General features: G+C 42.4%; 7 protein-coding genes across 12 annotated transcripts; 3 read left to right on the top strand and 4 right to left on the bottom strand.

Annotated features, from left to right (window-relative positions):
• Nucleotides 1-16,448: 16,448 nt before the first annotated feature.
• arhgap32a (Rho GTPase activating protein 32a) lies at nucleotides 16,449-43,242 on the bottom strand. Its single transcript, XM_069712911.1, has 22 exons — nucleotides 43,110-43,242; nucleotides 35,795-35,908; nucleotides 34,793-34,898; nucleotides 33,629-33,720; nucleotides 33,318-33,402; nucleotides 29,833-29,919; nucleotides 29,602-29,739; nucleotides 28,603-28,695; nucleotides 27,772-27,894; nucleotides 27,515-27,592; nucleotides 26,685-26,766; nucleotides 26,422-26,571; nucleotides 25,460-25,562; nucleotides 23,774-23,918; nucleotides 23,340-23,422; nucleotides 22,484-22,591; nucleotides 22,211-22,356; nucleotides 21,918-22,131; nucleotides 20,986-21,140; nucleotides 20,742-20,816; nucleotides 19,948-20,622; nucleotides 16,449-19,783 (listed from the first exon to the last, which is right to left on the bottom strand). The coding sequence occupies exons 2-22, from the start codon at nucleotides 35,881-35,883 to the stop codon at nucleotides 17,532-17,534; spliced, it is 5,079 nt and encodes a 1,692-aa protein (XP_069569012.1). The 5' UTR covers nucleotides 35,884-35,908; nucleotides 43,110-43,242; the 3' UTR covers nucleotides 16,449-17,531.
• Nucleotides 43,243-49,919: 6,677 nt separating this feature from the next.
• igsf9ba (immunoglobulin superfamily, member 9Ba) lies at nucleotides 49,920-116,622 on the bottom strand. 4 transcript variants are annotated; one of them, XM_069712916.1, is made up of 21 exons: nucleotides 116,007-116,622; nucleotides 99,067-99,264; nucleotides 92,399-92,545; nucleotides 85,484-85,635; nucleotides 80,479-80,596; nucleotides 76,036-76,177; nucleotides 72,445-72,590; nucleotides 70,795-70,937; nucleotides 69,270-69,410; nucleotides 69,056-69,175; nucleotides 67,940-68,090; nucleotides 65,709-65,832; nucleotides 64,317-64,492; nucleotides 61,270-61,496; nucleotides 60,526-60,610; nucleotides 60,273-60,434; nucleotides 59,961-60,006; nucleotides 59,113-59,199; nucleotides 56,751-58,376; nucleotides 51,273-51,403; nucleotides 49,920-50,280 (listed from the first exon to the last, which is right to left on the bottom strand). In XM_069712916.1, the coding sequence occupies exons 1-21, from the start codon at nucleotides 116,068-116,070 to the stop codon at nucleotides 50,072-50,074; spliced, it is 4,395 nt and encodes a 1,464-aa protein (XP_069569017.1). In that variant the 5' UTR covers nucleotides 116,071-116,622; the 3' UTR covers nucleotides 49,920-50,071. The 4 variants fall into 4 exon arrangements, with proteins under 4 accessions (XP_069569017.1, XP_069569018.1, XP_069569019.1 ...); XM_069712918.1 differs by lacking the exon at nucleotides 49,920-50,280 and adding an exon at nucleotides 54,115-54,160 and having other exon boundaries at nucleotides 51,318-51,403; XM_069712919.1 differs by lacking the exons at nucleotides 49,920-50,280; nucleotides 51,273-51,403 and adding exons at nucleotides 51,455-53,294; nucleotides 54,115-54,160.
• Nucleotides 116,623-131,334: 14,712 nt separating this feature from the next.
• jam3a (junctional adhesion molecule 3a) lies at nucleotides 131,335-143,800 on the top strand. The gene is made up of 9 exons (XM_069712946.1): nucleotides 131,335-131,454; nucleotides 136,786-136,857; nucleotides 136,977-137,090; nucleotides 137,319-137,471; nucleotides 139,045-139,247; nucleotides 139,743-139,842; nucleotides 141,442-141,571; nucleotides 141,659-141,710; nucleotides 142,654-143,800. Exons 1-9 carry the CDS (start codon nucleotides 131,391-131,393, stop codon nucleotides 142,687-142,689), a joined length of 924 nt encoding a protein of 307 aa, XP_069569047.1. The 5' UTR covers nucleotides 131,335-131,390; the 3' UTR covers nucleotides 142,690-143,800.
• Nucleotides 143,801-145,087: 1,287 nt separating this feature from the next.
• Nucleotides 145,088-152,084, top strand: LOC138629361 (vacuolar protein sorting-associated protein 26B-like). The gene is made up of 6 exons (XM_069712991.1): nucleotides 145,088-145,748; nucleotides 147,369-147,525; nucleotides 147,729-147,893; nucleotides 148,801-148,976; nucleotides 149,073-149,215; nucleotides 151,876-152,084. Exons 1-6 carry the CDS (start codon nucleotides 145,526-145,528, stop codon nucleotides 152,011-152,013), a joined length of 1,002 nt encoding a protein of 333 aa, XP_069569092.1. The 5' UTR covers nucleotides 145,088-145,525; the 3' UTR covers nucleotides 152,014-152,084.
• A 1,550-nt stretch (nucleotides 152,085-153,634) lies between these two features.
• thyn1 (thymocyte nuclear protein 1) lies at nucleotides 153,635-157,094 on the bottom strand. 3 transcript variants are annotated; one of them, XM_069712992.1, is made up of 8 exons: nucleotides 156,993-157,094; nucleotides 155,326-155,378; nucleotides 155,084-155,235; nucleotides 154,945-155,013; nucleotides 154,309-154,401; nucleotides 154,141-154,236; nucleotides 153,888-154,038; nucleotides 153,635-153,800 (listed from the first exon to the last, which is right to left on the bottom strand). In XM_069712992.1, exons 2-8 carry the CDS (start codon nucleotides 155,366-155,368, stop codon nucleotides 153,754-153,756), a joined length of 651 nt encoding a protein of 216 aa, XP_069569093.1. In that variant the 5' UTR covers nucleotides 155,369-155,378; nucleotides 156,993-157,094; the 3' UTR covers nucleotides 153,635-153,753. The 3 variants fall into 3 exon arrangements, with proteins under 3 accessions (XP_069569093.1, XP_069569096.1, XP_069569094.1); XM_069712995.1 differs by lacking the exon at nucleotides 156,993-157,094 and adding an exon at nucleotides 156,240-156,596; XM_069712993.1 differs by lacking the exon at nucleotides 156,993-157,094 and adding an exon at nucleotides 155,502-156,061.
• Nucleotides 156,669-162,168, top strand: acad8 (acyl-CoA dehydrogenase family, member 8). The gene is made up of 11 exons (XM_069712990.1): nucleotides 156,669-156,807; nucleotides 157,815-157,915; nucleotides 158,453-158,622; nucleotides 158,855-158,964; nucleotides 159,494-159,570; nucleotides 160,202-160,339; nucleotides 160,444-160,579; nucleotides 161,045-161,142; nucleotides 161,250-161,402; nucleotides 161,493-161,595; nucleotides 161,720-162,168. The coding sequence occupies exons 1-11, from the start codon at nucleotides 156,690-156,692 to the stop codon at nucleotides 161,773-161,775; spliced, it is 1,260 nt and encodes a 419-aa protein (XP_069569091.1). The 5' UTR covers nucleotides 156,669-156,689; the 3' UTR covers nucleotides 161,776-162,168.
• A 2,006-nt stretch (nucleotides 162,169-164,174) lies between these two features.
• esamb (endothelial cell adhesion molecule b) lies at nucleotides 164,175-211,611 on the bottom strand. Its single transcript, XM_069712989.1, has 7 exons — nucleotides 211,175-211,611; nucleotides 173,847-173,992; nucleotides 172,103-172,304; nucleotides 171,538-171,693; nucleotides 165,455-165,577; nucleotides 165,231-165,360; nucleotides 164,175-165,028 (listed from the first exon to the last, which is right to left on the bottom strand). The coding sequence occupies exons 1-7, from the start codon at nucleotides 211,227-211,229 to the stop codon at nucleotides 164,554-164,556; spliced, it is 1,287 nt and encodes a 428-aa protein (XP_069569090.1). The 5' UTR covers nucleotides 211,230-211,611; the 3' UTR covers nucleotides 164,175-164,553.
• Between the last annotated feature and the right edge of the window lie 13,406 nt (nucleotides 211,612-225,017).

Genomic DNA, 225,017 nt, shown 5'->3' with positions numbered 1-225,017 from the left:
ATCTCGAGTTTTTCTTTGTAGTTTAATAATGCATCTGAGGAAAATGCCAATTTTGACATCTTCTCCCTCTGTCATCATGCCTTTCCATCTCCTGCATTACAGTACCCACCGGTTGGATTGCTAAATTATTAGCCTTTATGGTTTCTAAATGTTATCATTAATAAACCACTTGAATGTCAAGCATAGTGTGCACATGACTTCCCATGTCGTAACCACACGCTCCAAGGCAGCATTACTGGCTCCCATCATCTTTGGACAAAACATGGCTAGCTGGTTCCCTTTTTCTCAAAAAAAAAAAAAAAAAAAAAAAAAAAAAGACAGGCCTGAAAGACTCTGTGTTTGTTGTCAGACTTTATCTTGGTTGTATGGTCAAACTTTTACTTTCCCTCGTATGCCCTGTGATACCTAAAAGGGAAACTGGTAAAACGTCATTAAAATGTATTATTTGTTAGCTATTGGTGCAGCCTGCTGTGTGTGCTTTTGGATTAAACATGAAATCGTACACATTTTCATACCACCCGCACGGTCAACCCTGGACCAAATATAATAATCATGCCAGTGTGGATATATACAGTAAATGTTACTTGGATACAGCAAAGGCTTAAATTCAACTTTAAAGAAAACTCCACTCCAAATAATTCACTTTTTATCCGATGGTACAATGTAGTGACCATTTAACCAGGGTTTATAATCCAAGGTTGTATATTTTTTATTTCGATCGTGCTATGTCAAAGGGAAGAAAGGATGATGTTTCCTATCAGCGCTGTATAAGGCATGAAGGTATGTCCGTGTGAATACCCACAGCAAGTTGGAAAAAGAAAAATGTTAGTCTTTACTTGCTACGATAACTTCTTTATCCCGCCCATACGCAAGTAAAAAGACATTCAATTACTGCTAACGTGAATTAGTTATATTTCCTTGCCGTCTGTAAAGACGTTTTACCTTCGGTATATCTTTGAGAACTTGGAAGGGCTCTTTACAAGTTATCAAAGATTTGCGTGTAGATTTAGACTTTGGTTTGAGGAAGATCATTTTCTTATTGCAGCCTCAAACCTTCACAGAGGAGCCGTATACTGTTACAATTTACTCTTTCAATTTTTCTGGTTCACCAACACAAATCAGCAGTGTGCACACCACGCAATGCTTCATGCCTCCATCACAGCTAGAAGAGTTAAACCTGTTCGGTAATTAGAGAGTGATTACTAGTATTGCCTGAATTGAAAAAAAAAAATAAAAAAAATAAAAAACCACAAAAAACATTGTAAAATTATTATGAAAAAGATAACCACTGCCTTAAACCCACCTCTTAATACTTATCATTATAAAATGAAAAGACTGAAGGACTTAATTTCGTGCCTTCTTCTTATGATTTTGAGGCATATGGTTAGTATCCTACAGTATCATCTTGCAGTATATCTTGTATATTTCTAACTTGCAGGGCCAAAACTCATCCAAGTTGTCTGTGTTTACGCACCGGAGAGTTGCATCACGATTACGACCCACAGCATAAAAAAAGCTGGAATGAGTTAAATGTTCAGAAACATTTTTTTGTTTATTGCGCTGGTGTGGCAATTTCCACCGACGACAATGTCGGATGACAGGATGTAGGAATTATCAGTCCCTCCAGGATTTCCTTTCTTTTGTATGACTATTGCAATAAAATTAAAAAAAAATTGATTTTGCAAAATCTTTTTCTCAGACATTGTGAAGCATTTTTGGGGAGTTTTTGGGGGGATTTCTTTTGCATTAAAATTGCAGGACTTGGTTGAGGAAGCTACAGTCTAATCAAGAAAGTCATCGTTGTCATAATCAGCATTTTGCATATCAGAAATACTTTTTGGTTCTAATATATATATATATATATATATATATATGTTCTGATGTTAAACAAGAAAAGACTTTCTTTGGAGCTTTTGTTGGGAAGCTTTACGGCAGAAAAATTGCAGTAGTTTTACAAAATTGTAAGATCCTGCAAATATTGCAAAGATTAGTTGGATCTGCTTTAATGATTGCAATTGGAAGATTATGATTTCCTGGGGGAACTGATTTATTATTGATCCAAAATGTTCAATTTGGTTAAGTTCTCAGCTTCACTTCGTTTGTTATTTATTGGGACATTTTCAAGGACAAGGCAAGACAAGTATTACCAGAGATCAATACAATACTCAAAGCTATAATACCCTACAATAAAGTACGTTTTAATGGATTGTAGAGTATCGCCGTCATGGAAACAGTTATGTGCATGACAAATCTTATTCTAGGGTTTGATATATACCCTAAATGGTGAGTGCTGCTTTTAATGAGTGACATTAAATGGGATTGTCAGAAGCATCCTTCTACTCCAATTTTTCACTTCTTTTTAAATACTTGATATTAAGTATGTTTGTTTTCACTCTCTCAGGTTCATGAGTGTTAATAGTTGTGTTTTTTGCATCTCGGGTAGAATGCAAATTTAAGTCCCCAAGTATATACTGTAATACCACAGCTATTCAAAAAGTAAAGAAATCACAAGATGTACATGTTTTTCTCAGTTGTACATGTTTATGTGTTCTTAATATGGTGCGCTGTTACAGTAAACGTCAAATATTATTTTGCATAGACCTAGTTCACAAAGAAAGAAAAACTAGATTTGTTAAGCAGATGAAAATTATGTACAGTCAGTGTCAACAAAATCACGATGATGTTCATGAAACTTCTTTCACTGTAACACTTTGCTCATACAGTATCGGTTATTTAGTAATTATAAGATGTGACCACAGACAGTCAACCGAGCATCCGTTTGCATTCAGTTGATTCAAGCATAACGTTTCGTAGATGGAAATGGTGTATTTACTGTGACATGAAGTTTTCTGAATGATCTGTAACATGTCTTGGTGATGTGGACGAAACTCATGTTTAAAGCCTGGGGGAGAGGGTTGGGAGGGGGGGAGGGGGAAGGGCTGTGGTTGCTTGTTTTATAACCCCAAGCTGTTACTTTTGTGGTTGAACCTTAAATTTCTCTCTGTTCCCAGGTGCCATTTTTCTTTTGTCCAGTGAGGAGGATGTTTCTCATATGATCATGCATATTTTGTATTGGTTTACACCAACATTTTTACAAAAGAAAAAAAAAATAAGAAGAGTACTTGTCTTAATAAAAAGATATCAATGTTTAAAGCAGTGTGTTGTTGTGACGTGGCCAGTGATGGAAATGAGCCGGTGCTGTGACTTTTTCACAGTACATCAGAAGTTTTCTTTACAAACTCCCAGTGCTCTTTTTGGCTGGTGCCAGGATGGGATTGTGGGAGGATTAGGGACAGGGTGTGGAACCAGCTGACTGACAGTGAAACAGCCATTATACAGACATATATATATATATATATATCCATATATATCTATCTATAGAGAGAGAGAGAGTAATGTGATACTACTGCCAGAAGGTGGCGGTAATATTCCTAAAAGCTGTTTGCCAACTGCCATTAAACAACAAAAGTTCCTATCAGGGTCCCTCCCTCCGGCTGATGCAATCCAACACCAACCCTGTTCCCGTTCACGCTGGCTCCCCTTCTCTGTTGGCGGCTAGTCTACGTAACATTAACCTCACGATAAAGTTGGCCTGGCTTTAAAAGAGCACAAACAGAACAAACCGAGAAGGAGGATAACGCAGAAGAGCTTTAAAAGATTCAAATGCAGGTGGGGAGTTTAATGTCACTACTAGCAGCAAAAGAGCCTGTTGACGTAACACTGCGGCTACGATTCGGTTTCACCCCAGCACATACCATCGGTGAATATTCTGTTATTCATTATGAATAACGGTGTGATTCGTCTTACCAAACATGACAAGTGCTTGCTGAGTTTATGCTACTATCAAATATTCAGTCACATAATACAACCCAATTGTCGGCTGTTTCTTAGAAAACAGCTAAAGTCCCCATTGGTCGGCTGAATGTCCCAACTTCCTGCATCTGTTCATGCCAAGCGGCAACCAACGGTGACGTCACCCGTTGGTTTGTGAACGTTATGAAGCCTCCAGTTCAGATTCTGTCCATCACCATCTTGCTCGTTCGGAGCGGTTTTGAGCAGGAAGTGACCATATTAGGGCAAGCTGGGAGAGGAGCCAGCGGTGGATCTGACTCTATCTGATTGGAAACCCGGCAATGCTACTCCCCACACACAGATAGCCATAACCTGACTGCACCACAGGCCTGTCAATCAAACGGGCACGACCCAAAAAACACTAATAATAATAACAATAATAAACACTTTTCTAATGAATGGGGGATTATTTTCAGATGGACCTCTAGAAAACTAATAAGAGGGAGTGACTTTAGCTAAGACCACCGAGATAATTGCGCGACACTTTTTTTTTTTTTTTACTTTGTATTTGATGAGAAGCTGAATGGGAGTCCATGGAGCCGCAGGTTTTTTGGAGACGACCTCTAGTGGCACTCGGTGGTATTGCAGCTTAAGGCACTTCAGCATCGGCCACATTTTTCAGAGCCGGAATCTACGAACACTTTCATCGGTCTATGGTTCATACACAGGGCAGCCATATATTAGGTACCAACCCATTCTTGTTCCACTAATATTAGATTAAATATTATATACTAGTATCTTTTATTTACTGTCAAAATTGAGTGGAATATGACAGCTGACAGCAGACTGACGTGAATACGGCGAGGAGTGGCACTTATTGTTTCCCCTTACCTTATCAAAAGTGTTTTCACTTCGTATTCCTATTGTGCTCTGAGACAGAATGTAACGTATTAACTTCTATTTGTTGCCAATTTCACCCCAACTGTTTTTAAATGTGCTGAATAAATTAGCTGGGTTGAACTTGCTGGCTTCATCCTGAGCTGATGATACTCGTCAAACTCCTGAAAGATGAAAGATCTTGATTTGAGACCAAAATACTGTACCTGTGTAGATTCAGTGTGGGTGAGCAGCAGCAGCACTGGCAGCAATCTGAGCTCCCCATCAGTGACTGACATATGTGGTACAGATAGAGGCGACACATGTTTTACACGACACAATGAGTGACACCGACTGGCTCAGAGGGCCCCCCGTTAAGGTTTTCAGCAGAAAATGTGGAAGGTAGTGATTTGACAAATTGATAGGCATTGTGTGGAACAAGACCTAATTCATAACCATAAGCTATTCTGCCATCAAAATTTTGTCAGTAGCAGAACATTTTCCCATTACTTTAAGTGATCCATTCCAGGTAAAGGTCAATAACATTATTCAGAATATAACGGGAATAGTTTAACCTTAGAAACCAGCCACTTTCCTCCCTTACTCAAACAATCAGTGAAACAAAACGCTTCTCTCAAGGAACATTAAACAGCCATGTATTGATTTTTTTTTTTTTTTCATGAAACATGGCAGATTACAGCATTTTCTCCGTATTTATTAACTTTTTCTACGTCCTATTCTTAAAGTTATATCATTGGAGTCAAAAGCAGATGCATACATTTCCTGTTTGTCTCCACACAGATATAAAAGCATTCACCTGATAGCTGTCATCAAGATGCTGATTGAACAGCGCGATTATTGAACTGGTCACAACAAAAGGCCGCTCTATAATGTTTTAAATTGAATTAATATAGTTTTAATCCCGCAACGCAATCCCAAAAAATGTCCAGAGTTTTTAAGAGAAGGTGCAGTTGGCCTGATGACCGCAGGCACGTCCACCATCAGAGCTGTTGCCCGTGAACTGAACGTTCGTTTTACTACCGCAAGTCAACTCCAACATCGTTCCCGAGAATCTGGCAGTGCATCCGGTCGGCCTCGCAACCACCGACATCCCAGGCCTGCCAAGTCCAGCGGCTTCCCCTGCAAGCTGCTCCGAGAGCAGCTACGCAGACGGCTAATGCAACGGTCGGTTTGAGGAAGCGAAGAACTTCTGCACAAACCGTCAGAAGCTCTCTCAGGGAAGCTCGTCTGACCTTCGATTGCCTCTGGTACTTTGGGGAAGTGCTCTCGCGGATGAAGCCCGCAAGCAAGAATACTACTCGAAATTCGCACCGAAGTGTTCGATTGTAAAAAAAACAAAAAAAAAAAAAACAAATGTCAAGACATAACTCTGCCCATATTAGAGTAATCCCGTATTTTGACCAGTCCAAAGCACGCCTGTGCAAAAGTCATGCTGTTCAGCATCTTGACTTGTCACGTCTGTCACGTCGATGAATTATCTTGGCAAAAGTCAATTGCTCACTGACACCAATTTTCACTAATTAATATCCAAGTTTTGGGGGAAATAAAACTGCATGAAAGAGGCTTTAGACCTGTCTATTGAAATCATTAAAAAAAATAGGAGCTAAAACAAAAGTGCATTTATTCGTTTGTTGAGTGTAGGATGGTGATGTTTCAGTTAGGTGAGACTAATCCCATTTAAATGTTCTATTTTAATTTGGAATGACATGTTTAAGTGTAATTAGCACAATGGGGAAATTGAGAGTGAACGAATGTCTGAGCATGGCTTGTTTGGTCGGCTAATTGATTGAGATTGATTGCATGTAGCACTTGCCTTGGCTGAGGTATAATTAAATGATGTGGGATTAAATAGTGAGTGAACAAAGGCAGCTGCAACAGGCTTCATCTACACACTTATCTCACTGTATGCTGTTCAGCACAAAAAGTCAAGGACTTGGGTCACTCTTTTACTTATTGCACTGGTTGCGATACTTTTACTACCTCTATTTTTATTCTGTAGTTTCTATTGCTTTTGCTGCCTCTTCCATGCTGCTGTAATCTATCTATCTATCGTCTGATTAAGTTATTAACAACAGGACACATTTTTCCAGTGTCTCTTTTGGAACTACATATTTAATCCTAACACAGAACAGCATAACACAATTTTTCTTTGAAAAGATTCGGGCCACTTAAAAAAAAAAAGCCCCTATCTGAAAATTCAATGCCATGATGACGGAAATTTCTAGCCTTGAATGTCACGCTGCATACAAAGTAGAAACATCTGTAACAACTTCATAATAGTAATACATCCTGGAGTACATTTATCAGAACACCAAAGCATTGCATCTTTGTCAATTAATTTTTCAGCTTCGTCACATTTTGAAATAAATGTTTTTTTAAATCACTCTTACAAAGGGCAAACAAAACATTCAGAGACTGTTCTGTGTTGAACACGAACAGAGTGCAGCACAGTGATGGGAACGGAAGAGGAAGAAGCTATAAGTTTAAGGAGGCTTTCAAAGAATTCACTTGAACAGAAAGGACGCGTAACACTTTTTGTCAACCTCGGGAAACCGTCAACAAATCGTGACGCTTCAGAGAGTCTACGGCGGTGAAGCGGCGAGCCGGTCGAGGTGTTCTGTGCGACGTTCACGCTGCAAGAGGGGCGGAGCTTCCCTGTCCACATCATTTCGTCTGAACTGCGGCGCCGTGGCAACACGGTTCTCCAACATAACAACGTGCTCGTTAAAGGTTTCTCTACCCCACCAACACCAATCCCCGCTGTCCATCGCCCCCGCTCACATTTGGCTCCCTGCAACTTCTCTGTTCCCCAAGAATGTTTGTGCGAAAATCACAAACGTTCACGTACCAGTGGGCACAAAATAACTTTGAAAACTTACTCGTGAAATTTACATTTTCTCCTGCGTCCTACATGTCGCTGTGCTGCGGTCTGTTCGTACTCGATCTCGCGTCGGTAGTCGGCCAACATATCCGTTAGGCTCTACGGTCTATGGACAGAAATGGAATTTATCTTTCATAATTGCAGTGAAGGAAATAATTATTTGATCCCTTGCCGATTTTGTAAGTGACAAAGAAATGAGTGTGTAATCACCTGAAACTAAGACCTGTGGAGTTTTTGTGACCTTTGAGTGAGCTATTCATTTCTATATAGGAAGCAGGTCCTCTTCGACGAAGCGCGCCATGTTGCACCACCATGTTTCTACAGCAGGCCAGAACGGAAAAACCTTACGAGGGACTTTCATTTGGCTGCAATCTGCAATCTCGCCACTAGATGTCACTAAATCCGAAGAAGTACATAGAAACTGAGCAATTTCAAAGCGCTATAAGAAAAGACTTTCATTAAACCCAATCCTGTGTCAAGTCAAATGAAAAGAAAAGAAGAAGAAAAAAAAAAAGAAAAAAGCCTCGACTACAAATAATTATCGAACGCCGACGGAAAAAAACGCCAAGTCATGTTCCACGAAACAGATGAGCTAGTTGTTTCAAACAATAATGAAGGACAAGCACCTGAAGCCCGTGATAGCCACGACACAATTATCTCCAACTGCTACAGTTTGACCCAGAGAAATCTGCATTAATTAATACACACACAACCCGCCAGTTAATCCTGTCTGAAAGTGTCAGGGAGAAGAGACTCGTGTTTGTGAGGTGATTAACTGCAAACCTGAAAGATGCTGTGAACAGCACTATAGGCTGTAATGTCAGCGATGCTGCTGCTGCTGCTGCTGCTGATGTTTAATACTTTGATACTTAATCAGGCAGTCATGGTTACGGGGTGGGAAGGGGTGCGGGGTTTTTTAGGTGTGATTAAAAAGAAAACAGAAAAATCGGCTTTTTCTTTTTACCCTTCTCTCCTCTAAAAAAAAAAAAAAAAAAAAAAAGGTGAAGTGTTTCAGACAGGAAATCTGTAATTATCTGCTGAGCCTAAGCTTCAAGCAGCATCCTCTGAAGTTCCCTCAACCAAATCTCAAGGTGACTCCTCTCTCTGCAGAAGCAAAGGCAAGTTTTCTTTTCGCCAAATTCACATTGACTTTCCGCTTCGTAGCTGCCACCCAGATACAATAAGCAACGCAAACATTTCCCAATCTCCTCCTCTTATCTTCCATTCTGCTACAACAGCATGTAATCTTCATATCATATTTAGTATTGTCGATGCATAATTAGCAGATTCTTAATTTGAAACACTCGGATAGTTATTTGTGATTATCTTTTAGAGATAGCCGTTAAATAAAAATAAAAATTGCTATTGTCGCACCAGAAGTGTATTTAGTCATCGGGCGTCTCTGATGCGCTGCAACTCCTCTGTGGATGTTTCTTTCACTCGTGTTTTGTGTGTTTCTGCTGTCAGCATATGAAAGTGTTCTATTTTTATGGGACAGCCTGTTACAGTCTAAAAAAAAAAATAATAATAATTTTAAATGTCTGTACAAAGCTTTGAAGTCAGTCACATGGAGCCTTCATGAGCTGGTGAGTTGCTGCAAGAACCCTGCCACCTCAATAATTTATCACTCTGAGTCTATTTTCACATTTTAAATTAATTAGGAAGGTAATTAAAAGTTACAAGTTTTAATTAAATTGGCATTGAATTCTAACATAGGGCCTCCACCTGGAAAGGAAGGCATCGTGGGATGAAGTTCATCAGCTTGAACGAGCTTCAACTTAAATTCAATCCCATTTGGGAAGATGTGGATAAGTTAAAAAAAAAAAAAAAAATTATCTGTTTCATGCTCCGCAACCATTTCAGTCACTCTCTTTATGCACAGGAATTGGAGATAGTAACACACTGCGCTGTCTGACAAAAGGAAACGAGCAATGGAGTGAAGTCGAGAAAAAAAAAAAAAAAAAAAAAAAAGAGGGGGGTTAAAGTTTCAAAGCTCTTACATAAAACTTCTATGTTTGGAGTCTCAAAAGAAAAACACAGCATGCAAACAAAAGACGGTGTTGTTTCTTCTCGGGTTTCAGCTCTTTTGTACCGATCTTGAAACGCATATTCAAAAAAAAAAAAAAAAAAAAAAAAAGTGTCAATTTAAAAGGCAGCTTCATGAAATAACTTCAGATTTCAGCAGAGAGGCTACCCTGCTAAGCTAGGCTACTCAGCCGTTTAACAGGATCGCGTTAAGTCACTTTTATTCTCTGGTACCATTAAAAGAGTTGTCGCGCGTTCAGGCAGCTGGGAATCGATGAAGCTCAAATTTCATTCCGTCCTACATCTTCAAGTGAAGAGCCACACGTTTTACGTTCGCTTTTATATTGACGATAAGACGTCAACAACTGGAGCTCGCTGGGTTTCGGCTCGACAGAAGAAAAAAAAAAAAAAAAAAAAGAGATCCAAATACAAAGAAACTTTGTAATTGATGGTTCAGCGTTTGGTTTGTAAACCGTTACCGAGAAGAGGCGTCCGCCTTTTGCGCGGTCGTCTCCTCGCGTCTACGGCGACGCAACAAGTCCAGATTGCGCAAATGCGGCGCGCCAAACTACCGGCGGACAAAGGGAGCCGTCATCTGGAGCGCGATTCTGTCGCCGCTCCCTGCGTGTTCTATCTTTTAAGAAATGAAAGCCCGAGACGTGTAAGCAAGCCCTCCTACCGAGTCATTGTGATGTGAACAAAAGGAACAGGGAGCCGAGTGAAACGAGAAGAATGCGCACCCGGCAAGAACAAAAGAGACGAGTTCGCGGGAACAGGGATGGAAGACGGTAAGTTAATGCCAGAGTAGCCGTACCGAGAATATTGTATTTTTTCAGAATTTTTAGAGGAACTACCACGAAGGCGAGGGGCGAACGACGCTCTGCAATTAAGTGGGTAGTTACTATGTCATCGGGTCGTCTCTTACCTACGTTCAACACAGTCCGTCGCTTCCTGGTCCGTATGGAAGTGGGAACATTTCACTGTTTGTGGCAATTTGCTGCATTTCTGTGGCAGGTTGAGCCGAGTCAGCATTATTTACCTCCAAGTAAAAAAAATTTTTTTTTTTTTAAAAAAAGACATTTTTAATTGAAGCTCAGCGAACTATTCGCCGACCTCTGAGTTTTGTCTCAGAAACTGAAATTTAGAAGAGAAACTCAGCACAATCGTTTTTTTGTTTGTTTTTTTCGCGCATGCTTTCCTCATAATTAATGAGGAAAGCTATAATATAAACAACAGAGGGGGGAGGAAATGAAATTAGTTTACATTTAACCACATTATCTGTTCCATGTGCTTGCGAAGGCGTTTAGTGGTTATCCGAGACCTTAAAATGATTTTATAGAAAACATTTCGCTTCTGCCCCGCGGTATGTTTGATTTAGTACAATTTAAAAAGGGCACGTCAGAGAGATAAATTATGTCCGAGCATGCTTTGTTTCTTTATGTAGAAATTAAATTCAGGTCTTAAATCCATAAATTAAATTCTTAAGAAATGACAGAAGGTGGAGCCTGAAGTGAGGCGGGCGGCTGCAGTGCTAAATGACAACATGGATGTAATTACTTCTCTCCACAGTTGGAGGAAGGTTTTTTTTTTCTTTCTACTCAATGTATAATTTCCTCACCGTGCCGCCGTCATACATCCGATTGGCACAACATGCAGCCGAGGCCCTGTTCGCACCGGGCGTCAACACGGCCGAAGAGCGACAAAACAAGTGAACACTTGTGATTGGATCTCCCTTCCCCGCTCTGTATGCACATGAATATGTACATCATGTAAATATACGAGTATATATATACACACACACACAAGAATACATTCAGAAAGGCGAGGACGGAGGTGTTAAAGCAAAAGGCAGTTAACCCACGGACACGTTCTTGCTCACTCGGGCCTCGTTTAAGTGCAGCATCGAGACATTTGACACATTTCACATTTCTAAATGTCTGAACGCTCGAGTTTGTGATTCACAACCTGACCGATCACATCTGCTCAGGCTCCGATTATTCAACTATTCTAGCAGGTTTGAGAGGGTTGGGCTCTGCGCTGCTGTGGCTATGTGAACTGTGCGAGGGGGGCGGGGCTCTTCCACAGCTTGATGAGAGTCAGAAAAAAATACAGACGAAGGTAGACTAAAGAATAAAACTAAACCCAGCAGAGGCTGTGGTGAAACGCGTGTCAGCTAAACAGTGCGTGTTTTTATTCAGTAAACAGCTGCTTTATAGCCAGTCGTTCAGTTTGCAGGAAATCTCTGCAACTTTCTGTGCAGTCACGCTGGATATTTTTCTATTGGATATCGCTTTTTTTTTTTTTTTTTTTTAGGAAGACCTCAGATGAGTGGATGGTCCTTCTTCGTGTATGCATGCGGTCACAATGCTAAAAGAACGAGTTCTCCTCCAAATTTGGTCTGAACATATCGAATCTCAATGCATCCCGCATGCATCTTGGCTGCATGTGAACCTGTACTTTGAGCTGTCCACTTGTGACCCGATCAACCAGAACACGTCTGAACAGGGCCCGAGTGTGTGTTTGTTTCTGTGGCCTTTCATCTGATGGTCACACCGAACACTCTGTGATCCGGATGAGGGCCTTAAACAAACATTCTTTTTTTGTTTGTTTGTATTTCTGATGGATTAAACCCACTCTCTGCAACATGGAACCTGTTGACTTGCTCGCCTTTTGTTGCCACTTGCTCATTAATCACGCTTTGTGCTTTTAAATTTTGATTAATTCATACCCATCAGGCTGTATCCCCCCCCCCCCATTAAAAAAAAAAAAATACAAATAAATACAAATAAAAGATGCATCATTTACAAGTAAATGCCCCAAATGGATTCACATGGCTAAAGTTTACTCAACTGGTGATTACCTTTTAAACCAACAGTAAAGCTTTGGATAATTACATGTTTCCCAGGCTATTATTCATCAGTTAAAAAGGTCAACAGTATTATTTTGCAACCGAAGCTGAGCCTTGCATTGTACGAGTCTCCGCATAGTCTTCCCCACTTTGATATGCATGTGAATGCCCAATTAAAGAAGTAAGCCCTAACAGGGAGCCATTGCCGCAAGTGAGGAGCCTTTTGTGTAAACCTGAGGTCCAATCACTTATTCAATCACGAAGCATTGTGTCCCTGCTCTCCTCCGCCCTCCTGCCACCGCTCCCTCTAAAAAGCAGCTGATTTTCATCTTCCAAAACCATGGATACACTTGAATAAAATATATATTTCTGCCCATAGCCAAGGTGTAATTGGTTATCTCAATACAAACAAGGTTCCCTTGGTTGCTTTAATTAAATGGTAATCCATTGTCATGCTAACTAGGTAATTAAGTGAGACACATGATCTTGAAGAACTTTCTCTTATCAGCAGCACTACAATGCACTTTACTAACAAGTATAAACAAAACACAGTGGTGATCGCAACACTGCAGCTTCTCTTAACGAGATAAACAGTGAGATGTTGAAAAGATAACAGGAAGGTGCCTAAAGTAGAAACTGACACCTTTTTGTTTAGCGGTTGTGGAGATTGTGGCATTGAGCCAGAGTGTGGATACCACCTGTTTTTTTTTCTTTCTTTCTTTTGTTCTCCTTTGTCACATGAACAAGGCAAAACCCCAGAAATTGACTTTTTAGCTTGTAATCTACTGAGGTTTCGCTCACTAAAACATCTATATTAAGGCTCGATTTCAGGACATCACATGCTGCTATCTATACATAGTAGCAGCGTTAAAAAAAAATTAAAAAAAAACTTCTTTATACATATTCACAAGAAGAAGAAGAAAATATCAACCTATACTTAGAACGATATGAATTCCAAAATAAGCCCCAGCAGCACTCATGTCTCTTTAAAGGAATATTTTAGAAGTTGATGCTTCTGCTGCACCATTTTACTATTTAAATACACTGCCCTCCTCAAAGTCAAGATCCATCAAAGAAACAATGAGGAAGAGTACATTCATAAAGTTCCAATAATGTTTGGTAATGGAACATTACACTGTAATGAAGAACCAAAAATGGTGCTTTATGGAGCCACTAAAGTGCCGCGAACCGGAGAAACACAGCTCCTGCCATGTGCTATATTACAAATAGATGTGCAGACTGCAGTCACAGTCAGCCCATTAAGGGTTTTAAATTGTTCCTGCAGAACATAAAAGAGTCTATAAAGCACAATTGTGTTCAACTTTAAAAAAGCGTAATCTCCGCAAGTGTAGGACAACCGTTCTCCTGCAGATCGCCTGCCCCCGGAGAGGTTTGCAGTCCTTTCACCTTGCACCTGCTGCTGCTTGGCACCACACGCCTCACACATCCCGTCTCTGCATCTGGACGACACCAGATGTTCTTGAATAATCTCTCATACAGGTGAAAGTTCCTTCCCTTCACAGCTGAACCTCTACTTGCCTCTGCTTTTTTTTTTTTCCTCTCTCCTTTCCAATTCAGGCACATCCGGATCGGCCCATGCAATTTCTCCTCGGATATTTCTCACACCGAAGACACCCCGCCTCATTTCATTTGCCCTCGGTTGAAAAATAAGACTTTAACCTGATACTGGAAGGTAGCGTGTCCCAAATGCATCACAATGTCCAGAAAAGCAGATGGCTGTCTAGCAGGGCAACAATTCCTTTTCTGAAAAGCTGAATAATACATGAAAATCTTGCCGTGATCCAGAGAATTCAAAAGCCTACAGAAAAGGATTGCTCGCAACGTAAACCATTTTGCTCGAGGCCGTTCACTTTCCTCAGGTCCAGTCTCCCATAAATAATTTGCCTTCAACCTTCACATGCATAAAAATTGCAACTTGTTGGTTATGAGAGAACAGTGAGGATACTCTGTGAATGCCAATGTGGCGATGAATAAACAATGGCTCACTGCTCCAGGAGCAATGTAGAGCTGCCAGCAGACATTGCTTTGAGTCCACAGGCTCTCTCAATGTTGGTTTTTTTTGCCACAGACCAAGCCTTTCAGTCAGCTGTGAATGGGAGCCTGGTTTGATCTTGAGGGGGAACACTTTAATAATTTCTAACAAAGCAACAATTCCCCAGGCACCTTGGACAACCTTGTCTGATTCTCTCTGATTATCCTGCCGCCACTCAACTCTCTTTAAGCCATGATTGAGTTGACGTTCTGTGGCAACAAGCTCATAGTATATGATGAAAAGCCTTTTATACTCACCTTCAGAGTATGTCAAAAACAACTGAGGTCACTACCGTAGCCAACTGAAGGGCCCTATCATGCTGTGTAAATGAGGTCTCAACATGTTTCCACACTGAATCCAGGTCGGGCTTTTTTTTTTTTTTTTTTTTAATTTTATAACAAGCTGCACTGTAATTCAAAAGCAATACAAACAATAAAATAGTCAGAATCCTTTGCAGTGCCTCTGAACAAGATATGAGAAGCAAATCAAAGTGCTTGATCTCCCCCTGAACGCAGCAGGGGCTCCTGGCATTCCTGCAGTGCTATAGCGCCACCTGGTGAGCAGCGGACGCCACTGAGAAACTGCGAGTGGGTCTCAACCCGGAGGTCCCAGTCACAGGACAATTAGCAAGGTAACAGAAAAAGAGGGCAGCGGGTTCAATAATTATTTTTGTTTTAAGACTTGTCCCTAATTTTTTTTTTTGCCTTTTTCGTGTGCAATACAAGAGAGTTTGACATCCAGTAGGAGAAGACAACTAATCATTGTATTTCCAGAACTTCAAAAACCCTGTCTGTGTCGATCCACAGAATAATTATCAATAATTTCAATACCAAAGCTTTTTACGCCACTGAGTCTTTTTTTTTTTTTTAAGTACTGATACTCGAATCAATGGGAACGAATCAATAAGAAAATATTCTGTCATAAATAATCAGAAAATTGCATAAAGACCCTGTTTTTTGTTTTGCCTTTCAAATAGTAACATTTAAATACAAGTTAGTAATTAACTAATAAATAATGACCTCATATCTGGTGACTTATGAGGTGCAATCAAAATATAATTAGTGGAAGCCTAGTTATAATCCATTCACCTCATATATCATGATATAGTTCTCTATAAACACGGTGCAGCTGCTTTTTTTTTTTTTTTTTTTAAATAAAATATATATCATTTTGACACCTGAATGCCTGCTTAGATTTAAGGAGAAATTGTGGCTTTTACGCATCAAAAGTCTATTCACGGGTGCGTTTGTGTAAATAAAAGCCTTTTGTGGCTCCAGAGGAAAATGTGCTAGACCGCCCTAATAACTGGAGTCAGCATGGGAGGTGGCTGAAAACACCTTTAATTGAGGAAATGGAAGAGTGAGAAAAGACGTGAGCTTACCGGAGCTCCTCTCCTGGATGGACTCCTCTGCTCTCCTGGCACCAGGGAGGTGTTTCACAAAGGCGTTTTAGTCGGTCCACAACTTTACAGAAGACATAAATGAAGACACGGTGGGACTTTTACATCCAAACAAACGTCCGTTTCTAATTAAGCCCGACGCCACCTGGTGAATCTCTCTCGTTGCTTTTATTGCCCGTTTGGTCAGCTTTAAGGAGCATGACGTCACCTCCTCTGTACCTCTTTTTTTGAATTTGTTTGAAATCTGGTGTCGGGCGCGATATTCCCGCGCTTTCCGGGAGTACGCGTATTTAGCAAATTGAATGGATTGAGCATGCGCACAAAAGACTCACGCTGATTGGTCCACCGTGCGGAAATTGGTCACTTTTCCGTACGTTGCTGCGATACGTCAACGCGTCCGCCATATTGGTCCGGGCTGTCATCACATACAAGCGAACGGCGTAGCTGGAGTTTTCCGGATAAAAAAATATATTTTAAGGTTTACAATTCCAAACATCTTTCGATTAGTTGTATTTATTATTAACCCAGAACACAAGAGTTCACCAAACTATCATCATTGATAATATATCTTTATTTTTTTTTAACTCTCACTAAAATAACGCATTTAACATGTCTTAACAGAATATCCTCATCTACATGTCTGGATTTGAAATAGCATCTTTTAATGAATAAAACAACATCATACTTTATGTAAAACACCACATTGTTAAAAGTTCCCTATAAAGAGGAAAAACATTTTCATTTTTGTGACAAAACCACAATGGCATACAAAATACACTTTTTCACCTAACTGAATGAGCTGATTTGCATTTATTTTTAGCATATCTTGCCACGGCAGCTTTGACCTTAACAGAAATCATAGCACTCTGCATTTTTTTTTTTTTTTTTTTTTTTAAGATTTCATTGTACAATGTGTGATAAAGAAAAATGTGAATAGTTAAAAATCATGAAGTTGTCTCCCATTTGATCCCCCCCACCCCAGCCCCCCACAAAAGTGCTAATTTAGCATTAAACGATGATTCAGAGCAAGCCGTTCCTTACAGAAAAAAATATATATGCAGTATATCAAGAGGCTTCATGTACACAACGTTAAGACAATGTGTTTCTTACACAGTTATCCTCAAAAGTGCTTGTAGGAGTCGGAGCAGACCAGAATAGAAAACAAAATGTACAGTACATTGGCCACGTTAGCTTTGTTATTCATACAAATATAATACATTTAAAATGAATGATATTTTATACACATTCCTAAGCTTTAAAATCCTAAAATTAAACCAGTTAATTTACCTTGTCATCCTCTGTCATGTTTAGATATTAAATAAAATATGTCAGCCATCTTTTTCTCAAACATGCTTCTCACAGTTACTTTCAGATCTTGAAATTTAAGACAAAATCTACATATGATTTGCTTGTTTCCTTGCAGCTTCCTCAGAAGCTGTTGCAAAATATGTACTGTAAGTACCAGAGATGCGGACTGCAGTTCCCCAGCGGCAGCCTCGCTTCACGCTTTCTGCAGCAGCTCCTGAAGGTTAAAACAAACACACTCTCAACACAACAGTCTGTTGGTCTGGCTGAGGATAAAGTGCAGTTCTCCTTTGGCCCCGATGTGGGATCAGATAAAAACCGGTGGTCAGAATCACTCGTAGACACCGGCCTCTGCTCTCAGTGCAGCATGATAAAAAGCCTCGTGTCCCAGAGCCTTGGACAGCAGTCTTTGCCCGCGGTGAGACATGCAGCCCTGGCCAGGCAAATATCCTGCCACGGCTTTACCGGCTCTTGTGGGTTTAGTTTTGGGTGCTGCGTAACACCCCTCCATGTGGTCATATTGTGTGGGCCGGACTTTAGTGCTCTGAGTCCTTCTGTTGGAAAAGGATCCCAGATGTTCAGGATCCAGAGGGGATTTGGCGTGGTAGTGATAGTAGTGACGATTTTCTCTGGTGCTCTGTGACTGCCCGGGTCTCCTGAGGACGCCGGGTTTCACGATACCGGAGTAGCTGTTGGCGGCGGCGTTGGCCGTCTGCGATCGATCCGGGTCGTGACCTCGCACGTGGCTTCTGTCGTTGTGCTCGATGTTCTTGAGGTTAGGACAGCCTCTTTCTGGAAGCGAGGGGACTTTGCGAAGCGGTGGCTGCCTCGAGGAGCTCTCTTTGATCTGAATCCGCTTCGACGGTCCCAAGTCGGCGCTAAAACGGTGACCCCACTGCTGCCTGCTGACCTCAGGGTCTGCCTGCAGGCACCTCGGGGAGGTTGGGGATGTAACGACCACATCTTGGCTTCCCATCTTGTCGATGGAGAGGAGGCAAGCGTTTCCTGGGTCTGACTTGCTTCTCGTGTGCATTATGTCTCTGCTCCCTGTGCCAGTTGGCGAGACGGGACTCTCACGAGGAGACACAGCTGAATACGTGTTTTTATGTCGAGATCTACTCTCCTGCTTGACTGGTTGATATACGACCCTTTCGAACACTTCTGCTCCTCTGTCCCCGTAAACAACTCTGTCCCTGCTCTCTATGAAAAGCTCCCTGTTTAAAGGAGGGACACGATGTGGCGAGTAGTTGTAGTAATCCGACTGTTCGCTTTCTCTTGTGGAACGCACGGTGTAAGACTGACTGTGTCGGACACCACTTTGTCGGCAGGGCTCTACGTAATACCGGGAAACTTCTGGATTTACTTCTGGATAGGGGTTGTAGTAGTAGTCGGCATGTGAGCTCTCAAACTGAGGCCGCACAGGGTGGAGACCGGTCTGGATCAGCCTCTGGTAAGGTGCGTCCTGGCTTGTCGTCTGCTCTAAATAAAACATGGTGTCAGGGGGCAGGACTTCTGTCTCCGCCAACTCGTAGTGACTAATCTGAGGGGCGTGGAAGGAGCGAGCCCTCCGGATGGCCGGATGCCCGACTCCTCTGTCTTTTGACCTCTGATATTGGCTTTGTTGTTTGTGGCAGCCACTGATAAGGTGCTCTTCTCTCCGGTAACGTCTGTACTGAGGCGACAAAGGGTGCCTTAGACCTAAAGTGCTGTGACGGCTCTCAGAGGACTGCCTGTAGAGGCCTTTTGGCCCGGAAAGGTGAGGTGGAAGAGCGTCAGGCCGAGGGCAGTGAGGTGCGGGCGTTCGCCCGGGTTGTATCGGCCGGTGATGATGATGATAATGGTGAGGATGATTGCTGTAGACGTCCTCACTCATGCCCAGAGGTCTGTCCTCCTCTGGGCTGTAGTGATGGGTTGAGGACGACTGTAGCGGACGTGGAAAGACCTCATCAATGGAGGCAGGCATGGAGGTCTCCGCCAGAACAGCGCGGAAGTTATAAGCGTCGATAGAGTCTGCGTTCACATACACAGGGGAAGTTGACGGGCTCCGAGCCGAGCAGACAGGCTTAGTGGGTGTCGAAACTCCAACACTCTGGTAGGTGTGCTCATCTCGGAGCTCTTTTTCCTCTCTGCGGTCCCTCCTCTCTGCACTGCCTTCGTCCAAGCTCCCTGACCCAAGCGGGCTGACGTTAGGAGTGAAGTTACACGTGTCCTCGTGTCCGTCGGCGGCCTGCGGCGGCTCTGAGCAGAGGTGCGAAGGCAGGAAATGGACAGGATGAGGGTAGCAGTGGGTCTCCACGGGGCTGTGCACTGCCGTTTGCCACTGGGAGACAGAGGAGACATGCGGGCCGCCGTACTCCTGAGGATACACTTTGAGATCGAGGACGGAGGGCCGCGGCAGTCTGTCCTGGCCGTGAGGCGCTTCCTGTCTCTGCGGAGGATGCGGGGGGACGTTGCTTCTTCTCTGGGAGCCACTGCTGGCCTTCTGGGCAGATTCGGCCAGAGCCAGAGCCAACTTGCGGGCAGCACTCGTCAGGGGAGGGTGAGGAGGGAGAACAGACACTGAACTCATAAGTCTATCTGTTCCTGGGGAGGGATAAGACAAACAACGCTACAGTATGACAGGACAAACAAAGCTATGGTAAGACATGATGGGACAGGACACAAAGACTTTCATAAGAAACTACAAAGTGCATTAATATTTAAATAGACACTAACTATACAGCGAATATTATGTGGTGTTAACTGACCTGGATCAGGCAGGTTCTGTGCAGACTGACTGAGGTCCGTCATGGCCGACGCCTGGCTCACTGTGCTGAGTGGGCTGCAGTGTGGAAAGGACGCTCGGGGCATCTTCCCATCTGTCACCGGAGCATCAAACTTATCTGCACGTGCAGAAGAAGAAGACGGAACAGGGGGCAGAGAGGCAGCTGCAGACTGAACATCTGCTTGCGCCTTAAATGATTTCTTCCTGAGTTTGGGAGAGAGCTGCTTGGAGTTCACCTTCTTGCCACCTTTCCCCAGAACCGGACTGATATCCGGAGACTGCGGGCTGATGTTGTTGTTAGGTGAGGAGATGGGCTCCGATTCACTGGAGCACCCGGCGCTCTTCCTCCACCTATGCCCGTCTTTGCCGCGTTGCAGTCCAGGGGTCGCCGAGAGTGGGCTGCACTGGAAGGACATGGGGTCGAAGTCCAACGTAGAGATGCCTTCAGCCGGCGGGAAAAGGTCGAGGTCGTCCTCCTGGAGTGGAGGGGAAATACACGCCACGGTGTGGACACGGTCAGCACCGTTGTGCCTCTCGCTCAACGGGTGGGCTCTGATGTCGTCTTTACTTCTGGTGTTGCGCAGGTCGTCTCTGCTGATGGCAGAAAGGGCCTCACTGGTTGAACGAGGTCTGAGGGGACGGTAACTCGGAGGTTCCCCTGAGATAGAGGGAATACATATTAATACAAGTCTTCTGTATTCAGAAATATACAAATAATATAAACCACTCAGAGCCTATTTAAAGTGTGAAAATGGTACAATTTGAATGTAAAATTACCTTCAAAATTGTGCAAAGAGGTGAGAGATTCTTCACTTTTGGTGGAGCGCAATGTGCCGCTGTCTCCTCTCCCACCTGGAAATAATTTTTCTCGATAAATTAATGAAAACCTCTAAAACACCAACACATAAAGCCGTCATAATTATTGGGGGGAAAAAAGTCCTGAATTCAAATGGAAAAAGGAGATTTGAAGAGTAGAGGAGCAGAAGCTGCATGTTTTCTGGCCGGTGAGCGGTGAGCTGACCTGGCAGTGCGATGCTCTTTATCTCGTTCGGCTCACTGGGGTGTCGCTTCAGTTTACGTTTGGACACAGAATGAGACTTGCCCAGGTGGAAAAAGGAGAGCCAGTTTCCCACAGGAGACTTCTTAGCCTTTACGGGAGGCCGCTTGTTGCTGCTACTGACACAAACAAAGGTTACCATGCAAAAGAAGAAACAAACACAATGGATAAAAAGATTTGTTTTTATTTTATTGTAGCGTCTCTCCTTTACAAATTTTGCCAGATGGTGCCCTGTTTGCTGAAACTTTTCTTTGAACCATACACAGGCTACTGTGGGCGCCAACTGATTCCCCTCTCACAGGTAGCTCGCTGAACTAACTGGGCAAAACCACAACACTTCCCTCCGCCATCTCTCCGCCAACTACGGCACAGTTTTCAGAGTCGAGACGTGTTAAATGACGCTTGGAAATCTAATTAACTATAACAATAGAATGACAGCTCGATTGAACAAGTCCCATTTACAAAAGTCAAAACGTCACCAAGGTCGTTACAATATGCTAATGTCATTATCATTTAGTTTACAACTAGAATTACCACTCCAGTTGTAGTATACATGTTTATCCGTCCAAACCCATATAGATACTAAACTCACAGTGACCTTGACCTTTGACCTCCAACATCTAAACATTTCATTGCTGAATTAAAATGAACACTTGTGACAATTTTTTTTTAATTATTATTCCCTTTAGGCATTCCTGAAAAATTTAGTTCACAGGCATGGGTTAATGTGAGGTGACAGTGACCTTGACCTCTGACCTTAAAACACCAAAATCCTATCAGGTTGTTACGAAGTGAATGTTTTTGCCAAATTTGAACAAATTCCCTCAAGACGTTCTTGATACACTGCGTTCAGAAGAACAGGACAGACGGATAAGGGGTAGCGTGAGTAACCGTACCTCTCCATCGGCAGCTCGATGACTGTGTGGAACTTTCCGAGCAGCGCTCCGGGTCCCTCCCCGACCTCGATGTAGTCGCTGTGGCTGAGGGAGGGCGTGGTGGCCGGCGAGCTCAGCTGCGCCTGAGTGCGAGCCTGGGCCTCCTCTAAAGACAGCAGCTTGGTGGACGGGGAGGAGACCATCAGGGACTTGGGTCTGGATAAGGTGTTGTTACCTGAAGATGAGGTGTTCAGATGTTACAGATACACGCTGTCTTTTTGTCTTGTTTATTCCTTTAATGAGGGTTGACCTACCTGTGCTCTCCCTGATGATGGCATTCAGTTTGGAACTGAAGAGAGTCTCCGTATTGTTGAGGATGAACTCCACCACCACGGACTGGATACGCACCTCCATGAACGCCGCTGTGCCGCTAAAGCAGGCCGACTCGATCTGCTTGGACCTGAAACACAGCACGGCACAACCTACTTCACGGCTCCGGACCCCTTGAGGCGCGCCCCAGTTCACTGTCACAGAACGGGCGAACAGGAAACAGCAACGCTAACGCGCGCTACGATAGCGAGTCTCACCTGAGGAGGTTCGGCGCCCAGACAATGGCGAGGTTTTTTGTGTGCATGTTGGTGATGGGGCTGAAGGTGGCCAGGTTGGAGAGGTGTCTCATGAGGAACTCCAGGGTCCTGTAGTTACAACAACAATGCAACTATTTAACATCAATTTCCCCCTGCTAATGACATAACTTTCAAATATTTTGTCCCTGTCACTGAGTGAGTGAGAAATCAAAGTTACGCAGTGCGACGTTTCAAATTAAAAGAAATAAAAGACTGAATGCGTATGTGAAGGGAAGTTATGTGATACAGTGATATGCAGACAGAAAATTAGGTAAAGTAATAAACACGGTTTTGTTGACGATGACAGATGTGACCAGTGTGAGCTTCACCAATTAAAAACAAAATGAAATACAGAAAAAAAAATCATGCACGTCCTGTTAAATTTAAGCTGTTGTGATACAAAATGTGTGTTGAGTATCAGTTTGTTATTGTTCACATTAAAGAAGTTGATTCAGCTGGTTTGGGTGGAGCTCAGCTATGTGAATAAATGTTACTAAACATGAGCAGCTCTGGGACACTTTCATTTTGTCAAAGTAGCTCTCCCATCATTAGAGGCTCATATATGTCATCTAACACAGTTATCCTCCCTGTTACCAGCAGATGGAGTCCCAACTGGTGAGTTCAGTGCATCAAATACAAAGCAGAACTGTTGTGCTTATCAGAGTTATGGACATTTCTGCAGTTGGTTGGGACTCAGGATTGTGAAGAAAAAAGGGCTCTAATGCCTTGTTGTCGTCACAAACTAAATCAGAATAACAACAGAAGTAGCGCCGCCGCTTCGGGCCAGCAGGGGGAATCAGAGAGCTCTGAAGCTGACCTGTAATGTGGAGGAGGCAGCTGCTGGATGACATTGTGGATTTTGACCAGCCTCTCCTCGTCCGTGGCTGCAGACACGGCCTCCTGTGAAGAGACAGAGGACGAAGCCAGACGTCACTGCGAGGTCGATAATCTCAGCAGAGGGAGTCGCCTCCACGTCGCCGCTCTCTTCTTCCTCCCTTTTATATTCAGAGCAGCCAATTTCTTCAGCCCGCTTAAATCTGCTATTCGGTTTCAGCGTTGCACATCCCCCACTGTTCCTCGAAAGCCCAGCGTAACGCAGTGACCTCATTTTGAACATCACTTCAAAATGAACAGAAATTTTCTTTTGTTCTTTTGTTATCAAGGAGAAACATGAGCTTTTTTTTTCTCTCTCAGTACCAACTCCCATTCCCATCTCTATCCCCAGCATAAGTCCAGTTCTGCGGTCCTTACTGAGAATCTTTCGTAGAGCTGGTAGGTGAGCAGAGGGTTGGGCAGCTCTCTGAAGTACAGCTTGCAGAGGGAGCCCACCGAGTGGATGTCCTGTCTGAAGACATCCCTGCTCAGGTCTGGGATCTGCTCGGAGTCGAACTCGTGCCTGCACGGAGACAGGAAGAAGATATAAGGACAGAGTGGGAGTCACCCTGCGTGTGAAAACACAAAAACAGGGAGCACTTTTTAAAACGAGAGCTGGGTCAGAGACGTACATCTTTAATTCACCATTTCATAATTTATGACTTTTAATGCTGCATTTATTTTAGCTTTCTCATCACAATCTACACTTTTATTTCTTCTCAAAATAAGTCGGTTTGTTTATACAGCCCATTTCAACACAACATATGTTGACTAAACTTCTGCACAACTTCGGACCAGAATTAAAACAGATTGGGCCATCAAAAATCTACATTGATCAATAATAACAAAATAAAGATGAATTAAAAAAACATCAAGCCAAAACAACATCTGAAGGTTTATATGAGCAGTAATTTATACTGTATATAATCAAATTAAGAATTAATAAACAAAGACCTCCTGTATATGCAGGAAGTCTGTGTAAAGTAGAAATAAAAATGTGTTTTAAGTTCTTCACACCACAGATAAATGTGTTATCAACCACCCAGACCAATTTTAAGGATTACAAACATGGGCAGGTTTATTTAATTAGGTGAAATTGTGAGAAAATAAGCAGAACTTTCTGCCCTCAAATGCTGGGGGCGTGTCTGCTGAAGGCACTCAAACAAAGTCTAGTAAAAAGGACTTGGAAAATAGATGCTTCATCTAGCCAACAGCTTTTTATTCTGATGTATTTTCTAAAATGTCTAAAGGCTGTTTCATGTGGTGACGGTCAGGTTTTTAAGGTGAGAAAAGTCCTTTTGATTTCCTGTCAAACTCCATCAGCTTATGTGCCTCCGGTTTTATCTTCTGATGGAGGTTTGTTTCACACGTTCGTCCTGGCGAGCATGAAACAGACGAGGAGACCATCACAGCCACTCAAAGCTGCACAGCTTCAATCAAACTGTATTTAATGGGTTTCAGGAGCAGCAGTGAAAAATAGCATTTGGAGATCCATCAGAGCTGCTGGTCGTGGGCTCAACAATTAAGTTATTTTATTTGTAATTTAGCGATATTTCAAATTACTGCTCCCTAATAAGTGCTGGCCTGTTCATCAGCTTCATTAATGAAGCTACACTGAAATTTGTTAGAACTGAATCACAGAACAAAACGTTTGCAACAACGTGCTGATTTGGTTTTTAGGTTTACAACGGTCTGAGTTTTTCACAGTATGATAACTGTCTCAGAAAATATCACGTTATGCTGTTATTATTATCATCGATATTATTAGTTGTAGTGACCCTTAAAGGCATTAAAACAGGGGGGGGCTTGGAAGGGGGGGCTTTAACAAACTCTTTAATATATTTAAAATTTTAAATTTTAGTGAAAATAAATAAAATGCATTGATGTAAAGGATTTTGCTGTTGTAGTTGGTTGAGGTGGAGCTCTTTTGAAGTGTTCTGTATGCAGCTGCAACTAATTATTATTTTCCACTGATTATTTTCTCCAAACTATCAAAATAGTGAGAAATACAGACATAATTGGGGTAAATTTGAAATCCAAATCATGCAGGAGATGAGCACAAACCTCAGTTTCTGGATGTTGGAGGAGATCCCTGACAGTCTGTAGATCCCGTCCACGACTCCGTGCTTCTCGATGAACTCGGCGCAACTCTTGACAACCTGAGGGACTGCAAGAGACAGACGACAGACGTGAGCTTCCTCTTGTTGTTGTGCCGCAGGACTTTTAACATTTCTGAAAAAGACTAGAATCACCAGTCAAACCGCAGTTTACATCCATGTCAGTCCAGACTCGTATAACATGCAAATATAGTAACGACTGCGGTAATTTGTCCAGTAAATGTGACAGTTGTTGCCATGACAGCAGACGATGCTTCAAATATCGACGTTTTCTAAAAAGCGGATGCTTCACACACATCTTCAATCAACAACACATAATGTCTAAACAATCAGCACAGTTTCAAGGTGGACATCCAAGATTAGTGTCACCAGTGCAGTATCTGACCGAATGTTAAATATGGTCACCATCTACCTTTCTGTTCCTGATTTATGGCCAGAAAAGCATTTTTGCAGAACATCATGAGGTCACAGTGAAGTTTACCTTTGGCCTTTTTCAATATAAAATGTCATCGCTTCATTATTTTATCCTGTTAGACATGTACGTGAAATTTTGTCGTAATTAGTGTATGAATTCTTGAGTTATGGTCATAAACGTGTTTTTTGAGGTCACAGTGACCTTTGACCTCCAAATTTTACTCAGTTTATCGGTGAGTTTGAGCGAATTTCAATGTGAAGAAATTCCCTTGAGGTCGCATCTGTTTCCAAAAAAAGAGGCAAAAAAAAAACAACCAGAGACAACTTTTGGTAAATCCACAAGTATCTTAACCCAGGCAGCAGATTGAGTTTAAACCCCTCTTTGGGATTAATTCTCACCTGCAGGCAGTTCAAACTTAAATGTGAACTTCTGTGAAGTAAGAATTAAACCCTGGAAAGTAAGAAATAAAAGGAGCCCCTGTAGGAGTCTTTTACCCTCGTGTCCTGAGTTGTGGAGATGCTCCCCCAGGTCGCAACCAAACACTCGCTCTCGGAGGATCCCGCGCTGCCGCAGCTTCTGTGGTGGCGGGCGAGACTTCATGAAAGACCTCAGGAACGTTACCAGCTTCCCATGCTTCTTACACACTGATTAAGATGCACACACACACACACAGAACAGCCACTTTAAATCAATCTGACTCATCCTGGGAGCGAGTCTGATATAAATCACTGAGAACAGACACCGAAGAGACCTGTACCTGGCTTCGGCACCGAGCTCTGAACGCTGGGGGGTATCTTGTCATTTATCAGCTCGACACAGTCGCAGGGGAAGAAGCCAACCTGCACGAAGAGAGACCAGACACTGAGATGGTGATGCAATTAAAAGTTCAAAGTACCAGAGGGGTTGTTTGGCGCTCGAGTACACTGACGTATGATGGAGGTCCAGAATCAGGTGCGGAACATAGATTGTATATTAAAGTGGAAGTAGCTTCCGTAGTGCCTTAAACTGCAATACCACCGAGTGCCACTAGAGCTTGGCCCAAAAAAAGCCTCTGGCTCCATAGAACTTCTTTCATGAAGCACAAAAGTCAATAAAAAAATTTCCACAAGTCATCATGGTCTCTCACTAAACTCACTCCGTTTTATTAGTAGTCTGGAGGTCCATCTGAAAATAATCCGTCATTAATTAGAAAATAAGCCTGAAAAGTTGTGTTTTTGGGGGCGTGTCTGTTTGATTGACAGGCCTGTGGTGCAGTCAGGTTACAGCAAACGGTGTGCGGCACGAAGTATCGCCGGGTTTCCAATCAGATCGAGTCAGATCCACCCTTCGCCCCCAGCATGTCCAAATTTCCTTCTTTCTGTTCCCTAAATGAAATTCAAGCTGAAAGTTCGTTGTTTTGACTCTGTGGAGACTCTCCACCATGAATCTCAGATGGTGCTTACAGAAATGTACTTCCAGGGAGCGCTGGGATCAATGTGTCGCCGCATGAGGCGACGACTCTAAATGGGACGGCGGCCAGATTTAAATCAGGTACTGTTGTTGTTTTTTATAGTCTCTGAAGTTAGTCTCTCGCACAGATGTTTTTACCTGAAAGCCATGTTTCCCTCTCCACCAGCCCGTGTCTTCTTTAGGAGGCATGTCGATGACGGACACGATGTCTCCCACCTGGATCACAGAGAGTGTGAGGATGAGAATGAAGTGAGATTGCAGTGGAGGCCATTAAGGGGAATCACGACGGGACCAGACAGATGCTCAGGAAAGACATGCAGCGAAATAAAATCCACTCAAAAAAGTCAAATCTGAATTTAAATGAGACTCTGTTTGTCTTATATAACAGCGTTCACCTCGAAGGTGAGCTCGTCTGTGGCCTGCGCTGTGTAACGCTTGGTGACGTGGGCTGCAGCGATGGCGGGGACGTTGATGGAGGATTCTTCAGACACCAGCAGATGGTTGCCCTTGTTGTCAATCTAAAAATACAAAGTGACACGTTAGCTCAGCTTTTACTCGAAGGCCTGAAGCAGGGAGTTAGAAGTGACAGAGACAAGAGGCATTGCAACACAATCAAAGAGAACGTTCTCTAATTTTACTGTTTTGTTCCACACTGGGGTTTTGTAAATTGTATTTTAGGTTTTAGGGGCATTTTTATGCCTTTTTTTTTTAAAGTGATCGTGGACACAGACAGGAAATGTGGGGCATTTGGTGGTATGCCCTTGTGTTCCCACCTCAATTTGCATTAATTTAAATAGTGTTTTTTCCTTGTGGCTGAGCCTGAACAAAGCAATTAAGCTAATCATGTATTCATTACAGCGTGTGTGAGATCAGTTTACAGCAAAGGTGTTTTCAAGTTAAAGTTAAATACAAATATACGTTAATTAAAAATGTCAGAAATGTAGCACATAAAATGACTTAAATGTCCCATGAACCCAACTTCACACAGCATCTGTAGGGTGTTTTTTTTTTTTTTTACATTTACTCATGAGCTTATCGACTGCCGGATAAGGAACAAAAATAGCAGCAGAGTGTCCTACAACCAGTATCGTAATGCACAGAGATGAAATTCATTCAGTTTTCCTCATTAAACTTTCCTTCCTTGACTTAAATAAATGTCCTTACAATCAAGTAAACATTTTTTTTTTAAAAACGAGCTTTGTTAAATGAGTAAAGACGCTGATTACCTCCATCCATGTTAACACCGGACCACAGTTGACCTTGTTGTCAGCGATGACAGAGAAGCGGGACAGGTAGGTGGCCAACATCGTGGTTACTAACTGAAGACAAACATCAGAAGAAAACAAAAAAACAAGTGTAACATCAAGCAGTAAGAAGCAGACACACCCTGAACTGTCTTTGATCTGTGAATAAAGTGATGAGAGGGTCACATCTGAAATGTGATGGATTACAGACTAATTGTTAAAAATTCAATAAGTAAATAAATATTCTGATCAAAGTCATTTTGATTGTTTTCCCAAAGGGGGTAACAGTTCGGTTTGACATTTTAATGTTGACATCATTTTTCCCTGCAGGTCAACAAGCTTCCCGTCACACAGTACTGTTAGAGTCTTTTTCTAACTTCAGACATGACTTTTACTTATTTCTGTACTTATTTCCCGATCAAGAACTCAATGTCAGTGTACGATAGCTTTTACAGTTTATCTATTCCTAAGTGTATTTGGAGCTTGGGAATGTGCTGATTAACATCTGCAGCTTCTTACACACTACTAGCATGTGAACAGTGTCACAGGTAGATAGTTCACCTTCACACCTGGTACACTCGAGTCACGGCTTAATTTATGTAGGCGCTTTGAATTTTGTCTTTATTATTGAAATGTTCCAAAACGGCATGTTTTCCCAAAGATAAATATCATTTCTACCAATCTCTAACATCTTTTTAACTTGTGTGCTTTGCTCTTAAAAGTTGCAAAGGAAGCGGGCATGCTGGGAAATGGGAGCGGAGGAGCCCAAGAAAAGTCGAATCACAGTTACGTCTCTCTGCAGCAGAGAAGTCTACTGAACGAGTGAGAGAGCAAAACATGCTTTTTTTTAAGTTACAACACAACACGCGCATAAAACTCTTGATTAGCCTGTTAGCATCATAACATTTGTGAATGGAAGCAGCTACCAAACAAGACAGGGATCTGCTGACGATAGATAAAGCAGCTGTGGCCGTACGGTACCTCCACAGCGTCCTTCAGCGTGTTGTATCGCGGCAGCTCCGTGAGCTCGGAGTAGCGGCGGTCATAGATACACAAGTGCAGGTGTTTGTCCAGCACCCGGAAGTCCTCATAGGATCTCTTCACCAGCCAGTTTCGACCCTGACAGACAAAAAAAAAAAAAAAAAAAAGAGAAGTTCAACTGATATCACACCATCTATTAGTCCGTTTCACCAACGCACCAGGTGACGTTACCTGACAGGCGATCTGGACCAAGAAGAGCAGCTCTTTGGAGTCCAGACCCGCCTTCGGTCCTTCGCTCTGCCCCTCTGCAAAGGCCAACTGTGAGGAAAACGAACCAGGAAGAAAAAGAGAGACTAATATTGAGAGCTCTGCTTTCCTAAATAATGGACGAGTATAACGCAACAGCCGCTGTAAGTGACCTAGTATACAAGAGGAACATCATGTCCAACCCCCTTTTTTTCCCCCCATTAAATAGTAAAACCACTTTTATGCTGAGCGGTGGAGCACAGAAACCTCTGAAAGTCAAGCAACAAGGAATCCTAGGTAATAAAGCCTGAAAAAAAAAAAGTTGGATGTGAACATGATGTGGCGTATTTCGGAAATAAGAGGAGTATATTTCCTCTTCCACCAGCAGTAAAGGTTTATATTTTCGCTTCACTACAAATCCTGCAGTAGGAAATGTATAATAGATTAGCTGCTGAGACTTATTTCTTCTGGGTTCTTCTCACCAACATTTCATTTGCTCTCAAAACAGAGCAGATGAAAGCCTCGCAGGAATTTGGGAATCTTGTTGAGAGACGTTACTGTAGAAGCGACTTCAAAGACCTCGAAGCCGAGGGAAGTTCTGGTTATTTATAACCGTTAGCAGCTCACTGATACACGCTTACACGCTTACACAACATCACACAGCGACCTAGTTACTGCTCAACAGCAACACGGCAAACCAGACTGGCACACAAGGCAAACTGGGAAGTTTTAACTCACGGTGGAAGAGCTCCTACTCGGGTTTATCTGAAATATTAGTCTGAACCGAGCAGCTAAATTAAGCGGTGAAGGGGGTCAAGAGGCCAGAGGGATGTGGGGAAGCAGGATTATTAACAGGATTACAGATTTCAAGAAGATATGATGATGAAAATGAAACAAAAGCAGCACAAATCTGAAAGTTTCCAGTGATGCTCAGGCTACTCTACAAACACAACTCAGACCTGCCTTCTGTTATCTATTCACAAACACCAACGACTACCCGAAGCTCAAATTTTCACAGTCGTGTCCATGTTACCTGCCCCTCTCAGAAATCCATCCGCAGCTGCAAGAAGTGGCCCTTCCTTTGTGTGCCGCTGCAGTCCTGGACCTCCCCGAAGCTCCTCCGGCGAGCCCTTAAAATCTCAGCTGAGGGTTTATGCGGGAGTTTAAGCGTCGCTCCTTGCTCGCCCGTGTCCCGCCGCCTCACTCTCCTCCCAAAAAAAAGCTAATTTACGGTCCTTTGAAAGGCCACGCGATCGTGCTCCATTCAAAGCAGCAAATATGAAAAGAGGATGCTTCCCACTGTGTGTGTCTTACCCCCCATCCCCCTCCCTCTTTCGATGCCCGACCCCTCCTCCCTCTCCTGTACTCCGTCTCCATCCCCCTCCTCTCCCCTCCTCCCCCCCCCCCCCCCCCTCTATCTAAACCGGTGACAAAAGGGGGCTTTTCTAGTAAACACAGATGCACGAGCTCATCCGTCACACAGAAGACAGACATTTCACAACAATTCACCTTCGCTCCGCTCTCAAGGCGAGACAGTCTGCAGGGACGCACAAATGCATCGCGGAGCGACGCCTCGTCCCCGAGGTCAAGTCAAAGATCCATCAGACCGTGACATGTGCAGGCTGCATGTTTGCATCTTTTATGTGCAGAGCAGCCTTTAGCCGTCTCTCCCCAGACCAGCGTGTGTCTCTCTCAGCTCAGCTTTGTCTCTCCTCGTGGAGATTTTCAAGGTCACTTCAGCTGATGTGTGCCGCTTCCCTTCCCTCCACCCTACTGATGGCGCCCATCGCCGTCGTCACGCCAAACACGGCCGGACACTCAGAGCGGGAGCATCCCGAGATTATAAATCGCGTCCAGCCTGCGACACTGTCGCTCATTAATGCTACGTGCAGGGATTTGGCCCCACAGCATCCACGTGCACCGCTCAGACACTCCTCTTTGTGTTCGGCTGCACTGGCAGCTTCTGGTTGTCCAGAGACGACTGACGCACTCTGCTGGCCAGAGAACGGAACTACACCGAGGTTAACCAGGCGGCTGACAACCACCTCCACACATGACTGAACAACTATAGGGCCTTCACTGGCTCTCATTAACACTGCTGTGAACCAGTGCTTCCAGGAAGTTCCCGGAAAATATCTGCCAGTCAAAAACCATTTAACCATTTGTTGCCAGGTAAAAGTACATACGGGACATCAGGATTTTCAAATTAATTAAGTACATGTTCAACATTTTGTCTAAATTTATGAGCAAATGTGACTAAAAGTTTGCAGCCAAGCTCCCAGCGTTGAGCTAAATTCTAATATCATCATGCTAACATACTCACAGTGCTCACACGTTGATAAACTGTACATAAAAGTGTTTGTAGCTTCCGGGTCAGAAAAATGAGGCCGATGCAGAAGTGCCTTAAACTGCAATACCACCGAGTGCCACTAGAGGTCGGCTCCAAAAAGCCTCCGGCTCCATAGACTCCCATTCAACTTCACTCATCAAATACAAAGTCAATACATTTTTTTCAGATATTTCGGTGTCGTCAGCTAAAGTTGCTCCTTCTTATTCGTTTTCTGGCGGTCCATCTGAAAATAATCCCTCATTCGTTATATGTTAGGCCTAAAAAAAAAAAAAAAACGTGTTGTTGGGGGCGTGTCTGTTTGATTGACAGGCCTGTGGTGCAGTCAGGTTATAGCTATCGGTGGGCGGGACGATCAGATCAGTCAGATACACCGCTGGCTGCTCCCCCAGCTTGTCCAAATATGGTCACGTCCTGCTCCAAACCACTCCAAACTAGCAAGATGGCAGCAGCCAAAATCAGAACTGGAGGCTTCATAACGTTCACAAAATAACGGGTGACGTCTGTCAGCATGCTAGCATTTGCTAATAGGCGCTAAAGAAGTGTGGCTGAGGCTGACGGGAATGTCCTTCAGTTTGTGGATATTTGGAAATATTTTAACTTTAACCTCCGCACCAAACTTCATGATTATTTTAAGCACTTCAGTCTGAACGGAAACATCTTTATCTGCTGGTGGCACAAGAAGAAAAGCCCTCCTTCATTATTTAGGAATGCAGTGGAACGCTTTGTGGTTATCCATTAACCATGATGCTAATGTGGCTAAAATCCTCATTACAATGTATTATAGAGTACCTACCTCTACTAAAATTAAACTATAACCGAACAGCATATTCTGACACCCGTTATTGTTTTAGAAGTTCAGGATTTTACTGTTCAAATTTGTTATCAGTTCCCGGACAGAATCTGCTCCAATGTGGCATTTCAGGGGAAAAAAAGAAAAGAAAAAGGGGGAGATGCAAAAATGAAGTCAGACTGTCCAGAAAAGACAAACAACGTCATCGATTTAGCTGCCACACTTCATTTTAAAACCAAACTGTCCAGTGAACCCGAGCCAAAGACACGTCCGATAAACGCAGTGGCTCGTTGCTGCTGAAGTCTGCGGGTCATCCGTTTCAGGGCTCACCTGAACGTTGCCAAAATCAACGGTCTCATAGTGAAAATGGGCGCACTCTGCCAATCTGGGGAAGTGACCTCTGGGGAACGTCAGCCTGAAAAACACAGCACAACAGCAGCTCGTCAGTATTCAAAGCACACAGATGCAAGAGGGAACTGAAAGAGGCAGAAGAGGGAGGATTGTGAGAACGGGGTCGGAGGACTCGGTCTGTCTGCGTTCCCGCCCGTCACTTCGCAGGTCCTCATTTTTGCTGGCCTGGATAAGAGCCCTGGTTTACAGCCCATAATAGCAGCCACATTGTCGGGAGGAGGAGCACCTACTTCTTCATGTTCTTGACCTTCATGCTTGCCGTGCTGACGCAAGAGCGCAGGAGGGGCTCGGCTGGGTGCTCCGTGATGTCATCACTCCTCGCCTGCAAAACAAAGACAACAGTGACGTGATTAAAGTCCCCAGTAATTATGTTGAGCACCAGAAAACAGTGCCGGTGCAGCAAGAGAGGCGACATACACGCTTACACAGAATAAAGAAGTGAATGAAGATTAAGTTCAATCATGCAGCTGATGTCATGTTGTAAAATACTAATGTTATGCTGTACTGTATCCTGCAATGCTTTTATGCAACTCTGTGTTGTGTTTAATTGCACTATAGCCATGCTATATATATATATATATATATATATATATATATATATGTAACGTTGCGATGCTAGGATAGTTGCTATGTTATATTACCTTTTTATTTAATATAAGTTAACCTGAGAACATTCAGGATCCTAAGACAATTCTGTCCGTGAAGTATGTTATTAGCATCAGCTGTAATGCAATAGCTTATGATTCATCATGTTTAATAATGTTATTTGTGTCGTACATAATTATTCACTCTGGATTGGTTTTGTTTGTTTGTGTCCATTTTTAATTTGATGTGTAATTTAAAATCAACATGATTTAATTGCATATGTATATGTATGTACATTGAGTAAACTGCTATGTACTGTCGATATAATAACATGGTACAGATATAAATGAGAAGAGATTTAAAAAAAAAACAATTCTAGCCACTAAGGTTAAAAGCAGAAACACATGAGGAGGAGATACGAAAAACACTGGAGGGACCCGAAGGAAACAGACGGGGAGACGAGACGACATCATGCGTCTGTCACCGAACACACAAGCCCACTCTCAGGTGACACACACATTTACACATGTTTAGACTCGAGTGTGTTGTGGCAGCTGTCACTCACATGTCTGCCAGGTGACTTCATCGTGACATCACAGCGTGAATCACCGACACAAGCTGTGCAGCCTCGTAGAACAACATGTCTGTTGGTGTTTATGTAAGTAAGAGTCGTGTGTGTGTGTGTGTGTGTGTGTGTGTGTGTGTGTGTGTGTGTGTGTGTGTGTGTGTGTGTGTGTGTGTGTGTGTGTGTGTGTGTGTGTGTGTGTGTGTGTGTGTGTGTGTGTGTGTGTGTGTGTGTGTGTGTGTACCATGGCAGTGGATGTCTCCTGTGGCTGTTTCTCTTCTGGAGGATTACTGTTGGTAGCTTGAGATAAGGCATCATCTTTGTCCAGGTCAGTAGTTGGCAGCACATCACTGCAAAAAGACACAACAGAAAGATAGCACGTCAGTGTATTTCATGTAGACTGAGGTCTTAAAATAGGGCTTGTAGTTTGTTAAAAAGCACACCAGAGGGAGCAAGTAAGGGAGAATTCATAGTTTGTGGCTTGGGCTCAAATCATGACACTGCACCAGCATGGCCCAGAAAACATGCTGTACTTAGACTGGTGGGGAGTGGGGGGGGGGTTAATCACCAAATCTATCAATACAAATTAAAAAAAAAAAAACGAATTTGTTCAACTCCACAAATGCAGACAACTCATCCTTCGAAGAGATGAGTCTGAAAAAATGGCAGCGTCTTCATTTGAGCCAACAAAACAAGCCACAGGGCCTTTTATATCCACTCAGGAAAGCGAAGCTCGTCTATTCAGGCAGCCATAAAGGCGACTCAGCCACGAGACAGTGCTTCACAAAACCGTCACTCGAAATGTGATTCGGGAGTGAAGGGTGAGGCCCGTCCAGCTCAACCTATATGAGACGGGAGAGGAAGCTCGGATTTGACGCACGTGACTCAGCGTGACGAGATCAAGAACACGAGGCCCACGAACGCAGACGCACATTGCGAGTTTATGTGATTCACACTGACACAACGAGTTACATAAACACAATGTAAATCGGAGAGGAGTACGGCGAGGCCGACGGAGCCCGAAACAGGGACGGTTTGTCTCTCTGTGTCACTCTGAGAACAGGGTCACGCTCGAGCCGTGACGACACGACGCTCCGACTTTAGTTCACGCGGCAATCCCACATGCAAACACGCATGTAAATGAGCGCACGAGCACTTGCACACGCAGGCAAGGCAGACATCTGTACGGTTTTACATAACACAGATCAGCTGAGAAAAGAAAAAAAAAAAAGAGAGAGTAGCTCACCCCTCAAGGACGTCACTACTTCCTGGTTCTCCCTGGGGTCCAGAGGCAGCATTCCCAATCACCGCGGCAACCATGCATCCAGCCTCCATGATGCTGCCTCACTGCAACAGCCCGCTGTGGAGAAACGGGAACGGGAAGGAGAGAGGAAGAGGAGGAGAGTGAGGGCGGGTGGGTGAAGGAGTAGAGGACGGGAGGAAGAGTCCAACGCGATGAAGCCGCCAGACGTTAACCCACTTGAGGCCGCAGCGTGCAGTGGCTCTCAGGGCTACAATCCACAGAGTGTAATCTGCGATGACATCATGCTACAGGGCCGGGAGCGGCTTCGGTGATAAAGCATGTCAGGCTGCGAATTCACGGCACGGTTTCACCAGACTATCAGCCTTCTGTTTAGCGGAGCACTGACAGGTTTTGGCATGAAATCCTCCTCCTCAAGGAAATGTCAAGACCGTCACGGCAGCTTCAGAACGAGTCCCCGGAGAACATTTGGTGGTTCAGGGTCATTCATTTGACTCAAAATACTCATAAATATATTTATTTTGCTATTTATTTTTCCCACACACTTTCCACTTTCACCTCAGAGTCGTAACAATTGTCCATCCCAACATGAAAATCAACCCTATTTATGCAGGACAAAAGCCCAACGAGGCTCGCGTTGTTGCCCTTTGATCCATCGAGTGTTTTTTACAGGGACTACTGTCATCCGTTTGCTCTTTTAACAAAAGCCCAAAATGTGCTTTAATCTAATGAAACAAAACAAAAAAAAGGTATCAGGACCAAAATAACAATGTTCACTGTGTTTTAATTGGTTATGTTTACATTTGTCCAGTCTTTTGACCTTTAGAGAGGCCCATGATCAAATTTTAGATAAGACTTTGAGTTTGTGAGGTGCTCATCCGCCCATCCATCCATCATACAGTATAGCTGCGTGTCCTTCTGGAGATGGCAGTAGGGAATCCCAGCTGACACTGGGAGGCAGCGTGCACCCTGGACGGGCCAGAGCGTGTCATACACCAGTCAGTCCACTGGAGGATATTGTGTCAGTGTCACGTTTAGCCAAGCCTTGGCGTGAAAAGTAAGGTGTCGAAAACTACGAGGTTTCGGGAAAAGATCGGAGCTCGGGTTAAAGTAAGACCTTTTTACAGAAGTAACATAACGTGTCACATAAGTCACTTAACATTTGTCACATACGTTACATTAGGTACGTAACTTAAATGAAATCCACGTTGACTTTTGCTTTCTCACGGATTTGAACAGCTCGAGTGGCGCACCGGCTTTCATACGACCGGATGAAGTAGAACATCCTGGTACTTTTGGTGTACTAATATTTAATGTCCTAAGCATTAGGACGTACTAAATATTTGTAGTATGGATATTGGAACGCATTGACAGATTTTTATTATTTGCTTAAATACTGTTATAAAACAAGAAAAACTGGAGCATACTTCTGATATTGACGAACATATTTCTAGAAGTGTCTGGACCCTTTTCACTCCACAGGAGGACAAATACCGGGACGGCCCCTATCATTTTCACTCTGACGGATTCCTTTACTACGACTCCACTCCTCATGTACTGTAAACAAACAGCGGAAAGTCCTGATTAAGCAAGCTTGTCTCCTCTTCTACAATTTTCCCATAATTAGCTTTTAAACTTATGTGGGTGCTTAGCGTTAAATAATGACTTCAGGGCATGCGGGCGTGAAAATCTCACACCTCTGAGTTCCATTTACGGCTCTAAAATAATCCCCCCGGTTAACACCGGGGCAGTTTTACCTCTTCGCTAAGTAGCTCTGCTAATCAACACAGAGATGTTCGGAGTAATGAGCAGATTCATCAGAGCGCTGCACTGTAGTAGCACTTTTTTTTTTTTTCCCAGCAGCCTCTCTGGCCCCGGAGCCTCGCCGAGCTGCTGTTGACGGACTTCCACAAAGCCGAGTCCTGACTCAGCAGAATGTGAGCAGGCAGGCGGCAGCGCGGGGCCAGACCGGACTCCACATCTAATACTGTGTCTCCCCTGTAATAGACAATACAACCTTGCCAGAGGAGAGCCAGTATGTTCCACAGGCAAAAAAAAAATACATTTACTGTTCAGACGTGTGACATCAAGCTCTGCCGTGTAGGGGTCATTTCATTGTAAACTTCTTCGGAAAGTCATCGGATGTGAAAGAAGCACCTCATCAAATGATTGAAAACTTGTAATAAACCAACAAAAAAAAAAAGTCATCAAGACGTTAGTGCTATCTCATTCTTGTTTACAATATTTTGGACAGATATTCGTAGCCGTTATATACAGTGGCTTAGACCATCAAATTAACCTTTCTCACATCTTATGATTGTAGCTTTTCCGCAGAGAGTCTTTAGGATTTAGGATTCCCAAACACCACCCCCCTCCACACACACACACACACACACACACACACACACACACACACACACACACACACACACACACACACACACACACACACACACACACACACACACACACACACACACACACACACACACACACTACCTAAGTGCACCTAAGTGTTCCACAAATGTAGTCGCACATATTCCATGATATAACAAAATAATGACAGTAACCTTGCTGATTGTTCCAGATCAGAGAGTACATCTTTTCAAGTGTAGGAACATGATGTACTGAACACTGCAGAGGAGGCGGGCGGGCGAGCTGTGTGCTCTGAAGGAGCCGAAACCTGCGTGTCCTCTGTGTGGGAGAAGCGCTGAAGACAAGCAACAGCAAACACCTCTCAGTTTTCAAGAACATCTCGGGACATGAAAAGACGACTGTTTTAGAAATGCCCCAAATAGCTTGAGCTATAAAAAGACGAGGCTGTCGTGATTTGAGGTGATCTTGACGAAAATGGGCAGGTGAGGAACACGTCAAACCAGGAAGACGAAAACCTGAAACAACGCTGCGCGGAGCTGCTGTAAATCATCCTCCGACTGCTTCTCCATCAGCAAAACCCTTCCAGATCCACCAATAACGACCCGCCCCCTCCTCTACCTGTCACACTGTAAAGGAGGATGCGGCGCTCTGATGTCAGGAGACTGGAGCAGCGAGCACAAAAGGATGTCGCCCCGGTATCTGATGGCCTACATGGAGTTTTCAAATAAAAAAAAATTAAAAAAAATAGGGCAGCCGACACAATCCCGCACACAGTTTATGAAACCGGTATCGGCGAGTGTGTTGGCGAGAAGAAATGGCCACCTGTGTATTTGTAGCTACAAACACACAGCAGATGTGTCTGAATGAGTCACAGATAATTTATCACATGTGAGAGGACGGAGGACATGAAGCCAAGGAGACGGAAGATATAGATATATATATTAAAAAAAAATTCTGCAACAATTAAATGTACCTGCCACACGTTAACGCTAATACAACTCCCATATGGATATTAGGCAGCATGTTTGTGAACTTCTTCAGGTGATTAAGACTTCAAATTACATTGACATGCTTTAAGGTGGGCTGCAACAGAGCCCAGTCAGATTAACGACACGATACGATTTTTCTTGATGTCGTGTTGCTGTATCCGGTAGAATTCCACTTTTGGACATAAAAGTATTTTCTGTATTTTTGTTTGTTTGTGTGCCATAAATAGAGAAATGTAAGTTTTTTAAAAAAAATGACTTAACACATTTTTAAGTCAACGTATTACAGCATAGTAGAAATTATTAAGAACAGGAAAGCCTAATGAGGAGGAGAGGAAAAACAAATCACCTTCAATAATGTAGCTGCAATTTCTTTAAAGGTCCCATGTTTTACACTTTTCTGGTGTTTTATTTGCAGTCCTGATATACATACAAAAACCTTTTGAATACCAAAAATCATCTAATTATAGTTTTAAATCTCCTCTATTAAGCCTCTTTCGGAACTTTTACCAACAACAGGTTGTTTCTGTGCCTGTGCCTTTAAGACGCATTGAGATCTATGACCCTCTCTTCTGATTGGCTGACTCCGCTGAGTGACACATGCCCAGGCCAACCACGGATGTTCTTTCTTTTCTTAAAGCTAGCTAGCTCCAGGACGGACTCGTCACTCCGTGATTTCTCCCCCGTAAAGGTTTGGGCAGCGTGCTGCGGGGCTGTCATTTTTAATTCAAAATTTGAACATTCCTGCGAACATAATTAACTTTTGAAGTAGTTTGCATTGTGTGCCAGCAGAGGGTGCTCTGACAAACCACCATCGTTGCGTGTCCTTCGGTATTCTTTCGAATATAATTTGGGGGAAAAAGTGACAGCCCTTGTGTGCTGTGCTGAGGGCAGACATATGACAGAGTGAGTTTGTGACATCACAAACTTATAGAAAGTCCAAACAGCACAGTTGCTGAATACTGGCTGAATGCTTCCACTGCATTTACATGTTTATGCAACACCTGGACCTACTTTATAATCAAATTTAAAAAAAAAAGAATTGCAAGGTTTTATCTTAAATTTTCAGCATTTGGAGAATTTGTAACACAATATAGGAGCCAGCAGGTAAACCAGACATTTCTGTACTTTAAATCTTTATCACAAGCTTTCCACTTCCTGGCAGGCGTCTGTCACTCTGTCCAAAACATTTCAAAACGCTACTCAAACCTGATTTCGAAACAGGCTATAAACTAAAGTGAGTAATCCAGCGGATACAGAGCGACATTCATTTGGATTTTCCGGTGACCTGGTGAATGCAAATCCAATATTTACTCTCTGTTTTTACTGCTACGTTCAGCAGCTTTGGGAGGCAGTTTTTGTGCGGCAGGATTTCAGGCCTGCTGCAGCTGCAAACGGTGCAGGCGGGAGCGGTTAGACAAAACAATCGAGCTGCGGGCCGGGAAAAAAACAAAACAAGGAGCTAAAAAAAACCCCGCTGCAGTGCCTCTCTGGAGATACTTCTCTCTGGGTTTAACACCATGAGCGACCACCTTTCACATACACGGCCATGACATCCACTAACACGCCTCGGCGTCGCTGCAGATCTCGGAGAGAGGCCTCCGGTTGTCAACGAAGGGGAAAGTTGGTTTCGTGCTCTCATTCTGAGCTCTGGACTGCAGTCAACACATTGGCAGGAAGGGACGCAGTAGAGAAAGTGCCGGCGGTTGCCATGGTAACCTCCCTCTCTCTCTCTCTCTCTCTCTCTCCCCAAGTCCATCGTGACTTGACGCTCCTCCAGACAGAGGATGAGGATGTGGCACAGCGCACGGTGGGCAGATAAAGCCGCCGAGAAGCTCCGACGCGCGATCAGCTGATCTGCTCCGAGGCGGCGTCTCCGTCTCCGTCTCCGTCTCCGTCGTCGCTCTGCACTGCAGGACTCACACGGCCGGCCGGCCTCCTCCAGCAAAATCAAATACCCTCACTGTCGCTCCAGTCACTTCTTCAGGGGAGCGGGGAGGAGGAGGTTGGAAGGGTGGACGGGTGGGTCATTTGGTCCGATAATCTTCTTGAAACCTACCAGAGTGAGATTAACTTTTACAGCTCAATCTTTGCCCAGAAGCCCTCGCGGTGATCCCTGACGGGAGGGCAGAGAGGGGAGCGAGCAGCCGGCCGATTAACTTATAGACAACGGAGATCCAAATATTTAATCATAAGGCCGATCAGCTGCGAGCTAAGCCTTACAGTGAGCTAAGGACCTCGCTGCGATCAGCTCGATTTTTTTTTTTTTTTTTTTTTTACCTAACGGGCGAGTGGCACAAAAGGAAAACAGCGACTAAGAGACGGTTTTAGGAGATTGTGAGGATTATAAACACACCACTCTGCCACTAACTCAGCGCAGAGACTCCCACACACTGATACCAGATCACGGTCGGATGCATCCCTGCAACAGCTGCTTCGTTTGTTCAGCCGAGTTGTCGAGGACTGCATTACGTCATAACGTACCACACAAGTATCTACCCACACATGCTGGCAGATATCAGGCTACATACTGCTTTTTTGAATTTTCTGTATTAATGAATACGGATCAATGGATCATTTGGTTTGTAAAATGTTTGAGAAAAACTAAAAACGGCCCACGATATCCGTCTTTAAATTGTCCTACAAACAAACCCCAAATATTTTAAAGTCGACAATCTTTTTATGACACAGAAAAGAAGCAAATGAGAAATATGAGAAGCTGGATTCAGTAAATTTGGGGATTTTTCTGCCAACCCGATTTCAGTGTTAGTATTTTAATTTCCTTCAATTCTAATCAACTTGTCATTTCAACTCAGCGTAAAATACCAAACATGTACCTGTTATTTTGTCCTCAATATACAAAGAAGACGTGTTTTCTGTCAATAAAGGCTTCGCTATCCACAATTTTCTTATCTGCTGCTCTTATTTCCTGGATTTGTTCTCTAAAATGGCTGCATATAGAAAGACATTATTTCCAAAAAGCCTAAAAAATAATGTTTTTAAATGACAAGTTTGGTTGTACAAACAAAAAATATTCAGTTTACAATCACATTTGACAAACCAAACTAAGCAAATATTAGCTATAAGCTATAATCAGTAGATTTGGAGATTCTTTTTTTTGCGTAAAAGACTTTGACAATATATTGATTTTTAAAATAACCGAACCATTAGTGATTGCAGATCAGTGTGAAATTTGTCCCCGCCCTTTCCAACAAGTACATGATGGATTTAGGCTTCACAACATATTGTAGGGCAGCAGCTCTTTGCCACTTCATCTGCAAATCACTTTCATCTGTCAAACGGCAGGAGGCGAAGGGAAATCGATCAACTGAAGACCTGATCGACTGATTCGTCCAACACGCGCTCAGCGGCTGATAATGGATGAGCTTCAGAAACCACAACACCACTTCGTACATATGTCCCACATTAACCGGCTTTAGGAATAAGACATCAAAATGTAAACTGTAGGTATGACAGAGCCTGCACTTGTTGCAGGGCTGTTTCACTGTATTGCAGTAGATTGTACCGCCACGTTTGTGGCCTCCTCGCTGCATTACAGTGACTCCTCGAAATAAAGAAAGAAAACACAAAACAGCACCAGAAACCTCCTGACAATAATTCACTCAGGCTTGTTTTCATAACCTGTGATGCAATCTCATTATACCAGGCTGCTGGGATCCGCTGGGAAAAGTTTACCACTGGTGTGTACTCTGACCTGTTGGGCCTGTCACATCACTGGTGGACAAATGTATATGTATATGCACGCACACACACACACACACACACACACACACACACACACACACACACACACACACACACACACATATATATATATATATATATACACACACACACAGAGCTTCGATGCGCTGGGATCACACCTTCAGGGCTGCGGTTCAAACAGCAGCGTGGTTGAACGTCTCCGTGCAGCCTACCTGTAACTGTGCACGCTGCTCCGCTCCGCTGCCTCCTCTACGCCGCACGGCGCTCAGCTTCTCGACGAGCAAACATGTTGTCAGCATCTCACCGCAGAACAAACAAACAAACCCCCCTCCCTCCCCCCTCCCCCCCCCAAAAAAAGCGCAGCTCGGTCTCTCTCGCGCGGCGGCTACAGCCGACCGTGTGAGGTAGGTGCTCCGGGAAGAAGAAGAAGAAGAAGAAGAGGAGCCCCGGTCGGCTGCGGCATCGCGGAGGCAGTGTGGGAGTCTTTCCGGGGGAGCCGCGGACGGAGACTCTGCACTCTGCGCCGGGAGCGCGCGCCGCTGAACCGATGTCGTGGCCGCGCCTGGGACGTTTCAGCCCTTCAGGGGTTCCCAGACCCTTTTCAAAGTCAAGGGCCCAGATGCGAGGCGGCCGTGAGAGGGTGTCCAGAGCCCCGGTGTGGTAAAGTCCACCAGCCGGAGGAGCCCCCCCATCTGGCGAGTTGAGAGCTGTTAGGTAATACTTGGTGGAGAATTACATAAGCCTCCAGTGTAGGTGGGTGGTAACAGTGAGAGGAGTGAAACCTGGTGCACAAATCACTCATCCTAATACTTCATCTTTTTGTGCTCCTCCGCTGAAAGAGATAATGTGACATTACAGAGAGTCTTCTTTTTGGGTGGGGGGCCCAAACTGGGACTGTTTCATGAGCACTTTTAACCGGCTGGCATGAAAAGAAACTGTAACCATTAAATAACCATTTGCTGCATTCAAATATTTTCTGTGTACACGAGAAGAGTACATAAAAACGTCACCTCGTAGTCATCACATCGTGATTTAATATTTTCGGTACGCTATGCTGTGTTTGTTAACGTTTACCAAAATGGGTCGTGGAAGCTGATTTTTGTTGTTGTTGTTGTATGTTAAACTAATATCTAATTTTTTAGCCATCAAGAGTTTTTCATAATAACTTGAAATAATGCATCTAAGGAAAATATTCGATCTTCCCTCCGTGCCTTTTTGCATTTTCTGCAGTACTTTACTTTAGCTCTTTAGCTTGCGTCTGTGGCTTCTAGTCGCCCTCCCCCTTTTCCCGTTGCCTAGCAACCGTGCTCCTTAAGCCGTAACCACGTGAACGCTCAGCATCCGCCAGCTAACGCGCGTGTGCCCTTCGAGCAAGGTGCGTACGTCTTAATTATCGTGTTTGGTCCGCCCAACTAAATATATCCCAAATATTCTCAATTTACAACGATAAATGAGGGAAAACTGCAAAACCTCACATTCAGCTAGCAATCAGTTAGCATCCTGTTAACTACGCATAAAAACAGCAAACAGGGAAATAGCTCGCAAGGCTGTGTCTGAAATAAAAATCCACCTCTGAAGCTCACTAATTATAGCCACACCCATATTTATAATTCACTGACAGATTATGTTCCGTTTGTTTAATTTGGCCAAAAGTGAAAGATAGCAATAGCTAAAAAAAAACCAAATGTTTAGCTTTTTTTTTCTGGTGAAAAATCATCCAACACGCAACCTTAACTAGACGGGGTTTTTTTTCACTTTTGGTTTAACAAACAATATATATATATATATATTGATAATTTGTGAGTTTTAAAGTTTTACAGCTAGGCTAAATGTTTGTTTTATTTTTTTCAAATTTAAGAGTAGTTTTAATTTTTTTAAAAACACCCAAGAATGAAGTTACATCCTTGAATTTTCCCTCCAAAATGTAAGAGTGCCACTAAACATACAGCAGCTCATAAACAATTCTATTCAAAAAAAAAAATCTGCTGTGAAATAGAGGCGACGTGGCCTCGGAGGGTGTGAGTGTTTGACCAGAGGATCAAATGAACCTTTCTTTATTTTCCTCAGGTGTGTGCGCGCGGCTGCTCATTTGTTTGCCTCTCTGCATGGCCAGAGGGAATTTGAACAAAAGCACAAAGGTCATTGTGCCAGACCTCATCCTCTTTCAGGTTATTTGTTTTCCTTGTTCTGGAACCGCCGCCACACAGTTCATTCCTCATAACGTCCGGGAGGAGCCTGGCAAAATATGAGTCATTGAACAACCTGCACGCTTTTTAACTTCCTTGTTCTGTTTGAAGTTGCTCTTATCAGGTCTAAAGGTAAATTCAAAGGATTTTGTGTGTGTGTGTGTGTGTGCGGAGGATACATTGAATTTGAACACTCCTGTGCTGCTCCTGCTCGTGTCCTAGAATAAAAATAATAATAATAATAATAATTTTAAAAAAAAGCCCCTGACCTGATTAAGCAGCTCCTTATCGCCGCACAATCTTCCTCCTGCTCTCTGCCCAACACTCACACCCTGTGTCCAGCTGATGAACTGCACCGCCTCCTTCACAGACCGCGGACACAAAACCACAAGGAAAAATAAAAACCTCTTTTCATTTTTTTTATTATATCAAAATACAAAAATTTGAGAGGAAAATTTTGTATGGGACTAAGCATTTGAAATGATATGGTGACATGAATACAGCACTGCTTTCATATTCTCATAGACATGCCATAGATAGAGCATAGATCATGTGCTAGGACCCATGTCTACGTCATGATGAGCCACCGGGAGTGAGCCTGTGCGTTTTTTTTCCCTATAAAGGCTGTCGCTGTACATCCGGGCCAGTCGGAAACAGGCCGGTGTTGCTTTTCTTTTCTTTTTTTTGTCAGTTTTTTTTTTTTCCAGTTTTTTTTCCAGTTTTTTAACATCATAGTTTGTTCAGGTTTCTGTTTACTCGATAAACAAAACGAGATCCATGGCAGTTGAACATGAAGAGTGAGTAAAGACATGATCTCAGACGATACAGAATTCACTGGACAGCAGTGGCAAACGAGAGAAAAGTAATACAAATATTATACATAAGGCTTTGGTACAGCACCATACAGTATGAGTTAATTGCTCACAAAAAGTTAAGTGAAGCGTAAATACCTGATGTGGTGACTGAACAGAATGACAAGTCTAAAAAAAAAAAACAACAAAGATATCAGGTTGTTTTCTAAAAGAGAGTAAAAGTACAAAAAAAAAAAAAAAAAAAATTTTTTTTTTTTTTGCTCTGAAATATTTACATATGAACAGTATGGAGACAGATTATGCACACACACACACACACACACACACACACACACACACACACACACACACACACACACACACACACACACACACACACACACACACACACACACACACAAAAACATATAATACAGAATGTAAACATGTGATGTACAGCACAGAGTTCAGTGGATTAAAGTGAAATGAAATGGAGTAAATTTTCTTCCTTTAAGCACTACTTGGTTTGCTTGAGTATGAGCATTAGCTAAAACAGTCAACGATGTAGTGCTTATTGTAGCCTACGATAATAATACATTCTAGTTTCTCAGTGCTGGTACACATGAAAAAACAGAGAATACAGAAAATACTACATATTTCTATTTTTCAGTCCAATAAACAACCAGCTCCGGATGTCCATGAATGATTGCTAAATAGGCGTTTTTTTTTTTGTATTGTCTCTACATGCAAGATTAATACAATAATAAATCAAATCTGTTCTAAGTATCATCCTACCAGCACCCAGTGATGCACTAAAAGCTGTAAGCAGAAAAATTCTAAAAAATAAAATAAAAAAATAAAAACTGAGCTAAGTCCAAAGCAGCCCTCTTAAAACACTGTACATGTTTCTGGTAAATATGCAAAAAAAACAAAAACAAAAAAAACCCAACAACAATCAAACAAAACAAAACAAAAGCCCGGAAGACGACATCCATTTGTAAAAAACCCAATGGGGAGGATGCGTGAGCTTTTCCCAACTGACTTTTTCTACCAGGAGGATCAATACAAACTGATGGCTCGTCGTGGCTATACTGTACAGTACTAACGGGATTTTGGGTGGGATGGAGTGAGACGGTTTGCGCCCCTGCAAGTAGTGTGCTTGAAAAACAGTGCTGTCAACCAAAGACCTACAGGAAGTGCGTAGAAAAGATCCTGACGATGCTCTCGGATTCCCTCCCGCCGTGTCCCCGTGGCGCGTCCTAATCTAAATCCGGTTATGCTGCTCCGCGTTAGGCTGGGTTAATATTCTCAATGTCAGCACAGATATACTTTAGAGAGGGTACCTTGGAAGCACAGACAGACATCGCAAACACACGATAGAAAACAGGTCATCTCCAGTTCATTTTTGAATGTCACAAGTCTCTATTATTTGAGGTTATACTTCTACTTTTTTTTTCTTTTTCTTCCAGTATTGTCTATCACTGTCGTCACACCGCGGTGCCGTCACGATCGAGGACCTAAAGAGTGTCTCTACCGTAGCGAGTTCAGCTGTTCGAACACACTCGGGGGTCCAAAGAGTTGCTCGTGGGAACAGAAAAGAAGAAACAAAAACTTTAGACCTCTATTCTACAGCACCACAAAGTTAAACATAGCACCAAGTTGTAATGTTTCAAAGCAACTATGCCCTAACGCACCTTTTTTTTTGTATTTATTTTTTTTCCTTCGGCAAACTAATGTAAACACAATTGTTCCTCCGCAGCACGCGGTTATTGTACGTGACTAGATCACGTCTCTCTGGACAAAAAACAACAAAAACAAGTTTCCTTCAGTTTGTTCGCTTTGGACACGTGACGGCGAAGAGATCTGGAGTGAGTCTACATGTGCGGGCAAAAAAAATACAGTATTACTTTGTTCCAGGAATATTATAGAGGGCAACACACTTGTTCTGCTTCTAAAGCTGTTTCCAGTGGGCATTCACGTACTATACACCAGAGAAAATACTACTCCACTTGTGCAGCCAGCGGGCTATGGCGATAATACACTGTACGGTACTAACATTAAGTTTTTCTTTTCAGGTAAAATAACGTCTGCTAAAGTATGACAAATTAGGCACCTTAAAATGTTTGAAAAACGTTATCCACTTAAAGCCGTACTGTAAGCAAATACTTTCATATATAATCTAATTTCTTTTTAGGTGGGATCCTTCCCGTCTTTGTCGTTTTCATACATCCTTCGTACAAGAAGGTCTTCCTGTAAAACATGGTTCGGTTTATCTTTACAAATACAATACACACCATGTACAGTACATAACAAATATAGAGGTTTTTTTTTTTCTTCTTCCTATCTTACACTAAAACCAATTCGTTGAAGTAGAAGATGCACTTTTGTCGCTCACTTTCAGGCAAATCACCGCTTTTTGAAAAAGACTTCAGGTATCAAGACGTCGGAGTCGATCCGTTGGCGTGGACGTCGGGAGGAACAGCTTCGGGTTCGTCGGGGCTCTGTTTGATATGTCTTTTGGGGTGATTGAACTGGCTTTAACAACACAAGGGGGGAAAGAAAATTTTTAAAAAAAATTTAAAAAAAGGAACCTGTCTGGAACCAAATGCAGGAATTTGGACTCAACGTGCCAACTGGTCGGATTGCAGGTGAGCAACGCACCGGGTCATTCAATGTACCGTGACATTGGGACATTCATCTCCTGTACAGCAAAATGTACATTCATTATCGGTTAGTGTCAAAAAAAACAAAAAAAAACATACAGAGAAGTAGCTGGCAAGTAATACACAGGTGTTAAAGATAAACAGTCGGGCTGGCCGTTGTTTGAGTATTTTCCCATTGCTTGAAGCTGCTGTTAATATCCTCACTTGCTCTTTTCATGTGCAGCGCTTCAGGATTTTTCCACTACAGCAACATTTATTCATTTATTTGTCTTTTTTTCTTCCCCAAAATCTAAACATCTGTATTTTTTATTACTTATTTTTACAGGTTTTCTGTCTTTACTTAACGTGGTTATACACAGTTGAAGCAGGAACTCGTGTTAAAAAAAAAACAACAACAACAAAAACATGAGTTATTTGCATCTTCTGTAAGCTTTTTCCTCTCATGTTGTCCTTGGCTCAGAAAGTAAAAACCACACACAACACCGGAGTCCCTCACTTCCCCCAGAGAGACACGTATGAGAAGGCGAAGGAAAAGGCAGTTCATGTTAGAAAAAACAAAGGCAAAAAAAATTTAAAAAAAAGGCACCTCGAGAAGTGCCACATTTCACAAATGATTCCTTGATAATGAAATACACGCTACAGCACATTTCACGCGTTCGTCTGACCCTTCGAGTCCAACCTCTGTCGAGCATTTAAGTCCCAAATCCGTTTGAGAGATCTTAACGCGGCGCCGCAGTGATGAGTGTAAACGCACCACGCACTCAAATTAAGACACTGAAGTCCCTCTGGTGGTTGGCATCGGATCACAAAATCAAAATAAACACAATATGCCAGCTGTTACTGATCATAAAAAGCTTCTAAATTAGGCCATATCATCTGTTTGAATGAGAGCGGCGTGTGTCATAGAAACCTTTTTCGTCCACACGTTTGCGGTGTGAATAAAAGGTCAAGTACGTACAGTATACCACAAGAATTACAGCAACTCTGCGTTTACTCTGAGGTATATTTTGTGGTAAGAACCCTGTGTTGAAATACTGACACTATTTGTATTGTAGGAAAGGTGGACTCATGTCCGAGGACGCACCAGGCTTAACAGTACGCTGCATCGCTGAAAAACCTAAAGATATGGACCCCTCTACGACCAGTGAGTGAAAAATCGTTAACGTGTTGTGACGTACTCGACCAACACAGTTTTATTACTGGAGGAGGAAGCTTAATTCCCTTGTTTTGACTATTTATATACATTATATATTTTCAAGTGAAATTCCTCAGATACGAGTCGCCGCGGCGACTCAGAAAAAAAGCCATTGTTCTTGTCTTCGGGTGAGATTTCCGACCCCCCTCTCTCCCCTCCCCCACCCACCCACCCACCCACCCCTGGAGTGTCCCGCTCGATGTTTCCCCCGCTTCCCCCAAACGCACGCGAACTTTTAGAGACGATCGGAAACGTATCGGTTTGGTGCGGCGGTGGAGCAGGGAGGGCCGAGGCGGAGGTCGGTGTCGTACGAGTCCAATGGCTTGGTGGGCAAACGGGTCAGCGTAGAGTCCCATAATTTGGGCCCTCGGAGTCAGCACCGTCCAGGATGCCTGTCTGGTCCTCCTCGGACTGCCTGCGGCGCAGGAAGGACGCCAAGTGGAGATAGGGGCTCTTCTTGTTTTGCTTTTTCCTCTTTCTGTGGAAGTTGAGGTCCACTCCCTCCTGGGGTGTCTGAGATTGCTGCTGGGTCTGAGAGGGAGACGCACCTGAAAGGGAGGCGCAGGAGTAACACACCAGCCACGCATTTTAACACGGGCGCTCCGATCTACCGGCCAACGATCACAACCGGCCGATATTAATACTACAAGTTTGAGAGGCCGATCACAGGACGCGAAACTGTGCGCGCGGCTAAATTCACCGGTTTCGCCGGTCTGCTGGAACATCCAGGTGCCTGGAAACGTTTTTATTACTCTTATTAATAAATTAAAAAAATAAAAAGTATAAAGAGAGATGTTTCCGTGGTCTGTTTGCTGACATCCTGGCAGATGAACTTCAGCAGCAGAACTGCGACGTAACTGAAAGGAGCCACAGAGAAAGCTCCACCAGCTGCTCCTTCACGCTGCTCTGTATGCTGAATTGTTGGATGACGGTGGGGAACAGAGTGTCAGCCACATCAGCAGCAGATGAACCTCTTAACTATCGGAGCCGGTGGTCACACGAAGCCGACAGGCGCTTGTTTTTTTTGTGTGGTTTTTTTTAGCGCGACAATAAAAGCCGCGAGCGAGCGACTGTTCAGCGCTGCAGGGAATATAATCGATGAGATGAGGAACAAACCGTCTGCAGAGACGCTTGTATTCGTACAGAACAAAATGCATCGACGCTGAAGAAGATGTCTGTGCGTCTGTGCACCCTGTGTGTCTCTCTCTACTGTCCCCACTGAGCTCTGGCTCTGAGGCCGGAGATATACTCGCTTTAAACCATCCGGCGTCTGTTTGGAGCGTTGGTTCACGACGCAGAGAGTTGTTAACGTGAACGCCCGGTTCAACAGCCAAGTGTGTTGCCTGTCAATAAATATAACATCTGTCAATTCATATTACTTTATTATCTCAGTGTTGTTAAGAATACTTGAATAAATAAATAACGCTACACGATGAATCGAGAGTTTGAAATAGACCCTGCGACCGGTGGACAATCCTGATCGGAGCACCCTCACATTTTCACATCTTTTGTGCGTCTTCCTTTTTACCGTCGGACGAACCTGTTCTCCTCGCGGAGGTTGCGTTGTTGTTGTTGTTGGCAGCCACTCCCTTGGCTTTAGTAATACAGTGGTGTAGCAGCGCTGGTAAACTCTCAGACCCGGCAGTATCGCTAGACGCACCTAGAGGTTCCCTGAGAGGACGAGACACAGCACAGCACACGGCGTTCTGCATTAATCCGGCACTCGCGTTCGGCCTCGTCTCACGAGTGAACAAGACAAAAACAACACTCTTTCATTTTTCTATCTCCACATGATTGGATGAGCTCTTGAACTTCTACTGATTTCCACTTTCTATCTGCGGTGATGGATGATAAAAGTTAGACACAAAGAAAGACAGACGAAGAGGGAAAGAATGGCAAAGAGAAAGGAAGGAGGGTTGACAGAAGGTGACAGGTGAAATTGGTGAAATTATTGAATATACATTTGTTTCTTAAACAATCAGTACGTTAAAGACCCAGTCCAGGATTTATCAGAAATACGGTGATACAGAAGACATCTTTATTCTTAAGGTTTATTTGCTGTTTGTATAATTTGAGGTCCAAAAACAGCACTTAAAATGGGAACTAACACATTTCAGGTTTCGACAGTGATCATTATACCTCATTACTCATCAGGGTTTGGGTCTTTAAATAGTGACTGCTTCAGAAATGCGGGCAGTATCGGCCTCTCTGCTGTATAAAACTCATGAAATGAAAATAATTTCTGGAACTGTAAAATGACTGTTCCCATAACAATGAATCAACAATTTCTCTTCCAAAATCCTCAGAGACCATTATTTGTGTTAAACTGTTGGTCAGGGGTCGCCAGCCTTTGACACAGGAGCCTAAGTGGAGTACGAGGAAGCAAATAATACAATAAAATATAGATATCAAAGTCGAAAATATATTTGTGGTTTCAAGGAAAATTTAAAAATTTAAATTCATCTCAGTTTAGTTTTACATCTCCAACCTTCGCCTTTCTCTGAAATTCGACCAACAACCGTCTGTTTTGCGGCCGTCTCTTTAAGGCGCCTTAATATGAGTGATGCTCTCTTCTGATTGGCTGAATTTTTTTTTTTTTTTCCTTGAGTGACACACGCCCAGACCAACCACAGGCTTTCTTCGGTCTCGCTATCTCCGCGACTGAATGAGCGCTTGGTGTTTTAAATCCACGTTGAAAGGTTGGACCGCGGGCCGTACTGAGGGTGGACACGTGACGTGACGCCCGAAGTCCAAACGGCTCAGGCGCCAAACACTGAACGTTTTTAAAACCTTGACGGTAGTTGTACAGCACCCAAAGCTGCTCAATGGTCAAAACAGAAGTCTGATTTTGTACGACACGGGACCTTTAAAGGAGGCTCACGTCAGCGTGAACTTCAGCACGCGTCATCATTACGTGTGTGAATTAGTACGAGAGACGGGATCCTGTGCATGCAACACACCTACAACTTACTGCAAATGAGCTCAAATTTAAATTTCCCGCGAAACTAACTACCGCCGCGGGCTTTTAAAGCCGACGTTGATCCCAGAAAAGGCTGCCGACCCCCTCGTGGTCTGCGCGTTCAGCCAGCGCCTCTTGGACCGTTAGCTCAGTGCGCTAACGTGAGACAACTGTATGCGTGTAGGAAGGTGTTTCTGAAACCTGAAGAACTATTTTCATTTCATGAGTGATACATGCTAAGTTGGATGAAAATAATCAATGTTTAATCAGCACAAAATAATCACATCCAGTTGAAGAGTGTTTTCACTTTCCGTGGTCTGTTTTAGAAGCAGTTTTACCTCGTACCGAATACTCAGGTTTTGTTGTCCATCTCTCATAGAAAGATGCAAATAAAGTTCAATAAATAAAAGTCCTCACAAACTCTTTGACATCTAAGTTCAGGTTCATGAGGCTCGGTGTTGGATCAATGTCTTTGCCTTTCAAAGAACTTGAATACAAACAGCTTCATAAACCTGACTTAATGCTTTCATTGAGTCATTGAGCCGAACATGAACTGTTTCAAAAGGAACACAACGCTTTAGAGATGCTGTCCATCATTTGTCGCTGTGGAGAGAGAGATTGAGAGCCGTTAGCAGAGAGGGGGGGAGACAAATCTGAGAATTACAGTCCTGCACAGATTGAGAGCATTTCCATTATCACATGGACTTTGTGCAGCAGAAGCCGCAGCGTAATAAGGTACATTACATATCCATAGACATAAACACCGTACAGCACACTTTCATAAACATGAACACTGCGTACAGAGGCTTCACCATGCTGACGGGAGGAGATGGCAGGAAGAGGAAATGGCCGTTAAAGAACAAGTCACATGACAGGAAGAGGAAATGGCCATTAAAAAACAGTCACATGACAGAGAAAACGAAAGCACTAAGGACAACAAATGTGACAAAGAATTTAGTTTGAGAATCGTTGTTATTTGTTTGGTCGTAGAGAGAAGTTTAGAGAATGCATGCATGGCATTTTGCACATGGAACAAAACTTTAAAGGGGAATACTCTAGTCTATCATTCATGTGCATCCTCTATTGATTCAAGGCTTCTTTTTCTTTTTTTTTTCTTTTCAGTTTTTTGTTGTTGGTGCGGGGAAAACATGTCTGTCTTCAAACAATGATTCTCCACAGTCCAAAACCACTCCTCCAGCTTGCTCACAAGCCTAATTACTGCAGCCTACGCCACAGCAGGCTACTTACTGTGCCTGGGAACTGTATTGACAAATGTGTCCTGCAGTCATTATCACCATTAGTTGTAGTTCACTTGAATCCAGCACAGAGGCACAACCCAAAGCGATTCCCCTTTAAAGGAGAGAGTGATTAGAGCCCTCCCCCTGCTGACCCCTCCCCTCTCAGACATGGGTCCGACCCTTACCTATTGCGGCGTAGGGGACCGGGTCACAACAACGCTGCCCAGATAGCTGAGATCAATCAAAAACAAATCAGGTAAGACCCTTACCCTTCTATAAAGCAGCAGCCCTATAAGCTACTTTCCCTGAGAGGCCGGTGACGGCGCAGGAGCAGGTCTCTGCTCCGTGGCTGTAGCTACCGTATGACTGTAGCTGCTAGGGTTGTGAGGTGGGTGTGAGGGGGCGCAGGAGTGTGTGCAGTGCAGAAACTCTGCGGGGTGTAAATGCAAACGAGTCTCAGCTGTGTTTTTATGGAGGTGTAAAAAAAAAGCGTAAAACATACACAGGGGCCATTGATCTGTCAACGTGTTGGATGTAATGGGGGTAAAAACAAAATCGTCTTAGTGTGTTCCCTGTTGAAAAGAGTTTTTATCTCTACGGGTTTATAATAATGCACTCTTTGTTAAGGGTTTATAAGTTGTAACTAATTTGTTAGATAACTTATTAAGTTACTGCCTTAATGGTTGATAAATCATGAACTAATGCTGTCGAGAACAGTTGCGTTTTGGCTCTTAAATTTCACGGAGAAGGCCCCTCCCTCCAATGGATCGAAAAAGGCTCGGTAGCGCCTGAGCATGACTACGAGGGACAATCAAAAAGCGCGAACGGAGCGCAGCACCGCGACGCAGCGGGAAGCAACAACATTCGCGAGTATGTATTGTGACCTGCAACCGGCAGCTTCGGTAAACCTGTTTTTGAGACCACTGGTGCTTGTGTTGTTACCGTGGTCCTGAAACTTCAGCAGAGAAACAGAACATTTCCTGTCAAATTGTTGGGGAACAGAAAGAAGTCGCAGGAGCCAAATCTGGTGAGTACGATCGTGTTGCTTAGAAACTCACCTGTTTTCAACACAGTGAGCGGTCGTGTTCACATGTTGGAGATCCCTGTTGCCATGGCGCCACAGTTCAGGTGGTCTGCAGTGAGTGTTTTCCCTCAGACGCCTCAGAAGGTCCCAGTGGAACTCGGTGTTGACAGTCTGACTCTGAGGGGACGAATTCACGGCGACACAAAGAAAACCCACCTGGTGTCTCCTGACCTGAACGCACCTTCTTGGGTCTTGGACAGTGAAGCTCCGCCCCTCTTGAGACGTTGGACGTCACTCAGAACTTTCAGACTTTCTGAAGCATTTCAAGGGTCTCTGTCGACCGTTTACACAGTTTGACCCAAAATCTGATGTTTCTCTGCTCCAGTTTCAGGTCCGCGGTGAAATCACAAATGTTCACGAACCAGTGGTCACAAAAACGCGTTTAACCAAGTCGTTGATATTTATCAAGCGACGTTAACTTGAAATAATTTCCCCTGCTCCGTCAACTTCTCCGTGCTGCGCTCCGTTCGAACGCAACAGGAACTGTCTCCGACCCTCGTGTGTAACAGCTTTATCTTTGTTTTTAATCAAAGCACAAACAAAGAAGCTCCTCTTTATGGCTTACTAACATTATAAATTTTTTTTAAAAAAAGATCAACATTTACAGCTACAGATCTGATGGTTTGTTACCGAAGCTTTATTAAGCATTTATGAGCTGTAACTATATTAACGGTTTATAAAACTGATAGGACCTGTTTATACAAACAAACGTTTGGGTTACTAGTTTGAATGCTGGGTCAATAATTAAGTGAATGCGTTAACTAAGTCATCAATTAACAGCAACAAACCATCAGGTCAGCAAGTATTCATGTTGACATTGTATTTAAAAAGGGTCAAAAGTTTCTTATTTGCTAACAAGTCGAGATACAAAGTTAATAAATCATTTGTATGGTATTTATAAATGTCAGTAAGTTGTTAATAGATGGCCAACAATAAGTATACAATAATTCAGCTGTTAATAAATAGATTTTGGTCAACATGCCAGAAATAAACTTTTCAAAAAAATGAACTCATAAAAGCCATTAATGATAATAATAATAATGATAATACAGCATTAGTAAACAGTTTATTAACCATTAATGACTCCACTAGTTACACCTTATGTATTCCTTATAGTAGGTGACTTATCAGAAGGTAAAAGTATAAATCTAAAGATGTAAACATTAAATTATATTATTAGATTAATAAAGTTGAGCCTGAAAAACTTTTACTTGTGTCTCACATCAGGTTTTCACTTCTATCAGTAATAAATCTGATCAAATTTTATTTATATCCAGCTGTGGAAAATATTTCAGTGTTTTGAGGTTCGAAATGAGGGACAGAAAAAAATGTAACAGTTTCAAAAACAGTAAATTTAAAAGGTTTCTTTCGCTAGTAGCTTTGGTTTTCATCAAAATCTTCCTTTTTAAAGTGGATTTTAATTTGCATTGAGATTAAATATGTGTTATTAAATAATAAAGACAAAAATACATGATCTTAAAATCAAATTGAGCTTTCACATGCCATTACAAGTTTTAGAGAGCTGTAATTTTTGAACTGACACAATGTGTGCTAAATGCAATTACATGCCTTCTGCATATTAAAATACAATATGCACCTTAATTATTCCTAAATGGACACATCAAAGTAAAACTGTGGGTAAATTACTGAGGAAATTTGGAATAAAGAGCAGACGAGGAGACAAGTCTCCTCCTTAAATAAATATGTGACTATTCTCTACTGGAATGGATCACCTACCCTGAGGCTGATATCTGGAGCTGGGAGGGCTCTGAGGGTAGCATCTCCTCCTCTGTCCTTCTCTGGGATGGCCTCTGCCCGAAAACATCCCTGCCCTCCAGAGGGGGGGAGGGAGACTGGGAGGGGTAACTGGCTGCAGTGGAGGCATAGGACATGTGGGCGTGGTAACTGGGGCTGTGCTGCCTGCCGCACTGGCTCTGAGTGGGGGAGGCGGTCAGGGAGGACCTCCGCGAGAAACTGACAGTGGTCGAGGGCTGCAGGGTGATCTCCTGCATCTCCAGAGACCGAGAAGTGCGGAGGATGCTGGGCCGCGGAGGAGGCCGGACTAGAATATCTGGGGAGCCCGGCTGGGTGCTCAGGGGGCTCTGAGACAGTGGAGAGAGGCGGGAGGGCTGGAGGACTAGCGGGGGTAGGCTGGGGTCTGCCCGGCGCCCCGCCCTCGGGCTGAGCCAGGACTGAGGGCTACTACTGGGGGCTGTGCTTGGGCTCCCTGAACGGGCTGCCGGGTCAGGGTAAGGCAACACTGGTACACCCACTCCGTGGGCCGTGTGTCTGAGCTGGCCGAGACTCTGGGCCTGTTGCATAGCTAAACGCCTAACCGGAGGCCCCGGGGGCCTGTCTCTGCCTGGAGGAGCCACAGGGACCTCCAGCTGCAGGAGTCCAGGGCTCATTGGATCCTTCAGAGAAGGGTAGTGCAGGCGACTGGGTGGGAGGGAGTGAGGAGGGTACGGGGGCGGGTCGGGGAGGTCCTGTGGATGATGTAAGGGATGGTGAGGTGGGTATATAAAGCGCGGGCCCTCTAGACCCAGGAAGGGTAACTCATGGGGCTGCCAGCTTTCAGGCGAGCGAGGAGGAGGGCTGTGTGTGTGAGACAGAGAGTGGCCAGAGGCGGTGTACTGATGGTGCTCCATCTCTCCGCTCTCCTCGGGGATGGAGGGGTAACCGAAGGGCCCCTCGGCGGTGCCTGGGGGGGAGGACAGCGCGGAGCTACGCGGGCTGATGTCAGGCATGTAGAATGGAGGTGGAATCCCTGATTCACCGCGGCTGCCTAGATACCCATAGAACGGGCCCTGGGGAAAGCCCCTGTAGCGGGAGGCCGGCGCCTGCCCTGAGGCGTGAAGTGCACTGCCCTCTGCAAAGCTCATACCTTCCATGGCCCTGTGTAGGCGGGGGCTGTAGGTGGGGGGCTGCGTTGACTCCAGGCTGGAGGACGTTGGGGAGAGCTGGGGCCGCAGCGTGGGCATGATGGGCGGCAGAGGCCCGGGATCAAAATCATTCTCCTCATCGGACTGCCGGAACTCAGGGTACATGTCAGACTCCTCTGCGAAGGGGAAGCCCTGGATGCGGCGGGGAGGCGGGCTTATCTCCATGACGAAGCGGCCGTCGGGACCGCGGCTTATCAGCTCAATAGGCGTGGTGACCTCCGCCTCGTGTTTGGACACGCTGTATTTCTTGCTGACTATGGCACGCTTGGTTTTCTTGTAGAAGGAGAGCTCTTTGTCTTTTTCTCTGTGAGGGCTGGGCAGCCTCCTGACGTACAGGCCGGGACCGTGGGAGTCCTCCGATGACAGAGAGCGAGGCCGAGACGGAGGGGAGCTCTCCGGACTTATCTTCCCCGACGATAACCTGATAAAAAAAAAAAAAAAAAAAATGCAGACACAAGGCACTGGCTGTATTTAAAACACACCAGACAAAATTCAAAGGGAACGTCGGTTAAATATCTGAAACCCCCCCCCCCCCACCCAAAAAAAAAAAAAAACTGATGCTGAAAATAAAAAGGCATGATTTCATTCTTAAACTAAACAGACACAAGACAAAGCCGAAGCGCTCGATCGAGGCAGCCGTAACAAACTACGTTATGATAATGACCAGCGGCATCCGGGTAGTGCGGCAGCTAATGAACCAAGCCACAGTGACGGGATGATGAGAGGAGAACCAGCGACGCAACCATGACAACCATATCACAGATCTATTGAATCTACATCCTCTCGAGCAGACCAATCTCCATATGCTGCACCGAACTGTGATGTGGGGGAAAGCAGATGACATCTAACCAGGCCTCATCTTGCCCACACCAGGAGCAGCATACTCGACACTTACTGTACCGGGTCACTGAGGGTAGACATAGATCACAGTGAGTGCATATACACAGTATTGTCCTGTACATGCAGCCGAGCTAATGCAACTTAAATCCCCGCGCGGCGCATGAGCGTCTGTGCATGCAAATAGGCCGGGAGTGGGCTCCGACTACAACTACAAGGAGTCATTGTCAGCTGATCATTTTCTATGCAATGCATAAACCATGCAGCCAAGCCGGTGCAGTGCAGCACGCTCTGTATTTCTGGTGCAGGCAGGCACTCACAGGGGGCTGGCCGGCGGGGGCAAGAAACTGCTCCTGGCTGGCTCGTCCCAGCAGGGCTCTACCCCTGGCAAGGGGGTGAGAGGAGGCCTGCGGTGGGAGACAAACGACACGGGCCTGGTTCATCTCTAACTACTGTATTTGCCACTCGCAGGAAGAGCCGAGCGTAAAAAGTCCCTGACCTGCCTGGACCATGTCATGAAAAATAAAAAAAACAAATGATTTTACCGAGAAAAAGTCACAAGCAAAACATCGACTCTGAAATGGGATTTACACAGATTATTGTCAGGAATGGGCTTCTGTTGAGATTGAAATGCAGTCATACATGTACACGAGATTTACACACAGACAGACACACACACACACACACACACACACACACACACACACACACACACACACACACACACACACACACACACGAGGAGCTGATACTGTACAGGAAAACAGCATCGTTAAACACCGAGAGTCATGCAGAAAGCACACAGCGTTTGAGGTTAAAGAATACAGATGGATCAAAAATCAATACACATACTGCAGCTCGGGCACTCTGGGTAATGTGCCTAAAAATGCTGACTCTGCTGCTTTGTACTCTCCGTGATATGCCCGTGATCCGCTAGAGGTGGCTACTGTGCATGTTCTCCAAAATTTCAAGAAGCCCCGACGTGTAATCGGTGTTGTTGTTGTTGTTTTTTGTTGTTGCCGCGTGTCATAATCTGTTCCGAATGTATTGTTTGTGTGTTTTACCGCCTCGTCGCAGCGTGCGGGGCTTCGGCAGAAGGTGTCAAAGAAGATGAACGGCGGTAGCCACCTCTGGCCGACTGCAGCAGCTCCGGCGCGGCTTTACTTACGGCGACTCAATGCTTTTCCTGAAGTGTGTCACCGACAACGGAGGATCTGAGAGGACAAAACACATTTACATTTAGCATCGCCTCCGCTGGACACCACAGGCAAGAAGTCAAACATGTGGGCAGTTTGTGTGGAGAAAGGCGTCCCCACCCACCAACGCAGAAGAAGCAAGACAAGAAATGACTATAAAAAAAAAAAAAACCTTCAACTTCTTTTTGTGGTCTTTTTGTGTCCAATCGAGAGCCTGCGGGCGCTTCCCTAACCCGTCCACCGTCATGCATGAAAGACTACGGATGTTAAAAGCCGCAACAAACCTGGTTTACGCTTGAGTTTGCGGCGGTGTTGCTTATTGACAAAGCAAGCTGCCAGAGTGCTGAACAGCACGGCCGCCGCCAGGAAGCAGATCGTCGCCACGACGCCGGCCACCACCGGCCGCGCCAGCCCCTCGTCAGGCAGCTCGGCGGGAGGGAAGGGATCTGAAGGGGCAGACGAGACGACGAGGCGGTGAGCTCGGTCACAAACCTGATCCTCGCACGGACCCGGTTCAGACGCTGCAGAGACGCTCACCTGTGCTCGACACCCCCACCACGTTGCTGCTCTCGCTGATCAGGTCGTCCATGACCGCCATCACTCTGAACTCGTACCAGGACTCCTGTCAGAGAGACGCAGCCGTGATCGGATCACACTCTGGCGTGTGAGGACAGCTCACTGAGTCGTGGCTACGCAGGCGTATATCCCAAATGCTTTTGAGAAACGGGACGTCATCGGATAATTTTATTCTTTTATTTATTATGTTTGCATGATAATTAGAGAATTACGATTCCCACCAGTTATGAATCTACTGATTAAAAGACACACAAAAAAAAAAAACCTTTTTATAGTTCTGAGCTCGAACACAGGACAGGCGAGCCCTTACAAAGAAAACACACGAGTTTCCCGTGTTTTCCACACAGGACACGTGATCACATGTGTAACACATGTTTATCACATGTTGCAACATGATAACATGGGGGAAGTATGTGGAAAAGTTTGCGCGTGGGAATCTACATGGGCTTCACACAATGCACCATGAAAATGTTCCCAAACCGTTTCACATGTTCACAATCACACGAGTTTAGTTTAGTTTAGAGTTTTTACACGTGAAATTCCCGTGTTTTTTCTGTAATGTCAAAAATTAAAATTCTTTTAAATTAACTTTTCAGTTTGATGTTTCTCCATTTTTGCCCGAAGTGCCACTCAGCAGTCACAGAAATAAAAAGCACTGCGCCACGCACTCCCGTGTTTCCACATCCAAACGTGTGTGTAGCTGACCTGAACCAGGTCTCTGGCAATGAGCTCGGTCTCAGTGGACGGGATCAAGTCATCCAGAACCTCCCACCTCTCCCCGAGGCGGAACTCCATGATGTAGCGGTCGATGGGCGAGGAGTGGTTGGCCGGCGGGAGCCACGTGAGGAGGACACCGTGCTGCGTGCGGTTGGCTGTGAGGCACCGTGGTGGAGTAAGAAGCACCAGTGGTTCTGGGGTACCCAGAGGAGAGCCTGTGGACCACAAAGGTTCTGATTACAGAAACCAAATTCACACAAAACTTGAGCTGCTTTGAGCTAAATGCGACGGTAACGTCAGCATGGTAACCACATGGTGATTGCCATACATCCGCTGGCTGTCATCAGGGCGTGGGAATTAGGTCAATGTTCCACTTATCCTTTGTTGAATAAAGAAAAGCGACACGATGCACGGCATTTAACACACCCGTCACTAAAATCCTTCACATGTTTTTCCGGGTTGATTTTACGGCTTTTCTGATTAAAAAAAGTAGAATCGCGGTTTCTCCGACAAACAAACGTTGTTTGGTTGGTAAACAGACAACTTGATGCGTTGATTTTCTGTGTCCAAAGTGTCTGAATTAGTGAACATGAGCAGCAGCGGTCTGTCTGTCCGACCTGCTGCAGCCCTTCAGCCCGTCATTGGACCGTCGGCTCTTTGCCGTTATTAGATGTAAACTGACCACCAGGGCTGACCGAACTTTCTCTGTTGAAGCTCCAAAACTTAGGAGGCACCTCTCCCTCCAGATTAGAACATCAAATGCTCAAATCCTATTTAAAAATCTGTTTGTGTTCACTGGCTTTTCCTAGCAGAATTTTAGGGCCAGAAAGTTTGACTTTTTGTAGATTTTTGTGAGTAAAATCACATTTGATGATGAAACTTAAATTATTTAAAATAATAAAGTCATTATTTTATGTCTTTATTGCTCATGTTCTTCGGTTCAAGGCTCTCTGGTGGTTTAATTCTGTTAGATTATGTGCAGGACTCCTCTGTTGTGATTCGGAGTTGACTTGTTTCAAAACATGGTCTCGCACTTTTCTCTCCTCTGGCTGAGACATCAAACGCTCAAAAAGAAATTGAATGAATTCTTTGTGGTATTTAGAATCAAAGACTGAACAGGAAACAAAAAAACAACGCTTCATTTCAAAACAAGGATTTGTTAACCGCGGCTGAATTCACAGACGAGCTGCTCTTTGAAACCATCTTTCTCTTGACAAACACAGGTGGAACTAATGACATTCATAATCCCTCCGGTATTTTTACAGGCCGCCTTACCGGCACACCTAAATGAAAGCGAGCCAATCATTAATGTCGTTCGTCGTCTTTCCCTTTGTGGCAATTCAAAATATTTACAGTGGGAATTATCTCTGGCATTACTCACTGCACTCTCTAACACAACCTTCTTTTCTTACTGAGCCTAAAACCCTCTGGCACATACCAACATGCCATACAATCTTTATAATGGTGTTGAATATACAAGGTTTTCTGCTCTGATCCTTCCTGACAGATGAGCTGTTTGTAACAGGAAGGTGGAGAGGACTCGATTCGATGTGTAAATATCAAATAATGATTCTTAAAGGTTTGAATCTGATTCTTTTCCTTTAATGTGGCGTGGACGATAAAGTGGAAAATAATGCATTTACGTACATTTAAATCAGACTGTAATAAAACATCGTCTGAAATCATTTTATCTGTCGTTAAAATCAAACAAGCAATTAAAAAATGATAAAATTGCTCATCTTGTTTTTCATTAATAATAATAATAGAAGATACAAAAAAATACCACATAATGACAACATAAAGAGATCTGTGCTTTACTACATTGTATTTGGATGATGTTCTATCTGTTTAGGGAGAAAACAACTGTAAGTCTCTAAAATGCAAATTATATTATGATTCTTTTAATTTGAAAAAGGGGAAGGTGGGAGAACGGTCAGAGAAGAATGTTTACAGAAAACAACCTGAAACAATAAAAGTGAAGTTTGCACTTTATACACGAGTTTAAAAATCAATAGAGGGCGGTGTGTTCGGGTCTGTTGATACTCTAAAATTGTATTGTTTTATAAGCTGTGTCTTATCAGCTCATTGGACCAGCAGCTTTTAAGCCTTGTTCAGACTCACAGCCGAGATCTGTTTTTTTGTTTTGTTTTTTTGGCAAATCAAAATCGATTTTTTTTTTTTAAAGTCTGGACAGAAAAAAAAAACCATCAATGTAGTTTTTTGCAAAATTAGATCCAAACCACATTTTGAGGTGGTTTGAAATGTAATTCCAATCGTATTTCAAGAGATGCGTCTCGGTCCGGACGCTCTGCTGGCTCAGATCGGATTTCGTCATTTTCAGAGCGAGCAGGATCTCTGCTTCCGATAGCAGAGCTATCAGAGAGTGGACAATTTGGCACTGCGGAGGACAACGACGACAACAGTCGGTGGACAGACGCCGAAATAAATTGGGTGTGTACCTCGTTACCGCAGCAACCCACGCAGATACGTTGCTGACGTCTGGACACTTTGTCCTACAGATCTAATCTGAGAAACAAATCCTGCAGTCTGAACAAAGCCGGTCTGGTTCCTGGATCCAGATCGCCTCAAATGGCCGACCAGGTTTCCTGAGTCTCCTCCTCCAGATCAGGTCGTCATCTTCACTATCAGTGTTCACATCTCGATTGAAAACATATTTATCCTCAATGGCATTTAGGCCATATAAGGCCCAATCTGATAAAAAAAAAAAAAAAAAAAAAAAAAAATTCCCAGCAATAATTACTTCTCATGTGTGCTGTTTTGGTTTAATATTGTTTCTTATTTAGTGTAATTTGTTTTTAATGTCTTTACGGTTTCAGCCCCATCCTTGTCTGTTTTAAGGTGCTGCACATCTGATGTTGTGCAGCACTTTAGCTTATTTGGGTCTAAACGTGCTCTATAAATAAACCGACTTCATTTTAAATTATAAATAGCTTCTCGGCGCATCTCGGCGCGTTGACTTTGAAGTCAAGAAGCAGCGAACGCGGATGGAAGGGCCTCTGACGAGCGGCACCCACCTGCAGTGTTGACTGTCACCACTTCACTGAACGGGCCCGTGCCCAGCTTGTTCTGTGCCAACACACTGAATTGGTACTCTGTCCCAGGCTCCAACCCTGGCACCACCAACCACGTCTGAGCACCAGAGACCGGCATGGAGTGCCAGTCGTGAGGGCCGAAGTCGATTCTCTTTGACCTGAGAGGAGGAGCGAGACGGACAAACAGTTTTTTTACAAATTAAAGTAGGACTGTGAAACCATGAAGAAAGTCGCCACTGTGATTATGACCGTTTGCAGTTAATTCTGTGTCAGGAGACAAACAGAACATATAACACTTGTTTAAAGCACTTCACAGTCCTGGACCAGTCCGACACGGTTTGCAGTATTTGAGCCAGGACGGCCCCTCGTGGATCCGCTGCTCGAGTCTTTGACTTGTTTGAGTTGCTACCTTTCATTTTATGCTGCGAACCGTTGGGGCCGTCTGTCAGCGGATCGCAGAGCAGCTGAGAGTCTGGACGTCCTTGAACGCCTCCTCATTAGACCGGCTTTTTATCATAGTGCTTAATACACATGATTCAATTTGTTTAATCTTAATTTACTAGATCAAATTCAAATTTTCAAATGGTTTATTACATCCTATCAATTCTATTTATTGTAGTCTTTTTGCTATTTTATTGTTTTTTTTATCCAGATTTTAATCTTTTTTTTTGATTGTACTGCCACATTTTCATCATTTCATTGATGTCATGAGTCTAAAGCTGTTTAATTATTCACGTTTTTACTCTTATTTTCAGCTTGTCAGTCATGTGAAGAGCACTAACCTGCACAGACTCACTGGCATGTTCGAAAACGAGTTTTAAAAAAAAAAAGGTTCAAGGTTAAAAATATTGTGATATTCAGTCTGGAGTTCCCACTGTATACTAGTTATCAATATCCTCGTAAAAACTGGACATAAATAGTTCGTGCAACTGGATTAAAAATGTCTACATGCAGCGTTTTCCATATCTGTTGGAGGGTTTTATTGTGAATATTATGCTCCATTTCCGCCAATAGATCTCCTGAATCCTTCACGCCGGTCCTATAAGCTACTTCAATGATACACTTGGAAAATTATGTCACTGGCGACATTTTAATTTGATGTTTTATGTTTATTTTTTGCATTTATGTTTGGTAAGTGTAAAACTAATTTAAAAAAAAAAAAACATTTGACAGGATGACAAAACCGTACGAAATTAAACCACCTTCTTTTGTGAGTCACTGTGATTTTGTTGCATTCATATCCACTTTACTTTTATCATCATCATCATCATCATCAGCGATGAAGGGCTCCAACTCTGTGTCAGACTCGGCTGCAGGTAGCGTTTCCAGCTGCTGCGGCTGTCATCGATTGAAAAGGAAACGAAGAGCACTCACACTGGGCCGTACCACACGGAGAACGTCTGCTCGAAGCCGCCATCGTAACCCGGTTCCCAGGACACATTAGCAGAGGTCGTCGAGGGCAATACGTGGATGTTTCCGGGAGCGTGCGGGCTGGTGCCTGAGCGGTTCAGAGACAAGAGTGGAAATAAATTCATAATGCACACGTACTAATTCATTCATCACATAAATAACTACTTACACTCGTCTAAAGCCGCATGCAGTAATTAAGCTACAGATATCCCGCTAATATGAATATGGTACAGATGTGTATTTATGTCTGACTGACTCGTACTGATCAGGTTTAAGTGTAACAATGAAAAATGATGAGAATTGTGTTGTGGAATCTCGTGCTGCGTGACGTGTCTCCCGGCGCTCGGCGGATAACGTGACGCCGGCTGAGGTGGCGACCAGCGTGGGGGTGAAGTTCGAGAGCAGCAGCGCTTCCTGCGGCCCTGCTCATCCCACCGAGCGGATGTGCTAAAGCGCGGCCCGGAGACGGGTGCTTCTCCCAAATGAAGGAGAGACCTGAGCCCGGTCCGAGGAGCGCAGCCGTCCTGCGTCACCCGTCGGCTGAGCGCCGCCAGCTGTGCAGCACCGGAACGACTGCGCAGGAAGTGAGGCCCTGAGGCAGACTTAGTGACCCCACAGACTACTGGGTTTAAAGCAGTAGTTCAACATCCGGAGATTATTCATTTGTACAACTGCTCGCGAAATGTTCAGCCAGAACTAGTTAGCATAGTAAAAATGTGCATATTTATTTTTCACTAAACAAATTTGACATAACATGTCAAATGGTGAGCTGATTTTCAGCTTTTTGATTGCTGAACCTAACAATATGTTTACTGAGGTTTGGAGGCACAGCGAGGCGAACATGAACTGTGAAAAAAACATTTGCAAGTCTTTTATTAAGATGCTATAGTAGTAAGAGCATTTAAAAAAACAACAACAACAATATTGCAGTATTATATAAGCAGGGCGGTCTGGTAGCCTCGTGTGTGAGGTACAACGCCCACAGTTTGATTTCTGACCCTTCTTCATGTCATGCCAGTGTCTCTCTACCAAAGGCAAATTGCCCCCCCAAAAAAATGTATCTTTAAAAAGTTACTGCACAACTACTGGTTTTCTCTGTTCAGATATTTAGTGAAACTGCATCTACTTTAGCAATTTTATATAAACTATATGTACGCCACCTTTCTGCCCCTGCAGTAAGTTGTTGTTTACTCTTTTTTTGGTATTCTTTAAAAAGCCAGGACTATAAAATCTGCAAATAAGACACTGGTCTACTAAATATTTTAAGAAATGTGAGTACAGTGAGTGATAATGCCAAGCAACACACATAACCTCACAAGTTTTGTTAGAGAGTTTCGTTACTCTCATTGCTATCAAGTGTGATTTTGCGAAGTATATTTGACATAATCCTCAACCTTTCCCATCATAATTATAATATGTATGCAGTCCATTTTGTGCAAGTTACTCAAAATGGCTGATATTATAGCAGTAAATATTATGTAGCAACAAATGCAAAAAAAAAGGCGTAATTGTTGTCACAATATCAATTTGCATCACAGAAGGCCTCAATTATAAAGGCCACTTAAAGGCTACACGATCTGTTATTAAAATCGAAATGCTATAAACTGCGTTTTGTACATTTACACACACACACACACACACACACACACACACACACACACACACACACACACACACACACACACACACACACACACACACACACACTGGTTTTTCCGAATGAATAAGACAAAAAACTGAGGATGTGAAGATTGCTCTAACAATGTAATCTTTTTTGTGCATCTGGACGTTCAGATCCCCATCTCAACTTCATAACCCTGTTTGCCTTTGTCAACACTTCAGTCAATCAGTTTAACAGTAAAAAGATGTCCTTGGTCTGATGACTCAACAGACAATGGACTGCAGTGGCAGTGTCTTCGCAGAGGGGTGAAAAAATGCACACCGCAGCTACAGATTCAGGCTTTAAATTAACAGTGTAAAGCTATTACAGATAAGATCAAATTAAATTTTAATGATGCCCAAAGGGAAATTGGGTGGAGGGCGAGGAGTTTGAGGGATGAGGGTCACTTCTTCTTCATGCAAATCACTCAAAGCACGCAGCAAAGTGGGATCCCAGAGAACTCAAAATAACTACAAAAAGGTCAATGGTTGAGGAAACTGAGCAAGCTGAGAGCGGCTGTGCAGACAGTCTGTACCGATGACTAGGATACGTGTGCTGGCAGTGATGCTCGTGACCACATTGGTGGCTACACACTCCCACTCTCCGTGGTCCTCCTTGCTGAGCGACAGAAACTGTAAGCTGCCACTGGGTAGGATGTTGTGCTTACTCCTGCTTGGCTTCCCCACCTTCAATTGACATGAAAATCACAGTAACACGGTTAAGCAGTGGGCAAATACATATTTTAGTGCACGACAGGTAAAAGAAAAAAACAAACACACGAAGGCCCTGTTCAGACCTGGCAGTAACATGTTTCCTGCCCATCCCTACTAAGGAGAGGTGTAGCTGCACCGAAGACACATTGAAATCTGATGTACTCAGACCACATTCAGAGGTGGTCTGGGACGTATATATGACCACATTCTTTCAGCAGTGTGAACACAAATGTGTCCTGTGCTACATTGACAGACCACCTACTAAATTGAAGCCCTCTTAATAAGCAATACAAATAGAAAATAGCAAAAAATATCCTGCGTGAGTCTGCCGAGCTCAGCTGAATAGAACAGGAAGTACTGTATAAGAGGTTTACCTGCAAACTAAACTAGTGGCTATAAAGCAGTTGAAAAAAAAAACACAGGTTGTCCACCTGACGCTTGTTTCACCAGAGCCTCCTCTTCATTAATCTACCGCAGCGCAGTGACCGACCCTCTCAATCCTGCTGGAATAACTAAATAAAGTGAGCCTGAAGCGACGTGGTCAGGTCGAGTCTGACGGTTCAGGTTGTGAATTATAATCTCGAGTGTTTAGACATTTAGAAATTTGCAATATGTCATAATTTCAAATTAAATTGAGGCTCGATGAGAGAGGATGTCCCATTTTGTTAAGTGCCTGTTGCTTCAACTCCACTGCTTGTGTTTGCTTACTTGTTTACTGATGTTTATTTACGTGGTTATTTGCATTTATTTGACATCCAATCAAAAGTGGGCACATGGAAATGCTTGATAATAGTGTGAATGGACGTACTGATAGCTGTCCCTTTGTGATCGGATCACCCAGAATGCATTTAAGTACCAGGTCTGAACGGAGCCTCAGATATGATTTACTTTCAGGACATTTGTAGGTGTGTGTGTGTGTGTGTGTGTTTCTACGGCACCTTTCTCCAGGTGATGGTTGGTATATCAGGGTCTCCAGAAGCAGCACAGGGGATGACGAGCTCTCTCCCGGCCTCCTGACGGTACTCCCCCCCAGGCCTCACATTAAAGTAAGGGGGATCCTGGATAAACACACACAAGCTCACATCATACCGATTCATTCGGAAGGAGTGAGAACCGAACGACAGACACGACACAACCTGAGCGGCGATGTACCTTTAGCACCAAAGTGGCAGGGGGGGACATGCCCATGGTACCCAGGGCGTTGTAAGGCACACAGGTGTAGGTGCCCAGGGAGTCTTCTGTGGCCTCCGCCACCCGGATACTTCCGTCTTGCATCAGGCTCCAGCCGGGGTACTGCAAGACAAGGGGGGCAGCTGAAACGCTTGATTTCAGAGGTTCTCCTGAAGCCAAATGATTTTTAAACTGCACCAGAAAAACAAAGATCCCCAAAGTTTTTTTTAAATCAGATGAACAAGAGGTGGATGTTTATTTAATACAGACCTGCCCTCAACAGTGGCAGAATATCTGATAAGTAGAGCAACAGATAGAGAGCAGAGATACACTCTTTACACAGACAGGACAATACTGCTTCAATGATTAAAAATATAATGTTAATATATGTAGCTGTTGTATTTGTTGTATAGATTGTGGTGAGAGTATGACAAAAGTCCTTCACCGCAACAATGTAAAAAGGACGCAACTGAAAATCCTACTTAAGTAAAAGTACAGAAGTATTATCTGCAAAATGTACTTAAAATATACAAAGTAAAAGTAATTATAATACAGAAAATGATCCCTGAGAGTGACCTGATATATATGATTATATTAGTAGACAGTTTATGCTGCTGCATTAATGTGCAGTCTTTAAATCAAGATTAAAAACCCATCTTTACTCACTTACTATTGTTGTTTTAAAATTTGAATATTTTATTGTTTGTTCTTTGAACATTGATGTTTACTGTTTTATTTCCACTTGTTTTAACTGCCTGCTGTATGTTTGTACTATGTGTTCTTTTTTAGGGTTTTATTTGTATCTAACTGTATTTCACCATCTTCCATAAATTGTAGGTTTTAGTCGCTTTCATTAATTCATTGTAGAATTGCCTTTTTTCTGTTTGTTCATCTCCTTGTTTAAATAAACATTTTCTCAGTCTATGTAGTTTCAAATCACTGTTAATGAGTAGAAATAAAAGATGATGATGCTAACACTGAGTTGAACCTTCACAGGCGGAGATTTGTGAAAATACGTGAAGTGCACGTTAACATGTGATGTTCGTGTCTTTTTTGTCATCGTGGTTATTTTCCAAAAGATTGTCCTGTTGTAAAATAATAAAAATAAACAGAAGATTATGAACCTGAAAGTTTGAAAATAAGAAAAATATATGATATGTTCGTAACCTTGAAAGCAGCCTGTCAATCAAACAGCGTAATAATCCTGTAAATGTCCACGTTCGTTGGAATAAATCTCCTTTAAATAGCTGTCAGAATATTTAAAGATCTGCTGTGTGTGTGTCAAAGTACAAATAAAACACAAATCTAAATTTAACAACTCAAACTGAAAAAGTTTTCAGATAAAATATCACCCGTCGGGTTAAATTCAGACTAAATTGATCAAATTCATCAAAGCTGAATCAAACCGCGCCTCATGTGAAACTAAAAACAATTTTAAACAGACCATTTTCTTAAATTTTACAATCAGGCATATGAAACTTAAAAAAAACAACAACAAAAGACTGACCTTCTCCACTCTGAGCGAGTAGCCGTCTTTCTCCCACTTCACTGATGTCACAGGCGGGTTGGCGTCCACCGGGCAGCGGATGATGCCGGGCAGTTTCCGGGGCACATAGATGACCGGGGGCATGTTGATCACCCGGGCGGGGTCTGGATGTAAAGGATGGATCAGGGTTACGCAAATATAAATGTGTCTGAGCAGAATGTTTGTGTGAAGAAATTTCACAACCACTCGATGGAAAAGACTAGAAAACGTTTCTGAAGCTTCTTGCAGTCGGGAATCAGTCCTCCGAAAATGTCTCCAGGACCAGAAGGATTAGCGTCTTATCTTAAATTCAGGAGCGCTGCATAGGTATCCTTCAGATTCAGAGAGTCTGAGGAGAGATGTTTGACTGCAGTGAGCTTACTATCAGATGTTTTTCATAAGAGTTTTAAACAGACTTTTATATGATTTTTGGAAAACAGGAAAACAAATTATGTTTTCTGTCAAAACTAAGATCTTCTGTAGTGAGAGCAGCCCACGCCGTCTGCATGATGAAGAATATTTTAACTTAATTACAACAAACACAATTCAAAATCCAGTTTTATCTCCAGCTAAATCGTTTTTGTTTTTTTCCCAATTGTGTTAAAGAACAACAGCTCCAACATTTTTGGAGATACGATCGTGCGGTTACAGAGAATTTTTTTCAAGACCGGGTGACACTGCGGAAATATTAAAAAAAAATTCCTTGCATGCAGGAAACATAAAAGAGGTGCTGAAAGGGGAATTAGTGGGAGAGGAGATGAGGCAACAGCCAGCGAGAGAGTGGTGCAGTAGTGCAGCCTGTAAAAGGTGTTTTTTGGGGGTCTAATACAAAATCGCCAAAAGGAACAATACTAATTTGAAATCTGATTAATGTTATCATCATATTTCTGCAGATATAAACTTTGTAATGTACCAAAGTTATTAGTCTAGACGTATAAAACCCATGAAACTGTCAAAAAAGGCGTCTTCATTTCTACTCTGCAGTATCGCCCAGTTTTGCATCCGCGACACCGGTTTGATTTGGGTCTGCTGTACAGTATGTGAGACCAGTGATGAAATCAATGCCTGCAGTGCTGGAGTCCCTCTTCTCTCTCTCTCTCTCTCTCTCTCTCTCTCTCTCTCTCTCTCTCTCTCTCTCTCTCTCTCTCGTACTGTAGCACAATAATCAATGACCAGCAGCAACTTGGGAGCAAATTAGCTCGTACAGTAAGGGTTGCCGACGGAGCGTCAGGTGGCCCGGAGCGGCGTTCCTCTCTCTCATCAGCCACAGAGGAAGCACAGGAATGTCACTGTTTCAGATTGAGGGGGACCAGAATAAAAAAAATATTTAAAAAAATGGAGTCTGTCTCCATCTTTGTGCACAGATTATGATGCAATGATTAGGGTTAAATGTAGGGGCTGAGTCAAAGCGTCGAGGGGCCGAACTCTGCCGCCTCTGAAACACGTGACCTTGAAATCCAAGAAGGTTACTTCCCGTTACAGTCGCGGAGCAGCGCTGCCAAATTACTACAGCAGCCTCCATACTGCTGCTGCTGCTGCTGCTGCCCTGTGCCTTACCCCCCCCCCCCCCCCCCCACACACACACACCATCCTCCTCCTCCTCCTCCACTCGGTTGCCGTGGTAACACTCACACTGAACAGTCAGGTAGGCTGATGCTGAGGGCGAGATGCCGAGGCTGTTGCTCGGACTGCAGGTGTATTTCCCGGCATCCTCCGGCTTGACCCGGAAGATGATGAGGGTGCCGTCGATGAGGATGCGCACTCGGAGCTTCAGGTCGCTGCAAGAAACACACAGATGTTTTGTCACATCGTGCTGCTGCTGAAACAGGACAGGGAGCACATCTAGTTTTTGGTTTTTTTCTTTTCCTTTTTGTTGTGTAAAATTACATCAAGGTGCCATAAGAGAGCAGCAGAGAGTCAAACAGCAGCCGACCGAGAGGGATTCAAAGAGCACAGAGCCTTCCGGCTTGACACCCTATAAAATCAAACACACTGATGACGAAGCAGAGAATCAGTTTGAGTTCTTTCCTCACTGTCCACGCTGTATTTCCACATTCATCACACAGCAGAACTGAAGCTCAAACTGAAAACATCTTTAAATAAAGCGGTAACACTTTCCAATGACACCCCCTCTTATGTTGTAACTTTCATATCAATGCTTAAAATAATGAATTCTGCACATATGTTATAGAGCTTATTGAACTGATTGTGAAAAGGCCTTTGCCAAAATCCATTCATCAACAATTGTCATGTGTAAAAGGTATGAAGCTCCCCCACCACCTCCACTGTTCTCATATAGAAGGGCAAATCCCCACATCTTTCACATTTATATACCTATATATTGACTTTATTTGATCCGTTTCCCTTGTGTTGCACAGACTTCAATTGTTTTCTTTAATTTCGTTGGACCCTGTACAATTCCAAAAAAACGGAATTCTGCATTTACGCCAATGAAACATCAGTAAAGGGAGGTGAGAACCGCAGTGAGATATTGAACGCGCTCACGTCATAACAGGCTTTGTACTAGATGGTTTCTTTTTTGGGGGGGTATGAGCATAGCATGCATGGTGTTAGCATAGTATGCTGTGAATTAGTGAGGTGTTTGGTAGGTGAAGGCAGGAAGTAATATTGAGACAGTCCACCCCTGCGGTGTTATTCTCAAATAATATGGCACGATGTGTATCTTAAAACTGAATGGATTACAAACATATTTTTCACACGCTGCCATCACAAAGGATTGTTTATATTAAACTTCACGAGCTACCTCCAGCCTTTAGTTTATTTTACTTAATGAGGATGGAGAGAGAAATGCAGTACCACCTGTCAAAATTTGATGTTTGGAGACCTTAAACCCCTTCCCCACCCTTGTTAGCCTCACCACTTTCTAACCCCACCCCTTGGTAACCCTGCCCCGACCAATGGGAGCAAAGAGGTGGAGTTTAAACCAAACCAATGAGAATGAAGTGGGTTTGATCAATGAGGTCGTATCAGATTCACAGTTCAAACTCTGGACACCTGAGAAAATGCAACTACTAGGAGGTCAGAGGTCAATTCAGATGATAAGGAGTCGAGCATCTAATTATCTTTTCATACAATCTGTCGTCCGGTTCAACTAAAGGTTTCCTTGGGAAATGAAACCACTGGGAGGTCAAAGGTCAATTTACCAAACCCTAACCCTAATAAGTGATGGTGTCTAACTAACCTCCAGAAGAAAGGTGTCAGGGATCTGAAAGTTGGTGGGTGTGAATGTCTTTAGGCCTCCCTTATGCCTGTAAACTTTCTCGTGTCTAGCGCCCTCCTTTGCCTGTAACCCTGAACCCAACCCTAGAGTTAGGATTAGGCCTGATAACCAGCCTCCAGCGCCATCCCATGGCATAGCTGCCTTAGACACCCATTCAAATAACAATACCAGGGATTTATTAGAATCGTTTGCATGTGTGCTGTTGTTAACATTAAACTGATCACAGGTGTGCTGGTTTTGTCTTCTACATGAAATCCTCGCTATAAAGAAGTAAAGCAATTCTTTACTAATATTCAAAGCTATCAAAACTTTGAATTTAAGAGCGGTAGAGGGGCCTCTGATATCCATCCTGGATGATGGTGAGCACACACCTGACACGTGTTTTGTTGCTCACAAAACATCAGGCGTCAGCTGAAGCAATGTGAAACCCTGTTTCCAAAAAAGTTATGACACTCTGTAAAATGTAAATAAAAACAGAATGCGATGAATTGCAAATCATGTTAACCCATATTTAATTGAAAATAGAACAAAGACAACATATAAGATGTTGAAACTGAGTTTCAAAAAGTTGGGAGGGTGGCATGTTTACCAGTGTTGCATCACCTCTTCTTTTAACAACACTGTAAATGTTTGAGAACTGAGGAGACTAGTTGCTGCAGTTTTGAAAGCAAAATGATGTCCCATTCTTGCCTGATATAAGATTTCAGCTTTTCAACAGTTCAGGGTCGTATTCTTTGTTTCATGATGTGCCAAATGTTTTCAATGGGTGACAGGTTTGGACTGCAGGTGGGACAGTTTTCTGAAGTGTTCCTGAGCCCATTCAGTGATTTCCACTGCAGATCCATGTCTGTTTTTCATGCAGTACCGCCTGAGGGCCCGAATATCACGGCCATTTCTCCCGATTCGCTAAATCTTTTAATGATATTATGAACCGTAGATGATGAAATCCTCAAATTGTCAGTTTCAACATTTGATCTGTTGTCTTTGGTCTATTTCCAATTAAATATAGGTTTACATGATTTGCAAATCATCGCATTCTGTTTTTATTTACATTTTACACGGCGTCCCAACTTTTTGGGAAACGGACTTGTACAACTCAGAGAGAGGAGAACGTTCAGCCTCTTATTAATATCTACTTTGAAGATTTGATTGGCTGTTAACCCACTTTTTCTTTTGTTTTTACACATATCCAGGGTGCCACTGCAAGAGGATAAAGCGCCGATGTACCTCAACTACCAGGATATGTACAGACATGAATAGGAAATAAGATATTTATTATTAAGGATTAAAATCACATACAGTAGGGTTTTGTAGAAAAAACATGTCACTGAGTAAAGTAAAAAAAAAAAAAAAAAAAATCAAGATTGACACTACAAAAGGTCTTTAAAGTCACTTTGCACTCTTCCTCTCTGATAGTCCCTCTGACGCTTGTTTTCACCACCAGTCTAAACCCCATTCACTTGTTCTTCCTTGCTGCTTGTTCTGTCTGTCACTTGTTTGCTGTAAAACCCTCTGAGACTCTAAAGACCTGCTTTGGGGAGCCCGCGGAGGTCCTGGCTACGCTTCAGATCATTGCCGCATGAGAGGCATACGATGACACAAGGCCTGAGTCATGCGATGCTGTCATCAGAGTGCACTAACTCGCCTGGCACGCTCCAGACGGACCCCCAGCAGGCCCACTCTTACTGCCCACAGGGCTGCAGCAGGACAGGGGCGCACACACAGATATGGACACACACAAACACACACTCATACCCTTGGACAGTCACTGAAAATACAAAACAGCAAAGGGCTCAGAGACACACAATGTCACTCACATCACAAAAGCCGTGGGATAAAGGCTGCTTGGCGATGATTTAAATGAGTCTCCAAGCGAGGGGCTCTTAGGTCTTAAACCTCACCAACATGCTTAACTGAGAAGTTCCCACACACAGAGAAACACTGCAGCTACAGTACAGAAGTGAACCCGATCATAACTTTACTTCTTGAAGTAGACGTTGTCCTCTTCCCAAAACCAGGTGTAGGTCAGGTTGCCGGGATACGCCTCCGCTTGGCAGGTGAAGAGTGCATTCTGGGATATGTTTACAGTGATGTTTTCGGGTGGTGACACGATGTATGGAGGCCCTGAGAAAAACAAAAACAGGTGTTGGATTATTTTAACTCTGTAAAGCTGCAGAAACAAACTTTTGCTTTCACATTTTAAGTTGATATCTTGTTAGCAAACAGTTGCCTTTACACATCCAGCAGTTACATTATAATTCATTTTGTCATTTTTCAGGCAACCTAATCAATGTTAGTGCATTTTTAACTCTCTTTTAGCTCTATTTTTGATCTCCAGAAGAGTACCTCGTATTAAAAGCCAGTAGAGTCGAGTGGAGTAGAGCCAGCAGTGGGAAAGGGGATACTTGTTATCTTTGTCTGTATGCTGTTTGGTGATGAACAGATCGTATTCAGTTCAAAATTTATCTCCATAGAAACAGCTGTCCCGGTGAGAGTGACACAATATAATAAAGTTGGGATTCATAAAACCAAAACAATGAGCTTTAAGATGCTAAAAGGTTCCGTAGGGCTGAGTGCAGCTGCAGAAGCAGGTGGTAATTATCTATGTTCCCTTTTGCACATTATACAGTGATTTGATCAGTTACCATTTAAAAGAAAACACCAAAAAGCAAAACATACAGTATATTCATATTTATTAATTTGATAGGCGGCCAAAAAGATTGATTTTAATTGAATTAAGAACTTCTAACATGTGGGTGTGATGTCCTTTTTCAGTGTCCAGTACATAAAAAAGTATATACAATGGGGATTAAACATTCAAAAACTACCAAATGGTTATATAAAAATAAAATAAAAATTCATAATGTGAAGAGTATTCTTTGTAAAACTCATATTATAAGATTAATTTATTTTGTGGTTTTCTACAAACATTTGCTGACTTGTATCTGACTTCCTGTTTATTTCAGTTGAGACAAATGCTTTGCATTACCAGCAATGCTCATGGTAAAGTGACTAAAATCAAAAACGGATCATTTTTACTATACATTATGTCAGGATTTAGCTCATTACTTTTATTTGAAACAGGGTCAGATAAAAAAAGAACAGTAATCAGTTCAACAAATCAACAAATACTGTATACATCGGAGCAAAATTATTGTTTATCATATTGACAACAATTAATTAACAGAAAACCTTTGTAAGGCATTAAGACACTCAGCTTTTGGTTTTAAATGCAGTGTCCTGGAATCTTTTGTTTGAAGTGAAGTGTCTGAAACTCTTCTATATGAAGGAATAAAGGAGACAGTTACATTGATAAAAAAAAGTACTATTAAATTAAGATGAGTTCTGCTCTATGTACCGGCCTCCCCTGCTTCTACTTTTTTCTTTCAGGAACACATCAGGGTGAGAAAAAGAACACGCGAAGCATTATTTACAATATATCACCACAGTGTGATGTAAAACACAGCGAGCAGACAGTTATCGTAACCTTAATAGTAGCCGGTGTTGAAGCTCATGCGTGCTTCGCATTGCCAGCCTCTCATCCCCCGAGGTGCTCGAGGTTTGCTCCTAACTCTCAATAAAACAGCAGAAGTCATGAAAGGTAAGCTGTCTTTTATGAGCGGGCCCAGATACAAGCCTCCTGCTTATTTCCCTCTCAGCGTGCACAGCTTTATGTACGTCAGGTGGGGCCTTTCACAGAACAATTAAAAACAGATCATCGCAGTGAGAATCATGACTCCACAGATATCTGCGTGTTATTGCGCGTTGAGCGTGAGTAGTAATCATATCTTTTATTTCACAGCCATTTACATGGTAATAATCAACCCAACTCCAGAGTAGATTGTTTTTTTTTGTGGGTTTCTTATTCCTAGGCTCCTGATTTCTGCATGTACAGTCAGCGGTGTATCAATATTACCCTCCATCACACACCCTACTGCCATTATTCTGGTATTAAATGAGCACTGTGTAGGATATAGTGGCATCTAGTGGTGGGATTACAGATTTGCAAACCACTGGACCCCTTTACCTTTACAAGCGTGGAAAAGGATCGACGGTGGCCACCATTGGTTTATTAGCTAGTTTTACCATCTTGCTTTTTGGAACCAGAAGTGACCATATTTGGACGAGCTGTGGAGGAGCATGGGGGGGATATGAGACCCCAAAGACACAACCTGACTGCACCCCAGGTATGTCAATAGAAACCAGGCACAGCTCTGTTTGACACCTAAAACCTAATTAATGATGAAATTATTATCTGAAGGATCAACAGAACACTGATCAGAAGGAGGGAATTTATCTAATGACACCATAATGACCTTTATGAATGGGAGTCAATGGAGCCAGGGCTTTTTGACAGCCAACCCTAGTGGCCTTCACTTCTGGTTTCAAAATAGCAAGATGGCGTCGGGCAAAACCCAAACTCGAGACTTTGGAACAGCAGTTCACAAACTGATGGGTGACGTCACTGTTGGTTGCCTCTCGGTTCAATGTGATTTTACACTAATTAAAACATTACATTCCAATAGATGCTCCTAAATCCTACAATATGAATGGTTAATATGACAGCAGGTCATGTTCACATGGCCAGAAAGACCTCTGTGAAAAGGCGAGAACACCTTATAACATTAAGAAATCAAGTCGCTCGAGAATAAACACCATTACAAAACCTTAATTTTCCAAAAACTTTCCCTCTGTGCCTCAATTTTAAGATCAATAGAAAGACAAAACAGCTGGATTTATTTCTACCCGTTTTCTCACTGTATACAAACCGACTTCTCCGTCCCCGCAGATTTCTTTTCTGAATGGTTGGTGGACAAATTCCCTCTCACATACAGCTTTGATGACGGGAACACTGCTGGTCAAGAACTGACTTCTGTTTGACATTTAGAAGTGAAATAGTTCTAGTCCCCGTCATCCAGGGCTGTCCAAAAACAACCATAGGTGCCCAATAAAACTGATAAAGAAATCAAATTTGACCATAATACTCAACCATATATAGACCATATATTTCTACAGCATCAGGGCCGCAGTAAGGCAAACATATTGTGATATCTTCAAGAATGATGTTGAAACATTAGGAAAATAAATGTAGTATTTTCATTAGAAAGTTGAAAAGTATATCTTTCATTTATCATAAACAGGTAATTCAGTCATCTTAATCCACAACATACATCAATAATTAAGTAATCTATGCAACATTATCCTTCTCGTAATATCTGTTATAACTTTGTTACTGTTACAGTATCATGACTTTTTTCAAATATAATCCCTTTATTCTCTAAACATTTTCTTATAATTTATCAATATATAACAAAGATTTTTCTTGTTTTTTAATCTCAAAATGAATTTTTTTTTTCATAACATTATCCCTAACACTGCAACATTACTGCCAGTACAACGGCCCAGTTCCACAGAATAACGCAAAACCAGACTATATCTGGTCATGCGGTCCAAACGTCGTCAACAAAACACTAAAAAGGTTTTAGTTGACTAATATGTCATCGCTTCATGTAGCTGGAAATCAAAGTGATATAATCCTGTTTTTACGAGACGGACGCCTCACACCCAAACAGCCCACAGCTGCAGTGTGTCGTGGTCCAGGGCGCAGGTATCGACTCGCTGCAGGCCGGAAACCTTAATGCAGCTGCATCACATGCATCAATAGTTAAAGTCCTCACCGGGTTACAGACAGTAGATGTGTGTGTGTGTGTGTGTGTGTGTGTGTGTGTGTGTGTGTGTGTGTGTGTGTGTGTGTGTGTGTGTGTGTGTGTGTGTGTGTGTGTGTGTGTGTGTGTGTGTGTGTGTGTGTGTGTGTGTGTGTGTGTGTGCATTTACTGCACTGTGGAGGAAGAGAGGAGTAATTCCTTCGCTGTGTTTCGACGTACAGAAGTCGAGCGTTAAAACAGACCTCACTCTCAACGCCACCGTAAAAGCGAGATGCTCTGCTGCTTGTTAAATACACACTGTTAACTCCCCGTGGCCTTGCTGTATCAGGAGCCTGAGAGGACCTGGAGGCTGCTATCACAACCATCTATCTGATCTGTGTCGAGCAGAGAGAGTCTGGTTAATGGACCGGAGACAGACAGTGACGTTCTCGCAGACGGATCCCGCTGTACACACATGCACGCACACACCGAGAGAGAGAGAGAGAGAGAGAGAGAGAGAGAGAGGCCCCAGACTGAGCTATCGACTGCCTGATACAGACCCAGAAGGTGTGTTACATACATCAGTACACCAGAGCGCTGCATGCCTGTAACTATAAATAATGAAACTTAACTGCCACGTCGATGCAAATGCAACATTAGGGCCGCAGGTACCGAGTGGAAAACATGTTTTTCCATTTAAAAACCCGGCGATCCGTGCAAACGCATTTGTCAACTTATTAATAAACGGCTCGGCAGCGGCTTAGCGGATGAAGACGTTACCTTGAACCAGCAGACGGGTAGTGTGGAGCACTTCTCCCTGGTCGCTGTGGGCCCGGCAGGTGTACGCCCCTCTGTCATCTCTGGTGATGCCTAGGATGGTCAGGCTGCCATCGTGTACCTGCAGTTCAACAAGCAGGGGTAAACATGCAGACACAAAATGATGCGAGAAACTCAGAGAAACTCAACGCTGCAACGACGAATCGACTGAGAGAAAATCAATTGGTAACGACTTTGGTTCATTTTCTCAGAAGAATACCCAAACTTCTCTAGTTCAAGCTTCTCAAGTGGAAAGATATGCACGTTTTCTCTGCCTTTTATGATAGAAAAATGATTAATTTCAGAGCTTTAGACGTCTTTTAAGAAATCTTTGAACTCTGACAAATTACAATTCTTATTTTATAGGCCAGAACATTTAATATGTTGAGAAATAATTGGCAAATTAAGGAATAATAAAACGCCCTGGAATGAAAATGTTTCTAAAAGTACACAATCAAAACTCAAAACTGCAGATAAATGGTAAAACAAATTATTATAGATAACTTTTATCCTTTTATTTCATACGTGAATTATCCTATTTTAGCTTGTTTTTGTTTCTTTTATTTTAATGTTTTCATCACTATTTTTATTGTTTGTAAAGTACTTTTATGGTGTGTTTCTTTTGCTTGGTGCCTTTAATGTTTAATGCATTAAAGCACTTTTAATTGCCTTGTTGTAGAAATGTGCTATACAATTAAATTTGTCTTGCCTAATAATGTATAAGCACAGTTTTGCTTTGGGTCAACCTGATTTGTGCATCGAATAATTATTTGAATTATTGATTAATCAGTTTATTGTTTGGTCCAAAGCAGCAAATTCTCCCATTTGAGAAACTGGAAAGTATTCAACTAAAAATTACTTCAACTGATCAAATATAAAAATATCTGCTGATTATTATTATTTAGTGGTCGTCTGTTAGGTCGTTTATTTTATAACATTATTTTTCCAAGCGTCTCAGGTCAGTATAAAGCACATTGAAGCAACATATATTGACAAAACTGGTGCACAACATCAAACAAATAAAACAAATCGAACAGACTTGAAACAATCGATCTATTGAAAACAAAAAAAAACAGCAATTAAACAAAATGTAAAGAAATTAAATACAATGTAAGCAGCTATATGTTTTCTCTGTTTGTTTGTATTTTAACTTGGACAATAAATGTAGAGAAAAGTCAGTATAAAGTAGCAGAAAATGAAAATACTAATAATTTGTACTTGAGAGATTCTTAGTTAAACTCTTCAGATAAAAAACACCCTCCGTTCCTAAATAGAGTTTGTGGTGACAATCTAATCAACAGAAAATAAGTCACACGCTTTTAAAGTCACAAATGTGTCCCGCTTTAATTAACTCAAGGTCTGAGTGGTGCATATGGTAACTATGGAAACATGTATCTCTGTGCCACTGCGCGTGTCCGCGTGCAGGCTCTGATGAGAACCGGTGGGAGCGGCGGGGAAACGCATTAACCAAACCTAATAGAAACGGCCTCATAAATTATGCAGCAGGTTGCAAAAGGCTCTGTCCATTCAAGTCACACACAGCTGTAGTCGGTCCATTCACACAGCTGAAGGCCGAATCTGCTGCGCCGGCACAATTATTCCTCTTCATCTGTCTCTCAGACGATTCGTAGCCAGGGAGACGCTTCCAACGAGAAGATCAAGCGAAGCCGCGTTGAACTTTTGCTCGTCTGTGGGCTTCATCGTGGTAAAGAGAGGCTGTCCGATGACACTTGGTGTGTCACTGCTGACGTGTGCATGCTGAGCGAAAAACTCATCCCTGATTTGTTGTGAAGCAGCAGTTTGAGGTTTGGAAAGCCGTTTGCGCTGATTAAAAAAAGTTGGAAGAGATTAAAAAACTGTCATTATTTAAAAGAATACTGATTTGTTTTCTGTTCTGTGTAAATGATCTGCTCTCATTTAAGGTTCATGTCAGGCCTTTCAATGAATTATATTCTTGGTGAAAGCTTCGGAGTGAGATACCATGTAAATATATATATAGTGTTACAGCACACACGCTGCAAAAACTGTTGGTCTAACCCAGTAAAATTATTTTGTATTATTATTATTATTATTAACTTTTATTTTGATTTGAAATCCATTTACCCTGGTTTTTTAGTTTAAACGGCTCATCTAGTTGTGTTTTAGGCAGATTATTTATCTTAATTCATGTAAATATAACTTGTCTTTTCCTGATTTGCATCTTTGTCTTTATTTAAGTTGCTTTACTTTAGTTGCAAACACCAGCAGTGTAACAAGGCGCTGAGCATTTATTCTCCGTGAGCGCTGAACGTTCGGCATTTTTTTTCCAGTCACAGAGTTGAATAATATTCAACTTTGGGCAAAACGCCGCAATCGTCACTTGAATTTTTTTTTACCCAGCCGTCCAATCACAGCGACGGAGGGGCGGGACAAAGCACTCAAGCACCGACAGTGGTCACTGATCGGCCCGCCCTTCAGTGTGGCTGAGCGAACACTAATACGAGCCGCGTATCCAGGCTGTCATCACAGTAAATCACAGTATATGAACTGAATTCAACTCATCCGATCAACACCAACACCACCACCACCACCGGCGCACCACCTCAACCCTTTAACCCTCGTGTTGTCCTCGGGTCAAAATGACCCGCAGCTGTGTTCAATCAAATTTTATTTTATTTCTATATTTTCGGGGATCATTGGTGACAAGGATGCTGTGAGGGTTTCTTTAAACCAAAAAAACAAACAAACAAACAAAACACACACACACACACAGCTAACTTGACATTGCTAGTTAGCTAGCACAGGGATCATCCTGTTTTTCAAATACTGAGATTTAAAGTTGCATTGAATCTTCCATAAGTCAAAGAATCGCTGTTGGATCAAGTCATAATACTGAAGTAAGTGTAAGTAACAGATTGTGATGGTATGTCACAGTCATCCGTCTGTTCCAATAGTATTTCAGCCATAGCTGAACTCAATTCAAGGTGAGGGAGAGAAGATTAAGGTAAAGGAGAGAGAGGAGGAGGAGGAGGAGGAGGAGGATGAGGAGATAAGGTGAGGCATGCGTTGGAGGCAGAATCTCAATTTTATGTGACGTGCACTTCACTGACACATCCAGCGGGAATTATATCTGGTTCTGTTGTTTCTGTCCTCTCCTCAGCTGTTTCATTTCGTGTCAGTTTTTTTTCCCGTGCATGTGATGAAGAAGAGTAAAGAGAGGAGGAGAAGGAGGAGGAGAAGGAGGAGGAGGAGGAAGAGGAGGAGGATGAGGAGGATTCCTGCTCCTCTCTAACCCTGTCTGTCACATTCCTCCCTTTCTCCATGATGTCTCCTTGGATCTGAGTATGTGGGTGAGAAAATATGCCCTCATGCGCGCGCGCGCACACACACACACACACACACACACACACACACACACACACACACACACACACACACACACACACACACACACACACACTGCTCACCACGAGATGGGGCTTTTCCCCAAATTTGAGAGGAGACTCGCTGAGAAACCGATGAGGGAAGAATGTAAATTCATATTAGCACTCATGTAATATTGATGCACGGGGGCGGGGGGATTAATAATGCATCAGAATGTTGTCTAATCATTTACTGAGGGCGACGGTGTTAAAAAAGAGGCGACTGGAGGCAGCAAAAAAAGGCAGAAAGTGAAAGCGAAGGAGCCGCTCAGCAGACGCTCCCGTACGCTGCCGTCGCTTCGTCTGCAGCGCATCGCACACGGCGAGTTGATCGCACCCGCAGCAGACTGCAGCATCAGGGACATATGAGAATGTGAAAAGGCACGCAGAAAAAAAGGAAGGCGGCGAACCACCTTTGAATAAAAGTCTCCAAAAAAAAACAAAAAAAAAAACAATTACGAGCAGCATGAAGGATGCCCCCTCGAAGCTCTCGTACGCGGTCGACATATTCGCCAATCTGTTCCAGCCGAAGCCTTCCAGCAGCTCCTTTTTTGTTTTTTTTTCATTTTCCCGTTTCTCCGCACCGCCCTCGTCTGCTTCCGATTGCGAGTTCTGCACGACGAACTCGTGACGCCCTCCCCGACGTGACCTCGTTGCATCCAGCCGTCAGCGAGACGTGTAGGTGGAGAGAGGAGACGTGTTTCTGATCGCACAGTGAGTTCCCCAGACGAAGTGACACTCGCAGCTTTAACTCGGGACGCAACAGCCCGCAGCTGCGATGCATCAGCGCTTGTTTCTGAGTCACATGTAATGGAGCTGCACGTTAAAATGACTTTTGATTTCGCTGCAGCGGAATCAGCACCGCGAGCCTGAACGTTTCGGGATGTTGGAGACATTTTTCTTTTGCCGTTATAAAACCACGCCGCGGCTGTGCCAGAAATATCTCGTCGTGACATCAGACTGTCCACGTTCAGTCTACGTTTGGGAGTTTATCCACAGGATTAAAAAAAAAAAAAAAAAAAAAAATCAGCCATCACCACGCAACAAAGGAGGCTCAGAAATGTCCTGAAGAGTGTGAATGTAAAAGTGACTCAGGGTGTGTTTTTAATTTCTATTTAAGACATTACAAGGAAGCAGAATTAGCCTGATATTCATTCATCCTGGATTGGTCACAAATTTGGGTCCTAATTTCACCAAATATCTGCAATTTTTAACTCCTTTTACACCAAAAACTCAATTTTTTTTTATTTTTTTCCCCCCCGTCATGTTGTTTAACGTAAAATAACTTACTGCTGATATTTGTATTGTTTTTTTGGACAAAAATCAACTAAAGTCACATAAATTTGAACGATTAAAGTACTATTTGACCGAATTCAATTGAAAAGAAACGATATTTCTGCAGCACAACAACAGAATGAAGGGATATAAGTCCGAGAGAGATATAGTCCATAACATACTGGCGGTGCAGATGGACTCAGTGGATGACACCATCTGTGCACAAAACCCTGCTTCTATTTTTGAACACAATCATAAATCGCAGTTATGTTACGCCACTATGCGTTTCTTACCGAGTATTTTGTGTTGGTGGCGAGCTCCTCCCCCTCCCTCAGCCAGCTGATCATTGGTTTTGGATTTCCCTGGGCAGAGCAGCTGAGCAGAGTGCTTCCCCCTTCCTTCGCCTCCACATACTGCGGCGGCGTCGCAGTGAATGAAGGCGGAGCTGTGGAGAAAATAAAGGAATCATTTTTTATAAACGACCACAGTCACACTTTATATCGGCGCAAAATATCTCAACAACTGTTCGCCGGAGTGCCATGAAATGAGGGTTCGCTTTATTTTTCTCGGTGGGTCAAAGGTCAAAGTTTTTACTCAACATGCACAGAGGGGGAAATGAAGGATTCTCAGATGATATTTTTACAATCCCGTCAGCGATCGTCTGACTTCTCCCGTGGTGCCACGATGAGACCGACAGCTGTTCGATGCTAACTGAATGTCAGCATGCGCAGTTGAACAGCTTCCCATTTCAATGGAGGTATTGAAGTAAAACTAGATCGGACAGGTGTTGTTGCTCAGACACTGCGTGATATGCGACTGCCGGTTTGCGCACCAGCTGACATTTACCAGTGATGACAACAACCTCCCCTGCAACGCTGCTTTTCTTTGTTGTTGTTTTTTTTTAAAACCTAGAGAAACCACTTTGCAAAATCTCTGCATTTCCACCTGATGTTCCTGAGCTTCACGAACAGCCACGAGGGAGCTGTTCACCACCTCCTACAGGCCAGTAAACGGCAGCTCCCCGAGCCAGCTGCTGTCGGTGTTTTCAGCATGATACTTTAAATATAAATAGTGGCGCTGTGTTTAGTTAAATCGAGAAAAAAAAAAAAAAAAGGCACCGATATTCAACTGGGTCACTGTTCGCCGCTGGGAGTATTGCCATGCTTCAGACTGCACACAAGCACCTGGCATGGAGCAAACAAATTGCCCAATTAGCACATTTAGACATCTGTCTGTCCACGCTGCCCTCTCACTCCCCAACACTCATTACATTATATGATACGGCAGATTAATGAAGATTCTAATAAAACGCACGACTGATTTATGCATCCCGAGCTCGTGCGGCTGACGGGTCAACGGCTGCATTAAACGGATCATGATGCATCGTTTTAGTTATTAAGAGGCAACGTTGTGCAGCTGCTTCAATAAGAGTTGGAAGCTTTAATCTCAAGATTTACTTCACTGATTTACTGACACAGCAACATGTACGTGTTGAGTGTAACCAAGTGCCTTTACTCAAGCACCGTGCTCAAGTACAATTTTACATAATTATAAACTCTATTGATACGGCACTCTTCGAAACAAAGTTACGAAGTGATTTACACGGAGGAACCGGGATTTAAAAAAAAAAAAATTCAAGATTAAAGCAAATAAAATCATACAAATAAAATGGGACAACAACAACAACAACAAAAAATCCCCAAAAATAAAAGTGTAAGGCATAAACAGGAAAAGTAAAACGTCTAAAATGTGCAGGGAATGAAAACGACTTTACAATAGAATACAAAGCATTTAAAAAAAAATGTAACTAGTGGCTCCTTAACAAAACAGGCGTATAGTTGGGGCTTCTTTTCACGTTTCGGAGTTGTAAAAAGTTCCACCAAGAAGAAATCTCACCTCTAAATTATCACATATTTCAGATCAGAATAGAGAAAAACTGAACAAAATTAAGTTTTTATAGCAGAACATGAATTATGTCATGACAAATGACAAATGAAACCTGACTGCATCACAGGCCTGTCAATCAAACAGATCAGATAAGTGAGGCACTGGTTTATGGTACATTATACGATGTCTGCGCTTATGTCTACGAATAAATGATGGAATTATTTTCAAAGGGAAGAGGAAAGACTTTAGTGAATGTCACCATTATGATTTGTGGAAAACATTTCTTGACTTTTTATTTCAGGAGAGAAGTTGAATGGGAGTCTATGGAGCCAGAACCTTCTTGAAGCCAGCCCCTAGTTGCCCTCAGTGGTCTTGCAGTTCATGGCTCTTCGGCAACGGCCTCATTTTTTTACGCGAAAGCTACGTCCTCTTTTATAATCTGAGAACTGAAACTGTTTCTTAGACATTGATGCATCAGTATTACATAAATAACACCGTATATAAAAAAATATATCGACCCCATAGACTAATTATCTGTACATTTTTTACGTTAATTTGAATACTTTCAGTAAAAGCTGATAATATTTTTGCACTTTTACTTCACTGGACTTTAAATGCTGGACATGTTATGTCTAACACGTTTGTATATATATTTTGTTTCATTCATTATTTTCAACTGTGTTGTTTCGTGTTTAATTTGATCTGTTCTTCTGCATTTTATCTTACATTCTAAATGACCTTTTAACATGTTTTAATGCTTCTTTAAATCTGTTATTAAGTGAGGCACTTTAAGTGCATGCAATTTTCTTGCTGCAAAGCAATTTAAGCTGCATTTCTTGGAAGAAAGGTGCTACGTAAATAAAGATTATGATTATTATGTATAATGTTTTGTTTGTTTTTTACATTGTGTTGTTGATTTTCCTTATAAGTACAGGAATTGAGTGCTTCTTCCAACACTCTCAGTGCTGTTATTAATTCTAATCCTAATTTAGATTGTTCTCGAGGGAATGAGCATCAGCTGACAGGAAGTACGTGTCACGCATGGCGGCGGTTGCTGGTGACAGCAGCAGCCTCGTTGGTCATCCTGGGATTTGTTTCACACCGTCAGGTATTGCTCGTCACACAGGAAGTGTCACCGCGGTTGGGAAACCTGGGAGTTGCTCTACAAAAATGTAAAGTAAGGTGAGCATTAAATTCTCGCCCTACTTTCTGCAGCTCTTCATCAATTATATACATTAAAAGATGCTTGAAGATCCCAACCCCTCCCACTGCTCTCCTCTGCACACCAGACAGCACGTCAGCAGATGGCCTGGATACTAAGACGCAGGCTTCGGACTGCTCTTTGAAGGCGCTCGTTTTTCTGTAATTTCTTCACTAACTGAAGTGTGTTTCCGTGATTTTATTCCCTCGCTCGGTTTTTCTTTTCTTGTCTCCGCTCCTCAGGGAACGCGACTACATAGAGTACACATTTTTCATTGATTTCACATCATAAGCCTCAAACGTTTCAGTGTAAACTGTTAGCGAGAGAAGAAAGAGCCACTCAAGGACACTTTCCTCCCTCTTCTAATGTTGGCACACTCAAGGTACTCCACAGAATCTCGATTAGAATAAATTATAATTAAGGGAACAAAAAAGACTTATTTATTCACTGCCACATTTGCTGCCTCCACCTTTTCTTACAGGGCTGGTTTAGATCACTCTATGACATCAGGCAAACACAGAGTCATAAATTCTTATAACCCAGTCAACAAAAACTCAAAAACATCACGGCCTCACCCAAAGGTTTGTTAACTGCGGTTTTAAATCCTCCTTTCTGTCATTTTGGCTGTCGCCATCTTGTTTTTTTTTAGCCGTAGAAATCATATGTGGATGAGCTGCGAAGGATCTGACCATTCACTGAATATAAAACTGGACGTAACTTTTGGGTCTTAAAAAATTAGGCCAATGTGGAAGAGCTATAAACTGCTGCAATATCACCGAGGGCCACTAGAGGCTGGCACCAAAAAACTTCAGGCTCCGTAGACTCCCATTCAACTTCAAAGTCATTATGATGTCATTAGCTGAAGTCCCTCCTTCTTATTAGTTTTCTGGTGGTCCATCTGAAAATATTAATTAGATATTATGAGTCAAAAAGCATCATTTTTGGTGCCGTGTCTGTTTGATTGACAGGCCTGTGGTGCAGTTAGGGTCGTAGTGTCCTCGTGATCCCAATCAAGTGGCGACCAACAGTGACGTCATCCATTGGTTCGTGAAAGGCTGTTATGAAGCCTCGAGTTCGAGTTTTGGCGGTCGCCATCTCTCTAGTTCGGAGCGGTTCGAAGCGGTTTGGAGCAGGAAGTGACCATATTTGGAGCAGCATGGGAGGCGCGAGCGGTGGACTGATCTGATTGGAAATCCAGCGATGCTACGTCCACCCCACTGATAGCCGTAACCTGACTGCATCACAGGCCTGTCAATCAAACAGACATGCCTCCAAAAATGGCACTTTTTGATGCTTGGAATATATGGAGCTGCCATTTGGGCCCCTGTTACGTCGACCAAACGGGACAGAAATCCCAGCCCATCACTAGCCCGGTGACACAGTTGCAGAGTTTAATTTCTTACGTCCGACTATGGATGGTTAACTTAAAATAATTTCTTAACCGATGGTGTGATGTTAAATTTTGTTTTTAATGCTTGAGACGTAAAAAGAATGGGCGGACAAGGGAGATGAGGCTGGTGAGAGGGAGGACGGAGAGAGAGAGAGAAAGAGAGAGCGAGAGAGTGGCCTCAGTGTCTTTTTCGGGCACAAGGCCTTGCCATCTGACACCTGCCACTGAGTGGGCATGAATCCCCCTCTCCGCTTGGCAGGAAGTTAAGGCCAGCGAATAGGAACTCAAAGGAGGAGTGTATGCAAATACCAACGGCCAAAGGAAATGAGTGCGTAGTCGTCTATGTGGACGCCAGACGAAAACGGCACCTGCTTCCTTCACAGACTCCCATTTAGAGGACAGCAGAACCAGAAAGTCTTCGTACGAACTCCCCTGTTAGATTGTCTAGACACCGAGACAGCTTGTGATATTTCCACCAACGTCTGTCTGCTATTTACATAACAGCCCCAGAAAAATGTAATATTTGTACCAGTTCGACACGTCCACCTGCTCGCGAGACGTTACGCACGGATGAGGTCACGCAAAATGCCGTAAATTAGAAAACGGCGAACGTATGCGACGATATTGTTAGTTCTGCTGCAGCCCAAAGAGCTCGGTTTGTGTTGAAAGGCCTGACAGGAGTGGAGAGCAACAGTGGAGGGAGGGAGGGAGGGAGGGAGGGGAGAGAGGGAGGGAGGGAGCAGTTAGGAGTGAATATTGATGAGGCAGCCACAGAGATGCAGCATGCCTCTGCAACGAGACACTCACGCACTCGCGACTACAGACGTTCGCAGACTCCGAACATGACGAGAGTGTGCAGGTGACACTCGGCGGCAGAGTGCGGCCTATTCAACCCATTCAGCGTTAACCGGCAATCAGAGATCTCCTTTAGCGGCACACAAACACGCGTAATGAGACGCTCTCATGTCAAAGTAATGCGCCGCACACAAAACCCGGCAAAGTGCTTTGCAGTGTGCGTGTGTGCTGGCGCACAGGAGAAAACATGATGTTGTGCATTTGGTAATAACCATTCATACACATCAGCATTTTTATTCTGCGGTGATTATGCAGCGCAGTGGACTTTATAAATGGTTCTTTACACTGTATTTCACACGCCGCGCGTTCCAATTATTAATCGAATACGAGTATTGCAGCCATCGTAAAAACATGCGCTTGGCGAAAAATGTAATATTCATGAGTTTCACGCAGCACTCGCAGCAAATTTACAGACCCCAAAAATATACATGGGAACGAGCCCTGACAGTACTGTGTTCCCAAAGTCTCACAGAGGATTATAGCTTTCTGAAGTTTGACACCTGTGAAGCTCTAACAAGAGAAAAATCACCACTTTTGGCCTGAATATTTCTTCTTCAAACCTGTTTCGGAAATATTCCAGCCCTCACGTTAACTAGTGACCAAAAAAGACAGCCAGCAAAATTGCAAATAAGTTCAATAATACAACAAAATGTGTCTTATGGCTGCAGTTTCTTCACTGAATCATGCATGTGCATGAGGCAGCGGCTTAGCACGGTATCTTTCTGACATGCAGTCCTCATATGAAACAGATACAGGGTTTAAAAACATGAAACACAAAGACATCATTGTCAGCGGTGCTGTGCAACAATATGAAGACACACTTCCCCCAGGAGTCTCTGAGCCAATGGGGCATTCCTGGGAAATGCAAAGGTGCAGATTTTTTTTCCGCCTGGTCATCAGTTTGATGGCTCTCAGACTATCGCAGACGATCCCTGCCGGAAACTGCCTCAAACTAGCCACGATCAATTCTCTTCTAATCGGCCTCTCATCCTTTCCTACCCGAGGAGCTGCAGGTGTGATCTAAAACAGGGCATGGTGAAAACTTACCACAGACAAACAACTGGACCAGAGAGGCAAGTCTTTCACCTGAAGAACCCACGAGACTGAAAGGCTTATTATCAATTTCTTTATCGAGTAGTCAATTCATTATTTTGTAAATATAATCTCAGTAAAAGAAGATGGTTTTGGCCAACTAAATGACAATAAAAGGGGAACGCATCAGGATCCACTAAGTTCAAAGTTTAAATCTTTAAATCAAACAAGAGTAAAATAATTGACCAAGAAAAGATATTTCTATATAAAGTCTCAGGAAAGAGTGGGGATAATCAAAGTGTATTGCAATTTCCATTTGTTCTGAAAGTATAAAAATCCAAATGAGATGAGCAAAGCTGCAAATCTTTACATTTAAGAACCAAAGAATAGTTAGCATTTTCCTTTAAAAGGTAACCTAAACAAGAAAATGATGAAGCACTAAAGAAATACTATATTTCATCCTAAAAATCAGGAAAACATAATAATAATAATAAAAACTCGGTCAATAATCGTTAAAAACTTCTATAATAGACCTGATTAAAAATGTTTTTTTAAATACATGCAAACAGTAAAATAAAATAATACAATTATTTGCATCTCTACTGATCTTTGCAATAAATTAATAAATGTTAAGGGAATTTAGTTCCTTCTGATTGATTGGAATTAGCTGAAATCTATTTAATGAAAAACAAAAACAAATCCCTGACACTGAGTTCGGCTTTAAAAGGTTTGAAGCTGTGTCTGAAATTCCCTCAAATAATACGTATGGATTAAGTGTGTGACGCACGATTCTTCGCCCAGACACCCCGGTCAGAGAGGAGGCTGTAGGGCCGGATGACTCACCATTGACGGTGAGGTGGACCCAGCTGCCATTGTGGAAGGTGTCGTACTGTTGCTCCAGCATCAGGACCCTGCACTCGTACCAGCCCTGGTCCTCCGAGCGCACTGGGTCGATCTGCAGGGAGGCCTTCCCATGCAGAGAGGCTCTACCTGCAGACAGAGGGGACAGAAATGAACCACTTCAGTGCTGTAAATTTATCTTTTAAGACATGCTCTTTTCCTGCACACATTTGCACACACCTAGCGGCTTCGCTGGTCGCCACGGAGATTCATCATAGCAGTTGGGGGTTAAGTGTTTCAGGGCAGCAGCGCCGTTTGGGTGAGGGCTCCTTTTGCACTAAGAGTAGCCTACAGGTCACAGTGCTGCAGCATTCTCAAATGTGGGCTAGATGCTAAAAATAATGCATCATTAAGTGCAATGAATCCTTGCTTCTGCCAATTTTTCTTTTCTCAGGAAGGGCTCAGACTTTGAATGAGTCATTTTTTAAATATGAGCACAAGCACCAGCCTATTCTAATGCACAAAGACCAAATTGAATGTGACAAACAATTTCCTTATTTGGTTCTTTTTTTTTTTTTTTTAATGACTTGTTCCTGCTCAGGCAGTGCAACAGTCTGGAGCCTTTCCAAGCACTGGATAGAGAGCAGGAAAACACCCCGGGACCGGCTGCCAGACTCACACAGAGCTAACAGAGACAGACAATCCTTGACGCTGACTGTACATTCAAACCTACAGGCAATTTAGAGCCTTCAATCAACCTGACTTCCACGACTTTGGACCATTGGAGTAGACGCACACAGTTACAGACAGCCTGCACAATCTACATACCCCACAAACGCAAAGGATTACTTGCAAAACTGTAGATTTAAAAGCAGTTCATTTGGGAAACGTGTGTATTTGCTATCTGTGTTCGTGAGTTTATGTGTTGGTCTAATCGGTCGTCAAACTGAAGTGCATCAGGTTTTGTGGGTTAGTGATGCACTGGTCTATTTCTGTGCTTTTCTGTTGCAAGATATATGCTAAGCTAATGTTAAACTATCTGCCTCCCAGCTGTAGCTTCATATCTAACAGACTTCTCACCTCACTCTACGCAAGAAAGGAAGTGAACACATCCCCAAAACTGAAGTTTTTCCTTTAATTGTTAAAATGTCACAATATTTAAACATAAATGAACTCCCATCTGGCTCGAAGTATTCGGATTAATGCATGAAACCGCCCGACGGCTGACACCTTCAGAGGAATTAAAAGTATATTTGGTGTCAAAGTGGAAAAGGACCAGCCAGCTTTCTAACTTCCCGGAAATCATATTTCTTGTAAAACTTCTCCATCCCCGGCTCTTTTTTTCTTCAAGGCTCAGGATAAATTGGAATTCTAAAAGGAGGAAATCACAAGGGATGAGAGACGTTCAGGAAACCAGGCATGGTGAAATCTTCAGCTGCTAGGCTGTCTGCCTTCAAGCCTCCAGCCCGCTGCTCACATGGCTGCCTCTGACAGCCCAACAGACTAAAACATTCGCTTCTGCTCTGTCTGACAAGTATTCAGAGATGGAGCATTTTTCCCAACTTTGATGTGTAGATGTACTGTAAGCACTGTTTCCTGTTACTGCAAAATGAGTGTCAGGCAAATAGATTGACGTTGAGGGCGGGTTAAATTGCTCCACCAGCACCGTAAATGCAATAGATAGATACCCAACCCCGGGATTGCTGCCGTAGTTGGGGTAGAAAACTGACGTTATTTTGTGAGCAGAAAATCAATACAGCAGCAAAGAGGAAGTGGGGGGAGTGAGGACTGCAGTCTTGCAGTAAAAAGGTAGCTTGTCTTTAAAAAGTCAGGTCTATTTCTGCCTGGGCATTGAAGTGCTGAGTGGGGTGGGTGATGGCGTGAAGGGTAGGGATCAACCTTAGCTTCCATTTGTCAAGGAGTGAAAGGGGTGCTGCTGTAAACAGAGTTAACAGCACTGTATCCACGTCAGGACAGGTCTCCTGGGCATACAACACTTGCACTGTACGGGGTTCTGTCTACTGTGAAAACACAGCGGCTGACGCCTTGTTCAGATCACATTACAGGCTTTGTCAGATAGGAAAACTGTGTAAAGTAAATCCTTAAGATGCAAAGTGACAAAGTTGGCAAATACAGTGTGAAAAAAAACCCCACTTTTAAACCCAAAGAGTTTTAATTAAAAGAGTGAACAAATGTAGCTAATAGGCAAAGTTCATGTGCTTTATTCAAAGAAGCGTTAAATAAAGACACATTTTCTTCATTTAGTTTGAAGTAATTATGAAGTTGTTAGCAGACATGTCGACTTGTTAAAAGGAAAAAAAAGTTTTAAAAATAACTCGCACTCAATACTGCACTCTTGAATCTTATATTGCACCGTGAGATTGTTAGAAAAAAGCAGCGTACATGCCGTGTTGTTTGTGGACTGTTTTTATGCACAAGGTAAATACAACCCCATTTGAACGCAGCATATGTGACATGACCTCCTTCTACGACCGTGACATTGATACGGTATCCTCCAGTGGATATACGTGAAGAAGAAAAAGGAAAAGGACGAAGAAAAGGGCAGCATTTTTCAGTCTGCAGCCTTCTCAGGTGACGATAATAACATTAGCTACATATCCATATTGTTCATGTGCAGGCTGTGGATAAACCTGGTGGCAAGAGAGATATGACTTAGTTTTCCAACAGCTCGTCCCAAAGCGGGAGGATCTGACACTAAAATTTCACAAGCTGCACATCTGAATTATTGATTGCATCTTTGCAAGAGCAGGCACAAAAATAGATGTTTTTAAATGTTATAATTTCCATATAGCTGCAGGACAGACCGGCAAAACGATCCAGCGTAGCAAGGAGATATATAACATTTCTCATTTTGCATGAAATTAGACAGGAAAAATACACAGTTGTAATGAGACCATGTCTTCTCTTAGGTTTAAATTACACACTAAAATTAATATCCTGATGCTGACATACACAGACAAACTGATGCAATAAACTTGAATGGATTTCTGAAATCAAAATACAATCTGCACAGTGAAAACGTCTGGATTTGTGGATACTGTAACTACAGTATTCATGAGTAATCTTCTCGGTTTTGGTCGCAGCTGTGCAATGGAATAATCACACATTTAGTCTATTCATCAATTTTGTTCATACCGAGTGATAACAATTCAAGGGAATAGCCCAAATGAGCTCCGAGACCCATTAGCCGCCCTGACGGGCTTCTCATAGGCTACAATCCTGTGTCATTATCACACTGTCAACATGCACATGCAATCCCCAGAATACACTTTAATCTATGTAATGACACCGGCCATATTCATGTTGCATCTGTTCACTGGTAATTCCTCAACTGGGGACTTGAGGCCACATGGCAGCGGGCTCACCCGCAGAGTCCAAGTTAGCGCAGCCGAGTGTTTAAAAAAAAGTGCTGTTCGTTTATGTCCTGCTGATAGTCGGCAGGTTAAAGTAAACACTGAAACGCTCCAGCAGCTGCAACATCCACTGTGGCCACTACAAAGCAACAAGGAGGGCTCCCACAAGACCGAGTCATCGCCATTAGGCGTCTTTGCAGTAAAGACCCTGCCTGAAAAGCCCACAGAGAAAGGGATTTAGCTGAATTCCATGTCATTCACATGCCTTTCACACAATTCATATCAATAAAAAATAAAACAAAAATAAAAAATGTGTTGGGCACTCACGCTGGGGAGCTAAATCCTCCAGGAGACAAGCTGTGAAGTGCTTTAAGGTGACAAAGCGCTGTATAAATGCAGACCGTTTCACGCTCGCTGCTTTCAGAGCATCATTTTGACCACAACATCACCTGACATCTGAACCCCACTGAAAGCTACCTGTCCAGCACCGAACAGCAGACTGACACCGCTAACAGTGAGCTGGTGTTCACCTTGTTAATGCAGGTTTAACAAATCGAGTCAGTCATTCATTTCTCATTTACATGCCAATAATTTGTTAATAATTGTAAATAATAAACACACAAAAAGGATTTTCATGGTGCATCACCTCCATTTTTCCATATGTTGGTAGGATGTTTCAATACAATCCACGGACTGTGTGTTATATGTGCCCTGTGCTATGGGAAGGCATATACAATGCAGTAGTAAATTGCTGAGACACGGTTATTTCCTTCTATGCACTCAGACGCAGCGGATGCAGCCTTGAATGCTGTGTTGGAACAGGAAGAAGTGCAGTTCAAGAAGCAGAACGACTTCATAAAGGCAGCAGAGTCCTTTTTGTACACCACACAAAAGGCCTCAGTTTACCGTAATCGCCTTCTGCGTACAGCCCAAACATCCGAAGTACCGTTCTGGGGGGGGGGGGGACGACACCAGTGTGGATCAGGCAGAAATTGCAGTACAGTCTTCTCAATAAAATTGGATTTGCACTGCAGTCTATTTAAAAACCTGGTTGTCAGAAACGGTTCTGCTCTCAGCCATAAGCTCATAATTAGGTCTGCAGCAGTGCGGTGAAATCTGCGTCCAGTACAATCACAGAAATGTTTACAGGATGATTATTGTTATGCAGCTCAACTCTGTAATGCTACTGTAGTAATATATCATATCTGCTTTTTGAGTCGGATGTCGGGTACTTGTATTTATATTATATCATATTTAATAGAATATTGTCACTACTTATTAATATACAAATATATACCTCACATTTTATTTCATACTATATTCATTTTTTTCTGTATATTCATACTATACTGTATAATATATATGTACCCTATGCACTTTACTCATAAAGCAATCCATATCACGGATGTGCAATTTCTGTGCACTATACAATATACCCTACAATTAACAATATATTTTGTATCACCGACACGCAATAATTGTTATTTTTTATATTTCTCAGTTCATATCAAGGTGTATTTATATATTTTGTGTATATAGCTTGTGTGTGTGTATTTATACAATTGTTTTTTTTTTTATTGCATCCTCATTTGTAATTTTTTCTTCTTGTGTACGTATCTTTTTCCTACCTGTATTTTCAAGTCGTTGTGACAACTACATTTCCCAATTGTGGGATTAATAAAGTCTTATTTTATCTTATCTTATCTTATCACTGTAACCATCAGTTTGATGGACTCACAAAGGCAGATTTACGATGGATTGAGACATGCTCCTCACTTCACTGGTTCCTCAATCCAATCCGCACTGAAACAAAGTCAACATCAGGCATAAAGATGTATTTCTAGCAGGGTTGGCTAAGAAGATAGCAGAACCACTGGAAACTAAAAGAGAAAGTCAGTTTGGTAGTACCTACATGAAGGTAACAAAATCTACCTGCCGGCACCGCAACAGCTCACTAATTACCACGTTATGTCTCGTTTGTTTAATCCCAACTGAAACTGAAGTGTCAGAAAGACACGTGGTGGTTATGTGAGGGATCGTGTGAAGGACTGTGTCTTTGAGAGGAAAAGTGTCTCACTGTTAGCATGAAGTTTCCAGGCACCCAGCAAGGACTCTGGAAGTTACTGTGCCTGACAAAGAAACACTCAATGTTTATTTATGCCTTGTTTTTTGTTTTTATGGGTCATAACGTGTTATTTAGCGAGTGCTAGTATGTGGATATTTTTAAACTAAGCAATGTGTTTCATGTCTTCAAATTGATATTTAATGTACAGACATGAGAGTGACGTCAATCTTCAAACAATTAGAAAAATGCCAAACTACTTCTTAAGGTTGCTCAGATCTATTTGAAACTTTTTGTTTATCCTGTAGAATGATCTATTTATTCAACTATTCTTAACAACACAATATTATGTATTAAAATTAAGAGATAATAAAGTATCATGATTTGACAAATGTTTATTTATTGGCAGGCAACATGTGCAGCATTATCCACTCTCTAAGCAGCATCTGCTTGATGACTTGATGCTGCCACCATGTTCTCCATCTTTATCCAACAATTCAGCAGACAGAGCATGAAGGAGCAGCTCGTGGTGCTTTCTCTGTGGCTCAGAGGTGTTTCTATGTAACTCATGTCACCGTTCAGCTTCTATAGGGTGTCAGAAAGCAGTCCATGTATCTGGGGCTTGAGTGCGATGGGGAAATATCTCTCTATATTCTTTTATATTAATAAGAATAATAAAAAAAAAAAAATTCTGACACCTGGATGTACTGGCAGACCGGTGACGCCGTTCAGCTACGCCCAGAGACTTTTACATCATGTGCTTCGAGATAATATCTCGGTGTCCGATTGATTGGAGCACCCCAATTATTTTCTACTTCCATTATTAAAATCTGAAGGAAATGTTATGCATCTTTAATTGTCATTTTACCAGCTTTCACAACTTTTGCCTGAGCTGAAATCCAGTTCAAACTGTAATCACATCAGGTTTTCAGCAGTGATAGGTGTAGCTGTACAGTGTTGTACATTATATGCATTTTAGTCCCACTTGATGTTCCTCTATTTGGCCATGGTTTATCAGTATGTCGTGTGAAATTCTCTTGTCAACTTGGTTTCTGCTGCCGGGTCAACAAGACAAAGTCCTGTGGATTAACTGTGCTTGGCAAATAAAAATTCATCCCGAGATGCATCCAAGTCCTCATTAATTCAAAAGTCTGAAGGCTAAATCCGCTACAGATCAAACTATCTTATTCACAGTGTCTCTGTGTTCTCTCGGCGCTGGATTACTCTCGTCTTACCAGTGTACTCTGGATCCACATGAGGAGGGTAGAAGCGGAAGTTGATGAAGAAGGGAATAGGCACTCCAAACTTGAACCACTCCACCACATAGGGGGGCTGCTGGCCGTCCAGGGGAGGGGACACGTCACACCCCAGGATCACGCTCTCTCCGGCGCGCGCCGTCACAAACCGGGGCTCCTCTCTCACTCCGTGGGCACCTGCGGGAAGGAAGAAGCAGCTTTGAGTCCGACATGGCAGAGATCAAGGTGAAGGAAAATCCTCACGCAAACCAGGCAGCGGTATCTCATTGCATTCAAATCATCCAAGACTAATCGAGAAGCAATAATTAAGTGGCAATTAAAGGTTATCGACCAAACTAATGGATTAAAACTACATTTTGCTGAAGGTCTACTGTGCTGTACATTGAGATGGCAGTGGACACTCTGAATGGGTAAACCCTCTCCCTTTCATCCGCCTCCCTCATTCCGGCGGCCTACCGTCATCTGTCACCTGCATCTGCCCGGTGAGTGTTTTGTGGCGGTGCCATACTGTACTATAAACAAGCTGCCAAGGGGTTCCATTGATCATCCCTGGCTGCTGCTCAGATGAGCTTTACTATGAGCACCACCAGGCCTGGCGTTTAGCCACGAAATGTCCAGGCACGCTGCCGAGCGCTGACCTATCAGATGACTCAAAGGTCGGCGTACCTGCCTCAGCAGAACGTTCACCCTGGGAATGGATTTTCTCCAGCTGCCACCCCCGCTCTCATTGAGCCGGCCACGTCTCCACCGTCAGAGGGAGCAGGACCGCCCACCCTCGTCCGGGGGGGGGTGAAATCGCTCAGGGGATCAAGAGACGTGCTGACGTTTCACTCCGGAGACGCACCAGCTGAATAACTTAACGCTTTCATTAGCAGTATCATTTGCATTATCAGGGATCATCTTTACTAGGGGAACAAATGCGGGAGGGCTTGGAGGTATTATGGCTCAAAGCAGCTGCCGTTAGCGCCTCTGAAAATGTGCGGCCACCATCACTGTTGAAAAGTTGCACGAACGGCAAGCGCTGCCTTTACAACTGCACACACTGAAATCATAACCCACATATTTTCACCCAGTTCTTCTGTCTAAAAAAAAAAAAAAAAAAAGAAGCTTTGGCTCCGCCCCTAGGCCGTATGCACCACTCAGAGATTGTGTTTACCAGTATAATCTCCATTATCCTGTGACAGACTTAATCCACTTTATTCGTTTCAGCACAGATTTGAGACTGAAACAGAGCAGATTTAATCAAATTACATTTTTTTTTAGGTGGGGATGTGCTCGGCCAGTTACGGGCCTCACTGCTGGAATCTGATTTGCTATTGTGGCTCTTTAATATGAAAAATCAGCCATGGTACTGTACCCTGAGCTCTAATGAGCAACACAAACTAAATGACACAAGTGTGCATGACCCAATGAAACCCACGTGACCGCTGAACGGCCTCGGATTGACCCGCACAAGAAGTCTGAACAGCAAATATTCTATTCGATTGACCGCCACAACAAAGAACAAAACAGAATGCACCTGTTTGTAGCATCTAAATCCTGCCAGTAATAAAAGCAACGTTTTCCATGAAAATGAAACTGAGGGGAATTCTGTGTTTGCACATTGCAGCATGTCTAAATGCTAAATATAAAGATCACTACGACTGAATGACACCGGAGCTGATTGTTGCAGAGAGATTCTGTCGGCATGACGCTGCCCTGCTGTTCGTTCCTTGTGAACTCTGACCTCTTAATGCACTCATGAGCAAACCTGTCCCATCCAGCTACAAGCCCAACAAATTCAATTAAACTAAACCTTTCAGGCTGAGCCGAGAGTCTGAAATTCACACCTGAGCACGCTCCATTGCAGCCTCTTTAATAACACCTTTAAAAGCCATTATGATAATCAACACCTCATGAGGTGCTGATTCATATGACACTCTGTTTACTTGTTATAGTTTATTTAGGAAAGAAACAAAAAAATAAATTCTGGATCAGTGAATCCCAAAGTGGTTTGCTTAAAGGAATAGTTAGACATTTGACAGTCTGCTGGCTGTAGCCTCATATTTATCACACAGATCGATCTCATCTGACTCGTGGCAAAAAAACAAACAAAACAAAAAAAAAAGCCAATTAGGCATATTTCTCTGCGAAATGCAGCGAGACATTTTCTGGACGATTATCAAAACGTGTTCGTGAATCAAAAACAAGTCAATATTTACAAGCAACACAATTTTAACACCGTGTTATATTTTGAAAAGTGTCAAAATGTAATAAAAATTAAAAATAATTTTAAATGCCCTGCTAAATATACAGCTATGACTATTGATGACAACTCATGGTTGGCGGTTGTCATAGTAACGCAACATGATTTTTCAATAGTTTTCCGTTGGTTTGTGAAGTGCTGCTGGGTATTTTGTACATCACCATCTTGCTATTTTTGAAGTGACCATATTTGGATGAGCTAGGGAGGAGCGAGCGGTGGATCTGACTCGATCTGATTGGGTATCCGAGGACACTATGCTCCGCCCACCACAGGGCGGTCAATCAAACAGACAAGCCTCCAAACATGCCACTTTTTGAGGCCTAATATCTGATTGATGATGGTATTATAATAAAATTGACTGCCAGAAAACCAATAAGACGGAGTGACTTTAACGAATGACGCCATAATGAAATGTCCTGACTTCATATTTCATGAGAAAAGTTGAGTGAGAGTCTCTGGAGCCAGAGCTTTTTTTGGAGCTAACTTCTAGTGGCCCTCGGTGGTATTGCAGTTTATGGCACATCAGCATCGGCCTTGCCTTTCAGACCTGCAGGCTACGTCCACTTTTACATACACTATGTTTCCAGGGTGTAAAGCTGCCAGAGCCAGCAATTAAAAAGTGTGCCAGAAGTCTGGGAGTCTGTGACCAGCTGTTTTTAGGAGACACATCAAACATGAGCGGGGGTGTCAGATAACAAATGATGGCAGAGACGTCAAGTGTCTTTTGTGTCAACTTTTTTGGGGGTCCGGTACTTTTGTTTGGGCCGGCTCCCATCTATAATGAAACACACTGGACACATTGTTTGGTTTGAGTAAGTAGAGTCACTTGACAGGAAGCACAGGCTCAGACCCTGTGGAACAACACGCTGCTGAAATCCATTGTTTTTCTCTGCAGACGGTTCAGGTTGCAGAAGTTTAGCAGCTCAAGTTACAAGCTGACATTATTTTTGGATCCTCGTGGTGGAGGGAGACGCGTCGTGGACGCAGCACATACTTTGAGGACTTGAGATAATATATTATGGGGCTCATAATTCTCCCATTTTTTTATGAGATCCTCATGGAGGGGGAGGGGGGGGGCAATCAGCACAGGCTTGGTTGCCGCTTTTCATTTCCTTAATGGAGACACAGTTACCCAACAAGGTTTATGGGAGCTTATTCAGAGGAAAATATTTATGTGCTCAACAAGTCATAAATGCAATACATGCTCAAAATCCTCCAAACAGCCCTGTAGAAATAAAGGGATGAATGCAGTTTGAGAGATCAACCCATGATTGCTTTGGCACCGTAAACATCAAGACGGAAACTCTTCAAAACCCACAGTGGCAGAGATGTGTTGAGTAAGATCTGCATAAATCAAACATCTAATAAATCCCGCGCAGACACACCCATATGTTTTGTGTATCTATCCTCGGGCCTATAGCGAATTTATTGCCATGATCATGAATTCCTGAGGGGTAACAATTCAGTCACCTGTCAGATAATTCACCTGGACGGCCTGCAGTTCATGTACAAAAGCAAAGCACAGAAGGAAGAAGACCTCACTGTACTCAGAGTGAGAGCTGCGGCTGCATGTGACCATTATTATCCATCAATCTGCTAATTATTTCTTCAATTAATCATTAGTGCAATAAAATGCATGTTTGTCACACAGCCAAGGCTCATGTCCAACAACATCTCGATTTGTCCACAATATCAGGGCGTCCCAGGCCTTGGAGGTTGAGAGTTTTGGATTGAAAGGTTCAATTCTGTGGACCGTCAAAGAAAGATGTTAATGGTTAAGGTGCCCTTGAGCAAGGCCTCAATGCCCCAACTGTTACCAATGTGTGTGTGCGGACTAAAACCTGAATACACACCAAACCATGAGGACATGTGCCACTGTGGGGACAAGAATTAAGGTCCTCAGAGGTAGCGTCTGCTTTTTGAGGGTTAAGATTTGGTTTTCGGCATTTATTTGTAATGGTTGAGGGAAATGCCGAGGTAAAATTTCTGCTAGTAAAAACATGTTTTATATGTAAAACATGTTTTACATAATAGAACAAAGCAAAACAGTCCATTGCTCAAAATACACTGGAGAAAAACAAGTGTTTTTGAAGTTTATAGCTCAATTAATTTGAGCAATCCACATGTCAATAATACAAATGGCAATCCAAGTTAGTTACAAAAATTATGAAATAATTAAAATTACCTTTTGTGACTACAATTCACCCCCCTCAAAACATTCCAGTATTGAGGGTTATTTTTCAGGCTGTTTGAAAAATGAGTCTTCAATCTGAAGAAAAATCTGAACTAGTAAACCAACTGGGTTTAGAAAAAATAGTTGCAACATAACTAGGAAAAAACAAAATGAGTTTTCCTTTTCTATCTAGTGTCCCAACCTTTTTGCCACATGACACTTTGAAATAATGGTTCTCAACTGATGAGCCCAAAAGTGATGTGCACTGAAAGAAAATGAAGGAGAAAAAAAAACACACTTATATTTTGAAGTCTACAAAATTTCTGACGCTGTGCTGTTATTATGAAGGACATTCGCTTCCCATGATGCAGTAAGTGTTTGCTACCAAACCAAAACTAACGTCTTCACATCAGCAGTTAGCTCTAATTTGTGAACAGGGTTAGAATTAGCTAAGTCTGACTTAGTCTGTCATTTTTTTTCATACAGTTCAATTTGGATTCTTGAAACTTGATGAGCATCGCCAGTTTAAACCAGCGACTGTATATAAAAGTGTTTGTCGCTTCCGGGACTGAAAAATGAGGCAGATGTGGAAGTGCCTTAAATTGCAATACCACCGAGTGCTTCTAGAGGTCGGCTCCAAAACGTGTCCCGCTCCATAGGCTCCCATTCAACTTCTCGTGAAATTCAAAGTCAGTAAATTTTTTTCAACATGTTATTTATGTCGTTCTAGCTATAGTCACACCTTCTTATCGGTTTCCTGGTGGTTCATCTGAAAATAATCACGTCATTAGTTAGAAAATACACTTCAAAAATAAGTGTTTTTGGGGGCGTGTCTGTTTGATTGACAGACCTGTGGTGCAGTAGGGTTACAGCTATCGGTGGGCGGGATGTAGTATCGTCAGATTTCCAATCAGATCAGTCAGATCCACCGCTCGCTCCTCCCCCAGCTCGCCCAAATATGGTCACTTCCTGCTCCAAACCGCTCCGAACTAGCAAGATGGTGATGGACAGAATCTGAACTCGAGGCTTCATAATGGCCGTTCACAAACCAACGGGTGACGTCACAGCTGGTTGCCCGGTATGAAAAGCACATATATCTGTAGTTGAAGGTAATTCTGCCTCTTTATCTCACAGGATTTTTGGCCCTATTTGAACTTTTTTATTTGATGTTTTTAAAAGTGAATAAAGGCATTGTGTGTTATTGCACTATTTTTTTTATTAAATAAATTTGAGTGGCTAAAAATTTTTAAACAATTTTGGGTCACCACTTAAGAGCCTTAACTCAGATTTAACTCATGAGACTTTAAAAGGGTCTCAACCCTCAGGTTGGGAAACAAGAGCAAACAAAAGCATCAAACTGCCACATAAGAAGCAGGAACCATAAAAAAATAATTTAAAAAAAAACCTTCAATAATAAACTAATTACAGACGTAATTGCAAAGAGGTAACCAATTATTTTTCTGTTGACTGGGCTGATCGATTGATCAACTAATTCTTGAAGCTTTAAATGCTTTTCTAACGGTACAGCAGTCTTTATTTTTAGAGAGTGTTTTACAGCACTTTATAAGATAATCCAAAAAATATTAGAAAAAAAACATAAAAAATGGAGTGAAGCAGCCGGTACTAAACATCATCAATCAATAGCTGTTATATCATCAGAGCAGAACATCAGGCGGGGTTAAATTCACGAGAGATTTCAACTTGTTTTTTCTGTCTTAAAATGGTCCTTTGCACAAACACCACGGTACATCTTTAGAAATGATTACAGATCTGTGCAGTAAATATCCTCTCAAGGCAATTTTGGCCAATAATCAGGCTGAGTAGAGCTAGTACTTAGATCCAATAACACCAAATATGAAAGCTGAGGGAGTTCAGTGAGAGGCACTTTCCATCCAGCAGTGCTGGGCTTTTCTGATCCAGGCTGCCTGAAAACAGAACGATATTTCACCCAGTTAAAGTAAAATCTAATATTTGTCTCCTGCTTGGATTTGATTCAGAGCATGAGGGATGATAACCGCTGCTCACTGCTGTTAGAGATTTTATAAAGGATACATTAAAAGTTAAAACGCTGTGTGTGTGTGTGTGTGTGTGTGTGTGTGTGTGTGTGTGTGTGTGTGTGTGTGTGTGTGTGTGTGTGTGTGTGTGTGTGTGTGTGTGTGTGTGTGTGTGTGTGTGTGTGTGTGTGTGTGTGTGTGTTTCACACAGCGAGGGTATGAGTGCTGCCGTATGCCGGACAGAGCTCCTGATGTGGAGGATGTAATGGAATATAGACTGGACGGAGGCCGGAGAGAGAATCTCAAGGACGTGCAGCCACTGGGCTGGATGGGCCACTGACAGGGCGGTAATTGAATGCCAGCCTGCGTGTGCTGAAGGTCAGCCTAAGTGTGTGTGTGTGTGTGTGTGTGTGTGTGTGTGTGTGTGTGTGTGTGTGTGTGTGTGTGTGTGTGTGTGTGTGTGTGTGTGTGTGTGTGTGTGTGTGTGTGTGTGTGTGTGTGTGTGTGTCTATACATATCTCTGTATCACTATTAATGTAAGGGCTGTAAAATGAAAACGAGCAGCACCTGAACAACACAACAAAGAAATACATACAACACTTTGTTGTCCCATTTTTCAGTAGTTTAAAGTAAAAGATCTGAGACTTCTTTTATGCACACAAAAGGTTTAATTCTCTCAAATTTTGTTAAAATCTGTGTTAGTAAGCACTTCACCTTTAATCCATCCACCTGACAGGTGTGGCACATCAAGATGCTGATTAACCCTTTGGACCCTATAGGCTATTTTCAGGGTAATTTCACTATCTTCACTTTTAAGATCATATCTTGGTCATTTTAGGGGAAAACCCTTCATGCTATATCTTTTTTTTTTTTTTTTTCTTTCAGGACAGTCTAGGCTATCCAGATCTTTCATCATTTAATTTGTTAATAGTTAGACAGCTTTAATATTAGCTTTTATGTCAAGGAAAAAAAAATTATAATTTTTTTATGTTTTCACATACAAATTGTATGACAAATTGTTGTCAGTAGGGATATCTTGATTGTCTAGAATGTGGCAATATCTGAACCATGTTTGTGGGACACTGTATGACTCAGCAGTTAGAAAACAAAATGTGCTGAGTGCCTGATGGAAAAGAAATGTCATGAATGACTCCGGGTAGCCAGGGGCTCAATCGGGGACTAACTAACTCCGGAGAGGTCCATAAATGCGTTATTTATGTATTTATTTCATACAAAGTGGGATGTAATATCACCCCCATGTTGAAGACAATGCAGAAGTCTGCTGTGATTTCAAAACCAGATCAGTGGAAAACCCTTTGTCGTACAGATAAACGAAGGGTGTCATCAGAGAGTGTAAGTTCTGTTGTTTATTTCGATATACAGCATGTTGTGAAGCGATCGGGACTTCTGGTTATTTCAATCAAGAGAAGCGGGGGTGGAGACGGATAAAACTACACCTTTTAAAGTGGCCTTCTATTGTTACCAGTCCAACGTCCCCCTGTACAACAATCCTGCTGTTTATTCAGCATCTTGATGATCCACCTGTCAAGTGGATGGATTATCTCGGCAAAGTTGAAGTGATCTCTAACACATATTTTACCAACTTTGTGAACAAAATTTTAGAGAAAATAAACCTTTTGTGTGCACAGAAGAAGTTTTAGATATTTCACTTCAACTCATGAAAAGTGGAAGCAAAAGTTTGTGTTTATTTCATTCTTTTGAAGGACAAAAGCCATGTAAACTGCACTCTCTTAAAAGAGAAAGAAAAACAAATATTTTTCACAAACTACAGGTATTCAGACAGCTTCAAGGTCATCCATAATTAATCACCACTGGTCAGTTTCCTCTCTTAAATCTGACAGAGAACACTATCTCCACAAAACTACTCAACTGCAGAGACTCCATTCACAACCAATATGTTCAAAGTGTCCTCTGAAACATTAGCACACAGTAGTCAGGTTTAAATGTGAATGTCATGCAAATATTAACTGAATCTATGTGCACCACTGTTGAAATAGAAATATAGGAAGTTTGTGGCGCTATCAGTTTAAATGCATCCATGAAGACAGTTTTAGTGCCGAGTCTGTACAAATATGGTCCCAAAGCAACACAACACAAGAACCACAAGTACTGGAAGGAAAAACTGCCTTTTAACAGGAAGAAACCTCCAACAGAACCAGACTCAAGAAGTGGGCGGCCATGTGACTCGATCGGTTGGAGTGAGGGGAGAGGAGGAGAGAAAAGAACAGCATAGAGAATCCAAGACAATAAACTGTTGACTACCAACAGGTGAAGCCTCGATTATCTCTGGTATCTGATGCTGCATTCAAATGAAACTTGCTTTTGGTTACAACATGGAAAGTCGTGTGCGCCGTATGCTTGCCCTTCAAATGGTGAAGTCATAAAAACACTGTTGCTAGGCAACAGCAACATGGACGATGTCTAAAAGCCACAGCTAAGATGTTAGCAAGCCAACGGGAGGATAATGTAATGTAGAAAAGTCAAAGGCACAGAGGGAAAAGATGAGGCCGCTGGGAACATCTTCCTCTGACATAGGATATTATCGAATTTATGAAGACACACTCTATGAGGAAAATTACAATATATTAGCTTAAAATCCAACGAAAACATCCATGTCCTCTGCTATTTCTGTTGATGTCAGCAAACACGTCACAACTCATGAACTCGAGGTTTATAGAAGATTTCAAGTTCTGATGTTGTGAATACCAAAAGAGGCCGGCGTTCATATATATATGGACTTTTCTGTTGTACACGATAAATACGACGTTCATTTGAATGCAGCATCAATGCAAACCAAAACCTGTCCATTTGTTGTGTATTATTTCCTCCTAACCTTTTAAACACCTGGATTAAGCTTCTATGAATGCTCGTGGTTGGTTTCCTTTTCCAGACCCACGGTCTATGAGACCAGTCTACTGATAAACACTCCACTGAAGAAAACATCTGGAAAGGACATTGAACTATATCTTTATCTGCCCAACACGACACACCACCTTGTATGCCTAAGCCAAGCATAAAAACGTTGTTACGATAGTTTTATTTCTTCTTAAAGGTGGATGGAAACGCACCTTGTGTCTACGTTTGTACAGTAACAATCCAAGATAGATCTGATCTCTTCATTATTTGATTTGACCCTCTTCAATGGCAAACTCCCTCCACCCACCCACAGACAAGCAATGCTCAGTCAGGGATGCAAAGGATGTGCTGACACCTGCTCGAAAGTGCAGCGAGGAGAGAGAGCGCAAGGGATGTGTGAAATGGGGTTGGCTTGCCAAAGGCACGAAAGGGCGAAGCAACACTGGTGGGCACTGCGCTGCAAGAGGTGCACATTATAGGGTGTCTTTGGCAGGAGCGGCAAGTCATAGAAATTCCTCAATCCGGACGTGATTCAGTCCTTTTTAGAGTCGCTCGCAGCAGTTTTTAGACGACTTATAAACGCTTCAGCCAAGGTGTTTAAAGTTAATTATACAAAGAGGCATAACAGCGCTTATTAGTGCTTTCACACAGCTCTTCTAATTACAGCTGCTTATGAGATTGTTTATTCAGCATCAATAAATCATACGTAAGCTCCCCGACTGCACACGAGCTGCTTAGAAGTCAACCGAGTAACATCGGCTTCACGTATCAACACATCTACTTCCATGTTAGTCCCGTTCGCTTCGTCGTTCTATGACGCTCACGCTGAAGCTGCAGCTCGGAGCGACACGAGCGCGCTCGCTGTGGGTTCAACAATTTTCTCGGGAAAGAAACACTTCTTGGACAGATGTCAAGAGATCTGTCTGACCCTGAGGTGACGTACGTCGAGCAAAGTGCTCGGACAAAAGACAGAAAAAGTTATTATTGTATATATATATATATATATATATATATATATATATATATATATATATATATATATATATATATATAAATACAAATGGTTTAAAAAGTAAGTTTATATTCTTATAGAGGAACAAGTAAATCAACTCATTAGCATTATTCAACAACTGCCTTTTTTTTGTCTTATTCTCTTTTATTAATTAGTGTTTGGCTATTTTCACACTTTTAACACATAATTAAGGTTAAATACGAAACACTAATTCTATTTCAATTCCAAAAAGTTGTATTCCATCAATCGAAAACTAACTAGATTGACTGATTATCAAAATAGTCAATTGAGTAATCGAATTAACTGACAATCATAACTTGAAAATATACAAACAAAGTTTAAAGTAAATTGGCCTTAATCATGATTAAAAGAAGCAAAATTGGCGCTGAGTCTGTGATTTTATTGCTGTTTTTTATAGGTTGTGAAATTAATCAATATTACACATTGCATTTAGGCTATACAACTAAATAAAATATGTAATCAAAATGTATTCATATTGTGGAACAATTCGCTCTCAAAATATAAAACTTTTTGTTAGTGTGATCTACGTTACCATGGCAAGTAGTAGGCCGACCCTTAGTAACGACCTAGCAACAGAGGATTTCCAGTCTGTTTTAATGTATATACATTATATGCATAGGAACACAAAATTGCTTAGCGAGCTCAATCTTGTTGTAACTAAGATATGTGTAAGATAAAATTCTTCAAATATTCATGTCCATGTAAAAGACCACTTGAATGTATAAAACTTCATACAAGTAAACTGCACTACATAATCTGAATTACATGACAGTAATCCACATAATATTGGATTTCTCTCAGTTTAAATCATTAATTAATTTGTTTTTGGTTTACTAATTAATCACAAGTCTATGCATATGTATTTTTTACTGCCTGTGAGGATAGACCGACTTTAAATCTTTGGTGTTCAGATCATTTAATTACTGTGCATGTCATATCAACATGATATAGATGTGGATCTAGATGCTGTATTAATCCATCCAACCAGAACCACATGATCTGAAATACTGGCTTTCCCAGAATGCTGCAGGCTTTATTTGCAAGGAGACTCTGCTGGGACTGGACTGGCTGAGAGAGGAGAGAGGAGAGAGGGGAGGAGGGATCACCAGAAAGAGCTGGCACATGCCCAGTGCTGAGAGTCTGCCATCCACAGCATGAGCACAGCCCCTCTCCTAAGCTCATTACTGAGCTCTACTCTCACGATCGTGAGCGACGAAGTACGGCGCACCGAAAGAAATGAGTGCCAGAGAGGAAGTCGTACCCTGTGTCTGCTGGAAAACTGTAAACTGTTGGTACTAGATTAGATCAGCCACAGGAATGCCTGCTCCAAACTGTAGGCTGCTGTGATTGGTTGATTTACGGTCTCTAAAACGTAGTCCTAACCTTAACTTTAACTCTCCCGTTTGGTGGGCATGTTAAATATGTTGAGTACACCTCCACTGAAATCTGGACAGGTGAGCACAGAAATGACACAGTGCTGCTAAAAATTAAAATCAGTCAAACTGGCTGATATGCTTTCTTAAACACAGTTAACTGATATTAAGTCTTAGTTATTGCAGCTCAGGTGAACCACAGACTGTCGAGTGACCTTGTGTTCTTAATTTTTGTCCAGTTATCCATCTGTCCAGGATGTTTTAACCATTGACTGTAAGTGGACGTAGCTTCAGTGCATTAAGAGAGGGGCGGAGCTTCACTGTCCAAGACCGAAGAAGGTTCGTCAGGTCAGGGGACACCAGGTGAATTTTCTTTGTGTCACCGTGAATTCGTCCCCCAGAGTCAGAGATTATCAACATCGAGTTCCACTGGGACCTTCTGAGGCGTCTGAGGGAAAACACTCACTGCAGACCACCTGAACTGTAGCGTCATGGCAACAGGGTTCTCCAACATGACAACACGCCCGCTCACAGCGGTTGAAAACGGACGAGTTTCTCACCCTCAACAACGTATCAGATCCCCACTACCCGTACAAACCAAATCTGGCTCCCTGCAACTTCTCTCTGTTCCCCAAAATTTGACACAAAATCTGATGTGCACTTTGTGTCAAATTGGCTGTGGGTCGGGACCAGCATTCAAAAATGTTTGTAATATCAAAAACTTAATCACATCAAGCCAGAATTGAAATCCAAACCAAATGCATTCTACAATTATTGTTTTATCTATATTAATTTGCTGCATTGATTGCTTTTAAATAAATAAATCATCAAGTGGCAAATCACCAAATTGTGACTCAGCCAGGGCCTTAGTTCTTGTAGATGTTGAGGGCCAAACAAGAAGACATGTCAAATATTTCTAAAAGAAATTTCCCAAAAATGTCCATCTGATTGTGCTCCATAAAGAGTAGATCTGTTGAGAGTTTCTATTGCTGCAGTTTTATACGGTTTGCAATTTACTTCTTAACAAGCCCCGAAAAGCAGTCATCACATAAAACATCATTAAGCTGCACTGCAGCAGAAGTTTAAAGAAACGCCACTCATGTCCCTCATCCATATCATTAAAACTTCTGAAAACACTGCAGATGTCAGACAAATTAAAACTCCGCTGTAAAACGCTTTCTCAACCATCTCGTGAAAAGCAGCCTCACTGAATGTCCCAGACGGTCCCAGTATTGAGACAAAAACCGAAGACAGACGCATTTATCTAAAGCTGGACCCGCAGAAGCAGTAGGAGGGCTTTCAGACGCCGCCTCGCTACCACTGGGAAGCCTCCGATATGATGTGAGTGACATTTCTGACACCTTCACATTTCCCGTCTGCTTCTACACATCTCTTTCTTTTGGGAACAAGTGTGCCAAGCCTACGGCTCACGAGGGAGCTCCAGATCCTGTGAAAACATCAAGGAGGCGGCTCACAAGAAGGGAATTACAGATGAATACCATCTGGCCAAAAGCCAGCGCGACAAACGCTTAAAGAAACAAAAGAATCCGAGCACAGGACCTGAGGAGAGTCGGTCTGCCGTCAGTGACTCTGCCTGAAAATAGTCCTTCAAATGCACCACTCCTCGACACTTGCCAATGACATTTAATTACTTCTATAGTGCCATCAGCATCCCTCTTGCTTTACCTTGATTGGTGGCCAAGTCACAGTAGACTTTGTTGAACTAACCTCGGGTCTCCCTGACCATATGCTGCCTCCCCGATGGGCACTTGGCACAAGAAAACTTCTTTAAATGTCCATTTACGGTAACTGATCATGCATCCATCACTGATCTGATGTGGTTATGAAAAGAGTTCAACACGAACATTTGCATGATGAGGGCCATATATCTGATATCTGCTTTAGGAAAGTTGTAACTTATTTCCCATCTTGAAAGTTAAGCTCATGTTTTAACCAAACACAGGTTAACACAACCGCCACCTCCTCACTGCCCACCAAGAATATAAACACTGACAGATTCATGACATTATTGACAAGGCCAACAGGACTATTCACGTCACGTTTACAGCTAACACGGTCCAGATTTTAAAGAGATGCAATGGCCTGTGTGGTAGTGAGACAATGAAATAAACTCGAGAAAGGTTGCTTTGAGTCATAGATCCCGGTATTTCAAGTCTTCTTATATGCATAAACAATGCACAGGGATTTATAATACTATGAAGAAGAGTTTTACAACAGTGGATTCATTAAATAAATTACTACTTTTTATAACTCTGTGCTGTTTGGCCTGATAACTCTGCACACTGCAGCAATCACAAGCAAATGTACAGTAGCATTTCTTTCAGTTGCAAACACACATTTTTGTCAAAAACACTCCAACAGCAATGCAAAAAAAGAAAGCGAAAGAGTTACCGCAGCGCCTTTCAGTCATATCACAGGCGTCTGACAGAAAAGACACACTTCGGTTTAAAACAATACATCCGTCTACACGCATTTTACTCGAACGGTATGAGCCCGAGTGCCACCTGAAACATGTTCTTGTACTTTGCGGTGATGCAGTTTTGGGCTCTGAGCACTGCCACAACGCAGGTGACCTACAACATAATACTGAGCCTGAATGCGTCCTGTGTTAAGACACAGACGGAGGACTGAAGCTTCTGCTGCTGCAAACGTGCACCAAAGATGGACAAGGTTATTTGAATACCATCAACCCTCTGAGCATGTCTTACTTTTAATATGACATTTCCACTGCTTAAGCCTCCTGTATCCAGTGAATTTGATACAGTCAGTACAGATTACTCTGGGCTTTACCTTCCACTTCAAACACCGTCGTACAGCAGCTTCACAAGAAATAGTCCTACTTTAACTTTACTGTTTCGGTGACTTTAAAGTTTTCTGACATATGATTTTCCTTTGTTTTTCCAGAACAACTTTGATACAGACTTCCCCCTACCCTACGACTCTAAAGCTAAATAAATAACACATTCAATTTTTTTCGTGTTTAATCTGTACTGTAAACATTATTGTATGAATGAAACGGCTTTAAATGTCCTGCTGGACAAATCCAGGCGAACTGTTTCTCTCTAGTCTCTTATGCTAAGCTAGGCTAATTAGCTGCAGGCTATAGTCTCAGATCAACTGAGCTGCTTTAATCGAACCTTCTTCTCTTCGTTTTGGAGCAAGATTGTTTCTGACCATCTGTTTTAATTTGTGTCCATTGGAACCTGAAATCTGACGCGCAGCTCCCGCGCATGGAAAAAAAAAAAAAAAAAATCCCATTATACACACCAGCAAACACACAAACTTTTTCCAGGCTGACCAGGTGGGCCAACAGGTCAAGTTCAACAGGAAAGCATTTGGTTACAGCTTTGTATAACATAGCAGCTTAAAAGATGAATATGCCATTTTTCAGAAAAATAAATACACTTATTTATTTTCCCTCTGAGAATTTGATGTGAAGATTGATACAACTATCGTGTCTCTATAAAGCTAAATAAATGTTACATTTTGCTTGTTTAATCCGTACTAAACACATTTTTGTTAGGATGAAACAGCTTTAGAGGTCCTGCTGGGCAGATTTGAGGAAAGCCGGGCTAGTTGTTTCCCCTTGTCTCCCCCAGTGTTTATGCTAAGCTAAGATAATTAGTATGATTGCATACTAGATGGACAGACATGAAAATAGTTTTGTAAATTGAGCTACTCCTTTTTTTTTATTATTATTCTCTAGTGGGCTGCCACAGTAAATATTTCATCTTAATATTTTAACACGCAGCAAATAGTTTTGAACTGCACTATTTTGTACTTTACTTACTTGCATCGTCTCGTCTTCCCTCCGACTTTAAACATTTATGACAATAAAATTGCATTACTAATGCCTGAAATCCTTAAATTCTGATGACAGGTTTGTGCGCTGCCTTTACCGTTAGCAAAAATGGATTAAAAATCAGCCACAGCTGGTGTTGTCATGATGTTTTCGGGTTCTGTGTAGCACCACGCTGAAATCAGTGCCGTATATTCCGGGACTCTATAATATAAGAAGTAAACCAGCTCTCGTTTGTGACTACTAATAGGCCGTGTTGTGATTTGTGGCTCTGTGGTGCAGCTTGTAAGACTTAAATCACCATCAGTGTCGTGCCGATAACAGACAACACCTTTGAATTTATATCATTGAAGAAGGTGGCTAATTTGTGCTTTAAAAAAGTGACACCCCAGAGAGGTTCTCTGCTCCTAAATCAAATACTGCTTCCCTGCACTGGAGCAAGTTTTTAATACTGTGCTCATCTTGGACCCGGCTGGCACCACAGGAGGAGCCAGACCTGTGAGTAGACCGGTTTTGACTGGGTATGTGGGGTCATTGGGATCAGTTACTAGGCGACAGCTTGGCACATGTCTCCCTCATCTGGACACAAGTGGGAAAGCAAGGTTAAATAAGTACATGGGTCAATACGGAGTGCTCTGAAAAAAATATGAACAAAAGGGATATTGTGCAGTTTGTAGCTGCAGGAGTGACTGGTTTGTGAAGCTCTTAGATCAGCAGCCTGTAGGTGCTCTGTGCATCACACGCAGCACTCTGACCCCATCCATCCATGTGCAGTGTGGAATTTACAGCGTCTGAATCCCGTGCATGCAGCATTGGAGGCTCTATCAAATTCAAGAGTGCATTTTATCTGACATGTGATGCATTATTTAGTTACTTTTCCATCTTGAGGGCTGACACAGTCACACCCCTCTCTGGAGAACTCAAATGGGACTGCTTGCTATGATACAATGCACACATTTCCTCCTCTTCCATTCTCCAATTACACCACTATTTTATCACACAAATGAGCCTCTCTCACACACACATCACACACACGCCGACCTTACCCACAGCCACGCCGATCAAGCTATCTTTGTCATGATCAATCACTGTGGACACGTGGATTTGTAAAACTGACATGTGAATTATCCCATTTCAGACATCAAGCATACGAGCCAGGCCGTTTCTAGACAGTTGTCGTTTCCCTCATACGATTTAACCAGAGCTGAACTTTCACGTGACTATATGAGATATGCAGCCATTTGTTAGAATGAAATTGCCCCACAGTTCATATGACCTAACGTGCAGAGGGGGGGGGGGGGAATATCATGCGATTGCAAAAAAAAAAAAAAAAGCAGCAAGCAGCACACGAAGACACAAATCATCAGCTATGTGCGGCACAAGATATATTGCACTTCAACTCACCTTGAGCGGCCGTTCCTCTGGTGCTGAATACACTTGCTATCAGAGTGGCCACATACCAAATCATAGTACTATTGCCGACCAGCTATTACCACGCAAAGTGCCCCGTTCAACCAATCTCTCATATTCGACCTTGCACCTCGCGGTCTCTTAGCAAAAGCCCCTTCTCATATCCTGTTTGCTTTCCTGGTGGCGTTTCCCTTCATCCCTTCCCTCCCCCGTCCTTCCATCCGCATCCTCTCCCGAAGAGACAGAGCACCTGCACCGCCGCGTTTGTAGTAGACGGAGCCGTTTTACGAGCGCATAGTGAAACCAAGTGTGAGAATGCAGCCACAGGTCCGCCTCTTCTGTCATTGGATTGGCTGCTGATTGAGGCTTTGGGGCGTGTATTGGTTCTCCGTACGGCCCCGCACCCGAATGACAGGATAGCGGGCGTGCGCCGATTCAAGGTGAGTTGGAGCGTGCCGTAGTAGTGGAACCGCAGTATCATGCGCATTGACAGAGAACCGCGTCCACATCTTTAAATACCTCTCCTAAACTGGCCCCACGTGCACCGTCGCCGCCCATCACCCATTCATCCACACAGCCCTTTTGCGTTATTCCTCGTATCGATATTGGCCCCGTGCAGCTGTTTAAATTGAGGGTGTCGTAATGAAGGGGGTGGGTACGCTGGTGGAGGCGTGTGACTCATCCACCCACAGCCCCGCGGCTATTGTCATGTCGCTGTCGCCGACGTTAAACACTTTTATTTTTTTCCGCCGACGCGCCGCGTCTGGCTTCATGTGTTGGGTGTGGCGACACATACAATACGCCTGCTTTTTTTTTTTTTTTCCTCGACGGCCGCGCGAGCGCGAGGATGCGGCTCCGTCGCGCTGCCCACTGCGCACACATGGTTACCACCGATAAAGGATGCTTCGCATTGCCTCCCTGTGTTTTCTAAATGCATGACCACAGAGGATTCATAAAAAAAAAAAAAAAAAAAACTGCGCCTCTGGCTGCTCGACATCAGCCCCACAGCTCATCCAAATAACGCCGCTCGCGCTGCCGCTGCCGCTGCCGCCTGGCTGGAAAATAAACATGTAGGTGATGCATCATTTGAGAGATTTGAGTCTCGGATCATATTTTTCAAATCCAGCAGAATCGGTCTCATTTTTGTCTCAACATTTGTGTCAGTCTGTCTGTATATGTCTGTCTGCCCCCCCCCCACCCCCACCGCTACCCTCCTTCAATTTTATTTATTTATTTATTTTTATTTTTTTTGGGGGGGGGGGGGAGCTGTCATGTCTGAAATCAAAGGAAATCTAAAAAATGTCACCAAGAACCTAAATAATTTCTGTCTGCAGACATTTATTAGTTCTGCAGTTAACTAGTATTGTCAGACAGTTTAACAGTTAACACTAGATATTTTTCAGTACATTGGGACTAAAGTCAGAGTCACAACTCAGGTTTCTGTAAGGTAAGGATGGAAGGACACCTTAAAGAAAGAAGTGCCCTAAAGTATTTTTGTGAGGTGCAACTCCAGTGCTCCTTGACATTTAATCTCCAAGACTCCGGACCTCCACGGGGGGTGACTACCATTCCTACTAAACATATTTCCTCAGTGTATGTGTTGATGGTGGGTGGTGAGCGCTGTCAAACATGTCGGTCCATATAGGTGACAGTTTGAGGTGACAGTCAAGGCTACAGAAAAGGATTTATGTCATTTTCATGCCACTCAATGACCCCTCTTGTGATGGTGTGGAAACATTTGCAAACATATTTCTTCAGGTTTTTCTTTCATATGTCGCCTGTCTGTGTGTTAGAGTTACTGTTAACAACCTCTCCTTAAGTTGATGCCCTATGAATCTAAAGGGGTTACGACAATATGATTTACAACATAGGAAATAAAACCCAGTTTTCCAAAAAGCTGCGTAAAACGTAAAAAAATTAAAAAAAAATTAAAAAAACGGAACACTGATTTGCAAATCATGTAAAAACATTTAATTGAAAATAGACCAAAGACAACGGATCATTCACTGAAAACTTGTATTGTTTTATGAATATGCTTATTTTGAATTTGATGGCAGCAACATTCCAAATGATGCACAAGGTCAAAAAAAAGACTGGAAAGGTTTTGTAATGGTTCAAAAACACCTGGTGTAACATCTCACAACTAATTAGGTAACAGATCAGTAACATGATTGGGAATTTTAAAAAAAAAGGAGCATTTTAGAGAGACAGAGTCTCTCAGCAGTGAAGATGGGGAGAGGTTCACCAATCTGTGAAAGACTGAGTGGGAAAATAGTGCAACAATCTAAGAATAATGTTCCTCAACGTAAAATTGTAAACAATTTGAGGATTTCATTATCTACGATTCATAGAATCATGAAAAGATTCAGAGAATCTGGAGAAATCTCTGTATGCAAGGAACAAGGCTGAAAACCAATATTGGATGGTGGTGATCTTCGGGCCTTCAGGCAGCACTGCATTATATACAGACACTATTCTGGAGTGGAAATCACTGCATGGGCTCAGGAACACTTCTGAAAACCATCGTCTGTGAACACAGTTCATTGCTGCATCCACAAATGCAGGTTAAAACTCTCCAAAGAAGAAACCAGATAGAAACATGATTCAGAAACACCGCCGCCTTCTCTGGACTCGAGATTATTGAAGATGGACTGAGGTGAAGTGGAAAACTGTCCTGTGGTCTGACAACTCAAAATTTGAAATTATTTTGGGAAATCATGGACCCCACGTCCTCTGGGCTAAAGAGGAGAGGGACCATCCAGTTTGTTATCAGCGCACAGTTCAAAACCCAACATCAATAATGGTACAGGAATGCATTAATGCACATGGTGTGGATAGCTTGCACATCTGGAAAGGAACCATTAATGCTGAATAATATATTCAGGTTTTGGAGCAAGATACTGTATGCTGCCGCAAAGACAACGTCTCTTTCAGTGGAAGATACAATTCAAGCTTTTAGTCATAAATTATTAATCATAATTATGGAAAGCTGTGTGGCAGGGAGTTCTTGTTTAGTCATACCCTTACGTTTTAAACTCCTCTCCACAGAGGGGAGGGATTGTTGCCGTCACCAACCGAGCCATTAGGAAGGCGGAGCATCCATCAGACTCTCACTGTTGTGGCTGCTGCACGGCAAAACAAGGTCATATTACTGACTTACCCCCCTCCAACCCTCACCTAAAGTTACAGAAGTGCTGACACAGCACCAGAATACACTATTACTTTAGCAGCCTGAGCCTCGATGAGCCGTTTTACATTGACACACACATGACATTTGCTTCATAAAACCACAGGGGCGGTCATTTTCCTCTTTTTCCCCATGGTAGAATTAGATTTAGTATAAACCAGTGCAGAGAACAGATAAGAACAGTTAAGATAATCTCTTATGTAACACGACTTCTATTAGTTTTACAGCTCTGTTCGGGGCGTCCGGGGACGGCTGTTACTAAAGAGCAGGGCATGAAATGTTTCAAAAATTTCAAATGGAGCTGGGACTACTGCAGCTGGCCAGAAAAACAACTTTGGGATTATTTTTTTTGTGGGAAACACTTACATCCCTCGTTAAACGTATGACTAATCAGATTTCTCTTTTGCTGTGCAGGATGTTTGTGCTTGCGAGAGCCAGTCATTGATCTGATGAAGGATATTCCCGTGATGAACAGGATCTGCCTGATTGTTTTCATATTTAAAGGGATGATCAGTTCTTCTTCTGCTCCACGACATTCACAGGGAAATAGTGGACAGTTTTGAACCTTTGAGTTCCACTAAAGTCAGATTTTCCCCTCAGATACTTTGTCAACAGTTTTATTTGAGTAAGTAAATCCCTCCAATGTTTTACAAAGATCAGAGTAAAATCCAACAAACAAAAACAGATTTGTATACCAGAACTTTATCCTCATTTCATGACCCTTCTGATTTGTCTTTTGACTTTCAGGAGGGGCCCAACCCCTAGCTGGGAGACTACTCGGCAAAGATTTCGGACAACACAGTATGACTTTTTTTTAATTTTTTTTTTTTTTTTTATCATATTTTGGACAATATACTTTGGATGACTTTTTTTTTTAATCACTCTTTATCACCTCCATGAACCACATGGAGTATGACCTTTTTCTGAACTGACATGTATGCCTCGAGTTATACTCAAATTATACTCTCACTGAGGAGGCAACTGCTCTAACCAGTGCACAATGAAAAAAAAAAAAAAAAAAGTCTCTTGTTTGAGTTTTGTACTGTTGTTTGGTATTAGTATGACTGCACGTACAAACCCGAACCCGTGTGGCTTACCCTTAGAGGGACTTGCCTTAGGAGGTCTCACCCTCCGTGAACCATGTGGTTTACCCTTAGAGGGATTTGCCTAAGGAGGTTAAAAATATATTTAAAAGGTTTAGGCCAACAGAACGCAGCACAGTAATAAGAATGAGTCAGGGGGAACCGGTTACCATCATGAGGAAGTATTCAGATCTTGATCAACATCAGCACCTGAGTTCCACACGTTAACGTGACCACTGGTTTGTGAACATTTGTGATTTCACCACGGACCTGAAACTGGAGCAGAGAAACATCAGATTTTGGGTCAAACTGTGTAAACGGTCAACAGAGACCCTTGAAATGCTTCAGAAAGTCTACGGCAGAGGTCTCCAACCTTTTTCTCCTCGGAGAGCTACTTTGACAAAATGAAAGTGTCCCAAAACTACTCATGTTATGTAACATTTATTCACATAGCTGAGCTCCACCCTGACAAAAATAATGAAATAAAACATTAATAGATCATTTGGTTTTGACTGAAGTCCGTTTTTGTTTTTAGGGTCCTCATCCAATTGTCCATAATTCCTACTGTTCAACCAAAACCACAGTAAACTCTGGCACTGCTCCCTTATTCCTGTATGCTGTAAATCCATACATAGGCCTCCACAGCCTCAGATGCTTTGGTGACAGAGACATATGGATGTACAGTATACAGTGAGAGCCCCATGCAGCATCAGTCAGTCATCCTTCAGCTCACTGACCTGCCCAGCACCACAGCTGCTGAGCAGATGTGCTTCTGCATGTCTGTTTATGGTGTTTTTATAAGCTCTCAACATCTCTCTGAGGACGATTTGTGCTTTCGGCCGGTAGTGGTCAGCAGCGTTTTACACCACAGAGCAGCTCTGCTTTCCTGTTTCTGTATGTTCTGCGAATGTTGGTGAATTTTTGCATTTTTATGTTAGTTTGAGCAAATTAAAGCTCCATAAGAATATGCATTGGGCAGGTGATTCGGACCAGATGGGAGGATTATTTTTCAAGCTATTCATCTTTTTTTGGTTCTTTGTTCTGGGTGCTATACATAACAACCAATTCAGAGTACTGATTATCCTGCCTTTCCTTTTCATTTTGATATACCTATAATAATAATAATACAGAATTTTTTTTAAAGTGTAAACATTTTCTTTATACTATGGAAGAAATTTGTTCTTAATTATGACATTGTGGGTGAATCATTAGATTTACAGACTAGCTGCTGGGGCTCAGAGTATTTACTGCAATTATCCAAAATATAATTATATCTATCTATAATGTTTGTATATAGACCTAAAAGTAACTAACAACTATTTTAAAAAGAATCGATGAGCTGAAAAGTGCCAAAAAATGTCATAATTGAATGTCATGAATATCTCAAATATCTTTGGGACTTGGACCATTGCAGGGATAAAACAGGACATTTTCAAGACTCCAAATTGCATTTTAACATTTTATCCTTCGGGCTGTGTGACTGGGCTTGTCATACGTGCGTGTACTTTGCACGCCTAGGCGAGACATTGGCATGGTAGCCTCTAGTTGGCTGACAGGCTGGAAACCTGGTGCCAGGCTAAACTTAAAAAAATATTATCAATGTGAAACCTGAAATGAGAATGTTTGGATTATGATAAAGGGAAGGAGTGTCAGTATCTTGGGGTCTTTTTCAGGAGTAAAGGTAGGATGAAGCGAGAGACTGAAAGGCGGATCGCTGGGGCATCATCAGTGAATCATTGTACTGGACTGTTTCCCAGAAGATTTCGTGATTTACCAGTCATTCGACATTCAATGAGTTTTGGGTAATCAACGAAAGAACGAGATCGTGGATACGAACGACTGAAATGAGTTTCCTCCACAGGGTGGACGGGCTCAGCCCTTGAGAAGGAGCTCTGATATCTGGAGGTAGCTCGGAGTAGAGATGCTGCTTCTTCACGTTGAAAGAAACTAGTTGAGGTGGTTTGTGCATCTTATTAGAATGCCGACTCCCGGGCGCCTTTAATTGTTTTTTTGGGGGGCACATCCAGCTGGTATGAGACCCTGTGGTAAACCCAGAAGATGCAGGAGAGATTTTAGGTCTCATCTGGCTTGGGAACGCCTCGGGATGCCCCAGGGACGTCTGGGATAACATGCTTGACCTGCTGCTACCGCAAAAGGCCCCAGATCAGCAGAAGAAAATAGTTGGATTATGATGTCCAAATAAATAAATAAATAAATAGGCCTAAAAGTGTTCATAGCTTCCGAGTCTGAAAAATGAGGCTGATGCGCAGGTGCCTTAAGCTACAATACCTACCTACGAGAGGTCGGCTCTAAAAAGCTTCTGCCTCCATAGACTCCCATTCTACTAGTTCCATAAAATTCAAAGTCAATAAAATAATAATATGTTATTTCGGTTTTGCCAGATAAAGCAAGTCCATCGAATTGTTTTTTCCATCTGAAAATAATCCTGTCATTAATTAGAAAGTAAACTCCAAAAAAACCGGTGTATTTTGGGGCGTGTCTTTTTGATTGACAGGTCTGTGGTGCAGTCAGGTTAAAGCTATCGGTGGGGGGGGACGTAGTATCGTCAGCTCGTTCCTCCCCCAGCTCGTCCAAATATGGTCATTTCCTGCTCCAAACCGCTCCAAATTAGCAAAATGGCGCCGCAAAAATCTGAACTCCAAACAAAAGTACTATCTTATTGGATACAGTCCTTCACCGGTATACGCTCCTCTGACATGCAGATTAAAAGTTTTTGGCGCTGACGTCAACAGTCACACCAGTCTGCAATGAATTAATTCACACATTCAGCTTTTCATCCGATTCACTGCTGCAGTTACATTTTGGAAGAAGTCATTGTGCATTAGTATGTAATTAAAACGGAGCATCAAATGTTAAAACATCTAACGCCGAGACTAAAACGAGGTAACATCACTGTTCCTTTCGTCCCTCTTTGTCTACAAAGCAGCAGATGCGAGTGACACATGCGATTGTCAGCAGCAGAGCTCAGGGCCTCAAAGTCACTTTGATTCTCCGCCGTGCTCCTCAGATGAGAATCACCTGTCATGTTCGGTGGTCATCAGTCGAGTCTGTGAACAACCCAACCAAATGGTGGATGTGCGGTATAAATGAGTTGTGATCCCCGGTGCCCTTTGTCTTTTTAAGTGCACTGCATGAAATAAGTGGTCCTAGAACATGTCATTATTTGTGGCGGTTATAGGTTTGGTTGTCATGGTTTCATATGTCTCTGCAGGGGTTTGTGGGATATAGAAATAGCCCCTGTGATTGCTTACAAGGTAAAGAGAAGTGTAGAAGTTGAAGCAAAAAACAACAACATTTCAACCTGCCTGCCAACCTCGACACGGATATCTTGCTCTCCTGTGCATCATCACCACGTCTTTCAGCTCACTTGTGAAATCTATAAATACCTCGGTGCCAAAAGAGCTGAAGACGCTGCGCCTGTTGCCTCTTGATGTGATCTGTGCTCTCAGAGCATGATGGTCCTCAAACTCTGGTGAGAATCTGTGTGTGAAGGAAAGACAAAGAGAGAGCGTGTTTAGAGTCAGTTACCGGTTTAGACATTTTCTAATCACTTTCAGAAAGTTAATCCCATCACAGCAAATATGGAGACCTACTTCTGATTGAGCCAGCAGATCCATACACTCCGTTTCCAAGTGGTTAACGTAGTGAACTGAGGTTAGACTGGTTCTGTTTATTACAGCTGAATTTAAACCGCCACCAATCACTGATTCAAAATTTACATTTATACTCAGCGATTACATTTAGTGAATTACTCAAATTTGGAGATGGTGTCTGATTACTTACTGTTGATACATTTATATTTAAACTTACTCAGATTTATTAGAGTAGAAACAAATGTGAGAGATTATATTTGAGAGGGAAACGAGAATTGCTTCGTGGTGGTATTCCTCCGCCAACCAGTTTGCATCCATGTCTGTTTACACTCATATAGCATATGAAATGAAGACTTTGAAGGAATCCTTAATGTGTCCACATGTTTGGCCAATAAAGCTGAGTGACAGTAGACAATGCTTCAAATATAATGTCTCTAGAAATTCCTGAAATCATTGTCTGTTTGTCCTTGGCATATCTCCACAAGCCTTCGTCCCACCTGCTTCAAACTCAGTAGGAGTTTTGTCGGGGACCCGATCTTGTGCCTTTTGTGCGATTTGGACACACCACACAATAGGTTCGATATTAATACATTTTCATAAAAAGGCATCTGCAAAACGCATGAAATAAAAGCAAACCTGGTAACCCGCTTTGTCTGGATGTGTAGGCGGAAATTAAAGGACGAAGAGACACAACCAAACGACGAGGAAAAGACAGAAAGACAAAAACTAAACAATGAGGACAGACTGAAATGAACAGGAAAAACTGATAAGACAGAAAGACAACAACAACAAGGACGAACGGTGACGGCTTCATACACATCCCTGCACTCCGTTTATACACAACAGGAGCAGTCTCTGAAATGTTTGATCACACCTCATGAAGCCTTAGCAATACTGTGAAAGTGTCAAAACAACTCATACAACAATTTACATATTCAGACCCAAGTTTGTGATGTGACAAACACACTCATATCACACATCTGCCCACGGTCCAACCTTTAATTTGAAAGAGGACATAAGCGTTAAATCTGTCGTAGACCTAGCAAGCTACAAGACCGAAGAAAATAGCCAATCAGAAGACATCAGTGGGCCTTTAAGAGGCAGACGCATACCAGCCTGTTGTTGGTCGAGCTCCAGAGACAAGCTAAATAACGAGATGGTATTTCAAACCACGCAAAATTATTCTTATGGAGATCAAGACTGAAAAAAAAAAAAAGCATTAAAAAAGACACAAAAATAGCTTAATCCCTCACTCAGCTACTATGGTGTGATACAGTGACCTCCTCTGCTTCGTTAGCCTTTCCCATCTGATCGTCAAGTCCAGGAACTTAAGCCTCCTTCTCATCTGAACCATAAAGCCCCCCCCCCCCCTTGCTCCAAGGAGCCTCACTGACTCTCCGGGCTGCAGTTTTTTTTTTTTTTTTTTTTAATGAAAGCTGCAGCCGAATGTGTGTCAGCTGCAGTCTGCAATATGTAAAATACAAATCAAAGACCCCTCCCCCCAAAAAAAACCCACATCCAAACACATCATGAGAACTCTCCACAGTTGTAGGTGCAGACTGCAGCTTACACATACTTACATTACATAGATACTTGAAGAACAATGAGCAGCAGAAATAATGAGACGAAGAAGAAGAAGAAGACGTCGCAAGCACACTAATACATTCTGCGAGGAGGTGGGGGGCTTTATGGGAATCTTCAAAGGGGAGGTTTTTTGCCTCTCTCAGAAGGTTACTTAGAGATAAAAATATCCATCAAAGGAAGTGTGACAGTTATGACCAATATATTATTCTATTCTATTATTTTATTCTATTGTTTCTATTATTGCTTCTGTATGTATGCTGCTGTGGCGAAAAAATTTCCCCTCGGGGATTAATAAAGTATATACCTACCTACCTACCATATGGCCAGATATAGTAGACATTAGCATTTCTTAAAATCACTTAGGACGACATGGAGGGCCATTATCCATATATCCAACCTGCGTGTCCTTTGTTTTGAGTGTGGAGACCATGCCACCAGAAAGCCCCGAATCACATATAATACATATACTGTATAGAAAATAATAAGTTGATAAGGTAAAAAGTTTAGTTGCAGTTGTCCAATAACCAGAAAAGGTTTATAATGATGCACCCCTGTGCAGACGTTTTGTTGTAGTTCTGCCTTAAAGTATGTTCTTCACCTATTTTTGACAATAGAGTCTACAAAATAATAAACATTACGCGGATTAATGAGTAGGATTTCAATTATTTGGAAAAAAAAATTAATTAACAATGTTAATTTACTATACAACCCCCCAGGAGTGTTTCCTAAATTATTGTCCCTCCTGGTTGGATTTATACGCAAAAAATGTCATGGTTACTGAAAAATAATGGTTTAGATTCAAATGATGACTTGTACCATGTTGTGCATTATGTTGAAACTTCCTTAAAATTTATGCAACCTTCGTCATTATGGCAACAGTTTAAAAAAAAAAAAAAAAAACGGTCTCCATTCACTGTTAGAAACGGAAAGCTAACAGCCTGCTGTTGTAACTGGCCATCCACCCAACCAGGAAAACTAACATTCGCAAACAGCCACCTCTTCATGTCCCCCGATTGTCACTATATATGTGACCACTAGATGGCGCTTCACTTCAAAACTGTGGGTTGTGATAAACTGCTTGTGCAAAAGACCTCTGGAGTGTCTTGGGTGTTTTTCGCTGGAAGCACGTTTTTATTTTTTTTTATTTTTTTTTGCTTCATTTCTGTGGCATCAAATTGATCAGAGTTGCCGTTCAGAATATTTTGAAGGGGTTCAACAACGTCAGTCTTTATTTTTGATTAGGTCGATGAAGAAAATTCTCCCACGTGTCTTTTATCAACATCCAAGGTTGTTAATTTTGTCCTAACAGTTCTTAAACTGTCAGTGAAAAGGCTCAAACGTTTTTTTGTTTTTTTTAAAAATCATCTTTGTGTGAGCTCCATTTAATTTATCAGGCTTTTTCCCACAGTTTGCACTGATAAAACTCCACATTTAAAAAAAAAATTGTATTATGTTTCTTAATATGCTGCAAAAAATGTTGAAACTCATATAGCACCTCTACCTGCTGCACCCGAGTGTCATAATCATCTTTTATGTAAAATAAATTTGCTCTTTCTATTCAGCGAAGGTTCGGAATAACGTTGCCGGCTGATATAGTTTAATATCCTGTGCTTATTTCAACACCTTAAATAGCTCGGCTGACGTTAGACCCGTCTGTCAGGCTTGCAGGAGCGGGACTCATGGGTCAGAGACCGGATAGACGAGTGGATATTAAATCCAAAACTAACAGTGCATCAGTCACATACTGTACATTTACAGTGCAAATGATGCAGGAACAAACCGTCACGACCTCCTACGACAACAACATACCACAGGACATGTAGTTGCCAAGAAGCAACACTTGTAATATGACTCACTAATTCACCTCAGTTCCCTGAACAAACTGAATAGTCACCATTTCCTGTGCACAGTTTTATTTCTCCAATGATCACATTCAATTTATGTCCTTGAATGAAAATTGCAAAAAGCAGGGCAGGATGGGTCCGATGATGCAGGAGGAGTCGAACAGGGCAAATATTTAATCGATATTATTAGCGTTTTATTTCTCTTTCTAATATTTCAGATGATGAAGCAGAAAGAGGACACGTTTTACTCCAAACATCACGACAGGTTTACTTCACTGTGACATGCCATTCAGCTCATAGTTTCTGATTATGGTGAACACTCCCTCAAGGAATTTTGAGGAATCACAGAACAGACTACTATGAATATCACAATACATTTACATAAGATGGTGCTGTTACTTGGATGTGTCTGATGTACTGACAGATGTAATGATTTCTGGTTTTACACTGCCACCCGCTGTTCATTTGCAGGACTACAAACAGCTGCTGATTTTTTTTCAGCAATGACAGCAAATTAAACTCAAAAATTGCATTAATTCAAATTACAATCTCAGAAGGGTGTCTTCATGTCAGTGGTGTAAACCTACTTACAGGTGATATGTGCATAATTCTAGATTTGCAAAAATGTCTCCATTTGATTTTGCATCCTCTGATTGTAGGAGTGCCTCTGTAATATTTGTTTTGTGAATGAGTGTTGGTCCAAGGGAAAAACTACACTGTTGACTTAAGAAATTAAAAAACACATTGCTACTATGATGTGCAGACATCTCCTGTCTGTGAAGGGTGCATCTTCCCTCCTGATGCCCTTGTAGTGATTATTTATGCAGCTAGGGCCCTCAGCGTGGTCTTACAGGCAACAAACTTTTAGATAGATAGATAGATAGATAGATAGATAGATAGATAGATAGATAGATAGATAGATAGATAGATAGATAGATAGATAGATAGATAGATAGATATTGCATCATCAATATCCACAATCCATTTCCTATGAAGAGTCAGAAATGAATCTGCATGGACGACCACAGGCCAAAAATAAATGTTTTGTTGTGGCGGGACAAAACAAAGACAGCGAGGGCCAAACTTGGCCCGTGGGCCCCAAAATGGGCTGCTCTGTTTTAAATTCTTAAATCTCACATTAACACTGTGACTATTCTATAACTGAGTAAGTTGTTAGCAGTTCCACAAAAAAGGTTTAATTTCATTGAATAGTCACGGGACCAAAGAGGTAAATTATCCAGGAATTGAACCCCAAAAGTGCAAAGAGAAACTCTGAACGTAGAAAATATAGCCTATATGATAACTTGTAAATATGGCTGTGCCTCAAGTTTTCCGCAGAACAATGCTGACTACCCAGTTTTGTGATAGTCTGAAACAAAAGGCGTCTGAGTGGAAGTGTCAGAAGTCAGATTGTTATTCTGAGCAAAGAGGGGCTTTCTCAGCATCAAATCATGGCCAGATTGAAGGTTTCTGAGGGACCAGTGCATGACACTCTGAAACACTTTGCAGAAACTACGTGTTTGTTTTCAAAGCACGATCAAGCAGACCAACACCATCAGAACAGCAATACAGTACACCAAGTTTGTTTACTGAGAAATGGAGAATGTTCTACATGAAGAACACGAGACTCCAATTAGCAAAAAGTCCTTGTCAAGTGAAAGCTTTCTAAAGAGAACAAGTAGCATCTGTAAACCACTTTTCAGGAGGGTGAAGATTGTTATTCATTATAAATGGGTTGTTTACATACGTACAGAGGCAGCTGCAGTGTGTTTACGATTCAACTGATGACGCTGACTTTGCGTCAACGGGCTGCTCGCTGCTCACGGCCCGCATTACCTCCTGGTTTGGAAGGATTTGACCGTCAAAGCTCTGCTGTGTCTTCGTCTGATTGTATTCGTGTTTCTTTGCGCCCTTTTGGAGGCAATCCAGCCTTATTGCGAGGGTAATGTAACGTTACTAGACCCGTTAGCCACAAACAGTGAACAGTGGACAGGTGAGGATGTCGTAGTGCTCCCTGGGTAATGTAGTTTATTTAAGAATTACCCAGATAACTCCATATGGAGGAAAAAGCAGAAAAACAGCTTCAGAGAAGTGTCAGTGCTCAATAAAAACAAAAAAGTCACGATACGCAGAAGGAGTCAAATGTAGAAGAGCCAGTATAGCACACTGACATTCAAAGGCTTTGAACAGGAGCATCGACTTAACTCTGCTGTTAACACACTGCTGGAGGATACTGGAACTATAGGCCTAACTATTATTGTGGAAGAAATATTCAGATCCTTTATGTGAAAGTAGCTACCAAAACAGTAATGTAGAAATACTCCATTACCTAAAAGGCCTGCATGAAACTTCTTACTTAAGTAAAAGTACGCCTACATAACCATTTGTAGGAAAATATAGTCAATGCATTAAAGTTAAAGTATTGGTCCTTCTCACTGATATATTATCATGTATTACAATAGATTGTTAATCCTGATGCATGAGTGTGTAAGCAGCATGTTACTAGCTGGTGGAGCTAGTTAATATCCAGGTTTATATCAGGGGACAGCAGATAATTGGGACAGGTCCTCAAATGATTACTGGGAGAGGAAAGAAAAAAAACAAAGTTGTGATGCACAAATGTGTTTTCAGTTTTTTTTTTACTTTTTCTGTAATCTCTGAAATCACAAAAATCATAGAAACCTGAAAAGTTACGCCTCCCGCACACTGCTTTATGTAAGACGTCTGAAGACAAACAGGTTGGAGACAATTGGTTTAATCTTCAACAACATGATGCATTTAAAAGCTTGTTAAATGATCCATTGTGTCAAATTCAGAGCCATATAAACAGCACTGGTCAAATCATTTTAAAAGTAAATCTGTCAAATAATTGTAGTAAAGCAGAAGGCACATATTTCCCCCTGAAATGTAGTGGAGTGGAAATATAAAGTACCATCAAATGGAATTACTCAAGTAAAATACCTTAAAATTGTACTGAAAAACATACAAAATCTCTGGCATTGTCCTTTAAACTCCCACGGAGACACAAAACCACTAGAGGGTGTTCGTTGCAACGGCACGATAACGTACACCTCGGGTTGCAAATGGAGCACAGAAACTGCCAAAATCCGAAATGAAAATATGAATCATTAAACGACTTAATAAATAAATCCATCGGCCATTAAATGCGTAAAAAAATAAATGTAGCCATAACTTAATTGAATTTTTGTTCACATAAATTGATATTTCTGTTTTAATGTATCCTACTTGTATTCATTTCCTGTATTATTGACTTTTCCATTTTAATTTTTCCATTAATTAATTTTTCAAATGTAGCCTTTTTTTATGGGGGGGGAGTGGCTTTTTGGAGCCAGCCCCAATGGCCCTCGCTTGTATTGTACTTTATGGCAACTTTTGAATTGGCTTCACTTTTCTGACCGACAGGCCACATTCATTTTTTTTTTTTTTATGTACAGTTTATGAAATAAATAGGGGATTGATATAAAAGTAAACAAGTGCAAATTAAAACAAAGATACCAATCTATATTGCATTTTATCAATCAGTAATACCTGCATACATTTAAAAACAATATTATCGGTGCATTTAATGTCATATACATTTATTTATTGCGTCTCCTGTTTTTCTTTATATATATATATATATATATATATTGGTGGTTTCAGTCCTTGATATAATACTGTATAGACTGTATATACTGTGCATTTTATATTTAATATTTTTTTACTGCTATTTTACTGCTTTTCTATTCTTCTATTATTATCTTATTGCTTTCTGTATGCTGCTGTAGCGAAAAAAATAAAAATAAAAGTCCCCTCGGGGATTAATAAAGTAACTACCTAACCTAATGAGTGTTTTCTGGGAGGACACAGGCATGTTTGGCACCGCCTACCGCCTGTCAGACAGCGCTCAGGGCTCTCTCGCCCTCTCCTCCCCTCCCCTCCCCTCCCCCTCCCCTCTCAGCCCTTGTAGCTATGGAAACTCGTCCATGGCAACATCCACCAGTCTGCTCTGCCCCCATCCTCAAACCTTTCAGGAGGTGCCGAGTGTGTGCAGCTGCAACCGACTAATGATACGCTGCAAGATGGCGATTGCGCGACTCGTGGCTTGTTTTATTCTGTACAGCAGCCTCGGTGAGTTGTTTCCCCCTTTTTTTTTTTTTTTTTTCCCCCCCCCCCTCCCTCAAAGCCGTTACAGAAAACCTAACGAGGTGCCGTTAAATCCGAGCCGTGACGGAAAGCTGTCGGTGCTAACGTTGGAGCAGACGTTAGCTTCCCCGCAAACAGGCTGAGGGTGTCGGGGAGGAGGAGGAGGAGGAGGAGGGGGGAGGCTTGTGGTGTTTTAACGGAGGGTTTAACTGTCGGGGAGAGGTGTTTTTTTGTTTGTTTTGTGTGTGTGTGTGTGTGTGTGTTTTTTTTTTTAAACACCGTAGCAGACGTTACATCGGAGTCGGAGTTGTGAGAGTCACGTTTTGAATTCACCGTCTGCTAAACGTTTCAGCGGCGCTTCGTTGAAAGCCTCGACATGAGCTAGCTCATGTCTTTGCTTATTTTCACAGGAAATGTTCTGGAATAAAAAAAACAACAAAAAAACAACAAAGCGATACTTACTTCAGAGTAAAAAAAAAAGAAGAAGAAAGAAAGTGCAGCTGTCATGACCTGTGAGGGTTATCAGACGTGCAGGCCTTGGATTTACTCTGTGTGCAAACACACGCTTTAAAAGCACTCGGCTTAACTTGTGCGTCTCTGACAGTCAAATCCAAAGTACAGATAACCAGCTGGAATCCCCATATTAGTTCAAATTGACCTCTCCTGATCACGTGGTAAATCATCATGATGATGATGATGATGATGAGTGGGGTTGTTATTAGGGAGGCAGGTGGATCAGCTGAGCTTGCGTGATGAAGATGTTTGGCCACAACAGCTGGAGATTTTGGGCTGACGTGATGCACCGACTGTCCGGTGAACCCTTGACCTCGGCGGTCATCTCTTGACGGGCAGAGCTTCATTTGTTGTGCTCTGAAACTCACCTCACGGTATTGATGCAGAGTACACTAATACCGCAAGCTCACAACAACAGAAGCAGGAGAAATTGTGAAAAAATGAAGGTGTTTAGACTTCGCGTCACCGCTTTTAGGCTCGAATAATGAACGTGAAGGAGAATTAACTTTGTTTAATTGGAGCATTAAGCTGAATTGTTGTGTTTGTAGTATTATATATATATATTCACATTTTCCCCTTTATGTAGCTTGAAGTCATGTTATTCCCGTACAGATAAAAAAAAAAACATGTTTCCCATGTTTTCTACATATGGCAATCACATGTATGACACATGTTAACGCCGCTTTGCAATATATCATAAAATGGGGAACATTGTGTGGGAAAGTTATCACATGGGAATTTACATGGGCTTCACACGTTACACCATGTTTCACCATGCAAAACACAAGTTTCACATGTGCACGATCGAATGTGTCACATGAGTTTTTGCGCATGTGACATTCATTTGTTTTTTTTCTGCAAGGGATTCCACACCGACAGTATGAGGTAATATGATGTTACTGCAACTAATAATTGTTTTCTTGCTCATTATTTTTGCGATTGTTGAATACTTTTTTTTCATTTAAAAAAATCTTAGAAAACTTTGAAAAATTATTGTGATTATTATTTCTCACAGAGAATTTATATGGTCCAAAAACCTTAATATATTCAGTTTACAATCATACATGACCAAAAAAAAAGAAAAGAAAAAAGGCAGCAAATAATGTTTAAAAGTGTTTAAAAAGATTGTCTTTGCAGACTGATTATCAACTCAAAATTCTATGAAAGTGAAATAATCCCACCTTAGACTCGATGTTCTTGAGTAAACGATAAAAGCGGCTGATAAATACTAATAGTTTGGTGTCATGTGTCCGTGCAGCCTGGTTTCTCACCAGGACAACAACACTGCAGAGCTCAAATGTGCTGAAGCTTCATTTTGTCTCTGTTTTTTTTTTTTTTTTTTTTCTACACCCGTGTCATATAACAGTATGAAAAAACAAAGCACAGCTCACGGGTCCCTTTTCTTACATTTCCCACACGCTCTTGTGACACCACGACTGCCTCCGCTGGAGCGATCGTTCTTATTTACTCGGCCGCGCCGGTATGCTGTGAATCCCAGTGGTCCTCGCTCCATCCCTCCGCCTTCATCATGTTTGCAGCGACAGCACTGGAATGTCTGGGAAAAAGCTTTTTATAGACGCACTGGATCAACAACTTTTTGTTGCAGTGACGAGGTGCTTGTTTTCATATTTAGCGCATAAGAGGATTGCAGAATGTGGCTATTTAAAAGGAGCACGTTTCCCCCCAGAACGGGCTATAGACCTACTTTGCTTAAGCGTTACCATAACAGAGGGATTAACAAGGAGCCGGTGTTTGCTTTCCAGCAAGCGCAGAGATTATTTTAATAATTCCGAAATATTGTCTTCTCCTCAGCCTACATTGTCACATGGGCGACGGAGCATTGTTGTCTGAATGCTTTTATAGCTCGCATCAGTAATTAGTTACACATTGTTTCGTTAATAGACTGTGGTTATTCTTTCCCACGGCCCACATTTGGTTTTGTTTGTGAAAAGATGAGACGAACCTCAAATAAGGTCACGGTAACGCTTCTTCGCCTGCTGGTGGAATTGGTGCATTTACATCAGGTTTTGGTTCCGCTGCAACCGCAGCATCTGCTTTTAATGCAAATAAGAAGGGCTGGAAATTGTTTACCGTGTTTGTTTTCTGTCCAAGTGGACATTTGGGGAGGTGACGTGCAGCAGAGGTCATCTCCAAGGACCTTCTGCCAGAAACCGGATGTACTCCTGCAAATCTTCTCTGTTAACTTGGAATAACACATTACACACACACAGTGATGTTGAAACAGGGAGTGTGCTGGGTGATTGCAGCAAATTTAATTAAAAGAGAAATATGTGAAAGAGCTGTAGTTATTATTTTGTTCCTGAAAACCAGCTCCTCTCCGAACCAGTTCACGGAGCAGCGTTAAAGCCCAGCGTACGTCTGGGGGGTGGGGAGCATTTGTTGGATGTCTCTAAGGATGTCCAGTCACAGCGGGGGGCGGTAAAAATAGCCCTTCCATTTCCAGGGTGGGAAAAGTCAGCAGCAGAGACGGAAGCCGAGACCTGGGAGTCGGATCTCATCAGCGTCCACAGCTGCGCTCGTAGAACCGGACGCTCCGGCAGGATCCGCGTTTTCATCGTATTTCTTTTTTCAGGCCGGAGCGTCGGCTATACGCTCGCTCCCTCCGGCTCAGGGTCACACCGTAACGTCTCAGGGTCACCCGCAAACGCCTCGGGGAAACAGAAGGGAGGGACGTCTCGTCGTATTCGACGGCTGCTCCGATGGTTATTATTATTGTCTAATCAACTGCAACCCTTCATCCCGCCCCCACCGGGAGCGGGCAGGCCTTCATTAATCAGCGTGGGTGCTGTTGGTTTCATGTGCGCCCAGCAATTACTGCGTGTGGAAGTGGCACAGACACAAATTGTTGAGTATAGTGTATCAGTGGAAGGCAGAAACACCACAAAGAATCATTGGCACACGCTGAACTGTAATTTTCACATTTTCCTAATTTGTTGCACACACCCTCAGACTCACTTATTTTCTGCTTAAATTGGCATTCTGCTGGCCGAACATGGTACAACTTGTGAATTGATGCCTGTTGCCATTTAAATGTGACATTTAGAAAATAACACTGATTGCTGTAAGGAGCTCACTCGAGCAGGGAACTTAAAAATAAATGCATCTCATGTGTTGTGTTTATGCCAGAGGGAAACCGAGACGGTTGATTAAGTGCAGTTCAAATGTAAGCACACTCCCACTGTTACGTTAGTTTTCTGCCTCTGACTTGATTTGTTTCGGGATGACGATTAATTATTTATTTGTAAACTTCAGTATCAATTAGTGTCACAATTTAGCGAAGAAGCTTTTCCAACCAAACCTGAAAGAATACATTAAAGAATAATCATATTTTTTTTTAGGGTGTTTGGCTTTAAAACAACAGTGTTGTAGCTAAGTGGGAAAAACTGCACAACCCTTCAAACACATCTTTTCTTTGCTTTAAAAGCACTTTGGCCCAAATACTTCACGAGATTTGTTGGGAGAAATGGATGCTCTCTGCTCTAATGGGTGACACATCATTGACCAATTCCTGCTCTCCCTCAGAGGCATATCGTCATCCAAACACAGAGGTTCAGAGAGCTAGTGATGCAGACACTCACATTCAAGCGTGGGCTTTGGTTTTGGGCAGAAATCAAGCATCCCCACCCGCCCTCTGTCTGGTCTTTGGTACCGGGATAGTTTCCAGCATCAGTCGTTGAAAGTGAAAACTCCCGTTATCATATCAGGTTAAATAATTTAAAACCCTCTTCACTAACGTCAATAAAATACCTTATTGCAGGATATGGTTTTGGTGGAGAAACAAAATTTAGTTTGAGGACTTGAACAAGAAAAAGTTCCTTGAATTGATTATGCATCCTCGTGTAGAACAGATTTTATGTAATCTAAAATGGTTTTTTTTAGCTACTCCTTTTTGTCAAATTTTTATCTTTGTGTATTATTGACACGTTGTGTACTTAAGTTATTTGTACTTTATTCTTTTTCCTTCTCACCCTCAAGTTAAAATGGGAACGTCATGTAACCGTGCTTTACAAGAAGATATGTACCAGCTTTGTTCCAAATGAAGATTTTGAAACAATTTTTTTAAAGTCCCTTGTTGTACTGCAGTTCTGAAGAATGTAGTCTTATCTGGACTTGTAGCCTGTTTCCGAAACTTTTGGCCTTCAGTCCTGGTCTTCACTAACTCAAACTGTTTGACTTGAGGCCAAACAATCCAGCTGCATTCTCGTAAAACTGGACGCAATCACCCTCAAACAAAAACCAAAACACTCGAACGTCATTCTGGGTTTCATTTGGGTCACTGTCTGAATATTACATTCACTTCTGTCTTAATCTTTTTATCGCGGCAACTTCAGATTTAGAACTTATTGTCTCCCACTGATGATTTATCACCACCCAAATTATTTTGTTAAGTACTGAAGTCAGAGTATTTGTACTGGGAGTTTATTCTATTCCAAAACCGGTGCTGTTGGCTGCACGTGTTTGATAAACTTAAATGTTTTGGCCCGGGGCATCAGTCTTCTCAAATAGAAAGGGAGGGTAATTAATTAGATGTGTTCACCCTAAATCAGGTCCCTCTAATCTGCTGTTTATTAGGCAGCATGCCCGCTTCATAATGTCTGCTAATGAAAAAGCGTGTGTGTTGTTGTGTGTGTGTGTGTGTGTGTGTGTGTGTGTGTGTGTGTGTGTGTGTGTGTGTGTGTGTGTGTGTGTGTGTGTGTGTGTGTGTGTGTGTGTGTGTGTGTGTGTGTGTGGTAAATCATGGTTACTCAGCATTTAGAGTCTGTTTTCCTCCTTCCTCCACAGGCCACATTCCATCATCACTTGGGGTAATCCTCCGAACCATGGACAAGATTGTGTGGGCAAATGAGTTTGAGCGTAAGTAGCTGCAACATCCGTCTCTAACCTATTAAACCAAAGCACCTTTTCCTCTTGCTGATTTGGGCTCCGTCTCTCACGCACTCTCCTGTTTTTTTTTTTTTTTTTGTCTCCCCTAGCCATCGAGCTGACCTGCTTAATAGAGTCCATCTCAACAAACAACCCGAGGATTGAATGGAAAAAGATAAAAAACGGCGTCCCCAGTTACGTGTACTTTCAGAACAGAATAGCAGGTAAACCTCTCGGAAACTCTCTTTGTGAAAAACCCCACCAGCCAGTAGACCACAGCGTTTGAAAGTGCCGTCTCCGGACTGAGAGCTCAGCTGAATGAACAGTACCTTGAAAGAACTTGGCTGTGAATTCTGTTTTTGAACTGTGAAGTCACGCTATGTGTTTGAATGGGCAATTGTAAAGTGGGTTTTATGTGGGTTTTTTTTTTTTTCTTCTCTTCTCTCTAAAAGGGGACTTGGAGCACAGAGCTCAGCTCAGAGAGCCGGCCAACATTCTGATCTACAACACCACTCGATCAGACACCGCCGAGTACCGCTGCGAGGTGGCCGCCATCGACGATCAGAGGGACTTTGACGAGATACTTATTAGTCTGGCAGTGAGAGGTGAGCAGACGCTGTGTTGTGGTGCCACATCACTGACTTGCCTGTGACTGACTAAGATTTACTGCACACCTGTTTTTACATATGTTTAAGACAGACTCCACCTCAGAGATCTGAGATTCAGCTGCTTGTCTTTGTTTTTACGTCGACATTCTTAATTACTCTCTAACTGATGAATGAAAAGATCAATACTGCTGTCATATTTATCCCTCAAATATGAAGCAACAGCCAACGGTGGTCGTCGCTGTGTGGTTGCCAGAGTGGTTTAACAGCCAGCCCTGCAGCCTCTGAATTCACCCTCCAGTCTCAGGAAACACAACATTTCAGGAAAGACTCAAACCTTTGTTTATTTCTTGAAATAAATTATACAAATGGAGGGGAATACCTGGGGCCTGCGATGATGTTGCAAGTATTTAATTATTTAAAAAGAGGGCAGCAGTTAATGTGACTTTAAGTAGGAAGGGAAGGCCTGGGACACACCGCCCAGCCTGCATGCCGTGCGTGGCGGCTACCTCGCTGTACTGCTGCGGCTCATTCATGTGCCTGCAGGGGGGCTGCTACTGCCAGCCATATCTTTCAACATAGAGCTTTCCTTGGATGATGACCATCAGTAATCGAATGTTTGAGGTCCAACAAGTGAAGAGTTGTAACCCAAAAGCAGTAATGTGGTTTTAGTTCACCGTCGTAAAGAGCAAGACACAGACAGACAGACAGAGAGCACCTGGAAAATACTGCACTTCCCCTGTTAAATGACTGATATAATAAAAACTATTACATACTAATTGACATTGCTTTTGCTTGAAACGCATAATGCGTAAAAAAGCAAGGAAGATGCTGAACTCCAGGTGACACACTGCAGCAGTGAGCTCTAACTTGTTAACATGAGAACTAAAATTAAAATCAAAAGATGTTCTGTGACTGCAACGCACATGCAGGCAGCATGTCCCGATGGTAAACCTAAAGGTCTGCTGCACCTCAGGTTTGCCTCATCACGGTTAGTAGGAAACTTTTTACATAAGGAAGCCCAATGTTGCCAGGAGCAAACACTGCAGCAAACACTGCAGCAAACACTGCAGCAGACACTGGAGGAGACACTGGAGGAGACACTGCAGCAGCCACTGCAGCAGCCACGGGAGGAGACACTGGAGGAGACACTGCAGCAGCCACTGGAGGAGACACTGGAGGAGACACTGGAGGAGACACTGGAGGAGACACTGGAGCAGACACTGTCCTGCACACACAGAAACCCAGAAGATGGAGGTCCCGCAGTGTTCACTGGATGTTGCATAAACAGACCACACACATGACCACAGACAATCGGTGTCAGGTAGGTTTGATACAGGTCCATCCAGTTACAGTGATATCAGTCCTCCAACTCCAAACAAAAAAAGTAAAAAAAACCACATTTCCTTTTAAAGTCAGACTAATTTATGACAAAATGGAAAAATGTAAAGTTTCTGGAGAAACGCCACGTTATTGTCGCTGAAACAATACGTTTTGGTCCTTTAGAAGTAGTAACAGTAGTCGGATGTGTCCTTAACCTGCTGTAGATTGATGACTCTGTGTCTGTGTGCAGTGAAACCTGTCGTCCCACGGTGCAGCGTGCCGGAGGCCGTCACAGTCGGCACATCGACGGAGCTGCGATGTCTGGAGAACGAGGGCTTTCCCGCTCCTCAGTACCGCTGGTTCCACAACAGCGAGGAGCTTCCCCAGGATCCCAAAAACAACCCCAAGTTCGTCAACTCCTCCTACAGCATCAACGCCGACACCGGTGGCCTGGTAAGAAAGACGGAGGAATTTATAACTTCTTCACTTTGGATAGCTATCAGTCAATATTCATTATTACTAAATTATTAGAAATCAACATCCTCTCCTTGGCTGAATGTTCTGTTTGTGCATGGGAGTCTGTTGGTGTCAATCATGGTTTATGTTATGTAAATGTGAGCAGCTTAATCTGAATAAAACCTTAACCACCATATGACTAACAGCAGGATTAATCCCTGCGTATAAAGATAGCCAGCAAGGAGGCTTAACCAAAGAACTGACATATGAAAGGAGGATCATGTTGCAGGCAAAGCCAACGGACATGTTTACGGTTTGCCTTAAAGACAGTAACCAGGTCGAAGTTTGATACTGAGAAGAAATACATAAATATGATCAAATGTCACGACACGTCATAAGGTTTATTTACAGCCTGACTTTGGCATTTTGATGTCAATCCAGCTGCGTGTCACCGCTATGAAGATTTTTTTTTTTTTCAACATGTCTCTGCAGAAATTTCGAAGGGTGAGGAAGGAGGATGCGGGGGAGTACTACTGCCTGGCAAAGAATGACGCAGGACACGCACACTGCTCCCCGCAAAACATGGAAGTCTGTGAGTGACAACAAACAGAACAATGAAAGTGCTGGCTGCTCTGCTCTATGATCTGAATATGATTTTTCAGGGTGAAGTCCAGGACAAAAAAAGACACGTCCTTTGTTCCTCGAAGAATTCGGCTGCCGAACAAGCTCCGATCAGACAGTCGAGATTTCTTGAACGTCAAATCAAATCAAATCAAATTTATTGTCATTTCACCAAACATCTCAGTGCAAGACAGAATGAGAGAGCATTTCTGAGATTACAGTGCAGTAGTAATAATAAATAAGACTCATCACATAAAACATAAATACAGCACACTAGTCCTTGAGCCTGCAGACCTAAGATATAAGTAGAGCTTTTAAAAATAGTTGGAGTTCCAAATGCTTAACTACAATAAAAAAAAACAGGAGTTTTCAGCCATGAAATGGAACGAATGAGTCAAATGTAACAAATAGATTATTCAGGTGCAATGCAGTCTGCAAATCTGCAATTTATATGCAATTTAAGATGCTGATAGTTTGATTGTTCAGCAGATTGCTCAGAATGTGTGCTTTATGTCTTATTGATATCCCAAACGATGCCTTTTATGATGTTTTGATTGATTATGTGTTGTTGTGTGTGGTTATTGTTGTGAAAAGCAAATTCCCCCTTTGGGCAATGAAGGTTTCATTCATTCATACAGATATACATTGTTTTCTCTGCACAAAATCCCTGTTTCATAATATAGTATGTTTAAGATGTCAAAATGAATGACTGTTTTCCATCCGTGATAATCAATCAATCAATCAATCCAACTTTATTTATGAAGCACTTTTCGTACATTTTGGTACAGTTCAAGAGTGCGTTACAGATGATTGACAGGCCAATAATAAGACTGTGTACCAGAAAAATAAAATAAATTTGGGAACAAATTCAAAACACGATTAAAAGGGAAATAAGATGATTTATAAACCACTTTGAGACAATACACGCAAGACAATAGAGATAAAAGAAATGTAGAAGATAGATTAAAAGGTAAAACGACAATAAGACGTTAAATAGAGTGAGATAAGAACTAGAAACTAAAAACGAGTACAGAAATAACAACAATGCATTAAAAAGATAAAAGTTATAGTTAATCAGAAGCTCGGATAAAACGATGGAATATGGAATAGGTAAGAGGAATTAAAAGTATGTAAGAGCAGCTAAACGGATGATAATTGGTAGGAAAGTGTGGAGGACATGCATAAAGAAAAGCAAATAGATAAAAAGACACTTATAAGAGAAGTTATAATAAAATTAAGATATGTCTAAAATCCATTAAAAGCAAGGCCGAAGAGGAGGGGTTTTTAATTTAAGTTTAAAAAGTTCGACACTTTCGGCATCTCTGATGAAAAGATATCAGAGAAAGTGTATTTATATGAAGCTGTCTGACTTTTGATTACTGAATATAAAATCCTTCTCCTGACACGAACTGAGCTGTTAATCAAGTTAGGATTTCAGCACCATAAAGACTAAACGTAAACACAATATACAAAAGCTCAAATGTTAACGTTCTACTGCCGGAAGTCACAGCATAGATATGTTTCAGGCAACCGACCCGTGTTCGGGTTTCCTCTTTGTGTCCCCTCGCAGACGACGTCGACGTCCTCGGGATCACCCTCAAGTCGTTTGGCGCCGGCGTCATCATCTTCTGTTTGACTGCTTGGACCTATCACTGCTTCAGACACGGATGCTTCCACAAGAAAAGTCACAATGAACCTGAGTGAGTAAAACCTGCAGCTACGAAGGAGGTCAGAGGGATCCTTCATTCTGTGTGTTATATTTTTGTCTTTCTTCTTGTTTATTTCAGCTACAACTGGCCAGCACAGACTAATGCTGTTGACTACGGTGATGCAGATGAGGTAAACAAAACTGCAAAGCACACATATCATTTATTGCCTGAATTACCGTAAACAGTGGCGGCTGGTGATGCAATCAAACTGAAGCCGGATTTCAGATAAGCCAAAAAAAAGAAAATGTGAAAACAACACAACACACTAATGTTGCCTAAACACTAGCCAGAGGCACTTCTTGAAATAACATAAATTTGACCCTCTTCTCCTTCTGGCCTCCCAATTTCTCAAAGACTTTCTGGTTAAAGTCAGTCATCTCAGTCAACATCTTCTTTTCCACTGACAGCATGGCCAGTGTGTCCCAGTCGGTGTAGACTGTGTGTAGCTCCCCCGATGTGTGCACACAGCTAGTGTCTGTTAGAAGCCTTCATCAGCATTTACTCCGATGATACTCGTACTCGTCAAAACCTACACTATCCGTACCGGATACTCGGTTCAGCTGAGTACTCGTCTCATCGTTGTCGTTCCACTGCCGGTCAGATAGAAAGAAGCAGGAGTCACCGTGTGATTACGTCATGGCGGATGTGAGGCAAACCTGAAAGACGCCATCGAAAGTTATCCAATCACATTAGATAAAGAAACGTAAAACAATACCGATTCGCTGCCAGTTAAAGAGGGAGGGCCTGAAACAACCAATGGAAGAGCATCCTCAGGTTCTGTGGTTGACAGACGTTGAATGACTTCATTAACTGTCTTTTGTAGATGTATTTATACACAGAAATGAACGAAATACAATTTGCAAACAGTTTTTATTAACTGCTCACAGACAGACTACCAGGTGCATTTTACCAGCAAACTATTATTATATAATTAATTTATGTTTCACATGTTGAAGTAGTATTTTTTTTCTCTCACCGTTGGAGGGGGCGGGGCCCCAAATTTACAAACCGCCACTGACTATAAACAAAATAAAGGTTCTTTGAACTCATTTTCTACATCCTGTTTCTCACAGGGTCATTTCCGCCACAAGTCTTCATTCATCATTTGACAGCTGACACGGAGGAGAAGACAAAAACAAGCACCGTCAAGGTTATCAAGCAACAATGACGCACCAGTTGGGAAAGTTTGAGGTGTAACATGGCACATTACTCTTGATGCACATCAAAATTAAAATCAACCAACTTGCCAAAGTAATTTTAACATCTTGTGGCACTGTTTTCGGTCACAGAATTTAATAAAAAAATTTCTCTAAAGATTGGTTTTTGTTCTTACACCTTATTTATTAATTATTTTTTTTACTCATTTTCCAGCAAAATTTTATTCTACAGTAAAAACCATTTCAAATCTGTGTAATTTGATATTTGGCCCACAACATGTGTGTCATCACAACAGAAACTGTAAGCTACATTCCTTCACGGTTTTTTGGATGAATCCTCTTTTATAACTCCTGAATTTTTTACAGTGTACACTGAAATTATTTTACAAAACTCCTCCACTTTATCTTCGTTCATAAGATAACATGTTCTTGGTTTGTTTCACATGCAGAGGAGTCGACACTTGTTTTTGTATATACTGTAGTTATACAGGCAATAAGTAGCCGACTGCAAAAGGCTGATCAGCTCAGATTCATAAGGCACAATTTATCAGCCTTTTATTATATTTAAAGTACAGACGATAACAAATATGTACAAGATTAAACCTTGAATTTGAATATCATATATCCCACTATGCTGCAGAGTCAAAATGTACTATAAAGGTGGTGAAGTATGATTTTTTAGAGTGCTGTTTCTGTTTATAAGTGACCTTTTGTGCTTTACTAATTATTTTATGAGTATTGGACATATTGTCCAGTTTTGGACTCCGTGTTAAATGTACATACTTGCATACATTTTTCGATCTCTTCATTTTAACGCGTGGCACTCCATACCTTATTGTAAATACTGCAATAAACGGTTTGTTCGGAATAAATTCACAGTATTCACTGTTTGGTGTGTATCTGCAGTGTTGAGCCTGTCTGTAACAACAGTGTGTCATTTCAGACATTAGTGTCAATGATTTGTGTAACAACTCAGGAACTGTTGTAAACTGTCCACTGTTCATTTGATATTAATGCTCTATGTTCATGTTATTTTGTTACTATTAAATACATTTGAACTGTACTTGTTTTTGGGACCGAAATGTTTTGTTGTGAGAATGTATGCGTAAAATAATTTTTAGAATAATTAACTGTACCGAGGGAAATAATAGTGAAAACATTCATTTATAAAAACATAATGAGGTTTCTCTGCAGTGAAGGAAAAACGACACAAAAACTTTTCAACCAAATCTCGATGTCGACAATTTTTTAAAGACAGGCTTCTCTCTTGATGTAAAGAAGGCCAGGTTTAACACATTTTTGCACAGTTATTGCAGCCTGAAGCATTTTGTTAAAAACACGTCTCACTTTATGGTGAAATAATTATTTAGACACTTGTATAGTAAAGATACTACATTAGAAAGTCATGCTTTCAAAAGTGCACTGCAGTAAAACACACGTATAACCAGAACAATTGACCTATATGTATCAGTAAATGTCAGCAGCATTTTAATGTTCATATTAATGTACAGAAAGATATTTAATATCACTGCAGACCCCCTTGAAAACATGTATATCTACTATCCAAAGAATGTCTGCGGCTATTTTGGTCACATTTGAATGAATATTTGTGGACGGTGGAGTTATAGATTGCAGTGAGCCAAAGATTTGTCACAATGCTAATAAATTCCTGGGAAGATTGGTGGTGCAGTGGTTAGCACTGTTGCCTTTCAGTTGGAGGATAAAGCCCCTCCTTTCCATGACTTTTTTTTTTCATAAATATGTACATAATTTATGTATATAGCATGTTGTCCAAATTATGAAGAAAAAAAAAAAAGTCATACTTTAACAAAAAGTGACCCAAAAGTCATTTTTGGTGTGGCGCACATGTCCACCGAACTTCGTGCATGTCGGTAAATGTAGCTGCCGGGGCATCTCTTTAGGGGGCGCTAGCGAGACATTTGGCCACGCCCACTCGCGACTCCACTAAAATACGCAATTTGTCGCCGGGAGAGACGCGTGTACCAACTTTCAGGAGTTTTTGAGTATGTTAAAGCCGCTAAAAATGCAGTTGTTTACGGAGAATAATAATAATAATAATAATAATAATAATCGCGTGAATAACAACAGGGCTTTCGTTTTTAAAATTATTATTTTTTAAATTTATTAATATCAAATTATATAATGTTTATATAAAATAATATAATTATATATAATTTTTTATAAATAAAAAAAATAAAATGATATTTATTAATATCATTTTCGGGTGCCCTAAAAAAAAAATAGTTGTGTCGCTTTCCACTGAAAAAGCACTTTACGTCCGGTTTTATTTTGAAAATCGTCACCCGGAAGCAGTTACGTTAACGCAGGTAGCGAAAGCTAACGGTTTACATCCCGGTCGCTTGACCAACATTCGCCGTTTTCTCGAACAAACATGTAATATATATTTACGCAGCGAGGGTTGTGTCCGCTGCTGACTGATTGTTCATCGGTCACGTTTAAGGTCAACGGAGGGACACGGAGACACGGCCGATCAGCTGACGGGACATATTATTGTGCGTTTTCGCGGTTGCCATCGTAATGCTAGTCCGCGCGGGTATGGACGCGAAGCTAATGTGGAGTTTTCTGTGAAATATCTCCACATTTTTACTCGCGAACCGAGCTTAATGTGTGTTTGTTTTCTACTTAGAAACAGCAGCGGGGTTTGTTGTGTTGTTGTTGTTGTTGTTGTTGTTGTGGTGGATTAGTTCGCTGACAAGTCGGGAGTAACGCGAAGGTAAAGGGGTTTAGCGCACACGCAGCGTTAATCATGAGTTTCTTCAGTTTCGGACAAAGTGCAGAAATCGATGTGGTCTTGAATGACGCCGAAACGAGGAAGAAGGTCGAACACAAGACGGAAGATGGAAAGAAAGACAAGTACTTTCTTTTCTACGACGGTGAGACCGTCAGCGGGAAAGTGAACGTGACGCTGAAGAACCCCGGCAAGAGGCTGGAGCACCAGGGCGTCAAGATTGAATTTGTCGGCCAAATAGGTAAAATTAATCTGGTAACAGCTGAATATACGCAAATCCAAAATGTTTTATCTGAACAACCATACAAAACATGGGGGAAAGGGCAGATCAAGTCAAAAAGTACTGGTGTGTGTGTGTGTGTGCAACAGGGGCGTTTCTAGGATGTTTCTAGATAAGGGGGCCACGGGGTGATTTCACACCTACTTGCATCGTAAACACTTAATTGGGTGGTTTTTTTTTTTTTTTTTTTTTTTCTAGCTTCACGTCATGTTGTTATCACCTACGTGGGCTGAGGCTAGCCGTAGGCTACTTATTTTTAGGACATTACTAACAGGCACTTATTTTCAGAAAATACGAAAATTTGATGTTTTTTTTTGTTTTTAAAAGTGGACGTAGCTTCTGGGTCCATCTGATAACAATCCCATTATTAATTAGGCCCACAAAAGCAGCGGTATGTTTTGGGGTGTGTCTGTTTGATTGACAGGTTTGTGGTGGAGTCTGGTTTTGGTAGTAGGTGGGCGGGTGTAGTGTACTCGGGTTCCCAATCAGATCAGTCAGATCCAGCGCTCTGCTCCCCAGCTCATCCAAATATGGTCACTTCTGGCTCCAAAATAGCGAGATGGCGACGGACCAAAGGCCGAACTTGAGGCTTTAAAACAGCAGTTCACAAACTGACGGATGATGTCACAGTCGGTTGCTGCTCAGTCAGACCCAAATTACAGCTCATTAGTTTTGTCAAATTCCTGTAATTGATCCGAAAGTCCAAATCATCGAGGAAGTGTTTTCCCGCTGCAGACGGATTGAACGATGGTTTATTTTTATCCGAACTCAGAAAATAACTTTTCGTCTGACCAAACTTTGGTCCTTTAGACTGTGGACTGTGGTCCAAGGCTTGTTTCACATCTGATATTTTGGATCACATATAAGAGTATATAAGTATGTAAAAGAGAATTCAGAACTTGTGCTTCAAGTTAAAGTTAATGCCTGGTGCACATTAGAGGATTCTCAAATCTTAACTGGGGAGACCACAGATAGAGACAGATTTAACCGACTTAATTTTTCAATCATAAAAACGCACAAACCAGACGATTCATAATAGTAGTGGAATCAGTGATGAACAAAGTTATTTGACCTGTTTGCTAAATATTCTTTATTATTAAACCAACACCTGTCACTGTCTCTTTATTTGATCTGTAGATATTTATATTTGTTGATTTTACTGCAGTTATGCTTTCAGGGGAAAGTTTGTTCCTACTGTCAAAGAAAACTTAGGTAACCCTCTCCCACTAATAATTTAATACAGTTCTGTTAAAAGTTCTGCTTTTCCTCTAAAGTAAGTGAAATTTATTTGATACAATTCCAAGATTTCCCAACACACACACACACACACACACACAGTTACTGTTTCATTCAAATTAATTTTTAATCCCTTTTGTCACATTTGAAACAGAATGCCCAGTTTTATTAAAAATCAAATGTGTAAAACATCGTTGACGAGCAGCAGTCATGACACCGATGAACAGCCTCCAGACTTCGACTTGAAAATGTATATTCATCATTTAAATCAAACAGATGTTTTTGTTAGTTAAGGAGAAAACGGCATATTTCTTTTAATTTATCTCTTAACGTGTGTTTTTCTAGAGCTGTATTATGACAGAGGAAACCATCACGAGTTTGTGTCTCTGGTGAAAGATCTTGCGAGACCCGGCGAAATAACTCAGTCGCAGACCTTTGACTTTGAGTTCACTCATGTTGAGAAACCTTACGAGTCGTACACAGGCCAGAATGTCAAGCTACGGTGAGTTCGTTCATTCACTTTTTTAAGAATTTTTTTTATAGGCAGTGAAATGTGTGACTGTAAGTGTCACTCTTTAACCTGCCCGTCATGCGGTTACACTTCAACCGAGCATTTCCACCCTTCGTGTTGCCTACATCTCACTGCAGTATGTGTACTTGGTGGAAAGAACGCCTTTGTCAAGTCTGTGTTTGTTCCATTTTCAGATATTTCCTTCGTGCCACGGTGATCAGAAGACTAAATGACCTCAGTAAAGAGCTGGACATTGTTGTCCACACACTGAGCACCTACCCTGAACTCAACTCCTCCATCAAGATGGAAGTTGGAATTGAGGACTGTCTCCACATTGAGTTTGAGTACAACAAATCCAAGTAAGACTTTTAGGGATGCAACAAACCATTTTTTTTTTTTTTAATTATTCACTTTTTATTAAGTTGATTATTTTAGAGTATATAATGTTAGATAATAGTAAAAAATGTCCACAGTGGAGTTTCCAGTTAGTTATACCTGACGAATCGAAAAACTGTCTAAAACAAAAAGTAATTGTGTGAAGGACATGATCTTCTGCAGACAAAAAGAAAAAAAACAGTTTTTTGCTTTTGTTTAATACGTAATTTTAAGTTGGTAAATTAAAGAAACTCAAAACTGTTGTTTTTAGCCTGATTAAAGAAATAATTAACTAATCTTTCCAGCTTTTAAGACTTGGCATTATTATTTTATTTATTGTATTTTTTAAAGTAAACACACAAGTTATAATGTTTATTTTACGCACTTAATTTGAAGACAGGAAATCAGTGGATTAAAATATAAATGAACCACATCCAGGCAATAAATCAAATTAAAATCCAACAAATCTCCGGAATTTTGCAAAATTCCCACGACTTCTGTCAATTATGGTCCTCAACAGAAGCTCTGCTGAAGGCTTTACAGCATAAAGTCGATCTAAAACAAAATCTGCTTCATCAACAAAAATAACTTCCTCATTTATAGTCAGCAAGGCTCGTCTGTTTTATTCACAAAACAGTCACTGACTTTTTGTTTTGGGATGTTAAATCTTTGTAACTTTGAGCCAATGGTTACACTAGACAACCACAAAGAAACAAGGAAACATGGTGTCACAAAGGAAAATAATTTCCTGTTGATGAATTAATTAATTAATCAGTTACGTAACTGTTCAACGGCAAAGTGTCCAGTCACTGCAGAAACCATCAAAGAAACAAAGCTCTCATTTTTTATTATTTATTTTTTTTACGTTTGTTGTCCTCTGTTTTCTCACAGGTACCATCTGAAAGACGTAATTGTGGGGAAAATTTACTTCCTGCTGGTGAGGATTAAGATAAAGCACATGGAGATCGACATCATCAAACGTGAGACAACGGGCACCGGGCCGAGTGTTTACCATGAAAATGACACTATTGCCAAGTACGAGATCATGGACGGCGCTCCGGTCAGAGGTAAACGTCACTTATTCATGATATCATAAAGCACATCCTTACCCAGCCAAAATATGTATCGTCAAACCTCTAAGAATACAACATTTGATATCTAAGGAGAGTCCATTCCCATCCGATTATTCCTGGCTGGCTATGACCTGACTCCCACCATGCGAGACATCAACAAGAAGTTCTCTGTGCGCTACTACCTGAACCTGGTGCTGATTGATGAGGAGGAGAGACGCTACTTCAAACAGCAGGTGGGCTACAGATAACAGATTAAAAAGTCCGACTGACTCGAGTTTAATATGTGCAGTTGAAACCTGAGTACGCAGGCTGGTGTAATACTCCTGGCGTGGTTTTGACCATGTTTTCTAAGACGACGCATGGAGTAGATCCACGATAGGACAAAATACAGTAAAGCTGTGAGACAAATATCAGCCTGGTCCCAATTCTATGCTACATGCTAATTTGGAGTTTGCAGTTTGGACATAAAAATGGACGTAGTCTTCTGGGCTAAAAAGTGAAGCCAAAGCAGATGTGTCTTAAAGTGTAATACCACTGAGGGCCACTAGGGGCTGGCTGCAATAGACTCTCATTCAAAGAGTCAACTTCTCATGAAATACAAAGTTAATTGTCCTGATTGACAGGCCTGGGGTGCAGTCAGGTTTCTGCTACAGGTGGGCGGGGCATAGCCTTCTCGGTAAGATCCACCCCTCGTTCCTCCCCTGCTCGTCCAAATATGGTCACTTCTGGCCCCCAAAAAACAAAATGCCAGACTGGAAACTTCAAAACATCAGTTCACAAACCAGTGGGGGACATCAGGGTGGGTCACCAATTGCATTTGACTATTGAGCAGTAAATAATCAAAATAAATGCAGGATAAGATCTAAGATACAGGAAAAAAAAAACAGTATGAAATACTTTGGGAAGACATTTAGCTTTCTCTTGAAGTTTAATTGGCAGTGAAGTAAAGGTTTAACTTCATGTTACCATAAAATGGTGAAATATATTTTTTGAGAGGGTGTGAACTACAATTACTCAATTATTGGATTGCAATTGGAAAATTAACCCTCAACAGTCCTTTATGAAGTTATTTGCCAACTAAAAATACCAAACTAAAAAATCACTCTGGGGATTTTTCTATTCTGGATTACACTCGCGTCACCTTTCAAAAATATTTGCATATTTATGTGTTGGTCCGCTCCAGTTTTAACACGCTTGCCAGTTTGGGTAAACACACTGCAGACACAGAGCGGAGAGACAATGTGTTCATTACTCATTTAGAAAGACCAATCTCCAACAGCACCCAACTGCCGGTCGCGAGCACACGTGCACCTCGGCCCGGCGGGACTGCCGAAGCTGTGGCCGCTACATTATGTGCCTGTTGTTGGGACTTTGGCTGCTGCGGTTGAATTCGGTGCCGCGGATGTCCAGCTGTCAGTAATCGAATCTGCGTTGCCAACATACAGCAGGAGTTCAGGAATACAGCAGCTTCAGCACGAGGCTCAACCGTCGCTGCACACACAGAGCCGCCGCACGCAGTCAGTGTTACGAGCACTCGTGTGGACGGACGCGGACACAATCGCAGTGACAGCTGTGTCATCCCAAGGCTGCGGTCAGAGCCGGAGCTGCAGCCTGTCTCGGCAGCAGTCAGCCAGAGAGCTGGTGACCCAGCTCCTCTAGTTTTTATTTAGGAATGCAGGAGTGCACGCAGGGCTGTCACAGTCATGACATTTTAAACATGGATTCATTCTCGTACCAAAAAAAAAAAAAAAAAAAAAAAAAATGGGGATTAATGATTTGATTCTCTTTTTCGGGTTCATTTTACTTCGACAAATCACCGTGACGTTCTTGAGATCTCCTTTTTTCCTGGCTTGAAATCAAACACGGTGCTTCTACAGTGTTTGTCTTTGAAACTAAATCCATCAATGCGGTTGGGTAAATATTAAAAAGTTAAGCGCCTTGTGGTAAACAGTTGGTTTAACGTGCCATTAAATCAAAGCAGATGAAGGATGACGTTATTAAAAGAGCACCAGTCAAACCTCAAATGGTGGAAAGTGACATGGAAACAGTGAAGGAACTATTACATCTCTATTAGATTTATCCTGCTGGTATTACACAGATGAATAAAAATGATTCAAAACATTATCCAAAATGACTGCAGTCGGTTCAAATAATCGCGATCTGGCGATCGTGTAATAATTGTGACGGGTCTCGGTACATGTTTCTGCCTGACAGACACAGCAGAGGGTGCACTGACTCTCACTGTAGTCAGAACTCCTGTGTCATCATAACACAGCTCTGCCTCTACGGCTCAGAGGAAGTGCAAACTTTACTGTCAAGTAACACAAAAATAGTCCAAAAGTAAAATCCCACAGAGACTCTGTTGGTTAACAATTTGCTTCTGTTCTGTCGTTTGACCATTTTTAAACAATTGTGAAGATGTGTCCCTGGACTGCGGGTGTGGCATATTGGATCCGTCACAATAATCACATTTTTAATATGATTAAAAAAAAAAAGGTTAGGTAGGACACGACAGTCGTGGCTAAACGCCGCTCCAAGGCGGGGAGGTTAGTTTCAACATAATAGTGACTTCAGTAATGCGGGAGTGGTTTGGCGACAGAAGATCAGATGATCAACAAACCACAGCGATGTGTTAAGTTTTTACTGAACATTCGACGGCAAACCGTCCCGTTTATGCCGGCATATAAAACTATAACACTTAATTATTCTGCAATTTCTGTCCTTTTGAATGAATAATATAATATTTTTCTGTATTTGTCGTATCTTAAATGATAGGAATAATATATGGACAAAAGATCACAATAACAATAATTCCGTGACCGCAGATTGTATGATTTTCTCGTCCGTCTCCCCCCCCCCCATCCCACCCTCCTCCCCTCCACCCGCGCTCCAGGAGATCACACTGTGGAGGAAAGGCGACGTGGTGAGGAAGAGCATGTCCCACCAGGCCGCCATCGCCTCTCAGAGGTTCGAGGGCTCTGCGGCTTCGGAGAGCGCCCTGGAGCAGGCGGCGAGGGAGGAGAGCGGATAGAGCAGCCGCCGCCGCCGCCGCCGCCTTCCTCCCACGAGGCTCGCCGGCGTCTGCGCTTGGAGGGGGTCGGTGGGGGGTCGGGAGGGGCTGAGGTACCCGTCAAACTGTGCAACATCTGGCCGAGGCAGCTGTGTTAATGTGCAGCCGCTGCTGATGAAGGGAGGAAGAAGGGAGACGGACGTACGGTGAAACTGTACGAGAACAATGAAACAGTTTGCATGAGGCATTCAAAGTGGCTGCAGGCTGCTGGTCTTTGTCCCTTCCTTCGTTCATGCATTTTGTTTTTCTTTACGGGAATCAAACTAGTCATGTCGCGGTCTCCGCTCGGTGAGATCAAGTGAAACTCAAAAACATTTTTACGCCTTCAGTTCGTTACATTCTAACGCTTTTGGGATAAATTGATTTCTAACCTCGTAATTTTGCAAGTGAACTGTCACGAAAGTTTGTTTCCCACATTCCACGTTTAATAAACGCATTCCTAACATCGTTACAAGGTGGAGAAATCCCAGATAACTTTGCACTGCTTTATCTTGCTCAACACATTTTTCTCTCTTTGTTCGTGTGTGTGTGTGTGTGTGTGTGTGTGTGTGTGTGTGTGTGTGTGTGTGTGTGTGTGTGTTTGCACAAAAAAAATGGTGGAAACTGGAATCTCTTGCTGCTACGTGAGCGAGAGGGCTAAAGTATTATCCCACGGTTTGTTTTGTTTGTTTTCAATCTGTAAATAAGACCAGTTAAAACCTGTTAAACCCTTCCAGCTCATGTACGTTTGATTATCCAGTACACGGCGCTCTAAAGTGACCCCTCATGTGCGTATGCTTCACCTCAGCGTTCCAGTGGTGTTAGGAAAGAGTGTCCAAGTGTTTGTATTAAGGTCTGATAGTAGGAAGTCTGCTGTATCCTCTTCGTTAGAGACTTGAAAGTTGTGCCTACGTGTATCAAGCAAATGAAATCCTCCTGCCTCTAACATGATTTTAGTCTTTTAACCAGAGAAAAGTTACAAGTATCTATCTTTTGCAAACTGCTAATCAATAACTCTCCCTTGTCCCCAAATTGTTGAATAAATTGATGCCAAATGGAAAAAAAAAACAAAAAAAACCTCTCAGCGGGTTTTGTGTTGCAGTCGTGAGTGTTGACAATCTGACATGTTAAGCCTGAACACACTTGAAGAAGCACTTCTATTCAGATGATGTCGTTAGTATTTTTCTACACTCGTCGGTATGTGTGGATCGTTAGTGTCAAAATTGGTCAACAGAAAAATCAATTGTATCAGAAAACCCTCCAAAATGTAATGTTCTCTTTAAATGTGAATAATCAGGGGTGGGAGTCACCAGAGGCGCCACAATAACATATGGCAAAACCCAAATTACAATATTATTGGGATTTTTAAATGTAAAATTAAACGGCCGTCATGTTTCCATTGATTCATCATCAACGGGCTGCATTCGACCCAATAATGGAAATTTCGCAGAGAATGTGAAGTTATTTATCGTTAAACTCGCGTCGAGTCTTGAAACGAATCGTCTCTAAAACAACATTACACACTTCAGTTTTTTTTTACAGTTTTAAGATCATCTATGAAGTTTTCCGACAAAAAAGAAGCTCAGATAAAAATCAGTGATAATTTCACACACAAAAAAAACCCTTTAATATTATTAACACATAAGATTGCCACAGTTAAATTTGACATAACCTCTGAACTGACTTAAGTGGCTCTTTGATGACCTCCCTGCATCAAGATCCTCACAGCGGCTCTTCGTCCTCCAGACTCAGGATGAAGTCGAACTCCTCTGCAGAGGAAGAAGAACAGAGTTCACGGTTCGGGACATCAGAATGAAACGGAGCGACGGACTCGTTCTGCGCCGGTCTTTACGTACCGGACGTGAGCGGCTGGACGGAGAGCCGGGCCCTCGTGAAAAGCGCCGAGTCCCTCAGAGGCCCTCCGTCAGCGCGGTGCTGCAGGTGGAGCTTTTTGAGCTCCGACAGCGGAAGAAAACGCTTCATCATCCTTTGATACTGGACATCCACCTGAGAGAGAGAGAAAGAAACAACAGTTCAGCCTCCGAACTTCGTCTCTTCCAGCGGCTGAACTTCACCGTGTGTGTGTGTGTGTGTGTGTGTGTGTTTCACCATGCTCCACTTGGGGTTGTCCGGTTTGCTGCTTGCGTCGTAGTGAACGTCTTTCTTGTCGAACTGAGTGTGGTCCACGTAGGCTTCCTTCACGATCTGGGAAAATGAATCCGGCTGAACGTGTGGTCTGTCTGGAGATGTATTTAAAAGGAGAGAAGAGGCACTCACTTTCACGACTCCCGCTATCCCCGGCTCCTTGCAGTTGCTGTGGTAGAAGAAAGCCAGCTGCCCTTCTTTCATCTGCCTCATGAAGTTTCGAGCCTGCAGGTGACGGAACACAACAGAAACAAATTCATCGTGTTGGCGAGAACAAGACAAGAAAGAGCTTTTTCAAGGGAGGCATTGCGTTGCAGTCTCACTTTAAACCGGAGGTCTCCAAGCGGTAGCTTGCGAACTACTTTCTTCTGAGGTTTCTGAGTGGATCGTGGAAGGTTCGAACAATCTGCAGCGCTTCCCGCACATTGACTTACTTGGGCGGGACGCGCAGGTGTAGTCAGCGATCCACTTCAGCATTTTTTTTTTTTTTTTTTTTTTAACTATTTCTTTTTGAACCTGTCCGAGAGAACGACGCTACCAACGCGATGGATTAACGAGTGGACATATATATATATTTATTATATTAAAATGCTTTTTTTTGTGGCACTTTTCAAACCAATTTGGCGACACAAGAGTTGTGTGCACTACAGTAGCCCCCCCCAATTTAAATGTAAAGAAATGCATATAAGAATAAAAAAATCACGCACATGCTGTTGAATTGAAGCTGTTGTGATACAACATGTGTTTGTTTCAGTTTTGTGTCTCTACCTGATAGTTGCGGACGCCGTCCCAGCAGTCGGTCTGGTCGGGCAGAGCCTTCAGATCCTCGATGCCAAACTGCAGAACGGACCAGGAGCGTCAAGACAACAGCGGCCGACTCACATTTCACAGATCTGCTGCTCCGTACCTTCATGTCGACGCCGGTCTCCAAGCGGCTCTCGGGCTCCGACTTCATCAGCCAGTGGCAGAACTGTGGAGGCGACGCCGAGCTCTCCTCGGGGGCTGCAGCTTTCCTCTTCACGGTAACCGAGGAGACCGTTTCCCCGCCGCCGTCTTTGTCTGTGTTGTTGTTGTTGTCGTCGTCGAGGCGCTCATTAGAAAATAACATCAGACAGAGAAGTGTGACTTGTGTGATTTCTTTTGGCTCACCTGCAGCTCTTTTGCTGACTCTGGCCTTTTTCTTTGGTGACATCTTTCACACTCTGTTAAAGAAGCAAAACAAGTCGTGGTGACTTCACGTTACAAACAGGGACCTTTCTGTCAATTGTGTTATGATTGAGAATCGCTTTTTCGTTTATATATTTCTGGAGATTTGTTTACATTACCACCAGCGGAATAAAAATTAAAATGGAAATTCAGGCGGTCTCAGTGTCTTCTGTCTCTTCATGTTAATCACAGACTGTCTCTCATTACGCTGAACTCATTGCTTGGTGGGGTTTAGGACTCCCTGTCCTTTATGCCCTTAATGCCTCTGATTGTATGTTTGAGGTCGTCGACCTGCTGCAGGATAAATCAGAGACCGTCCAGATGCCTCCCTGATGGTATCGCACCAACTGGGACATCTTCGGTGCCTGAAATGTTTGCACAGTACTTTATATCGACACAGTCATGTGATATGACATTCACTGTGAAACAGAACTGGATATTTGCTGCAATTAAAGCACTCTTTTAACGATGAGGATTTCTGCATCGGAGAATATTTTCTCTATTAATTGATTATTTTGTCTATTAAATGTAGTTGTCCTAGGAACAGAAATAAGAGATTGAAAACCCTAAACTGTAATTTTATCAGCCACATTGATCAAGCTAAAAACCAATACAACTGCCCTGCAGTAAAAATCGGTGTATCTGAAGGTTATAATCTGTAGTTGTTTGTTTGTTTGTTTGTTTGTTTGTTTTTGGGGGGGGGGACTGGAGTTTACTGAGAAGTGTTACTGATATTTTGTCCAGGTCATTTACATCAATGATGTCAGATTAAATGTCCAGAATGAGATAAAACAGGACATTTTAACATTTAATAAACTATCAAACTGAGTTAAAATCTAAGCTCCCGAGAGTCTTACCTTCAGCTTGGTGGCGGCCGGTCCCTCAAAACCCCGCGAAAAGAACACACCGCGTGATGTCAACAAAGTTATCGGCGCGCTTGATTTAAGTACCGGCGACCGCCGTCTGCCAACAGTTACCTAACAGTTCCTTATGAAGACTCCATTGGCCGCTGCCGTTCAGTGCAGCGAGCGCCTTACGCTGGTACGAGGTTGCCTAGCAACGCACAGGATTACAGTACTGGGATAAATTAATCAAATTCAACACGTTTGGTTTAAAATGTTGTAAAATACTTTTTCCCTCCGCTGTTTTATTCCCTTTGGAATTTCCTTATGTAGAAAAAGAGACACGAACGTCGGACATATTCTACTTTTCATTGGCTGAGGCGCTAACAACAAACAAAAAAAAAACTCCAATACCCAGCAGCCTCCGCGGCTGAGTGACGTAACTCGCCAACTGTGGAGGTAAACATGGCGGCTGTCGGACCTCTGGCGAGAGTCGCCCGGCTGGGCCCGAACATCTGCCGGAGCCGCCGTTTAATAGTGAACAGAAGCTCGCAGAGACGAGGAATAGCTTCAAGCATCGACCGTAAGTCCCGGAAAACACAAGCGTGAGCGCCAATGTACGTGACAAGAGTGTTGTTTTAGCTGAGAAAATATGAAACGGCGCCTCATTTTAACTTGACTTCTAACAGCTCTGCGGCACCCAAACCAACAACAACAACAACAACAAAAGACTTATCGGTAAAACAAGATAAAATACATTTAAAATGCCCTTTAATATGAGTTCTTCGTCAGCGAGCTGTCATTGGATGGTTTTGGTTCCCTGGTCCTCCAGTAGAGAGGCAGGGGAGGAAACACACCCCTCCTTAACACCGCCCCTCTCCTCAGGAAGGATGTTTGATTTGTGACATCTAAACTAATTTGATTATTATTTTTTTTTTTTTTTTGGCTACTCTCTGTTTTAATAGTCTGCAAGTTCTCTTTATACGTGTTACAGATAGCATCCAGCTGTGTGTGTTGTTTATTTTGTGCACCCAGATGCTTGTATTTTACAGGCAACTTTAAATGCTCCTTATTATCTTATTTCTGCATCTGTTTGTCTCTGCAAAGCACTTCGAGTTGTCTTGTGTCTGATTGGTGCGACACAAAAACAACGTAATCTGTATCCGACTGCTGTTCAGAAATAGGTTCATCGGCTTTAACTACTTTTATATCCAGAGACAGCAGATCAATCCGAGAGGTCAACCACTGGTTGTTGTTTTTTTTTGTTTTTTTTAATCTCTAACAATATGTGGTAGATTAAAAGTAATCTTCTTCTTTTATCGATTGTGTCAAACCTTCATCTGAAAAGTAAATAAGTTGTCAGATATATGTAGTGGAGCAGAAAGTACAATATGTCCCTCTGAAAGTGGAAGTAGCATCAAATATAAATACTCAAGTACAAGTACCTTAAAGCTGTAGTTAAACACAGTCCTTCGGTAGATGCGCTTATTTACCGTCCACCACTGGACAGATTGCATTTACTTTACCTTGTGCTTTATGCGGCGTCGTTCACTCTGTATACCCTCCCTGTCCTCTGCTCTGTGTCCACAGCTGCTCACGGACTCACAGATGAACAGAAGGAGTTTCAGAAAGTGGCCTTCGACTTCGCAGCCAATGAAATGGCTCCTCACATGGCAGAGTGGGACCAAAAGGTACGTTTCAAAGAGGCATACGGGATTGTTATTCATAAAATGTGAAGGCAGCGCAGGTAGGGCTTTATAATCCGTTGTTTTTCTTAATTAATCACTCGGTCAGTGAGACTGTTCCTTGTCGGGCGTCCTTTGGGACAGAGTGACCATGCAGAGCATCTGTAGAAGATCCAGTGTCCGAGATACTTTATTAACTCCTCAAAGGGAAATTGTTTAAACAATTCTAAGCCAGTTTGCTTCACAGTGAAAGGTGTTTTTCAGGCTCATTGTTCTGTGCAGGGTGATACATTTCAAGACCTCGCTGCACATTAATACCGACTTTTCCAGCAGTTAACACTCATGTCGATTTTTAAACTCTTAAATGTCCCAACGTACGGATAGATTTAAGGAAACGGCGTCAAGATTTCTTGAAGTTGATAGATTGTCATCAGATTTTTAACCCCGAAGCACATCGGCACCTGCCTCGTAAATCCAGCGACTGGATAGACTTTAATTGTTTTTACTTTTTCCATTTTTTTTTTTTTTTTTTTTTTAACCCAGGAAATCTTCCCGGTGGAGACGATGCGGAAAGCCGCCCAGCTGGGGTTCGGCGGGATCTACGTTCAGCCGGACGTCGGAGGATCGGGCCTCTCTCGTTTGGACACGTCGGTCATCTTCGAGGCCTTGTCCACGGGATGCGTGAGCACCACAGCCTACATCAGTATCCACAAGTACGGACCCTTCATGTAACTTCTGTTAATATTTGACGAAAGGATTCGCGGCTTATTAGAGGAGAAGATGGCGCCCTTCGATGGATGTTCGGGTCGTCTCAATTAACAGACTAGACCTGTTTTGTTCCCCCCCCCCCCCCACTTTGCGTAACATATTTATTACTTTGCTTTTCGTGGCCGAGACCGGTGAATAACATTCAGCCGTGACAGCGATGACATGTTTTCTCTGCAGCATGTGTGCCTGGATGATCGACACCTTCGGCAACAACGAGCAGAGAGAAAAGTTCTGTCCGGATCTCTGTGCGATGGAGAAGTTTGCGTCCTATTGTCTCACAGAACCAGGTCAGTCTGCGTAGCCTCTTCTCCGCTGACAGCACCGGCTCGGCTCGCCTTTTTTTTTCCCCCCCCCAGTTTTTCCGTCGTCCGTGGCAGGGCACCGCAGAAATCGGTCATATCTGCCATTTTGTTTACGAAACCTAAAAACAAACCGAAATGTCATTTTTATTTACATGATAAATGGCTCTCCTTCATAAGCTGTGTGTTTATGAGTATGATTAGACTTGTATTATTATGGCGGCCAAACATGAACAGGAAAAAAGACCAAATGAATTGGTAATCACTATTATTTGCATGGCAGTTAATTTTCAATAAAAATGTCGCGGTCAAGACCTTTCTGTGTGCGAAAATGAAAATAATTCTAAGAAAAAAGTTCTCTGAAAAATCATTTCAAATTCAGAATCATTTTTGTAAAAGTGTAAAAATAATTCATCGTGGTTTGTGTGAGATTTTTTTTTTCTGATGTTGTTCTAGATGTGCGGAGTTCGGTACAACAGCTCGGCAAACCCGTGACGTTTGCGTTTGTTTGTTTCAGGAAGCGGCAGCGACGCCGCTTCGCTCCTGACGACTGCTCAGCGGAGAGACGACCACTACGTCCTGAACGGCACGAAGGTAACTCAAACCTGCGCTTTTACACCCGCAGAAGTCGAAGACGTTTCTTTTTGAAAGATCACTGAAGATAATTGTAAGTCCTTGTTGTCAGGGTATCCAAACTTCCTCATTAAAAAGCCCGCAGCTGATCCAAAATGCCGCAGCGAGAGCACTGACGGGATTTAACGAGAGAGATCGTATTAGAACAGGATGGATGTACGGAGCTCTTCATGGCCAAGCTCCATCTTATCTCACAGAGCTTTATTGAACCACATCATCCACGCTGGCCTGATTCTGGTTCCCAGAGTTTCCAAAAGTAGGATGGCAGACAGACTCTTCATCTTTCAGGCCCCTCAGAGGAGCCAGCTCCCGGTTTGGGTTCGGAGGGCAGACACCTTCTCGAGCTTCCAGATTAGACTTTAAACTTTCTTTTTTTGATAAAGCTTACAGTTAGGGCCGGCTCAAGTGACCCTGAATCAACCCGGGTTACTGCCTTTAAAAAAAAATAATGGATGTTATCAGTGTTTTTTTTTAATTTTTTTAATTTTGTTTCCTTGCTGTGTGCTGTATTGTGATTGTGAAGTGTTTTGAGATCACGTTTTACATTTAAAATAAAACTGCATTGAATTGAAAAGACTTTGTGATCGCTCAGGCCTTCATCAGTGGAGGAGGAGACACGGACGTGTACGTCGTGATGTGCAGAACTGGAGGTAAAGGCCCGAAAGGCATCTCCTGCCTGGTGGCGGAGAAAGGAGCGCCGGGCCTCAGCTTCGGGAAGAAAGAAAAGAAGGTAAAAAGAGTTCCGATTTGATTCCCTGACCTGGTGTTCAGCTGGAAGTGTTGGCAGGTGACCACTAGATGGCAGACTTAAGTCACGGTCGCTGTGCTCACCAGGTGGGCTGGAACTCTCAGCCGACCCGGGCGGTGATATTCGAGGACTGCGCCGTTCCAGTGAGCAACCGGCTCGGGGAGGAAGGACAGGGCTTCAACATCGCCATGAAAGGCTTGAACGGAGGCAGGATTAATATCGGTGAGGAGCAAGACGCCGTCGGAGTACTCGGGAATCTGCTGCACAGCAGTTCGGTGTGCATATAGATTCCATAGCCACGGAAGTCCTGCCAATCAGAGCGCAGCGCATAAATGATGTGCACATTGTTATAGGACAGCGCAGTCCGGAGGCGGTCAATGCATGACGAATGGTCTCGGTAGCTTCGGATGAACACATTCTTCCCTTTTTTTTTTTTTTTTTTTAACAGATGAAATGTTTGAATTCCAAAGCAGTGAAATGTTTCAGTTCAGTGCACTCGAAAGCTTCTGCAGCTGTTTACACAAACTCCTCGGTTTGTCCTGCTGTTTTACGTTCAACACGTTTTCATAACTGCCGCTTGTAGGCTCGGTGGCTGGTGTTTAGGAAAAAAAAAAAAAAAAGTCACGCACCGGAAACCAAACCAAAAAAAAACGTACCCGTGTGACGGAGGCCTTTCTGTGCCCTCAGCGTCCTGCTCTCTCGGGGCAGCTCATGCCTGCGTGCAGCTGGCGAGGGATCACCTGCTGGTGCGCAAGCAGTTCGGAGAGACGCTCTCCAACAACCAGGTCGGTCGGTTCACTCGCGATTCAACATAGGAATCTGAAGTGTGAAGCCAGCTGATAAAAGTGCTCCCCCCCCCTCTCCCCCCTCTCCCCCCCTCCGTGTTGTGCAGTTTCTTCAGTTCAAACTGGCAGAAATGGCCACCAAGCTGGTCGCGTCACGCCTCCTGGTGCGCGAGGCTGCGACGGCGCTGCAGGAGAAGCGCGCCGACGCCGTCTCCCTCTGCTCCATGGCCAAGCTCTTCGCCACAGACGAGTGCTTCGACGTGAGTGACCGCGCTGTGCCGGGACGGCCCGTGACACATTTTTCGCAATAAAAGTCTCGACGTGATCGCCCTGCTCGTCGCTCCCAACAGATCTGCAACCAGGCCCTTCAGATGCACGGCGGCTACGGCTACCTCAAGGATTACGCAGTGCAGCAGTTTGTCCGGGACATCCGAGTCCACCAGATCCTAGAGGGTGAGCTTATAACACTGACCTCCGTGTTTGTCTTCACTTAATCCATCAAATCTTAATCTTTGTCTACATTTAGGAAGGCTGTCACGCTTCACTTTTATTTCCCTGCTTTCGTTTCCTTCAAAAGGAACCAACGAGGTGATGAGGATGATCATTTCCCGAAACCTGCTGACGGAGTCGTGATCGATCTTCAGCCGACCCCGTCGTTACGGTCTCCGTATCGAGTGTGTTACTGCATGACTGGTCCTGAAATGAACCGTTCATTATAGTTTTTTTCAAATTAATTATAGAATTTGGGGTAAAACGTAGGTTTTTCTAGTGTGACGTCGGATCTTTGTTTCATTTTTAGCCACACGAGGCTCTTGGGAAGTCTGACATTGATCCACGGTGAAATATCTCGGTAACAGCTGCACGGATCTCCAACAAAAAAAAAAAAATATATATATATACACTGTGTGCACAATTATTAAGAAAGTTGTATTTTTGAGGATTCATTTTATTATTGAACAACTACAGTGCTCTCGGTCAATCCAAAATGTTAATAAACCTCAAGCCTGAATATTTAAGAAAGTAAAAGTGAGGTTTTGGCTTTCTTCGGAGAATATCTGTGTGTGCACAATTATTGGGCAACTATTAGTGTGCACAATTATTATGCAACTGAATGAAAAACGAAAATGTTCCCATCTCACTTGTTTATTTTCATCTGTTAAAGTGAGAATAATAAACAAACAACTCAAAATTTACAAATGAACATTTCTGATGTTCAGTCAAATATATCCATATATATATATATATATATGGATATATATATCTCGTACGCACAAATGAATTCAAACGTAGGAACAAAAGAGCAAATCATGGCCTCAATTTCGTGTTTCTGCGCACCCTTAGGCCGCACCCTCCCTCATTACACAAATACACATCACCTGATCTGCTTCAATCCAATAGGCATTCAAGTTTATCCAGCTTGGAGTTGGAAAATATGCATAAAAATGATGACATGGTCAAAATACTCACTTGCCTAATAATTGTGCACATAGTGTATTCATAGTTCATAGAGGAGGAACCCAATCACTGATACTGGAAATCCCCTGTTTTTTGTTGTTGTTGTTTTTTTTTAAATTTGGTAGCGCCACCTGCAGGCCAAAACTTCCACATACACAACCATTTAAGGTCAATGGTTAGCGTTTTACACTGGCATGCCAACATTAGCATTCAGCTTGTAAGTCCAACAAAAAGTAGACAAAGCTCTTCGCTCTTCAAGATTATTATGCAGTTTATGAACACTGACGACGAGTCTCGTAACGCCGAGTACGAGACCTTATATCATGGTGACGGCAGGACAGAGAAACATTTTTATTTCCGTTACTGCACCAGTATTTCCTCAAGCTAAACCTGCAGTAGTGGGAAGAATCTAAATATATGCTTTTTTTTTTCTTTCCCATCTATAAAACGTGACTCCTGTGAAGCCTTTAATGCAGAAAAGGTTGTTCCTTCTTCGCAACGGGTTTCACGCCTTTGTAATTTTTTCTTCTTCCTCCAGCGTATCATGCCGTCTCTGCGTATGGGGCCTTCCAGATCTTATTTACATCCGGTGTTTTGGTGTTTCGCCCTTTTTTGTGTGTGTGTGTCCTTGCGAGATGACTGCGTGTTGTGGGTTGGCAGAAAACACTCCCAAATAAATGATCTCAGCTCTCCCAAAAGGAATCCGAATATATTGTAACTTTCAGTCGTGCGGAGTTTTGCCTTCATAACTTGGACAACATCCTACGTCCGGAGGAAAACGTTGGTCTTCCCGACGGCCTCATCTTTTCCCCCTGTGCCGCATTTCCTGCGTTAACGTTACCCGCCCGTCAGCTTGCTAAATTGTTGGCCCCTGGTGGCTTCCGGTTGCCGTCGGCAACAACTCGAACGGCAAGCGCACGGCGGTCCGGTCGTCTTTTCCGGGCTTCGGGATTTGGTGAAGTTCGTCGGCAGCTCTTGCGTCAACGACACCACGAATCACAACTCCAGAACACTTTATTTAAAAAGCTGTCAACAATAAGAACTCCTTTTAAAAGCGCTAGATTTTAGCCTTTTGACATCGATATACTCGCCGCCACGTTATTTCCGGAGTTCGGCGTAACAACAAGAAAACAAAGCAGACATGTTGATGAAATATCGGGGTAAATCTGCCGCACTGTTTTCTTGACCAAACTCCTGAACAAACGGTGCCGCAAACAAAACAAAAAAAAACCCCGTCAACTTCACTATTTTGGTTACATTCCAGCTACCATAACAGGCAAAATACTCACAAAGTATGTACTCTCAGCAGACATCATGAAACTGTACTGACACCGTTACAGCAGGTTCAAGAAACAAACCCGAAAGTGAACACAAAGTAAAACGTGGGTCAAAGAAAAGTGAGATTTGAAACAGTTTGAACTACCTGAATCGTGGGTTTTTCGCTCTGAACGAGTGCAGTTGGCCTGAGAAAAGCGACCCGTGCAGCCGGGCGACGTGAAATAGAAAGGAAATCATCCAAATCTGTTTATAATCAGGTCCTTCACGTCTTTCAAAATGTAGACGAAACATTTCAACGGTAAACCCAAGCGGTCGTTATGGTTTACAATATCCAGACAGGCCGCTGCCTAAAAAAAAAAAAAAAATTCATAACACAGTTGGATCCTAGTTTGAAGATCTCTTTCTAAGCATGTAAATAAAAAATATATCCGTCTTCGGTGAGCCTGGACGCTGCGTTAAAAAAAAAGAAAAGAAACTGAAACGGAGAACGCTGCGCTGAGTCGATTTCACGAACATACCGAAGGGAGAGTTTGTGCAAACGAAAACCGCCCGCAAGACGTTTTGGGTCTCTCGCAACCTCTCAGGTCTTCGCGGAGAGGGTGCTTTCCACTTGAAGGCACGCTCCCTCTCGGTCCTCAGTGTCCCGTCGGGAGGGGGGGGGGGGGGACGCCCCGCCGGCTACACCAGCGAGCCGGCCTGGTTGTGAGCAGGCACCATGACGGCGACAGCTCCCATGCGTGTCAGGTTGGAGGAGCTGGCTTGCGGGGACACGGAGAACGGAGGCGGCACCTGAGGCTGAGCCCCTTCGGTCCGTTTGGGGACGACGACGACGACGGGGCTCCTGAGGACCTGCGGGGGGGCCCCGTTCGTGCTGGGGGGCCGCTTGTGTTTACGCGAAGGAGTGCCTCCGATGTTGTAACCGGGAAGTCCCTGCAAGGCGGCGGCTTCTCCCGGTCGCAGCTGGTAGGCGTTGATGACGGAGCCCGTGTCCGACGTGGACGCGGGGGAGTACGGGTAGTGGAAGTTGGGCTGGTGGGGGTCTCGCGGTCGAGGGCTGGTGGCGATGGAGGACAGGGTGCCGTTCTTGGACACGACGTCGGAGCCCGTGTTGCTCTTCGCCCACGACACTCGCTTCGGCGCCTGGGCGTCCTCCCTGCGGCGGAGAGACGGGGAAACGGGGTCAAAGCTCAACAGAGGTGGTACAGAGGAGGAACACGCGACACGTTTTGCCCTCAAATTTTCCGTCCGATGTACGCGATCCCGCATGAGAAGCAGATCGACTTTGATAAATGTAGAAAAATAAAATTGCTTGAAATGGACGGGTGTGCCTAATAAAGCGAACGCGGCGCTCTCACTTGATCTCATTGGCCATCTCCTCCTCCGTGTCCCGTCTCCTCTTCAGTACGAATATGAGGAAGAGCGCCACGGCCACCAGCCCCACGACGGACCCCAGCGTCGCCGCTGCGATCAAGCCCGCGTTGGAAGCTGGGAAACACAACAACGGACGGACAGCATGTGAGTGTTTACGCTCCCCCGGGGCGCGGCGCGGAGTGAAAAACTGCTTCCGCCGCGTACGTACAGGTGATGACCTCCAGGTTAATGGAGCAGCTTTCGGAGCCGGCGGTGTTGATGGCTCGGCAGATGTACTTCCCCGACATGCTCTTAGTGAGGTTGCTCAGCCTCAGCGTGCCCTGCCTCTCGTCTGCAAAACAAACACACAGCAACGCACGTTTCATGGATGGTACGTTTCGCTGCAGAGGATCTGTTGTGAGTACAACAAGGCGGGGGAGCAACAGAAACAGAAATATTACGGCACAAAATGACATGCTCGGGAACTATTTTGTCACAAACTTGCTGCACAAAGACGATATTGCGATAGACTGTTTGGAAACCGCAGACTGTCTGTAAAAGTGTTTTCTTGGCCTCCGGGTCTGAATTATGAGGCCGCTGCAGAAGAGCCTTAAGCTGCGATACCACCGGGTGCCCACTAGAGGTCGTCTCCAAAAAAAAAAAAAGGCTCCGGCGCCATAGACTCCCGTTCAACTTCTCATGAAATTGTAGGTGACATTTTCTCGTCATTAAATATAAAGTAAGCTTCAAAAAGCTGTGTTTTTGGGGGCGTGTCTCTTTGATTGACAGGCCTGTGGTTCAGTCAGGTTACGGCTATCTGTGGGCGGGACGTAGTATCGTCGGGTTTCCAATCAGGTCAGTCAGATCCACCGCTCCCCCCCCCCCCCCCCCGAGCTCGTCCAAATATGGTCACTTCCTGCTCCAAACCGCTCCGAACCAGCAAGATGGCGCCCCGGCCAAAATCCGAACTCAAGGCTGCGTAACGGCCGTTCACAAACCAACGGGTGACGTCACTGTTGGTTGCTGCTTACCGGAAGTTTAGATATTTTTCAAAATAAAATACCTTACAGGTCATTATTTCAGGTTTTGACCTCAGAGCTTCGGGGAGAAGTAGAAATATTAGCTTTTCTATTTCTGCTGCAGCTTTGCCAGGTTTTGTCCGTTTTTTGGTTGTTGTTGTTGCTGTTTTACACTTGAATTCTGCATTATTTTGGTGTTTTGGTGTGATTGTTAAAACAAGCTCAGCCTAGTGACTGGTGGAATAAAAGAAAAAAAAAAAAAAAGCAACAAATAAATAGAGTAATTTCAAATTTTTGCTCTTTATGTACGCCATACCATCATCTGCAACATATCATCGCAGTGTTCATTCATTAGTATCTGATTCTCCTTAATCCAGAATATAATCCAGTATTGGCCCATTTCCACCAGCTACTGGATGTATTTTGACATCGATGCAATCCCTCAGCAGACGGCTCCGCACATCATTCTGCAGCGTTGGAATGTAATGACGCTGGTCAACAATTTTTGTTTTAATATTTTCTCACACTGCGGTCTTGACACAGCAGCGCGTGTGTGTGTGTGTGCGTGTGTGTGTGTGTGTGTGTGTGTGTATCCATCTGTCTCACAATCTGTTCCTCTTAGCACATCTGGCTTCGAAAATGCAGTTTCGAACAGAGGCTGTAGGAAAATAAACAAGCTTCATGAGGGACTTATTTCAACAAATCCTCTGGAATCCAATCTGAGACGTCACATCGCAGCGTGTCTTCGTCCGATGTGTTTTTGCTTTCGTAGCTGGAATAAGAAAACAACCCTGGGGCGTTTGTCTGTGTTGGGGGAATCAAACTCTTGAATGTGTCATTCGAGTGTCAAGCCCACAAAGAGAGAAAAGTAATGATACCAAGGGACTCATCCGAATCATACCAGATGAAAAGTCGAAGGTCACATCGTGCTAGAAAGCGGCATATTGATGTAAGAGATCAGAAAATCCTCCACTGTGATTGTCTGCAATCTTTGACTGAGCTTTGTGTTTTGTCTGCACCAACAAAAGGGAGATGTGTACAGTTATTAAAAAAAAAAATATTAAAAAAATACAGTAAATCTCTTCTTTGGCTATTAATTAAAACAAGAACTCGTCCAATCTGCTGTTGAAATGTAAACCTGCCTCTGCTGGTGTCAAGTACAAAAAAACAAAAACAAAAACGTTATACAATAAAATCATTAAACACCCAAAGAACAAATAGATGACACCTAAATTTTGTTGTTAAAAGTTCTACCGGATTATCCAAATCCTGTCTACGAAATCAAAATAAACAAGAGCTGCAGATGAGTGTCGTATGCACCTTGCCCCTCTCTTGATTATTTAATCGGCTGGCTTGGAAACCAGCTGTGAAGGACCGAAACCCAATTGTGACAGATTAGCAGCGCGTCAGCTGACTCGGAGCTTGGAGCGGGTTCAAGCAGGCGGATCTATCTGCTGCCTCCCATATCAAGACGGGAGCCTCGCTCACATTACGCTGCCATCACTGCAAGGTCAGTGAGCAGCATTTGTCAAAACCTTGACACATGCGATTAATATAAATCAGCAGATTTCCTGTATGCAGCTCCCGGGATAGTTAGCTACCTCACATGACACATGGGACGATCACTCCCAAACGGGATCAGGCTTTCACAATGAAAGAACCAGTGTGAAGGATTTAGAGGGATCCGTTGACAGAAACGGAATATATTATCCATAATTATGTTTTCATTTGTGTACGATCGCCTGAAACTATAAGAATATTTGTGTTTTCATTCTTATTTAATTAACCTCACTGCTAGATGCCACTAAATCCGACACACTTGTCCTTCAGGGTTAACATCAACTCACATAAAGAATATCAGAAAGCTAGTACTTACTGTACGTTTTATATTAACGCTAGCGCAGTCTCACAGGGCTAAGGGGTTTATTTCAGTCACTACAGTTATACCAAACACTCCAGTGGAATTTAAGAAACTCACCGAAAACAGGCTGATTTATTTATTTATTCATTATTTTTCTATATTTATGTGACATTCTCAGTTTTATATTGTAGGCTGTAATAATGACACCGACTGATGCCTTCAAAACACTTGTTTTGTCCAAACAACTAGCCGCAACACAAATATATTTAGCTTATAATTATGTCAAAAAAAGCTAATCCTCAAATTTAAGTAGTTGGGTCAAAATAATATTTAGCTCTGTCACGGACTCTGTTATGTTTGTTTTTGGTAAACACTAACACGTGTAAAAAAAAATATTCTTAACTAAAAAAAAAGCTATAATAAATACAGCACACGGTGAAAAGAGGAATGTAAGCATTAGCTAAATCTAACACAACGCACATATTGGGGAGATTTAAAGGACAAATTCAACCCTTTATTACAAAAACAACAAGTCTGAAAATCCAACATATGGATATACACGGGAAAATATTACAATATTACATCTGGTCATTTTCCCATGTGGTTAAATTTAAGATTAACTCCAGATTTAGTCTATAAAAGTTCAAGGAGAGTGTGAATTTATAAAGTTGAGTGGGATTATCTTCCACCTTGGCACCGATCTGCTAATGTGTATTTTCGATGGCATCCTGAAAAAACATAATCCTATAAGCATTCTCATAAATTGGGTTGATGTTTTTCCTTTAAAACTTTTCTACGGCTCATGGATTGCCATGTTGGCTCCAGAAAACGTGATTACTCGTGATGTCACGGTCTGCAGGTGAAGGAGTGGGATGGGGGAAGTTAAGTGGGAAATGTATGAGTGAACACCCTTACCAATGAACCCAAAGACAAGCAAGGGCTGGGGGCAGGTTCTCCACTCTGTGGTTTTTTTTTTTGGCAGGAGGAAAGATGGCAGAAAGAGAGAGTGAGAATGAAGGAGCGGTAGGGAAGGAGTGGTACAAACTGGTGGGGAGGAGGAGGAGGAGGAGGAGGAGGTTGTAAGAGCCCTAAATGTGCAGCATTCGCAGTCCCAAATCCAACTTATGCCTCTTAGAGGGGTTGATCAAGTAATGACATGGGGCTTGTTAGATTAGGCACCAAGGGTCAGCAGGGAATGAGGAGTGATGCGAGAGGATCAGCAGAGTGAGAAAACACAAGACACAAGAGAGATTTCTGAAAAAGATAAGCAGTGATGGCAGAGTAAAGTTCAAGTGTCAAAGTAAGCATACAGCGCAGATACAAATTAAAAAAAATAAATAAAAAAAAGATGGTGGGGCGGGGTTGGGAGGGGATCGGGGGTGGGGGGCTCGGACTCGAGTGTCGAAGGCATGTGATGCGGGCGCGAGTGTGCGTACGTCGGCACTCAGCGCCGGGTCAGGGCACAATCAAAGGGAGTAGTTTTCATATAATGAGTCTGGGGTATTTTTTTTTTTTCTTTCGCCGTAAAGAGATGAGGGACAGAGATCAAAGCAGTTAAGTCAATACTCAATCAATCAGCCTGAGTCTGGTTGCTCAGAAACAGATGGTGTTTTCTCTGTAGCATCATTTGAAACAAACCCTGAAAAAGATAATTCAATAAAAGTTTTTTTTTATTTTTTTTTATTTCTCCCCCTCTCTATTGTAGCGGCAGCAGCACGAGAGGATGACGCTGTGCGTCTCACTCTGCAAAGAGGATTTCATGCTGCTTGTTGCAGCAGGATCGAGGATCTTCCTCTGAGGTACATTTGGGACATTTACTGCTGCAATTGAAATCATTTAACAGCCTTATTCTGCAGGACCTTCCAGTGTCGTGGATAAAATGTAATGAAAACATATCGGCTAAAGTACAAGATTGATTTTTAAGGTAAAGCTTATTGTAAAGAGATTTTTCCTCAATTATTCGACCACCAAAAGTCAATATTTGATACTAATTTCACCTTTATGATTTGCAATAAGCGTTTTTTGTAGTTTCGGATGTCTCTGTTTTAGTATTTTAATACGCTCCTCCTATTCTTTGGCGGTCCTTAAAGAAAGAAGAGGCAGCACAGGAACCAGAGATTTTCAGTGGGATTCAAACTGAAAGATATACAGATTAAATATTTTCTTTAAGATCAAAAACGCTGCGAAGAAGTTTGTATCGCTTCTTTTAGCTGTGGTTAGTTCAGCTTCATTCAGCCCCTAAAAATGCTTTTTGACCACTAAATAAAGTTATCGAGACCCTTTATCAACTCCCTTCATCTGGATTCTTATATCTGGACAGCGAGAGAACCATATATAGAGATTTTATGCCAGAAAATCAAACAGAAGGTGTAAAAGTAACGTTAAAAGTTGTGATATCTCTTTGTGGTAAAGGAATGTGAATAAGGTCTTCTGGTTTTAAAAAATAAATCACATCCACTTCAGTTTTTTTCCTGCTTTTGAATTTTTACTTTTGGGATTTCTGCCTCCGTCCCGACAGACAGACATTTTGACTCGTCATTAAAGCGCGGGTGAAACTAACGTTTGTTAACGATGGCTCAGCTCCACCAGCGGTCCCAGCGAGCAGCAGGAACAACAACAACGGGATGCTGAAACTGGCTCGTCCAAACGGACTGAAGGCGCTTTTAAGGTCTGTAACACCGGGACCGTTTCCTGCTCCGACATTTCCGACCTGCCTGGACGAGGAGTTACTGCCCGGAAGAGGAGCGACGTCAGTGGTGTTAAGGCGGTTTGGTTGCAAAAGATCCGATGCAGAAGAAATCACAGTAATGTGTTAGTTCATAGGGAATATGGGAAGTTTAAGCCGACACAGGATTTTCTCCGCCGTCGTAAGGCTCAGACGCAGCACCAAAGACAAATCACGGTGGAGAGCATCAAATTAACTAAATGACTTGTCCCAGATCTGATGATCGCATTTGTTCCCCGGAGGACTCCTTGCGCAACTTGTGCCTTTAGGCTTTTCGGAGGTTGTTTACACAAATATGGTAAAAAAAAACAAAAAAAACAATGGTCAGAACTTAGTGTTTTGCTGGGTGAGGATCCTCAAGACTCCCAACAAATATGTGAAACTAAGTCTTCCACAAAGTTAAAGGTAAAACACTGCATATAAATAATGATTTCATTTTATATGTGTTTTTCAAATTTGTCTTTTTAGTAGTTTGTGATGTTAAGAATATTAGCATCGCAGAAATACCCTCACCTACTGTGAGATTTTTTTTTTTTTTTTTTAGAGCCATATCGACCATTAATTGAAAGGAATCAGATTATCAGTTTTCGGAAAGAGCATCTCTTTAAACACGATTGCTAATCACGCTTTTTTTTTTTTTTTAAAGGGACTTTGCCGAGACTTTCCGGACATCTGACATCCCGGTCATGTGCTCGGAGAATACTCACTCTGCATTGGGGAGAAGAAGACCTCGGACATGGGTGCAGCTTTGGTCCACTTGTACTGCGGGACGGGTTTTCCGTGGCTGGACTTGCAGCTCAGCGTCACGTTGCCATTCACCACCGGGTTCCCCGTCATGGTGCACACCGGGGGGGACGGAGGGACTGCGCGGAGGGGCAGGAGACATTATTAAGTTAACGCATGTCGGGATAAGAATGCACGATTTACGACTCCTTTACTGAACTAGTTCGTTGTTTTAATCCACTGCGGAGTTTTCTCGTTGCAGCGGTCGTATTGGATAAAAACCAGTTTCCATCTGCTGCTAGAGGATGACATAATGAAATCAAAGCCCAGCGAATCCCTAAGCAGCAGATGAGTTTTATTTGAAAAGAGCTTTCTGACATAAATATATGATCTTCAACAGACTGCTTCGAGTCTGAAATCCTTCAAAATATGCTCGGCATTTTACTCTGCCAGACTTTTTCACATCCGAGGAAAACGCGCGAGCTGCGCGGCAGAGCGCGCTGATTAAAATCTAACCTTTGAAATTCCTCTGATGTGGCGGACGGTTACCTTTGACATTAAGGCGCACCTCTCCGGAAATGCCAGGACCTCCGGCTACGATGACGTTGCAGATGTAGCGGCCGGAGTCAGACTCCTGGGTGCTGTTGATGTAGATGGAGAGGTTGGCTGAGGGCATGGCCGCGCTGAAGCCCGCCCTCTTGGTGAACTCGTTCTGGCCGTGGCCGACCTCGCCTGAGCTGAAGTTTATCACCTGCGCGGAGAGACGGAAACACCTCACAGCTGCGTACAGGGTTCCCTGAAACCTGAAACTCAGCGACCTATTACGGATGGAAAAAATAATAGCCGCTGTGGTGCCGAGCAGATGCGAAACAGACACAATATTTTAATCCCATCAATTTGCAGTTCAAAACGTTTCACTGCTTAAACCTTCTGCACAACTATGATCACACGCAACTTGGCCTGTGCAGCCTCATAAACACGCCGAGCCTTGTGCAAAAAAAAAAAAAAATCGTTTCAAACAGGAAGGATAAGAAGCCCGTCATGCTTCTCGCCGTTGTCGTGCCTACGAAGGGCTCCCTCTGCCATATTTAATAGATCTATAGAAGTTTTACAAACTTAACATTCAGCTTTTCTGCTATCTGTTTTTAATCACTCAGTCTTCGAAGTCATCGTTTTGTAGCCAAAGTTTTTAAAGTCTACATTTTCCTGCATGTTTGCCTTCCTAAGCAGCTACGAGAAAACACATCTTTACTGAAGTGCTGCAACTTGATGAACTGAAAGGGAATAAAAACCAATCAGGGAAACACGGGAAATAACGCGATTAAAAAAAAAGAAAGACAACGTGGAGAATATTGTATTCTGACAAATGGCAACTGAATTTTAAACATGGGAACAAAATTCCCTGATATTTCAGGATTTGGCCCAAAATAAACAATCAAATCCCCTGATTTTCCCGGTCTGGAAAAGAGTTTTTTTTTTTTTTTTAAATTCCCTGATATTCCATGACATTCACTGACACGTGGGAACCCTGTGTAAAGGAGCACTGCACTGTTAATTCCAACTAATCCCACTAACATTTAGGTTCATGTATGTTTCCACTGGAATGAATTTTATTTGCTGCGTCCATACGAAGATGTGCAGATTAAACTCAGGAAACAACGTCCTTCATAAAGATAATCCTGACATGTACAGATGGTGGACGTGGACTTTTTAGGCTGATTTTCTGCTTGAGACGAACTCAAGGGCGTCGGACACTGAAACTGTTTAGATTATATTAATCAGGCAAACACGCGGACACACACACGTGCGGATGTGTTGGCTTTGATTGACGGTCCGTGCTATACGCAGGAGGTGCGGCTAAACGTGGAGATAAAATGTAATTAGTGACCTCCTGCCGTTAATAACGTCCCTCCGCCAGTCGGTGAATCAGACGGCGGCGGCGTTCGCTGTAATCCTAATGTGTGCAGGCCAACATCTCGCACCTTAGACGAGTTTGTCTAGATATGACATGTCATGCAACACAAAAAGACGAGTACAGCACGTAAAAAGGGAGATTTAAATGAAACTAATTTAAATGAATGAAGTATATAGTTGAGTTTGAGCTGCGGTGCTTTTGTATACGATGCGAGTCGTCCGCTACAGTCGTGATAGGATCAACAAACACACTCCTTCGCTGTAATCCCGTTATAGAGGATCTCTTTTCTGGGCTCCAACAGAGGTGACAGCGCAGTCAACAGCCAATCATCATCATCATCAACATCATTACACTCCGTTTGACCTTCGACCTTCTCACCTGCTTGGACTCGTTCCCCGAGAAGTGCCAGATGACGGCGTTTTTGGAGATGTCCGAGCTGGGGCTGTACCAGGCGTGCAGCATCGCCATCTGGCCCTTCACCACCTCCATCTCTTTTCTGGGGATCTCCACCTTCTCTGTGTCACCTGGAGCAACAACAACAACGACGACGATGACAACAAAGCAGGCTTGTGTGAGTTTAGTTCTGCATGTCACATTTTTGTATTTATGAAGCAGCAGCTGCCAGAGACCACTACGGAAAAAAGTTAAATGAACTTTTACGGTTTTTGCCAAAATCTTTCTGCCATCATATTAAAGTTACAGCTAGTTTTATTTCAGTTAATTCCAAAGGCTGGATTAAATCTGTGAATTTTGCAAATAATAATCATAAAACTGCTGATTAATTTCCTGTTTAAGACATCAAAAAACAGTAAAAGAAGACATCTTTAAACACCTTTGTTTCATCTGACTAACATAAAGCAGCAGGTCTGCACATGTGAGGCGCTGAAACGAGCAAATATTTGGTATTTTTCTTGAGGAATAACTTTAAAAATCAATAGATGCTGGCGATTTTTTTTTTTCTTCTGTCCGTTGACAATTAGCTCATCGGGTAATAGTTTCAGCTCTTGTTTCATGATTTATTTTCCTATTTCTGCATCAAATCTGTCTTTTTACACACTTTAAACAAAATTATTCACATGGGAGTCGACTCTGACGGGCTCAGGACAAAATAGCATGACGTGAAAAGGCAGGAAAATTCAGAAAATTGTGAAAAACAATAACTCCAAAATATTTCGTACAGATTCTGTGATTGGGCTGCCAAAGTATCAGCTGCTTTATAATCAAAGAAATCCTCACTGCCTTTCCTTTAACATCTGAACGTGTGTGTGTCCTTTTGGCTTCTGTGCACTCAAGAACCAAAATAAAGGCAAGTTAATCACGCAATCACATTACATTATGGAGTCAAGTTTATTTTCTCGACCTCCATCAGAAAGAATCACAACAAATCAGATGTAAAACAATTAAGAGATTAAAAACAAACTGAGCAATAAAACAATAAAAAAATTTTTTTTAAAAAATCAGAAATTAAGAATGATTTTAGGCTAAATAACACAGGGATATGAACGACCAGTAATCAATACTGAAATGAATTATGAATAAAAACAATTAAATTGAGCCCAATCTTTAAACTCACTTTGGAATAAACATGTTTTCAGTGGAGATTTGAACACCGGCTGTGAAGTTGACTGTCTGATCTCGAGTTGGAGCCCGTTTCAAAGTTTCAGAGCAGTGACTGAACTGAAAAGGCCCGGTCGGCCCTTCGGAGCCGATCCGGATCCAGGAGCTTTTAAAAGCTGGCGGTCCAGTGCCAGAGATCAGACGGATAAGCCGGGAATGCTCCATTTAAGCTCTTGTACACAAACAATAAAATGTTTTAAGTGAAACAGGCAGCGAGTGTAAACAAAATTAATATTGTAGAGAGCAGAGACATGGAGGTACTTTTACTGTAATATTGGTGAACTGCTGGACTGGAGGGAAGATGGTCGGACAAGATGATCCGCTCAGGCATTTATTTATCAAGCTCAAGTCAACTGAGTCCTCTCACAGTTTGTAGATGAAAAGAAAACCACAAAAAAAGAGACCGTCCCTTAATTACCTTTAAACAAAGTCTTCCTGAACAAAACCCTTTCATATTTTTGTTTTAACGTCCAAACGAAGCTAGAGAACATGACGTGTCTTCTATTTTGATTGTAAAAGTGGTTCTGAATTAATTAATTATCAGTGGATAATGCTGCTCCGTCTAAACCTAGGATCCCGTTTCGGACACCGAGCCGACATCTCGTTAAAGTTCCACAATAAGCACCGGCTGACTCTCCAATTACGACTTCACACTTCAAGCTGACTGCTCTTTCATCATGTCGCACTCTTCTGTATAAAAAAAATAAGGTTTGAAAAACAACTTCATCCTGGAAAAATCCCAGCAAACAAGAACAAAGTTTCTAAGAAGTAAAAAGATAAATGAAAAGCTAATCTCAAAGGAATTCAGTCGCATTCTCGCACATGTCAACAAACTACAAAGCAGCTGAGATACCCCGGTCTCACTGTGTCCACTGTTGGCTCACTAGGGAAGAAATTGTAGCCCAAACAAATGCGCATAAATCAAAGAAACACTGTTGAGAAAAGGCTTCATTTTCACACAAAAAACAAGCAGAGAGCTGATGAAGAGAAACAACGACAGCCGAGATGATGCGGTCACAACTGATGATGAGAGGAAGGACGATGAGAAGTGAAAAAAGAAGAAAGGACGTCCAACTCACAGGGAGCCCAGTCACCTGAACCGGACAGCTGCAGCTGGATCAGCTGATCCCAGCAGCTGGAGTCCGTCTGTGTCTCCAGTTTGAAGCTCGACTCAAAAAAAAAAAAAAAAAAAAAAAAAAACTACAGCAAGGACTGAAAAAAAAACGAAACTTGTGCTGCCACTAAATCCTTCAACAAAGCTGAGGAAAGTGTCCCTCATGTGCGCGCATGGATGGACGGAGAGGATCAGGAGGTGGAGAGGAGAGAGAGGAGGAGAGAGAGGAGGAGGAGGAGAGAGAGAGAGAGAGAGAGAGAGAGAGAGGAGAGAGGGAGGAGGGCAGGGGGGGGGGGGGTGTTGTGATCCACAGAGCGCCAGCTGAGATGTCCACATCTGTTCGGGCAGCTCGGCATCACCTTCTTCCTTTTCCAGACTGAGAGGAGAATTAGACCGTAGTGGTGGTGGTGTTGGTGTTGGGATGGGCTCGAGGGTGCGTGGATAGAAGAGGAGGGAAATGTGTGTGTGTGTGTGTGTGTGTGTGTGTGTGTGTGTGTGTGTGTGTGTGTGAGCCAGACGTTGTTTTTCACATTTATGTTGTTTTTTTTTTGCTGCAGTGACTCAATCGTTTCTTATTCCTGCCGGGACAGTGTGACCTCCTCACTGTGGCGCTCCTCTCACTTAATTTCTGAGTCTGCTAAACCCCGCTGACTAATCCTCAAACAATCCTGGGCTCAATCCACCTCACGTGAGCAAAAAGAGCTCAGCTGGACATGGATATGATGTAACACACGGTCGTTTCTCCGAACTCCACGCCGCCATCGGCGCACACTCTCTCCCAAATGACAATTAGCAGATCGCAACATTTATGTTTCGTCATGCGTGCCAATGCGATCTCCGTTGAGCCTGTTGAAGTGTTAGCGGCTTGAAATGAGGCGTTAAGGATGCATTCAGGAGCATTTGATGGCAGAAAATCAAAGAAAAAGGCAGAAACTGACGACAAAATTATAAATATGACGTTTTTACAAATGATCAATATTTATAAGGAACTTTTAAAAGGTAAAGTGCAGGCATTTCTTGTTAAGGAGGGAAATCAGAAACAGATGACGGTGTACGAGTCGGGCTGCAGTTTAATAAACTCCCTTTTACAAACAGCTGTGGCTTAGATGGTAAAGCAGGTTGTCCACTAATCACGAGGTTGCTGGTTTGATCCCTGGGACCTCCTGTCCACATGCCGAAGTGTGTTTGGGTAAGAAACTGAACCCCGAGTTGCTCCTGATGCCAGCTCAGTCGTTGTTGTGTGAATGTGTGTGTCAGTGGGTGAATGCAGACCAAACACAGGGCAGTGCTTTCCAAAGTTCAACAAAGCTGAACTCTGACCTTCAAGTTGTCAGGATCCCTGTCTGACCTTTGTTCATCCCGATGTCCTCTCCTCGTGTGTTCTGTCATTCCCCGTTTGTTGTGGTGTGCCATTGTGTTTTGTTCCGTTTCTCCACTTCCTGCCTCCAGACGTCTCCCACGGCCACGCCCCTACGCCCCTGATTGGTCTGCGCAGCTGCTGGCAATCGAGTTGATCGCCTCCTGGGAGTATATCAACCCTGGTCCTGCACTCCGGCGCTGTCAGACCGTTCTGTCTACTCACCCGGTGTCACCGGTTTTCATCCCCCCCCCCCCCTCGTCTGATTCTGACCTCAGTTTTGTCTACCTGTCAGCGTGCCCGCGGTCTACCTGACCCGTCCTCTCGTCTGGCCTCGGACTTACCCGATGTCCTGCGGAGAACCACGGAGGACACCAGTCAGCCTGTAAGTCCTGCTTCAATGCACGGGGATCGTCATCGACGTCAAGCCTGCTGCTCCCACAGTCCTCCCTCTGGTTCCTACTCATCCGTTTCGGACTCAGCCCCAGCAGGAGAACTCTGCCCTGTCTCTGCCTGCCCCTGCTGGCCATCTCTCTCTCTCTCTCTCTCTCTCTGTCTCTCTCTCTCTCTCTCTCTCTCTACCCCCCCCCACCCCCCGGTCTTCCCCTGCCTGCGTAGCCCATCTACAACTCACCCTTTCAATAAAACATTAAATTAGAGTCTCACTATCTCGCTCTGTGTCTGCTATCGGGTCTTATCCTGAGCTCTCGCGACACAAGTAGATCAAAATGAAACAGAACTTGGGTTGTTGAATTGCTTAGCTGCATTCAAACATGCTGACAATGTCATGCTGGCCAGCTTAATTGAGTGTGTGATTTAGCTAACATTTGATAATTATAAATTGGGTATGATGGGAATTTCATTAGCTTTTGGCCTTTCTTTATGTAAGGAATGGAGAGATGTAAATTTGGACCTAATGATGGCGCTACATGACCATAGACTGTGTATAAATATGTTCATCGTCTCCGAGTCTGAAAAGTGAAGTTTACGCAGAAGTGCCTTAAAGTGCAGTACCACTGACGACCACTAGGGGGCGGGCTTCAAAAACCTCTGGCTCCAATAGATTTCCATATCAAACGCACCAACTTCTCTCATGAAATACAAAGTCAGTAAATGTTTTCCACGAGTCATCATGGTGCCATGAAGTAAATTCACTCCTTCTGATCAGAGGTCTGGTCCTTCTGGAAATAATCCCCTCATTAATTAGGTATTAGGCCTCAAAGAGAGGTGTGTTTTGGGGTGTGTGTGTGGTTTGATTGACAGGCCTGTGGTGCAGTCAGGTTTCCTGTGTTAAGTGGGCAGAGCATAGTGTTCTCAAGTTCTCAGTCAGATCATGTATAAAAAGGTTGTAGGTTCCTGGTCTGAAAAGTGAGGCCAGTACAGAAGTGCACTACCACCGATGAGCTATATCTCAGAGCGCTATATTTGGGGGCATGTCTGGTTGACTGACAGGCCTGTGGTGCAGTCAGGTTTCCTGTATAGGTGGGCGGGGCATAGTGTCTTCGGGCTCTCAAGCAGATCGACCTAACTCCTCCCCAGATCGTCCAAATATGGTCCCTTCTGGCTCCAAAAAAACAAGATGGCGAAGGACAAAAAGCCAGATCGCAGGCTTCAAAACAGCAGTTTTTACAATTAGTCCCCGAGTTGGTACCAAATTTTGTAGAAATACACGGAATAGATAAATGTGAACCCGATGGTGGCGCCGTATGAGTCCACGACAGCACTTTGATCATCAGCACATGAAACAATGCAGAGTCCTGTGATGTATGCTATGAGATGTCAACGCAAAAATCTTCCTCCATCTAATCATGTAAAGCCACCTACTGGACATGTATGCATGAGATTAACATCTTCATCATCATCATCATCATCCTCCTCCTCCTCCTTTCAGCCGCCATAGCACCAGCCTGCCTGCGATTGGTTCAGAGAAATCGCCTTTTTTCAGATTTGAAACAAATCCCATTAGCGCTGTGGTTTTATTTCCACCGCCGATTGTCTGCCGGCACACCGACCAATCGAGCGTGCTGTAAGAATTGCATAAAAACAGTGAGAGGCAGGTCTGTGAATGATGGATGTCTGGAGTCCTTGTTTTAATGTTACGATGCTCCACACTTGTTAATATACGTCGTGTACAAGAGCCACAATCAGGAAGGATGAGGTTTCTCTGTGGGTTGAGGAGACTCTCGACGTGAATGGATAAGAGCTGCAGGGCGCCCGCGGCACTGCATGCACACAGTAATTCTGAAGGATACACAGATTCCCTGTGATGAAGCAGGATAATGCCCTGTAGTCTCCCAACCCCAGACTATTCTTGTGCTTCTTTGGGCAGGTTTATCCTCAGAACTGTGTCATTCAATTGTTTATTAAATGAAGGAAAATCTTCACTAATCCGCGGCCGTCTCCATCTGGGTGTGTGTGTGTGTGTGTGTGTGTGTGTGTGTGTGTGTGTGTGAGGCTGCAGAAAACAGACTGTTCAAGATGTGAATATGGACAGAAAATCCACTCAAATCCTTCAGAGATAAAAAAAAAAAAAGAAGAAAAAAAAAAAAAGAAAGCTGCTAATAAAGAGGATACAGATATGGTACTACAGCCTCAGTTAAACTCTGTCCTAATTATATCTCGCCAAAGGCTATTGTTCAGCCGAGTCACGCTTTATATCTGCTAATTGGATTCTTCTCTTTAGAATAAACACTGGTTTTTTTTTGTGTTTTCTTGCAGGGCATCCAGGCTGTGAGATGTTGGCCGAGTCTCAGCTGTAAAAGCGTTTATGACGGCAGGACTCCCAAACCTACACAGGACAATCACAGGCAAGTCCAACCGTGTGATGCACGTCCGAGCTGGGGCACAATTAGCAGACCGCTGTGTGTGTGTGTGTGTGTGTGTGTGTGTGTGTTCGCTGCAGTATCGCGATTCGTCCGTAGGGGGAGGCACGCTCACGTGAAAAAAAGAGGGATCATTTGATCGTGAGAGATAAAACCACAGCGGAGGTCATCACATCATCAAAACAGTTACGTCTCTGGGTTTAGGACTAAAAAAAACAAAACAAATGAATGAAGGGTAAACAGATGCGACGCCGCGAGTGCAAATGAGATTTTAAACACCGTGTTGTTATTGATCGAGTGGAGGATACATAGAAGTCTCAAAGCCCTGAGGGAGACGTGTAGGCCTGTGTGAAGATAAACTGATCCTCTTTAACCAGCCCCACTCTATCTCCCCGAGTAATCTCTGCTTCCAAACCTATGTCGGTCTCTCATGTGAGTCCCTCTCTGCAGCTAAAGCTTTAGCTCAGATTTACTCTCCATGTACACCTCTCCACCCCCAACCTCCTCCTTCCCTCCCCCACTGAGACAACAGGGTGGGCCTGTTTCCTGAAAAATAAAATGAACCGATAATCTAAAGCAAGTGAAGGCAGCAGCCTTTCACTCAGTGCTCGCTTGTTCGGAACTATTTAAGAGTCGCACTCGCGTGACACGTTCGTGGAAGGATGAAGTTTCTCATGCAGCCTCACTCAGATCAGACCTGCGTCACAGTGCTTACTGTTGTCATAGAAGCAGATACATTTGTTGATTTTCATCTTCACATACTTGCTTAACTATTTACTCGGTGCAATTTCAGAAACGGTAAACATTTCTAAGAGCCAAAAAGCGACGTCTTCAAATTGCTCGTATTTCATTTGCAGCAATACAAAAATAGAAAAGCGGCGTACTTTCATATTTGAGAAGCTGCAAGCTCTCACTGTTTGACGTTATTGCTCGATAAGTTTCATGAATCACATAAATTCTATTTGAAATTGAAATGAAACTGAGGTGCACAGGAACTAAATAAATAAATAGTAGCTACTGGACGCAACTGCAGTTCAATGAGTACGTTCATACTTTGTGTCTTTGAGACAATGGTGGGGAAACACTGCACTTCAAGGGTCTCTGTCGACCATTTCCAGAGTTTGACCTAAAATCTGTCGTTCCAGTTTCAGGTCCGTGGTGAAACCACAAATGTTCACGAGCCAGCGGTCACAAAAACGTGTGTAACTCAGGTGCTGATGTTGATCTGGCGACATAACTTTAAATATCATCACTTTCACCATCTTGGTTGTGTTGGCATGCTAACATTTGCTAATTAGCACTAAACACAAACTACAGCTGAGCCTGCAACTTATGGAAAGAGCAAATCAAAAGCTATGTACGGAGAATTTTTTTTTTTTTTGAGAGCAACTAACAGCCAAATACGCAGAAAAAAAAAAATAGTCATGAAGCATTTTAAATGACAGAAGCAAAAACCTAAAACTAAACCACGCAGCTCAAAGACAGGCGTCCGGATCTGTATGTAGAGTTTAACGTGAGCAAGAGTTTGACATCAAAAAGTTGCAGCTGCATCTGTTGTATTAATCACACACACACGCACACACACATTAACATGTTGACGCTAATGTAGCAATAGCTCATAACGTTAGGTTACCGTCATTGTTGTTCAGTCTGTGTGTGTTAGCATGTTGCATGTGCAGCTGTGTGTGTGTGCGTGTGTGTGTGTGTGTGTGTGTGTGTGTGTGATTGACTTTTTTTTTTCTGCTACAGAGAATTGTGCGATTTCAACGGTATTGTTTCTGACTAACCTGAAAGGACAAACAGAAATTTTGACCGCTAGATGAAAAGACATGAGCTCACCCCGAACTTCACAGCAGTCCATCCAATAATTGTGAAGACATTGAAGACACACAAAAAAAGTCAACCTTTTGCCAGGGGATTACGAAGGTCAGCAGGATTAATCCTCCCAGATCCATTAATGTCTTCACCAAATTTCAAAGCAATCCATCTCATAGTTGTTGAGCTATTTCAGTCAGGAACAAAAAAAACAACAACAACAGGCACCTATGTGAAGAGGCTGTAATAGCCACACTGTTTAGGGGAATCAACACTTGAATACGACAATGGCTCATCCGATACGTGAAATACAAGAGAGGCGGAAAATAAGACGAATAAGACAGAATGATAAAATCTGTACAGCCGACAGATTTCTATTATCTCAGAATATAGTCATATTGTTGAACCTCACGCTGCATGAGATCAGCTTTGTGCTCACAGTTGCTGTGGATGATGTTATTCATGTTTGAGCTCCACAGCATGTTTCTGTGTCAGACTGGTGATAACAAAGTCTTAAACTGACCCCATAAATGCACAACTCATCCAAGAAAAGACTAACACGATCATAAATTATTGAAGCATCGGATTCCTTTTAGCTCGTTAGTCCAGCTGCTTAGGAAATCTGGATAACCTTGAGTTTTACTTTTATTAATGACTTTAATAAGCGAGAAACTGATTGCAAAAGGGATTCTCCACATCTGTCGATGTCAAACGAGGACAAACGTGAAGAAAAAGATTTGAACTGTGCCAGGAAAAAAAAAAAGGTTTCTCTTTCTGACAGGCAAGAATTTAGGACAACAAAATAGCCTTGTTGGTGTAAAACTGCACATTGGACTGACCCTACAGGCTTCAAGCAGATGGTGCTTCAATAATAAATATTTGGGGAAGGCTCCTTTAAATTGGATTACATTAGTGTAATCTCTGCAGCTATTTTAAACCATTTTGAGTGTGCTATCTCATCACAGTAGCTTTAATCCCTCTTAACTTTTTGATTGTGTTCAAATTGATTCTCCTCGCACACACGGCTCCAAACTCCCACCACCTCCCTCCGGTTCTTGGAGCAAAGTCGCACGATTACAACTGTCAAACAGACACGCGTAAAGTGCTGCACATAATATAAATGCACACACCTAAAGATTTGTTTTTACAGGCTCACCTTGAGGTCGTAGCAGATGCAGAAGCCCACTCACGACAGAAAGGTGGCAGCTTGACTCAAGTGGGAATAATTGGCTGTACTATTATGTGGGAGGATCGTCAATCAAGTCAAATTGAGTTTGAGTACGCAAAAATGTTTTGGTAAAAAGAAAGTAAATATTAACATCTGGTTCAGGAATATTCAAGGTCAAAGCAGCGTGGCTTCGTAGGAAAATCACTGTGAATGCACAAAATATTTAGTCAAATAATGGCTACAAATAACTCTTACAGCCTAATGTTAATACATTGGCACAGTCAAGGGCCAATTCATATATTAGCAGTATCTGGCCCAAGTGGCAACCGACCGTTTCGTCACACGTTGGTTTGTGAACTGCCGTTCTGAAGCCTCAAGTTCGTTAATTCGGCCGTCGCCATCTCACTGTTTTGGAGACAGAAGTGACCATATTTGGGTGAGCTGGGGAGGAGCTAGCGGTAAATCTGACTCGATCCGATTGGAAACCAGAGGACACTATGCTCCGCCCACCTACAGAGGACCCCGACTGACTGCACCACAGCTTTATGAGGGCCACCGGAAAACTAAGAAGAAGGAGTGACTGAAGTGAACGACACCAAAATAACTTATGGAAAAAATGTAGTGACTTTGTATCTCATGAGACTAGTTGAATGGGAGTCTGAGGAGCCGGAGGCTTTTTGAAGCCAACCTCTAGTGGCACTCGGTGGTATTGCAGTTTCAGCCACTTCTGCATTGGCTTAATTTTTCTGAGCAGAAAGCCACATCCTCTTCTATATACAGTCTATGATCTTCTTGTTTGTCAGCCACAGAACACAGCGGGAGCTGAGGATGAATGAAGGATACAAAATACCCTCTTATTTTCAGAAGTTTTTACAGAGTTTCTAAAAAAACAGATTGTGGGAAATCACTTTCTAAAGTGTTAGATGAGGAAGTTGGCGGCGGTGTGACGTCTGCGTTGAGTGCAGAGCTACAGGCAGCAGGTGATTTGTTTAGTTTGTTATAAACACTGAAAGCATGTCTCTGTCTAAAGTTCACATATCTTCTTCCAAGCTCCTTTAAAGCTCACAAGAAAACAACATTTATTTATTCTGTGCAAATACATAAAAGTTAAAAAGAAAATGATTTGTGGTTTAATGAGGTGACTTGCGGGAAGCCTGACAATGGAAACACTTCATTCACCCGCCTTGTACTTCTGAGTATCCCTGACTATTGCACTGGTTGCTTGGCAACAACTACAGCACCAGGCTGTTTCCCAAGAAATAGTTAAAGGACGAGCCCCAAGACTTCAAATTAACCTTTTTAGATTTTGGTTTTCGACTGAACAAAGAGGAGCTGGTGGGCAGATATTTGAACTTCAGACAAAGCCAGTCTGAGGCCAGTGACACACAGGCTGTGCGTTACCTCTCCGGCACTGCAAAGCTGCGACTCGCTTGCCTGCACGAGTCCATACCGGCGGCGTGTCTCCTGCGGCACTACTTCTGCCAGTCCTATCATTGACTCAATGAGTTTCCCTTTGATAACAGCCATCAGCATCAAATGTCTGAAGTCTGACAAGTGTTGAGTGGTAGCCAAACACAGACACTGACGAGAGAGAAACAGATGAAGAGAGCATTGGGAAAACTCTGCCCATCCCCTGTTAATTATTGCCATGACATAATTAAAGCGTACAGTGTCACACGTGAAAAATAGGCATTGGGTCCTTTCTCTGGATGATGCAACAAATAAAAGGCAGAAAGATGGAAGACGTCATGTCCAATATTTATTTGCTGTATGTACGAGAGCAGTGTCAATCTTTTATTTTTTAAAAGATCATTATATTGTTTCTAGATGTTTTCAGAGCCTGGCACTTTAACTTCAGGTCGACTCTTCACTAAGAAGAATGATGTCAATATTAACGAACCCACCGTTGAAACACTAAGCCAGGAAACATTAAAAAGTACCTACGCTGACTCTTCATTTCCTCAGTGACGCTGCAGTATTCAGGCTATTGTCTGATACACCAAGATGGACAGATGAGGCTGGGCTGAATGCTGCATGATATATTATAATGTTCAATAAAATTTAAAAGATAACAGTCAGAAATATAATTACATGAACATTAAATCATCAGAAATAAGATTACTGCCATCACAAGCTCTGATAATCATCTTCATTCAAAACGCTCACATCACTGAAAACAAGCGGACCACACATTTGTTCAGTGTGTTGTCAACTGTGGGGTACGTGGGTGGTTAAAGAAGTTCAGAGGCACTTTGTGTTGCACACAAATGGAGAACAGCATAGTGATGTGCACAGAGAGGGGGAAGCTGTAACCTTCATGAGCAAGTTATCCGAGTAAAACATCAGCACCTGAGTTCCACACATTAACGTGACCACTGGTTCGTGAACATTTGTGATTTCGCCACGGACCTGAAACTGGAGCAGAGAAACATCCGATTTTGGGTCAAACTGTGTAAACGGTCAACAGAGACCCTTGAAATGCTTCAGAAAGTCTACGGCGATGAAGCGATGAGCCGGGCGAGGTGTTCTGAGTGACGTTCAACGTTTCAAGAGGGGCGGAGCTTCACTGTCCAAGACCCAAGAAGGTGCGTCAGGTCAGGAGACACCAGGTGAATTTTCTTTGTGTCACCGTGAATTCGTCCCCTCAGAGTCAGACTGTCAACACCGAGTTCCACTGGGACCTTCTGAGGTGTCTGAGGGAAAACACTCACTGCAGACCACCCGAACTGTGGCGCCATGGCAACAGGGTTCTCCAACATGACAACACGCCCGTTCAAGTTTCTCACCCGCAACAACACAATCATTGCTTCCATCCACTCCTCCTCACATTTGATGTGTGCTTTCTGCAAGTTTCAGGTCCGATGTGAAATCACAAATGTTCACGTTACCAGTGGTCACGTTATCGTCTGTAACTCGGGTGCTGATGTTGACCAAGAGACGTAACTTGGAATACTTCCTCACCAAAGTTATAGCTTCCTCCTCGTCACTGTGCTGCACTCTGTTAGTGTTCAACAGTCTGGGAACTTTGTGATCACATCTTTTGTGTGCGACTTGTCTTCTTCTGATCTTTCCCTCCGCTCTAAAGGAGCCGCCTGCTGTTCAGCAACTTTTTGAACTTTTTTTTTTAACACGCCTCTACTTACAATGTTTATTTACATGCATGATTTACAGCAACAGAGGCATGCGTGCTTGTGTTTGTGCTGAATGACTCACGCGTCCTCTTTGCAGCTCTGACATCCGACAAATTTAACCACAAGGCCCTCTGAGCTGAATGCAGCAGCAGACAGAGGAGTGGGAGACAGAAGCAGGAGGGAGGGTGCAGTGGGCTGAGGCTTTGATCACATGCAAATTCCTCACACACACAGGGGATATAGGTGTTTACGTAGGAAAACAAAAACTCCCATTGTAGATCAACTCCTGCGATTTACACAAGTGGGATAAAAGGATCTGTACGTTTTGAGATTTAAGTATGAACGGTCTAAATATTCTGCACCGCAGCGACATCGGCTAATCAAATCGCCACATTAGCTGATCTCTTCTCTGGCGAGTTGGTCAGTTGACTCGTACATCGGTGGATGCCAGAGGCCCTCTCTTCCCAGCTGTCCATCACAGGTCCCACAGTGCCCTTCGTGACCCCTCTTCCAGCCTACTCCTGGGCCCTCATGGCAGAGAATGAAAGGCAAACTGAGAGCTTAAATGGGTCTGCAATGTTACACCACAACAGAGCCCATAACCACCACGCCACCCCGCGCACCGTGTCGGGTCTTTGAAGAAGATATTTATAAACCATTAGTGTGGCAGCGGGGCAAGGGGTTGGCTGTTTAATCCCCCAGATCTGTCATGTGTTAGCGAGCAGGAGGCGAGCTGTGCTGACAAGAGTGACAGAGTGAGGGCTGATGTGGGCCGCTGCTCGACCCTGGACGGGAGCGGCGGTGGCTGAGCCCCCCCCGACTGCCTCGCCACTTTACTGCCTGTGGGACATGGGGAGGGTTTACGGCAGCGAGACTGTAATTAAGGAGCTCTGTGATCTGATTTAAGATTTCCACTGAGCTCTCATCAGAGAGGAATTACAGGATGAGGCTCATAATCTGTATACAAGTACAGAGGCCTCCCAAGTTCATCAATATGGAGGTGTCGGGTGAGAAGTAACTTGGATGAATGTTTAAACTTCTGGACAGTGGAACAGTTCTTTTTCTTACGTCTTTATTTAAAGGAATAGTTTGACATTTTGGGAAAGTGTTAATTCACTTTCTGGTAGACGGTTAAATGAGGAGACTGATAACACTGATATCTGTAAGAGGGCCTATTATTCTAAGTTTAGTTGAAAAAAAATAAATGTATAGGACTCCACTAGAGTAGCTTTGCATGAACAAGCCTTAAAAAAAAAAAAATCCATATTTATCTTATAATGGCTGTTGATGCAGCCCCTCAATTCATTCTCCGTCTGAAATGAGCGGTTTTAGCTTCTGTCTCTTTAAAACCCACCTCTCTAAAGCCCACTGTCCTCTGATTGGCCGATTTCCAGGAAACCTGTAGAGCGGAAGCACTCAGTTTTTGTGAAACCGTACACGTTCGAACCAGAGACTGTATATAGAAGTGGACGATGCAGAAGTGCTTTAAAGTGCAATACCACCGAAGGCCACTAGAGGTTGGATCTAAAAAGCCTCAGGCTCCATAGACTATAAAAAGCAAGATGAAATGCTTGATGCATCAGAACCGAAGTTCACAAACCAGTGGGGGACGTCACCGTGGGTTGCCGCTTGCTCTGCCTCATCGTGTTGCCGTTGTGAACGTTATGAAATGAAACCGTAAACCAACCAATGAACATAATTTATTGTTCTTAATTAGAATTCAAATCCATCCGTATGTGTTCGAACAAGAATCTGCCCCGTTGTAAACAAAATTGGCGGCATTAAAGGATACATTAGGACATGTCTGTTTGGTAAATATTATGATCTTTATCTGCTTATTTTGTGAAATAACAATGGTTTTAGTCTTTTATCACAACTCTGAAATGTGCTAACGTAATTAAATATGGTAGAATATTTACTGAACGACTGTAAGTCATATTATCTCCTCGTCTCTGCATCGCCAGTCTGTACTTGGTGGCGCGCCGTACTTGGAGCAGCTGATCATTTAAAGACATCCGAGACGAAACTAACATCAGCAGTCGTGAACCGAGTGTTCAGATCAGTCTGAAATTTGATCTTTCCTCTCAAAACGAATTACTTTTACATCATTCATTAAAACCTTGGCCACGTTTAGTAGGAAGATCCAACATTGTAACATTATAAATACGACAGAAAATACAGAAAAGCACAACTGTTTTTTTGTTGTTGTTGTTTTTTTTATATGAGGACGCAGCCAGCAGCCAATTAGCTTAGCTAAGCATAAAGACTGGAAACGAGGGAAAAAGGTAGCCCAGCTGATCCTGGACTTTTGAGGTTGATACCAGTCACAATATATAGACTTTTGAAAAGTCTTGCAACAATTTCTTGCTCCATAATATTTTTTTAATAGATGATTGTTTTTCAACATTACAACAATCATGTTTACTCAGTAGACATTTTACAGTTAAAAAAAAGTTCTCTTTCAGTGGTCTTTGTAAATGCAGACAGTTTCTAAATGACCTAAAACAGTATTATTTGCTGTTTTACAATGGGTTATTTGCCAGACAGTTTCTTGACCAAGCACAGTACATTGCTGAAGTCCCAGCTGGTTGCTTGGAAACTACTCAGAGCCTCCGCATGACAGCAAATTGTTGGATTTACATTTAGACTTTTGCGTAGTTTAAAGCAGCCTTTCACTAAAAGATGTGTTTGTCCTACTTCTAATGCGTGTTCACAGTTTGACACTAAGTGACTGTTTTCAAAGTCTTCTAGTTGAAAGTGAAAAGTGTCTCTGAGTTTGTAGTGTGAACCTTCTTGGCTCATTTGTGGATCAGAGGGCCATTAACAGGCTCTAAATTTAACTTTTACCAGGCACTCTGAGATAAAGTCTCAAAGCCCACGTATAGATTTTATGGAGTAAAATTCAATCAATATAACTTAATTTGAGATTCCTAATCAATATGATCAGCAGGCTTCTTCTTCATTGACTGAGCCTCTTGTTTGGTGCAAAAACACATATTAAGCCATCTTATTTTTGCTCAGTTTTTGGTCCCCACCAACTCCTGAACTTGAAATACCCAATTATAAACACAAGATGGATGCTAATTTTATCTGTATGTCAGTAGCAGGTAGTATACAATGAGTTTTTTGAGTTTTATTTGTGGAAAACATTAGGTTTTTAAGTGCGGCGAGGGTCCATAAAACAAAAACAAAAAGCTAAAAGACCCTAAAACTGAGAGGAACTACGGGAGTTGGCTGACAAATTTCTGTAGGTTTATCACTCCACGTGGTCGTTTGATCCACTAATAACAGCTGATTATTATAGCTGTTACTTAAAAAACTGAAAGCCTGAGAACCCCCAAATTAATTCGCTCGATAATTTTATGAGGCAAAACAATACATGTAATGCTAAATTTGTGGAGATCTTTTATTGTATTCCAAGTAATTTAACACCCAACCAAGCAACTGCTTTCTAATTAGTTGAAAAAGAAGTTATATCATAGACAGTATTAAAATAATCCGTTCTCAAGCTCAGATATGCACAGCACTGTAAAGGATTTTAAACACAAAGTCCTTCTTGAATCCACTAAAATCCAGCCGATCCTGGTCAAACTTAAAATACGGCGAGGTCTACACCTTATATCTCAACGTCTATCTTTACCTTAAGCAGGGAAATGAGGTGATTAATAATTAACATCAGCAGGTGCAAAAGCCATTACACAGGCTAAATCAATATTTAAAAAAAAAAAAAATCCCTAATAATAGCATGCTAATTTCACATGTATTTAAGACATGGAGTTCACTACACGTATGCTAACGGAGCAGGTGTGGGTAAAACAGTGAAAAATATCTACTATTTAATATGTGATATATAAAAAGAGAAAGCTTTAAAGACAGTCTTTGTAGATTCAGAGATGCTGTGATGAGCTGCAGTATGTAAATCCTCAAAAAGACAGACATCCAGAGGAGTCAGGTTCTGCTGGCCCTGATCCGCGTTGTTCATTATAACCAACTGTTTGATGGAGATGAACCCTCTGGAGTTTATCACTCACCAAAAACAGGATTACTTTGCTGCTCTAAGAAGGAACGAAGTAGTGTCATTACAGGAATGTTACAGGAACTTTGGACAGATGTGACTGATGTTGTCTCAGTCCATTGCGGCTAACGTTGAGGCATGTTTAACTTTTTGTGAGACGACCGGACTCCTGTGCACCGGGGCAGCATGGTTTTAGTCACATAGGAAAACGTGATTCATGCTTCTGTCATCATTCCTCATTTCTAAATGATGATGCTGCATTTTCATAAACCTCATCGAAACAGGTGCTCCTACTTTCTCCTTTAACGCGACAATGAGAGAAAGAATCGTGATTTCAATTCTAAGCAAGAAAATCCAAAATGGTGCAGCTCTAATCTGAACCGCCGCTGCTTCAGCACATCCCTCATCAAATAATAAGAAGACTATGTTTGACACATTGCTGTTTGACAGTCTAAACCTAATAATTTCTGATCGTGCAGGTAGCTTAGCTTTTTCCTTGCAGTTTCATAGTAAACACATTCATTTTTGATGCAACTGTCCCTTTTTTTTTGTGTGGGGCCCTTACAGTAAAAATATGTGCAGCACATAAGGATTCAACAAGTATGTGGCCTTACAAACAACTGAAAAGGTAAGAAACAACATGTTGCTGTTTACACAATGTTATTACAGAGTGAGGAACCACAGCTGCTGCTGCTATTCTTGTTGCTGTGGGACTGACAGTGTTCACTCACTCTTAACACCCGAGTTAAGGCTGAAGGGTCAACAGTCACTTTATGAGTCCACATGGTGCTGCTTATCTGCGCCACGACACATTGTTGCTAAAATTGCAGCTGTGTAGAGTAGAGCTGCTCGATTCTGGATTAAATAACAATCAGGATTATTTTTTCCTTAGAATTGAAATCAAGATTCTCTCACGATTTTTTTTTTTTTTCAATATAAATGTTTAGTGCAGAGAAGAAAAAAAACTAATCTCACGGCGTCTGATACATAACTGGTGTTATTCCAAATTCTGCCGCCCCAAAAAGAATTACATCCACTTCGTGAGACGTTCCTCATATTTCGGTCCGTTTTGTCTCGACAGTGTGAATTTATTACATTTTATAACGACCTCAGCTGAAATATTGGAGGCTGCATTACCCATCAGCTACGATCAGTTCTGGTGAAAAATTCTTGGACCCCTTATCAGCCAACAACGACACTTCGAATCCAAGTTTGACAGGAATCAGATGGTTTTTTTAAGTACAGTTTATCATCACTGATTAACCTGACAGTGAAGCGGACATCGTTTCTAAACAGTCGACCTGTCTGCTAATTTGTCTTGCAGCTGTGCGCGGTGCTGCGAGCTGCATGCGGTTCTCAGCGGGCGGGCAGAACTTTGGACACCAGGAAGGGAACGGTCCTGTTTTAAGCTGATGTGTTGAATGAAAATGTGGCAGAATCGTTTGCGTATCAAATTGAGATCGTTTAGAGGTAGGAATCGTGATCACGATTTTAATAAGATTAATCGTGTAGCCCCGATGAACATCTTATTTTCCATCCAGGTTAGATGTTTGTCTCTGAAATGTTTAGACTGGGGTATCTTCCCTCTGAAGAGGGGAAGGAAGTAAGTGTGAGTATCATAACTACATTTTTACTTTGTTAGCTCGATGCCGGCCGGGATATTAAAGGGACATCAAATTAAACTTTCTGTGCATTCCCATACCCATACTATAATACTTTTGTTTTGTTTTCCCCCAAAAGGGGGCGGGGACGTGCTACCACCCAAAGTTCCCGGTTGTGCCAGTCTGATGTATAGAGCCATTTATTTGGGTCCTCAGTGTTGCAGCTCTGCAGCAGATTCCACTGTAGCAGCCAGTTTGACATTTTTCTGCTGAGTGAAGTGGCTCGTAGTTGTCTGTTTGACATGCTCGCAAATCACAGGCGTGACAGTAATTTGTACAGGTAATTTCAGTCATGCCTTACTTCCCTGCTGTGCATTACTGTGCTAATGTGACACTTTATTGATCTCTTTAGGGAAATACATTTTCTCCTCACAGCAAGATCTAAGTGCAGGGTCGGTAATAGGAGAGCAGCCCTGCAGTCTGTGAAGATTCAGTGTCGTGTTGAAGGATGTTTGCCGACATGGGGGCTCAAACTCGTGGCCTGTGGTTGAAGGACGGTCACCTGACTCAATACGCTGCCAAAAGCTACCTGATGCTTCAATTATAGTGTATTTTCCTGGACGTAAAAGCAGATGTCTTATATTTTGACTGCTTTTTAAATGTAAAAAATAAATTTACATGTAGTAAAATACACAACCTACTATTATCTACAAATCTGAGCTACATTAATCCAAAAGAAAATGTATATTTTTACACAACCTGAGTCCTATGATCATCCTTTCAGCCATCACTCCTCTAAGATGTGACAAAGTTTGACTAAAACACCTCATCGATGTGCTATAGAGACGCAGCAGCATCAATAGGACGTGAGTAAAAAGTAAAACTTGATAAATTAAGAAAAATAAAAGACAGATTAATCGACAATAAGAATAACTATTGGTTGAAGCTCTACAGTCGTTGTCGGGTGAAGAATGCTCTGCTGGCTGGCAGCGGTTCATGGCTCAAGTAAAAAAAAAAAAAAAAGGGATTTCCTTTAAATTGATGAAGCGCATGATGGTTATCAGTGAGTGAGGGGAGCGCAGGCGGAATGATTAACGGGCTGAAAAAGCCTTTTTTCTTTTCAACCGCTGACTGATTGCCAGCAAATCACAAATAGATGCATAAACACACAACTGAGAGAAATTGTAGCAACATGATGGGCCGTGTAATTCAGCTATAACCGCAACCTTTCTATTTCAAAGAGGATTAAATGAAATGCTTTCAGACTGTGACAGAGAAAAATATGGTACACAACATAAAGGCAAACTATGCTCGCTTGCATTCAACACAATGAAGAGCAGCAGTAATTGAAGACAGGTGAGAGGAGTGGAATCAACATGGATTATGTCAAAGTGCGAAAGGATTCAATGGCTCCCACACCATAACATGATAGATTTGGCGAGAGAGACTTTTAAGGCCTCTCGGGGGTCCGCTTGCGAAAGCATTATAAACCGTGCTTTTGTAAAAGTGCTCCCTTCAGTGTTGGGATTAGACGGAGAACAGTTGCTCCCCAGAGACTGACCGTGTGGTGTCAAATGGCCAAAGACAATTGAAAGAGATTTATTCTGGTGTTTGTGCAATCCTCTTGAGCTACTTTACTTTGATCAAAGTTGATAGATAAAAAGCTGCTGCCTTAATAAAAAGCAGGTTTGCCAAATGGCATTTAATCTAATCCAAAAGGAAAGGGCAAAATTAGCTTCAATCCAAAATGCATCTAATTAGAAATGTAGATTATTCGGCTGAGTATCAAACTAGTAGCTTCTGTAATATTGACTAATACTACTACTACAAAAAAAGGCAGGAAGATAATGAGAAGATGGAACATTTAAGTATTTCTGTTTTAAAAATCCATTTATATTGACAATTTACCCTTTTAGCTTTGCTAGCAACAAAATTCGAACAATTTGTTTTCCTGATTTGATTGGAAAAGTGTAGATACAGACTTCATGCTCATTTGGATTCCTTTTTGCTGACTTTCGTCATATTTAGTTTTGGCTTTGTTTCGTGAACTTTTTCTATTATTTTGATTTCTTAATTAGGCAATTTCACAAAATAAAAAGCCGTAATTCCCTGCTGTGTATCTTACACATGGCTTTGCTTTTTTGTCATTTCTTTACCGTCTTTAAAGTTTTTAAATCCAAAAGCATCCAAACATCTGCATTTAAACTTGCCGGTGTCTTCAGTGGAGCAGCACCCGCCATGTTTGTTATCTCTCAAATCTTGTTCCACGAGGAGGTTGGTAACGCGAGATTAACGCGGCTAAAGCTTCATGCATCCACGGTTCAAGGCCATAGACTGTAAAAGGCACATATTAAAAGATCTGCCTCAGATTTTAATCAATATTGAATTATTCAAGGAAAGATCGATTTGATTTAGAAAAAGATTTTTTTTTTAATCTAGCCCCACTAAATATGATACATAAGCGTTTCACATTTGTATTGTCATGCAAAAACGCCTTTGCTCTTTATAATTTCTCTGTAGCTGCAGACATATAAACAGATGTAAACAAAACTTTTGTCACAGACAAGCTTTTTAAGTTCAAAACTAATGCAGCTGCCTCACTGATTTACAGTCTAAATCTTACAGTTGCAGTATTTTCATGCTACTGAATGAGGCTTATGCTACACGATACACTTTAGACAGCCTTCCCTTGATCCTTGCAGACAGTTGGCAGCTGAAGGGTTAAGCCTTTAATTCTACCACAGTTCAACAGAGCATCGATTAGTTTGGATGGATGAGGCCACTGGTGGAGGCGAAAGTTGTGTTTGCTGTGGAGGAGGTGATCATGGACGAAGAGGTAAACAGATCGTTTGTATGCACATATAATAAAGCGTTTAATGTCGTTGTTTTTATGCATCTGTCAGTGTTGCATGCACACAGGTGCTGAGAGGTGTTTATGGAGATAAATGTCGATACGCTGAGAGTTTTCAGCTACCGCAATTAAAAGCCCCGCACACAGGTTTTATGGACACATTTGTCCAGCGACTGAATGGCGCCTGTTGCCCTTTAACCTCCAGAGCCTCACACCCACTTTGTGCTCTGAGATCTCTCTCCCCAGTCATGTCAGTGTGCAGCAGCTTTGCAGATAAATGAGCACTGTTTCTTTGGCCAGGTCGCTAAGCTGCCTCTCCACGCTCTAATCTTATTATCGGCCCAAGCTGGTTTAGCACGGAGGGAGACGGGATAGACAAAACTCGCACACAAGAAGACATCATAACACGACCGCTGTCCTTTGACTTCAGAGACAATCGCATTACAGCGGAAAGAGACAAACCTGGTGGCGAGCACTCGAGGCTCTGTGAAGGTCTCAAAGATGTTCAATAACTACACTCTGTGCACTGGATAGATGACCTGTTTGTTCAAAAGAAGGAGAGAAACATAAATATAACACTGTAATGTTGCTTTTACACCAGGTGTTAGCAGAGTTGAAACCTCTGACATTTATGCAGCTTCGCACAACATGCAAAAACAAGCCATTACTTCTGGAAACAACTATATTTTTCTGACCTCAAACATTTAGACATGAGACACAAAGCTGATGTCATTCTGGTTTTTAGTATCATTTAACTCTGACCAGGTAGACAAAATTAAACTGCCTTTCTAACCTTTGTGTAAAAGCCATTTCAAAGAAAACAATGTATTTGGAGGAGAATTGAGCTCCTGAGGGCACAAACAATTGCCTTCAGTTAAACCAATTAGGTCTAAGTGTTGGAAGACAGCTGCTGTCCTCTCGCACCACCTGTCATAGAAGAAGATAATCTATTTCATTTACATTGTTTATAAAGTGAAGATTCCCACTTTAAACTGACGTCGTCCTCTTTAGTGTGTATATATATATATTTTTTTATATTTCTAAATCACTTGAAACTCCATTGATGAATGAAATATTCTGCATGGCCAGTAATTATTGGGGTTAAGGCATTCTAATGTAAGTTCCTTGATTTATTTGATGTACTTAAGTAGGTCTTCATCTTGGCAAGCGGCAACCAACAGCGACGACAGCCATTAGTTTGTGAACAGCCGTTATGAAGCCTCGAGTTCGGATTTTAGCCGTCGCCATCTTGCTAGTGCGGAGCAGTTTGGAGCAGGAAGTGACCATATTTGGACGAGCCGTGGATCTGACTCAATCTGATTTGGAGCCCGACGATACTACGTCCCAGAAAACTAAGCAATAAAATCTTGATAACCTGAGGAAAGATTTCATTGACTTTGTATTTGATGAGAGAAGTTTAATGGGAGTCTGTGGAGCCAGAGGCTTTTTGGAGCCGACCTCTAGTGGCACTCAGTGGTATTGCAGCTTAAGGCACTTCCGCATCAACCTCATTTTTTAGACCCGGAAACTAGATGCACTTTTAAAAACAGTCTATGTATGTTTGTCAAAAACACACTTAATTTGGATTGTTTTTATGTAAATAGTTGACATGAATCAGATTTTTTTAGACAACAAATATTAATATCAGTATCAGGCTAAAAAAAAAAAAAATCCAGTCGGGGGAGCTTTAATAACCACTACATACATGGTCACGACAAGTAAGCAAAACAACAAGAAATTCATCCTAAGTGTAAACGCCTTCATGCTCACGCTGTGCTGCAAACAAAGAAATGTATTTATGAAGTCAGAAGGCATACGGAACAATACAAGTGATAGAAAACAGAGGTTCTCATCCCAAACATTTATGCAAGCTCAATGCCTGTAGGGAGAAACAGATACATGCTGCAAATGATTCTTCACCTCCTCACTAGACTCATGTTGTAACGTGAGAAACACAACAATGATAAATAATAATAATTATTCACTGCTGTGCCGAAGGGTGAGACTCCAATGAGTGTTCTGCTCCACTAAGGAGGAACCAAGTGTGAGATTTTCTGTCACACTTTGTGTAAATATGACAACTAAATGAATAAAATAATAAAGTTTAACTATAAAATATTCAACTCCACAACTTCTCTGTGACTTCTCTGGAAGTTGAGTGTCCTTTTAATACCGCAGCTCTATTTCTGTGACAGCAGCAGTTACATTTGCACTCTCATTTCGAGGCGGCGAACACGTACCAGTTTGCGCTGATTAGAGGATCGAAATGCACAACGGTCATCTCGACTCCGTAGGAAACTCAAGAAGCATCTCTGTCAGTGGTAATTAATCAGTTTGAGTGTGTAGCAGAACAGATGAATAATTCAAATGAAGTCTTAACTGAAATCAGGAGATATTTTAGTCAGAATTACTGATTACCACTAAATACGTAAGACTCGCTGCAGTATGAAAATAAAACGTTTATTTATTATCTATTATTTATACGAGAACGTTTTTTTTTTTGTAGCAACTGAGAATTCTTCTTACGACCCCTTAAAAGCAGCCGTTAATCTGCTTTGTTTTCAGTCAGCACTGTGACTCTAAATGAAAGTCACAAAAGAGGGTGAAAATTTCAAAGAAATTTCTAAATTTATTTAATGCTCGGAGACGAAGAGCTAAAAACAGAAGTTTTTTTCTTCTCTATTCTGCAGGATTCTTTTTTTTTTAATAAACTAAGCAACAAAGACCATGTAGTCATTAATAAAAAATGACACAATTAAATGCAATTAACAGGATGCTCAAACAACACAACAAAAACAAACAGCTACAAACAAAGAAAAAACTATCTCGGATGAAACCCACTATTGTTTTGACTTTACTTTTAGGAAGGGCTGTCAGTAATGATTAGTTCCTCACTGATTTGGCTGAATCTGTTGAATCAAACTGAGGCAAATTTACAATCATTCAATCTATTAAATGTAGGAAACTTTTTAGACGTTAAGTGTCGGACCACACCTTTGGTCCAGATGTAAATGTCTCAATAGCTGTTGAGTCGATTATAATATTATGTCATTTTGACACATTATGTCCCCCTTGGGATGAATAACTTTGGTGTCAGCTGGACTTTTCACGTGGCGCCATTATCGGGTCAAAAATTGGTCCAATACTTTTTAACTGTATTGATAATAAAATACATGCTACCAGCCTTCGCTGTACGAATGTTTGCATGCAAACGCACTAAACTAAAAATGTGAACATGTTCATATTATAGCTGATTTCTTTAATTCTGTCTGATGTTGTGCATTTTTGACCTTATATTGTGAATAAATGTGCTGTATAGATGAACTGACTTCAACACCAGCTTGTTAGCGATGCCACTACTTTCCACATATCATAAATGTTTTAGAAATGTTTTAGTTAAGACGCTTTATTAATATGAGCACACGCCACCACATCTCATTCAAGAAACAGATAACTGGTGGAACAAGCAGTCGGACGATCTCATAAAGATTCATACAGGACTCTTGATAAATATTTCAGATCCGGTGATACAGGTGAGCCCGTCAACACAGAAGAAGCTGTTTGCTCTGAGGAAGTTACAGCGAATGCACATCAAATTGTCAAATCATCCTGGATGGCCCACAAATGCCACTACATGCGTGCTTCAAGTGGAGCATCGGAGCAAATATTCAGCACAGCAGGGGACGCAGTCGCCTCCCAACACTCCAAACTCACACCAGACAACGTGAATATGCTCCTCTGCATGAGTCATTCCTCATATGCGTTAAACCAAAGGAGGATCCATTACTTTTTCACTGGTTTAGACTTAATTAGGCAAATTATTCAGCCTTTTTCTTTATTTGCGGCCTATTTTTCTATGTTGTGCAGCCAGAACTCTTGAAAAACAGTTTATTTTTTTGTTTTTTTTAAACTGGAACATTATAAATTCTAAAAAGCTGGTTTTAGTAACAGACATGGATTTTACAGAATGTAAACACGTCGGGATGTTTTAACAAACTCAGCTCCCTTTTAGCTCCACTGTACTTTCTCTGGCACTGGGCTGAGTCTGACTAATACATCTAAAGTGTGCAAACAGACGATATGCTTACACAGTGACTGGGTGGCAAAATCATCAGTTTTATATCCACGCCCAAAAAAAAGCCCTGCGAGTGTTGAAAATAGCTTTTTGAAACATTATATATCTTGAAATTAAATTAAAAACATGACCTGCTTTGTCTAGCACTCTCCTGTAAGTCTGTCAGCGAAGCAGCTGCAGTCAGTCATGCATTAACTCTCATATATTATGATCTATAGAGTCTTACGTATTTTTTTTTTTTTTTTTTTCCAGCAAGGGAATTTGCTCATTTCTATTTCAAGCCCAGAGGTTGGTTGGTCTTCTAAATTGATCTGGCGAATACAGCTGCTTCTAAGAAACCTGCTCAGGCCTGATAAGCACAGTAACCATGGCACCTTTTTACCGGCACAGCTCAGACATCAAATATGCTTCATTTCAGATGGGAGGGTGAAGCCATGAACTTTCTCAGGTATCAGGTCTGCCCCCCAGACAAAGTATTCGGAAGCCGGTGAGACAGGAGAAATGATTCAGCCCCTGTGTACAGTAGCTACAGTTATATTCAGCATGTCACCGCTTCCAATAACAGACATGTTGCCCCAAACTCTACCACACACAAGATATTTAAAGACATTCATGTTTCCTGACATGTCTTTCCTCTCAAAACATGTGCCAAACCTTCTTGTATTTGGAGATTCATGTTTTCGTTTTTACCCATTTGATGAAGTTAAGCAGAGAAACTTAAAGCATCTCCAACTAGATTCACTGAAAGATAGTAAAATCTCATCTGGTCTTCGTGCAGCCCACGAAAATGTCACCACCACAGGTTATTATCTCCATGTTTACACCTTATGATGACAGTCATTTAGTTAATATTAAAGTCTTGTTGTGGAAGTCTCTCAGTTTAGGCCGGATACAGAACTTTGGTACTTTTATAGCACAGACTAATTTCCTTCGATGCAACCTAGTAACAAAAAATGCCTTGAAATTTGTCATCAAATGTTAATACTTAAGCTACAGCCACATGAAAGCGATTTCGTTTACTATATTTACACAATTCTCATCAGTATAATTGGTGTGCAGCATGCATATTATCATAGGAAGTGATTACATATTACTCTTTATCAGGCAGTTGTTAAAAACCTTGTTTGTTTTTTTTGCAAATTCCCGCAAGTTTACCACAAAAAAGTCACGCAAATTACGGTGCAAGCTTTGAGGAAAGCTGCCACAAAATCTGGTCTGTGTGCAAGATTTTTTTCTTAAAACGGAATTTATTAAATTGGTATAGAAAAAATTAACAATGTCGTAGTCGAGGTGTCTGAACCGTGACTCTAAACCTGAGGAACATACTGTGACTGTTGTGTACCGTTACCGTGGTCGAGAGGGAAAACATCACTGATATGACTGCACGGTGCTGCATTGGCATTTTCAACAATGGCTCCATTCAAACACTCTGCCGGCCCTGGAGAGTCCATTTCCATCCAAACAGCTTGAATCTTGACCTCGACACACTAACGCAGGCCTGAGGCCCTCCGATCAGGGTTTTTGAGGCCGATACCAATCACAGGGTCTATCTAAAAACAATGATTTATCCTGTGGCATCATGGATTTATTCAACTATTCTAAACAACACTGTACAACATGTATTAAAATTAAGAGATGATAAAGGGTCATTAATTGACAAATGTTTATTTATTGTCATTTTTTCTTTATGAATTGAAGCAGTTTGTTTGTTCCTCTTGTCATTGATCATTTTCCCTGCTGAGCTCTATCTACACTTACACGCACATGTTGCTCGAGTGTGGCTGGAAAAGCGACTTTTATCGTCTTGCGTAAATTCATGCGGCTGTCCGCTGTTTGATGACCGGCTCCGATAGTCAGCGCTTCATCTGCTGCTGATGGAGCTGCCACTTTGTTCCCTACAGAACATGCAAGGAGCTAAAAAAAATATATTTTCTGTGCGGAAGTGTAACGCCGATCTGTTTCTCGCCAACTGAGAAATGAACGAGCAGCAATTTTCTCCCGAACTTGTCGGTGTGCGGAGTAAGAGATTACCTCCTGTAATAGGAATCTCCTCCGCACAGGCACGCAGTCCTTCCTGATGGTGCAGAGGAGAAACTTCTCTTATCAAACCTCGCTCTGGTCACGCTAATGGCACCCAGAGAGGCTTACAGACACGAGTGTCACTTCAAGTGATGGTTATGTCATTACTCTGCCCGACTGCAACTCTCAGTCATCCCCGAGAGCCAATTATTCCAGCGTTTGACAGATCTCTGAGATTATAATCTACTTTTGGGCCTTGTAGTCTGCTTGGTAGGTTGTTTCTATTTTCGGCGTCACCACCCTGAGGTATTAATTCGAATGGCAATTGCCTCATGACCACCAGAGGGACCGAACGGAGTGAAAATTTTATCCACAAACTAAATTGATGTTACAGCTGAACTAAACACTGGAGGGCTCAAAAGCCAGGCGAGAGGATTCACGGAAACAAGAGAGCCCGTTTCAGGAGGATTTGCTGTAACATACAAAGCAAGCAGATGAGGTGAAGCACAGGAAACCAAGACAATTAAAATGACTTCATTTTATTTTCACTGCTGTGTATTAATGGCCTTAATATTTAAAATAAAATAGGGTTCTGTATCCAGCGTCATTTGCTAACTTCGCTTTGCTCTAACTGTAAGGAACCAATCAGTGCTCAGGATGAACTCAACTTGTAATAAAAAACACTATGAAGGACACTGATACCAGCTGCAACCAAGCGGAAAGTCAGTAATCCTGTTTGAAAAGAATGATCTAACAGAGTTAATGCTACTGTTGGCAAGAATTAAGCTTCTGTGGTTATTGAGTTTACTGTACCATGGGATCAAAGAAACAGAAATGATACTAGAGGCTCTATTTTCATCAATCTGAACTCCCATCGTACCTGTGACGCACCTGAGCACGGAGGGTGGGGGTGAGATATGGAGTAACGCATTACAACCAGGCGCAAGTAAAAACGGAAAATAAGAAAGAACAATAGTCGCATATACTGATTAAATTACATTATTTTAATGACTATTCAAATATTCAAAACTCATCATCCGTCCCTACTAACAACTCATTTATTGAATTCTAATTGCACTCCATCTGTTGGATTTCTCGTCATTTCACACATCACCACAAATATCCGGCTCACGGTGGCACTAGAAAAGACGATTAACCTTCTAACTCCACAGTCAGTACATGTTCAAGACAGTATTTAGGAAAAAAAAAAAAAAGGAAAGGTAATCTTTCCTTGAGAAGTGCATTAAATGAAACTGAGTAACATTACAGGGGCACAGTGTTATACACTTTTAATCTATGAGGGGAAATAACAGCCGCAGCATGCACCACTGCAGGATTGACCTGAGGGGCCTTCTTTAGCCTCACATAACCATGCCTGAAGTCTGTAAAGCCAGGTTACACCTCAAACCGGATGACAGCTTTAATCTGTCCGCAATCACCCTCCCCTCCATCTGGCGAGAGGGTCGAGCAACAGGAGAGAGGAGCATGGATGCCTCTCACTCCTCAATGAATACTAATCTCTCACCTCCGCTCAGACAAAAACCCGTCCTGCTTTCACCATTTCTGTGCTCCTACGCGGCTTCACGGGCCATCAGCCACCATTTTAAAACTAACCTATCACCACTACAGCCAGGAAGAAAACACACCCTACCGTATGAAAGAAAAAGTCCCCTATTGCTTTTCTATAACAGCCAGACTATAATCTTCCAGCGTCTTAGTGCAAAACTCATCTGTTGCCACCAGACAACCCGTCTCTACAAAGTCAGAAGAATAAAGGTGTTCCGTTTTTTTCTTTTCCGTTACGGACTAGCAGTTTTTACGCCTTTTAAGCCTTGAAAAAGAAAAATCAATCTTCCTCTTCAGATAAAAGCAAACATTTTAAAATGCTGATGAAACAGAGCGGAGTCCCTCCGCCACTCGCAATCACAGTTTGCTTTTTGTGATGAATTGCAGAAAGTGTCTGAAAATTAATTTCAGTGGTCTGAGGCTGCTTTCTCGATCCACGAACACCAACACTAACGGTTCTCTTTGTCTCCGACCTCAACATGAACGCGTCTGAGCAAATCGAATTTCACCGCAGCTGATGGCGGCCTGGCGCATATGTGAGTGTGTGTGTTTGTGTGAGCGTGTGTAGATCTTTACATTCGACACATTGATTTCTACCGCGAGCAAATGTCTCATTTAAAGAGGGAATGCGCCTCATTAGTGAGTGCCATTTTCCCAGAGTGCAGATGGCCCGAATCACAGCGACCCTCGCCCACGCCTGAAGTGTAAACGACACACTCCTCCGAGATGCATCGTTTATGGTTCGTGACCAGCGGGGGAAACCGGCGGCGAGTACAAACGCAACAAGCCTCATTTGGGTGCTTTATCCTTCGCAGAGCTGCGATTCAGAAGCTGTGAAAGATACGGTATCCTCGGTGACGCAGAAGAGCCAAGTCAGCATCTAATTGGCCAAGCGGGAAGATTGAAAGGTGTCCTCTCCCCGCTGGATAAAGCGGCCGGTCACCGGTGGCCGCATCGTTAGTCACATGAAGATGGAGCATGGATGGTGAGGTGACGGGAAATCACACCTGTCAGGGTTCAGCTCTCACTCAGCCTCAGCTTCTTTATGACTCACTGTTTAATGCTGTGTTAAAGTCACAAGCAGTGGGTTTAAAGGAGCTGAATAAACTGAATGTACAGTGACTTGTGTGCCTGATAGATGCATCTCAATGAGCGATGGGAGTTAATGAGGGGAAATTCTGACTGCTGTTGTAGCAAACCTAGCTTAGCTTTACTAATGATTCACGCATGCTTTGATCTAGTCCTCGGCGCCTGTGTATATTCCATGTATATTCATCATTCTCCGGGCTATTATCCCCCTTTTTACTATTAAAGACTGATGTGTTTTGTTTGTTGGACTCTAACAGAGAAAATAATGAACAGCACAAAGTGACTCAACAAGTCTGTGTCCCTCTAGAAGAGAGAAGAAAGTACCTTTTTTTTTCTGTTTACTCTTATTACAAACTAAATAATTATTGTTATTGTTGGGTTTTTGTCTTGGTTAAAATACAGAAGCAGATTTTTCACAGCCCCCATTTGGGTGAATACGTTGCAATATCAGCAATATCGTGTTTCCTACTTTGTGCTGTAACCACCGGACAAAATTAATACTAGAGTTAATACGAGAGTTTTCGAATATTCAAAATAAATAAAAGTAATAATAATAAAATACAAATCGATGAGTATACATGTGAATCCTTTTTTTTTTATTTCCCCAGCTTTTACCGCCGACTGGTTGTAACGCGTTACTCCCGTCAGAAGGTGGCGGTAGTGCGCCTGAAAGCTGTCTGCCAGCCGCCACTAAACAACATAAGGAGAAGAAGAACACGCTGCCATAGTGGCTCAGTGAGTCCGTCCTTCTCTTTGTGTGTGTGGGCGAATTTCGATGATTGAACAGTTCAGAGCCCATTTCGAATAGTATTTAATAGCTAATGGAGCTACTTGGGTTTCAGTTTTTTAGAAAAACATTCATCCTCCAAAGTATTTCGTAACTATATAAACGCTGATGTAGTGATCTGATAGCCAATCAGGAGTCTGCATTGAGTTTTTTTTTTGTATTCTTTATGGCAATCTTCTGTCTAACGTCCTGCCATCAAAAACAGACAACACCTGTATTTTTAACGAAGCAGAGCAGAAGCTGTGACTCTTTCTAGAAGTACCACGGCACGACCCGTGGAACCACGAGCATCAACCAGAACGGCACCGATCGGCTTCGGCAGTTGTGTCGCAGCAGGAACACGATGCAGAACGTGATGCAGAACTGAGGAATCAATCTCTCAAGCGGTTAAAACTCATTCACTGCTATTGATCCTCTCATCGCACTCGATTGGGTTCTCGCCATAAGTGATAACACTCCTGCCCTCCTGTAGAGCTCTGCTGCATGAGATTACAGCTGAGGTCAGAGAAGTGAGCCGGTGATGTTTACACGAGTTTCTCTTTCCGCCTTAAAGGTTCTGAATCATTCCTCTCTCAGTTGCACAATGATGAGTATTATTGGACTGGTTAAGTGTGCTGCGGATAGCAAATCCCTAATGCAGCAAGTGCACCAAACATCAAAGCGAGTCAGTCACCAAGCAAAATGCTGATTAGTGTGTGAGCATAATGACCAACATTGTGCGTCGTATTTTTCTTTCCGATCAGGGCGAAATTTGGAATTTGTTTAATGTGCATCAGATAAAATGTGCACGGCCAAAACATGATATTAGTTTCATAACACAACCTGCAAACTGGAACAAACCACTGGAGACAAAAACAAAACAAACAAAAACTGCGTGTGCAATGTCAGCATGTAAATAATTCTGTCTGCAGCAGGATGAACGTTAACTGTAAGCGAGCGTGAAAATCTGCACCGCATCGGCGCGAGCGTACGGCCACGTCCATCAGAGTTAGCGCTGCAAGTTAAGATTGTTTTGATCACCTGCCTCAAAGTCACATTAGCTCAGTGAGCCGGCACGCCGAGCTCCATTCAACACCTGTCAGCTTCCACCGCTGCAACTGTCCACACACATGACTTAATGTTTTCATACATCCACGTCAGTCTGCAGTCCAACATGCAGCATCTGCTGTGTGCACCATCATAAAACTGCGTCCTCTTTATTGCGTGGCGAGCGTGAGCCAATTAATTTGACCTAGTTTTACATGAGAGACTCCTTTAGGTAGCTTTCTGACTCCAATCAGTGTCTGTTCTCTCTGCGTGGGTCTGCCGGGAGTTCATGGTACACAGAGTGGACTCCGGTCAATTAGGCTCGTCGAACACCCACGCTAAGGTATGTGTCAGCCTAACAAACGCAACTGTGTATGAAACTGGTGGCAATTTACCAGTCTGAGGCAGAAAAGATGAACTCAGCTCAAGAAAGAGGCTCAGAAGACGTGCAGCATCGGGATGTTTTCTCAGCAGCTGACGAGGAAGACTGATGGCGAACGTCAGTTTATTAGTCTGCAGTAGAGGAGGAACTTTGACTTCTTTGAAATTCTGATAAGCAATATGGATTCAATCAATCAATAAATCGATCAATCAATCAGCAGGAAAATAATCAGCAACTATATCCACAATCAATTGAGGGCCATTTTAAAATGAAAGCTGAGATAAAATAGTAAATGTTCTAACTATTAATCAAGAAGTTGCTCGACAGAAAATGAACTATTTTGATTATTGATTAATTGTTTCGAGTCATTTATTCATGAAAAAAAAATAATTATTCTTTGAATCCAGCTTCTTAAATGTGAATATATTCTTCTTCCTTTCCTCTTCCACAATAATAAGGTGAACATCTTTTGGTTGTTGATTGTCAGTCTGGAAATAATTTGACATTTCAGGCTGCACTTTTGGCTTTGGGAAACACTGCTCATCATTTTTTACCAAATCGATTGATGGAGTAAATAAGCAACAGATCAATTGATAATGAAACTAATCATCATTAGCAACAAATACTGGGATTAAAAATTTCCCTCTGAGGGATTAATAAAGTATATCTATCTATCTATCTATCTATCTATCTATCTATCTATCTATCTATCTATCTATCTATCTATCTATCTATCTACTGACAACTGAATTTCAAATTCTAACTGCCGTCACGCTTCTTGTAACCAAAAAAAGTATGAACGTCACCAAACATAAACACAGACTGTAATAAACATGGGGGTAGTCTCCAGGTACGAAAACAGACAAGTGTGTCACGTCATGTTTGTTAGTTTAACAGCACGCATGTTTACTTTATTTATTTTTTGTCACATGTTCAGCCGTGGACATTGCAGAAAAAAGAAGCATCACACAACATTATTTAAGACCGAGGACGAAAACTAACGGCATTAGCAGCTTGCTAAAAAAATACTAGTTAGGAATTTAACATTTTGACACAAAGATTTGAATTTTTATTGCAAATATATATCGGCTCCAAATATCGGCTATTTGGCTCCTTGATAACCAATAATCGGTATCGGCTCTGAATCGGCTTGCTATAATATCCTCGGTGGAGCTTTTCTGCGTGCTGAGGCTGTCCCTCTGGTCTAGACTGAGGCCGCGCTGATAGAAATAAACCTGCACTGCTGTCATTACTTCAGTTAAAACAAAACTTTTCTTCACATTTCACCGAACATCTGCAGTTTCCCTATAAATAACTTTTACCTCACAAGGGTCAAGCCAGTCTACCCAGCGACAAAATAACCAATAAATTACACAACAAACTATTCAGTGAAGTTTCCGCATCCTTTTCTCTATTACCTGCTTCCTCCTTTTACCTCTGAGATTATTGACATGTCGACTGACAAGAACAAGCTTCACTTAAATGTGATCGTCCTACTGGGACTGATGAAGTTTAAAGTGACTTCATGAACACTTTGACTTTGACTTGAAGACATCGTCTTGATCTCTGGATGACTGCGACTCTTTGTGGCCGCTCTCCTGCCAACGCTCTACCCTCACAGATCGTTCTCATGCAGCAGCCTGCCGGGAACGCTTTTTGTTCCAACGTTGGACCACGACCGACTAATTTCTTGTTTAGTTAATCATGCGATACATAATCAGAATTACCCTAAGCTGTGCGAGTTATTCTCTGAAAAGGGATATAGCTGGCGCGCAAACATCATCTTACACCCGAGCCAAGTGGCTCCCGTCTCATTATGAACCAGCCGTCAGTGAACACAATCAGCCGATGACATGACAACATTTTAATAGCCGGGCCACAGAGGGAGCCTTTTTCACAAGAGGGGGGTGAGTCTGGCACGCCGAGTCACCTTGTCACTGTCCTCGAGGCAATCTGATGGGCAGCAGCAATGTGTTTCAGTATGAACACCCCGAGTGGTCCAACTGAAATGTGATTTATTTCTCTGTTGTGGGCACAAAACATTCTTCAAAATATTCAGTATCGGTATTCGTCAAAATTGAAAGCATCCTGAAGGCAGCGAAGTATGAACAGATTTATTTAAGCGGCCAATTAGCTACGGGTCTTCTCGCGTAAAGCCAACGAGCTCATTTCAAGTCATATCGGACAGACGGGTGTGCGACGGGCCGGACGGGCTCATGACAGGCTGCTTAGCGGCCAGTCCGAAATTTAAAGAGAAAGGAGGCAGCTGAGGTCGCGCGTCAGTGAGCCGCGAACTGAACCCATTCGTTTTCATTCCATTTAGCAGTTACACAAATCAAAGCACGGCAGATGTAGTCATGCCACAGCGCCTTCAATTCAAAAGCCCCTTAAAAAAGACACGGTTTTAAAGTCAGGTGTCCTCCTAAAGGACAACGCAGACGTTTTTGAATCACTCAGAAGTGAGTTGCAGATGGACATAACGTTCCTGTTCGTCTTTTTTCTAACGCTGCTCTTCAGTCATTAAACAACAAGCTGTGACAGTCTCTGATTTCCACACTGGGAGGAAGCCGGCAGCTGGTAAGAAACGATGCAGCAGCACAGCTGACGGGAACAAGATCGGCTGAGTAAGAAGAGCCTGAAGGGCTTTTCGGAGCAGAGCCTGAATGATGCAGAGTGAGTGCGCTCAATAGAGGGGGAAACTAATAGTATTTAACGCATCTGTCCATTCATACCAGCATTTTAGGGTTTGCTACGTGGAGTGGGTGGAGATAGAAGAGGATTTCTGGAGAATCTGATTTTTCCAACTATGTTTGGGCTCCATCGACGGAAAGCGAAGTCCATCAGCCTGAAACCCTTATTTCAGTTACAAACGGACCGACTCCATCGTTGTCGTGGCTGCATGTGATTCACATTTTTGCCTCACGGAGGTGGACGTGGGGATCTCCAGCTGCGAAAGTGATGGTGGAATATTCAATCAGAACGATCTCGAAAGGAGTTAAACACCATGTGTGTCCTTTACTGTTTTTGGACCAACAAAGAGTTTTTTGCCAGCTCGGGGCGCTTGTGAGTGCTTTGGTTGCTATGATACCAAATACATGCGGAAGCAACGGTTAATTTATGTGTTTAAAGTACGTCATTTCACAGACAGTTTGTGTTACGAACAAATACCGAAGCTCGTAGGGAGGGAGGACGGAGGATTTTTTTCTGCGAGGAAACATCTTGTCGAGGACCATCGTTTGGTTCAGGAGCTGAAGTTGGACGGAGCCCGGTTCAAGGAATAGTTTCGTGAGCAGGACAATTGAAAATTGGACTTTTCATCTCAAGGAAAGACTCAAATTAGCGGGAGCCCGTCAGCTCGGAGGAAAGTCTACCCGTTTCACTGAGGTGTCCACTGTGATTGGACGGCTGGGTAGAAAGAAGTGACGAGCGCAGCGTTTTACCCAAAGTTAAACATTTTCTAACTCTTGTTGACCAGAAAGAAAACCCACAGCTCAGCGCTTCATCACGTTGCTGGTGCTCCCGTTCAAAACAATTTAAAAAATACACTGTTCACAAATATTGAGCTCCAGCTGGACGTCCATTAGCCTCTCTGCGCCGACTGTCGCTCGCAGCTTTAGTTTTTCTTCTCTGTGAATACAGTCTGCGAACTCGGCTCGTATTAGCGTTTGCGCAGCCACTCTGAAGGGGCGGACCAATCAGCGACCGGTGCCTGTGATTAACTGCGTTTGTCCCGCCCCTCCTTCACTGTGATTGGACGGCTGGGTGACAGTGATGAGCGCTGTTAAAAAATTTTAACTGTCTGTGACCAGAAAAAAAAAATCGCAGAACGTTCAACGTTTTTAGCACAGAATAAAAGTTCAGCACCTCGACACGTTGGTGGTGTTCATTGAAACAATACAAAATATAATGCTGTACTCTTAAAAAAAAAAAACGCTTGGGTGGACAAGGGCCGCGGGTATTGCAGCAGTGGCACAGTGCTGCAGGTTCAAATTAACCTGAGCGATGGCAAACACTTCCCCATGGAGCGTGACCAGACCCAGATTCATGCAGTGAAACTTGGGTATGTTCGCACCAAGATACACGTTCAAGGAGATTTGGGCACATGACGAATTTTTACGCCACGTGGACAAATGAACAACCTTTACGCTGTAATGTTTGGCTCCAAATATGAGAAAAAAAAATCTCCTTATACCAAATCAACTTGAAGCGGTGCAAAACATTTTAAATTATGAAGCTTCCATTTGTCAAACATTATTTATGAGTTATCCTCTCAACTTATTTGAATTTTTTTACATTAACTGCTGAAAGCCACAGCAGTAAAAAAAAAAAAAAAAGCCCATGCTGGCTGCAGGACTTTGTATGAGCAGTATTTTTAAGTAAGCCCCTCTTAATTTGACAGCTGGGATTTCTTGTCCAGACTTCTTTTTTTTTACAGGACATCCGGCTCCTTCAGGTACACTCCTGCTTTTATGTTATTTTTAACTTCACAGGGGACAATAACCACGAAAAGAAGTAAAAAAAAAAAAAAAAAAAAAAAAAAAGAAAAGAAAAAAATTGCAACAACGTTTGACTTCTTTTAAATTCATTTCAAAGCATTCAACCATGTAACAACATTATGCCCTCTTAAGATGAAGAGTACTCTGCTGTGTGCTTAAAAGGGGACCTCTGGTACAAACACAAGCTGCTGCAGCCTCAGAGGAATTCACAGCAATAAAAAGAACATATTTCAGGAATTGTCTGCCTCTTGCTGCATTTCAATTCAAACTTTCCCCCGAGGGATGGAAAAAGAAGAAGAAATTAGGCTCTCCAAGACGCATGTCTGGAATGTGAGCGGGCTAATTAGGTGTTTATAACTGCCAATAAATCCTCTTGAGTATTAATCTCACGATGCATCTCAATGCATTTCCAGTCCATCAGGGATTAAAAGAGGCGTGGATTAAAATCAGGTTTAGAAAGCAGCAAGTGTGAAAAGGTCACAAAGGTCCTTTCTCTGAATGGAGTTCTACTTTATTCATCACAACTAACCATTAAACATCGCTGTTCTGTGGGGAGGGAGTTAGTTAAAAGCCAAACTGTGTTGTTTTTGTTTTTTTTGGACTGTATGAGGTTTAAAAAGTGGAGTTTAGTGACAGGAAGAGCTCTTAATAGGAAAGTCGTGTCCCTGACTTTGGGTACAGACCGTCTCCCTTCAAAGATAAATATGAATTTGTCACTTTTCGTGATGCTAACAGACTGCCACGCGGCTCCGAGTTAATTCATTCATTAGCCTACCTTGAAATATCCCGATGAGCATCAGCATTGCTCGAAGTCTGTTGTTTATCGCCATGGCGCAACATTCACCGGCTGCTCCGGCCGCGGCAGCTTGGACAAACCCAACACAGTCCGCGGCACTCCTGCCGAACTGCTGCTTTAATTGTCTTCAGGCAGCAATTAACCGTCCGCCACAAAAACCTGCGAGGCGACGTGTGCAAATAAAGCTCCCTGTCGTCTTCCCATCCCGCCAACAGACCGCGGCTGACACGGCAGAGCGCACCGCGCACCGGCCGGCTCCGCTCCTTCGCTCCACAAACCTCAGGAGGCTGCGACGCATTCAACTTCTTCCGGTTTGAACTTCTCCGTTCTTTCTCTCTGCTTCCGAATCCAGTTTGTGAAGGCTTTTACTTCTCCTGCCGGTCCTTGCCGGAGCGCGCGCGCGCGTCGCTGCCTCTCCTCCTGTCCTCCGCGCAGCAGGAGTTTATTCACCTGGTTGAGCTGCTCGGCGACGCCCCCTGGCAACGATGGCGGAGAACTAACGCCAGGCATTTACAGGCAAGTCGCTCTCTTCGGTGCTCGACTTTTCTCGACATTACCAGCACGATTGTATTCGTGCGTAATGATAAGTGAGGTTTGTGCTGTACAGCAAAGGAAAAAAAAAAAAAAAAAAAAAAAGCCAAGTATAAGGACGAAATAAGGTGTCATTTTCTTTCTTTGCATTGTTGTAACCTTGATTGACTCGCATTTACATGTACAAAACGTCCACTCAAAGACAGCAGGGACCCCACTTATCACATCAAATTGGACTTAATTAGTTCCTCCAAAGTTTCTGTGTGACTGAAACTCGGAGCAGTCTTTGAACCAGGTGACTCACTTTATGAAACACTGCACAGCACTTCTGAACACCTTTTCCCACATGTCTTTAATTTTGACTGGGTGTAGTTCTGAACGTCGGCCACAAACCTGGACATGCGGCTGCAACAAAGAAAACGTCAAACATCTCTTTACTTCAGCCTTCATATGAGCTATCTTGAAAATGCATTTTGCTTCATTCTGTATTTGAACTCTAACCCTAACTTCATTTAAGAAATGTTTTCTCTTGTGCTTCATTTTATCGAATGCATTTTTATTTGTAATTATTTTGCTTATTCTTATTATTCCCACTGAAACCCACGGATAATTGACACACCAATAAGGAAACAGCAGCAGAAATTACTCAGGTTTACCAAACTGTAGCTGCAGCTCTCTTAATCATAGAGGTCATCAGACAATGGTAGTAAACTGGCACCACTTAAGACCATTTACTTGCTGTATTTACTTTACATGAGAGTTCAAAGAGTTGCTTTAAAACTAAATAGATTTGTTCAGTCCTTACCTGTAATCTGCATAATATGTTGTTAGAGCATTGCTAACGTGTCCCACACAAACAAACTCTTTGCCCCACATTTGGTTCGTTTTAATCTGGTCATCACTTGCGAGTCGACTTAATGGTTTTCAAGCTCTCCTTTATGTTTCCTTGTTGCAACGTACTGTATAAATATAGTTATTATGATCGTCCTCATTGGAGGGATCTTATCTGAGGTACAGCTGAAATCCACCACCTGTCTCCGGTCATGTTTTATGAACTATACATTGTTCCTTGATATCACTGAAAGAAGCCACAACGGCATTTACGGTTTATGTTACATAAACAAACCAGCATGAGCTACATTGTAATGATTTCTGCATGTCTGCACGGGTTTACTGCGGCTTCCTCCTGAAAGACTTTATCTCCGTCTGTGCAGGTGACACAAAGAAACAAATGATTTGAGAAACATATTTTAACACGAGGCGGAGAGGCTCTTGTGTTGTGTCACCGCCCGTCTGAGTAAAAGTCGCAGCACATTTGACAGTCAGAAGTTTGCTGTGCGTTCTACATCACTGCAGCAAGGGCAGAGGTCAAACGCTGGAGGTCACACGTGCGTATAATCTAATAACTTAGAATGTATAAATACGATCACCTCATCGTTGTATATCATTTATTTATTTAGAGGCACTTAAAGCTGCTGTTTTCTGAACATGACCACCTTAAATGACAAATAAAATTTCAGCTGCCGTTTAGTTGCTCATTAACCTTCACTTCGCCTATTTAGACATCCGGCACATATTAGGAAACATTCATTCGGAGAGAGGGAGGAGTTTGCCTCTTCAGCTGCTAAATGCTCCACCAGCTGGTCGATGACTGCCACCACATAAATCGTTTGTTTCCGACCCCCAAAATCAACCGATGGTCAGAAGTTAGCGCCTCCTGGTTCGGTTTAGGCACAAAAAAAGCACTAGTTTAAAGAGAGATAATGGTTTGGGTTTGTGCTAACAACAGCATAACGACTGGTGGAAAAAAAATGTATTGACTTTATATTTCATGACAGAAGTTGAATCTATGAGTCTATGGAGCCGGAGCCGACCTCTAGTGGCACTCGGTGGTATTGCACTCTATGGCACTTGAGCATCGGCCTCATTCTTTCATTCTTTCTTTCATTCATATAAAGTCTCTGGGTTGTAGTCATTCCACATAAAGGTAAAGGTCATTTGATGATGAGACATCTGAGATCCTTGAGTGTTGTTATTGATACGACCACTAGAGGTCGCCTAACTTTAAATCGTAGCTGTGGGTCGTAATAAAAAGACCCGTGGGGTCGGTTTTTGGTGGAAGACAGTCTGGCTGATCGTGTCTGTGGAGCTGAGCCGGTGGTGTGTGGCGCGTTCTTTGAGTTTTTCACTGAAAACACTGAAACAGTAAAGCTGCGGATTAGAAAAAGAAAACAATCGTCTAAAATGCTCTGTAAAGCTACAAAGGCTCACTACAAGCAACCTGTGACATCGTCACTTGATCCATTGAAAATATAAAAGCAACTTTAAATAAATTCTGAGTTATAACAGGACAACATGACATTATATGCTACCTAGAATAATAAATGATAATGCCGTCATAACCCTCAAAGTCACTCATCATTTATTGTCCACATAAATGTAAAGCCAACTCAATTATCCTGCACTATAAAGTCTAATCAAGAGTTTCGCAGTGCAGCCACTTATAGAACAAGAGCTGCCATTGTACTGTGATGTGAGTCTGAGGTCCCGGCTCAGCTCGCAACAAAGACATTGTCGGGTGAAATATTAATGGATGTGGGTCGATGTGTTGTATTTTTAATGGAATATAATGGAATTTATTACAAGATATTAAGCTTCACATGTTTTCTGAGAGCACCTTAGCGTGCGCCAAGGTTCCCAATTCAACACGCCACCGAGCCTCATTCAGTCACATGACGACGGATACGTGAGGCTGTGTTGTTTTAATCTGTAATCTTTTCAGTAGATTTACAGTCAGACAGGAAGTTATGGCCTTGATTCATTCATCTTATGCTGGTTTTGAGGGGCCTGCTGTACCTTTAGCCTCTTCTTTGTTTTAGATGGTTTTACACCGTTTAAACAAAGTCAACTATGCTTCAGTCCGATTGAGTGAATTATACTGCAGGTAAAATGTGCTAAAATACCTGCGAAACAATTTAAACCACAAATTAGAGTTTGATTATTTCAAACTTACAGCGTACACCTGGTTGTAATACTGTGAAAAATGAGAGGAGACAATATGAAACTTGTTCTTAAGGAGAGCAACATAATACAATATATTCATTATGTTGACCATACGGTTCTTGTGAACACCACGATGGAATTTCTTCAAACTTGGCAAAAACATTCACTTGGTACCAACGGTGAACATATTTGATTTTTGGGGTCATAGGTCAAAAATAAAGGTCACTATAATGCCAATTTGACACATTCACATTCACATGAAATATAAGGAATGCCTGGATGGAATTTCTTTAAACTTGACAAATATATTCACTTGGTACCAACGATGAACGTATTTGTGACAGGAACGCGATATCTAAAGAAACACCTGCATGAAATGCACACAATTGTTAACTTGGCCTCAGCGATGACCTGATAACATTTTGGTGGTCAAAGGTCAAAGGTCAAGGTCACTGTGACCACACGACCCTCTCATTTGTCTGTCCCATTCTAGTGAATGCAATATCTGAATAACGTATTGAACTTGGCAAATAGACTCACTTGGTAAGAAAGATGAACTGAAAAGATTTTGGTGGTCAGAGGTCAAAGGTCAAGGTCACTGTCATCTCAGATTGACCCATGTTCATAAATGCGATATCTGAAGAACACAAGGAGGGAATTCCGGGCAGAAATGTTCACTTGGACTCATGGATGACCTGATTAGGTCAAACGTCACTGTGACCTCATCCCATAACAGGAGGAGAGCTCTGACGATATTTCACATTTGGTCAGATACCGAATTGGTGACACTAATGTTGGGTGTTCACCTTGAACCTGTGCGGATTGTAAAGATCTCCAGTACTGTCGGGTTGAAGATGTGTTAGAAGAGGAAGTCAGAGCTCTGAGGAAATGCCAGGTGTGAAATAAATGTTCCAAAAGTGAACAGAAACAACATAAATATTTATTCCTGTAGCGTTAAATATGGAAGTGCAACTGACTCACTGTTGAAACTGACGACATTTGGTGGTTTGTATCTATTCTGTATGTTTGTAAAGAAACTGCCAGAGTACGCATGGTGTTTAGTGAATGTGTGGAGACATCGCCAACGTTAATTACCACCTGAGTTCATCTCAGGCCATAAAGTAGACCCCCCTCTGTGTGTGTACTCAACGCTATAATTCATATCTAGGTCCTCAGTTAATGCCAATGTGTCTGATCTAACGTGTTGCCTGTATTTTTCAGATAAAAAATATGACTTTTGTGTTCATATTTCTGTGTGAGTGTGAGTGTGTGAAAACTGAGTAAATCACAGACGTGTGAATAATTGATTAAGTGTGAAGGAGGCGCTGATATGAAACTGCACAGCATGCATGTTCAGGGCTCTCCAACACAGTTCCCCTTCGATGAGCCATCTAACAGAAATGTTAAAGACTCCTCCACCACCAGCTCACCTGTGAATTAATACAGAGCGCACACACGATGAACCGCTGCACAAAACACACTGACAAGACAGAATTTAATCTTTAGATTCTGGCATTTAGTCCGACTAATGTGTCTGTGGCAGATTTCTCCAGTATCTCTGTGATTTGTGTCACTTTCATGGCTATCTATACGAGGAAACACACTCCCCGCAGTTTTCCTGAATGTGTCCATTGTTGACGCCGGCAGAGATGCCTTTATCTGGCTGGCAGGTGGTGCAGGAAGAGCATAGCCTTGACAGTCCGCTCCTAGATAGCATGACCGGACTTTCCTCCTCTGCACTTTGTATTTTACGGTGTCTGAAGAGAACAAAATGATGGATCACTGGTTTGCCTGCAAAAGTGCAAAGTGTTCAGATTTATTTTTGATCTTTTGTGCCACCTAGTGGTGGGAACCTGCAGCACCAGAGCAGACTCCAGCGTGTGCATCACCTGTTTTTTGTTTTTTTTGGTTTAGTTTTAGTGGGGGTGTAGTGGTTGTTTGGCTGCAGGAGGAAAACACCATTGACAGGTCAGCAGTCGCTCACGGGGCTTGTGCAGATTGACAGACAATCATTCACACTCATGCTTGTACCTGTTGGCAGATTTCTGTCTCAGCTCCCTGACCTGCGTGTCTTCGGAGGGATGAAATAGCCAGAGGAGATCTCCGTGAGATCCACTGTGAAAACATGCAATGTCCTCTTAGAAAAGGCCACAGCAGGGAATCAAACCTGTGACTTTGCTGTTAGTTTTTGACCGTTGAGGCTGAGAAATCAGGTCTGAACACATTTTTAACAGCCTGAACCTTCATGTGAAATTGGATAGACTTTTTTTTTTTAATAAGTGTTATCAGAAATCCATTCTTTTTTTCAGCTTCCTTACATGTTTATTGCTCACGAGTCCTGAACTCAGGGTTTCAACTGGTCCTGGAATTCCTGCAATATCATGGAATTAGAAAAAGTCTATTCCAGACATGGACATTTGATAATTTTTTTGATGCAAATTATGGGATATCTTAGTTTAATACAGATTTCAGTTTCCATCTATCAAGATTGACTATTTTCCATTTAGTATTAACTTGTTTTTTTAATGGTTTCAAAACCCCCCCGCTCGCCAACAATTACTTCAGTCAACATGTGCTTTTTGCTGAAACTGCTAACAAAGGCAAAGATGCAGGAAAAAAATAAACATTTCACAAATTTTAGCAACAAAACTATGACTTCAAAGACTCAAAGACTGTTAAAGACTGTGTTAAGAGTAGGCGACAGAAAAGCCAGAAGTAAAGTTTGTAAAACTACTATTGATCTGTTATAATACGGGAGATGGAGCCCTTTCACAGCCATGGCCTCTTAGATTGCCAAATTATAAATTAAAATATCACACCTCAGGGATCACAAACTTTCACAACAATCATCCCAGATAGTTTGTTTAACCAACAAATATATACACATACTGTTTATCAGGCTGAATTATGGTTTTCTTTACACAACAGTGCAGCTATACTGCACATAACATGTTGTTTTGGCTTCGAACATTACATTTTAAGTGTTGGAACAAGCATATAAGACAGGAAGTGTGTGTTTTTACTTGAATTGAATCTGAAATAATTCAAAAATACTGTGAGTTTAATGTTTCTGGAACATTTCATGTTTCATATTAACCTCAAAACAGACACAATCACAGAAAATATCACAAACTGAAATGTTTACTTAATTCACACATAATCACATTTACAGTTTAGCACTACTGATAAACGATAATGATTTTTTAATTTTTTTTTTATGCTTTGTCATATTGCTCTTACGAGCATTTTTTTTAGTAATGCAGCTTTGACTGCGTTACAAACAGAGAAGCTGCTCGTCATTTGGCTTTTCTGACCAAAAATGCCCTGGCCGCGCTTCCATTTCAATTAAAAAAGCATAAATAAAGATACTAATAACAGCTTTGTGAGGGATGTGACATTTGGATGAATGACATTAAAATCCACCCACAGTTGCTTCACTGACCTCTTCAGTAAATCATGTCTCCTTCCCAAAGTGGAAATTCACGCTGCACGATAAAACTTATTTTTTGACACCTCCTCACAGGAAACTGTCAGCAGCATGAAAGTAACACACACAGGAAGTATTGGTGAACTTATCTGAGACTTAAATTAGAAATGTGCATTTGCATAAATGCCAAACAAATAAAAGAGAGACTGTCCTTGATTATGAAGCGAACTGGAATTAAATCAAAAAATGTAACCTGCATATCTTGAATTCTGTTAATTGAATTCGTCCCTCTGATGCAGGCGCCTTCTTTTCTCACACATAACGTGCAGGAAAACATCAGTGGCGGCAGTTCGGTGAATCCTCACTGTAAAATCAGAGCTATTAGTTTGCTCTGGACACTGTCTGCTTCCATTCCTGCATTTCCATTAAAAATGTAGCTGTCACGCTCATATTGTGCAGCAGTCGGCCGGTGAATAATCTCAGAGGCTGTGTGTGTGTGTGTGTGTGTGTGTGTGTGTGTGTGTGTGTGTGTGAGGCTGGATATCTGCCACACGTTTGGTGATACGAGCCCTCTGTAATGGGCTTCCTGTCATTTATCGCTCTTTGCTGTCACTACAGAGGAGATTAGATTTGGACGAGCATAAAGAATATGAAAATGACTTGGCCTGAGCTGCAGACATGCATCAAAGTTTGTTTTCGTTTGTTGTCGTTTTTTTTTGCTTGCATGCATCTCCAACGTGTCTGTATGAGTCTGAATCTGCATATTTACGCTGATTTTAGTCACGAAGCGTCGGCCCTTGTAGTGAATCAGCAGGATCATGCTGTTCATGTGCACCATCCTCCTTCTGTTTCTCTCCAAACCCCCAAAACATTCAGATTTAATCCTAATTACCAATTTGCTTCATGCTAGCGCTGCATCTGTTTTATGTTCTCTCCGTGGTGTTGTACATGACGACAGTTTCAGCGTGACACAGAGCCTGAAATTAAAAAAAGTAGCTGTCTGAGAATCACCTTCCTTAAATGTGTCATTTGTAAGAAAAAAAAAAAAAAAAAAAATCACATTTCTTCAGTATTTTAGGTAGTGAGTCACTGTAGGGTTCAGGCCAGGAGTCTCCAACCTTTTCTCCTCTGAGAGCTACTTTGACAAAATGAAAGTGTCCCAGAGCTACTCGTGTTATGTAACATTTATTCACATAGCTGAACTCCACCCAAACCAGCTGAATTTAACTTTACGTTTTCAATTGACAGGGGGATATTTTCTGTATCAATTATGTTCCCTAAATGCATACCGCAGTGAACACAACTCTTGTGTGGCCAAACTGGTTTGAAAAGTTTCAAATAAAGCGTTCTAATATCAGATTTGTCAGGCAAATCCAGTGTTCTCCCTTTAACTGGGACCCCCGGCACCTCCTGTAAAAAATGCGGTGTAACTTTATCTCACTCACTCAGTGACAGGCACTCTTTATAGCTTCGCCCCCTCTGTTGCAGTCCACCTGAAAGTATTGTATTTATGTTATTTAGCTAATTTATGAGCAGCTGTTTGTTTCCAGCTCAATGCGAGAGTCTCTGATGTGTTTCTGTCCTCTGATCTCTGTGTCTCACGATGACCTATCAGATTCTGACTGACAGTGTTGGTTAGGTTTAGACATGAGGAGTGAGGGTAAGAATATCAGGCAGCTCACAAAATCTGATGGGGGACAGATTTCAGTGTAACACCGGCTCTCAGGGTTTCCGCAGTTTTCTCTATGTAGGAAGATCATAGAAGAAAAAAGACAAAACAATATATCAACTGCGTTTAGAATGTTTTTTCAGTATGATGTCCGTTGTCATCAGCTGCTGCACTCGAGATCAGTTTTGAATTTGTCCAAACAAGGTCAATACATAAATTGTTAGCCTCTGTGAGCTGTTTCTCCAGTGGTGGATGTTAACTAACAGCCAAAAGTTTCAGCCATCGTTGTGTTTAAGTTATAGTTGTGGTGCAAAATGGTATTACAAGACAGGCCAGTCTGGGGCTAGCTGGTTAGCGTGCTAACTTCAGTAGATATCTCTGCAACACAATACTTAAACACATCTGACAAAACATCAACACCAATATTTCTACATGTACTGTGGGAAGGTTTTGTCAATCTTTTTTTTTTTTTTTTTTTAACTAAACATCTTCCAGATTAAACATTTAAACTGAACCCAAGTCTGTGTCGGAGAAAAAATGCGTTTGGATCAGGAACAAAAAGGAGCATGAACAGATTTTCAGAATATGAGAAATTGCAGCTGAGTCTCGACACTGATCTCGGTACATCTCAAACAAGATGTTCCTTTTTGAATAAAAGCAGCCTGGACACTCTGACTCGCTGCCTCATGATGTGTTTCATTGGAAAGAAGGTGGCAACATGCTGAGAGAGATAATGAAAAAAAAAAGGTGTATGTACCAAAAGATATCTGCTGTATATGTTGATGTGCTCCAAAAGCAAGACAGATGAGAGTCCAAATGATGACGTTTTTCTTCACTGATGGAGGAGAGGAACATGAACTGCTTGTTGTGCCCATCCAACTGTCGCCATTATGTGTCATTATTTTTACAATTAAGCCTAATTTTGTCGATAAAATTACACTGAATGGTGAAATATGTGCGTCCTAGTTTCCCCGAATCCAACTTGACGTGTTTAAATCTCTTGTTTTGTCCGGCCAAAACCCAAATATGTTCAGCTTACTGTTGGAAAGCAACAAATGTTCACATTTTAGAAGCTCTAATCAAAGAATTTTCAAAATTTTTACCTAAAAAGTGACTCAAAGCTACTATTTATCAGCCATTAGTGTTACTACTGTTTAGTTATCTGAAGTAAACACTCATATTATAATAAACTAGTTGGAGGCATGAATACGAATAAATGATCGATCATTTGATTGTTGCAGTGATGCTGTATGTGGCGTCACCAGTTCTGCCTTTTAGTTTGTTGAGTTTCAGGTTTTTCCACTTTTTGTGCTCACCTCTGCCATGTTGTTTGCCCATCAGCGCTCCGTGTTTGTAGGTCTGCCTCTCGTCCTTTGCAGCAGTCCGATTGTCACGTCTTTGCTCTCCAGTGGGAATTCATTGGTTAATCTCCTCTAGTGTGATTTTTGCCGGTCCCGGAGTTTGACCTATTTTTTCCTGACACTTATTGTTTGCCATAAAACCGTGGAGACGTGAGTTGAGCTTGCATTTGGGTGCTCTCTCGACCTGACGGTGACATGCAGATGTGTGGTGATCACTCACATTTACCAAACGGACAATGAAGCCTGGCTTGATCTTAAACTGAATTGTTGCAGCTCGACACTGATACCAGTTTCAATACTTTTAAGTAACCGGTAGTCGATTTAAACCAGCCAAGCAGATGTGCTTACAGTTTAAAAAAAAAATTTGTTCAGCACCAATATTCATAATAAAATAAACCGGCTGTCGCTTCCTGACCGTGTCACCACATTTCCTGCTTCGTAGCCAAGATGGTGACCGTTGAGTGTGAAAAATGTACATTGTAATGTCCAACATAATACATCTTTTTCTGGCAAACTAAGTAGTATGGTAGCAGGGTTATTGTAATGCACATATGCTCAATAGTGTGTACCGGTGTGAGTGAACTATCTGGGTAGTTTTGGTGCACGGCATGTTTCCACACATTACAATGTTTACGCACTAATTACACTCAAAATAGTTCATGTGAGTATATCAGTACACAGCATTAGTCTGCTACTTACATGTTTACCACATAGTTGTGGTATTCAGTTTGTCACCTGCCTGTTCATCGGAAAGTGCCTCTTTTTTGCTTTTGCATGTGTTTTGTTGCCTCTGGTTTTTATAGTCGTGAACCTTCAGCTGGTAAGTAAAGCTCGCTGGTTCTTCCACTTCCTGCGTCTGGTGTCGTCCGTTAGGGTCCCCTCCCTTTGAACCTGTAACACGCTGGATTTCGAGGTATGATTTGGGTCACAGTCCCGTCGTAGAAGCCGTCCTCTTCGCGCTTTCCTCGCGCTTTCTTCGCTGATCGCATTACATTTGCATCCCCAAAGCAGGATATTTCTGCCATCATGCTTCACAGTTAGTGAGACGGTCTTTACATCAAACTCTGCTCTTTGTTTTCTCCGAACGTAGTGGTGCTGATTGTAGCCACAGAGCTCAGTTTTTACTTCATGTGTCCACTCATTTCTAAAACAAACGGTCTTATCCAGGTGTTGTTTTGCACACATGCCCTTTGTGATGTGGCTGCAGATAAGGTTTTCTGTGCTGACTCTCACATGTCGACCCTGTTTCATCCCCACTCCGGTATCAGCCTGACCTTTACAGTCAGTCAGGGTTTATCTTTGCCTTTCTGCCCCGAGGACGTAAAGTTTTATCTGAATGTTTTCTTGATTCTCCAGATCTTAACTTCCACGGTTCCCCTCGCCTGACATTTCTTGAGGACATTTCGGACATCGGAAATTACAAGTTGAAAGCACTTTGATGTGTTTTTAAATCCTTTCCCCTGCTTTGTGTTTTCGAGGAGCTTTGAAGGGTCTGATTTAACGAGGTGTGGAATTGACATCAGCTGACTCCCACTGACCTGCCTAACAAGCTTGAATTAGTCAAATATAGCCTAATTAGCAAATGAAGTTCAGAGACACATAAAGTGCTCAAACTTTTACACATGCCCACAATAACTATTTCATTGTTTCTATATTTTAGTTCATGATGTTCATTTTTATTTGAAAGCCTGTATGGTACAGGTGTTGAATTTACTTCTGTAAAATGCCCAAACATTCACCTACAACTGTATTTATTCTCGTTGTTTCAACTTTCCGTTGAAGCTGCATGTTTGCACCAAATTCAATGTTCAATTCCCAATATTAAAAAAAAATATCTTCACACAAACTCATTAAAACAAAGGAACAAAGTGCTCAATGTGGAATTGTAGATGAGAACACATAACAATAAATGCAAATTAAATGAACATTTAAGTGAAACAACAGCAAAAAGAACAACATGTTATGGTTACAGTAAAACTCATAAAATAAAACTGGAGTAAATTGTAAGAAGGCTAAAATCTTGGGGATTTTATGGCGTCACATTTCTGTAGAATAGAAATATTCTCAATACATTTTGCTCAATTCTTTTCTCAAAGATAGTCAAACTAATTCGATATATTTTGAAAGTTTGTTTTTTCTGCTAAAACTTTAAACAGCAGGTTTGATCAAAGTGTGGCTGCAAAGCATGAATTTACGCTAACAGACCTGCTGCCAGGTTTAAACTTTGTGTTTGATTGTAGCTCGAACAAAACACATAAGATGAATGAGTCAATCTGATATTTCTGCAGAGAAAGCATTTTACCTGAATCTATAATGAAAGTAATATTTACATGTTATTCGATACTGTTAGATGTTGGAGCTGACATGGAACACAAGACTCAGTTTAAATCCTGTATTAGTGTCGACAAATCTGTTGACTTGGTGTCTCCCAGGAAATATGTGCAGTTTTGAGGTCTGGCCAGCAGAGGGCTCCCCAGACTCTGCTGGCATCAGCTGCTGCATTCTTCAGTCTTAGATGATCCTCCTTTGTCCTTTAATATCTCTTTTCAACACTCCTGCACAGATGAAAACAACAAATTACATACACAGTATGAGCACAAACGAAAACGAGGACAGGACGTCTCCGCGCAGCAGCTGAACTCTGTTTTAACTGCAGCAGAAACACGGAGGAGAAGCAGCATGGAGGCCTCTGACGTAACATGGCAGAAGAGATAAATGGGCTCTCAAGCATAAGTGGCAATTACATGAGAGATCTATTTGTCCCGAGCAATCACTGGCTAAATATTTGGAAAGCCAGAATATATTTTTATTTTCTTTGTGTGTGGGTAAATACTAGAATCAGTGGCTGATGTTAAGTAGAGTTCATCTCATTCAGTCTGTTTCACAAAATTGTTTTAATTGCTTCTCCATAGAATGCAATTTTCCCCCCAAAATAACAAAAAGAATTCCTTTCAACAAAGTTTAAGAAATCCGCAGACATGGTCGCCTGAAGATGCCAACATTTTCATGATCAAGTTTAAAAAGCACTTATCACAACGGGACGTTGATGAGTTGAAAGGTTCACAAAGTAACTGATTTAAAGAAATACTTCATGCCCACTGCCATGCACACCACACAATAACCTTGTTCAGACTGCCAGCACAAGTCTGTTTTTGTGTCATATCCAGATTGATTTTTGAAAGTCTGGACAGAAAAAACACATCTGGAGTTGGTTCCTCTGACAATAGAAGATTTGATTTGCTACAGTTTCCAGGTGGCTTGTGGGATGGAGTTCCTGGCCTCAAGAAAGGTTAATTGTCTGTACTGCAATGTTGACAATCAGTGAATGATCTGTGGTAACTGGTGAGCAGAGGTTTGCCTCAGAGGCAGTGGGTTGTAGTCTGGATCACTGATGTGGGGGCAGCTGTGGCTCATGCGCTGCAGTGGGTTCAGTCCACTGGCTCCTTCTGTCATGTCTCCACGGCCATCGGGTATGTGTTGATGGGGAATTGACAGGCACATTTTTAAGGTAGAACTGCACTGTGAGTGGAGAGCATTTAACATTCAGCTGTTCAGTCCTTTGTGCATCAATATTATTCATGTAACCATTGTACAATTCCCTCCTACAGTATTCTGTGTACTAAAACTATTCCGACTTTTACCTTGAATAGGTAGCACTTCAGTAGCACTTAAAATGGCACTTACTTATAGCACTTTGAAGTTCGGCTTTCTTGAAGAAAATTTTACTTTCTTGATTGTTGTTGTTTTGAATTTGTACCCTCATGGTTGAAATGCACTTATTGTAAGTTGCTTTGGATAAAAGCGTCAGCTAAATGAAATGTAATGTAATAA

The sequence above is a fragment of the Brachyistius frenatus genome, unplaced genomic scaffold (genome assembly GCF_029030835.1).
Source record: "Brachyistius frenatus isolate BFR_SWC_R1_liver_20210118 unplaced genomic scaffold, ASM2903083v1 Contig_114, whole genome shotgun sequence".
NCBI lineage: Eukaryota > Metazoa > Chordata > Actinopteri > Embiotocidae > Brachyistius > Brachyistius frenatus.
The sequence above is the reverse complement of the archived record's forward strand: the minus strand, read 5'-3'. Positions and strand labels throughout refer to the sequence as shown.

Coding starts and splice junctions, on each gene's coding strand:
- acad8 (XM_069712990.1), top strand. CDS start 156,690: ATGGCGGCTGTCGGACCTCTGGCGAGAGTCGCCCGGCTGGGCCCGAAC. Junction 161,143..161,249: donor AGACGCTCTCCAACAACCAG/GTCGGTCGGTTC, acceptor CGTGTTGTGCAG/TTTCTTCAGTTCAAACTGGC. Junction 161,596..161,719: donor AGTCCACCAGATCCTAGAGG/GTGAGCTTATAA, acceptor TTCCTTCAAAAG/GAACCAACGAGGTGATGAGG.
- arhgap32a (XM_069712911.1), bottom strand. CDS start 35,883: ATGGAGGCTGGATGCATGGTTGCCGCGGTGATTGGGAATGCTGCCTCT. Junction 33,721..34,792: donor AGGAGACATCCACTGCCATG/GTACACACACAC, acceptor TTTGTTTTGCAG/GCGAGGAGTGATGACATCAC. Junction 33,403..33,628: donor AAGGTCAAGAACATGAAGAA/GTAGGTGCTCCT, acceptor TGTGTTTTTCAG/GCTGACGTTCCCCAGAGGTC.
- jam3a (XM_069712946.1), top strand. CDS start 131,391: ATGATACGCTGCAAGATGGCGATTGCGCGACTCGTGGCTTGTTTTATT. Junction 136,858..136,976: donor GTGGGCAAATGAGTTTGAGC/GTAAGTAGCTGC, acceptor TGTCTCCCCTAG/CCATCGAGCTGACCTGCTTA. Junction 137,472..139,044: donor TATTAGTCTGGCAGTGAGAG/GTGAGCAGACGC, acceptor GTCTGTGTGCAG/TGAAACCTGTCGTCCCACGG.
- LOC138629361 (XM_069712991.1), top strand. CDS start 145,526: ATGAGTTTCTTCAGTTTCGGACAAAGTGCAGAAATCGATGTGGTCTTG. Junction 145,749..147,368: donor TGAATTTGTCGGCCAAATAG/GTAAAATTAATC, acceptor GTGTTTTTCTAG/AGCTGTATTATGACAGAGGA. Junction 148,977..149,072: donor GGACGGCGCTCCGGTCAGAG/GTAAACGTCACT, acceptor TTGATATCTAAG/GAGAGTCCATTCCCATCCGA.
- thyn1 (XM_069712992.1), bottom strand. CDS start 155,368: ATGTCACCAAAGAAAAAGGCCAGAGTCAGCAAAAGAGCTGCAG. Junction 155,236..155,325: donor AGTCAGCAAAAGAGCTGCAG/GTGAGCCAAAAG, acceptor ACAACAACACAG/ACAAAGACGGCGGCGGGGAA. Junction 154,039..154,140: donor ACAACCCCAAGTGGAGCATG/GTGAAACACACA, acceptor TCTCTCTCTCAG/GTGGATGTCCAGTATCAAAG.
- igsf9ba (XM_069712916.1), bottom strand. CDS start 116,070: ATGATTTGGTATGTGGCCACTCTGATAGCAAGTGTATTCAGCACCAGA. Junction 69,411..70,794: donor ACTCGCTCAGAGTGGAGAAG/GTCAGTCTTTTG, acceptor CTTGTCTTGCAG/TACCCCGGCTGGAGCCTGAT. Junction 60,435..60,525: donor GGTGGGGGTGTCGAGCACAG/GTGAGCGTCTCT, acceptor CTGCCCCTTCAG/ATCCCTTCCCTCCCGCCGAG.
- esamb (XM_069712989.1), bottom strand. CDS start 211,229: ATGGCGATAAACAACAGACTTCGAGCAATGCTGATGCTCATCGGGATA. Junction 172,305..173,846: donor CGGGGAACGAGTCCAAGCAG/GTGAGAAGGTCG, acceptor CTCTCCGCGCAG/GTGATAAACTTCAGCTCAGG. Junction 165,361..165,454: donor TAACCTGGAGGTCATCACCT/GTACGTACGCGG, acceptor TGTGTTTCCCAG/CTTCCAACGCGGGCTTGATC.